This window comes from Dendropsophus ebraccatus, chromosome 7, assembly GCF_027789765.1.
Source record: "Dendropsophus ebraccatus isolate aDenEbr1 chromosome 7, aDenEbr1.pat, whole genome shotgun sequence".
Classification (NCBI taxonomy): domain Eukaryota; kingdom Metazoa; phylum Chordata; class Amphibia; order Anura; family Hylidae; genus Dendropsophus; species Dendropsophus ebraccatus.
Genome location: NC_091460.1, coordinates 131656386 through 131942254, shown reverse-complemented (window position 1 = coordinate 131942254; position 285869 = coordinate 131656386). Strand labels below are relative to the sequence as shown.

Here is a 285869-nt window from a genome sequence, read left to right as displayed (position 1 = left end):
ACAGCAGCTGAGAAGTATGGGAAGACTTGAGATTTCCAAATAGAAGTAAATTACACATCTATATAACTTTCTGAAACAAGTTGATCTGATAAAAAAAGATTTTCGCTGGATAATTAATTTAATAAAGGATAATATTTTAAACAAAACTCATAGTTTACACACGATACCTACTAAGATTAATAAGCCAAAAATGAAATTACAAAATATACATAAAATAGACAATGATGTATGATAAAAAAAAAAAGATAAACTAGAACTAATAATGGCGCACACAAGGAAGCCAGGTGCTACATATACATTGCAGGCACTATACAAATGCTAATGTGCAGATACTGCCATGTAATGTATACAAGAAAGTGCCTTAATGCAAAGAACTATATCACACAGGTAATGTAAACATACAAGTAAAGTGCATCAAAGGTCTTAATAATCCCAGAAACATACTGCATTACCAATAGTAGTCAGTTCCCAAAACCCAGTGGTGTGTGCCCTGACACGCATTTTGGCAAAAGCCTTTCTCGAGTGATGGCATCATAACAATAGACCCGGTTACTTATACAGCTGTACCAGTTGTATATAGTCTCCCTGTGTGCTCCCCCAGTAGTATATAGCCCCCCTGTGCGCTCCCCCAGTAGTATATAGTCCCCCTGTGCGCTCCCCCAGTAGTATATAGTCCCCCTGTGCGCTCCCCCAGTAGTATATAGTCCCCCTCTGCGCTCCCCCAGTAGTATATAGCCCCCCTCTGTGCTCCCCCAGTAGTATATAGTCCCCCTGTGCTCCCCCAGTAGTATATAGCACCCCTGCTGTGTGCTCCCCCAGTAGTATATAGCCCCCCTCTGCGCTCCCCGAGTAGTATATAGCTCCCTTCTGTGCTCCCCCAGTAGTATATAGCACCCCTGCTGTGTGCTCCCCCAGTTATATAGCCCCTCAGTGCTCCCCCTCCCATATAGCATATAACATAAACAAACACACTCACCTGGGTCCCGGCGTCTCCTCTTCTCTTCCCCTCTTGTGGCTGCACTCCAGCGGTCACAAGAAGCTGCTCTCCCCTTGTCCTGGCGTCGGTGCTCCAGTGACGTCACTTGAGCGCTGAAACCAGAGACAGGACAGAGCGGCCTCTTGTGACCAGATGGCTCCCTCTCTATCAGTGCTGCTAATGCACGGTAACGATGAGCGCTCGTTATGAGCGCTCATAGTTACTGTGCAGAGGGGAGCAGCGCAGCTTAGTATACAGGTATACTGAGCTGCAGCAGGGGTCCGGACAGCTGGCGTCCACGGTCCGCCAGTTGAGGACCCCTGACATAGAGTCTACAAGACAATCAAAGCCCAATATGGTATAACAAAATAATGAAGATCACTGCATGTAGAATCGGCACAGGCCGTGGGGACACAATCACCCCAAACACTTCTGGGTCCAAGCGCATGTGACCAAACATGTGACAAGCACATGACACCTGCTGTTGCACTGATCCCAAATGCCTGGACAAGTAGACCCCGCGCATGCACACACATGCGAACAAAAATATAAACACAAACAATGAATGAACGACTGAATACCCAATGGATGTGGAATCTTCTCATGATGGGACCTATACATGCCTAGATGAATAAACTGCACAGAATAAAACACTGGCAATCATATAAAGTGCAATTATAAAAGTACAAACATTTTTTTTATATCTATATACACAATAATATATACATAACAATGATATATAAAAGTGCAATTGGTGCAATATATGTGCAAAGAATGCAACATTGTGAAAACAGCTGTATGTGTATATATACCGATACAAAATATAAAAAAAAAAATTATGTGATAAAGTAACATAATGCAACACTATATACCACACTTTCACCTTAATCATAATATGCATATATGAGAACGTGAAGACATAAAAAAGTGTTAGTGCATAATAGGCATTTCTCTTATTACCAATTTTAATTATTACAATTAATAGTATATACAGGACAAATAATACCATCACATTATGACCACCACCCCCACCATACAGTGACTGGAAAATACCACTTTATAATTGTTATAGTGCAGTTAGATCCAGTGACTCACAGGGGGCATCTTCCCTGTAAGAACTGGAAGTGGAATTTTTCATTAAAGTTGTTCACTTTTCTTCTTCATAAGGCAATTATGCCCAATATGTATCAATAAATAGTGGTCAGACCCCTCTGTTCCCTGACATAGTAAACAAGCCTCCTCTGTGCCAACTTATTATACAAACCCTCTCAGCATCCTCATAGTATAAGGTCCTCTTTGTGCCCCCATACAGCATAGACCCCTCTGTCCCCCCATACAGTACAGACCTCTCTGCTCCCCCATACAGTACACAGAACAAAAGGCGACAGCGCTCCATAGCGAGGATCAGAGGGATAAGGTGCAAAGGGGTTGGGGGTGCAAGGCAACCCTCACCTGGTATGGTTGTGCAAATGTGGAGGCACAAAATTCTTAAACACACGGACCGCAGCCACTCCCGATATCCAAAGGAAAGAACACAAAGAAAACACCTCCAACACCAACGGACCTGCGCCCCATGATCCGTGTAGATTGGTGTTGAAGGTGTTTTCTTTCTGTTCTTTCCCATACAGTACAGACACCTCTGTGCTCCCATACAATACAGACCCCTCTGCGCCCCCACAGTACAGACCCCTCTGCACCCCCCATACAGTACAGACCCCTCTGCACCCCCCATACAGTACAGACCCCTCTGCACCCCCCATACAGTACAGACCCCTCTGCACCCCCCATACAGTACAGACCCCTCTGCACCCCCCATACAGTACAGACCCCTCTGCACCCCCCATACAGTCAGTGGCGGTCTTTGGCACCAAGCACCCCAAGCGATCGCTTGGGGCCCCCAACATCCAGGGGGGCCCCGTTCTTGTGCTCAAGACCGCCGGACAGGGCCGCTGCCCCGCTCGCTGCTGCCATCTGAACTGTAACTATGAGCACTCGTAATGAGCGCTCATAGTTACATGCAGCAGCACTGACAGGGCGGGAGACATTGGCTCCCTTCCTGTCAGTCACTCTTGTGGCCGCAGGAAGGGTTTTCCCTGCGGTCACAAGTGGCAGCTTTGTCCCTGTGGTGCCAGCGCTCCAGTGACATCACTGGAGCATCGGTGCCAGGCAGGGGCTGGCTGGCAAATTTTAGCCTGGGGGGCAAGCACACAGCAGTGGCCCATGAGTAGCTGGTTAGCGGCCCATCCTTCAAGGACCACTACCTATTATTACCCTACCCACATCAGTGCAGGGAAGGTAGATGGCAACTCGGACCTGTAAGTCCTCCAGCAGCAATGTTCCGACAGTTCGGATAACATCTTCGGCCCTTCCAGTCATTTGTAAACAGGGAATTCCTACTGCTCTCTGTGTCCGTGACCCGGCCAGTGTCAGATAGGATCATCCCAGCCGGTACTGCAGGATAATGATTAGCGCCCCCGTGCGTGCCCGCATCAGAATTCCCCGTTACTCACAATGGAGCAAGCGACCGGAGCCGCACGCTCCATTGTATGAACTGACAAGGTTTTCTGCGGCTGCTATTCAATAAATGACATGCCAGTTTCTTGTGGCGCCGCTAGGGATCCCGGCCGAAATGTATACTATGTGTATACACTCTGGTCGGGATTCTATGCCTTCACATACAATGTGTGTGCTGTATAGATCACGGCTGTTGTTGCAATTTGCAACAACGGCCGTGATTTCTACAACACATACGTTGTGTGAACACAGCCTAAGGGTATATTCACACTGAGTAAATAAGGCAAAATTCCACAGCGGAGCTTTCCACCACAGAATCTCGCCTGTCTATTGGAGAGGGCACGCCCCTCCGCTGCAGCTGCTGCTCTCTGGTCAAAGAAGAAGCAGTGTCATACTGAGACAGGCGGTATTCCGCGGCGGAATCCCGCCTGTCTCAGTGTGACAATTCTGCCTGATTTACTCAGTGTGAACCAGGGCTGTGGAGTTGGTAAGCCCTGGTGTGAACATACCCTAAGTATATGGGTTGGCTCATCACAGAAATGGAACCGTACCATAGACTTATATTGACAAAGTGACTTCTGGCCCCTTTACACAGGGCAGTAGGTATTCCCTGGTCACAAATGACCAGAAGGGCTGGAGACGTTATCCAAACTGTTGGAACATCGCCGCTGGCAGAAGTACAGGCCCGGGGTGCCATCTACCGTCCCTGCACTGATGTGGGGAGGGTAATAATGGGTAAGGGCTGGAGTGCTCCTTTATAGGGAACCAATCAGAACAATTGTGCTGATGTGGTTTCCAGATGCACAGTATATAGATCTACTATACAGCTCCCCGAGGCTACGAGTCACTGAGTATAAAATGATGGGAAAGCTGAGCGACCACATCATGCTGAGTATAAGATGCTGGGAAAGCTGGGTGACCTCCATCATACTGAATACTATACAAGATGCTGGGAAAGCTGGGTGACCACCATTGTAATGCCTACTATACAAGATGCTAGGAAAGCTGGGTGACCACCATTATACTGACTACTATACAGGATGCTTGGAAAGCTGGGTGACCATCATACTAACTACTATACAAGATGCTGGGAAAGCTGGGTGACCCCCATTATGGTGACTACTATACAAGATGCTTGGAAAGCTGTGTGACCTCCATTATACTGACTACTATATAAGATGCTGAGAAAGCTGTGTGACCTTCATTACACTGACACACAGGATGCTGGGAAAGCTGTGTGACCTCCATTACACTGACATACAGAATGCTGGAAGACCTCCATTATACTGACATACAGGATGCCAGGAAAGCTGGGTGATCTCCATTATACTGAATACCAGATGCTGGGAACGCTGGGTGACCTGAGTTTACAGAGAGGGGACAGGGGATCCTCCTCACCCCTCCCCTGTATATATGGGCACCAGGCCCTGAACAGTACATGGGAAGGGGTACAGAATCCCTTCTCCCCTGACAGTACTGCTTACTAGGCCATGGTGCAGGGGAGAGGGGATGCTGTATAATTCATACTAAACATCCCACCCAGATACTGTTCAGGTTTAATGGATGCCGCCAGCCACGAGACTCCGCCCCCGCAATTTTGGCACCGCCCCCTTTGACCCGGGAGGGAGGAGCCTCCTCCTTTAATGAAGGAAGAGCAACAGAAGTCAGCCTCCACACCCTCTCCCGTGGCCCTGCCCCCGCAATCATGGCCCCGCCCACTCACCAGCGTTACTGACATTCAGCTGCCGCAGCCCTTGATGTACTGGAGGCACCGGCCCGGGGGGCATATGCCACCCTGCCCCTGGTGCCAGGACAAGGGGAGTGCGGCCTCTTGTGATCGCAGGGAAAACCCTTCCTGCGGCCACAAGAGTGAAGAGAAGAGGAAATGCCCGGACCCAGGTGAGTATAAATGTTTGTTTTATTGTGTTATATCCTATATGGGAGGGGGAGCACACAGGGGTCTATATAAATGGGGGAGCACACATCGGGGGTCTATATAAATGGGGGAGCACACATAGGTCTGTTTAACTGGGGGAGCACACATCGGGGGTCTATATAAATGGGGGAGCACACATAGGTCTATATACTACTTGGGGCAGCAGAATGGGGTCTATATACTACTGGTGAGGCACACAGGTGATCTATATACTAATGGGGCTGCACACAAGGGGTCTATATATATATATATATATAAAAATATATATATATATATAAAAATATATATATATATATAAAAATATATATATATATATATAAATATATATATATATAAAAATATATATATATATAAAAATATATATATAAAAATATATATATATAAAAATATATATATATAAAAATATATATATAAATATATAAATATATAAATATATATATATATATATATATATATATATATATATATATATATATATATATATATATATATATATATATATATATAAAGCTAGTGGGCACCACTAATAATCATGGAGTGCTAAACCAATGCATATAAGTAGTACATCATCCTCTCAAAAGAAAAAAAAAGCATATGCACAAAAAAAAAAAAAATGGTAGCACATCACAAAAATCTTTATTATAACACTGACATAGATACAAAATACCACATAAATATATGAATTTACAGGAGTAGTAAGATGAGGGAGACAACACCCCAAATACTGCTCTACATTAAAAACACTAAAATGTCACCATAAGTCCTGCTGGTGTTCCAGCCAGGACTAATCTACCACTCTGACTCTGGACTGTATGTACAATAACAAAAATCCAACATCTCTACCTAGACAGAGACCCAGTAAAACAAAATATAACCACAAATAATGGAGCATAGGAAAAAAAAAAGAAAGTTGGAAAAGATCACCATATACAGTCCAACAGAATGAGAGCCAGATGGGATAAGGCATCACCCCACGCGTTGCAGCTTCCTCAGGGATGTGGGCAGTAGAGTGAGGGGCATAGTATATATACCTATACAACATGTGAAAGCAATTACAGATTAGATTAAAAAAATATCATAGTCTCAATGTCATCATCATCATCATCAGAAGATGAGCCAATTTCATCCACAATCTTATACTCCCGTCCAGATGGCGAGACACACATAAGCCGCTCATCCCTTCTTGACCTCTTGGAACTCTGGAAGGATTCCTTTAATTCAGACACAGAGTCCTGGATTCCCGTCAGAGACTGCTTTACCCACACCACCTGTGGAAATAGGTATATATAAGTACCACTTATGTACTCTTAATAGAGAAAAGAATGTCAGGAAGGGGTTAACCTACCACATCATGGATGGTAGGTTCATCGCTTGAGGCTGTCATACGACACTCATGGCATTTTAAATATTCCCATCCATCAGGAAGGTCTCTTTCACAGTCGGCACATGAGAAATGCTTTCTCTTAGACAGTGTCTTTCTACCATCAGAAGCTCTCCTCTCAGAACCCTCCTTAGAAGACATCTACCATACATTAAAATGAGTAACAAGTATCTCTAGGAAAAACAATTAGCTTCTAAGAGCATACACTTACATTAGCTTGATAGAAGACTGGAAGCAACACCACTCTCTAGACACGTCCACCAGCTAGAGAGATCCAGAGAAACTGGTAATGATCTGTGGTCAGGTGGAGCTTAAAAAACGCCAAAACTGGCGCCAAAGCTACAAGCTCCGCCCCTATTACGCCTCCTTAGGGCGGAGCTGAAACCCAAGTTACCTGTCCAGAAACAGAGACCTCAGACCAGCAAAGGTATTGACCACCTTCCTGAGAAAGGCGCCGCCAGCTACAGCGCCTTTCGCGGACCTGCAGAGCCCGGGACTTAATGGGCGCATCACGCTCCGAGACCGGAGGTGCGTCATAGACACTTCCGGATCCCAGGCTCCGCCAAAATGGCGGCCTCCATTACGGAGACAATCTAATACACAGCGGCCCGGACACCACAAGATGCCAGACCGCCGAAGAAATGCCCGAAGGCAGTAGCGGAGCTACCTCCGGCCCCGGACACCCCAGGACCAAAGCTAACCACTCGCCCCTCATACCCAAAGGGACGAAAATAAAAACTGACAGGTGGAAGGTAGAGGGGCATTATATACTGGGGTGGGAGGAGCTACAAGTTTAGAATCATTAAAATTCCACTCGTCCTAGTGGCCCACAGGGGTGAGAACACCCCAGCTATTGTGAGGCCAATAGGACGACAGGGAAACATGTGTGATTACTCCAAGATGGCGCCGACTTCTCTATATATGTATAGTGACTGCCATATTCATGTCTGGTTACCTTTACCTCTAGTGACAATGTCTTCCAATGCTACTGCACATGCGTGACTACTCCAAAATGGTGCCGGCTTCTCAGTCGCTTTTATATTCATATATGCGGCTGCCATATTCTGGAAGCCCATACACTTCTGCCTCTAGTGGCAGCTTCTTGATGCTACTGCACATGTGCAGCTCTTCCAAGATGGCGCCGGACATGTTTGAGATGTTTGATTCTCCTGCACATGGTATGGTATTTTTTTCATCTAATCTGTAATTGCTTTCACATGTTGTATAGGTATATATATTATGCCCCTTACTCTACTGCCCACATCCCTGAGGAAGCCGCTAGATGGTGGAATGCGTGGGGTGATTTCTTATCCCATCTGGCTCTCATTCTGTTGGACTGCATATGGTGATCTTTTCCAACTTTTTTTTTTTTCCTATGCTCCATTATTTGTGGTTATATTTTGTTTTACTGGGTCTCTGTCTAGGTAGAGATGTTGGATTTTTGTTATTGTACATACAGTCCAGAGTCAGAGTGGTAGATTAGTCCCGGCTGGAACACCAGCAGGACTTATGGTGACATTTTAGTGTTTTTAATGTAGAGCAGTATTTGGGGTGTTGTCTCCCTCATTTTACTACTCCTGTACATTCATATATTTGTGGTATTTTGTATCTATGTCAGTGTTATAATAAAGATTTTTGTGATGTGCTACCTTTTTTTTTTTTTTTTTTTTTTTTTTGTGTGCATATGCTTTTTTTTTTTTTTTTTTTTTCTTTTGAGGGGATGTCGTCTCTAAGAGGACAACCCTGTAATAAATCACTGTGTGCAGAGGCTCCTGTGGCTGCAATCTGTGGGTGACAACCATCAGCCCTGAAGGTCCAGCAATACATCTGTCTACAGCGGCAGCTATTAGAGGATTGTACTACTTTACTACAACTCCCAGCATATCCTAAGGGGTGCAGACTGTCAGTACATGCTGGGAGTTGTAGTGCATCAGCTGTTGTAGTTGGGTCCTAGGTGCATTATACACTGGATGCTTTGTGGAATATAAGAATACGGAGATCTGTGGGGGCTCAGTGTAGGGAAGTGACCCCAGAACATCACTAATAGGGGATAGAACAAAAACATCTACCGCTATTAGTGCTGTTCTGGGGTGACTTTCCTGCACTGAGCCTCCACAGATCTATGTATTCTCATATGCCACAAAGCATCCAGTGTATAATGCACCTAGGACCCAACTACAGCAGCTGCAGGCACTACAAGTCCCAGCATGTAATAACAGTCTGCAGCCCTCAAGATATGCTGCGAGTCGTAGTGCCTGCAGCTCTTGTAGTTGGGTCCAAGTTTAAAACTTTACGCTAGTGTACTGTAGTGACCACAGGGTTGTGTCAGTACACTACCGCAAACAATACACTGACCCATTTAGACCCCAATGGTACACAGGCTCTGCACACTATAGAGTGATTACAGTGCAGTTACTAATAACTCACAGGTGACGTCTTCTCAAATTGCCGTTGCTAACATTTTTGGTTTCTTCTCCATCTGGCACAGCCATCATCAAGACTTCTCCGACCACAACTTGTCTGCAGGTGGGCAGATGGGGGCTCCACTTTTTATCTCCACTTTTTATCTCCACTTTTTATCTCCACTTTTTATCTCCACTTTTTATCTCCACTTTTTATCTCCACTTTTTATCTCCACTTTTTATCTCCACTTTTTATCTCCACTTTTTATCTCCACTTTTTATCTCCACTTTTTATCTCCACTTTTTATCTCCACTTTTTATCTCCACTTTTTATCTCCACTTTTTATCTCCACTTTTATCTCCACTTTTTATCTCCACTTTTTATCTCCACTTTTTATCTCCACTTTTTATCTCCACTTTTTATCTCCACTTTTATCTCCACTTTTTATCTCCACTTTTTATCTCCACTTTTTATCTCCACTTTTTATCTCCACTTTTTATCTCCACTTTTTATCTCCACTTTTTATCTCCACTTTTTATCTCCACTTTTTATCTCCACTTTTTATCTCCACTTTTTATCTCCACTTTTATCTCCACTTTTTATCTCCACTTTTTATCTCCACTTTTTATCTCCACTTTTTATCTCCACTTTTTATCTCCACTTTTATCTCCACTTTTTATCTCCACTTTTTATCTCCACTTTTTATCTCCACTTTTTATCTCCACTTTTTATCTCCACTTTTTATCTCCACTTTTTATCTCCACTTTTTATCTCCACTTTTTATCTCCACTTTTTATCTCCACTTTTTATCTCCACTTTTTATCTCCACTTTTTATCTCCACTTTTTATCTCCACTTTTATCTCCACTTTTTATCTCCACTTTTTATCTCCACTTTTTATCTCCACTTTTTATCTCCACTTTTTATCTCCACTTTTATCTCCACTTTTTATCTCCACTTTTTATCTCCACTTTTTATCTCCACTTTTTATCTCCACTTTTTATCTCCACTTTTTATCTCCACTTTTTATCTCCACTTTTTATCTCCACTTTTTATCTCCACTTTTTATCTCCACTTTTTATCTCCACTTTTTATCTCCACTTTTTATATCCACTTTTTATCTCCACTTTTTATCTCCACTTTTTATCTCCACTTTTATCTCCACTTTTTATCTCCACTTTTTATCTCCACTTTTTATCTCCACTTTTTATCTCCACTTTTTATCTCCACTTTTTATCTCCACTTTTTATCTCCACTTTTTATCTCCACTTTTTATCTCCACTTTTTATCTCCACTTTTTATCTCCACTTTTTATCTCCACTTTTTATCTCCACTTTTTATCTCCACTTTTTATCTCCACTTTTTATCTCCACTTTTTATCTCCACTTTTTATCTCCACTTTTTATCTCCACTTTTTATCTCCACTTTTTATCTCCACTTTTTATCTCCACTTTTTATCTCCACTTTTTATCTCCACTTTTTATCTCCACTTTTATCTCCACTTTTTATCTCCACTTTTTATCTCCACTTTTTATCTCCCCTTTTTATCTCCACTTTTTATCTCCACTTTTTATCTCCACTTTTTATCTCCACTTTTTATCTCCCCTTTTTATCTCCCCTTTTTATCTCCCCTTTTTATCTCCACTTTTTATCTCCACTTTTTATCTCCACTTTTTATCTCCACTTTTTATCTCCACTTTTTATCTCCACTTTTTATCTCCACTTTTTATCTCCACTTTTTATCTCCACTTTTTATCTCCACTTTTTATCTCCACTTTTTATCTCCACTTTTTATCTCCACTTTTTATCTCCACTTTTTATCTCCACTTTTTATCTCCACTTTTTATCTCCACTTTTTATCTCCACTTTTTATCTCCACTTTTTATCTCCACTTTTTATCTCCACTTTTTATCTCCACTTTTTATCTCCACTTTTTATCTCCACTTTTTATCTCCACTTTTTATCTCCACTTTTTATCTCCACTTTTTATCTCCACTTTTATCTCCACTTTTTATCTCCACTTTTTATCTCCACTTTTTATCTCCACTTTTTATCTCCACTTTTTATCTCCACTTTTTATCTCCACTTTTTATCTCCACTTTTTATCTCCACTTTTTATCTCCACTTTTTATCTCCACTTTTTATCTCCACTTTTTATCTCCACTTTTTATCTCCACTTTTATCTCCACTTTTTATCTCCACTTTTTATCTCCACTTTTTATCTCCACTTTTTATCTCCACTTTTTATCTCCACTTTTTATCTCCACTTTTTATCTCCACTTTTTATCTCCACTTTTTATCTCCACTTTTTATCTCCACTTTTTATCTCCACTTTTTATCTCCACTTTTTATCTCCACTTTTTATCTCCACTTTTTATCTCCACTTTTTATCTCCACTTTTTATCTCCACTTTTTATCTCCACTTTTTATCTCCACTTTTTATCTCCACTTTTATCTCCACTTTTTATCTCCACTTTTATCTCCACTTTTTATCTCCACTTTTTATCTCCACTTTTTATCTCCACTTTTTATCTCCACTTTTTATCTCCACTTTTTATCTCCACTTTTTATCTCCACTTTTTATCTCCACTTTTTATCTCCACTTTTTATCTCCACTTTTTATCTCCACTTTTTATCTCCACTTTTTATCTCCACTTTTATCTCCACTTTTTATCTCCACTTTTTATCTCCACTTTTTATCTCCACTTTTTATCTCCACTTTTTATCTCCACTTTTTATCTCCACTTTTTATCTCCACTTTTTATCTCCACTTTTTATCTCCACTTTTTATCTCCACTTTTTATCTCCACTTTTTATCTCCACTTTTTATCTCCACTTTTTATCTCCACTTTTTATCTCCACTTTTTATCTCCACTTTTTATCTCCACTTTTTATCTCCACTTTTTATCTCCACTTTTTATCTCCACTTTTTATCTCCACTTTTTATCTCCACTTTTTATCTCCACTTTTTATCTCCACTTTTTATCTCCACTTTTTATCTCCACTTTTTATCTCCACTTTTTATCTCCACTTTTTATCTCCACTTTTATCTCCACTTTTTATCTCCACTTTTTATCTCCACTTTTTATCTCCACTTTTTATCTCCACTTTTTATCTCCACTTTTTATCTCCACTTTTTATCTCCACTTTTTATCTCCACTTTTTATCTCCACTTTTTATCTCCACTTTTTATCTCCACTTTTTATCTCCACTTTTTATCTCAACTTTTTATCTCCACTTTTTATCTCCACTTTTTATCTCCACTTTTTATCTCCACTTTTTATCTCCACTTTTTATCTCCACTTTTTATCTCCACTTTTTATCTCCACTTTTTATCTCCACTTTTTATCTCCACTTTTATCTCCACTTTTTATCTCCACTTTTTATCTCCACTTTTTATCTCCACTTTTTATCTCCACTTTTATCTCCACTTTTTATCTCCACTTTTTATCTCCACTTTTTATCTCCACTTTTTATCTCCACTTTTTATCTCCACTTTTTATCTCCACTTTTTATCTCCACTTTTTATCTCCACTTTTTATCTCCACTTTTTATCTCCACTTTTATCTCCACTTTTTATCTCCACTTTTTATCTCCACTTTTTATCTCCACTTTTTATCTCCACTTTTTATCTCCACTTTTTATCTCCACTTTTTATCTCCACTTTTTATCTCCACTTTTTATCTCCACTTTTTATCTCCACTTTTTATCTCCACTTTTTATCTCCACTTTTTATCTCCACTTTTTATCTCCACTTTTTATCTCCACTTTTTATCTCCACTTTTTATCTCCACTTTTTATCTCCACTTTTTATCTCCACTTTTTATCTCCACTTTTATCTCCACTTTTTATCTCCACTTTTTATCTCCACTTTTTATCTCCACTTTTATCTCCACTTTTTATCTCCACTTTTTATCTCCACTTTTTATCTCCACTTTTTATCTCCACTTTTTATCTCCACTTTTTATCTCCACTTTTTATCTCCACTTTTTATCTCCACTTTTTATCTCCACTTTTTATCTCCACTTTTTATCTCCACTTTTTATCTCCACTTTTTATCTCCACTTTTATCTCCACTTTTTATCTCCACTTTTTATCTCCACTTTTTATCTCCACTTTTTATCTCCACTTTTTATCTCCACTTTTTATCTCCACTTTTTATCTCCACTTTTTATCTCCACTTTTTATCTCCACTTTTTATCTCCACTTTTTATCTCCACTTTTTATCTCCACTTTTTATCTCCACTTTTTATCTCCACTTTTTATCTCCACTTTTTATCTCCACTTTTTATCTCCACTTTTTATCTCCACTTTTTATCTCCACTTTTTATCTCCACTTTTTATCTCCACTTTTTATCTCCACTTTTTATCTCCACTTTTTATCTCCACTTTTTATCTCCACTTTTTATCTCCACTTTTTATCTCCACTTTTTATCTCCACTTTTTATCTCCACTTTTTATCTCCACTTTTTATCTCCACTTTTTATCTCCACTTTTTATCTCCACTTTTTATCTCCACTTTTTATCTCCACTTTTATCTCCACTTTTTATCTCCACTTTTTATCTCCACTTTTATCTCCACTTTTTATCTCCACTTTTTATCTCCACTTTTATCTCCACTTTTTATCTCCACTTTTTATCTCCACTTTTATCTCCACTTTTTATCTCCACTTTTTATCTCCACTTTTATCTCCACTTTTTATCTCCACTTTTTATCTCCACTTTTTATCTCCACTTTTATCTCCACTTTTTATCTCCACTTTTTATCTCCACTTTTTATCTCCACTTTTTATCTCCACTTTTTATCTCCACTTTTTATCTCCACTTTTTATCTCCACTTTTTATCTCCACTTTTTATCTCCACTTTTTTATCTCCACTTTTTATCTCCACTTTTTATCTCCACCTTTTTATCTCCACTTTTTATCTCCACTTTTTATCTCCACTTTTTATCTCCACTTTTTATCTCCACTTTTTATCTCCACTTTTTATCTCCACTTTTTATCTCCACTTTTTATCTCCACTTTTATCTCCACTTTTATCTCCACTTTTTATCTCCACTTTTTATCTCCACTTTTTATCTCCACTTTTTATCTCCACTTTTATCTCCACTTTTTATCTCCACTTTTATCTCCACTTTTTATCTCCACTTTTATCTCCACTTTTATCTCCACTTTTATCTCCACTTTTATCTCCACTTTTTATCTCCACTTTTTATCTCCACTTTTTATCTCCACTTTTTATCTCCACTTTTATCTCCACTTTTTATCTCCACTTTTATCTCCACTTTTTATCTCCACTTTTATCTCCACTTTTTATCTCCACTTTTTATCTCCACTTTTATCTCCACTTTTTATCTCCACTTTTATCTCCACTTTTATCTCCACTTTTATCTCCACTTTTATCTCCACTTTTATCTCCACTTTTTATCTCCACTTTTTATCTCCACTTTTTATCTCCACTTTTTATCTCCACTTTTTATCTCCACTTTTTATCTCCACTTTTATCTCCACTTTTTATCTCCACTTTTTATCTCCACTTTTATCTCCACTTTTTATCTCCACTTTTTATCTCCACTTTTTATCTCCACTTTTATCTCCACTTTTATCTCCACTTTTATCTCCACTTTTATCTCCACTTTTATCTCCACTTTTATCTCCACTTTTATCTCCACTTTTTATCTCCACTTTTTATCTCCACTTTTATCTCCACTTTTAATCTCCACTTTTTATCTCCACTTTTTATCTCCACTTTTTATCTCCACTTTTTATCTCCACTTTTATCTCCACTTTTTATCTCCACTTTTTATCTCCACTTTTTATCTCCACTTTTTATCTCCACTTTTATCTCCACTTTTTATCTCCACTTTTTATCTCCACTTTTATCTCCACTTTTTATCTCCACTTTTTATCTCCACTTTTTATCTCCACTTTTTATCTCCACTTTTATCTCCACTTTTATCTCCACTTTTATCTCCACTTTTTATCTCCACTTTTTATCTCCACTTTTTATCTCCACTTTTTATCTCCACTTTTTATCTCCACTTTATCTCCACTTTTTATCTCCACTTTTTATCTCCACTTTTTATCTCCACTTTTTATCTCCACTTTTTATCTCCACTTTTATCTCCACTTTTTATCTCCACTTTTTATCTCCACTTTTTATCTCCACTTTTATCTCCACTTTTTATCTCCACTTTTTATCTCCACTTTTATCTCCACTTTTTATCTCCACTTTTTATCTCCACTTTTTATCTCCACTTTTTATCTCCACTTTTTATCTCCACTTTTATCTCCACTTTTTATCTCCACTTTTTATCTCCACTTTTTATCTCCACTTTTATCTCCACTTTTTATCTCCACTTTTTATCTCCACTTTTTATCTCCACTTTTTATCTCCACTGTTTATCTCCACTTTTTATCTCCACTTTTTATCTCCACTTTTTATCTCCACTTTTATCTCCACTTTTTATCTCCACTTTTTATCTCCACTTTTTATCTCCACTTTTTATCTCCACTTTTATCTCCACTTTTTATCTCCACTTTTTATCTCCACTTTTTATCTCCACTTTTTATCTCCACTTTTTATCTCCACTTTTTATCTCCACTTTTTATCTCCACTTTTTATCTCCACTTTTATCTCCACTTTTTATCTCCACTTTTTATCTCCACTTTTATCTCCACTTTTTATCTCCACTTTTTATCTCCACTTTTTATCTCCACTTTTTATCTCCACTTTTTATCTCCCCTTTTTATCTCCACTTTTTATCTCCACTTTTTATCTCCACTTTTTATCTCCACTTTTTATCTCCACTTTTTATCTCCACTTTTTATCTCCACTTTTTATCTCCACTTTTTATCTCCACTTTTTATCTCCACTTTTTATCTCCACTTTTTATCTCCACTTTTTATCTCCACTTTTTATCTCCACTTTTATCTCCACTTTTATCTCCACTTTTTATCTCCACTTTTTATCTCCACTTTTATCTCCACTTTTATCTCCACTTTTATCTCCACTTTTTATCTCCACTTTTTATCTCCACTTTTTATCTCCACTTTTTATCTCCACTTTTTATCTCCACTTTTTATCTCCACTTTTTATCTCCACTTTTTATCTCCACTTTTATCTCCACTTTTTATCTCCACTTTTATCTCCACTTTTTATCTCCACTTTTTATCTCCACTTTTTATCTCCACTTTTTATCTCCACTTTTTATCTCCACTTTTTATCTCCACTTTTTATCTCCACTTTTTATCTCCACTTTTTATCTCCACTTTTTATCTCCACTTTTTATCTCCACTTTTTATCTCCACTTTTTATCTCCACTTTTTATCTCCACTTTTTATCTCCACTTTTATCTCCACTTTTTATCTCCACTTTTTATCTCCACTTTTATCTCCACTTTTATCTCCACTTTTTATCTCCACTTTTATCTCCACTTTTTATCTCCACTTTTTATCTCCACTTTTTATCTCCACTTTTTATCTCCACTTTTTATCTCCACTTTTATCTCCACTTTTTATCTCCACTTTTATCTCCACTTTTTATCTCCACTTTTATCTCCACTTTTTATCTCCACTTTTTATCTCCACTTTTTATCTCCACTTTTTATCTCCACTTTTTATCTCCACTTTTTATCTCCACTTTTTATCTCCACTTTTTATCTCCACTTTTTATCTCCACTTTTTATCTCCACTTTTTATCTCCACTTTTTATCTCCACTTTTTATCTCCACTTTTATCTCCACTTTTATCTCCACTTTTTATCTCCACTTTTTATCTCCACTTTTATCTCCACTTTTTATCTCCACTTTTTATCTCCACTTTTATCTCCACTTTTTATCTCCACTTTTATCTCCACTTTTTATCTCCACTTTTTATCTCCACTTTTTATCTCCACTTTTTATCTCCACTTTTTATCTCCACTTTTTATCTCCACTTTTATCTCCACTTTTATCTCCACTTTTTATCTCCACTTTTTATCTCCACTTTTTATCTCCACTTTTTATCTCCACTTTTTATCTCCACTTTTTATCTCCACTTTTTATCTCCACTTTTTATCTCCACTTTTTATCTCCACTTTTTATCTCCACTTTTTATCTCCACTTTTTATCTCCACTTTTTATCTCCACTTTTTATCTCCACTTTTTATCTCCACTTTTTATCTCCACTTTTTATCTCCACTTTTTATCTCCACTTTTTATCTCCACTTTTTATCTCCACTTTTTATCTCCACTTTTTATCTCCACTTTTTATCTCCACTTTTTATCTCCACTTTTTATCTCCACTTTTTATCTCCACTTTTTATCTCCACTTTTTATCTCCACTTTTTATCTCCACTTTTTATCTCCACTTTTTATCTCCACTTTTTATCTCCACTTTTTATCTCCACTTTTTATCTCCACTTTTTATCTCCACTTTTTATCTCCACTTTTATCTCCACTTTTTATCTCCACTTTTTATCTCCACTTTTTATCTCCACTTTTTATCTCCACTTTTTATCTCCACTTTTTATCTCCACTTTTTATCTCCACTTTTTATCTCCACTTTTATCTCCACTTTTATCTCCACTTTTTATCTCCACTTTTTATCTCCACTTTTTATCTCCACTTTTTATCTCCACTTTTTATCTCCACTTTTTATCTCCACTTTTTATCTCCACTTTTATCTCCACTTTTTATCTCCACTTTTTATCTCCACTTTTTATCTCCACTTTTTATCTCCACTTTTTATCTCCACTTTTTATCTCCACTTTTTATCTCCACTTTTTATCTCCACTTTTATCTCCACTTTTTATCTCCACTTTTTATCTCCACTTTTTATCTCCACTTTTTATCTCCACTTTTTATCTCCACTTTTTATCTCCACTTTTTATCTCCACTTTTTATCTCCACTTTTATCTCCACTTTTTATCTCCACTTTTTATCTCCACTTTTTATCTCCACTTTTTATCTCCACTTTTTATCTCCACTTTTTATCTCCACTTTTTATCTCCACTTTTTATCTCCACTTTTATCTCCACTTTTTATCTCCACTTTTTATCTCCACTTTTTATCTCCACTTTTTATCTCCACTTTTTATCTCCACTTTTTATCTCCACTTTTTATCTCCACTTTTTATCTCCACTTTTTATCTCCACTTTTTATCTCCACTTTTTATCTCCACTTTTATCTCCACTTTTTATCTCCACTTTTTATCTCCACTTTTTATCTCCACTTTTTATCTCCACTTTTTATCTCCACTTTTTATCTCCACTTTTTATCTCCACTTTTTATCTCCACTTTTTATCTCCACTTTTTATCTCCACTTTTATCTCCACTTTTTATCTCCACTTTTTATCTCCACTTTTTATCTCCACTTTTTATCTCCACTTTTTATCTCCACTTTTTATCTCCACTTTTTATCTCCACTTTTTATCTCCACTTTTTATCTCCACTTTTTATCTCCACTTTTTATCTCCACTTTTATCTCCACTTTTATCTCCACTTTTTATCTCCACTTTTATCTCCACTTTTTATCTCCACTTTTTATCTCCACTTTTTATCTCCACTTTTATCTCCACTTTTTATCTCCACTTTTTATCTCCACTTTTTATCTCCACTTTTTATCTCCACTTTTATCTCCACTTTTTATCTCCACTTTTTATCTCCACTTTTTATCTCCACTTTTTATCTCCACTTTTTATCTCCACTTTTTATCTCCACTTTTTATCTCCACTTTTTATCTCCACTTTTATCTCCACTTTTTATCTCCACTTTTTATCTCCACTTTTTATCTCCACTTTTATCTCCACTTTTTATCTCCACTTTTTATCTCCACTTTTTATCTCCACTTTTTATCTCCACTTTTATCTCCACTTTTTATCTCCACTTTTTATCTCCACTTTTTATCTCCACTTTTTATCTCCACTTTTTATCTCCACTTTTTATCTCCACTTTTTATCTCCACTTTTATCTCCACTTTTTATCTCCACTTTTTATCTCCACTTTTTATCTCCACTTTTTATCTCCACTTTTATCTCCACTTTTTATCTCCACTTTTATCTCCACTTTTTATCTCCACTTTTATCTCCACTTTTTATCTCCACTTTTTATCTCCACTTTTTATCTCCACTTTTTATCTCCACTTTTTATCTCCACTTTTTATCTCCACTTTTTATCTCCACTTTTTATCTCCACTTTTTATCTCCACTTTTTATCTCCACTTTTTATCTCCACTTTTTATCTCCACTTTTATCTCCACTTTTTATCTCCACTTTTTATCTCCACTTTTATCTCCACTTTTTATCTCCACTTTTTATCTCCACTTTTTATCTCCACTTTTATCTCCACTTTTTATCTCCACTTTTTATCTCCACTTTTATCTCCACTTTTTATCTCCACTTTTTATCTCCACTTTTTATCTCCACTTTTTATCTCCACTTTTTATCTCCACTTTTTATCTCCACTTTTTATCTCCACTTTTTATCTCCACTTTTTATCTCCACTTTTTATCTCCACTTTTATCTCCACTTTTTATCTCCACTTTTATCTCCACTTTTTATCTCCACTTTTTATCTCCACTTTTTATCTCCACTTTTTATCTCCACTTTTTATCTCCACTTTTTATCTCCACTTTTATCTCCACTTTTTATCTCCACTTTTTATCTCCACTTTTTATCTCCACTTTTTATCTCCACTTTTTATCTCCACTTTTTATCTCCACTTTTTATCTCCACTTTTTATCTCCACTTTTTATCTCCACTTTTATCTCCACTTTTTATCTCCACTTTTTATCTCCACTTTTTATCTCCACTTTTTATCTCCACTTTTTATCTCCACTTTTTATCTCCACTTTTTATCTCCACTTTTTATCTCCACTTTTTATCTCCACTTTTTATCTCCACTTTTTATCTCCACTTTTTATCTCCACTTTTTATCTCCACTTTTTATCTCCACTTTTTATCTCCACTTTTATCTCCACTTTTTATCTCCACTTTTTATCTCCACTTTTATCTCCACTTTTTATCTCCACTTTTTATCTCCACTTTTTATCTCCACTTTTTATCTCCACTTTTTATCTCCACTTTTTATCTCCACTTTTTATCTCCACTTTTTATCTCCACTTTTTATCTCCACTTTTTATCTCCACTTTTTATCTCCACTTTTTATCTCCACTTTTTATCTCCACTTTTTATCTCCACTTTTTATCTCCACTTTTTATCTCCACTTTTTATCTCCACTTTTTATCTCCACTTTTTATCTCCACTTTTTATCTCCACTTTTTATCTCCACTTTTATCTCCACTTTTTATCTCCACTTTTTATCTCCACTTTTTATCTCCACTTTTTATCTCCACTTTTTATCTCCACTTTTATCTCCACTTTTTATCTCCACTTTTTATCTCCACTTTTTATCTCCACTTTTTATCTCCACTTTTTATCTCCACTTTTTATCTCCACTTTTTATCTCCACTTTTTATCTCCACTTTTTATCTCCACTTTTTATCTCCACTTTTTATCTCCACTTTTATCTCCACTTTTTATCTCCACTTTTTATCTCCACTTTTTATCTCCACTTTTTATCTCCACTTTTTATCTCCACTTTTTATCTCCACTTTTTATCTCCACTTTTTATCTCCACTTTTTATCTCCACTTTTTATCTCCACTTTTTATCTCCACTTTTTATCTCCACTTTTTATCTCCACTTTTTATCTCCACTTTTTATCTCCACTTTTTATCTCCACTTTTTATCTCCACTTTTTATCTCCACTTTTTATCTCCACTTTTTATCTCCACTTTTTATCTCCACTTTTTATCTCCACTTTTTATCTCCACTTTTTATCTCCACTTTTTATCTCCACTTTTTATCTCCACTTTTTATCTCCACTTTTTATCTCCACTTTTTATCTCCACTTTTTATCTCCACTTTTTATCTCCACTTTTTATCTCCACTTTTTATCTCCACTTTTTATCTCCACTTTTATCTCCACTTTTTATCTCCACTTTTATCTCCACTTTTTATCTCCACTTTTTATCTCCACTTTTTATCTCCACTTTTTATCTCCACTTTTATCTCCACTTTTTATCTCCACTTTTTATCTCCACTTTTTATCTCCACTTTTTATCTCCACTTTTTATCTCCACTTTTTATCTCCACTTTTTATCTCCACTTTTTATCTCCACTTTTTATCTCCACTTTTTATCTCCACTTTTTATCTCCACTTTTTATCTCCACTTTTTATCTCCACTTTTTATCTCCACTTTTTATCTCCACTTTTTATCTCCACTTTTATCTCCACTTTTTATCTCCACTTTTTATCTCCACTTTTTATCTCCACTTTTTATCTCCACTTTTATCTCCACTTTTTATCTCCACTTTTTATCTCCACTTTTATCTCCACTTTTTATCTCCACTTTTTATCTCCACTTTTTATCTCCACTTTTTATCTCCACTTTTTATCTCCACTTTTTATCTCCACTTTTATCTCCACTTTTTATCTCCACTTTTTATCTCCACTTTTATCTCCACTTTTTATCTCCACTTTTTATCTCCACTTTTTATCTCCACTTTTTATCTCCACTTTTTATCTCCACTTTTTATCTCCACTTTTTATCTCCACTTTTTATCTCCACTTTTTATCTCCACTTTTTATCTCCACTTTTTATCTCCACTTTTTATCTCCACTTTTATCTCCACTTTTTATCTCCACTTTTTATCTCCACTTTTTATCTCCACTTTTTATCTCCACTTTTTATCTCCACTTTTATCTCCACTTTTTATCTCCACTTTTTATCTCCACTTTTTATCTCCACTTTTTATCTCCACTTTTTATCTCCACTTTTTATCTCCACTTTTTATCTCCACTTTTTATCTCCACTTTTTATCTCCACTTTTTATCTCCACTTTTTATCTCCACTTTTTATCTCCACTTTTTATCTCCACTTTTTATCTCCACTTTTTATCTCCACTTTTTATCTCCACTTTTTATCTCCACTTTTTATCTCCACTTTTATCTCCACTTTTTATCTCCACTTTTTATCTCCACTTTTTATCTCCACTTTTTATCTCCACTTTTTATCTCCACTTTTTATCTCCACTTTTTATCTCCACTTTTTATCTCCACTTTTTATCTCCACTTTTTATCTCCACTTTTTATCTCCACTTTTTATCTCCACTTTTTATCTCCACTTTTTATCTCCACTTTTTATCTCCACTTTTTATCTCCACTTTTTATCTCCACTTTTTATCTCCACTTTTTATCTCCACTTTTTATCTCCACTTTTTATCTCCACTTTTTATCTCCACTTTTTATCTCCACTTTTTATCTCCACTTTTTATCTCCACTTTTATCTCCACTTTTTATCTCCACTTTTATCTCCACTTTTTATCTCCACTTTTTATCTCCACTTTTTATCTCCACTTTTTATCTCCACTTTTATCTCCACTTTTTATCTCCACTTTTTATCTCCACTTTTTATCTCCACTTTTTATCTCCACTTTTTATCTCCACTTTTTATCTCCACTTTTTATCTCCACTTTTTATCTCCACTTTTTATCTCCACTTTTTATCTCCACTTTTTATCTCCACTTTTTATCTCCACTTTTTATCTCCACTTTTATCTCCACTTTTTATCTCCACTTTTATCTCCACTTTTTATCTCCACTTTTTATCTCCACTTTTTATCTCCACTTTTTATCTCCACTTTTTATCTCCACTTTTTATCTCCACTTTTTATCTCCACTTTTTATCTCCACTTTTTATCTCCACTTTTTATCTCCACTTTTTATCTCCACTTTTTATCTCCACTTTTTATCTCCACTTTTATCTCCACTTTTTATCTCCACTTTTTATCTCCACTTTTATCTCCACTTTTTATCTCCACTTTTTATCTCCACTTTTATCTCCACTTTTTATCTCCACTTTTTATCTCCACTTTTTATCTCCACTTTTTATCTCCACTTTTTATCTCCACTTTTTATCTCCACTTTTTATCTCCACTTTTATCTCCACTTTTTATCTCCACTTTTTATCTCCACTTTTATCTCCACTTTTTATCTCCACTTTTTATCTCCACTTTTATCTCCACTTTTTATCTCCACTTTTTATCTCCACTTTTTATCTCCACTTTTTATCTCCACTTTTTATCTCCACTTTTTATCTCCACTTTTATCTCCACTTTTTATCTCCACTTTTTATCTCCACTTTTTATCTCCACTTTTTATCTCCACTTTTTATCTCCACTTTTTATCTCCACTTTTATCTCCACTTTTTATCTCCACTTTTTATCTCCACTTTTTATCTCCACTTTTTATCTCCACTTTTTATCTCCACTTTTTATCTCCACTTTTATCTCCACTTTTTATCTCCACTTTTTATCTCCACTTTTTATCTCCACTTTTTATCTCCACTTTTTATCTCCACTTTTTATCTCCACTTTTTATCTCCACTTTTTATCTCCACTTTTTATCTCCACTTTTTATCTCCACTTTTTATCTCCACTTTTATCTCCACTTTTATCTCCACTTTTTATCTCCACTTTTTATCTCCACTTTTTATCTCCACTTTTATCTCCACTTTTTATCTCCACTTTTATCTCCACTTTTTATCTCCACTTTTTATCTCCACTTTTTATCTCCACTTTTTATCTCCACTTTTTATCTCCACTTTTTATCTCCACTTTTTATCTCCACTTTTTATCTCCACTTTTTATCTCCACTTTTATCTCCACTTTTTATCTCCACTTTTTATCTCCACTTTTTATCTCCACTTTTATCTCCACTTTTATCTCCACTTTTATCTCCACTTTTTATCTCCACTTTTTATCTCCACTTTTATCTCCACTTTTTATCTCCACTTTTTATCTCCACTTTTTATCTCCACTTTTTATCTCCACTTTTATCTCCACTTTTATCTCCACTTTTTATCTCCACTTTTATCTCCACTTTTTATCTCCACTTTTATCTCCACTTTTTATCTCCACTTTTATCTCCACTTTTTATCTCCACTTTTATCTCCACTTTTTATCTCCACTTTTTATCTCCACTTTTATCTCCACTTTTATCTCCACTTTTTATCTCCACTTTTATCTCCACTTTTTATCTCCACTTTTTATCTCCACTTTTATCTCCACTTTTTATCTCCACTTTTTATCTCCACTTTTTATCTCCACTTTTTATCTCCACTTTTATCTCCACTTTTTATCTCCACTTTTTATCTCCACTTTTTATCTCCACTTTTTATCTCCACTTTTTATCTCCACTTTTTATCTCCACTTTTTATCTCCACTTTTTATCTCCACTTTTTATCTCCACTTTTTATCTCCACTTTTTATCTCCACTTTTTATCTCCACTTTTTATCTCCACTTTTTATCTCCACTTTTTATCTCCACTTTTTATCTCCACTTTTTATCTCCACTTTTTATCTCCACTTTTTATCTCCACTTTTTATCTCCACTTTTTATCTCCACTTTTATCTCCACTTTTTATCTCCACTTTTTATCTCCACTTTTTATCTCCACTTTTTATCTCCACTTTTTATCTCCACTTTTTATCTCCACTTTTTATCTCCACTTTTTATCTCCACTTTTATCTCCACTTTTATCTCCACTTTTTATCTCCACTTTTTATCTCCACTTTTTATCTCCACTTTTTATCTCCACTTTTTATCTCCACTTTTTATCTCCACTTTTATCTCCACTTTTTATCTCCACTTTTTATCTCCACTTTTTATCTCCACTTTTTATCTCCACTTTTTATCTCCACTTTTTATCTCCACTTTTTATCTCCACTTTTTATCTCCACTTTTTATCTCCACTTTTTATCTCCACTTTTTATCTCCACTTTTTATCTCCACTTTTTATCTCCACTTTTTATCTCCACTTTTTATCTCCACTTTTTATCTCCACTTTTTATCTCCACTTTTTATCTCCACTTTTTATCTCCACTTTTTATCTCCACTTTTATCTCCACTTTTTATCTCCACTTTTTATCTCCACTTTTATCTCCACTTTTTATCTCCACTTTTTATCTCCACTTTTTATCTCCACTTTTTATCTCCACTTTTTATCTCCACTTTTTATCTCCACTTTTTATCTCCACTTTTTATCTCCACTTTTTATCTCCACTTTTATCTCCACTTTTTATCTCCACTTTTTATCTCCACTTTTTATCTCCACTTTTTATCTCCACTTTTTATCTCCACTTTTATCTCCACTTTTTATCTCCACTTTTTATCTCCACTTTTATCTCCACTTTTTATCTCCACTTTTATCTCCACTTTTTATCTCCACTTTTTATCTCCACTTTTTATCTCCACTTTTTATCTCCACTTTTTATCTCCACTTTTTATCTCCACTTTTTATCTCCACTTTTATCTCCACTTTTATCTCCACTTTTTATCTCCACTTTTTATCTCCACTTTTATCTCCACTTTTATCTCCACTTTTTATCTCCACTTTTTATCTCCACTTTTTATCTCCACTTTTTATCTCCACTTTTTATCTCCACTTTTTATCTCCACTTTTTATCTCCACTTTTTATCTCCACTTTTTATCTCCACTTTTTATCTCCACTTTTTATCTCCACTTTTTATCTCCACTTTTTATCTCCACTTTTTATCTCCACTTTTTATCTCCACTTTTATCTCCACTTTTTATCTCCACTTTTTATCTCCACTTTTTATCTCCACTTTTTATCTCCACTTTTTATCTCCACTTTTTATCTCCACTTTTTATCTCCACTTTTTATCTCCACTTTTTATCTCCACTTTTTATCTCCACTTTTATCTCCACTTTTTATCTCCACTTTTATCTCCACTTTTTATCTCCACTTTTTATCTCCACTTTTTATCTCCACTTTTTATCTCCACTTTTTATCTCCACTTTTTATCTCCACTTTTTATCTCCACTTTTTATCTCCACTTTTTATCTCCACTTTTATCTCCACTTTTTATCTCCACTTTTTATCTCCACTTTTTATCTCCACTTTTTATCTCCACTTTTTATCTCCACTTTTTATCTCCACTTTTTATCTCCACTTTTATCTCCACTTTTTATCTCCACTTTTTATCTCCACTTTTTATCTCCACTTTTTATCTCCACTTTTTATCTCCACTTTTATCTCCACTTTTATCTCCACTTTTTATCTCCACTTTTTATCTCCACTTTTATCTCCACTTTTTATCTCCACTTTTATCTCCACTTTTTATCTCCACTTTTTATCTCCACTTTTTATCTCCACTTTTTATCTCCACTTTTTATCTCCACTTTTTATCTCCACTTTTTATCTCCACTTTTTATCTCCACTTTTATCTCCACTTTTTATCTCCACTTTTTATCTCCACTTTTTATCTCCACTTTTATCTCCACTTTTTATCTCCACTTTTTATCTCCACTTTTTATCTCCACTTTTTATCTCCACTTTTTATCTCCACTTTTTATCTCCACTTTTTATCTCCACTTTTTATCTCCACTTTTTATCTCCACTTTTTATCTCCACTTTTTATCTCCACTTTTATCTCCACTTTTATCTCCACTTTTTATCTCCACTTTTTATCTCCACTTTTTATCTCCACTTTTTATCTCCACTTTTTATCTCCACTTTTTATCTCCACTTTTTATCTCCACTTTTTATCTCCACTTTTTATCTCCACTTTTTATCTCCACTTTTTATCTCCACTTTTTATCTCCACTTTTTATCTCCACTTTTTATCTCCACTTTTTATCTCCACTTTTATCTCCACTTTTTATCTCCACTTTTTATCTCCACTTTTTATCTCCACTTTTTATCTCCACTTTTTATCTCCACTTTTTATCTCCACTTTTTATCTCCACTTTTTATCTCCACTTTTTATCTCCACTTTTATCTCCACTTTTTATCTCCACTTTTTATCTCCACTTTTTATCTCCACTTTTATCTCCACTTTTTATCTCCACTTTTTATCTCCACTTTTTATCTCCACTTTTTATCTCCACTTTTTATCTCCACTTTTTATCTCCACTTTTTATCTCCACTTTTTATCTCCACTTTTATCTCCACTTTTTATCTCCACTTTTTATCTCCACTTTTTATCTCCACTTTTTATCTCCACTTTTTATCTCCACTTTTTATCTCCACTTTTTATCTCCACTTTTTATCTCCACTTTTTATCTCCACTTTTTATCTCCACTTTTTATCTCCACTTTTTATCTCCACTTTTATCTCCACTTTTTATCTCCACTTTTTATCTCCACTTTTTATCTCCACTTTTTATCTCCACTTTTTATCTCCACTTTTTATCTCCACTTTTTATCTCCACTTTTTATCTCCACTTTTTATCTCCACTTTTTATCTCCACTTTTTATCTCCACTTTTTATCTCCACTTTTTATCTCCACTTTTTATCTCCACTTTTTATCTCCACTTTTTATCTCCACTTTTTATCTCCACTTTTTATCTCCACTTTTTATCTCCACTTTTTATCTCCACTTTTTATCTCCACTTTTTATCTCCACTTTTTATCTCCACTTTTATCTCCACTTTTTATCTCCACTTTTTATCTCCACTTTTTATCTCCACTTTTTATCTCCACTTTTATCTCCACTTTTTATCTCCACTTTTTATCTCCACTTTTTATCTCCACTTTTTATCTCCACTTTTTATCTCCACTTTTTATCTCCACTTTTTATCTCCACTTTTTATCTCCACTTTTTATCTCCACTTTTTATCTCCACTTTTTATCTCCACTTTTTATCTCCACTTTTTATCTCCACTTTTTATCTCCACTTTTTATCTCCACTTTTTATCTCCACTTTTTATCTCCACTTTTTATCTCCACTTTTTATCTCCACTTTTTATCTCCACTTTTTATCTCCACTTTTTATCTCCACTTTTTATCTCCACTTTTTATCTCCACTTTTTATCTCCACTTTTTATCTCCACTTTTTATCTCCACTTTTTATCTCCACTTTTTATCTCCACTTTTATCTCCACTTTTTATCTCCACTTTTTATCTCCACTTTTTATCTCCACTTTTTATCTCCACTTTTTATCTCCACTTTTTATCTCCACTTTTTATCTCCACTTTTTATCTCCACTTTTTATCTCCACTTTTTATCTCCACTTTTTATCTCCACTTTTTATCTCCACTTTTATCTCCACTTTTTATCTCCACTTTTTATCTCCACTTTTTATCTCCACTTTTTATCTCCACTTTTTATCTCCACTTTTTATCTCCACTTTTTATCTCCACTTTTTATCTCCACTTTTATCTCCACTTTTTATCTCCACTTTTTATCTCCACTTTTTATCTCCACTTTTTATCTCCACTTTTTATCTCCACTTTTTATCTCCACTTTTTATCTCCACTTTTTATCTCCACTTTTTATCTCCACTTTTTATCTCCACTTTTTATCTCCACTTTTTATCTCCACTTTTTATCTCCACTTTTTATCTCCACTTTTTATCTCCACTTTTTATCTCCACTTTTTATCTCCACTTTTTATCTCCACTTTTTATCTCCACTTTTTATCTCCACTTTTTATCTCCACTTTTTATCTCCACTTTTTATCTCCACTTTTTATCTCCACTTTTATCTCCACTTTTTATCTCCACTTTTTATCTCCACTTTTTATCTCCACTTTTTATCTCCACTTTTTATCTCCACTTTTTATCTCCACTTTTTATCTCCACTTTTTATCTCCACTTTTTATCTCCACTTTTTATCTCCACTTTTTATCTCCACTTTTATCTCCACTTTTTATCTCCACTTTTTATCTCCACTTTTTATCTCCACTTTTTATCTCCACTTTTTATCTCCACTTTTTATCTCCACTTTTTATCTCCACTTTTTATCTCCACTTTTTATCTCCACTTTTTATCTCCACTTTTTATCTCCACTTTTTATCTCCACTTTTTATCTCCACTTTTTATCTCCACTTTTTATCTCCACTTTTTATCTCCACTTTTTATCTCCACTTTTTATCTCCACTTTTTATCTCCACTTTTTATCTCCACTTTTTATCTCCACTTTTTATCTCCACTTTTTATCTCCACTTTTTATCTCCACTTTTTATCTCCACTTTTTATCTCCACTTTTTATCTCCACTTTTTATCTCCACTTTTTATCTCCACTTTTTATCTCCACTTTTTATCTCCACTTTTTATCTCCACTTTTTATCTCCACTTTTTATCTCCACTTTTTATCTCCACTTTTTATCTCCACTTTTTATCTCCACTTTTTATCTCCACTTTTTATCTCCACTTTTTATCTCCACTTTTTATCTCCACTTTTTATCTCCACTTTTTATCTCCACTTTTTATCTCCACTTTTTATCTCCACTTTTTATCTCCACTTTTTATCTCCACTTTTTATCTCCACTTTTTATCTCCACTTTTTATCTCCACTTTTTATCTCCACTTTTTATCTCCACTTTTTATCTCCACTTTTTATCTCCACTTTTTATCTCCACTTTTTATCTCCACTTTTTATCTCCACTTTTTATCTCCACTTTTTATCTCCACTTTTTATCTCCACTTTTTATCTCCACTTTTTATCTCCACTTTTTATCTCCACTTTTTATCTCCACTTTTTATCTCCACTTTTTATCTCCACTTTTTATCTCCACTTTTTATCTCCACTTTTTATCTCCACTTTTTATCTCCACTTTTTATCTCCACTTTTTATCTCCACTTTTTATCTCCACTTTTTATCTCCACTTTTTATCTCCACTTTTTATCTCCACTTTTTATCTCCACTTTTTATCTCCACTTTTTATCTCCACTTTTTATCTCCACTTTTTATCTCCACTTTTTATCTCCACTTTTTATCTCCACTTTTTATCTCCACTTTTTATCTCCACTTTTTATCTCCACTTTTTATCTCCACTTTTTATCTCCACTTTTTATCTCCACTTTTTATCTCCACTTTTTATCTCCACTTTTTATCTCCACTTTTTATCTCCACTTTTTATCTCCACTTTTTATCTCCACTTTTTATCTCCACTTTTTATCTCCACTTTTTATCTCCACTTTTTATCTCCACTTTTTATCTCCACTTTTTATCTCCACTTTTTATCTCCACTTTTTATCTCCACTTTTTATCTCCACTTTTTATCTCCACTTTTTATCTCCACTTTTTATCTCCACTTTTTATCTCCACTTTTTATCTCCACTTTTTATCTCCACTTTTTATCTCCACTTTTTATCTCCACTTTTTATCTCCACTTTTTATCTCCACTTTTTATCTCCACTTTTTATCTCCACTTTTTATCTCCACTTTTTATCTCCACTTTTTATCTCCACTTTTTATCTCCACTTTTTATCTCCACTTTTTATCTCCACTTTTTATCTCCACTTTTTATCTCCACTTTTTATCTCCACTTTTTATCTCCACTTTTTATCTCCACTTTTTATCTCCACTTTTTATCTCCACTTTTTATCTCCACTTTTTATCTCCACTTTTTATCTCCACTTTTTATCTCCACTTTTTATCTCCACTTTTTATCTCCACTTTTTATCTCCACTTTTTATCTCCACTTTTTATCTCCACTTTTTATCTCCACTTTTTATCTCCACTTTTTATCTCCACTTTTTATCTCCACTTTTTATCTCCACTTTTTATCTCCACTTTTTATCTCCACTTTTTATCTCCACTTTTTATCTCCACTTTTATCTCCACTTTTTATCTCCACTTTTTATCTCCACTTTTTATCTCCACTTTTTATCTCCACTTTTTATCTCCACTTTTTATCTCCACTTTTTATCTCCACTTTTTATCTCCACTTTTTATCTCCACTTTTTATCTCCACTTTTTATCTCCACTTTTTATCTCCACTTTTTATCTCCACTTTTTATCTCCACTTTTTATCTCCACTTTTTATCTCCACTTTTTATCTCCACTTTTTATCTCCACTTTTTATCTCCACTTTTTATCTCCACTTTTTATCTCCACTTTTTATCTCCACTTTTTATCTCCACTTTTTATCTCCACTTTTTATCTCCACTTTTTATCTCCACTTTTATCTCCACTTTTTATCTCCACTTTTTATCTCCACTTTTTATCTCCACTTTTTATCTCCACTTTTTATCTCCACTTTTTATCTCCACTTTTTATCTCCACTTTTTATCTCCACTTTTTATCTCCACTTTTTATCTCCACTTTTTATCTCCACTTTTTATCTCCACTTTTTATCTCCACTTTTTATCTCCACTTTTTATCTCCACTTTTTATCTCCACTTTTTATCTCCACTTTTATCTCCACTTTTTATCTCCACTTTTTATCTCCACTTTTTATCTCCACTTTTTATCTCCACTTTTTATCTCCACTTTTTATCTCCACTTTTTATCTCCACTTTTTATCTCCACTTTTTATCTCCACTTTTTATCTCCACTTTTTATCTCCACTTTTTATCTCCACTTTTTATCTCCACTTTTTATCTCCACTTTTTATCTCCACTTTTTATCTCCACTTTTTATCTCCACTTTTTATCTCCACTTTTTATCTCCACTTTTTATCTCCACTTTTTATCTCCACTTTTTATCTCCACTTTTTATCTCCACTTTTATCTCCACTTTTTATCTCCACTTTTTATCTCCACTTTTTATCTCCACTTTTTATCTCCACTTTTTATCTCCACTTTTTATCTCCACTTTTTATCTCCACTTTTTATCTCCACTTTTTATCTCCACTTTTTATCTCCACTTTTTATCTCCACTTTTTATCTCCACTTTTTATCTCCACTTTTTATCTCCACTTTTTATCTCCACTTTTTATCTCCACTTTTTATCTCCACTTTTTATCTCCACTTTTTATCTCCACTTTTTATCTCCACTTTTATCTCCACTTTTTATCTCCACTTTTTATCTCCACTTTTTATCTCCACTTTTTATCTCCACTTTTATCTCCACTTTTTATCTCCACTTTTTATCTCCACTTTTTATCTCCACTTTTTATCTCCACTTTTTATCTCCACTTTTTATCTCCACTTTTTATCTCCACTTTTTATCTCCACTTTTTATCTCCACTTTTTATCTCCACTTTTTATCTCCACTTTTTATCTCCACTTTTTATCTCCACTTTTTATCTCCACTTTTTATCTCCACTTTTTATCTCCACTTTTTATCTCCACTTTTTATCTCCACTTTTTATCTCCACTTTTTATCTCCACTTTTTATCTCCACTTTTTATCTCCACTTTTTATCTCCACTTTTTATCTCCACTTTTTATCTCCACTTTTTATCTCCACTTTTTATCTCCACTTTTTATCTCCACTTTTTATCTCCACTTTTTATCTCCACTTTTTATCTCCACTTTTTATCTCCACTTTTTATCTCCACTTTTTATCTCCACTTTTTATCTCCACTTTTTATCTCCACTTTTTATCTCCACTTTTTATCTCCACTTTTTATCTCCACTTTTTATCTCCACTTTTTATCTCCACTTTTTATCTCCACTTTTTATCTCCACTTTTTATCTCCACTTTTTATCTCCACTTTTTATCTCCACTTTTTATCTCCACTTTTTATCTCCACTTTTTATCTCCACTTTTTATCTCCACTTTTTATCTCCACTTTTTATCTCCACTTTTTATCTCCACTTTTTATCTCCACTTTTTATCTCCACTTTTTATCTCCACTTTTTATCTCCACTTTTTATCTCCACTTTTTATCTCCACTTTTTATCTCCACTTTTTATCTCCACTTTTTATCTCCACTTTTTATCTCCACTTTTTATCTCCACTTTTTATCTCCACTTTTTATCTCCACTTTTTATCTCCACTTTTTATCTCCACTTTTTATCTCCACTTTTTATCTCCACTTTTTATCTCCACTTTTTATCTCCACTTTTTATCTCCACTTTTTATCTCCACTTTTTATCTCCACTTTTTATCTCCACTTTTTATCTCCACTTTTTATCTCCACTTTTTATCTCCACTTTTTATCTCCACTTTTTATCTCCACTTTTTATCTCCACTTTTTATCTCCACTTTTTATCTCCACTTTTTATCTCCACTTTTATCTCCACTTTTTATCTCCACTTTTTATCTCCACTTTTATCTCCACTTTTTATCTCCACTTTTTATCTCCACTTTTTATCTCCACTTTTTATCTCCACTTTTTATCTCCACTTTTTATCTCCACTTTTTATCTCCACTTTTTATCTCCACTTTTTATCTCCACTTTTTATCTCCACTTTTTATCTCCACTTTTTATCTCCACTTTTTATCTCCACTTTTTATCTCCACTTTTTATCTCCACTTTTTATCTCCACTTTTTATCTCCACTTTTTATCTCCACTTTTTATCTCCACTTTTTATCTCCACTTTTTATCTCCACTTTTTATCTCCACTTTTTATCTCCACTTTTTATCTCCACTTTTTATCTCCACTTTTTATCTCCACTTTTTATCTCCACTTTTTATCTCCACTTTTTATCTCCACTTTTTATCTCCACTTTTTATCTCCACTTTTTATCTCCACTTTTTATCTCCACTTTTTATCTCCACTTTTTATCTCCACTTTTTATCTCCACTTTTTATCTCCACTTTTTATCTCCACTTTTTATCTCCACTTTTTATCTCCACTTTTTATCTCCACTTTTTATCTCCACTTTTTATCTCCACTTTTTATCTCCACTTTTTATCTCCACTTTTTATCTCCACTTTTTATCTCCACTTTTTATCTCCACTTTTTATCTCCACTTTTTATCTCCACTTTTTATCTCCACTTTTTATCTCCACTTTTTATCTCCACTTTTTATCTCCACTTTTTATCTCCACTTTTTATCTCCACTTTTCCGGAAGCCACGTCATACACCAGAGGCTCTTCAGTGAGGAGCAGGCAGTTGGGGGTGAGAAGGCCGGTCGCAGCTATGAGTGAAAGAAAGGAATCAGAACGGACAGCAGAAAAACCCAGGGTTATCCTGGGTCAAGAAATGTCCTTTGGTCATCACTACAGATGCCAGCCCCTCAGGTTGGGGAGCCCACTTAGGTAGTTTGGATTTCCAGGGATCATGGGATAGATCCTTGAGGAAAGATCATCTAATTTTAGGGAGTTGCCAGCAATTAGGAACTCAAATATTAATGTGCTTACAGACAACTCCGCAGCGGTTGCCATAATAAACAGGCAGGGTACCACAAGAAGTAAGAGTTTATTGAATCTGTCTTATGAAATCTTTGCCTTTGCAGAACTAAATCTCCAAAGCCTCCCGGCTGTCCATCTAAAGGGATTGCAAAACATAAGGGCGGACTACTTAAGCAGATATCGATTAAAACAGGGAGAATGGAAGTTGAGCCGAGAAATCTTCCAAAAGATTGTGCGTCTGTGGGGAAGTCCGGAGGTGGATTTATTTGCAACCAGGGAGAATCGACAGATCGGTTCTACTCACTGTCCCCCATGGACAAGCCGCTGGCGGTGGACGCCCTGTCACAGACGTGGGGGTGGGATCTAGCGTATGCCTTCCCGCCAATAGCCATTCTCCCAAGGGTGTTAAGGAAAATCAGGCAGGATCAAGCGAGAGTCATTCTGATTGCCCCGTTTTGGCCTCGCAGGGCCTGGTTCTCAGCCCTCAGAGACTTATCAATTGCAGATCCGTGGGTGCTGCCAGAACTACCAGACCTACTATCTCAGGGCCCGATTCTGCAGCCACAAGCACAACATCTACACTTGACGGCTTGGCTCTTGAGAGGATGATTCTCAAGAGCAAGGGTTTATCAGATTCAGTAATTTCTACCTTGCAGCTGAGCAGAAAGCCGATTAGCTGCAAAATTTATTACAGAATCTGGAAAACTTTCTTTAATTTTGTGGGAACAAGACAGTTAGATTTTAGTAGTCCAAATATAGCAAAGATTCTTGATTTTTTAAAGAAGGGTTTGGAGAAAGGGTTAAAACCAGCAACCCTAAAGGTACAGGTGTCTGCACTAGGGGCATTGTATGCTCAACAGCTAGCCAGACATCCTTGGATTATGCGTTTCTTTAGAGCTTTAGTAAAAATATGTCCCAGGGTAGTGAATAGAACTCCTCCATGGGACCTAAATGTGGTCCTGAATGCTTTAATTAATGTAATGGAGAACAGTGATTAAGTACTTAGAAATAACAAAACAGTTTAGAAAGACAAATTCCCTGTTTATACAGTTTGCGGGTCCTAATAGAGGTGATAAGGTGTCTAGGGGGACCCTAGCTAGGTGGATTAGGCAAGCTATATGTATGTGTTACTCGTCTTCTGGTCTGTCTCCTCCTCTCTCTGTAAAGGCCCACTCTACTCGGGCAGTGGCCACCTCCTGGGCCGAAAGGGGAGACGCCTCGCTAGATCAGATCTGCAAGGCTGCAGTATGGTCGTCACCGCACACTTTTTTTCGTCACTATCGGTTAGATCTTTCTTCTGCCTCTGAGCTTGCTTTTGGGAGAAAGGTGTTACAAGCGGTGGTCCCTCTCTAATTTCCATCTCTGGTATTCTCTCTGGTTGGTGCTGTCATGTCGAGGGGGAAAACGGAAATTACTTACGGTAATGATGTTTCCCGGAGTACATGACAGCACCATGGTATAACCCACCCTTTTCTTTTCTTCTTCCGTTGGCACTAGGGTGTTCACAGGGTGTTAATGTCGGAATTGGTGATAGGTGTATGGTTATAAGAGTTGTTGTAACTAATAATTCAGGCTTTCTTTGGTCTCGGAAATTCACTGAGGAGGAAGAGGAGGGCCTGCTCTTTTATCTCTTCAGGTTCCTGTCCCTGGGGAGGCGGGGTCCCTCTCTCTGGTTGGTGCTGTCATGTACTCCGGGAAACATCATTACCGTAAGTAATTTCCTTTTCATCTCCACTTTTCATCTCCACTTTTCATCTCCACTTTTCATCTCCACTTTTCATTCAGTATGTCGTTCCCTATGTCAGATAGATGAACTAAATCTCCTCTATACAATCCCGGGATGAACCCTTCTAGCTCTACATGTCTGTAGGAGAAACCCCTTATAGAAGGCATAAACTTAGCAATAGTGTGATTGATCCTCTTTCTAATTTTATCATGTAAGGAAAGCCCTTTATCAATCCACTCTAGCCTGGGAACAATTTCAGAAAATATAATGCATGAGTCAACAAACATTTGAACAGGGCCAAATCCCGCTTGATGTCCCATAGTAATTCTATTGTCTTAATTTTACCAACATCATTTCACCCTAAATGTAATATCAAGATGTCTGGAGGGTGCAATACAGCGGCCAGCTTGCGCAAGGTACTATACAACTCCCTCCAGCACAGCCCACTGTATCCAAACCACATTACAAAGAATTTATTAATGTCTAAACCCAGGTTCTCCCCATAAGGCCGACTATGAGCTCTCTTAGCTGCCCAAGCAATATAAGAATGAAGAGCAATTAACTAATTACCAAACCTGGGCAAATATACAGTTTGAACCGATTTGAATTCCATCTACCCAATTTTTTAATCAAAGAATCATCCAAACCCAATGCAGCGGCTACAGTGGCCGCTCCGATACGGAACGAATGACTAGTCAAGCGTAAGTTGGCCAAGCCCAATCTGTTCAAAGATAGTTTTAATAATCTATTAAATTGAAACTTAGTAACAAAAGATAAATCTTAATGTAAGAATAAAACACCCTCTAATGCAGGCCTTATCCTAAGATACGATACCCTGAAAAGCATTAATTCTAACAAAAGAACCCCGTCCGTATATATCAGTCTTGGAAAATCTAATTAAAATAACTACTGCACCGTCTTTAACCTCAACATCAGAAAATAATAAACCACCAGGGCGCACTTTGCTAGGAGCAACTAGTTCACTTATTCTAAACGCTCCGAAAAAGGCCAATGCAAACACAGCTCTGAACAGCACCATCTTAAACTCGGAAAAACAGACATCCTGTAACACACTAACAATCCTAACTAATATATCCAATGTAATAGGTCTCCTCAATTCAGGACGAACAGTGCCCTTCTTATAACCCTTTTAAGACCTGTTTAACAATGAAAAATCCTGAAATCGCTTGCAGACCAGACAGCTTCAGGAAAAAGGACACTCCTGTTAATATTCTAACAATAGCAGTATGTGAGAGTTTTCTTTCTATTAACATAGTACCAAAAGCTAACGTTAACCAAACATCATGTTGTAAATAAGGCACATCAAGACTGGTACAAAAACTCTTCCACTGAAGCCAGGCTGACGAGTAGGCAGCCCATGTAGAGCCTGCCAAAGAATTCTTGATAAGGCGTGCTGTCAGTCCCACACTAGGGACCACAGATGCGTCGGACACGCCATCCCCAACCTGTCTGCTCCCGGAACCAGACGTCTGAATTCTGCAAACTGACGGTGGGAGAGAGCGTCAGCAACTGTATTATCAACGCCCCTTACATGCAAAGCTTTCAACCATATATTGAGCGACATACAATAAAGTACGATGTGTCGCAATAATTTAACTACAACATCAGATTTAGAGGATAAGCAGTTGATAGCATAAATGACGCCGTTATTATCAGAGCGAAGCAGGATCCTTTTATTTCTGAAGCTACTACCCCAAATCACTAAGAAGACTAACACTGGGAATAACTCGAGGAGAACAATATTCTTACAAAGACCAGCCTTTATCCATTTATGAGGGACCACTGTCCCTCATAAAAGACTCCATACCCATATGCCCCAGCCGCATCAGTGAACAGATTGATAGCACTAGCTTCCACAAACTCAGCTTGGAACACGGAATGACCATTAAATGTATTAACAAATTCAAGCCACATGTTCAAGTCTTCTTTAAGGGGTCTAGTTAGCGGGATATGTGCATAAGGCGATTTCATACCCTTAAGTGGCTGCGTACAGACGCTTAGAAAATATTCTCCCCATTGGGATCACTCTTACAGTAAAAGCTAACAGACCAAGCAGGGATTGTAGTTCTTTCAATGTAACCTTAGACTTACACAGACAGCGCTCTAACGCCTGTCTGAGCTTGACTAATTTGTCTGTGGGCAAACGAAACTCCATCTGTACTGTGTCCAACGTAATGCCCAAAAATTCAAGACAATTGCAAGGTAACACCGTCTTGTCCTCTGGTAAAGGAACGCCAAACTCAACTGCAATACTCCTAAAATAATTAAGCAGATCCAAACAAGCCCTACCAATTAATAAAAAGTCTTCTAAATAATGGACCACTGCTCCATCTGGCACTCCCTGCTGCACTACCCAATGCAAAAATGTAGAAAAAGTTTCAAAGTAAAAACACAATAACGTAAAGCCCATAGGCAAACATTTGTCAAAGTAATACAAATCATCAAAACAAAACCCCAATGAATTAAAGCCAACTGGGTGCACTGGTAACAGCCGAAAGGCAGATTTGATGGCACCCACTCCAAAAGTCCTCAAAGCAGACACTGCATCTTCTAAAGACGCATAACTCACTGAGGCTAGAGACTTATCAGCCTGATCATTCAGCGAATGGTGCAAAGGAAAAGATAAGTGGTAGATAAGTCTATAAGACTGCGGTTCCTTTTTGGGGACTAACCCTAAAGGGGAAATTCTAAAATTCCGAAACGGGGGTGCAGGAAACGGTCCCGCAACTCTCCCCTCTGCCACTTCCTTACTTATCTTTTCCCTTACCACTTCCACATTCAACAATACCGACTTCAAATTATTAACAACTACACAACCTGTACCTGAAAAAGGAGGGACATAAAAACCACATGTAAATCCATCAGTCAAAAGTTTAGCTTTCAGTCTGTCTGCATACAGTTCTAGGTGGGGCAGCATGCTTGCTAGCCTCACCGGCGTCAATGCTTTTTGCCAACAGCTCCTTTGTTGAGGGCAAGCCCTGCCCAGCATGTACTGTCTTTTTAAAGCACCGGGACATGGCATGCTGCCCTCCACAAAATGAGCATTCATGCTTATAGCAACAGTTTGTGTTAAACTTACAGGATCCCTCATTGTAGGCGAAACATGTTCCCTTGCGAAAAACACCCTGGCTATTCGTCACCGGTTTAAACATTGTATTGCGTTGAGGCAGCATCAGGCTAATCCATAGCCCGACGTCCTTATTTCCCCATTTCAGATTGGGGTGTACAGCCAGCTTTTGACGAAACATTTCGTCGTAATTAAACCATGACATGCCTCCAAAACTTCTATAAGCCTCCAGGATATTATCCTGGTGCTGGAATAACTGTGAACATAGTCCAGGGTGCTTTTCGCCTAAAACAGCACAATATATACTAAAAGCTTGTAACCAATTGAATATTGTACGAGATGGTTTTTTACTATCTTCACTTTTCTCATCAGATTTCTTGATAACACTATCTTTGTGCGAGGGTAACAATGTTAATAAATCTACAAATTCACCTCGCCAAATCTTTTCTTTAACAGACTGTTGTAAGTGATAATCTAGTGGTGACACTTCACATGCCAGCGCCTCTTTAACACAGACCTCACTCACACCAGCACCCTTTTCAATCACTGGTGAACTTAATGAAGCAGAGCGCTCTGGCTGAACATTTAATCTAGGCATAGACATCCCACTTCCACTCCATACAGATGCTAGGGAAGGGGCAGCAGGTAAACCTTGTGCCACAAGGGCACAAAACTGTCTCACAGAATCGTTACAGAGCAAATCAGCCACTGCACTCGTACTGAGTGTCTCACCCTCAGCCGCTGCAGCTCCTGTCTCCCGCTGATGCGATGAATCCTCCAGCCCAGCAGATGGCCTCCTGCTCCTCCGGGACTCCCGACTGCTGCCACGGCCATGTCTGGTACTGCCGGAGGGGGCCGGTGGGAGGGGAGCTCTAGAAGCTCTTTTACTGCTCCTCCTCTTTGCCGGACGCTCCTCACGGCTAACCCGGTCCTGCTGGCTGATGATAGGCTGCCGATCTCCCTCCTCCTCTTCCTCTCTGGGTGGCAGGATGCGGCAGACAATACGCCGAGACGGGCCCACCTCTTCCTCTGCCTGGCTTGCCTCATTCACTTCTTCCACAGGCGCCGGCTCCGATTCCATGAGGCAGCGTCACAGCCAGGCTTCTCCTCCCGCTTCCTCCGCTCTCTGGATCAGCTGGGACAGTAAGGCTTCCATCTCTTAATCCTCACAGAATAGGCAGGAGCACTAATACTGAGCCGTAGCCCACAGAAATGTCACTAAGAAATCCCCTCAGCAAAGAGAGCAATAAGGAACTTTGCTCTTTCTTCACAGCTCACAGGCTGACTGAATAGCAGTGAAGGGAGCTCTCCTATAAATCAGTTCTGGTTTTTCCCGCTCTAGCAGCTTGAGCCAATCATAACGCTGCTCATTTCTATTTTTAGAACTTGCAACTCCCGCTCTCCATCTCCTCCAATCAGCAAGCTGCACATCAGCTGACAGCAGAAATATCTGGAATGGTAAGACCATCTGTAAAAACAAGAAGGGGGAGAAAAAGGGGGGAGAGAGACCAACAGGAACATACCATGTGACATACATACACCTGCCTATAATAAAACGGGGGGGGGGGGGGGCGCAATTCCGTGTGTGTCCCCTTCTATTCAAAGGGGGGTCCCTTGCATATATCTCCATATATATATATGTGTGGTGATATACAGTGGCGGTTTTTGGCACCAAGCACACCAAGCTAAAGCTTGGGGCCCCCATGCCCCGCTCTTGTGCTCAAGACCGCTGGACAGGGCCGCTGCCCCGCTCGCTGCTGCCATTTGAACTGTAACTATGAGCACTCGTAATGAGCGCTCATAGCTACATGCAGCAGCACTGACAGGGCGGGAGACATTGGCTCCCTTCCTGTCAGTCACTCTTGTGGCCGCAGGAAGGGTTTTCCCTGCGGTGACAAGTGGCAGCTTTGTCCTTGTGGTGCCAGCGCTCCAGTGACATCACTGGAGCATCAGCGCCAGGACAAGGGGAGTGCGGCCTCTTGTGATCACAGGGAAAACCCTTCCTGCGGCCACAAGAGTGAAGAGAAGAGGAGATGCCCGGACCCAGGTGAGTATAAGTGTTTGTTTTATTGTGTTATATACTATATGGGAGGGGGAGCACACAGGGGTCTGTTTAACTGGGGGAGCGCACATCGGGGGTCTATATAAATGGGGGGAGCACACAGGGGGGCTATATAACAGGGGGAGCACACAGGGGGGATTTAGACTACTGGGGCTTCACAGAGGGGTCCATATACTACTGGGGGCAGCACACAGGGGGTCTATATACTACTTGGGGCAGCAGAAAGGAGTCTATATACAACTTGGAGAGCACACAGGAGGTCTATATCCAAGTGGGAGAGCACACAGGGGGGCTATATACTACTGGGGGAGCACACAGGAGTCTATATACTACTGGTGGGGCACACAGGGGGTCTATATACTACTGGGGGAACATACAGGGGGTCTATATACTACTTGTGAGGCACACAGGTGGTCTATATATAACTGGGGGAGCACACAGGGGGCTGTATACTACTGGGGCAGCACACAAGTGGTCTATATAATACTGGTGGGGCACACAGGGGGTCTATATCCAAGTGGGGGAGCACACACGAGGTCTATATCCAAGTGGGGGAGCACACAGGGGGGCTAAATACCCCTGAGGGAGCACACAGGGGGCCTATATACTAGTGGGGGAGCACACAGGGGGTATATACAACTGGGGGCAGCACACAGGGGGTCTATATACAACTGGGGCAGCACACAGGAGGTCTATATACTTCTGGGGGAGCACACGGGGGGCTTTATATAACTGGGGGAACGCACAGGGGTCTATATACTACTGGGGGAAGCAAACAAGGGGTATATACTACTGGGGGAAGGGGGGTATATACTATTGGGGGCAGCACACAAGGAGTATATATTAATGGCGGTAGCGCACAAGGGGTATATACTACTGGGGCCAACACACAGCGGTCTATTGTTTTGGAACGCGTGACGAGGGGGGGGCAGACATAACTTCGCTTGGGGCCCCAGAAATGCCAAGACCGCCCCTGCATACAGTACAGACCCCTCTGCGCCCCCATACTGTACAGACCCCTCTGCGCCCCCATACAGTACAGACCCATCTGTGCCCCTGTGGGGGCGTGGTTTGGTTATGAAGGGCAGGGACCTTATGCAGTCTGTGTCCACCCCTAACATGACTTGTATGGAAAGAACAGGGTAGTACTGGGTGTAAGTAACACTGAGGGGAATAAACAAAAACTCTAGTCTGGCGTAGAATGAGTTGGCGGCTCGTACAGCACAGTTCACACCCTCCGCAGTAGAGCCGCACTGTCTCCCCGGACACGCCCACACCTTCTCGTGCTGAATGTCACCGCCCCCGTCTCCTCATGCCCCTCCCCCTGTGTACACACGAGGGCGCTGTGAGCTGCGCATGGCAAGTCCCCCAGTGATGACGTCACGAGCAGGTAGCGGCGCTGCTGACAGCTGTTATGATGAGTGGTGCGATACCGCTGCTGTGTGACTCCTGAGCCGGACTCCTGCTGCCTGTGCTGGATGTAGTGCGGAGCTCACAGCGCTCAGCTGCTCCTCACTAGCCGGCCATGAGCCCCTGGTCCCCGCTGTGCGCGCTGCTGCTCCCGGCCCTCCTGGCTGTCAGCTGTGGGGAGCAGCAGTCCCATCGGCAGCCAGAGACCCCGGACTGGAGGATGACGCTGAAGACCATCAGGAACGGGGTCCACAAGATAGACATGTACCTGAACGCTGCGCTGGACCTGCTGGGGGGAGAGGACGGGCTGTGCCAGTATAAATGCCGCGATGGTAAGAACCGCGCTGGTGTGAATGAGGCTGTAGTCACTGACTGGGGTTACTGGGGGTCTTTTCTCTGGGAGCCTCAGGTTATAATACTGGGATATTTTACTACAGTGGAGTGTTATTGGCCGCACTGGCAGCTCATGTCATCCTTATCATACAGACCTAAAAGCCAATGTGCCATCACAGAACGGAAACTTCCTGTTACCCTGCCGCCGTGGTGACCCCGTCCGTTTATCAAAACGCTGCCTGATTTCCCCCGCTCAGCGCCGTTTTCTTCATGTTCATGGAAGACAGGCTCAGCGCCCCCTCAGCGTAACAATATCTCCACAACTCTCAGCTGTGCCCCCTCCGCTCGTCGCCCTTGCTGTGCCCCCTCCGCTCGTCGCCCTTGCTGTGCCCCCTCCGCTCGTCGCCCTTGCTGTGCCCCCTCCGCTCGTCGCCCTTGCTGTGCCCCCTCCGCTCGTCGCCCTTGCTGTGCCCCCTCCGCTCGTCGCCCTTGCTGTGCCCCCTCCGCTCGTCGCCCTTGCTGTGCCCCCTCCGCTCGTCGCCCTTGCTGTGCCCCCTCCGCTCGTCGCCCTTGCTGTGCCCCCTCCGCCCGTCGCCCTTGCTGTGCCCCCTCCGCCCATAGATGGAGGTCCAACGCCAGGCACTCCTCGCTATCAGCTGTTAGAAGGGGCTGCAGCGCTTGTATGGCCGCCACCGCATCATCGATGTTTATGATGCGTTAACTGTGCGTTAACATAGTCCTAAAGTGATTATTTTTGCACCAAAAATTATAAATATATATATTTGGGGGGCAAAACAAAATATAAATGCCTCGCACCCAAAATAGGTGCAAAACAGGAAAATGTTTCAGAAAAGTTTTGACTCTGTGCTCCTGTGTCCTGCAGCTGTACCAATGTAGCCCAGGCCTGACTGTGGTGTCTTGAAAAGTTTATGTAGAAACCAAGAAGATTGTCAGCAGAAAAAGCCCCCCTGGTCCATCTAGTCTGCCCTTTTAGTATTCCCCGTCTTATAATCTTAGGGTATGTGCACACTGAGGAAAAGGTGAGGAATTTAAAGGGGTAGTGCGGCGTTTCAAAATTATTCACTAAATAACACACATTAAAAAGTTATAAAACTTGTAATGTATGTTATGTTAGTGAATGGCCCCCTTCCCCGTGTTTTCCCCCACCCACGGAAGTGTAGTGCGCTAAACTCACCTGATCCGTGTCGACCCCCGTCCGCCATCTTGGGACAATGATGTCATCTTCGGGAGGTCGGCCGAACCGCTCCATCTGTCCCTCACGCCGGCCCCCTATGCCCCGTCATCAGCTGCTCAGCCACGATTGGCTGAGCATTACTGTACTTCCGGGTACACGTGCGGGGGAACACGGGGAAGGGGGCCATTCACTAACATAACATACATTACAAAGTTGTATAACTTCGTAATGTGTGTTATTTAGTGAATAATTTTGAAACGCCGCACTACCCCGTTAAGAGGAATCCGCTCTTATTTCAGCTTGAAATTCCTCCCGTAAAATATGGACAGAGCAATGTCCCATTGTGGTCAAAGGGATTTCCACTCTGTTGTTAATACTGCAGAATTTCAGAGCAAAGGCCCAGTTCACAATGAGCAAAACAGACAGAATTTCGAGCGTAATCCGCCTCAATTTTCCACCCATTCCCCTCAAAATTCCGCCTGAAAAATAACTGCAGATTGATTTCCTGTTGATTTCAATGGGATTTCCACTGTACTGTTCACACTGCGGAATTGTGCCGAAAATTCTGCCACGGATGCGCTTTCAATTCACATTAACATGTCAATTCTTTGGGTGGATTCTGCCAGCGGATCCCATTGAAAATCAATGGAGATTCAATTTTACACCTTGTAAATATTCAGCGCCATTTCCGCTCCATTTCTGCGTTGAATTTAAAAAGGATTTAACACTGAGCAAAACAGGCAAAATTGAGTAGGAAAGTTTACTGACTGAAATTCTGGCGTACTGATTTTGCACGTAATTCTGCAGAATTACGTGCAAAATGAGTAGGCCAGAATTTCAGTCAGTAAACTTTCCTCTTCAATTCTGCCTGTTTTGCTCAGTGTGAACTGGGCCAAAGAATTGACATGTCAATTCTTTGAGCGGGTTCTGCTAGAGGAATCCTATAGAGGTCAATGGGGGCTTAAAGTGTCACTGTCGTGAATTTTTTTTTTTTTTTTTGCAGAAATCAATAGTCCAGGCGATTTTAAGAAACTTTGTAATTGGGTTTATTATTCGAAAAATGCATTTTTATCATGAAAAAGCAGTCTGAAGCTCTCCCCCCTGTCTTCATTGTTTTCCTATGGAGAGAGCTAAAGAAAAGACCAAAACAGGACAACAAAGAGTTAATCTACAAATCCCTCACGGGATATCTCCTGTAACAGTCACCAGTGACCTGTCTGAGCTCGGATTACAGCTGTCACACAGCTCCGTGCCTGTAATCCTCTGTTATCTGCTTTCTGCTGCCGGCTAACTCCCTCCTTCCTCCTCCCCCCTCCCCTCTCCCTAGAGCAGACAGGGGACGTCTCCTGCAACAAGTCACAATTTTCAGATTTTTAAGAGTGGATGGAAAAGAGGAAGGAGGGGGGGACCTGGGAAAAGGCTTTTTACATGCAGATAATGGCAGATTTGGCTAATAAACCCAATTACAAAGTTTCTTAAAATCGCCTGGACTATTGATTTCTGCAAAAAAAAAAAAAATACGACAGTGACTCTTTAAATTCTGCTCAAATTCTTCTCCTATTCTTCTAGAGCTGAATAGGTGAGAAATTTCAAGCAGAAAACTTTCCTCTACAATTCTTCAGTGTGCACATAGCCTGAGGGATAGATATATGTATATACCAGGCAGGTTTACATTCTGTAAGGCCCCATTCACACTGAGCAAGAAGTGCGGAATTCCCTCCGTGCTCAGTGTCCTGCTTTGAATGAATGAGAGGGCGCACGCGTCTGCTGCCGCTGCTCTCCGCTCAAAGAAGTGACATGTCGAGCAGAGAGGGGAGGAAGCGGACGCGCGCGCCCTCTCATTCACTCAAAGCAGGACACTGACCACGGTGGGAATTCCGCACTTCTTGCTCAGTGTGAACGGGACCTTATTGTAGATTTATCTACCATATCTTCTGGAAGTTTGTTCCAAGCATCAACTACTCTTTCAGTAAACTAAAATTTTCATACGTTGCTTCTGAGCTTTCACCCAGTAACCTCTCACTGTGTCCTCTTGTTCTTGAGTTCAGTTTTTTTCTAAAAACACTTCCCTCCTGAACCTTATTTAGTTTGTTTATTTGTATATTTTACGGCTTATAGCAGGGGAGGGGAACCTTTGGCCCTCCAGCTGTTGCAAAACTACAATTCCCATCATGCCCGGACAGCTAAAGCGAAGCCTTGGCTGTCCAGGCATGATGGGAATTGTAGTTCTGCAACAGCTGGAGGGCCAAAGGTTCCCCATCCCTGCTATAAGCCCTTATTTTAACACTTGGAAAACCGATAGTACGTTACTATACTAACATAAGGTATGTATGCTACACATATACAGTTACTGAGAAGCATAGGCGACTACCATTCCATTGCGAAATGACACCAGCTTATCTAAGTGTATGAGCCTGTCAGCCATATATTTTCCCACACTGTGCTGTGACCCCAGGGGATCCTGCAGGATTGGGTGAGCTCATCACATTAGGGTACAGGGTGTGATGAAGCTTTACAACCTTTACCTGGGAACACAGCAGCATTTCACAACGTTGCTTTAGCATGAGCTCATAGCTTCGGAGGATGAGATCCCGTGCCTTTATTACACCATAAATGTAGCCGTGCCCCCAGGGGATTGCAGTTTATTCTTCTTGCTCTTATGACTCATAAAATCAATTGACCATTGAGATAACAGGATCTGATCAGAGTCCGTGTTTAAGGTTTCCAGTGCCGTATAGAAAATGAAAGCGGCGCGATGATTGGTTGCTATGTGCAACTCCGCATTTTGATTGCAAAAATGGGGGGGGGTCCCCCGATGTATACATCTCTCTGGTGCTAACACTATACCTCTCACATGGAGTGGTAATTGTGCAGCAACTTAATGGAGAGATTACCTCCACAGTCCTGTCCCCTGATGCAAGCCCCAGCCTGAAGTGGAGCTGCTATGATTTGGAACGTGAGGGAGACTTCCTGGGTCAGAGTACAGGGCTGTAGACCCCGCTATGCAGACCATGCCCCTCCCCCACTCGCCTCCCACCCAGTACAGGGAGCTCTTACACCAAAGCAATGCTCTTATACCAAGTAACAATTTTGAAAAACTGTGAGCTCTTCTTGCAAAACGCTCTCAATCCAGGTTACTCTTAAACCAAGGTACCACTGTACTTGTTATTGCGCCACCTGCTGTTCTTTTGATTCCAATTCAGAACGTCCACCTAATGTTTCCAGTGCTGATGGGAAGAAGCTGCCTCTAGTGTGCTGGTTCCAATTGTCTGTAGAGTATCAGGAATCTCTCCTCTTATCTCTCAAAGAATCCAGATATTATTACATGGCATTCTCTTACTGAACCTATTGTGTGGCCCTATATATATATATATAATATACACACACACACTCACTCACCGGCCACTTTATTAGGTACACCATGCTAGTAACGGGTTGGACCCCCTTTTGCCTTCAGAACTGCCTCAATTCTGTGTGGCATAGATTCAACAAGGTGCTGGAAGCTTCCTCAGAGATTTTGGTCCATAGTGACATGATGGCATCACACAGTTGCCGCAGATTTGTCGGCTGCACATCCATGATGCGAATCTCCCGTTCCACCACATCCCAAAGATGCTTTATTGGATTGAGATCTGGTGACTGTGGAGGCCATTGGAGTACAGTGACCTCATTGTCATGTTCAAGAAACCAGTCTGAGATGATTCTAACTTTATGACATGGCGCATTATCCTGCTGAAAGTCAGATGTTGGGTACATTGTAGTCATAAAGGGATGGACATGGTCAGCAACAATACTCAGGTAGGCTGTGGCGTTGCAACGATGCTCAATTGGTACCAAGGGGCCCAAAGAGTGCCAAGAAAATATTCCCCACACCATGACACCACCACCACCAGCCTGAACCGTTAATACAAGGCAGGATGGATCCATGCTTTCATGTTGTTGACGCCAAATTCTGACCCTACCATCCGAATGTCACAACAGAAATCGAGACTCATCAGACCAGGCAACGTTTTTCCAATCTTCTACTGTCCAATTTCGATGAGCTTGTGCAAATTGTAGCCTCAGTTTCCTGTTCTTAGCTGAGCGGAGTGGCACCCGGTGTGGTCTTCTGCTGCTGTAGCCCATCTGTCTCAAAGTTGGAGGTACTGTGCGTTCAGAGATGCTCTTCTGCCTACCTTGGTTGTAACGGTTGGCTATTTGAGTCACTGTTGCCTTTCTATCAGCTTGAACCAGTCTGCCCATTCTCCTCTGACCTCTGGCATCAACAAGGCATTTCCGCCCACAGAACTGCCGCTCACTGGATGTTTTTTCTTTTTCGGACCATTCTCTGTAAACCCTAGAGATGGTTGTGTGTGAAAATCCCAGTAGATCAGCAGTTTCTGAAATACTCAGACCAGCCCTTCTGGCACCAACAACCATGCCACGTTCAAAGGCCTCAAATCACCTTTCTTCCCCATACTGATGCTCGGTTTGAACTGCAGGAGATTGTCTTGACCATGTCTACATGCCTAAATGCACTGAGTTGCCGCCATGTGATTGGCTGATTAGAAATTAAGTGGTAACGTGCAGTTGGACAGGTGTACCTAATAAAGTGGCCGGTGAGTGTGTGTGTGTATGTATGTATGTGTGTATATGTGTATATATATATATATATATATATATATATGTTAGCAGTGTCCATGCAGCTCTTGCTGCATATATAGAAAATGATAATTCTATACTTTCTCCACGCTTCCTTCCACCCTCTCCCCCCATTTTCTGCAGCCGCTGCTGGCACTTCTGAGACGTCTCTGAAGTGACAAGTGCTCAGCCAATCACTGGGCAAGGCAGGACAGAGCTGAGGATAGTGATTGGCTGACCAGAGATACTTCAGAAACTTCAGTAGTGGATGAAGGGAGAAGCTGGAAGGACACCAGGGAGTGTGAAGAGGTAAGGTATAGCTTTATTTTTATTTATTTTTTTTCTTAAGTTGCATCAGCTGATTTTTAAACTTTCTGAAAGATAACCAGGCTATGATCGGATCCTAGGCTGATAGTTGTCTTTATTACACGGGGCATTATCTGCCCGAATCAGCCTGATATTCGTCCTGTTTAATAGAGTCCTTACTGAGCATGTGTGACCACCAACACTGAACACATTAGATGGACGTTTTAAGAGGGGAAACAAAAGAACACCAGGGGGCAGCATAACAAATATGTAACAGCATATTAAACATTTCTCTTAAATTTTCATAAATTTTTACTTTCCCTGCAGTGGCGTTGTAAGAAATAAGGGGGAGTAGGGACTCCGGTAACGGTTGTTCCTGCTGTGTATTTTTTTTCCAAGATGTAAAATTTTCTGTGTGAACCATCGCCCAGAACGTACGTGCTTAGCTCTCTTTAGCTTGCATCCATGTTGAAGATGTGATAGGTGGATCGGTCCTGTCATCCTTGGATGGAAGTGAGACTGAACCCACTGATCACATCTGTAGACTGTAATACTCACCGTCTGTAAATGGTCTTGATGCTTGTATCGATCGGTACATTATTACTGCTGGCAGAGCTACGCTTAGTTACGGAAGACGGTCCGGACTTGTCTACTTACATGTACATAAAGATGTTACTTAGATAATGTATCATGGTTCATCTGCAAAGCACAGATCTATTATCAGGAGGGATGAACCTTTATCAGGTCAGTGACTGCGAACCACAGAGTGCATCAGATATCTTTGTGCCAAGCAGGTTTATTGCTGGAATACCCCTTTAAATCAACTGGTGCCAGCGATCTGTGACTTTTTGCTTAAAAAAAACAAAAACCTGACATTACTTTCATGCTGTTTTGATTTTAGACACACTTATTAATGTAGAATGCCAAACAATGCGCACAGCTACTTGAATTTTCTATTAGACCCAAATGCACTGATTTTATGAGTTGTGTGTCTTTCTGTAAGTCAGTCCAACTATCTCTGCTAGACATGATGTGAGTGTATTTGATCTTGTTTTCATCCACAGGGTCCAAGCCGCTTCCCCGCTACGGATATAAACATGCACCGCCTAATGGATGTGGATCCCCTGTGTTTGGATTTCATGTAAGTACCTTAATTCGCAGTGAGACCCTCTGTGGATCCTGTACTGTGAAGGTGAATGGGTCCCATACACGCAGGGGATCCGCTACGTGTATGGGACCCGGCCCCTTCAACCCCCCGCAGCCCCGAGCATACATTACCTGCTCAGCGCCACAGCTGTGTGTGATGCTCCCGACTCCCCTCGCTGCCTGATTGGCTGATAGGGAGCGAGGGGAGCCGGGAGCGTCACACACAGCCGCAGCGCCGAGCAGGTAATGTATGCTCCGGGCTGCGGCCAGCCGGCAGCGGGGGGGATAAAGGGGCCGGGTCCCATACAAGCAGCGGATCCCCTGCATGTATGGGACCCATTCACCTTCACAGTACAGGATGCGCAGCGGATCTCACTGCGGATCCAGTACGTGTGAACGTACCCTAAAAGAATACCTGTCCTTTTACTTGAAAATGTTAAATTCTTTATTAAAAAAAAAGGCGTCCTAGGGACATCTCAAAAGTTTGTACTTCTCCCGCCTCACTCTCCTCATCATCTGCGGCGTGACCTCCAACCAAAACTTTTGATCTGTCTTAAAAGTTTTTTTTTCTGGCATTTTTACAGTACACATGTATGTTATACAGTATGTCCATATTACTGACAAAAAAGGGGCAGAATACTGATGAATAATACGCTTGTGTGAAAGCACTAAGGTCACAAATACACAGCAGTATTTTGCAACAGTATTTTTTTCAAGATTTAAAAAAAACAAAAAAACTAATTCATGCACACAGCCAAAGAATAATATTTGGGTCTTAAAGTGTAACACTCATTTTTTTTATTTTTTGCAGAATTGAAGAAACTCTGTAATAAGTTTTATTAGGCAAAAGAACACCAACCACCACCCCAACCCCGTCCCCTCCCCCCCCACAAACACACACTTCTTCTTATCTGTGCATTATCAGGCAAAGTCATCTTCATTACAGAGAAGCAAATTGAAGGCTAGTTTGCTGAGTGTATTATAACTATAACCTAGATGAGTGAGCAAAAAGAGGAGACAAGTAGCTGTACTGTTTGGAGACTGTCTGGCCACATAAAACACTGGATTCAAAGGTCAGAAAGGTCATTGCTTTTCTGAGAAGCTTGGTGAGATAAGATTGAAGGATGATATGCTTTGCAGGGCTGCCTTTTCTCCTCTCCGTGCTCACTCATGCCCCTCAGCCCCTCAGCCCCTCCTCTCTCCATAGAGCATAATGAACACAGAAAACATTCTTATCCAGAAGTGGGGGGCGGGAGGTAGGAAAACTGTTTTTTGAGTACAGAAGGAAACTCTTTGGCTTAATAAAACCTATTACAACGTTTCTTAAAATTGCTTGAACTATTCATACTTGATTGTTTTTCTACAAAGTGACATTTAAATTACAGTTACACTTTTAAGTTGAAAAAGAAACAAACTTGTTTAACATGGACATCATGTTTCTCTTCTTTCAGTTTGACGTTGGAATCCCCTCCATGACAAGGTGTTGTAACCAGCACGATCGCTGCTATGACACTTGTGGTAACATGAAGAGTGACTGTGATGAGCAGTTTCAGAGCTGCCTCTCCAAAATTTGCCGAGATGTACAGAAAACGCTTGGCATTTCCGAGAGTGTTCAAGGTGAGGCTACTTGTATAGTGAGCATTAAAGTGATTGTACCAGTCTATTCCCAAACACTGGCCCGGCATGAAGCACTGGGGGACAGGCCCCCCGGCCCTTAGTGTGGCGCGGCTCCATTAGAATCAATGGAGCCGCGTCCCAGAGGGGAGGGGGTTTTTGTCACACTGGGGGCCGGCGGGCCTGTCCCCCAGTGCTTCATGCCGAGCCAGTGTTTGGGAATAGACCAACACCTATCCATTTATGTAAAAAAAAAAATAAAGCAATGTATCTGCTGGTACATTCTTTTGAAAAAAAAAAAAATGGAGCTACAAACTAAAGCAATTTGAAACATTTAAAATCAACTGGCTTCAGAAAGTTTTTTTAACTTCTATTTAAAAATCCAGTACTTATAAGCTGCTGTATGTCCTGCAGGAAGTGGTGTATTCTCTCCAGTCTGACACAGTGCTCTCTGCTGCCACCTCTGTCCATGTCAGGAACTGTCCAGAGCAGTAGCAAATCTCTATAGAAAGCATGTCTTTAAAAAAAAAAAGCCTCTACTGCTCTGGACAGTTCCTGACATGGACAGAGGTGGCAGCAGAGAGCAAGGTGTCAGACTGGAGAGAATACACCACTTCCTCTAGGACACACAACAGCTGATAAGTACTGGAAGACTTGAGATTTGTAATATACTTTCATTTAAAAATCTCTCTAATGATGCGTTTACACAGAGAGATTTATCTGACAGATCTTTAATCTTCCGAACAAATCTTTAATCTCTCATACGACTATCTCCCGAATATTCGATCCCATTAAAGTCTATGGGAACAAGTATTCGATTATTGAAAAACATCTATTCGACCATTTGGAGGTAAAAACCGGAAGCTGGGGGATTTGAACGCTTATCGAATATTTATCGAATATTCAGCGAACTATTTGATAATATTCGATAGATCGAATACCTTACTATTCGATCGAATATCTATTCGATCGAACAGTATTCGCTCATCACTACTAATGATGAGGAGGGACAGAGATGTTGTACCAGCCTAATGCATACACAATCTAGGCCACGGCCGTTGGGCACGGGGCTGCAAGTTTAAAAGTTGTTTTTTAGGACAATAACTGCATCCCCTGCCGAAAGGACCGCAGGACAGATCTTGGATTAAAAGCGGCTATCCGAAGGTACAAGTGGTTTAGGGGGGTCAGATTGTGGGTACAGAGTTGCTTTAAAGCCAAAGCCAGGAACATCAATGAAAAAAGAGAAATTGTAAAGAGGGCACTCACAGTTAAAAATACAAAATTCTTTATTAAATCTTCATTAAAACATCCACGCCATGTGCAGCAGTGAACGGGAACGCCAGAGCCCTTGTGATCATAGATTCATTACAGCTGTTTCGCACGTGGGACCATGCTTCTACGGATGCCACAAACAATGATAGAGTAATGCCAGACCGCTGTACCTAACTGGACTACAAAGCCAGGAACAGACTATAAACAGAGATCAGGTCATAAAGGAAAGACATTTCTCTTCTTAAATCCATTCCTGACTTAGTCTGTCAGATAAGTCTGTCTGTATAAACGCACCATAAATTTCTGACACCAGTTCATTTGCCGGAGTTCCCCTTTAAAGAGTAGTAAGTACTTGGAACCAACTTCGAACAGATGTGACTGAAATCAACATTAAGGCTGGGTTTACACTCTGTTTTTCATCCGTTTTTTTTTTTCCCCATCCGTTTTTGCAAAAAAACTGATGAAAAAAAACAAATCAAAGCAAAGCAATTTGATCCTTTTTTTTTTTTTTTTTTTTAATGGAAGTCAATGGGAAAACGAATCAAAACGGATGCACACAATTACATCCATTTTTCCATCAGTTTTTTTTCCAAAACCAGATGCATTAAACATAGTGTGAACCCAGCCTAACTGAATTTAAACATACCTGGGATAAATATACTGTATCTACCCTAACATAAAAATTAGGAAAATTAATATTAGGGTGGACTAGATAGACCAGGTAGTCCTTTTCTGGTGACAGTCTTTTGTTTCTATGTATAAACTGAAAGTACAGCCAGCAGGTGGCAGCATCACCCATCAAACAAAAGCGTCTCTGCTTTGAGGCAGTTCACCCTGACCTAAAAGAGAGGCATGGAAGAGGTGATCAGTGCACAACTGCGAATCTTCTAGGCCAAAGCCAGAAGTGGATTCCATAAGAATGGCAACTATAAAGCAAGCACTTACACTTCTGATTCCTTTTGAATCCACTTAAAGAGGGAGTTCACCCCAAAAATTTTTCTTTCAAATCAACTTGTGCTCTGAGATTTGTAATTTACTTCTATTACAAAATGTCGTCTTCCAGTACTTATCAGCTGCTGAATGTCCTGCATGAAGTAATATTATTTCCAGTCTGGAGAGCAGGAGAGGTTTTCTGTTTCAATATATTTTATTGAATTTTTGTCAATAAATTTTTTTTTTTTTTTTGCAAACAAAAGTAAAGTTTGGCAAACAAAAGTATAACAAGAGTATATCGAAAGTACAACAGATAAAACAGTTTTCACAAATGGAATAAGAAATATAGCTAAGGTAAAGTTAACAATAACGTAACATGTTTAAGATAGCATGTCTATCAAAATATGCATGAGGATATAGTGAGTCTGTATGTGATATCATCGTATATGTAATTATAGCTTATTCAGAAAACAGATAAGAAAATAAACAGAAAACTAAGGTGAAAACGTGGACTAGATGTCCATAACGACCACATCTCTCTAAATTTTTTAATTTATTATTATAAATTTAATAATTTATTATTTAAAATAATATCCTGTGTGGAGGCACAATGTGCTGTATTCCTAGACCAAGCAGTACTAATTGAGGTGTGATGGGAATTGGATATTTAAAGATCTCGACAATCAAATCTGAAACCTCCGACCAATAATTCGTCACGAGAGGGCATCTCCACAGAGGTTTTCTATGGGGATTTGTTACTGCTGTGGACAGTCCCTGACATGGACAGAGGTGGCAGCAGAGAGCACTGTGTCAGACTGGAAAGAATATGCCACTTCCTGCAGGACATAAAGCAGCTGATAAGTACTGGAAGACTTTTTTAATAGAAGTAAATTACAAATCTTTGGCGCTTTGCAGCACCATTGATTTGCAAGAATTTTTGGGGGGAGGTGGGGGTGAACTTTTGTAACTGGAAACCAGCAGAATTCTTAGTAGGCCTTGACCATATTATATTCTAAGCTTTGTAGATGTCTCTGTATTCTTACCTATCTACTAATGTTCTTACTCTCTCCCCCCAGCTTGTGAATCTACAGTGGCGCTTCTATTTGACGCTGTCATACACCTGGGGTGTAAACCGTACATGGAAAGCCAAAGAGCTGCGTGCGTCTGCCCCTATGAAGAGAAAATAGACCTATGATGGAGGGTTTCCCATGTTGCACAGCTACTACAGCCGATGGTCACACTACTGAAAGACTTGACAAAGCGTTTGCAATGCTTTATGTTGTATTCACTGCCTAATGAAGGAAATGCGTCTTTTTGCATATACTCTGGATGATTAACCTCAGGATTATATGTGATTTCATTTTTACACCACTGTGCACTTTTTCTGTGTATATTGCTATGCTATATGTAATGAATTACGTAATTGTAAAACAGGGTTAACCATTTCAGGTGCATATTGTTGCACTATTGTAAATGTGCACTTTAGTATTTTAGCACGACATACATCATATGCATATTTTAGTAGTTTTTTACGCGTTGTTATAAGTCGCACGGCTTGGATCACAGGATGGAGCCAGCACGTGATCCAGGTCCATAAGATGGAGCTGTACCCAAGGGTGTCAAACTTAGACCCTCCAGCTGTTGCAAAACTACAATTCCCATCATGCCTGGGCAGCCAAAGCTTTAGCTTTGGCTGTCCAGGCATGATGGGAATTGTAGTTTTGCAACAGCTGAAGGGCTTGAGTTTGACACCTGTTTGTACCTGAAATCACACGGACAAAGCAGTCATGTGACGCTGACCTTGTTGATTTTATATTAGTTAATACCTATTTTACTATTTCTAAACAATGCAGATAGGAGCCACTATGTGGAGTTTACAGCAAATATCCAATGGAAAAAAAATATTAGCAGGTGATGCCTGATTAAACAATCAATTAATAAATAAGTGAATATTTCACAAAATAATTTTCTCAATTTTTTGTTGGATTCTTGGTCATTGGAAATTGTGGTTATCAATGCAACATATTGTATGGCACCAAAGGGAGAATAGGCTACACTGTAAGGCTATGTTAACACATGGTATATACCAAATACATTTTATATGCACCAGGAGAGCATAGGGGCTGATTGTGGTATGAAAAGAGGATCCTTTTGCCATACCCCTGGCTTGTACGCATTGGTGTATGTTATATATCTTGGCATAGAATCGGTAAGAGAGTCTCATATTTATATTACACTTTCAGCTTGTTAGGCTCTATTCACACGTCCGTAATTGCGGACAAAAAACAGGATCAATGTATGTCAATGGCATTGACATATCTATAGGTGTGTAGAGGGCTGTAATCCGTATCGTCAAAAAAAGAGGACAGGCCCTAGTGTGGAATGAAATTCTTCCACGGACATACTGATAGGACCCTATGGGATCCATATTTTTACAAATGCGATTAACAAAAAAACGGATCCACAAATAGTGACTAGATTATTGCTTTCACGACCTGGGGTCATTGATGCATCAATTCCCAGGTTGTTTTAGGACATCAGCTTATGGGATCATAATGATCCTATAAGCTATTGTCCCTATGTCTGCCCTCTCTTCTCTGTCCCCTGCCGCTGTTACAATCTTGTGACAGCGGCAGGGGAGAGAGGGGAGGGGGCAGAGCTCACGTCCCCACGCACCCAGCCTTCCCTCCCCCCGCCGGCTTCCGTAGCCAGGAAACCGAAAGCCTGAGGCTTCCGGTTTCCGTGGCTATCATAGAGGCTTTGCGATCACTTCGCAGAGCACCAATGGACAGCGGACAGAGAATTCTCCCTCTGTAGAGGGAGAATTCTCTGTCAGAAGTCCAATAGATGTTGCGGTCGTGCTGACCGCAGTATCTATAGGGTTGGGCTGGTCCCCAGCTATCACTGATAGCCGGGACCTGCCGCGGATGACATGTGCTCCTGCGCCCCCCCCCCACACACACACACTTACCCTCTTGCTGTTGATGTGTGTAATAACGCTGGCAGCGAGCGGGGAACAAGGAGCAAATGGGCACTGACCTGACAGGTCGGCACTTGCTTGCTCCAGCTGATCGCCCTGTGTAATAGGGGCTTAAAGGGGAACATCAGGTAAGGAAAACTTGTTTTCTATTAAAAGTTATTCAGATGTCTATACAATGTATTACCATATCTGTGCTGTTCTGCCACACTGGTAGCTGATTGAAATACAGGAAGTGAAGAAAAATGGCCCCTGAGCCAATTCACATTGTCTCCTGCTCTCCTACCTTAGGGGACAAAGACATTGGGGAAGATTTGTTAAACTGATGTAGAACTTGCTCAGTTGCCCCTAGCAACCAATCAAATGCCACCTTTCATTTTTTAAAGAATCTGTGATAAATGAAAGGTGGAATCTGATTGGTTGCTAGAGGCAACTGGGCCAGTTTCACTTTACACCAGATTGATAAATCTCCCCCATTGTGTGTGTTTGCTAGGCACAGGCTGATGATGCAGACAGGGGGAAGGGCGTGATGTCACAGAAGGCTTGGCTGGATCCCCCAATCCCCTGAGTGATTCACCATCTCTGAACGGCCAGAAGCAGGTGCTGCAGAGTCACAAAACTCTGCTGTGAAATTAGGGCAGTGTTCATACATGTTGGAGTTTCATTGCAGTACAGCAGTGTATTCACAAAAATGATGCAGTAACACAACTAAATGATGCTAAACGGCAGAGAGGATCAGAGCCGTCACTGCCAGTCCAATATCAGCATTACAAATAGTAACAGTGTGCTGTGTGGTGTTACAGGTAGAGAATACAGTGTGCTGTGTGGTATTACAGGGAGAGAATACAGTGTGCTGTGTGGTGTTACAGGTAGAGAATACAGCGTGCTGTGTGGTATTACAGGGAGAGAATACAGTGTGCTGTGTGGTGTTACAGGTAGAGAATACAGCGTGCTGTGTGGTGTTACAAGTAGAGAATACAGCGTGTTGTGTGGCGTTATAGGTAGAGAATACAGCGTGCTGTGTGGTGTTACAGGTAGAGAATACAGCGTGCTGTGTGGTGTTACAGGTAGAGAATACAGCGTGCTGTGTGGTGTTACAGGTAGAGAATACAGCCCTGTGTGGTGGTACAGGTAGAGAATACAGTGTGCTGTGTGGTGTTACAGGGAGAGAATACAGTGTGTTGTGTGGCGTTACAGGTAGTAACTGTGTGTTGTGTGGTGTTACAGGTAGTAACTGTGTGTTGTATGGGTGGGACCACAAAGAAATGATATAGTACTGCAAATAATTCAGTAACACAATGAAACTGCAATGTGTGAACACAGCCTAGATGTTCTGCAACAGAATTGGTGCGAGGAATAGGCAGGGTGGAGGACTCGGATAAACAGCTTAGGGAAAGCATTGCATTCTGTGCTGTGTACAACTGCTCAACCAGGAAGTAAAACCACACAATACAGAACGAAGACCCCCAAAACAAATGGATTTTTGGTAGTTTCAAAACTGGGAAAGATAGGTAAGTAATGCTTTTTGTTTCTGCAGAAGGTGTCAGATCACACATAGCATTTTAGCTTGTCATATATATGGCTGCTTAGCTGTACAAGTAAAAGCCACTGTTATGGGGCTCTGTTATAAACAGGTATGTGGCTGGCATGTGTTTGCTTGTATTCATGTACATGTATGTCTATGGACCCCCATCCTGGTAAAAGAATGACACATACAAACTACATGAGAGTTTTTTTAAACATGGTGTAAAGTGAAACTGGCGCAGTTGCCCCTAGCAACCAATCAGATTCCACCTTTCATTCCTCACAGACTCTTTGGAAAATGAAAGGAGGAATCTGATTGGTTGCTAGGGGCAACTGAGCCAGTTTCACTTTACACCATGTTTGATAAATCTTCCCCGTATACATATACATAATATATATTTATATTATAATATATATATATATATATATATATATATATATTTGCACTAAACTGTATGGTTTCTAGCATTCCAGCTAAAGCGACCAGTTATGTTATACTATTCATTTAGTGACACCATTTAATCTATTCTTCTCCTAACACATGCTAAATATATTATCCCTTAGGCTATGTTCCCACGATGTCTTTTTATGCAAAACAACGGACGTTATTTTGCCTATAAAAGACATTGTGGGAACATAGCCTTAATACACGGCGAGAGAACGTACGTGGTCAGTAGGACGTTGCTTCAGGACACACCAGTGAGTTATACTAAAGGGGAGGAAGAAGGGAGGGAGGAGGAAGAGAAAGCCAAACTGCTTGTGAGAGAGGAGGGTGGAGGCAAAGTGGCTGTGGGGTGGAGATAGCTGAAAGCTTTGAGGAAGTGAATAACAGAGGAAGCGAGCTACCTGCAGAAGTTGTTAGATATACTACTGCTCCTAGTATATACCAAATACACTGGTACTGCCTGTAAGACGTGAGGGCGGTAGCCGATCCAGCTAGACAAGATCACAAATCAGTATGTCCAGTGAATTAAAAGGTCAGTAGACTGTCAGTATATGCTATACATTGTATATCCTTCACATTCATAACTTTTATGTGAAATTTCATATATGTTGTATATTACACAGTATACTGGTAAATCCATTATCACTAATGTGACTAATATCACAAAAACTTTTCCTCCTTGCCCGTGTATGCCGGCATACTTTTTTAAAAATAAAAATTAAAGGAATCCTCGTAAATAACATAATAGATGAGTAGTAACATGCAGGAGGACGCAGGAAGTTAGGTGCTGCAGCAGTACTAATGCAGGTCTACAGAAGCTGCCACTGGCCAAAAAGATTGATGATTTGAAGCGGATATTTTTTGGACACAGTTGTAGATATATGGTAACCTGATTGATAACAACATATATTATACAATGTCTAAAACCGGCGATACACTAGTGCAGGGGTAGGGAACCTTGGTTCGCAGCTGTTGCAAAACTACAACTCCCATCAAGCCTGGACAGCCGTTGGCTGTCCAGGCATGATGGAAGTTGTAGTTTTGCAACAGCTGGAGAGCCAAGGTTCCCTACCCCTGTACACGTGACTTGTTGTAATTCTTATATTTAGGGTATGTGACATAATAAGCAACCGATCAGCATGAATATGCATGTCTCTATCATCATCGCATAATCAATATTCATTAGTTACGCCTTTGCAGGGATCTATCTCCGCTGTCATAACAACAAGCCGACAAAATTGACAACACAAGTCAGTCCAAAATCCCTAATCTACGGCTGCTAGGATACAGCTATACAGGATAACGTGACAGTAAGGGCATGCACACAAGGCAAACACTTCACCAGTGCTGCACGGTCCCATGGCCATCAATAAGAGAAACAGGTTCTGTCCTAATGCTCGCTTTAAAGGTGTTTTTTGCCTGGATTAGGAAAACATAGCTGCTTTCTTCCAAAAAGAGCGCCACACCTTTCCTCAGGTTGTGTATGGCATTACAACTCTGCTCGATTCACTACAATGGAGCTGAGCTGCAATACCTCTGGAAGAAAGCAGCTACTGTATGTTTTTCAAATCCTGGAAAACCCCTTTAAAGGGGTACTCCAGCAAAAAAAACTTTTTCTTTCAAATTAACTGGTTTTAGAAAGACACCTCTGTCCAAAGCAGGAGAGGTTTTCTATAGGGATTTGCTACTGCTCTGGACAGTTCCTGGGATGGACAGAGGTGGCAGCAGAGAGCACTGTGTCAGACTGAAAAGAAAACAACAGTTCTTGCAGGACATACAGCAGCTGATAAGTATGGGAAGACTGGAGATTTTTAAATAGAAGTAAATTACAAATCTGTATAACTTTCTGACACCAGTTGATTTGAAAACAAAAAGTTTTTCACTGGAGTACCCCTTTAACCCCTACGTCCAGGGCTGCCTCCATGTGTTTAGAGCATGGACGCGCAGCAGCCTTGCTCTTAACCGCCGCGGTCCCGGATGCCGCTCGTAGTCCGGGACCGCGGCTATTAGCGGGCACGTTCCGATCGCCGTGCCCGCTAAGAAAGTAATCGGATGCAGCTGTCAAAGTTGACAGCTGCATCCCATTACTTGATGCAGCCGTCCCTGGTGTCTAGTGGGGTAGATCGCTCCTCCGGGACAATGCGAACCACACATGTTACCCCATCCGGGGTCTGCGCCGTAATAGAGCTGCTTCCGGCTGCAGCAGCCAGAAGCAATCAATGTGCCTATCTCATCGATCTAGCATAGATCTGTATGAGAGATCAGTGCACTTATACTAGAAGTCCCCCAGGGGGAATACCCCTAACCCCAGGGGGAATACCCCTAACCCCAGGGGGAATAACCCTAACCCCAGGGCGGCTTCTAGTATAAGTGTAATAGTAAAAATAAAAGTGTTATTATTAATAAAAAGCCCCCTCCCCTAATCGCCCCCCTTTTCCCATGTTATAAATAAAAATAAATAAACATGTTTGCTATCGCCGCGTGCGTAATCGCCCGAACTATTAATTTATTACATTTCTTATCTCGCACGGTAAAAGGCGTAAGCGCCAAAAAATCCCAAAGTGCAAAATTGTGCATTTTTGGTCGCATCAAATGCAGACAAATTGTAATAAAAAGTCGCATATGCGCAATCAAGGTACAGATAGAAAGTAAACATCATGGCGCAAAAAATGACACTGCAAACACAGCCCCATAGACCAAAGGATAAAAGCGCTATAACCCTGGGAATGGAGCGATTTAAAATTTTGTTTCTTGTAAATGAGTCCTCCACATCTATGGGACAAAGTAGCTGGAGGCAGAATCTGTCAAACTGATTTTACTGTTAGTAGTTGAGAAACAGGAATGGCAAAGGTCAGTGTGCAGTGCAAGATTTTAGACTATTGTCACGTTTTGTATACTATATACTAAACATAGAATTTCAGGTTTGTCTTCATTTGTATCCTCTGGTGTAATTTTGTGCTCCAGGGCCTCCACAGACACATTTAGTAGCGCTATTGATTGCATTTATCTGGAAGAATTGTTAAAAATTCACTAAAACTAATTTACCAATGCTGCATTCACACGTCGGGTATATACAGTCCATATGCCACAAGTATGTCACAGACTAAACTCTTCACTTCTTACAGAGCTCCCAGAATTATAATTCATTTTGATGTAGTGAGCGTCAAAACAGCCAAAGCACTATGCTACTGTACTGACACAGCTGTTTCCGTTCAGTTGCATAGTGCTTTAGCTGTTTTGGAGCTCACTGTTTCGAAATCAATTATAATTATGGGAGTCCTGTAAGAAGTGAAGAGTTCAGTCTGTGATATACATCAGGCATATGGACTGTATATCACTTGCATATCAAGGATGCGTCACTGCAGCTTCAGAGTCTATTAGAAGTTAGGACTTTTTGTTGGTTTAATCTGTGCCAGAATTGTGTGATACTTAAAGGGGTTGTCCGGCGCTAAAAAATTATTCACAGAATAACACACATTACAAAGTTATACAACTTTGTAATGTATGTTATGTCTGTGAATGGCCCCCTTCTACGCGGCCACGTCATCAGCTGCTCAGCTGCGATTGGCTGAGCACAGTTATGCTCAGCCAATCGCGGGTGAGCTTCGGATGACGCTGCAGAGGGCGGCCGGCACTCGGGAAGATCCGCCGGCCGCCCGAAGAAGACGTCACTGCTGAGGATCGGAGACCGTGGTCGGCACGTGACATGTGAGTATAGCGCACCACACTTCCGGGTATACGGGTGGGGGTGGTGGGACACGGGGAAGGGGGCCATTCACAGACATAACATACATTACAAAGTTGTATAACTATGTAATGTGTGTTATTCTGTGAATAATTTTTTTGCGCCGGACAACCCCTTTAAAGCGAATCTACCATCAGTACATTCGCTTAAGGATTTTTACATGGATAGAAAGGTGGTGGTGCGGGGAAGCCTGTGCGGCGGTCCTATTTGGTTCTGTGGAAAATGGAATAGGATCCTGTCCGGGATCCCTGAATAGCGGCTGCACAAGCCTGCCAAGTCATACAATGTAAAGCGCGGCTCTGGAGACACTCTCCGTTGTGTTTAATGGTGAATAGAGATGAGCGAACCGGGTTCGGGTTCGAGTCCATCCGAACCCGAACGTTCGGTATTTAATTAGCAGGGGCTGCTGAAGTTGGATAAAGCTCTAAGGTTGTCTGGAGAACATGGATACAGCCAATGACTATATCCATGTTTTCCACATAGCCTTAGGGCTTTATCCAACTTCAGCAGCCACCGCTAATCAAATGCCGAACGTTCGGGTTCGGATGGACTCCAGCATGCTCCAGGTTCGCTCATCTCTAATGGTGAATTCAATAGAAATAAAGTTTATCCCGGACGGTACTGCAGTATTGGCCAGGATAAACTTCACTGACACCGGTTTTTCTGTGACACAGCCGACTCGCATAACGGCCGGTGTCTTACGTAGTGTGAACCCGGCCTAAGGCTGTATTCACGGCCTAATGTTCTGGGGAAATCAAGCACCAACCTGTCAGCTCAGTGTTCGCTTTGCTCCTCGTTCCTTGCTCACTGCCTGTGCTAGTACACACACAGACAGTGGGGAGAAGTGTGTGTGTGGGGGGGTCCCATTGAAAACAGTCGCGGTCTGCTGCTGCCACTCCAATTATGCGGAGCAACATACTGCAGGCCATCGCTGCACACATTGGAATCTTTCAACATGTTAAAAGACCATGATCAGTCAACATCATGCATGTCAGCTAATCGTGACTTTTCAACGTGCTATTATACTGAACTGCTATCGGCCTGAACGGTTGGTTATCGGGCATCTAAGGGGCCTATTCCACGGAGCCGTGGAATAGAGAGAACGATCAGCCGATGATCGTGTCATCAGCTGATCGTTCATTTAGGTTCAAACCTAAAATCATCGGTCGCCACCCACGCATCGCTACGTGGAATAGTGGGCGTGGCAGGCGACCGACAATTTCACAAAAATCATACATTACCTGTCCAGGCTGCAGGTCTTCTCCTTCTCCCGGTCCCGCATGGCAGCATCAGCTTCGGAGCGGCCTGTCTGAGCTGACAGAACGTTCAGCCAATCACTGGCCAGTGATTGGCTGAACGTTCTGTCAGTTCAGTCAGGCCGCTCCGAAGCTGATGCTGCCACGCGGGACCGGGAGAAGGAGAAGACCTGCAGCCTGGACAGGTAATGTATGAAACAAGGGCTGCAAGGACATCGGTAATGATGTCCCTGCAGCCCTCACTAAAGATTGTCGGGCCGTGGAATAGGCCCAGTAAACCAGCGCAGATCTAGCAGATCGCCACTCGTTTACATTGTTTATCGGGCCCTGCTCGGCCCGTGGAATAGGACCCTAAGGCCGATAATTGTTTACTGAAATAGGGCATTTACATTCTAGCTCAAAGTGGGGAATGGGCCATAATAATTATAGCTTAAGTCATGTCAGACAGTTTGTGGCATACATTATGCCAGAATTATGGAGTGTTTGCAAAAGTAAATGTACCCTATTGAGCTGTATGTAACCTTGTGAACCACAGCGGTCGCTCACTAGTTAAAATGAGTCAATATCTCTAGAGGTAGTCTGCATGCAGCCAGGCCTTATACATGTCAGGACATGCCACCTTCCCGCATGGTTGTTTACTGTAAATCTCCCTTGTTTTCCAGAGAAGTATTTTCCCACTCGGCCCGATTATTGTATGAATAAACCAGCTGTGGAGTTATAAGTATATAATCCAGCCTATATATAGTGGACCTCCATAGAGATCATGTGCTCGATCACAAAATGTAGCAGTACTTTCTGGATGTTCTGAAGTTTTGATCATATATCTTAGTAGAATCCAAACTAAAGGCCCCTATTCTGTGTGTAAAGTTTACATCAAGATGTTTTCATACCCTGTATACCAAAAATCGAAATTTTAGTGCATGCCTCAGGCTTATGCTGCGTTTACACGTAACGATTATCGTGCGAATTTGCGCGATAACGATCAAACGCAGCGAACGATCAAACGACGATCGAGAAATCGTTAATTTTGATCTTACAACATGTTCTCAAATCATCGTTGATCGTTCGCAAAAAATTCGCAGATCGTTCCGTGTAAACAATCGTTCGCCAATTTAACCAATGTGTAAGATAGGCTTAAGCGATCGTAAAACGAATTTACTGTACGATCAATCATACCATCTAAACGCTGATCGTTATGAAAAAAAAAATTGTTACTCCGACATTGTTAATCGTACGATCGAGCCAATTATCGTTTTGTGTAAACGCAGCATTAGGGCCCTATTACACAGAAAGATAATCGGCTGTATTAGGCCAATTCGGCCGATTATTGCTCTGTGTAATAGGGACAATGATTAACTGGTGATATCGATCATCGGCTGATCGTGTCTTTAGGTCCAACACCAAAATAATCGACTGCCGACCGCGCATCTCTACTAGTAATATCAACTCGCGATACATTACTTCTCCATGTTCCCGGTCTTCTCCTGCCTTCCGCTTCCACCCTGAAGCCGCAGCTGCAGCATAGAGAGGCGATCTATAACAGTTTAGGGCAAGGAAGGCTGCAGGGACATCGCTAACGATAATCGTGCTGTGTAATAGGATCAGTAAATGAGCACTGATCGAGACACTCAGTTACATAAGGCTAGGTTCACACTGCGTTTTTGCAATCCGTTTTTGCAAAAAACGGATGAAAAAAAAAAAAAAAACGGATGCATATGTGTGCATCCATTTTGATCCGTTTTTCCATTGACTTTCATTGAAAAAAAAGGATCAAAACGGATCCGTTTTTTTTAACAGACACAAAAGTAGTGTCAGCTACGTTTTTGTGTCCGTAAAAAAAAAACGGATCCGTTTTGATCTTTTTTTTTTTTACAATGAAAGTCAATGCAAAAAACAATCAAAACGGATGCACACAAATGCAACTGCTTTTTTCATCCGTTTTTTGCAAAAAACGGATTGCATAAAAAAACGCAGTGTGAACCTAGCCTTATTTATCAGGCCACCATTGGTCCATCTAATACAGGGCTGGGGAACCTTTTCCCGGCCGAGGGCCATTTTGGCATTTATAAAATCATCCAAGGGCCGTACACTATGCACCCGACGCACTTGTGACCCCCAGTATTGTGGTTATCCCCTAATGAAGCTCCTGGCAGTGCTGTTAACCCCCCAGGGATGCTACTGGTATTGCAGTTAACTCCCCAATGGCGCCCCTGGCAGTGCACTTAACCTCCTATGGTGCCCCATGTCCTGTATTTAACCCCCAATGATATCCCTGGTCCTTTAGTTACCTCCAATGATATCCCTGGTCCTGTAGTTACCTCTAGTGGTACCCTGGTCCTGTATTTAACCCCCAATGATATCCCTGGTCCTGTAGTTACCTCCAATGATATCCCTGGTCCTGTAGTTACCTCCAATGATATCCCTGGTCCTTTAGTTACCTCCAATGATATCCCTGGTCCTGTAGTTACCTCTAGTGGTACCCTGGTCCTGTATTTAACCCCCAATGATATCCCTGGTCCTGAAGTTAACTACAGGACCAGGGGTGTCTTTGGGGGTTTACTAAAGGCTAAGGGTATTGTTGGGGGTTAACTACAGGACCAGGGGGTGTGATTGGGGGTTAACCCCAACAATACCTCTGGTCCTGTAGTTAACCCCTAACAATACCCCTAGCCTTTAGTAAACCCCCAAAGACACCCCTGGTCCTGTAGTTAACCCCCAATGGTGCCTCTGATTCGTATCAAATAGAAACAAACCCATCCTACTCACCTTTCCTTCGCTGCTGCAGTGCTGCACTGGCCGGGTCCTCTTCTTTCTCTCTCCTGTAAGTCAAAGCAGCGCAGGTCGTCTTCTACAAGTGGTGCACAATGTAGTCTTTGTGCACACCCTGCAGGAGAAAGAAGACCTGCACTGCCCTAATGTATAGGAGCTGGCACGCACGGCACCCTCCTGTGTCTGGTGGCCGCCGCAGCTCAATGTTATACAATGTGTAGTGTCTGCCAGACATAGGAGGGCAATCAGCACGGACACGCTCCCGCAGGCTTCAGAGGGTCTTAAAGTGTCACTGTCGCTTCATTTTCATTGCAGAAATCAATAGTACAGGCGATTTTAAGAAACTTTGTAATTGGGTTTATTAGGCAAATATGCCATTATCTGCATTCAAAAAGACTTTCCCCAGGCCCCCCCCCCCTCCCTCCTTTCTCTCATTGACTGCTCATTCAGGAAATCTCGACTCTTTTACATCAGCCCTGTGTAATCTATGGAGAGGGGAGGGGGAGGAGGGAGAAGGGAGATTACTCGCCAGCAGAGAACAAAGGATTACACAGTGGGACCTGTGTGAAAGCTGGTATTGAGAGGTCACTGCTGACTTTAGAGGAGATAGCCCGGTGATGTAGCTGTAAATTAACTCTTTCTTGTCCGGTTTTAGTGCCTCATCTCTCTCCACCCCTCCCCTCTCCAAAGAGAACCATGAAGACAGTGGGAAGAGCTTCATGCTTTTTCATGATAAAAATGCATTCTCCGGCTAATTAACCCAATTACAAAGTTTCTTAAAACACTTTAACACTTTAAAGGAGACCTGTCACCCCCCCGTGCTGGGGTGACAGGCTTCCGACCCCCAGCTAGATCCCCTTATACCAGAGGTCTCAAACTCGGGGCCCTCCAGCTGTTGCCAAACTACAATTCCCATCATGCCTGGACAGCCAAAGCTAAAGCTTTGGCTGTCCAGGCATGATGGGAATTGTAGTTTGGCAACAGCTGGAGGGCCCCGAGTTTGAGACCCATGCCTTATACAGACCTCATCTGGCCGAGTCCCGCTCCTGGAGCCGGTCCCGCGATGGTGATATCCAGCTCAGAAGCCGGCGTGCGCGCTGTGGAGATAGGTCCGGGGTCCATAGAGAATGAATGGAGCCATGCGCGTGCTGCAGAGATGAGTCTGGCTCCATTCATTCTCTATGGACGCCGGACCTCTCCCTACAGCGCGCGTGCCAGCTTCTGACTGGGGTATCTCCGTCCCGGGCTATGATGGCTATGATGGCAAATGCTGTATAACAATATGTGGCAACCATTATAACCAACAGAGCATGATTGACGCTACTGAATGTGCACAGAACATAACATAAAACAGCATTGCACTTTGATTTTATGGTACTGTGAGCATGATAGCTGCCTGGGAATATTGAGCGGCAGGTGTATCTTCTTATTGAACAGGATTGCAAGTTCTTTAATGCTAGATGAATGAATCCCTAGACACTATTTGTTTGATCATACAGAATGTCTTTTTTTCAATCACCCAAGGAACATTATAAAAACTACGATGGCACGCTTTTGTATTTTAAAATTTTACCGAATATGTTGGTTGCGCACCAGATTGACAGGATAAATAGTCAAATGTAGACCCTACATCCATCAGGAGCGAAATAAACTGTACACAGACATGACAGTTTTAGGTTATGTTCCCACAGTGTCTTTTTCCGGTGAAATAACCGCCGTCGTTTTTACGGATGACAGATGCAAAAAAATGTAAAAAAAAATTTTAACGGCCGTTATTAAAGGGGTAGTGCGGCGCTCAGAAATTATTCACAGAATAACACACAATACAAAGTTATACAACTTTGTAATGTATGTTATGTCTGTGAATAGCCCCCTTCCCCGTGTCCCACCACCCCCACCCGTGTACCTGGAAGTGTGGTGCATTTTACATTACCTGATCCGTGTCGAGGGCCGTCTGCCCCCCTCCGCCGTGTCACAACTGTGCTCAGCCGCGATTGGCTGAGCACAGTTATGCTCAGACAATCGCGGCTGAGCATCGGATGACGCTGCAGAGGGCGGCCGGCATTCGGGACAGTTGTAGCTGTTCGCCATCCGCCTGAAGAAGACGTCACTCACTGAAGATCGGAGACGGTGTCGGCACGTGACTGGTGAGTATAGCGCACCACACTTCCGAGTACACAGGTGGGGGTGGTGGGACACTGGGAAGGGGGCCATTCACAGACATAACATACATTACAAAGTTGTATAACTTTGTAATGTGTGTTAGTCTGTGAATAATTTTTTACCGCCGCACTACCCCCTTAATAAGTCCATTGTTACCTAAAAAAGAATGCAGCAGTAGCTTTATAAAGCAGAAACATTAGTTTTTATTATGCTGTGCAATGACAGGAGAGGAGATGCAACAAGTCATCTGGGTAGGGAGCTAATCCCAGCTCTCTGCCTGTCAGTTTTCTTCCAAAAAGAGCACCACTGTGTGTGGTTTTGAAGTCCAGTTCCATTGAAATGAATGTAGCTAAACTGTAACTACTGCAGTTTTTGAGCCAGAAGTCAGAAGTGGATCCACCAGGGAGCAGGAGTCCTTCTTTAATATTTCCCATCTCTTTCCACTCTTGGGGTATGTGCACACTAAGGAACAGGTGAGGAATTGAAGAGGAAAGTTTTTTTGCTTGAAATTCCTCGCCTATTCAGCTCTGGCAGAATAGGAGCAGAATTTGAGCGGAATTCAAACAAAATTCGAGCCCCATTGACTTCCTCTGGCGGAATCCACCCAAAAAATTGACATGTCCTCGACAGCATTTCAGAAAATTCCACCATGTGCACGAATGAGCAGAAAGCCAATTAAAACCCATGGAAAGGACCAATGTTAATATTTTACAGGTGGAATTGCGAGCGGATTCCATGTGCATTTTGACGCTGAAACCGCTAGAAATTCTGCCTCTTTTCCGTAGTGTGCATGTACACTTAGGGTGCGTTCACACCTACAGGATCCGCAGCAGATTTGATGCTGTGTTCAGTTATTTAAATGAAATCTGCTGCAGAAAATCAGCTGCAGATCCTGTAGGTGTGAACGCACCATTAAAGGGAATGTGTCATCAGAAAATGACTTATTGTATAAATAATGTTTTTATGTTAAACATATTTTTTACCCCTACCTATTGAGAACACAGGAACGTTCTGCCGTGATGAACAGACGGAACAGATATAACTGACGGACGCCAGTTATTGTAAGTGTATGGGGACGTTTAGTTTTTACCCCAAAAACTGTAGTAACAGTTTTCCAAAAAAATTCAAGTTTGAAATAGTTGCATACATAACAATAGCCTAATATAAAGTTATAGTCAGATTTTCTCTCTTCAGAAGAAGAATTTAATAGTGACCTTGTTGGGTTGTTGAGGAAATGTTATATTCTCCGAGATTGTTCTACAGACCTATCAACTATCACAGGCTATGTAGAATAGGCCCGTGTCTGTAATACAAATGAACACGACCAGAATATCTTCTGTTGTAAACACATTCTATGACGGGTGTGCAAGGCAACAGCAAGGAGAATGGAATTCCTTATAGCCCTGTGTATGAGCGGAATATTTCCTCAGCCATGAGGAGAGATTCCAATAACAACTCTATATAGCAGAGAAATATCAGTTTTATAGACATCACCAATGAGTTCTTTGATGTGACCTCAGGAATTTTCGCCTAAGATAGAACTTAATCATAAAACTGTACGCCACACTAAACAAGTTAGTCACTAAAGGCCCTATTGCACAAACCGATTATCAGCTGTATTTGGCCGATAATTGTCTTGTGTAATGCTGCATTTCCACGTAACGATTATCGTGCGAATTTGCGCGATAATGAACGAATTAGAACGATAATCGTACGTGTAAACGCAGCGAACGATCAAACGACGAACGAGAAATCGTTCATTTTGATCTTACAACATGTTCTCAAATCGTCGTTCGCAAAAAAAATCGCAGATCGTTCCGTGTAAACAGTCGTTCGCCGATTTAACCAATGTGTGAGATAGGCTTAAGCGATCGCAAAACGAAATTTCCATACGATGTATCGTTCCGTCTAAACGCTGATCGTTATGAAAAAAAAACGTTACTCCGACATCGTTAATCGTATGATTGGGCCAATTATCGTTTCGTGTAAACGCAGCATAATAGGAGAGAATGATCAGCCGACATGATCGTTGCTTTCTTTGGCTTTCAACAAATTTAAAGACAAATGACTAATATAGCAGCGATATGCTGCAGTCGCTCCGCGGAATAGAATCTGCTATGGGTTGCCCGGACGATCTAGTGATCACCCCGGCAGCCCCCCCCCCCCCGGCTCTCACCCGCTCCCTGCCGATGCGTGTAATAGGGGCTTAAGGGTGCGTTTACACAGGCAGATTCATCTGCCAAATTATTGAAGCCAAAGCCAGAAACAGACTATTAATAGAGATGAGCAAACCTGCCGAGATTCGGGTTCGTATGCACCTGAAATCTCGGCGTCTGACTCCCGCTGTCTGCAGCCTCCGTGAAGAGGTATATGTATCCCAGTTTTCCAGGTGGCCCTCCGGCTGTATCCACCCTCTTCACGGAGCAGGCAGACAGCAGGAATCAGACGTCGAGAGTTCAGGTTCATACGAACCTCGGCAGGTTCACTCATCTCTAACTATTAACAGAGAACAGGTCATAAAGGAAAGACTCCTCTTTTTAAATCCAATCCTGGCTTTGGGCTCAATAATTTGTCAGATAAATCTGTCTGTGTAAACACCAGTTTCTAATAGACTCAGCTGTCACACATAGACATAATACCGTCCAATTTTTGCAGCCATATTATGTTTTCCCAAAAATTTTATGTGATAAACAATTGGCATATAAACAAGTAAATTGCATTCATATTATGGCTGCAAGTTCTGGTTTGACAGTGTGACTGATGACTTGAGCTGACAGCAGTTAGTTTGGGTCATTAGAACTGTGGTCAGACCCGACCTTGTGATCATAATACGGGTAGAAAAATGGCAAAAATGCTGCCGTAATACACCTGTTTGTTAGAACCTTAATGGAAGAAAGAAAGAAATCGTGCTCGCCACCAGGTCCAACCCGGGAGGGAGGACTCATGTCACATCAGTACGTATCCAAAGAGGGCCAAGGTAACACTGAGATCGCCCTTCAAATACTACTTGGTGTACTGATTAGCACAAAGAAAAAGTGATAAAAGCGGTGGCTTTCCTGGTGCAGTCCATCAGGACCAGAAGTCTGATGTCTGGATCACTGGGTTTCCTCAATGTTACTGGACACTGACTTCACGTTTTAGTTAACAAAGTTCTTTATTTGTATTAAGCTACACGTTTCGAGGAGGCTACCCTCCTCTTCATCAGGCAACTTGGTGTATTTGAAACTGAGTTACTAATTGAGTGATCTCAGCTGTGCGGTAATGTGACACAATGAAAGTTCTCCACTTACAGAAGAAACTTGTATTTTTTTTTCCTTTGAAGCGTTCTGCCTCTAAGCGGTCCATACCCGGCACATGTTTCAGTTGAGAAACAAGTTCTGGGATTGTGGGTATTTCTGCTTTTAGCAAGGCCCGAGCAAAAGTCTTTTGGCAGCTAGAAGAACCAGATGGATGAGGGATGGAATAGTTTTTACCGACAGTGCCTGTTGTTTCAATCTTAGAGTGAGTGACCAGTGCCCTTGGACAGAGTCAATGACCTTCTGCCAGTAAGACTGGACCTCAGGGCATGACCAAGTGCATTGCCACAAATCTGCATTTGCCTCCAGGAACTTAGGGCAGAGTGTAATGCAATCTGGGCGTTGGGGTGTCACTGGGAGATTGAACCCATAATAAGCTTGATGGATCAGTTTAAAGGTTTCCCTCCAAGACTTATTAATCAGACAGGAACAAATCTTGGTTAGTCCCACCAGAATTTTGTCTCTTGAGTCTCGAGTTCAGCCATCTATATCATAAAAATCAAAGTCTGTCTGTCTGTCTGTCTGTCCTTCTGTCTGTCTGTCTGTCTGTCCTCTATAGACTTCCAAACGCCTGAACCGTTTGACCCCAAATTTGGCACACAGATACATTGGGTGCCCCAGAGGTTATTGCGAAGGTCCCGTCCCCGCCAGATGTACAGGAGGGGAGGGGGAGGGGCGCCCCATAGAGATGAATGGGAAAATCTCCTCACTGCAAACACAGGTGATATAATTAGCTGCAGCAGACACGGCAGTTGGAGCCTTAGCAACCAATAGGATTACTGCTTTCATTTTCACAGGGAGCAATGGTTGCTAGGGAAGCTGCCTCACAACATCCACAGTAATAACTGGTAGACCCCCTACTCCAACTATACAGTACATGTATACAGGACCCCCTACTCCATCTATACAGTACATATATACAGGACCCCCTACTCCATCTATACAGTACATGTATATACAGGACCCCCTACTCCATCTATACAGTACATGTATATACAGGACCCCCTACTCCATCTATACAGTACATGTATATACAGGACCCCCTACTCCATCTATACAGTACATGTATATACAGGACCCCCTACTCCATCCATACAGTACATGTATATACAGGACCTCCTACTCCATCCATACAGTACATGTATATACAGGACCCCCTACTCCATCTATACAGTACATGTATATACAGGACCCCCTACTCCATCTATACAGTACATGTATATACAGGACCTCCTACTCCATCCATACAGTACATGTATATACAGGACCCCCTACTCCATCTATACAGTACATGTATATACAGGACCCCCTACTCCATCTATACAGTACATGTATATACAGGACCCCCCTACTCCATCTATACAGTACATGTATATACAGGACCCCCTACTCCATCTATACAGTACATGTATATACAGGACCCCCTACTCCATCTATACAGTACATGTATATACAGGGCACAACAGGTATAGCAAACTGTGACTGGGTAACACTGCTACACCAGACCTGACCAATACCGCCATACTGTGCTGGATAACACTGTCATACCAGACCTGACCAATACCGCCATACTGTGACTGGATAACACCTCCATACCAGACCTGACCAATACCGCCATACTGTGACTGGGTAACACCTCCATACCAGACCTGACCAATACCGCCATACTGTGACTGGATAACACTGTCATACCAGACCTGACCAATACCGCCATACTGTGACTGGATAACACTGTCATATAAGACCAGACCAATACCGCCATACTGTGAATGGATAACACCGCCACACCAGACCTGACCAATACCGCTATACTGTGCTGGATAACACTGTCATACCAGACCTGACCAATACCGCCATACTGTGACTGGATAACACTGCCATACCAGACCTGACCAATACCGCCATACTGTGCTGGATAACACTGTCATACCAGACCTGACCAATACCGCCATACTGTGACTGGATAACACTGCCATACCAGACCTGACCAATACCGGCAAACTGTGACTGGGTAACACCGCCACACCAGTCCTGACCAATACCACCATACTGTGACTGGATAACACCATCATATCAGACCTGACCAATACTGCCATACTGTGACTGGATAACACCACTATACCAGACCTGACCAATACCACCATACCGTGACTGGATAACACCGCCACACCAGACCTGACCAATACCGCCATACTGTGACTGGATAACACCCCCATACCAGACATGACCAATACCGACACACTGTGACGGAATAACACTGCCATACGGGTAAATACATCCCTGCAGGTATACAGGACACTACAGGTATACAGGACCCCAAAACTATACACTACAAGCGCACGGGACCTCCACAAAACTATATACTACAGGTATACAGGACCCCAAAACTATATACTACAGGTATACAGGACCTCCACCAACTATATACTTCAGGTATACAGGACCTCCACCAACTATATACTATTGGTATACAGGACCCCAAACTATACACTACAGGTATACAGGACCCCAAAACTATACACTACAGGTATACAGGAACTCCACCAACTATATACTACAGGTATATAGGACGCCAAACTATACACTACAGGTATACAGGACCTCAAAACCATACACTACAGGTATAAAGGACCTACACCAACTCTATAATACTGGTATACAGCACCTTCACCAACTCTATACTACAAGTATACAGGACCCCAAATATACTACAGGTATACAGGGACTCCACCAGCTATATACTACAGGTATATAGGACCACAAACTATACACTACAGGTATACAGGACCTCCACCAACTCTATACTATAGTTATACAGGACCCTCAAACTATTTACTACAGGTATACAGGACCCCCGAACTATATACTACAGGTATACAAGACCTCCACCAATTATACACTACAGGTATCCAGGACCCTCAAACTATAAACTACAGGTATACAAGACCTCCACCAACTATACATTACAGGTATACAGCACCAACTATATACTACAGGTATACAGGACCCCCAAACTATACAGTACAGGTATACAGGACCTTCACCAACTGTACACTGCAGGTATACAGGACCTCCCTCAACTATACACTATTGGTATACAGCCCCCCCCAACTATGCACTACAGATATGCGAGACCCCTAAAAACTATACATTGTGGGTATACAGAACCCCTCCAACTATGCACTACAGGTATACACTAATTCCACTGATTAACTCAGATGAAACAATACCTTTAGCTTGGCCTCCTGGGCACCTTAGAACAAATCTAATTAACACACTGACACTTTATACCCGGGCAGCGCCGGGTACATTTTCTAGTTTATACATAGTTCTGTCAATCTTCCAAGGCGCATACAAAAAAGCACATGTGTAATGGCATGTTAGCTATAAGTCCCTGTTTTGTTTCTATGTTTAGAGGGGACAGAGCTGGCTGCAGAGCAGCAGAGTGTGCTGGAATCACAGCGCAAAAGACCAATGCCCATGGTGCACACTTTCAGGGCGAGGCGTCCCAGGGCACCCGATACAGCACCCACAGGTATCAGTTATGAAAGGGTGCTTCCTAGACCACCAGGTGAGGTCTATAATATATTCCAATTATTGTTCATGTTATTCTTTTTCGTTATTTCGTTATTTTTTCATTAGTTGTGCACAGTAAAACCCCCTGCTTCTTTAAAGCGAATGTACCAGTAGTAGATCACTTTGTGTTTTATAATATTAATAGAGCGCCGCTGACACGGGGATGTCGTTGCCGCGGTCGTCCTTTTGAATTGATTGTAATGGAGCTGCGTCACAGAGGGGAGGGGAGATCATCACATATTATATGTGATGCATGATGCAAACACCTCTGGAATGCAACTGGAAAAGCAGGCAAGCAGTATTACACCACTATCACAGGGAGCGGTATTAGCTGCCCCCGGCAGTAATACAGCTCCCTGTAATAGTCTATATTTAATTAAAACAGCAAATTTTCGTTCTAATATTGATATTTTTCATTTACAATAGCAAAACTGAAACTAAAAAAATGCAGTTTTAATTAAGTATGCTGTAAATAAATACATATATTATATATACAGTTAATCGAGTTCACTGGCTATACAATAAATCTAATCCATTTGTCCTTTAATTGGATGGAATACAACAAAGTTTCTTTCTCTCTCTCTCTCTCTCTCTCTCTCTCTCTCTCTATATATATATATATATATATATATATGTATATATATATTAATATTATATCCTAGGGATATCTCTCTGGGTATATATATATATATATATATATATATATATATATATATATATATAATATATACCCAGAGAGATATCCCTAGGAATTATATATTGGGAAATTCCCCTGACATATACCTTAGAAAGACACTGAGATAAAGTGTAAATGAGCTCTGTTCAATCTGCATGGTACAGAAATGACCGGGTAGAGTTCCCAGCAGAGCGGAGGCCTCCTATATGGAACATGTCACATGATAAATATGCAATTCTGTGAGGACCTCTCCACTTCTTCAGGTTTATTGCATATGGGTGACGCGTCACCTGAATGACACCAAGCGGCATATAATGTGATGCAATGAAATGAGTTAAATATAGAATTAGCTGCATATATTGTTTCATACTCAATTTCAATACTATTGATCTGTACGGACGTCTGATGTTACATGTTGTACAGTGAAGTATTTATATCTGAAACATATAGTGTGAAATATATCTGACTGTGTCAAGAACCAGTGAAGTAAACAAGCTTCTATATATACTATTGACATCATGTCTGATGACGCTAGGGAAGGTGACCCGCTTGTTACTGATAGGAATTTTGTTAAAGAGACCTGATCGTGTTTACTAGGGATGAGAATTATAAAGTATATAGACATAAAATAGAATCTTAATGAGCGAGTGTCCCTGCAATATTATGGCACTGTTCCTCATGCATGGTATGTACCCTTAGGGCCCTATTCCACGGGACAATTATCGTTCGCATAATTGTTAACGATAAACGACCACTATTGCGAAAGACCTGAAATCGTTCACCCATTTACATGGAGCGATAATCGTTACTTATAATCGTTCTTGTGGTCGTCTTGTCGTCGCTATTGTGCTACTGCGAACGACTGAACGATGTCTTATTCAAGTAGAACAATTTGCGAACGATCAACAATAAAAATAGGTCCAGGTCTTTTTAAACGATCAACGATTTCTCGTTTAGTCTTTAATCGTTAACTGCTATTCAACCTAACGATAATCGTTTAGATTCAAACGACTTAAAGATAATCTGAACGATAATCGAATAGGGCCTTTAGCCTTATTCATTATTCTAATATAGTGGGTAATGTGGCAGCAGTCATATCCAGGTCGTGGCGCTTGAGGGGGCCCAAAAGCTACAGTAGGAAGGACCCAGTATTATAACTAGCACATTGTAAGTGTAAGCCTTGTTACAGCTTTTGCATTTGGACCAGGGGCTACGAGTTGGTCCTTTATTATTCAGTTCTTTGTTTCCCTTAGCATATATTCACCTTGGTTAAACTAGACATTTATAAACTACTTTGTTAAAGTTAGGAAATAGATCACATTCAGGGGCGTAGCTAAAGGCTGATGGGCCCTGGTGCAAAATGTTAGCTTGGGGCCCCCCATCTCCCCCGATCAGGCAAAGTCCTATCTAACGTTATATCCAATTACTCTAATGTGCCCCCATGTTTTAATGCCCTGTCACTGCCTCCACCTCATGTACTGCACTACTGCCCCCTATAATTAATGGACTGTACTGTGTCATTGTCTAATCATTGTATTCCAATCTTTGACTCTCCAGCTGAAAAACTACAACTCTCATCATGAACTGCCAGTTGGAAACGATGGGGGTTGTAGTGCTGCAACCTGAAGAGCCAAATGCTGCAAAACTCCCATAATAAACTGTCAGCAGGGCACGATGAAGTTTGAACTTCTGCGACCTGGAGAAGTCACCTGATATCACCTGCAGTCCTATGTAACACCACAGATAACAGTGATATCCCTCTGAGTACAGATAATGTAGTAGTCACCTGCAGTCCTATGTAACACCACAGATAACACAGTGATATCTCTGAGTACAAATAATGCAGTAGATGTCACCTGCAGTCCTATGTAACACCACAGATAACTCAGTGATATCTCTGAGTACAGATAATGTAGTAGTCACCTGCAGTCCTATGTAACACCACAGATAACACAGTGATATCTCTGAGTACAGATAATGTAGATATAGACCCCCTGTCTAGCCCCCCACATAGTATAGACCCCCTGTGTAGCCCCCCCACAGTATAAACCCCCTGTGTAGCCCCCCCACAGTATAGACCCCCTGTGTAGATCCCCCACAGTACAGACCCCCTGTGTAACCCTCTCATAGTATAGACCCCTTGTGCAGCCCCCACAGTATAGACCCCCTGTGTAGTCCCCCTCCCATAGTATACACCCCTTGTGCAGCCCCCCCTCATAGTATAGACCCCTTGTGCAGCCCCCCCCCCAGTATAGACCCCTTGTGCAGCCCCCCCCAGTATAGACCCCTTGTTCAGCCCCCCCACAGTATAGACCCCCTGTGTAGCCCCCCTCCCATAGTATAGACCCCTTGTGCAGCCCCCTCATAGTATAGACCCCTTGTGCAGCCCCCCCCCAGTATAGACCCCTTGTGCAGCCCCTCCCCAGTATAGACCCCTTGTGCAGCCCCCCCCCCCCAGTATAGACCCCTTGTGCAGCCCCCCCCCCCCTCCCAGTATAGACCCCTTGTGCAGCCCCCCCCCTCCCAGTATAGACCCCTTGTGCAGCCCCCCACATCGCAACATTTATGTAAAAAATGAAAAAAACAAAATAAACTCACCTCACCTGGATCCTTGATCTCCCTCAGGCCTGGCAGCTTCTCTTCAGTTCAGTAAGCTTCCGGGATGCCGGCCCTGGCCGGAAGCTCACTGATGCAGGACCGCGGCGCCCGGATTTCTCCTCTCTACTGCACGGCGGCTGACATGTGACGTGATGATGTCACATGTCAGCTGCCGAGGAGGAGGAGGAGAAGTCCCGGCGCCGCGGTCCTGCATCAGTGAGCTTCCGGCCAGGGCCGGCAACCCGGAAGCTCACTGAACTTAAAGAGGTCCGGCGGGTTGGGGGAGCACAGGAGGAAGTGGCAAGGGGGGCCGTGCGGGCCCCCTAGCGTAGGGGCCCGGTCGCCATGGCGACCACTGCGACCCCTATAGCTACGCCACTGATCACATTAATTATATTTGTTTTATTGGAGAATTAAAGGGGTTATCCAGCGTTAGAAAAGCATGGCCGCTTTCTTCTAGAGACAGCACCGCTCTTGTCTCCAGTTTGGGTGCAGGTTTTGTAACACAGTTCCACTGAAGTGAATAGAGCTTAAAGGGGTTATCCAGAGAAAAGAGCACTGGAGCAGTAAGAAGGCGTCCCTGAGACCTTCAACCAGCTGTCAGTCAGTGGAAGGTGTGCGGCCCTATACTGTGCTGGGGAAGACGGTGGCATCTGCCCCCCGGCCCATAGCAAGTGAATAGTGGTGTCTGAGCATGTGCACTGCATCACTCCGTCTTCTCAGGGACATAAGGCCCTCATTCTTGTCATCGCAGCGGTCAGAACCTCACCAATCAGCTACTTATTGCCTATACTGTGCATATTTAATCCGTTTAATCTTTAACCTTTTAACTAGACCTTCTCTGTAGTGTTAGTGTTTAGAGGATGGATTTCTGACATGGATTTTTCATTAAATCTGTGTGAAATAAAATAATAAATAATTAAGTTGTCCTTCTTGATGCAGAAACCCTATTAGCCAGACACAGATCGGCTACATTTAAAGGGGTTGTCCAGCAAAAATCTTTTTCTTTCAAATCAACTGGTATCAGAAAGTTATATAGATTTGTAATTTACTTCTATTAAAAAATCTCAAGTCTTCCGATACTTATCAGCTGCTGTATGTCCTGCAGGATATGTTGTTTTATTTTCAGTCTGACACAGTGCTCTCTGCTGACATCTCTGGCCGAGACAGGAACTGTCCAGAGCAGGAGAGGTTTTCTATGGGGATTCATAGAAAACCAAGGCAAAGTTCCTGTCTTAGCCAGAGATGTCAGCAGAGAGCACTGTGTAAGACTGAAAATAAAACAACACTTCCTGCAGGACATACAGCAGCTAATAAGTATGGGAAGACTTGAGATTTTTTAATATAAGTAAATTACAAATCTATATAACTTTCTGACGCCAGTTGATTTGAAAGAAAAAGTTTTTCACTGGACAACCCCTTTAATAGTCCACATCTGCAGCATGAAATGGCAAATATTTGGAACCTGGAAATTTCTACTGCTGATACCTACAAGAGATTTTGACAATGGAAAAATCTATTGTGTTAACATATTGTACCCATTATTTAGTGATATTGTTGTAATCCATTTTTGTGTAGTGCTGGTTAAAATACAGACACATGGACTGACCACAAGGCTTCTGATTTGTTTGATTGTACTGTGCCAGAGTTCATCATCGTAAGAAGAATTTTATCATGATCCCATAAATGGTGGCTCTAACAGTAGAAAGTCCGTTTTTATTGTGCAGGGAAAACATGAACTGCAATGATTCATGGTAATAAAAGTTAGATATAACGAACAACACAAGACAGAATATAATGGCTAAAATATGGATCTTATGTAACATTTCGAAGGATATACCAAGTTAGAGATGCCGATATGTTAGACGTTATGTTCATACCTTGCACTCTACTGTTTTTACTGTTGCACATAATATGGGTGTTTGCATGGGTGACGCCCTACTGCCGTACAGTTATTTAATGGAAGTTAACCCCTTAAGGAACAGGCTAAGTTTCGTGTTTGCACTTTCGTATATTCCTAGTGTATAAAGAGAAAGAGAAATCAGCAGCTTAGGGTACTGTTACACAGAGCGACTTTTAACATCCGATAAACTATCGCAAACGAGATTGTTTATCGTTAACCTGAAATCGTTCACCATATTACACAGAACGATGGTTGTTAGTTTCGATCGTTACTACAATCGTTTATTCATTCTGATCCCAGCAAAACGAAAGAACAATGTGCAATTACACTGAACAATTAGTGAACAAATGCGGAACTTGAGTGAACGATTAGCGATAATTTTAGGTTCAGATCTAAATCAAGGATCAACTACATACAAATGATTTTTCTTTGCCTGCAATTACACAGAACAATTATCGTTTAAATTTGAACGATATAACGATTTTTCACACGATAATCGTCCCGTGTAATAGGGCCCTTAGACGGTGCCCTGGGACGCTGTTCGGAGCACTGTCCTGCCCCCATAGCGCTGATCCCCGCCCATTGTAATGATTATCAAAGGAGCAGGACAGGCAGGGGTGGGCCGGATCAGTGCTATGGGGGTGGGACAGTGCTTCTAATGGTCTTACCAGGTCGAGAAGTAAAAGACTAACTGCACAGGAATGGCACAGAGAATGTTAAGAGACATACCGTCTCCTGCACAGTAGGGGGCTATCAGCAATTTAGATTCACTAATAGTTTACCTTTAAAAGGCCATTGCACTTACACTTTTTTCCTCTACAGACCCAGATGAGCCCTTAATTTTTTTTGCAACACCAATTGTACTTGGGGGGGGGGGGGCAGCGCACTGATTGGCTGAGTGGGACGTACAGACGCTGGGAGCCCCCAAAGCAAGCCAGAGCGTGGATCCGGTAATGTATGGACTGGGCTGCGGGGGGTTAATGGGGCTGCCTTTTACATACTTATATGTAATCGTATTGAAAGTGACAGTGAAGGGATCCCCGGAACTGTCAATATCACAGTATACCAGTCCCATGTTGGCTGACTGAGGTCACTGGTATTGTGCAGGCTAGTACTGTACTGGTATTTTGCAGACTTGGTCACATTTAACATCTTTTCCATAGTTTAACTTGGATTACAAGTAACTTGGTTTGAGAGTGTTTTGCAAGAAACGCTAACAATTTTAAATAATTGTAACCTGATAAACGAGTAATAACCCACTGATACCTGATCAACTCTGCCGGTGATTGGGCGCCTTCAGGCTCTCCTCTGGTGAATGTCTGTATCTCCGTTGCATCCCTCTGAATTAAAGGGGTTATCCAGTGCTACAAAAACATGGCCACTTTCTTTCAGAGACAGCACGACTCTTGTCTACAGTTCAGGTGCGGTTTGCAATTAAGCTCCATTCACTTCAATGGAACTGAGCAGCTAAACCCTGCCCAAGCTGGAGACAAGAGAAAGTGGCCATGTGGCCATTCACCGATAGCTGCTACAGGCAACCACTAGTACCAGCAGGTTTGCAGCCACCTGGGGAGATGTGGGTGGAGGGAGAGTTGACTGATTAACCCCTTCTTTACTGATACAATGTTCTTTATTGATACAGAACACTTTACCCCCCTTATTTGGGTTGTAGAACGAATCGTCTGCCTTTCAATGATTACTTATGAGAAAATTAGCTTTGATATACCAGTGGTTTGGATTACAAGCACATTTCCGGAATGAATAACACTCATAATCCAAGGTTTCACTGTATATATTATTTGAACCCACATCAGTGTGAATGTCAGAATCCAGAATCTGGTGTAGATTCTTTTGTCTTTCTATTTTTTGTTGGCCTACCATGTAATGTTTCACAGTGTTTGATTGTGGCTTCTGTTCGTAAATGGAAACCATAGAACTATACTGAAACCATTGTATAACTCAAACCATCAGTACCCAATGGACTCCACTGATTTATCGTGGCATGCAACAGAGCCTCTTATGCTAATATGAACAGGGTCAATGAAATCAGAAGCTGTAATGTCACATATGTTGGTAAAGCATACTCCATGTAAAGCTAATGTACTGAATTATGTTCAGTGCATGGACTAAGGGTGTAAAATGGGATAAAATAGAACACTAAAGAGAATCCCTGTGTCATGTAACACACTGTACCTTGAGTAATCCTTTAATGTACTTTAGTAGGCTATAGACAAACATTAGTTTGTTTAGTTCTGAGCATTAGGTACTAAGAATAGTAGCGTAGACAATGACCTGTACAATTTTTCGAGCCAAAACCAGAGGTTAGATTACACGGGCAATTCTTGCTCAGATCATTTTATACATTTTTATGTTTTTATAGCTTTATGCCAGATCAGCACTAATACTAAACTACCACAGCCTATAGGATGGATGTCTGATGGTGCTAGGTGGTGCCATAATCATTCCGTTCAAGGGCCAGAAAATGTATTTGTATAGCTCACGCAGATGTGATTAATTCTCATGTACATTTAATTTCTTAAAGAAATTAATTTTTTTGTTGTGCTTTACAGGTCAGGAAGAGATTGACAGCAGAAAAATACCAGTAAATAAAGGTAGTGCTTTTTTGTTACTCCTCTTACTTAATAATATCATCTTTGTGCATGTTTGTTTATTGCCATGAAGCCACAGTAGCCTCCTCTCACTAGCCTTAAAGCGACTCTGTACCCACAATCTGACCCCCCCAAACCACTTGTACCTTCGGATAGCTGCTTTTAATCCAAGATCTGTCCAGCAGTTCGTTCGGCAGGTGATGCAGTTATTGTCCTAAAAAAATAGTTTTAAACATGAAGCCCGTGCCAAACGGGAGTATCTGTGCCCTAACTTTGCTTAACCTTTCTGTCCCTCCTCCCCACCCTCTTCATCATTAGGAATGCTCCAGGCAGATTGTCTCCTATTCTTCACCTGTGTCAGCCCGGCACATGGGCTGGATCGTTAAGGACCTGTGCAATGTTCAGAATGGAGAAAATGTTTCAGTGGCATTCCTAATGATGAAGAGGGTGGGGAGGAGGGACGGAGGAGTGGTGCAAAGTTAGGGCACAGATACTCCCGTTTGGCACGGGCTGCAAGTTTGAAAGTATTTTTTTTAGGACAATAACTGCATCACCTGCTGAACGGACCACAGGACAGATCTTGGATTAAAAGCAGCTATCCGAAGCTGCAAGTGGTTTGGGGGGGTCAGATTGTGGGTACAGAGTCGCTTTAACCCCTTAGCGACCCATGACGTATCTGATACGTCATGGTGCCGCTCGGGGTGTTCAGAGCGGGGTCCCGCCGGGACCGCGCTCTGAACGGCGCTGATCCCGGCTGACACGTGCAGCCGGGCAGTGCCTCTGTTAGCCGGCGTGGGTCCCGTTGCCGCGCCGGCTAATTAAGCCTCTAAGTGCAGCTGTCAAACCTGACAGCTGCACTTAGAGGCTTCAGACCTCACGTCCCTGGTGTCTAGTGGGACGGATCTAGTGGGACGGATCCGTTCTTCTGCCCGTGCCGGGCCTCAGCGTCGGAATGACGCTGATCCCGGCTCGGCAATAGATTGCTATGGCCTGCAGCAGGCCATAGTAATCTATGACCGATCTAATCGATCTTTGCTGTGTATATACACAGCATTGATCTCTATGAGAGATCAGTGCTGTCTATATACAAGTCCCCCAGGGGGGCTTCTAGTTACAGTAAAAAAAAAAGTAAAAAAGAGTTTTTATTAATAAAAAATCCCCTCCCCTAATAAAAGTCCAAATCACCCCCCTTTTCCCATTTTATAAATATAAATAAATAAATAAACATATTTAGTATCGCCGCGCGCGTAATCGCCCAAACTATTAATTAATCACATTCCTGATCTCGCACGGTAAACGGCGTCAGCGCAAAAAAATTCCAAAGTGCAAAATTGCGCATTTTTGGTCGCATCAAATCCAGAAAAAATGTAATAAAAAACGATCAAAAAGTCGTATATGCGCAATCCAGGTACCGATAGAAAGAACACATCATGGCGCAAAAACTGACACCTCACACAGCCCCATAGACCAAAGGATAAAAGCGCTATAAGCCTGGGAATGGAGCGATTTTAAGGAACGTATATTTGTTAACAATGGTTTGAATTTTTTACAAGCCATCAGATACAATAAAAGTTATACATGTTATATATCATAGTAATCGTAACGACTTGAGGAACATGCATAACAAGTCAGTTTTACCATAGGACGGACGGCGTAAATGCAAAACTCCCCGAAATCAAAACAAATTCTTTTTTTTTTAAATTTGACAGCGCAAATGATTTTTTTCCGGTTTCGCAGCATATGTTATGGAAAAATAATGCCTGTCATTGCAAAGTACAATTGGTTTCGCAAAAAATAAGCGCTCATATACGTCTCTAGGTGAAAAAATGCAAGCGCTATGGACTTTTAAACTTAAAATGGAATAAGCAAAAGCGCAAAAACGAAAATAGGCTTTGACCTTAAGGGGTTAAAGGGGTACTCCGGGCTGGGGTTATTTTCAGTGTATGCCCGGGGAGGGGGGATATAGAAGCCACCGGTCACTTAGCTCCCCGGTTCCAGAACGGGGCGTCGCAATCCGCAACAAGTTATACAGAATTTTTTCCTACAAAGATATACAGTATATCAATCTGCTCAGCTCTTCCTGCTCTATAACATGATGCCCATAGCATTTATATGGTGATGGGTTTCCTTTAAGGACAGTATGCTTAAGCCCATTTTTAACCTCATTTTTATGTTTATGATGCTGTTACCTTACTTCTATCTCTATGACAATGTCCTCATCATCCAGTACAGACATGAAATTATCTTTTAATCTTTGGATGTGTAGCTCTTGTGAAAATAAAATGATAAAAGACTGCTGGTGTCAGGGCATGCTGGGAGCTTTAGTCTTCTAGCACCTGTAGAGCCACAGGTTGTAGTATAGTAGTAGCCACTAGTGTTGGGTGAGTACTGAAGTGCTCAAATGCTGGAAACGAACAACAAACCCCATTGAAATCAATGGGAGACTCAGCCATTTGACCAGGTGTCCCTGCTCAGCAGAGGGTGCCTGGTTCATCTAGTGCATTTTTCGTATTCTAATTTCACAGGCTGCCTATTATGACATTGTAGGCACCTGTAGAATACCGCCATGTATAGTTTTATTTATTAATAAATGAGAACCTTTGAAAACTTGTACTTACTTTTCCTAGATGAAGAAGCGGGCATCACAGAACCTGATGGTTGGTTTGCAATGTGAGTAATGTGACTTTTATATCATTTTATATTTTTTATTATCTGAGATTGAGGGGAAAGTGGGTTCTTTCTATATAAGCACTATCATTTTGTATAGATATTCTTTATCACTTTAAAATAACTTATGATTGATCATAGAAACATGTCAAAACTTTTTTTGTCGGGGTCTGGGTGTTAAGATCCTGACTATAGTTGAGCAAACTTCAAGCAGGCAATATTTGATTGGCGGTGGCTGCTGAAGTTAGATGCAACCCTAAGGGTACTATTACATGGGCTGATGAAGGCCCGATCTGCTAGATCGGCGCTCGTTTACTGGGCCTATTACACGGCCCGATTATCGTTTAACAAGGGCTGCAGGGACATCGTTACTGATGTCCTTGCAGCCCTTGCTAACTTTATAAATTACCTGTCCAGGCTGCAGGGCTCCTCTTGCGGTCTTCTTCTCCCTGGGTCCCGCGCGCTCCAGCTTCAGAGCGGCCTGTCGCGGGACTGCCGTGGCCTGTGATTGGCTGACAGGCCGCTCCGAAGCTGTAGCACGCGGGACCGCGGGAGAAGACCGCAAGAGGAGCCCTGCAGCCTGGCCCGACAATTATAGGTTCAGTAAGTCCGCAGTAAGTCCAGTAAGACCATTGGGAGAAATGCCCCGTCCCCACACCGACAATCCAGCCCTCTCCATTGATTATTAATAGAAAGGGGCAAGCTGGTGGTGCTATAGGGGTAGTCAGTGCTCCTATCTGCCCCAGTGCTCCCATCGGTCTTACCGAATCATGGAGCAAATGACTGACTGCACCAGAGCGGCGCTGACGATGAAAGTAAGACATACCTTCATCCTCTGTGTCTCCGGCACAAAAGGGAAATATCAGCAGGTTAGATTTGTCTAACCTGCGGATAGTTTCCCTTTAAAGTCAACTGGCGTTAAGCAAATTGCATAATTTCCCCTCTTCAGCTGCTTTTGGCTTCTCAACCACCTCCAGCGGCTGTAAACAGACTGGAGGGGGCTGGGAAGAAAAGATTGAGATAGGAATAGCCCTTTAATCGGAAACTGACTGCTTAGTACGTAACTGTAAACTGGCAGCATGCATATATGCATATCTGTGCTGCCATTTTCCAGTTAACCTACTAAGCAGTCATCCTGTAGGTACCTTTTGATCCGATGTGATCCTATGTCTTTGGGCTGGCAGTGTCACAGAATGATTGACAGCCGTATTGTATTTGGCTGTGCTGGATTTAAATGGGAGACAGCTGTCAATCATTCTTGGAGGAGGCTAGGGTGGCCTGAAGACAGAGTGGTGGATGGAGAACGGGGCAGGTGCAGACCGTTTCACAAACCCGCCTCTGTGACACTGTCAGTCCAAAGAAGCAGGATCAAGAGGGAAACCGAAGGTACCTATGCAACGGGAAACTGGCAGCACAGATATATGCATATCCAAGCTGTCAGTTTCCCTTTAAGTATAAATATAGAAAACAACATATCTTTGCTCCATGCATGTGTATGCTGGATCTAAACATCTACGATGCCCTGATGTATGCGCCTGATGGACATTTCCCAATGGCCAGACAGATGGACACGGCATTTACATGGTCTGAAAAATGGCCATTTTTGTATCTTAAAAACAGCATGTGCATATAACCTAGCCCTAGAGAAATAGGCAGAGAAATAGGCAGTATCTAATAAAATGGATATGTGCTTTATCACAGTAGAGTATGACTGTCTTATAAGAGCCCATGTGCAATATAACCAAACTATTCTGTTGTATTGTGGTTATATTTGAAGGTCTCAAGCCCTGGACCCTGCTGCAGCATATAAGATGAACCACACAAGACGAGGCCTGGCTCTAATCTTTAACCATGACTGGTTTTATTGGCAGTTAACACTGCCAGAAAGAAGAGGCACTAATACTGACAGAGATAATCTTCAGAGAAGGTATATAACTGAGTGCTCACACATTCTACAAGTAGTATGTAGAGATGAGCGAACCTGGAGCATGCTGGAGTCCATCCGAACCCGAACTTTCGGCATTTGATTAGCGGTGGCTGATGAAGTTGGATAAAGCCCTAAGGCTATGTGGAAAACATGGATATAGTCATTGGCTGTATCCATGTTTTCCAGACAACCGTAGAGCTTTATCCAAGTTCAGCAGCCCCAGCTAATCAAATGCCGATCGTTCGGGTTCGGATGGACTCGAACCCGAACCCAGTTCGCTCATCTCTAGTAGTATGACATTAATATAACTGGTTCATACATCATCAGCTCTGGCTAATAAAGGATCTTGTGTGTGTGGTGATGTCCCACTGGGAGGCGCAACCGGTCACTTCTGAGATGAAGTGTGACTCGACTACAGTAGTGGTTGGTTAGGGTATAGCTCAGCCAGGTGTTATGCTGTTGTGACGCCAGTGCCGGTTGGGCACACAGGTATGGTGGCACACCTGCTTTTAGTTTAGTGAGGCTGGCTATACCCTTTCCCCTGTGGTCAGTAACCTGCCGAGCTATTTGGGGTTCCCTTGGGTGCCTATCACAGTGGTCCAGAGTGGAATCGTGACCCACCCGGACTATTGGTACCGCCACCCACTGAAAGGGGAGATGACCCAAAGAGTCCCACTACAGTAAATAAACTCTTCTTTACTGCAGGAATACTTGATACAGTGATACACAATAGGCTTTTGGCTTTATAAGATACGTTGGACTTTAGTAACCAGATCTGTGCTGAGAGCTTGAAAAAGAGTACACCCGTGCTGACTGAGTTGCGTGCTGAGAGGTAGAAGAAGTTCAGAGAAGTAGAAAGGAGCATGTCGAGAGAGTCCTAACCCAAAGTAGTACTGTGCTCTGCCGGAAATTGAGAAATAAAAGAGATAAAATACTTTAAAGTAGAAAGAAAACTTGTGCCCGTGTTTTGACTCCTTTGGTCTTTGCACCAACTATTGCCAACCAGTGTCGGGCGACCCGTCCTAGAGGGTGACACAAGCCCCAGACCTTGTTACCTGGGATGAGCAGAGTGGCCAAGGTTTCTTGGTGACACCCATGCAAAGTTGCTAGAATACTACATACTCAATAAACATCAGTCCCTATTTCTTCAGGATACTGTCCTGCACTTTTAGAATGGTTCTCGGCGTGGGCTGGTATGATGCCTGACTGTACTCAGTCCTCAGAGTGCTCTTGCTTTCCATGTGCGTCTGTTCACCATCACGCCTCAGACTACACTGGACACTGACTAGTTGTGTGTCCTCTAACAGGGGACCCGGCATAAGCCAGGGCCCAGCTTGACCGCTGTAGGGAATGTTCTGGCTTGCGTCCTTCTTCTACAGAATCCACACTAAGACTCCCAAAGGTGTGGCTACACTTCCTCTCCCCATGTGACAACTTCCTACAGCATATGTAACATGTGCTGTGAGTGGGTGAGAAGAGAGTGCAAGGAAAAGAGAAGGATAGATATAGGTAGAAAAGAGAAAGAGCTCTCATTGGTGCACAGATCACAGACACAATAACCCTTTAACTGCTACAGCTGTGCAATACTTAGGCATACAGTACATATACTAGCTACATCTAGTGGTAAAACTTAAGTAATCCTTGTATTGCGCTTTTGCGAGGGGTGTAAAGACTAGGAACACCCATGGTGGGACACCACATGTGCATTTTGGGGATTAAAGAGGTATTCCGGGAAAAATTAACTTTTACCCTATCCAAAGGCCTCTTCTATTTTTCTTTTCATTACAACCAAACTAAATTGTGATTGAAATTATTTACTTTAATGTGCATATACTGAGATTGTAAGATGCTAAGATTTACATGGGCACTCTTATTGCAAATGTCATGTCATGTCAAAAGACAGAGGCTTCGGTAACTTTCGGCACCTCCGTCATTCTCCCGAAGCTCTCCTGGCAGCTGAGCGTCTCCGAGCTTGTCCGATGAGATGCTTAGCTGCTCGGGAGAGCTTCAGGGATCTCCGGCACAGGCAGTGTACATTACACTGCCTGCACCAGGAACAGGACAGAAGAAGCGCAGCGCTGTAACGTGTCACAGGTGAGTTAATTGTTTGTTTGTTTTTTATAGTGGTCGCCCCAAACAGTGTGGATGCATCCATTTTTGAGCCCCCGAGCCCTCCCCCCCACACACATAGGCCGCCCATACCCGACGTATAAGACGACCCCCGACTTCTAAGAAGATTTTTAAGGGTTAAAATGTTGTCTTATGATTATTAGAGGCTTCGAAGCCTCGCACTCTTAGGGCATCACAGGCTGTTATCCTCCTAATGTCTTGTTTGACCTTTATTGCCTTTTTCCACACTATTGACCTTCAATTTGTACTGTTTTACTTTGCCTGTGTGGTTCTGATAGAACCCCTGTTAGATGCACCTATAGCTTTGTTATTGTGTGATCTTATTCAGGGATTAGCCTCCCTGTTTTCCTTGTTTCTGTATTTTCTCTGAAAACATAATAAACACAGATTTACGCAAAAAAAAAGGCATCTTATACTGTATGCCAGAAAATACAGTAAGTGATACATCATTCTGTTCAGCTTCTCTGTCACTAGTTTATGCTACCCTGAGATAGGGCGGCAGAAACCTACTGACAGAGTCCCTTTAATTGTTTCCAAATAACATACATCCTGTTTACTCCTCTTCAGGTTAACAGACCTTGGGTTTGAAGTGAAATGCTATAACAACCTAAAAGCTGTGGAAATTCTTGACAAGGTCCATGAAGGTAAATAGCGTTTATGTTTTACATTTTTTTTTCAAATTTAAAATTCTAATTTTTTTCTATTTTAAGTTAAAGAAATGCTCAAATGTAAAATATTTCTTTTCTTACTCCTGGAGGCAGAAACCTAGTGTCCCATAGGTGTTTCATGTTCTTACTTAGGCACCATTTACATGCTCCGCGAATCAAAGAAGCTACAGACCGTGAAGCAGCGGTCTCGAATCAGGAACTTTGGGCATCATGTATCACAGCCACTCAGCTCTGTCAATACAGTAGAGGGAAGATTTGAAAAGGTTCGAAGTTCCCGGCATCATAATGAGACATGATGCCGGGAGTTCCTGGGCCCCTTTTTTGCAGTCCGCAGCTTCCGTGATTCATGAAGCGTGTGAATGCGACCTTATACAAAAATACAAACCTTGTTGCAGCACGTGAGAAAATGCATTGTCCATGAGGTCCCTCGGTCACGTGACCGCAGTATCTAAAGGCTCTCCTGATTTTCACCATTTGAACTGATCATTGATCATCAGATTATTGGATATGGAAGCTTTTATATAGCTCCTCATAGGGCATTAGGGACAAGATTATAGGTGGTACTAGGTAATTCTGTTGCTTGCTGGTCCAACCCGTGTGGTTATTGTGCATAGGTTACGTAACTGCAACCAGACCAATATTTCGGTGATGGTGTAAAAGGTAAATAGAGATGTTCTTGATGGTATAAAAAATATGGAAAGTTTAACTTTTTGATTCTTTTTGTCTTTTTGGTTCAATTCTGTTGGTCTCTAACTATGACTTTGCTTCATATGACCTTCCCAGCTGCCACAAGTGATCACAATGATGCTGACTGCTTCCTCTGTGTGTTTCTGAGCCATGGAGAAGATAATCATGTTTTTGCTTACGATGCAAAAATTGAAATTCAAAGACTGACCTATTTATTCAAAGGAGACAACTGCCAGAGTTTAGTGGGAAAACCCAAGATTTTCATAATCCAGGTAAACATTGAATGGGGATTGTGTGTCAATTTTTCTCAGTGATTTATACAGACTCCTAAGAAGTTTCTTCTACAATTGCAGTGTGACTACAAATCCCAGCTGGCCTCTTTACCTTTTCCTATTTCCCTCTGTGCAGCTTCCCTCTCCCAGTAAAATGTCAACATGTACTCATGAAATATTCTCTTCCTGTGTCAGAGGATGGCATGGGAGACGAGAACTCCCAGAAAAAGTGATATGTGACTCATACACTTCTGCAGGGGAAAGTAAAACGAATGTACCAGCAGATACATTGCTTTAAGGTTTTTACATTAAAGGAGAAGTCCAGCAAAATTTTTTATTAAAGTATTCTATTGTCCCCCAAAAGTTATACAAATCACAAATATACACTTATCACGGAAAATGCACATAAAGTGCTTATTTCCCTGTACTTACTACTGCATCAAGGCTTCACTTCCTGGATAACATGGTGACGTCACTTCCTGGATAACATGGGGATGTCACTTCCTGGATAACATGGTGATGTCACTTCCTGGATAACATAGTGATGTCACGACCCGACTTCTAGAGCTGTGTGGGCTGTGGCTGCTGGAGAGGATGATGGCAGGGGGATGCTCAGTGTCCCTCCAGTGCCCTGTGTCCCTCAGTGCCCCCCTGCCATCATCCTCTCCAGCAGCCACAGCCTGCACAGCTCTGGGAGTCGGGTCGTGACATCACCATGTTATCCAGGAAGTGAAGCCTTGATGCAGTAGTAAGTGCAGGGAAAAAAGCTCTTTATAAGCATTTCCTGTAATAAGTGTATATTGGTAATTTGTATAACATTACAATACTTAAATAAAAATTTTCGCTGGACTTCTCCCTTAATAGACTGGCACTGGCTTGGGGATGTCGGTGGGGCAGTCTTTTTTGGGTTTTTTTGAACCGTGGCCCAGTTCCTGCGCATGGCGCTGATCTGTTCCTGGTCACTGGCCCAAAGCACTGGAGATGGGCCCGCTCCCAGTATGATAAAACCCCTTCCCTCTGTTACAATGGAACCATGCCACAGAGGGGAGGGCAGAAGGTCACACTGGGGGCGAATGGGCCCGCCTCCAGTGCTATAGGGCCCTATTCCACAGTAACGATAATCGGCCCACTTGGCCCCATTCGGTTGATTATCGTTCGGTGAAATAGAGAGAACGATCAGCTGATGATCGTGTCATCGGCTGATCGTTCATTTAGGGCCAGACCTAAAATCATCGTTCCCCCACTGTGCATCGCTACGGTTGAATAGCGGTGCGCGGCAGGCGACCGACGATTTGACAGCAGCAGCAGCATACATTACCTGTCCAGTCTTCTTTGCGCTGTCTTCATCCCAGGGTCCCGCGCTCTCTATCTTCTGAATGGCCGGTCAGCTGACGGAGCGCTCAGCCAATCACAGGCCGCTGACCGGCCATTCAGAAGATAGAGAGTGCAGGACCCGGGGATGAAGACAACGGGGAGAAGCCTGCACAGGTAATGTATCACTGCTGCTGCAAGGGCTGCAAGGACATCGGTAACGATGGGCCGTGGAATAGGCCCAGTAAACGAGCGCCGATCTAGCAGATCGCCGCTCATTTACATCGTTGATCGGGCCGTGGAATAGGACCCATAGGCTAAGCCGGTGCCCAGGAATACACCAGCGGCATGCGTGGGAATGAGTCTGAGTCAGGCTGCGGTGCCCTCCTACTCCGATGTTCAAGCAGCCTAGATCCTGCGTGGACAGACATAACCCAAGCGGTGAACGCTTCAACTCTCCAGAGCCTCGTCATCACACGTGTCGCCACCATCTTGCCTACAAATGGCACTGGATGGTGTATGACTGCTGCTTCCCACTGACCCCTAAGTCAACTGTTTTACTGATAGCTGCTCCAGGCAACCACTACTAGTACCAGCATGTTTGCAGCCACATGAGTAGTTGTGTGTGTGGGGAGAGTTAACTAAATAACCCCTTCTTTACCAATAGGGTTCTTTATTGATACAGAACACCCTATCTACCATTTATTAGAATATGCCATAAATTTCTGACTACAATAAGGGACTGTAATGGGGCTGGAAAGACCCCCATCTTTGGACTGACAATCTCTCCAATGGTTGAAGCCCTACAGATTGCAATGTTATTGTCTATCCTTCTCATATTAACTGATGGGAATGCACTTTAAAATATATTGTGGATGGTAATAATCTGAAAAATATTCTATTCTTGACTTATTACCACATGTACTATATAATTTGCAGAAAATATACTGGTCAAGTCACTTCATGAGTTGTTTTATTCTTCAGGCCTGCCGGGGTGCTCAGCATGATGTACCAGTCATTCCTACAGACTGTGTAGACAGCAGGGAGGAGGTTTCCGATGTAAACACTACTGAAGTAGATGCCGCTTCTGTGTATACGCTGCCTGCCGGGGCTGACTTCATTATGTGCTATTCTGTTGCAGAAGGTTGTAATATTTGCATTGTAAATCCACCTACATGTCTCACAACCTATCAAGAATTTGGGGTTGCCTAACTTTTTATTGCCTAATGTTTTAACCTCCCTCAGATAAAACTTTTTACAGACTTTTGATTTCTACAACCAAAGGAACATGTATTAAAAATTCTGAAAATCTCAGATAGGAGGGGTAACAAGCCCGGTCTGGAAGTGGCTCCACCTCTAGTGCAGCTGTTCTTTATCATAGTGCTAATGTGCTGAAAAATGTATTAACAGGCTGATTAACCAACAATTAGCCCATGTAATGCTACGTTTACATGGAGCGATAATTCGCCCAATTGATCGTTTAACGATTTTGAAGCAACTATTTGGTTTTTATAACGATCAGCGTTTAGACAAATAAACTGTTTTGTTAGAAAATTTGTTAGAAGAATCGTTGTTGCGATCGTTTTTCAGATCGCTTAAGCCCATCTCAAACACAGGGTGAATCTTTGAAAGACTGTTTACACGAAGCGATCTGCAAATTTTTAGTGAACGACCAACTACGATTTGAGATCATGTTGAAAGATCACAATGAATGATTTTCCACTCATCGCTTGATCGTTCGCTGTGTTTATATAAGCCGATTATCGCTCAAATGCAATCGTTATTGCGAAAATTCTAACGATAATCATTCCGTGTAAACGCAAGTAAACACTTGTTCGTTGGCTGATTGAATCTTTTGTGCAACAATCTAAACATTGTCTCCCTGTCTAAACAGGATATGTGCATGCAATAACAATGAGCTTATGGGCCACACAAACAATCTATCAATTGTTCATGTGGCCCGATGGCACGATTGATTGAGTCTTGTAAAGGCTCTGCAAACTACCACTGAGTTTGCTGATCGGCACTTGTTTGCTGCTGTAAGTTTGGGCCAAGTAAAAGGGCCGTTAGTTTCCATTGGTGTCCTGTTGACTTTTCCTTCTTTCATGGACTTTCAGTAGTCAATCGATTTTGCTCTTCTTGTAGAGAAGACTGAATGGGTTTGTCTGGCCAGGCCCCTTTTTTGGCAATGCCCAGGGAGGGGGTGGATGAAAAATATTACATCCACCTGGCTGCGTTACGTCACAGTCCTGCTCAGTAGAGCGAACTTCATGCATGCCATGAGAACCAGAGTGTGCGGCATTTTATTAGCGGTGTCTGCTGAAGTTGGGTGCAGCTCTAGGGAGTCCGGGAAAACATGACCTATAGCTGTATTCATGTTTTCTAGGACTCCCTAGAGCTGCATCCAACTTCAGCAAGAACTACTAATCAAGTGCTCAAAGTTCACTCCTGCTCAGCCATTCAGTGGCTGTAACGGTGTCCAGCCTCTGCCACTGACTGGCTGAGCGGCCCTTCCATGTCTCAGAGCCCCAGGAGCGTCTGGAGACCGGAGCAGCACAATGCGGGTGGCAATGCTAGAGCTAGAGAGGTAAGGGGATGTAATTGTTTTCAAACCCACCCCCCACCCCGGGCATTGCCAAAAAGGGGTGCCAGCCGGACAACCCATAGAAGGCTGTAATTACTGCCAAAGGTGCTTCAGTTAAAGAGTCACTGTCAGGTTTTGTTGTTTTTTTTTGCAGAAATCAATAGTACAGGTGATTTTAGGAAACTTTGTAATTGGGTTTATTAGGAAAATTTGCCATTATCTGCATTCAAAAAGACTTTTCCCAGGTCCCCCCCCCCTCTCTTCTCTCTCTCATTCACTGCTTATTATCAGGAAATTTCAACTGGTTTACATCAGTCGTGCCTTGTTTGTTCTATGGAGAGGGGAGGGGGAGGAAGGAGATTAGTCACCAGCAGAGAGCAGAGAACAAAGGATTACACAGTGGGAGCTGTGTGAAAGCTGGTATTCAGAGGTTAGAGAGGTCAGTGCTGACCTCAGAGGAGATAGCCCGGTGATGTAGCTGTAAATTAACTCTTTGTTGTCCTGTTTTGGTGCCTCATCTCCCTCCATAGAAAACCATGAAGACGGGAGAGAGCTTCAAACTGCTTTTTCATAATAAAAATGCATTTTTCGGCTAATAAACCCATAATAATAACAAAGTTTCTTAAAAACGTCTGTACTATTGATTTCTGCAAAGAAAAAATTTAAATGACAGTGACACTTTAAGTACTGTATGAAGGGTCTGAACACTCATGTCATTGCAAAGTCTTAGTTTTTCCTTCTCAATAAATTAGCTAAGATTTCTAAAATTCTGTTTTCTTTTTGTTTTTATGGGCTCCGGTGCTGAGAGTTGACCGCAGCATCTATAGGGCTTCTGAGAGAGAATTCTTCCTCTACAGAGGGAGAATTCTCTGTCCGCTGTCCATCGGGGCTCTGCGAAGTGATCGCAGAGCCCCGATGGTAGCTATGGAAACTGGAAGCCTCAGGCTTCCGGTTTCCTGGCTATGGAGGCCAGCGGGAGGAGGAAACACTGGGCGAGGGGCGTGCGCCTGTGAGATCTGCCCCCTCTCCTCTCTCCCCTGCTGCTGTCACATGATTGTAACAGCGGTGACAGAGGAGAGGGGGCAGAAATAGGGACATCAGCTTATGGGATCATTATGATCCCATAAGCTGATGTCCTAAAACGACCTGGGCATTGATGCATCAATGACCCATGGTCGTGAAAGGGTTAAAACACTTTTTTGCACATTTTCTCATTTTTCTTTATTAATGATTTTTGCCTCTGCTTCTTTTATCTTTACAGGGTACTATTCTCATAGGGAAACTATAAACGGGTCCTGGTATATCCAGGATCTGTGTGAGGCACTTAAGAAGTATGGAAAAGAGCTGGAATTTACTGAACTGCTGACGCTGGTGAACAGGAAAGTGTCTCTGCGCTCAGTGGAAAACTGTCTCGATCGGGAAGCAATCGGGAAAAAACAAGTCCCCTGCTTTGCGTCCATGCTAACCAAGAAGCTTTACCTAAGACCAAAGTAAAACTGATGGAACTCCCTTGTTTTCTCCAGACAAGTACAATTCGGGCCTACATTGATGCATTTCAGTTTGAGACCAGAACACATTTCACTTAGGAGGTTTCTATGTTTACCAGCTGTGCTGCAGTCCATTTTATTGAAGCCTATAGATAAGGGATTTTCTTATACAAATTCTCAGGTAATGGTTGGGTACTTTTGGGAAGTAGATTTAGGCTCTGGGAGTATTTTTATAGAGTGTAATTCTTAATAAAACTCAAGTGGTACACCATTTTTTTTTACTGAGTTACTACTGTTATTCTTCACTACTGTAAATGAATCTTTATATAGTTCTGTCATGTGGCTGTATAGCAATAAACATAATTTCTTACAATTCATGTCTGCATACATATCTTTATGAGGGTAGTTGTGGTAATCATTAATTGTACTATGGTGCATTTGTTAACATACTGTAAATAATAATCTAAGCCTATACAGTGCTCCCTCAACATACAATGGCCTTAGGTTACAATATTTTCAACATACAATGGTCCTTTCTAGACCATTGTAAGTTGAGACTAGACTCAATATACAATGCTACACTCAGTGAAGACCTGCAGTACATGTGAATAACTAGGTGATCGACCAATAAAAGTGGCAATTTTACTGGTAAACCGCCAGTATTGGTGTAATGCAGGCTGTCTAATATTGCCTCTACAGTACAATGTGATACTACATGTCCTGTACTGCTGTGTGTGTCTAGTATCTCCTCTCTACAGTACAGTGTGATACTACATGTCCTGTACTGCTGTGTGTCTAGTATCTCCTCTCTACAGTATAGTGTGATACTACACGTCCTGCACTGCTGTTTGTGTCTAGTATCTCCTCTCTACAGTACAGTGTGATACTACATGTCCTGTATTGCTCTGCGTCTAGTATCTCCTCTCTACAGTACAGTGTGATACTAATGTCCTGTACTGCTCTGCTCTGTGTCTAGTATATCCTCTCTACAGTACAGTGTGATACTACATGTCCTGTACTGCTGTGTGTATCTAGTATCTCCTCTCTACAGTACAGTGTGATACTAATGTCCTGTACTGCTCTGCTCTGTGTCTAGTATATCCTCTCTACAGTACAGTGTGATACTACATGTCCTGTACTGCTGTGTGTATCTAGTATCTCCTCTCTACAGTACAGTGTGATACTAATGTCCTGTACTGCTCTGCTCTGTGTCTAGTATATCCTCTCTACAGTACAGTGTGATACTGCATGTCCTGTACTGCTGTGTGTGTGTGTGTGTGTGTGTGTGTGTAGTATATCCTCTCTACAGTACAGTGTGATACTGCATGTCCTGTACTGCTGTGTGTGTCTAGTATCTCCTCTCTACAGTATAGTGTGATACTACATGTCCTGTACTGCTGTGTCTAGTATCTCCTCTCTACAGTACAGTGTGATACTAATGTCCTGTACTGCTCTGTGTTTAGTATCTCCTCTCTACAGTACAGTGTGATACTATGTCCTGTACTGCTGTGTGTGTGTGTGTGTGTGTGTGTGTGTGTGTGTGTAGTATCTGCTCTCTACAGTATAGTGTGATACTACATGCCCTGTACTGCTGTGTGTCTAGTATCTCCTCTCTACAGTACAGTGTGATACTGCATGTCCTGTACTGCTCTGTGTCTAGTATCTCCTCTCTATAGTACAGTGTGATACTACATGTCCTGTACTGCTGTGTGTGTCTAGTATCTCCTCTCTACAGTATAGTGTGATACTAAATGTCCTGTACTGCTGTGTGTCTAGTATCTCCTTTCTACAGTACAGTGTGATACTACATGTCCTGTACTGCTGTGTGTGTCTAGTATCTCCTCTCTACAGTACAGTGTGATACTAATGCCCTGTACTGCTGTGTGTGTGTCTAGTATCTCCTTTCTACAGTACAGTGTGATACACAGCTGTACAGGACATGTAGTATCACACTATACTGTGGAGAGGAGATACTAGACACACACAGCAGTACAGGACATGTAGTATCACACTATACTGTAGAGAGGAGATACTACACACACACACACACACACACACACACAGCAGTACAGGACATGTAGTGTGTGTGTGTGTGTGTAGTATCTCCTCTCTACAGTATAGTGTGATACTACATGTCCTGTACTGCTGTGTGTGTCTAGTATCTCCTCTCCACAGTATAGTGTGATACTACATGTCCTGTACTGCTGTGTGTGTCTAGTATTTCTCTACAGTCAGTATCAGACTGGGGTACCTTGGGCCCACCAGGCAATTTAATTCTAGGGGCCCACCTTACATATACCAGATCTAACCTACACTAAATCTTTCACTTTACTATAGTAACTTTGCACAGCGCTGTGTATGTGACCGGCAATGCTAGCTCACTGCTATCAACTGGTCAGTCACTCTATGCAAACAGTACTTCCTTAACAGATGCCAGCTTCCTGCAGCTCTTCCAGTTGCAACGTTGTGTACTCAGCTGATCAATCACCCGCTCAGCTAATCAGTGACTGGGACGGAACACCGCTGTAGTCACTGACTGGCTGAGCAGGCAATCCATCAGCCGCTCCGTGACATTGCAGCTGGAGGAGCCAGGGCTGAGATGTACACGAACCCAGGCGAACATTACTTCTGTCAGCTGTGAGAGAGACCCGAGAGCAGCGCTAGGGGGCAGGGGGACTGGTAAGTATACTTTCTTTATTATCTTCACGCACCTCCCTGTCATTTGTTAGTTTCACAAAACTTCTCCTTTAGGTAATCTGTCAGCTATAATTCATGTTCCAAATTGCTGACACTGTTAGGTGAAAAAGACAAGTGGTACCTTAAATATATGTCTGTGCTTCCATAGCAAATAAAATGCTATTATTCTCCTTTACAAAGAGTCAAAGAGGCTCCTCCATGCTTAATTAACACTTGGAAGCTGAGAACCGGGCAGGTTTAGGTATGGGAGGGGGAGTTACAGATAAGTCAATGTAACATGTACATACATATAAATATGCACACTATATACACACGATATACACCGATATAAAGAAATTCACATTACCTAAATGCATAAATAGTACACACATGCATGATGTGTGGTGTACTCTTTACAGGCTAAGGGCCAGTTCACACTGAGTTAACAAGGCTCCGCCGCGGAATCCCGCCGCGCTCAGTGTGCTGCTTTGAGTGAATGAGAGGGCGCGCGCTAGTCCACTTTCTCTCCTCTCCGCTCAAAGAACTAACATGCTAGATCTTTGAGCGGAGAGCAGCGGCAGCGGACAAGTGCGCGCCCTCTCATTCACTCAAAGCAGCACACTGAGCGCGGCCTGAATTACGCCGTGTTTACTCAGTCTGAACTGGCCCTAAGGCTGGGTTCACACTGATGAATTCTCAAGGAATTGTAGAGGAAAGTTTTTCTGCTTGAAATTCCTCGCCTATTCAGCTCTTGCAGAATAGGAGCAGAGTAGGAGTTGAATTTGAGCAGAATTCAAGCAGAATTTGAGTAGAACGCAAGTGAAATTCAAGCAGAATTTAAGCCCCCATTGACTTCTATAGGATTCCTCTAGCAGAATCCGCCCAAAGAATTGACATGTCAAATGGTGCGTTTACACAGGCAGATTTATCTGACAGATTTTTGAAGCCAAAGCCAGGAACAGACCATAAACAGGGAACGGGTCATAAAGGAAAATCTAAGATTTCTGCTCTTTTCAACTCCATCCCTGACTTTCAGCTTCCAAAATCTGTCAGATAAATCTGCCTGTGTAAATGCACCAAAAGACATGTCAATTCTTTGGCCCCGTTCAGCCACCGAATCCTGCCATGCTCAGTGTCCTGCTTTGAGTGATTGAGAGGGCGTGCGCACGTGCGCTGCCGCCGCTCTCCGCTCGAGGGATTGACAAGTTATCTCTTCGAGAGGACAGCGGCGGCAGCTGAGGAGTGCGTGCTCTCTCATTCACTCAAAGCAGGACACTGAGCATGGAGGGGTTCCGCGGCAGAGAGCTCCGCCGCGGAATTCCGCCATTCTTGCTCAGTGTGAACGGGGCCTTTGGGCAGAAAGCTGATCAGCGGCAGAAAATTCTGCTCAGAAATTCTGTAGTGTAAACAACAGCAGGAATCCCATAGAACACAATGGAGCGGGAGTAATTTCAAGCTGAAATAAGAGCGGATTCCTCTTCAATTCCTCACCTGACACAGTGCTCTCTGCTGCCACCTCTGTCCATGTCAGGAACTGTCCAGAGCAGGAGCAAATTCCCATAGAAAACCTTTCATGCGGGGGCGTGGTCTGGCTGCCTAGCAGGGTGGATGTGAGTTCCTGAGGCTCTGTGATCAGCACCTAATATCAGCAACTAAAACCCAGCAAAACCGGACATTCTCAGCACCATCCGACACCGGAACCTCTCCCAGACATGTACAGCAGGAGAAAAAGATCCTCCAAGTCCACAAACCCTGCTAAATTCCACTTTAAAAGAGGGATGGATCCCAGCAAAGATGGAGCTGAGGGAGAAAGTAGTGCCGGCGTGCTGCACTCTCAGCCTGCTCTACAATCGTCTCCCTCTCTACAGAACTCTATTAACATCAGACGTTCTTCATCAGTTCCAGATCTCACCAAGTCATCACCAAAGTCAGAAGAAGGTGTCGGTAGGTCTCGGTCCTCGTCTCCAGTAAGTGTAGATGGCGCACTACTTAACAGCTGTGATGCAGCACACAGCAGCTTATGCAACACAGTGTCACCAGTATCTAGCCCTGCAAAACAGAGGCAGAGACTGTCCCCAGAATATATAACTGAGCAAAATGAGGGGTCTGAACAAACCTTGGTGGCTCATACCAAGGATGCTTTAGACAGCCTACCAATACATGAGGGAAATCCTTCTATGGGTGATATGAAAGATCTATTGAAAGCACTGCACAAGTCTTTTCAGCAAGACATTGCAACCCTCTATGTGCCACTAAAAGCGACAGTAGATGATCTGGGAGGCAGAGTAAACCATATAGAATCCAAGATGGAGGAGCTTGCCAGCTCCCATAATACGGTTATTGATTCACATGATCAGTTGGAAGAGCAAGTTGTGTTCCTTAAAGCAAAAATCGCAGATCTCGAAGATCGCAGTCGCAGGAACAACGTAAAACTACGTGGTATCCCTGAAACAATACATCCTAAGGACATCCCGCAATATGTCAGAGACATTCTGAAAGTAGTCCTGCCCAGCTGTCCTTCCATAGAGCTGGAAGTGGATAGAGCACACAGGGTGCCACGACCACCACACCTGGATGCCACGATTCCCAGAGATGTGTTAGCTAAAATACACTTCTTTCAAACAAAAGAAAAATTAATGGAATATACCCGGAAAAATAATGGACTGCCTGCCCCATACCATAACGTCACAGTTTATGCGGACCTCTCCGCAGCTACTTTGCAAGCCAGACGTGCACTGGGTTCTATCACTACCACGCTGCGCCACAACAAAATACTATATCGCTGGGGGTTCCCGACAAAGCTACTCATTTCATATAACAACAAAATTCATGTTGCTAAAACTGCTGAAGAAGGAAAACAGCTACTGAACACCTGGCAAATCGATATTGTACAACCGAGATCTCCAAACGCTTCACGCTCAAGGCTGCAGAAGGAATGGACTTCCACTAATTAATTAATGCCGGTTCACAAATTAACAGGTGCTGACGGACCCTGCGCTTACTGCCTCCAATGTTAGGCTTCAGGTTGGACGTTGTTTCATTTCCCCAACCTCTTGGGACTAACAAAAATATGTTGGTCACTTTTGTACTCTGTGTACTCAAGTTATCCTTTGTAAATAGTTTTGTACGTTTACCATCTCACTTAACCTACAGTTTTTTTTTCCTGACAGGGGGGCTGATGCTTAGTATCAATAGCTTTCTTGGCATGTGCTCTCTGGCTGGGAGGCACTATATGCCCTACCTAATATTCATTCTATGCAACAATTCTATGCATATAATTTGGTTTTTACATGGTACTTAAAATTGCAAGCTTAAATGTTAACGGTTTAAATAGCCCACAAAAAAGAGCTCAAGTATGGAGAGAAACAAAAATAACAAAATGTGATGTCATATGTCTCCAAGAGACACATATATTGGAAAATGATGCATTTAGACTCCAAAACCGCAACTTTCCCAATATCTTTCATGCCCACTTCTCCACAAAAACCAGAGGAGTGGCGATAGCTTTTAAAAACTCAGTCGCATTTAACCTCATTTCACATATTGCAGACCCCAAAGGTAGATATGTGATTGTGAGATGTCTAATCAATTCTATAGAATATACTATTGCATCATTATACGCCCCAAACTCCCAACAACTATCATTTATTAAGAAAACAATTAAGCTTGTAAAGAAAAATTGTGGAGGTCATTTAATTATTTGTGGTGATTTTAATATCACATCGGACCCAAAAGTTGATTTATCTAACCCTCCCAGACTCTCTACAAAACCCCTTTCTGAACTGCTTAGGAGCGAGGACCTATATGACATTTGGCGTTTGCATCATGCCTCTGAAAAGGATTATACCTTTCACTCACATACGCACAATACATATTCTAGAATAGATATGTTTCTATTAACTCTTAATTCTTTACCTTTAGCGGATAAATCTACAATAGAAAATATCACGTGGTCTGATCACGCCACTATTACTTTAACACTGAGTGAAAGGTATAATCTTGCTCCCACCTATTTATGGCGCTGTAACGCCTCACTAATGAACCACCCTCATTACGGTCCCTTAATACTAAAAGACCTAACTGAATTTTTTGAAATAAATACACCATCGGTCACTAATCCGACCCTACTTTGGAACGCCCACAAGGCGTATATAAGAGGCACATTTGTAAAATTTGGGGCAATTCTGAAAAAACAAAAAGATCAAAAAATGTCAGACCTTTTAGCTAAAATCAGGATAGCTGACTCCAACAACAAATCCACCCCCTCCCCGGAACTAGCTGATAAACTTAGGAAATTAAGATTAGAGCTGAGAAGCATCCTCCTTGAATCATATGAACGCAACCTGAAGCGTACAAAAGCTCGTTACTATTCACAAAACAATAAGGCAGGGAAGCTTCTAGCAGCACGCATTAAGGCCAGGCACACTAGGGCAAAAATTCCCTTTCTATTTCACCCATCCTCAGGAGCCAAACTTATCTCCCCTAAAGATGTTGCAGATGGGTTCAGGGAATACTATGCCAAATTATACAACCTAGCAGAATCTGAAAATCACCCTCTTGTAACAGAGGAAACTATTAACGATTACTTGAGTCGCCTCCAGCTCCCTAGCCTAACCCCTAGCCAATTAGATTTATTAAATAAAGATATCTCTATAGAAGAATTAAATAAAATTATCCATGATTTACCTTTAGATAAGGCTCCGGGCCCGGACGGCTTTATCAACAGATATTATAAACAATTTTCACATATATTGCTCCCATATTTAAAAAATATGTGTCAGCAATCCTTAGACACAGGGACTCTCCCAAAAGAAAACCTCCAGGCTTTGATCATTACTTTGCCCAAGCCGGGAAAAACTCCTGACTGCCCCAAAAATTTCCGCCCTATTTCGTTGTTGAACGTGGATACAAAAATTTATGCACGACTATTAGCCTTACGTTTAGCAGACATTTTACCACTTTTGGTATCCACAGACCAAGCTGGGTTTGTTTCTGGCCGACAAACCTTTCATAATACCAGACGCATACTAAACATCTTACATCGGGTTGAATCGGGAGGTGTCCCGGCTTTGATGTTGGCTCTAGATGCCGAGAAGGCATTCGACCGCCTTCGGTGGTCGTTTGCCTTCTCGGTATTACATCATCTGGGATTTGGGGGCCCTATTCTGTCGGCTATAAAAGCCCTTTACTCCAATCCTACAGCTAAGGTATTCTCTAATGGCACCTTATCCGAAGAAATATCCATTACAAATGGAACGAGGCAGGGCTGCCCCCTTTCCCCCCTCATTTTTGTTATAGCCATGGAGCCTCTAGCCCAAGCCATTCGCCTCAGTCCTGACATTAAGGGAATACAATTAGGTGACAGTTCACATACTATTACATTATACGCAGATGACGTTATCCTCTCTCTCACCAACCCCATTGCCTCTCTCCCTGCAGTTATGCGCCTCATTGGAGAATACGGCTCAGTCTCATATTATCACCTAAATTCATCAAAAACTCAAGCTATGCCCCTGAACTTACCCCAAGATGTTACAAATCACCTTCAGACTTCATACTCCTTTGATTGGACTCAAAAAGGCCTATCCTACCTTGGAGTCATTATCCCCCCTTCTTTCAAATCGATTTATGAGCTTAATTTCACTCCCTTCCTAAAAGATATAAACAAAGAGATTAGTGCCCTAACAAAAAATGAATTGTCCTGGATGGGGAGAGTGGCCTTTTTTAAAATGTTTATTTTACCAAAATTTTTATTTTTATTCCGCTCCCTCCCAATCGCCATACCCAAAACCTTTCTTACAAAAGCACAGAAACTCGTAACCAATCTTATATGGGAAGGGAAAAGGCCACGTATCGCAGCTCACATATTATTTAAACATAGATCAGTAGGGGGATTGGGAGTCCCAAACATCAGGGGTTACTACATGGCAACAATTTTATCGCAACTTAAACACTGGTGGAAAAATAGAAGCGAAATGCCTTGGGAACAGGCTGAAGAAGCATCAATATCACCACTTAAACTACAGCATCTGTTGTTGACACCTTTTTGGAAAAGCCCTAAACCAGCCTGCTCTAATCCCCTAGTTAATACATCTTTACTTATATGGAAAAACTATCACAAACAAACAGGGGTTAAATCCTTATTACCCAAAAGTTTTATTCCCCTGTCCTTCCTAGCTGTACAATTACCTAAGTTAGACATTTCACTATGGATAGACAGAGGTATAACCAAAGTATCCCAATTGTACAAAGATAATATTATACGCTCATTTATAGATTTACAAAGAGAGTTTTCCTTGCCTTCTTTAGACTTCCATAAATTCCTTCAAATAAGGCATCTTCTACAAGGCCATAAATTCCTACATACTTTTATAGATAAGTCTATTTTCCAATACTTTATGACAAATCAAAAGGGGTTAAGGCCTCTATACGACAGTTTTTGTGCATATTCCTTATTTAACAAAAACTACTTACAAAAAGCCTGGGAATCTGATTTGGGGATGACCTTTTCTGATACCTCTTGGAAAAAGGCATTTAGTTTGATACATCGTACTTTTCATTGCATATCTCATGTTGAGGCAGCTTTGAAAACATCTCTACGATGGTATTATACTCCTGAACGCATTGCAAAAATTTTTCCCGGTTCATCTGACCTTTGTTGGAGAGGCTGTGGAAGCAAGGGTTCTATATTCCATATTCTTTGGGCCTGCCCATTGATACAACCATACTGGTCTCAGCTCAAAAGTCTAATTATGAGTGTAATTCCATGTTCGTTTACATGGACCCCTCAATTAGTATTATTATTCCTAGGTTTGGAAAATATTTCAGCTATTCATAGACCCCTACTGTGCCAACTTCTTATTATAGGAAAATTGGCCCTTACAAAATACTGGAAATCTGCTACAATCCCCAATCTAGCAGAAGTAATAAACATGATTAATATAACGTTCACTTATGAGGACATAATAATGAAAGGTCAATTTATGCATAAAAAATGTGAAAACAAATGGCGCCCTTGGGTCACTTCTCCCTACTTTCATGTATAACTTCAATTCAGGAGAAATAAACCTCTCCTCTCTACTCCCAATATATCATTGTTAATTGTGACTTGCAACACCATTATGTCAGATAAACCGTTGACATCACTTGCGTGACTAACACCTTTCCACAGTCTATGTACCCATGATAACTACGTAAGAGCTAACCCCTCTAATAACTGACCCATGAACAATGAAGATGGTTCTGTTTTAGTTTATATTAATGTTCCTGTTTATTCCTCTTTCACCATGGTCCTAGTTAACCGGACTTTTATGTTACTATATCTCACATGTAACCATAAGCTTTATTGTATCCTACTATGCCGCGCTTTGTACAAATACATGTTTTATTGGGCATTTGTTAAAATACTTTTGAAAAATTTTCAATAAAAAGATTGAACAGAAAACCTTTCATGCTCTGGACAGTTCCTGACATGGACAGAGGTGGCAGCAGAGATCACTGTGTCAGACTGGACAGAATGCACCACTTTTTGCAGGACATACAACAGCTCATAAGTACTTAAAGACTGGAGATTTTTAAATAGAAGTGAAATACAAATCTTTATAACTTTCCGACACTTCCTACTTTTTGGTGTGTTTTTTTTTTTTTTTCTGCAATTTTCTCCTTTTAGTTTAAAATACTATGAGCGTTTTATCCTGATTTTTTTTTTTTCAGTACAAGTCAAGTCATTCTCTATCGCATGATTACAGGTTTTCGGTTGAAGAACTTGAGGAAAAAAAATACTAATTTCCATATAGACATGATAATATTCCCCCCTATAGAAGACTGGGCAAAACACCAAACACATAGCAGCTAACATCTGGTCGCAGCATTTTTGACCCCCCAAAAAACATATAGTATATGAGAACATACCTATCTCCTAAAGTTATTCACAGGATAAGGGCTAACAAGACCTATACAGAATTAATGGAGCACTGTTTCCACTGTTTATTTTAGGGGGACATGTTCCCCACATTCTCGTGACCGCTGGGACCCCTACCAATCAGCTTACTATCTGTGGACATGGGGGGAGGGCAGCTACCTAGGCCACACCTGGATGTATGTGTGTGGGGGAACAATAGTTGGCCTTGCCCTTGATGCTGCCCACACACAAGAGCCACTGGGTTGTATATATATGATGTATATTTATGGTGGTGTCCATGTTGCTATGATATGCCACCTTTTGACAAACCTTGCTGATTTAGATATAAACCTTGCGATGCATGTTTTTTTCTTCAATATCTGAGTGTACACACATACATGCAGGAGTTCCAATGTCCACTGCTTCATCCTACTAGCGCTCATTGTGCAGGTGACAGATCTGTGTAGCAGCAGGGCTGTATTAACAGCTGCTGCTGCCCTAGGTACTTAACCTGAAGCCGCCCCATCTTCATGCACCTATTGGCGATACCAGACCTGACCAATACCACCATACCCCCACCCCCCTGGAAAAGACACCAGATTTACTGGCAAGTCTGAACGGGAGGAGGGAAACTAAAAAAATAAAAACAAGAAAATTAGTTTTTTCTGTCCTCCTCATCCCTGGTGCTGCCCCCCTGCAAGGTGCTGCCTTAGGCACCGGACCACGGGTGCCTAGTGGTAAATACGGCCCTGTGTAGCAGGCAGATGTCCAGCTTTATGACTCTGCAATATGTGACGGATCCCCAACTCCCCAGCATAATAAGTTAAACCAAAGAACGCAAAATAAAGACACAACACATTGTAATCAGGTCAAAGGGTCCCAATTTTATTTAAAATTAAATGACACTGAAAATAGCAGACCCCCCGACTCACGAAGAGTCACCCTGCAGCACTCAGGTGAGGAAAAAAACCCCTGTGGGGGAAACCTCGAAGGAGCCATGGCTGCAAAGTTTCCCCTCCTCTGGGCTTAGAGGGTAATACCATACTGTAAATATAATAACCTGCATCTGAGAGAGATCGAGCTGCGATATCTGTCACGTTATTGATGGCTGTCTTCTCCTTCACAGATCCAGGTCCACGTCTCAAGAAGGTGGAGACTCGATGAAGGGGTAGTCTAAAGCAGACCACCCCTTTCCCCTGCTAGAACCTCCGAATTAAATCAAGGGTAGGGGGCAGTAAAGTATACAAGCTCGAGGTCCTTTAGGGCATCCAAGATGTCACTGATCAGGACGCGGTGCATTGCTTTAACCCCTTAACGACATCGGGCGTACCCATACGCCCCCGTTGCCTGGGCTTTAACGCAAACGGGCGTATGGGTACGCCCGATGTTTCCCCGATCGCTGCGTGTTCACACACAGCGGTCGGGGAAGATGGCCTGCTATAAATCATAGCAGGCCATCTTAGCTTCACGGCACGGGGGGTGGTTAACACCCCCCGTGCTTACGATCGCCGCTATAGGCTGATCAATTCAGATCAGCCAATAGCGGCGATCGGAACCTTTCCGGGTCATCGGTGACCCGATGACCCGGAAAAAAATGGCGGTCGGTGCTGTCCGAGGACGGCACCGACCGCCATTACTGTAAAAAGTAATGGTGGTCACCGTGCCACCGGCCCGATCGCCGTGAACGGCCGGCCAGCCGTTCACGGCGATCGGGCCGGTGGCACGGCGATCAGAGTCCCACAATATAGTAAATACCTGCCCTGGACCCCTCAGCTAGGTAGCCGAGGGGTCTAGAGCAGGTATTTGTACATTACTCACCTGTCCCGGGCTCCTGATCGGCGTCTTCCGGGTTCGCGGCATCCTCGTCTTCGTTCGGGTCTTCGGCTTCCTCCGTGACGTCACGTTCGGCTTCTCTCGCCTATTTTCGGCTCCAGCGTCGGCTCTTTCCGTATTTTGCGCTCTACTGCCCTCTAGCGGCTGATATGTGTAATACACTTATCAGCAGCTACAGGGATGTTCAGAATGTAGAAAAAGTTTTGTTTTTTTTTTTCAATTTTTTTTTTTTATATTTTCGGCACCCTATCGCCGCTGAGTGTTGATCAGCATCGCACGAAAGTGCGCTGCTAATCAGCAACTCCTCCTTTTTGGCGTAGGGTGTTTTTTTTCTATATTCTACTGCCACAGTCTGCTAATAAGTGCCGCACATAAGTGCGGCATTTATCAGCAACTCTTTTGTTGGCGTAGGTTTTTTTTTTTATACTTACTGTAAAAAAACACGTAAAAAACACTACATTACACCACACTACATTGAATAAAGTTTGACACTACACCACTATATACCCCATATACTAATCCCCGTATAAAGATGACCCCCAGGGTGTTTTCGGCGTCAGAGGGATACGTTATTATTACCTCCGACACCGAAACAGCCAGTGAGGATGAATGGGGGGGATCCTTCTTTCCTCCATTCATCCTCATCATCCTGTGACGTGTCTGGGGGGTAGCGTAGCGTACGCTGCCCCCCAGACACGTCTTTTCCGCCAGTACCGTCCCAATAAGAGATTACGGTATGGTGTGAAATTCTACACACTCTGTGAGCGTACCTCTGGGTACTCTTACAGATTTTCTGGTACGTGCACACTGCGGAATGGCGAAGGATAACCCTTTGTGCATTCCGCAGCTGGCACCCACCGGCGGACTGATGCGGGCGCATGTCTCTACCCGTGTCATAGACTCCATTCTATGCACGGGCGGAATCCGTCGTCCATCCAAAGAATGAACACGTTGGACGGAGAGCGGAATCCGCCCGTGCATAGAATGGAGTCTATGACACGTGTGGAGACGGCGGCCTGCATCACTCCGCCGGTGGGTGCCAACTGCGGAATGCACGAAGGGTTATCTGTCGCGATTCCGCAGTGTGCACGTACCCTTAGAGTGTATGTAGGAAGGGACACCCGAATCCAGCCCCCAGATGCCCCCTCCCCCCCCATCCTCGGAGTTAGTGGGAAGATCGTCCGGGAACTGATCTTCCCACTGCTGGATAAAGGTCACCACCACCTGTACGGGGATAACTTTTATACCAGCACCCCCTCCTCTGGTCACTCGCTGCCCTGTAGCTTGCGGCATGATCCGAAAATATCAGAAGCAGTAATAGAGCCCTAATATTTAGCAGCCATGGAGCGGACCCAGCGCTTCTGGATATGAAGGACCCCGTATCGCACCAGGGCAACATTTTCCAGGTGACGTCCCCCACACTGGAGAAAGGGAGACCCCAGAAGAAGTGCAGAGTGTGGTGTAACAGGGGGATCAGGAAGGACACCATTTTCCCGTGTGACACCTGTCCTGATCGCCCCGGCCTCTGCATACTGGATCGCTTCAAGGCGCACCACACGTCACTGGGGTTCTACATTATCTAAATTCTGTCCCTTATTCCTATTTCAGGGGTCACGTTGATCCGGGGATTATTCTGATCGCCATTATGGAGTCAGGAAGGAATTTTTCCCCTGTGATGAGGCTACTGTCGTCTGCCTTACGAGGGTTTTTTTTTTGCCTTCCTCTGGATCAACACAGGTTGAATTTGATGGACACCTGTCATTTCCAACCTTATAAACTAATAATTGGCCTAATACCCCCAAATAAATTAGAATTGTCCCTTTTCTCCAGCTAAGTAGGTATGGCCGCCATTCCCATTAGAGGATGCCATGATGCAATTACAAAGCCTCTGTGCGGCCAGGACAGTAGAAACCCCCCACAAGTGACCCCATTCTGGAAACTACACCCCATAAGGAATCTAAGAAGGGGGGCAGCGGGGATATGGCCCCCTGGTGACGGCCACATTTGGGACGTGAAAATGAAAAAAAATTGTATTTTTTATTTTCTCGGCACATGTTCTACGTAAGTGCCCGTCACCAGTGGGGTCCATATGCTCACTGCACCCCTTGTTAGATTCCTTATGGGGTGTAGTTTCCAGAATGGGGTCACTTGTCGGGGGTTTCTACTGTCCTGGCAGCACAGGAGCTTTGTAATTGCGACATGGCCTCCATCCTCCATTCCAGCCTCTAAATGGCGCTCTGTCCCTTTGGTGACTTGCCCTGTGCCCATATGGCAAATTATGCCCACATGTGGGGTATTTTCGTACTCAGGGGACACTACCCTACACGTTTTGTGTTCATTTTCTTTTTTAACCCCTTGTGGAAATGGAAAAAAATCAAGGCTAGACCAACATTTAGTGTAATTTTTGTAAATTTTTTACTCTAAATTATTAATCTTGTCATGTTTTTTCATTTTCACAAGGGGTTAAAAGATAAAAAAAAACATTTAATGTGTAGAGCAATTTCCCCTGAGTATGGAAATACCCCACATGTGGACATAAAGCGCCATGCGGGTGCAGGATAAGCCTCCGAAGGGAAGAAGCGCCATTTGGTTTTTGAAGGCTGGATTTGGATGGAATGGATTTCGAGGGGCCATGTTGCATTCAAAAGGCCCCTGTGTTGCCAAGACAGTTGAAACCCCCCACAAGTGACCCCATTATGGAAACTGCACCCCTCAAGGAATGTAACAAGGGGTGTAGTGAGCATATGGACCCCACTGGTGACGGACACAAATGTGGAACAATGTGGCGTGAAAATGAAATATTACATTTTTTACACTATAATGTTGGTTTAGCCTTGAATTTATCATTTTCACAAGGGGTTAAAAGAGAAAAAAACACACAATATGTGTAGAGCAATTTCCCCCGAGTCCGTAAATACCCCACATGTGGACATAAAGCCCCATGTGGGCGCAGGGCAAGCCTCCAAAGGGAAGGAGCGCCATTTGGATTTTGGAGGTTGGATTTGGCTAGAATGGATGATGAACGCCATGTCGCATTTACAGAGCCCTCGTGCTGCCAAAACACTGGAAACCCCCCACAAGTGACCCCATTCTGGAAACTGCACCCCTCAGGGAATCTAACAAGGGGTGCAGTGAGGATATGGACCCCTTGATGACGGGCACATTTGTGCCATGAAAGTGAAAAAATGAAATTTTTCCCTTTCACGTCACATTGTTCCACATTTGTGCCCGTCACCAGTGGGGTCCATATGCTCACTGCACCCCTTGTTAGATTCCTTGAGGGGTGTAGTTTCCAGAATGGAATCACTTGTGGGGGGTTTCCAGTGTCTTGGCAGCACGAGGGCTCTGTAAATGCGACATGGCGCTTGAAATCCTTTTCAGTGAAATTCAGCTTCCAAAAGCCAATTGGCGCTCCTTCCCTTTGGAGGCTCGTCCTGCGCCCCCTTGGCACTTTATCGCCACATGTGGGGTATTTCTGTACTCGGGAGAAACTGCGCTACACATTTTTTGTCTTTTTTTGCCTCTTATCCCTTTAAGAAAATGAAAAATTGAAGGCTAGAACAACGTTTTAGTGTAAAAAATAAATTTTTCTTTTTTCACGCCATATTGTTGGGAAAATCTGTGAAGCACCTGTGGGGTCCAGATGCTCACCGCACCCCTTGTTACATTCCTTGAGGGATGTAGTTTCCAGAATGGGGTCACTTGTGGGGGGTTTCCAGTATTTTGGCACCCCAGAGCCTCTGCCAACCTGAAGTGGTACAGTCAAAAATGACCAAATATAACGGAGGCGTTGAAATTCACTAGGCGCTCCCTTATATCTGAGGCTTGTGGTTGCGTCAAATAGCACAATAGGGCCACATATGGGGTATTTCTATAAACTGCAGAAACGGAGCAATAATTATTGGGGTGCATTTCTCTGGTAATAGGTTTATAATTATGAAAAATATTGGATTACAATAAAATCTCTGCACAGAAAATTAAAATTTTCAAATTCCTTACACACTTAGCTTTTATTTCTGTGACTCCCCTAAAGGGTTAAAACACTTTCTGGATGTGCTTTTGCAGAGTTTGGGGGGTGCAGTTTCTGAAATGGGGTGCTTTGTGGGGCTTTCTAACATACAGGCCCCTCAAATACACTTTAAACCTGAACAGGTCCCTAAAAATATCTGATTTTGAAATTTTACTGAAAATTTGGAAATTTGCTGCTAATGTTTTAAGCTTCCTATCGTCTAAAAAAAATGAAAGATAGTTTAATAAATGCCGCCAACATAAAGTAGACATGTTGCTAATGCTATTTAATATATAATTTATGTGGTATAACCACTTTCTGTATACGCAAAAAAGTTTCAAAGTTGGAAAAATGCAGTTTTTCACATTTTTTCACATTATTTGGGTTTTTTTCATAAAGATTTGTTATGAGTATCGACTCCATTTTACTAGAAATGTAAAGTACAATATGTCACGAGAAAACAATCTCAGAATCAGCCGGATAGGTAAAAGCATCCCGAAGTTATTAATGAATAAAGTGACACTGGTCATATTCATAAAATTTGTCTCTGTCATTAAGGCCATTTCAGGCTCTGTCCTTAAAGGGAACCATTCACCCCGTGGCCCCCGTTAGAAACAGACATACAGTGACATAAAGGTCAATATACTTACCACATCGCTCCCGGTCCCATCCCGGATCTCGTTGTTGACACGGAGAAATCGCCGATTCTTCTTCTCGCGCCCATTATGGTAATGAGCGCCGCCGGCCCGAAGTCCAGCCTTCTCCCCGCCTCCGACACTTGATTGACGCCGGGTCTTCTTCCTCCTCGTCTTCTTTCTTCTCGCCGGATCCCGCGCAGGCGCCGTGACGGTCGTTTTCGGCGCATGCGCAGTTCACAATTGAAGCCGCTCTGCAGCTCCACTGTTTACTGCGCGTGCGCCGATTGGCTCGAACACGCATCCTGTTTACCGCGCAGGCGCAGAAGAGGTGACGAGACCATCGCAGCGGCGCCTGCGCGGGAATTCGGCAGAAGACTGAAGACTGAAGACGTCAATCAAGTTCCAGGAGGCGTGGATGGGCGGCGACGAGAAGAGGACCTCATGAATAAGTTGGACTCGTCCGTCGTTTCCTATGGACGTTGGACTCATCTCAGCTCATTACCATAATGGGCGGGAGAAGAAGAATCAGCGATTTCTCCGTGTCAACAACGAGATCCGGGACGGGACCGGGAGCGATATGGTAAGTATATTGACCTTTATGTCACTGTATGTCTGTTTCTAATGGGGGCCACGGGGTGAATGGTTCCCTTTAAGGGGTTAAGGAACCTTCATTATGACATAAGCGCTTGTCATCACAGTGCATGGTTGCCATGGTTACTGCAGGTAAACAGATCTGAAGCATTAACCCATTAATGACTGGCAATGCGCTTTACTGCAGAGGTCACTAAACACATTGGTCACCAAGCAAACAGCTTATGGTTAGTCCACACTAAGAAAACTAAATAATACGTTTGATGTGGCCGATAGCAACCATTCACAGCTCAGCTTTCATTTATCAAACTACTCTGGTAAAATAAAAACTGAACTGTGATTGGTTGCCATGTGCAACTTAGACAGTCTGACTTTCCCATAGCAACCAATCACAGCTCAGCTTTATTTTTATAAGAGCTTGTTGAGATATGAAAGGTGAGCTGTGATTGGTTGCTATGGGCAAATCAGACCATGTTTTGTCTGTGGCAATATGATAAAGCTGCTCCATTGCTGTAAAACTTATCATGATGATGATGATGATGACTGAAAACACATGACATCAAGCTCCCCCATAATGCTTTGCAATCAGCCCTTCCCCCATACCTCCCAACTTTTTGGAGGGACACTTGTGGTTCACAGACATTTCTATACACTACAATTCCCAGCATTTCAGGTCACTCAGTTTAGAATCCACTGGAATACGGGTATATATTTGTTAACATGGAGACAACTGACAATCTGATGTAACTGTATGGGGAAAGGGCGGCCAAAGAGTATTATACATAAAGCTGCTGAAATGAATAGAGAAGGAGGGGATCGCTGCCTGGAAATCCCCCAGAGTAAAGAAAGTATGGGGGGCAGGTAACACTACATTTCCCAGGCTGTCATAGGAAATCAGTGATCACCCGATTAGTTGATCACTGGTGAAACTGAATTAACTGCACAAAAGGGGTTGTCAAGTTGTTTAAAGTAAAATAGTCCACAGTATTAAAGGGGTACTCCAGCTAAAAAGCTTATTTCAAATCAGCTGGGTACAGAAATATGTAATTTACTTCTATTAAAAAAACACCAGTCTTTCAGTACTTATCAGCTGCTGTATGTCCTGCAGGAAGTGGTGTATTCTTTCCAGTCTGACTTAGTGATCTCTGCTGCCACCTCTGTCCATGTCAGGAACTGTCCAGAGCAAGTTCTTGACATGGAAAAAGGTGGCGATAGAGAACACTGTGCTAGACTGGAAAGAATAGACCACTTCCTGCTGGACATACAGCAGCTGATAAGTACTGGAAGGCTTGATGTTTTTTTTTTTTGCTGGAGTACCCATTTAAACCTTAAAGGAGTTCTCTAGAAATTAAAGAAAATGTAAAGAACAGCAAAGGTTATAATATATATATCACTTCTCAACTATTACACACCAAAATATGTGCTTAAAATTATATGTGATGTCTACAATACACGCCACAGTTCACACTATATTTTTTATAAACATTATATAAGGAAGCTGAAATGTCACATATTCCAAACATATTGCTGAGAAGTTGGGTTGAGCGACTCCCCATGGCTACATGATTAGACTTGCCAGCTTTCGGCTTGGTTCACACTGTGCGTTTATGATGTGATCTGGTTGGTGAACTCCCAAGTATCTCGAGAAGTTCACCAATCCAAATGCATGTTAAGCCTGACATTGCAAAGTACAATTAGTGGCACAAAAATTAAAGGCTCATGTGGGTCTCTAGGTGAAAAAATGCAAACGCTATGGCCTTTTAAACACGAGGCGGAAAAAACAAAAGCGCAAAAAAAAAAATTAGTCCGGTCCTGAAGGGGTTAAAGCTAGCGCTGGGGAAAAGTAAAGGTGTGGCACTAAGCAGCCAATAACATTACCTCAGTTTTCCTTCCTAAAAATAAAAAATGAGAGCTGGAACCTCATTGGTTAGTAAAGAGAACCCCCTACCTTGCACTAGGTTTTATAGGTCTCGTTCAATCTATCCCTGAGCTCCGTTTTGGTACATAGCACATTACTAAGGGGAAGAAAAAAAAACATTAAAGGAGAAGTCCTGCGAAAATTTTTATTGAAGTATTGTATTGCCCCCCAAAAGTCATACAAATTACCAATATACACTTATTACGGGAAATGCTTATAAAGTGCTTTTTTACCAGCACTTACTACTGCATCAAGTCTTCACTTCCTGGATAACATGGTGATGTCACTTCCTGGATAACATGGTGATGTCACTTCCTGGATAACATGGTGATGTCACTTCCTGGATAACATGGTGATGTCACTTCCTGGATAACATAGTAATGTCACTTCCTGGATAACATGGTGATGTCACGACCCGACTCCCAGAGCTGTGCGGGCTGTGGCTGCTGGAGAGGATAATGGCAGAGGGACACTGAGGGACACAGGGCACTGGAGGGACACTGAGCATCCCTCTGCCATCATCCTCTCCAGCAGCCACAGCCCGCACAGCTCTGGGAGTCGGGTCGTGACATCACCATGTTATCCAGGAAGTGACATCCTCATGTTATCCAGGAAGTGACATCACCATGTTGTCAAGGAAGTGACATCACCATGTTGTCCAGGAAGTGACATCCCCATGTTATCCAGGAAGTGACATCTCCATGTTATCCAGGAAGTGACATCACCATGTTATCCAGGAAGTGACATCCCCATGTTATCCAGGAAGTGAAGCCTTGATGCAGTAGTAAGTGCAGGGAAAAAGGCACTTTATAAGCATTTCCCATAATAAGTGTATATTGGAGATTTGTATAACTTTTGGGGGGCAATAAAATACTTTAATAAAAATTTTCGCCGGACTTCTCCTTTAAGAGGAATGAAGCAAACAGCTATAATCCCTGGGAAAGATGACACATTTACCTATGTACTAGCCCTTGGGTGGCCTTTTGAAGGAAAATGTAGAATTGCCTGCCAGTCTCCAGGACATATACTATATTAACAAGCTATTCTGTGTGCGGTAAATGTTGGTAATATGGGGCTGACAATGTAAATACACTGCACATTGTTGTCTCCTCTCCATCTGTGCCCTATACTACAGAACGTGCTCCCTTATTACGTTATTTACGGTAACCCCACGCTGCTGTCAGTCTCCGGCAGCCGCCATGTTGTTGTAGACCGTGGTTTAGGCTAGAAACTTCAGCAATATAACTCCCCCTCGCTGATAGGAGGAAGGGTGTGTCACGTGACGAAACACGCGGGCGCCCCCTGGCTGCCGGCGGGGATGAGGCGGGTACACCGGGGCTGGGTGTGCGCGCGCCTTCCGCGTCCCCGGAGCTGCCGTGTGCGCGCCCGGCTCAGTATGCCATGGGGATCTGCTGGACGCGGTGCTGGAGTCTCTTCAGGAGGGAGAATAATCGCATCCAGAGATCGGGAGGAGGGTGAGCGGCGGGATGGGCAGACGGGCAGCGGGCAGCGGGCAGCGGGCGGGTGGGAAGGGAAGCTGAGTTCCGTGAATGGCATTGCAATGGTTAAGCCCGGCTGCGGCTTCCCGGTGTCGCAGCTCTTACGCTCCGGTCGTCTGGCAGCGGCTTCTATAACTCCTTTGTTCTGGGCCGGACTAAAGGGGAACTCTCCGGCATGACCCGCCATACACCGCAGTGCTGACGGGACGGGGAGGTGAGACCATGCTGAGTCCTGGGCACACGTCACGTGATGTGTCATTAGGTTTAAACATCTTACCACCCTGGGCGGGGCTTAGAGGTCACGTGACTGGCTAGTGCACCTGTAGCTAAGGGGGAGGAGCCTGACCATTGTTACCTGGATGTGTGATATGTGTGTCAGGGGTGAGGGCAGTGTACCCTGGGGCATGAATACACTATACATACCAGGGCAGTGTACCCTGGGGCATGAATACACTATACATACCAGGGCAGTGTACCCTGGGGCATGAATACACTATACATACCAGGGCAGTGTACCCCGGGGCATGAATACACTATACATACCAGAGCAGTGTAACCCGGGGCATGAATACGCTATACATACCAGGGCAGTGTACCCCGGGGCATGAATACGCTATACATACCAGGGCAGTGTACCCCGGGGCATGAATACATTATACATATCAGGGCAGTGTACCCTGGGGCATGAATACGCTATACATACCAGGGCAGTGTACCCCGGGGCATGAATACGCTATACATACCAGGGCTGTGTAACCCGGGGCATGAATACACTATACATACCAGGGCAGTGTACTCCGGGGCATGAATACACTATACATACCAGGGCAGTGTACCCCGGGGCATGAATACACTATACATACCAGGGCAGTGTAACCCGGGGCATGAATACGCTATACATACCAGGGCAGTGTACCCCGGGGCATGAATACGCTATACATACCAGGGCAGTGTACCCCGGGGCATGAATACGCTATACATACCAGGGCAGTGTACCCCGGGGCATGAATACGCTATACATACCAGGGCTGTGTACCCCGGGGCATGAATACACTATACATACCAGGGCAGTGTACCCCGGGGCATGAATACACTATACATACCAGGGCAGTGTACCCCGGGGCATGAATACGCTATACATACCAGGGCAGTGTAACCCGGGGCATGAATACGCTATACATATCAGGGCAGTGTACCCCGGGGCATGAATACGCTATACATACCAGGGCAGTGTACCCCGGGGCATGAATACGCTATACATACCAGGGCAGTGTACCCCGGGGCATGAATACGCTATACATACCAGGGCAGTGTACCCCGGGGCATGGATACGCTATACATACCAGGGCAGTGTACCCCGGGGCATGGATACGCTATACATACCAGGGCAGTGTACCCCGGGGCATGGATACGCTATACATACCAGGGCAGTGTACCCCGGGGCATGAATACATTATACATACCAGGGCTGTGTACCCCGGGGCATGAATACGCTATACATACCAGAGCAGTGTACCCCGGGGCATGAATACGCTATACATACCAGGGCAGTGTACTCCGGGGCATGAATACGCTATACATACCAGGGCAGTGTACCCCGGGGCATGAATACGCTATACATACCAGGGCAGTGTACCCCGGGGCATGAATACGCTATACATACCAGGGCTGTGTACTCCGGGGCATGAATACGCTATACATACCAGGGCAGTGTACCCCGGGGCATGAATACGCTATACATACCAGGGCTGTGTGGGACGCCATCTTACCCTTTCACTTCTATGGTCAAGTACTGTGGGCTTGACCCAAGTTTACCTCACGTGTCACCTTCACTTTACCTGTGCGGAGGCGCCTGACGTAGTCATGTGACACATAGTACAGTACAGTCTTAGGTGGCGGGTGAATAGGCGTACAGTCATGTAGATGATGGTAATATTTTATTTATTTCAGTATATTATCCGCTGCTTAGAACTCAATGGCCGACGCATTTCTACCATTGGACGTTCTTATTCATAGCCTCTAGGAGTTTTAGCCTCTAGGTGGAATCATTACAATGAGGAATCGCTGTAATCGGGTACTTCCCTTCTCCTATACCTACAGTCGGCAGCTTTTACCTTCTCGCATACATATTCTCATCAGATTGCGGAGGACATGTAAGTTAGAGGATTCATAGGTTCTCCGGCAAATAGTCTTTTTCTTTCAAATCATTTGGTTTCAGAAAGTTATACAGATTTGTAATTTACTTCTATTTAAAAATCTCAAGTCTTCCCATACTTATCAGCTGCTGTATGTCCTGCAAGAAGTGGTATTTTCTTTCAAGTCTGACCCAGTGCTCTCTGCTGCCACCTCTGTCCACGTCAGGAACTGTCCAGAGCAGCAGCAAATACCCATAGAAAATTACAAATCTATACAACTTTTTGAAAAGAGTTGAGTTTAAAGAAAAAGATTTTCGCCAGAGTACTCCTTTAAAGGGAACCTGTCACAGAGACGATGCTATCTAATCTATAGACCTCATGTCGGTTTGGTGTGCAGGTATGGCACGGTTTGGTGTACAGGTATGGCACGGTTTGGGGTGTATACACGGGTCCTGTGTCTGCCGTGGATCTGCTCTACAGGGCTTCTCTACCAAAATGAATGTATTTAGAGGGGAACGATCAGCAGGTTAGATGAATCTAACCTGCTGATATGTTCCCATGCACAGGAGACGCCGAGGAAGGTATGTCTCTTACCTTCATCCTCGGCACCATTCATCACTGTGTGGCTCCTAACGCCCCCCTCCTCCCCAGTGCTCCAAACAGTTTTACTAGACGCGACTAAATGCATCGGAACGGCGTCGAGGAGGAAGGTAAGAGACGTACAGTCCTTCTCGACGTCCCCGGTGCTATAGGGACATATCTGCAGGTTAGATCCCTCTAACCTGCTAAAAGTTCCCCTTTAGGGTAGCTTCACATGTACCAGATCTGCAGCGGATCCTGTAGTGTAAAGCTGAATGGGTCCCATACACACAGCGGATCTGCTGTGTGTATGGGACCCGGCCCCTTTAACCCCACCACCTCCAGCCCCGAGCATGCATTGCCTGCTCTGCGCCGCGGCTGTGAATGACGCTCCCCATCAGGCAGCAAGTGGCCGGGTCCCATACATGCAGCAGATCCGCTGTGTGTATGGGACCCATTCAGCTTCACACTACAGGATCCGCAGCGGATCTGGTACGTGTGAAGCTACCCTTAAAATCAGTTGCACATCTGCACGTGTGAATCTCTCCTAAGGGCCATATTTGATGGACCCCAGCAGTACAGTAAATGAGCACAGATCTTAGTGATTGCCACTTGTTTCCAGAGTCTTCATTAGGCTCGATAAGTTTTTGCAGCCCTTTAGGCCTCATTCACACGTCTGTCTGGCTGTCCATAGCCGCGGCCCCATAGCTATGAGCCGCATTACGGATGCTATTCATTAGGGAATAGGGATCCGTGATGCAGTTGCGGTTCGTAATAGGACCTCTCCTAGAAATTCTCCTAGGCTGAACCACAAGTGTCCCTCTTTGGCCATCCAAAAAGTTGGGAGGTAAGCCAAAGCTTTAGCTGTCCAGTCATGGTGGCAATTGTAGTTCTGAAACAGCTGGAGAGCCTGAGTTTGACGCGTCTGATATAAACGAAGCAAAATGCTTAGTTTGATCTGCGTTCCGCTCATCAAGCCGCCGGCCTTTCAGCGCTGTTCCGCTCACCACTGCTCAACGGGTACCGGGGAAAAGCTGGATACAATCCTGGGAAAGTGGGAGAAGTTTCCCAGGATTGGATCCAGCTCTTCCCGGCATCCTGGGTGGAGCGGCTCTGACAGCATGGCGGCTTGATGAGCGGAGCGCTGATCAAACAAAGCGATTGACTCATCTCTAATTACAGTCTATGACTCGTATTCTCTGTGAGGTGAAGTCTGGAGCCTGAACACTTTTATCCCTGAAGTAGATGGAAACTCCTTTTCCTATATCTGAACAGAAGCCAAGGACTCTTACGGGAACAATGTGGTCAGAGGAGCATTGATCTTACTATTGTATCACTGGATTGTTTTCTTTTATATAACATCAGTAAGTTTTTCCCATCCCAGCAATGTTTTCTTCTATTATTTAGAGGGTGTCTATAGGGTCAGGCCGAGCTCTAACTCCGTCCATCAGGTGATGGTTCTCTCCATTATATTCGGGACATTGGGGCCTCTGTACTGGATTTTCTAACAATCCAAGTTTCTGCGGACGGTTGTTTGTCTGAATTTTTATTGTTTTTTCCTTCTTCATCTCAATAATGGAGACGTCTCACAGTATGGGAGTCCGTCTCATCGAGTCACTAATGGTCTTTGGTTCTCACAGGGGACGTCCTTATTCCACAGCTCAGCACATCTTAAAGGACATCTAATAGCTTTCTAGAAGAATCCTGCCAATAAAGTGGAAACTAAGCAGCCCTTCTATTGAATGGTGTTAGTACATTGGTCATTTCCCATAGTCCCTCTGGCGGTAGGCCTGGTCTCAGGAGCCAACAAGGGCACTGCTAGGATCTAACTTTTTGGGTTGTTTTTGAAGCCAAAGCCAGGAACAGACTATAAACAGGGAACAAGTGATAAAGGAAAGACTGAGATTTCTCCTCTTTTCACATCCATTCCAGGCTTTGGTCTCAAAAATCTGTCAGATAATCTGTGTGTAATAGGGTCCTAAAGGGGTAGTTTAGCAAAAAAAAAAATCTTTCCAATCAACTGATGCCAGAAAGTGCCAGAGATTTGTAATTTACTTTTGTTAAAAAATCTCAACTCTTCCAGTACTTATCAGCTGCTGTACGTCCTATAGGAAGTGGTGTATTCTTTCCAGTCTGGAGAGGTGGAGAGGTTTTTTGGTGATTTGCTGCTGCTCTGGACAGTTCCTGACATGGACAGAGGTGGCAGCACAGAGCACTGTCAGGGCCCTTGTACACTAAGGGCCCTATTCCACCGGACGATTATCATTCAGATTATCGTTAAATCGTTCGAATCTAAACGATGATCGTTCGTTTGAAATGCAGTTAACGATCAACGACCGAACGAGAAATCGTTGATCACTTTATAAGACCTGGACCTATTTTTATCGTTGCTCGTTTGCAAAACGTTCACAAAACGTTCGCATAGAATAAGACATCGTTCGGTCGTTCCCAATAGATACGAACAAAATAGCGAAAAAAAAACGATCGCAATTACGATCATAAGTAACGATTATCGCTCCATGGAAATCAGTGAACGTTTTCAGGTCTTTCGCAATAGCGGTCGTTTGAGATCGTTAACGATTATGCAAACGATAATCGTCTGGTGGAATAGGGCCCTAAGGAAATCAGGTGGATAGGGTTCCACGGATTCCGTCTTTTGCACCATGAGTTTGTAGGCACAGCCGCACAGTGTATATCAGTGTGGTCTCTAGGCACAGCCGCACAGTGTATGTCAGTATGGTCTGTAGGCACAGCCGCACAGTGTATGTCAGTATGGTCTGTAGGCACAGCCGCACAGTGTATGTCAGTATAGTCTATAGGCAGAGCCGCACAGTGTATATCAGTATGGTCACAGTATACGTCAGTATGGTCTCTAGGCACAGCCGCACAGTGTATGTCAGTATGGTCTGTAGGCACAGCCGCACAGTGTATGTCAGTATGGCCTGTAGGTACAGCCGCACAGTGTATGTCAGTATGGTCTGTAGGTACAGCCGCACAGTGTATGTCAGTATGGTCTGTAGGCACAGCCGCACAGTGTATGTCAGTATGGTCTGTAGGCACAGCCGCACAGTGTATGTCAGTATGGTCTGTAGGCACAGCCGCACAGTGTATGTCAGTATAGTCTATAGGCAGAGCCGCACAGTGTATGTCAGTATGGTCACAGTATACGTCAGTATGGTCTGTAGGCAGAGCCGCACAGTGTATGTCAGTATGGTCTCTAGGCACAGCCGCACAGTGTATGTCAGTATGGTCACAGTGTATGTCAGTATGGTCTGTAGGCACAGCCGCACAGTGTATGTCAGTATGGTCTGTAGGCAGAGCCGCACAGTGTATGTCAGTATGGTCTATGGGCACAGCTGCACAGTGTATGTCAGTATGGTCACAGTGTATGTCAGTATGGTCTGTAGGCACAGCCGCACAGTGTATGTCAGTATGGTCTGTAGGCAGAGCCGCACAGTGTATGTCAGTATGGTCTATGGGCACAGCCGCACAGTGTATGTCAGTATGGTCTGTAGGCAGAGCCGCACAGTGTATGTCAGTATGGTCTGTAGGCAGAGCCTCACAGTATACGTCAGTATGGTCTGTAGGCAGAGCCGCACAGTGTATGTCAGTATGGCCTGTAGGCAGAGCCGCACAGTGTATGTCAGTATGGTCTATGGGCACAGCCGCACATTGTACGCTAGTCTTTACTAAGCTGGGGACATGTGCATGAGCGGTTAGCGTGCAGCCTAAAAATCATAAAATATTCATGTGATGACTTTATTAATTGATGTGCTTCCTTTTCCACATTCTGTAGCCCTGTGATGGTTAATTCATTCATGTTGGTTTACTGCTCGTAACCGAAGAGAACATTTATTGAAGGCTATGCTTGTGTTATGTGCGTTATATATATATATATATATATATATATATTATACATTAGGTGGGAAAGGCAGCGGTAACATGAATGTGATCCTCACCTGCTTTACATTACATAGGGGATCTGGGGACCGCCGTGTGGCGTCTTCTCTGTCCTATCCATGTACCTTATCCTTATTAATGACGACTTGGAAATGTCATAGATGAGCAGTTCTCGTTCATTAGTTTTACATGCAGACCTTGAATCGGCCTTCTCTGCTGGCTGTATAAATATCATTTATTAATATTGGTGTTCCTGCACTACATGGCTCCCCCGTTCCCAGGAGTCTCCCAGCTCTCAGCTCCCATGTTTTATTGCTGCAGTTGGGTCTTTAGCTCACATGAGCTTTTCTTCAGAGCTTTTCATAGACCCTCACAGCCATGCTTAACTTAGTGCTGGTGATGCTGAACTCATCAGTCTACAGTGGTACCTTGGTTTAAGAGTAACTTGGTTTAAGAGCGTCTTGGGTTGAGAGCTCACAGTTTTTCAAAATTGTGACTTGGTTTAAGAGCATTGCTTTGGTTTAAGAGCTCCCTGTACTGGATGGGAGGGGGAGTGGAGGAGGGGCATGGTCTGCATAGCGAGGTCTACAGCACTCTACTCTGACCCAGGAAGTCTCCCTTGCCTTCCAAATCATAGCAGATCCACTTCAGGCTGGGGCTTGCATCAGGGGACAGGACTGTGGAGGTAATCTCTGCATAGCTGAAACCCCTCGCTCCTGCTCATTCCTTCATGCTCCCTGCAGTCTCTGTCAGTCCTTGTGTTTCCCATCCTCTCCATTACTGTACAGTAGTTTATGATATCACATATTCTGCTGTTTCTGAATGTTTGTTTCATCTGTTTTACATGTTATTCAGAATAATAAATCATTATTTTTGGGGTGTGGAACCAATTGTCTGCATTTCTATGATTTCTTATGGGAAAATTTGCTTTGGTTCAAGAGTGGATTTGGATTACAAGCACGAACCGAACGAATTAGGCTCGTAATCCAAGGCACCACTGTATTTCTTTTTTTTTCAGACTTCCTTTCATTTAACCTGATGATAAGTCCCTTTAAGGGTGCATTCACACATAAAGCAAAGCAAATCTGCAGCATCAAATCATCTGCAGATCCTGTACGTGTGAACGCACCCTTAGGTGAATTTGACTTATGAATATGGGTAAATATATTATATTTATTTCTATGGAGTTTATGTGAATGCGTACACCACAGGTGCCTGTTTGTGAGCAGAGAGGAGCAGTCATCGGCATAATTGGTATTTTATTGGGATTTGGAGCGGACACTATTGACACAGGGCTGCTGCCTGTCTGAAGGGGGGAGGGTCCAGCATCAGAATGCCTACAAATCAGAACAGTTGCTATGTCAGAAGTGAATGTACCACTAGTACAATGCTTAGTATTTTTCTTTTACATGAACAGACCAGTGCAGGGATGCCGATGCCGCAGTCCTCTTTTTTTTTTTTTTTTTTTTGTGAACTGCTGCCCAGTTCCCACACACATCGCCGGTCTATTCCCGAGCACCGACACAGCATAAAACACTGGGGACAGGCCCACCGGCCCCCAGTGTGACGATCCCCCCCTTACCTCTGTGACGCATACGCAGCTCTATTAGAATCAGTAAAGGGTCACACCAGGGTCCTGCGGTCCTGCCCCCAGTGCTTCATGCAGGGCCAGTACCCAGGAATAGATAGGCGACACACTTAAAAAAAAAAAGGACCGTGGCTCTGGCATCCCTGCATCAGTCTGTTCATGTAAAAACCACAAATCAATGTAACTAGTGGTAAATTTGCTTTAAAGCATTACTGCCATGTGTATTAAAGGAGTTATCCGGAGAGCGTGTTGTGGTAGCGTTCAATAGCTGCACAAGCAACATCGCTGTGACAGGGGCAGCTATCGGACATTATGTGCAGACGTGGTTTCAGCTGTACACAATGCCTGCAACCTCCGAAGTTATCATCCGAGGTGGCGACAGGGAGGAAGTGCTCTGCCGGAGAGCTTTTTCTTCTTTCCGGTGCACAGAGATTCAGGACTGAGATCCAATGCGATCTTAAAGGGGAACTAACGGCAGATTAGAACACTCTTACCTGCTGTTACGTTCCCAATGGGCAAGAGACGCTGCTGAAGAAGGTAGTTTTCTTACTGGAGCCCCCCCAGTACGGCCCTGTTTTGGCCCACCCGCCCTCCCTGTCTATAATAAATGTCTCTCTTTCTATGTATACTATCTATTCACAATGTTTGTTTTTCCCCTGCAGATCCAAATATTTTAGGACATCCACTAGAGGAGAGCACTATACTATTGAGGTAAGTAGGTTCCGTTCTGTACCACAAGGATGTACAAAGAGATTATTCAGCACAGCCGTGTAGATCGTGACGTTTCTGATTGACCTCTGCTCTGTCGCTATGGACCATATATGCTTCAGCCCTGTAACACAACCCAAAGTGATCACTTCTTCTGTGTGTCACACAAGATCCTGAGTGATTCTGCTAGACACCAACCGGTTTATAACATTGAAACAGATTACACATCGAGAAATCCTGCCAGATTAACTGAGGACTCATTCACACGATCCATTGTGCAATCAGAGCCGCGATGACTGAAGAAGGATCGTGGCATGGATCCCCCATAGTGCAGTCCTCTGCTGCCCGGCAGCAGAGATATCAGGAGCGCAGAAGACAACAATTCACCAACCCCCCCCCCCCCCCCCATGCCAGTCGGCTCACATGTTCACCGGCATGGAGGGGAGTAGGTGAGTAGTCGTCTTCTGCGCTCCTGTCATCTCTGGCGCGGGGGGGGGGGGGATTCCGTGAAAGGCTGCATTCACTTGAATGGTTCCTAAAATCCTCTGTGGTCACGGAGACAATTTTATGGGACGTGTGAATGCAGCCTAAGAGTCGCACGTCTCTTGGTGGGCACAGAAATGTACACCTCTTGAGCAGATGTACATTTCTGCCAGGCATAAACCAAGCGTGGGAGAAGGCTATGCCTCCTCCCTGCCTTGACTGCCCCCCCCCCCCTGCTTATCAGGTGATCGGCGGGATACAACAGGCGTACGCCAGGGAGAAGGGGCGAAATGTTGCAGCCTTCAGAAATCTCCCCTGTAGACTTCTGATGTATACAGGAAGGTAAGAAACATACATTGTGTCTCTTGTGCAGTAGGGGGACTATCGGCAGGTTAGATCCTTCAAACCTGAGTCCTGATAACTCCCCTTTAAAAGACGTGTTACACAGGCTGACTGACCGAATTAAGTAAATGCCGAAATCCGAGATTGGCGCTTATTTACTGTGCCTTCACAAGACACAATATTTCTCCTATATACAGACTGAAGGGACGATGGCTGCATTGTTCATGCGGCCCATTCAGTGCACAGTTGTCGGCTGCACATAACCCATTTGATGTACCGTAGCCAGTATACCAGTCTGCTTGTTCATCGGCCGATCGCCGGTCCTTTTCCATGGAGCAGTTGTCTGCAGTGAACGTTCTTGGGAATGCTCATTTGCCCAATGATCTGCCCATGTAAAAGGGCCCTTCATGTCATTATACCTTCTCAATTTCAACATTTTGTTTTTTCTTCTAACAGTTTGAAAACCTTGTAGAAAGTGATGAGGTGAGTAGGTTTCCTTATTTATCTGCTTGGTGTTAGCTGGAACAAGACGCCATTTGATAAACGGGGCAGTCATTGTGGGAAATGGGACATCGTAAAGTGACCTACTTACACATCTCAGGATAGGAGTAGACAGAACAGTATGTTATCATACACACTAGGGAATCAGGATTCGCCTTCCTTTAACAATAGTATTTCATCTCTTTGTCTCAATTTGCTTACAGAGGCCCCTATACCTAATGTCTTACATTATGGATGTTAGCCTCTCAGTTTCTTCACCTCCATATGACTGTACAGGGGAATAATGCCTTCATGATACTAATTTTTTTTGTATGTCGTCTTGCCTATGGCGTTTTTAACAGCATTTAGTGATCTACTTTACTGTAAGCCTCATGGACATAGACACAATGACCTTGTTTTTTAAAAAGGGCACTTGCCCTCTTACCTATGCAATGCTTCGTTTGCAGGGAGGAGGTGCTGTCGGCATGAGCTATTGTCTTTGCTGTCTCTTGGTGTTACTTTTTATTAAAATAGTAAAAAACATATTTATTAAAAACTTCATTTAAACTGTCATTTTCCGATGACACATTTCCTTTCCGTTAAGGTGACACATTGTACATTTTATCTCTCCATCTATGCTTACAGAACATAGAAAAATAGTTTTATTCTCCTGTCTAAAGTGTCCAAGAGGCTTTCCTAAGCCCCTGAAGTGCTGCAGGCTGGTATGCCTCCTCACTCCCCCTCCCATCCCTGCTGATTGTTAATAAACTGAAAATGTATGGAGTATGATATTTTAGATATTAAAAGACATTCTGAATTAAAGTGTCACTGTTTTTTTTTTGTTTTTTTTTTTTTGCAGAAATCAATAGTCCAGGCGATTTTTAAGAAACTTTAATTGGGTTCATTAGGCAAATATGCCATTATCTGCATTCAAAAAGCCTTTCCCCAGGTCCCTCCTCTCCTCTTCTCTCTCATTCACTGCTTATCAGGAAATCATGTCTCGTTGCATCAGTCGGGCCCTGTCTGTTCTATGGAGAGGGGAGGGGGGAAGGAGGGAGATTAGTCACCAGCAGAGAGCAGACAACAAAGGATTACACAGTGGGAGCTGTGTGAAAGGCGGTATTCAGAGGTCAAAGGTCAGTGCTGACTTCAGAGGAGATAGCCCGGTGATGTAGCTGTAAATTAAATCTTTGTTGTCCTGTTTTGGTGCCTCATCTCCCTCAACCCCTCCCCTCTCCATAGCGAACAATAAAGACAGGGGGGAGAGCTTCAAACTGCTTTTTCATGATAAAAATGCATTTTTCGGCTAATAAACCCAATTACAAAGTTTCTTAAAATCGCCTGTACTATTGATTTCTGCTAAAAAAAATTTAAATGACAGTGACACTTTAAGATTTGCCGCCAGTCTCTTTCTTACTTGAGGACAAATGCAGAATGTGATTGTTTATAAGCAGCAGAATAGGAGCAGAAGGTTCTGCTAAAGCCCAGCATCTGGCTGTAAAGTGAGTTGCTTTTCATATGCTTCTCTTCTGTAATTTGTTTCCAGATACGGGAAGAGGGTCAGTGCTGGGGTTGGTTCATGTATCACGGCATAGTTGTTTTACACAGGAACATTGTTGTATTACTGCACTTTGTAGTAATGAATTGTTTTTTTTTTGTCAGGGGGAAAGCCCAGGAAGCAGCCAAAGGTAAAGCTGGTTTCTCTTTATAGTAAACCTCCACTTTAGAACAGCTTTATTCTAGACCAGGGACCGGACCCCTTTTTCTATTGTAGCCACACTAGCCAGACCGTGTAATAACTGGGTCTTATTACTAGAGAACCATGACTGCGGAATAAAGACACAACAGCGCTCCATAGTGTAGATAGCCTAGAAGAAGTAGAAACACCGTGGTGTGTGGGAGATCCTTACCTTACACTGTTGTGCAACAGGAGCTACAACGGGGATGGGGAACCTTCGGCCCTCCAGCTATTGCAAAACTACAATTCCCATCATGCCTGGACAGCCAAAGCTTTAGCTTTGGCTGTCCAAGCATGATGGGAATTGTAGTTTTGCAATAGCTCGAGGGTGGAAGGTTCCTCATCCCCGAGCTACAACATTCTGCAGCATGTGAACAGTGATTAAAGGGGTACTCTGAGGACTTCACATTGCTTTAATAAAGTTATATTACTTTGTAGTGCTATATATTACTTTGTAATAAAATTTTAATAAAATAAATATATAGTTTTTTTTGTAGTTTTTTTTAGCTACCATTCAACTTTTGTTGAGTGTCAGCAGTAAGGGAAGACACAGGCTGTGTCTGGAACTGCAGGGCTGTCTAAGCCCAGTACATGGACGGAGGCTATTGAGGCCACTGCAGTACCCAGTAGCCAAGATGCAGATGTGAACATAGTCTTAGCTTCACACGTGACGTATCCGCTGCGGATTTCTCGCTGTGGATACTTGCCCATTCACTTCAATGGGCCGACATAATCGCAGCGCGATTGTCATCCTGCTGCGAGTATGTTAAACACAGCACCATTAATCCTCACGGCCCGGGAACATACTGTACCGGGTCCCCGCCCCGGCTCGCCTCAAAGGCTCATGGCGGTCAGCCAATCAGTGTGCTGCCCCGATGCAGTGTACTGATTGGCTAACGTCCGGGAGACACCGGGAGCCCCGAATGCGAGCTGGAGCAGGGACCCGGTACAGTATGTGCGCCCTGCGGATACGTTACATGTGAAGGTACCCTTAGAAAAATGACATAGTCCCAGCACCTAGAAGTCCTCATTCTGACACTTTGTAGGAACAGTTCATGTAGCGCATTGACTTCATGCACACATCCCTTCTGCCCTTGACCTCTTTAGTTTTTTTTTTTTTGTACATGTCATTAGGTCTGAAAAACCTAGGAATGCTGTATATTACACATCAGCCATGGTCACATACAAGATACAGGGAATCTGAAGGACGGACAGATGGGAGGGCTTTTTAGCTTTTCACTGGACTTTAAAGTGTAACTATCATTTGTAAAAAATTCTGACATGTCATAGCAACATGTCAGACGTGCGCATCGGTGGGGGTCCGGGTGCTGAGACCCCCGACGATTGCTAGAATGAAGGGGCATAAGCAGTGGCGGATTAAATATACCCTGGGCCCCGGGCTGTCCACCCAACCTAACTCCCCCCCCAGCCCCCCGTCAATCCGCCCACATTATAATCCACTACTGCCCCCGCCAATGCTGTCCCCAATAAACACTGCCTGCCTCCCCTCCCTGCTGGCCCCAATAAACATAATGTTTGGTCCCTTGCTGCACAGAGGATGTCAGGAGAGGAGGGTGCTAATCCTATAGGGGAGGTCACAGCAGCACAGAGGATGTGATGAGAGGAGGGTGTTTATCTTATAGGAGAGGTCACAGCGTCCCAGCAGCACAGAGGATGTCAGGAGAGGAGGGGGCTGATCTTATAGGGGAGGTCACAGCAGCACAGAGGATGTCAGGAGAGGAGGGTGCTAATCCTATAGGAAAGGGTCCCCCTCTTCCCCCCTTATAGATGGTCCCCCTCTTCCCCCCTTTATATATGGTCCCCCTCCCTTATAGATGGTCCCCCTCGTCCCCCCCTTATAGCTAGTCACCCTCCCCCCCTTATAGCTAGTCACCCTCCCCCCCCTTATAGGTGGTCCCCCCTCCCCCCCCCTTATAGATGGTCCCCCCTCTCCCCACCCCTTATAATGGTCCCCCTTTCCCCCCCTTATAGCTGGTCCCCCTTACCCCCCCTTATAGCTGGTCCCCCTTTCCCCCTTATAGCTGGTCCCCCTTTCCCCCTTATAGCTGGTCCCCCTTTCCCCCTTATAGCTGGTCCCCCTTTCCCCCTTATAGCTGGTCCCCCTTTCCCCCTTATAGCTGGTCCCCCTTTCCCCCTTATAGCTGGTCCCCCTTTCCCCCTTATAGCTGGTCCCCCTTTCCCCCCTTATAGCTGGTCCCCCTTTCCCCCCTTATGGCTTCCCCCCCCCCTTATAGCTGGTCCTCCTCCCCCCCCCCTTATAGCTGGTCCTCCTTTCCCCCCCTTATAGCTGGTCCTCCTTTCCCCCCCTTATAGCTGGTCCTCCTTTCCCCCCCTTATAGCTGGTCCCCCCCCCCTTATAGCTGGTCCCCCTTTCCCCCCTTATGGCTTCCCCCCCCCCCCCCCCCTTATAGCTGGTCCTCCTTCCCCCCCCCCCCCCTTATAGCTTGTCCCCCTTTCCCCCCCCCCCCTTATAGCTGGTCCTCCTTCCCCCCCCCCCCCCTTATAGCTGGTCCCTCCCCCCCCCCCCCCAGCAGATAACACAAAACCCCCCCAAAAAACAACACAACTCACCTGCCGTCCGTTCCCCCGTCGAGCCTCTCTCCTGCAGCCTCCGGCTGATGTGCGGCTGACGGGGGTGTCCCGTCCTATCCCCGCAGCGGGCGCATCAGAGAACTCTCTGAGCTCTCTGATGCGCGCGCTGCCGGGGATAGGACGGGACACCCCCGGCAGCCGCGCATCAGCCGGGGGACAGTACAGTGGCGGATTATAATGTGGGTGGCGCGGCGTGGGCCCCCCCGGAGCCCCGGGCCCCGGGCGGCCGCCCAAACCGCTCCCACATTATAATCCGCCACTGGGCAGAAGTGCTCAGCAGCGCTCGTTTGCCCCTTCATCTTTGCTATAACTGCAGTCTACTGAATTATAATGGAGGAACTTCTGGCAAGAAGTTCCATAGGCTTCCATTATAATTCTAAAGACTGCTCGTAGAGTCCACTATAATTATATTAACATATTACTACTCCTGCAGTTACAGTGCAGCAAGCCGTACGTCCACTTTGCCCCTTGAAGTCAGTGGGAAACAACAGTGTCTCAAAACAACAGTACTGTAATGTATAGTATACTGACATCAGACATGTGGTCACCACAGTACAGATTACAGCAGGAAGACGTCTTATGAGCTCTGCAAGTGATCTGATAAACCACTGTGATCTATAAGAATGGAGCTATAGGTGTTAGTGTCACTGTCGTTTACATTTTTTTTTTTGCAGAAATCAATAGTACAGGCAATTTTAAGAAACCTTGTAATTGTGTTTATTAGCCGAAAAATGCATTTTTATCAGAAAAAAAGGAGTTGGAAGTTCTCGCCCCTGTCTTCATGGCTCTCTCATGGAGAGGGGAGGGGTGGAGGGAGATGAGACACCGAAACAGGACAACAAAGTGTAAATTTACAGCTACATCAGTGGGTTATCTCCTCTGAAGTCAGCACTGACCTCTCTGACCTCTGAATACTGGCTTTCACACAGGTCCCGCTGTGTAATCCTTTGTTCTCTGCTCTCTGCTGGCAACTAATCTCCCTCCTCCCCTCTCCATAGGTTACACAGGGCCTGACTGATGTAAAAGAGTCGAGATTTCCTGATAATGAGCAGTAAATGAGAGAGAGGAGGGGGGGGGGACCTGGGAAAAGTCTTTTTGAATGCAGATAATGGCATATTTGCCTAATAAACCCAATAACAAAGTTTCTTAATCAATGGATCAAAATTTAGTAAAATAAACTAAAAAAAATGTAGTGTGAACCCAGCCTGAGCGACTGGATGGAAAAACCTTAAGATACTATTTGTTCTTTCTTAACAGACCCTTAAGTGAGGAAGAAATATGTGACCTAAAGGAAAGACACTACAACTCCATTACTGAGCGACAGAAAGCAGAGGATGTCAAGATACAAGACGAGGTAATGGACATGGTCAGAATGTATGCCGAAACGCGGTGGGTGCAGTCATGGCTTTGTATTTTCAAGGACTACACTTGCGTCACAGGTATCTGGGGAAGAGTCGCCTTCTCTGGCTGTCACCCCGCTGTAACCACTCTAGAATACTCCTTTATAATCTAATTTCTACATGGATTTCCTTGTAGTTTTAAACCCTCTTGAGTGTCAATTGTGGGGAAGATTTCTGCAAACTGTCCCGGGGTACGGTCACATAGGGCAGATGCACAGAAGATTTACTGCAGTGTTTCACACTAAAAGTCTGCAGCAAAATCACAACAGTGCATCAAATAGTTGGAAAATCGCCATTGTATCTGCCCTATGTGAACATAACCTAAATGAGAAACAATACAGAAGGAAAGATGGCCAGTCATTGATTTTTATTTGTTTAGTTTTTTTATTGGACCGTTTCATGAATCTCCCCTGATGATAGAATACAGTTGATTCTATAGACACAGCGCCATCTAGAGGGCATTAGATAATATAAGTTCTGAAAAGAAGTTGGGTCAATGTGGACTATATTTAGTCAAATAGAAGATAGTGGAGGTCTTTAAATATACATATTACTTACCTTATTTATTTATTTTTTTTAAATTAATAGAGTGAAAGAATTTTATAGCTTCCGGCAATGTTCACACAATGTACAGCCGTTGAATTAAAACAACAGCCGTTCTTTTCATACTGCAGTGATATGCATAAAAGTCAAGGCAACAATGGACGTTGTTTTCACCCATTGTATTGAATAACTGCCGTTGTTTTGAGTGCCAAACAACGCCCGTTGTTCAATGCATTGCGTGAAAACAACGTCTGTTGTGGCACTAACTTCAATGCATATCATTGCAGTATGAAAAGAATGGCCGTTGTTTTAATGGAAAACCACGCCTGTCCTTTTAATAAATTGCACATTGTGTGTACAGAGCCTCAAACTGGTTATCCTAATTTATCTATCCTATTTTGTATGATATATTATAGGGCAGGGGTAGGGAACCTTGGAGCTCCAGCTGTTGCAAAACTACAACTCCCATCATGCCTGGACAGCCAAAGCTTTAGCTACAATACTCTTTCAACCCCCCCCCCCCCCCCCCCCCCCCCCCCCCCCCCCCACACACACACACACACACACACACACACACACACACACATATTTTCTATGTTTAAACATTATACATATGGCCATTAGGTGTCTCCCTCCCTGTCAAACTCCGGCCCATGCTCCCCCTTCATACGAATATTTGGTCCTTTCTCTGTTCAAGAAAAAAGAGACCAAACACAGAAAGTTCCAGTCCATCGCACACTCACAGACACGGCTTGGTATTGTATTCACAAAGACAAGATTTGTGATAAGCACTCAGATGTCTCCCGGCTGTATTGCCTTCACATAGATCATGTATGAGATGCCCCTGGCCTCCAGGGGTAATAGCGATAAGGAAGACAGAAGAGATTCTCTCCAACTCTAGGAATATCCAATGCTTTATTCAAATTTCTGTACAACAGAGATGCATTTCACACCCAAATGGGTCCTTAATCATGGTTTCTTTCCAGAAATGCGTCCACTTTACAGTCCATGTGATTTGCGCAATATGGCAACAGTAGCATCTAGTCCGGCATCCTGTAGCGGCATATAGAAGTGACAACATATGACAATAACAACAACGTTATATGGCTGTATTCACACGCTGTAAAATACGGCCGTAATTTTGAAGTTAAAGCGTAACTGTCATATTTTTTCTCATTGCAGAAATCAGTAGTATAGGCGATTTTAAGAAACTCTGTAATAGGTTTTATCAGCCAAAAAAGCCTCCTTCTGTACTTAAGAAGCAATCTCCCAGCCTCCCCCCCTGACTTCTTATCTGTGCATTATCAGGCAAACACGTCTTCATTACAGAGAAGCCAGTGAAGACGGGCTCTGCTCTCTCCATTCTATCCTTATGGAGGGGGGAGGGGCTGAGGGAGATGAGGGAGCAGGAAGAGGTGACATGAAGGTCAGCTGTTTGTAGACTCTCTGGGCACCTAAACCGCTGGATTCTGGGGTCAGAAAGGTCAGTGCTTATCTATGAACTTACTGAGAGAAGATTGCAGGGTGTTGTGCTTTGCAAGACTGCTCCGTGCTCAGTCACTCCTAACAGCCCCTCCCCTCTCCATAGCCACATAATGGAGACAGAAATCCTGCAGCTTCTGAAGTGAGGGGGGAGGCTGGGAGATTGCTTTTTTAGTCCATAAGGAAACTCTTTTGGTTTATAAAACCTATTACAAAGTTTCTTAAAATCGCTTGAACTGTTGATTTTTGATGTTTAAAAAAAAAAAAAAAAAGACCCTGAAATGACAGTTACGCTTTAAAATTCGGCAGTATTTTCAATAGAATTATGTGCTCCATTTAAGTCAATGGAAAATTGAACGGCAGTGCACACACTGTATAGATTAATGGCTGTACTGTAAGTAATGAACATGCTCATTATTTACAATCTGCTTCTTCTTTTTTTTTTATCTATCTGTTCACACATTGTTTTATTTTCGCTCACATTTTGCTATTATTTTACCGTGTGTGAACTTATACTTATGATGATGCTGGATTTTAACTTTGTTGGGTCAGGATCCAATGTTAATAAAAGGTGGAGCTCCACAGAGGTTCTTTCTGCTTGATATTGATGCATGTCTTATTGGATGTAGGTATACTCCTTTCCTCTTTTTGTTTGCATGTCTTTATTTTCAGCTTGGTTCTGTTTCCATAGACAGGGCAGCTAGACAGGTTCTGATTTTGTTAACCCTTATTATTTTGTTCATATGCAGTTAGCCTTACAGGAGGAGAAGTTAAGACTAGAAGAAGAGGCTATATATGCTGCACGGCGTGAAGCTGCCAGGGCAGCCAAGCAGAAAAAGATTTTGGAGGTGAGGGGATGGGAACCCCAATTACAGCTAATGTTATCGCTACCGCTGAATATTTGATTGATTTTGTTGAGCAGCTTGTGCGACACAATGGCAGAACTGGAACAGATTAGTTACCTCCAATATTGGGAAGTGCACACAGTAACATTCTCAGCCTTGTCCGAATCCACCTTTAGGGTAAATTCACATGGGCGTATCCGCCGGGAGTCTCACGCATTAATAAGAATAATACGTGTATTGCAGATTTGCTGTGGGTTTCTTGCGTGAGACTCCCGGCGGATCCGCCCGTGTGAATTTACCCTTAAACGCAGCTTCATATTTAATCACTACTCTGCGGTTCACAGCTGATAAGCTGTGGTCTGATGTGAGGAGGAGAGTCGCAACATAGAGAAAGAGCAAAAGCTTGTTCAAAAACACCATGGAGCGGATTTATGAAGACTGGTGTTTCATAGAGCATCGACCGGCCTGAAGTCTATGCTCTCTGACCTTTATATATTTAAGGGGTATTCCTAGAAAAATTAACTTGTCCCCTATCCAGAAGATAGGGAACAAGTAAGAGATTGCATACGTCCGACTTCTGTACCCTCTGCTAGTTTCCGTATCGGCCTGAGGCTTCTGTATTATAAATATAGACACAGGTATGGCACGTGACCCGTGGTTCTATTCATTCCTGTGGAGGTGCTGGAGAGCACCAAGTGCTGTATTCGTCTGGCTTTTTCCAGTGGCTCTATTCATTTGTATGAAGGTGTCGGAGAAAGTCGAGTAAGCTCCCTTCTGGTGTACTTGGTTCTTTTCGGCACCTCCAAAGGAATGAATAGAGCCGTAACGCTATTCATAACACAAGCTGGGGACCTATACAGAGATCGCCAGGGGGGATCCTGTGGATAGGGGACAAGTTAATTTTTCTTGGAATACCCCTTTAATAACCCGCTGTATTTTTCCCGGAAATATTTTGGCAAGTCTCCGATTTGTGCAGTGACACTTTGGACCACATTTTTGGATTTGGTGGTGCTAATCTGTGTCCTCCATTTTCAATGGGCAGTCACGAACTATACACTTGGAATAAGTAACATATTTTTTTTTTTTTAAGTGGGTGTAAATAAAAATGTGCTGCAATCCATAGTGTGAACTGTGCTGTTTATTCACACACAAAACAATGGGAGCCCATTCCACATGTTTTTCTGCATGTGAGCATAGCCCAAGGGTTTAGACCAAACCCCACCCAGTAAACCCTGTCCACTATTTAAACTTTTGGCAAGCACAGTACATAAAGAGAACACTTTGTACAATTTGGCTCATGCAGTAATGTGTGACACTTGCTGATGTATTTATACATTCAGTCTGATACTAGGGGACCTGATAGATCTATACAGACGATGAGCGCCCAGCGGTGATATAATGACTTTTGGCTGACTCCAGTGCTGACTTATTAGCCAAATGTCAAGGTAACCATTTAACTCCGCAGATACCCTTACAGGATGGAGGCCAGAGGTTTGTCCACATTAGTGAGACATTTGGTGTATGTTATATGATGGTGGCGGTTTTAGCATCTCATAAAATAAATTGGCTGTTATAAGAGAGCTTAGAAACCAATAATCAGTGTATTATAAAACATTAGGCAGAACCTGGTTTACATTATTATGAGCAGATTGCCGTCACAGCATTTGTTACAGTATAATTTTCTCTTTTTAGCAACACCGGTTGCAGTGGATAAGGCAGAAAGCGCAAGCTGCTAAAAATGGTGAAAGGTAATTTTATACAGTCTGTTTTGCTGTGAATCTGTAGCCTGTTCACAGTACCTACAGTATCGGAGTCTTGCACCTTGTATCAGTTGTTTCACAGTGGTCACCAGATCCATCCTGTAGGGGCTTGCCCTGCAGTCCCTGGTTTCTCTTTTTACCTCTCTCTTTTTTTTTTTTAATTCAGATTTTATTAAAATTCTTACATTTTAAGGTGCCTTCACACACTCCAGATCCACAGTGGATTTCGCGCTGTGGATCCACAGCTAAATTCGCTGCGGATCCAGTGTCAGTGCATCCCTATGAGAATCTATATACTCCTAGTGGTATTGACATCCCGCTTTGTGTATGTAAGTTAACCCCCCGGCGGTGGGAGCATACATCACCTCCTCCCCACTCCGCTTGCTTCGAGGGTTCCCGGCATCTGCTCATCCCGCGCAGCCAATCAGTGCGCTGCCCCGCCGCAGCCACTGATTGGCTGGGCGGGATGTCCTGCCGAGAACCCGCGAAGCAAGCCGGAGCGGGGAAGAGGTGATGTGTGCTCCAGCCGTCGGGGGGGTTAATTTACATACACGCAGCAGGATGTCAGTACCTCTAGGAGTATGTATTCTCATAGGGATGCACTGACACTGGATCCGCTGCGGATTTTGCTGTGAATCTGCAGCGTGAAATCCGCTGCGGATCCGGTGTGTGTGAAGACATCCAGACGGAATAAAAATATTCAAGCAGGCAGGGAGGACCATAATAACCATGCCTCCGTAGCACCGTCTCACCACTTGGGGACCCCTGCCGGGCTCAGTTTTTTTTTTCCCCAGTGACGACTTGGCTCAGATGACGGATTGCCTGCTCAGCCAATCAGTGACTGGGGCCGAATGTTGCTCCAGTCACTGGTAGGTTGAGCGTGCAATCCATCAGCGCGGGCCAGCATTTTCCCACAAGTCATGATGACATTCGAACTTCGATCAATTCCAACGGGGGTCCTGGAGTCTGTGACACAGCACTTAGGGGAACAGATTGCTGAACTCAGGGAGACCAGCCAAATGACAACACTCCACTGCTTTGAGCGCTTTCACTAGCAGCCGGCAGTCTTTGTCGTTTGGCTGGTCTCCCTGAGTTCAGCAATCTGTTTCTCTTATGGCTCTACTAGGCATTGCTCCCACCTAGCCAGAATCCTGCTCCACACTGTTGAGGGGCAACACCCCGAAACAGCTGTATGTGGATGGATACCTAGCCTTGGTTTATCCCTTGTCATTACATTGACTTATAGGGCCACTTAATATGGTGGTTTTGGTGGTTTCCTAACAGGAGCTGCCCCTTGGCTGGGTCCTTCCCGGAGGGATATCTGGCTAGTCTTGTGTTTTGAGACTCTTCAATGAGGCTCCACGGGATCTTCTTTTGCATATTCACAGCACTTAGGGGGCACAGGGAAAGGTGATTAGTGCGTATTATGCTCACCCTTGCCTGCTTGAAAATTCTTATTTTCTCCGGGCTTCTCCTTTAAAAGATGAATACAGCTACAATGTGGGGAAATTTGAAAAACACGACATGTGCAACTCAAATAGAATGGTAGCCAGTACTTTATTCACTCTAACAACATTTACTGCAATAAAGACTTATACTCATCAGTTTTCACGTAATGAACCAGGTAGAACCAGTAGAACCAGGTGCGAAAAAAGTGGTCATAGAGAAGGTCCGGGGAGAGGGATTTGACTAGTACTAGCTTTACGGAACTCTTCAACATAGGCCCTGCCTGAACCCAGTGGCGGCAGGGTAGCTTCAAATGCAGTCACCCTTTATTATAGTGAGCAATATATACAGAAACTGGGGAGCTCACTTGGCTGCTTCCTCATCTATATACAATAACTTGTTTCCTACCTCCTTTCTAGAGACTGGGATCATGGGATACTGAATGAAATGTCTGGCCCTCAAATGGCGTCTAGTGTTGCCCATAAGTTTCCAATAATGATATATGTTGCCTATTAGTTCTGGTTTATAGAACATAGAAATCCTTCTTAGTGCTTGCACACAATTATAACAAGGTTTTATTGATGTAACGCTTGTTTCAGTGAATGCCTTCATATACTGATACCTGTACTCTCATTTTATCAGCTCAGTAGCAGAAGATTTTGAATCCTATTTACGCAATGTGAAATCCCAGTATGAAATGGTCAGGAGTAGCAGTAAGTACTACTTATTATTATTATTATTATTATTATTATTATTATTATTTATTTTTTAATACCAGACATAGCAAAGGTGAATCTGTCATCTGAATGTGAATGCACTAAAAACTGCTCATAACTATCCATAGGACCTGTTGCTAGCCCAAGACCAAACACTGTAAAATGTAATGTAATTCTATAGCACTGGGTCACGCTCTGCCTACGGGTGCTATGGAGATGTAGCAGGAGGCTCTTTCTCTTGGTGCATAGGTATGAGTAGCCAAGAGCATGGCCAATGGCAGTTCCATACAGTATTTACACCTCCGAAAAGTGAAGAGGTTTTTTTATCTATTCAGATGAATAGGACAGTCATTAAAATTTTGTCAACAAATATGACAAGTGTGAATGTACCCTAATACAGGTTGTAACTTAGCATTCTTTTAGATGAGCTGATGGCGGCCCGATCAATAATGTAAATGAGTGCCGATCTGGTAGATCAGTGCTTGTTTACTGACCCTATTACACGGCTCAGTGATCGTTTAGCAAAGGCTGCACAGACATCGTTAGCAATGTCCATGCAGCCCTTGCCCTAAACTGTTAAACATTACCTCTCTTACCTCTCCACACTTCCGGTCTTCTCCTGCCCTCTCCTTTCACTCTCGGTGCTGTGGCTGCAGCTTCTTAGTGGACGCTTTGACAGGCCGCTCAGCCAATCACCGACTGGGACCGCTGTGGCAAGTGATTGGCTGATCGGCCTGTCAGCTTAGACAGGCCGCTCTGAAGCTGCAGCCGTGGAGACGGGAGTGAAAGCAGAAGGCAAGAGAAGAACAGGAGCGTGGAGAAGTAATGTATGCCAGTTTATTCCATTGTTAGCCGTTGTCCACACATCGCTATCGCATGTAGTGATGCATGGTCTGTGGCTGATTATTTTAGGTCCGGACCTAAAGACATGATCAGCCAGTGATCATTGTCTCTATTACATAATCGGTTGAGTCGGACTGATTCAGCCGATTATCGCTCCGTATAATAGGGCCCTTAGATTCTTGGCTACAGAAAGTGTGAAATGGTTCAAAGAGTGTTGAGCGTTTTCCACATTCTTGGCGTTTGCAGCAGTCTTGTAATAAGTGTAATGTGGATATCATCCATCAAATAGATAAACAAGAGAAAAGAGACACATAGGGGGAGATTTATCAAACATGGTGTAAAGTGAAACTGGCTCAGTTGCCCCTAGCAACCAATCAGATTCCACCTTTCATTCCTCACAGACAGAAAGGTGGAATCTGATTGGTTGCTAGGGGCAACTGAGCCAGTCTCACTTTACACCATGTTTGATAAATCTCCCCCAATGTGTTTACCCAGTTAGATAAAAAAAAAAAATCAGACTACAATACTTTATTGAAACATAAAGACACCTAACCTAACACACATAAAAGAATTTAAAAACCTGATAAACAGGTACACAAAAATTTAACCAGAAAACACAAAAACAGTATAGAGTATACAAAGACAGCCACTAAAATATACAATACCTGCCCAAAGAAAAATCTTCAACTACCTAATCCTACAGTAAAGTACTGTAATAGACATAATGCAATGCCACCATTAAGTACAAATAATATTAATGGAGTAAAAAAAAAAACACACCTATGAAAGACACACATATCCAGTGAAAATACCATAGCAAAAAGTGCAGATCACTTAGGTTGATTTATTGATGTTGATCTGAGCAGGATTGGTTGACGTAATCCCAACCGCGCGCCTCCCCCCCCTTTCTTTTTTTATGTGAATGTCATCCATGATATCAAGAAAACAAACCTTGGCAAATAGTAAAACATTATATATCAGTGTACAACATGTCAATGTGTATTCTGTTAGTAGGCCTATTTACACATTGTTTCTATCAAATAGGGTTATCATCAGACGCAAACCTTTTAACTCCTAACACTGAGAGCAGCTGTGATCTTACAACCAGGACAAAGTCTACAAGCGGGAATGATGACAACACATCCCTTGACCTTGAGTGGGAGGATGAAGAAGGTAATGGTCCCACAACCAAGGAGCGACTAGATAATCTGGTTTTATCAAACATTCTGTTTCTGCATGGTCAGTTTTATACAATTATATAAGAGATCCCTCCCAGTCCCCCACAATCTCTGTTGTTTTCTGGAGGTTGTAGACCTTGTTTGCAGTAAGTGGGTTATAAACCTAGCTCGTTCCTTTTCTGCACTGATCTCTCCCACATGTGCCTTGGTCATCTTTGCCCTGTCCACATGAGATATTACAGCATTTGAATGCCTTAAGGGGACATGCCATTGTGAGAAGAGAGCAGTTACAGTAACATAGTTAATAAGGTTAAAAAAAGACAAGAATTTATCAAGTTCAACCTACGGAAACCATACTGTGTTGATCCAGAGGAAGGCAACTCCCCCATCCCCATGAGGCAGATGCCAGTTGCCCCTTCACAGTAATAAAAACAGTGACTCCAAAATGGCAATCAGAATAATCCCTGGATCAATATTTTTTAAGAAGAGCATCCAGGTCTCCCTTGTCAAGGTTACAGGCCCAGGAGTAAAAAGATCACTAGAAAGATCCCTGTAATTTCCATTCTTATATTTGTACATTGTGATCAGATCCCCCCTAAGTCTTGTTACTGTAACCCATCCATTACTTTAAAGGGGTTATCCAGCGTGGGGGCACTTTTTGGGGGGGACCGGGGAGGAGGCGGCTGAAATAAAAGTGAAGGAAGGAGGCGGGATCCGTTTGAAGTCCGCTCAGATCCCGCCTCCTTTACTGAGTGGCTGAGCGGCCCTGAGACGTAGCGTCTCGGGTGGCGTCAGACACCAGGAAGCGGCCGAGGACCGGAGCGCCGCGATGAGTGACCTGCCGCTGGAACCGGGAATGTGAGTGGACGTCTTTTATTTCAGCCACCTCCTCCCCCCCCCCCCCAAAAAAAAAGTGCTCCCACGCTGGATAACCCCTTTAATGACCTTTGTTGCCCTCCTCTGTACCCGCTCCAGTTCAGCTTTGCCCTTATATACCGGTGCCCAAAACTGTACACAGTATTCCATATGTGGTCTGACCAGTGATTTATAAAGAGGCAAAACTACGTTCTCATCTTTAGCATCTATGCTTTCTTTGATGCATTCTATGATTTTATTAGCCTTGGCAGCTGCTGCCTGGCACTGATCACTAAAGTTAAGTTTACTGCCCACCAATACCCCCAGGCCCTTTTCGGAAGCAGTTTTGCCCAGTGTTTTATTATTTAGCACATAATTGTACTCATTATTCATAACTTTACATTTATCTACATTAAACTTCATTTGCCATTTGTCCGCCCAAGCCTCCAGCTTCTCCAAATCCCTCTGTAATATGATATTATCCTCCTCTGTAGTGATTACCCAGTTTAGTACCATGTGGAAATATGGAGATTCCACTCTGTAGCCCCTCTACAAGGTCACTAATAAACATATTAATTTTCTAAACGATTACCTTATTTTAACCATTCCATTACCTAGGAATAAACCGCTTGGTTCCAATGAGAGAGCGCTCAAAAACAGAAGAGGACATCCTTCGAGCAGCTTTAAAATCCAGCGGCAAGAAACCCGGAAGCCACACCGCCTCTGCCTCCGACGACTCCAACGGGCTGGAGTGGGAGAACGATTTTGTCAGCGCGGAGATGGATGATAACGGTAACTCTGAATACGCAGGGTTTGTGAACCCAGTGACTGAACCTTCTGCCGGGCAGGAGGACAGATAGGAAAGACCAAGGAATGTGATTACCACGTAAAGAAAGCTTTCACTCATTCCTCATGGGTTTCATAGAATGTACAGAGTTTTTGAGAGCTTTTTTTATTCTACAAAGTGCAATTTTCCTTTGTTTCTCTTCTGCAGCAACGTCCTAATGATCGACATTAGGAGGGTAAGTAGTCAGGCTGCTTCACACTGGTCAGAGCTCACTGATAACTGATATGCACTATTTAAGAACTTGATACTTCAGCAGTCGTTTTGCACTTTGTCTCCTAGAGCCATTGAATTCCCGGATTCCAGATTGTCTCTTCTTTCCTGTTGGTTTTGTTGGCGGCACTGTATAACTGTAAATGTGATTGCTTATGTGATAAAGTGGAGCTGAGCAAAAGCTGTATAATCGCAAGTGACTGGATCCTCATGAGTTACGACGGCTCACCTTACCTCTCGTACATTCCCTATACGACACTTTAAAGTGTCACTGTCGTTTACATTTTTTGCAGATATCAATAGTACAGGCGATTTTAAGAAACTTTGTAATTGGGTTTATTAGCCGGAAAATGCATTTTTATCATGAAAAAGCAGTTTGAAGCTCTCCCCCCTGTCTTCATGGTTCTCTATGAAGAGGGGAGGGGTGGAGGGAGATGAGGAACCAAAACAGGACAACAAAGAGTTAATTTACAGCCACATCACCGCCGCTATCTCCTCTGAAGTCAGCATTGACCTCTGAATACCGGCTTTCACACAGTTACCGCTGTGTAATCTTTGTTCTCTGCTGCCGACTAATCTCCCTCCTCCCCCTCCCCTCTCCATAGGTTACACAGGGTCTGACTGATGTAAAAGAGTCAGAATTTCCTGATACTGAGCAGTGAATGAGAGAGGAGGGGGGGGGACCTGGGGAAAGTAATTTTGAATGCAGATACTGGCATATTTGCCTGATAAACCCAATTACAAAGTTTCTTAAAATCGTTTGGACTATTGATATCTGCAAAAAAAAATATATGAAAGGACAGGGACACTTTAAGACTTATTAGTGATGTCAGTATGAAATCCTGTTCAGTTACAGGTGAGCACATCCGCCACTACTTGGCTCTAGCGGGGCACTTTATACTGCATGGTGTGTTCTTACAACAGATACCCTTGTAAATCGTTTATGTCACATCAATAGAACTACAAAGACGATGGCTTACTCCAGCTATTGGGACACCTAATATCCTATATCACATAGTAAGAGATGAATGTTCTACATAGACTTTTTTAAAAATGGAAGCCTGTTGCAAGCCGGCCTGGAATTAAGACCTTATTCTGCATAACCTTACAAAATACATAATTCCTTTAAAGGGGTTGTTCACCACAAAAGTTTTTCTTTCAGATCAACTGGTCGCAGAAAGCGAAAGAGATTTGTAATTTATTTCTATTTAAAAAATCTCAAATCTTTAAAGTGACACTGTCACCCCCTTTGTGCATTCTGACATCACTACACAGGTGTAAAGGGTAAATTTTGCGTTTTTCATACCTTATTTCAGATCATACGTCATGGTGTTTGTTCAAGCAAAAAGTGTCCTTTTATCAACTGTAGATTGTATTAAGTGGGTGTGGCACCGTTGGTCCCGCCCCCTTGACGCCCATTGTGGCCGACGTAAAGGGGGTGGAGTCTAGACCTTTCGGCCAATCTGTTCCAATGACCGATGAGGGGGCGTGGCCAACTGTGGCGTTGTGGGCGGGGCTAAGTGGCGCTAATGCTGCGAGGCCCGCCCACTTAACACAATCTGCAGTTGATAAAAAAAATGACTTTTTACTTGAACAAGCACCATGACGTATGATATAAAATAAGGTATGAAAACCGCTAAATTTACCCTTTACACCTGTGTAGAGATGTCAGAATGCACAAAGGAGGTGACAGTGTCACTTTAAGTACTTATCAGCTGCTGTATGTCCTGCAGGAAGTCGTGTATTCTTTCCAGTCTGACACAGTGCTCTCTGCTGCCACCTCTGTCCATGTCAGAAACTGTCCAGAGCACTAGCTAATCCCCATAGAAAACCTATCCTTCTCTCCACACTGGGACAAATACCACATCCTGCAGGACATAAAGTAGCTGATAAGTACTGGAAGACTTTAGATTTTTTTAATAGAAGTGAATTACAGATCTGTCACTAGTTTATTTAAAAGAAAAAAAAAGGTGACCAATTCCTTTAATTTATCCATTGATTTACTTACATGGCCATTATAAATTTTGAGATGTAGATATTTCATGCTTAAATAAAAAGTCCTCGTCATTACTAAAGAACTGTCAAAATACAATTGTCATATTATGTTACCAACATTCCTAATCCATAATATTCTTCATGACCTGAAGCAATGGATCACAAGAGTTTGATAATCCGGAAAGTCTCATAATCCAGTATTAGTTTCCTGGAGCAGAATTAGGTTTTGTTCACACGTACAAGGTGGTTTCTGCTCATAACTGAGGCTACAATACGGTGCCATGTCCAATTGTGCTACATATACAAACAGCGCCCCCTTGCCTTATAATGGGTCCATCACCGTCTGCATTGCGTTCATCGTAAGACTATAATGGAAACCCAAACAGCAGTGTGAACAGAGCCTCAGCCTTCAAGCTATGGTTTTAAAAAGGGCAAAAAAGAAAGAAAAACTGGAACATGTAATCAATTTAGATTTTTTTTTTTAATTATTCAATAGCAAAGGAGAAATAGAATCCAGAATTTACTTGAATGGCTGAGATTCCTTATAAAAAGTCAAGTGTAGAGATGAGCGAACCTCGAGCAGTATTAGCGGTGGCTGCTGAACTTGGATAAAGCCCTAAGACTATGTGGAAATCATGGATATAGTCATTGGCTGTATCCATGTTTTCCAGACAACCTTAGGGCTTTATCCAAGTTCAGCAGCCCCAGCTAATCAAATACCGAACGTTCAGGTTCAGATCGACTCGAACCCGAACCCAGTTCGCTCATCTCTAGTCAAGTGTCTTATTGAGAAGCTTGTATATTTTGCTGTAATTGAGGAGGAAACGTTGGGTCGCTTTAAATGTGTTCACTACAAGTTCCTGCGGCTTTTTGCCGCATCCTAATGAATAAATGCACAGACGTTTGTAATATCCTGTAGGCATGCAGATGAATAAATCTTTTTTTTTATCAGTTTTATGTGTTTTTCTGTCTTTTCCCACACACTTCTCATATCGCACGTAAGGTGGATCTCATAACGAATCTGGATGATTTTTCCAACACAGTCTTTAGGGGAGACTTATCAAACATGGTGTAAAGTGAGACTGGCTCAGTTGCCCCTAGCAACCAATCAGATTCCACCTCTCATTCCTCACAGACTCTTTGGAAAATGAAAGGTGGAATCTGATTCCTGGGGGGGAGGGGGTTCCGTGTTTACATTATGCTCTTTATGGTAAAACTGGTATTTTTTCTTTATTCTATAGGTCAGTCTGAACACAGCGATATGCGTGTTTACTAGGTTTTCTAACGTTTTACTATTTTTATTAGCAGTAAATATTATTATTTGTAAATAGGTATATTTAAAATGGCCCTATTGTGACTCCTATAGCGCTTTTATTTTTCACCTACAGGATCATATGGGTTGTCATTTTTTGCGCCATGATCTCTAGTTTTCATTAGTAACTAGAGATGAGCGAACCTGGAGCATGCTCGAGTCGATCCGAACCCGAACTTTCGGCATTTGATTAGCGGTGGCTGCTGAAGTTGGATAAAGCCCTAAGGCTTTGTGGAAATCATGGATATAGTCATTGGCTGTATCCATGTTTTCCAGACAACCTTAGAGCTTTATCCAAGTTCAGCAGCCCCAGCTAATCAAATGCCGAACGATCGGGTTCGGATCGACTCGAACACGGTTCACTCATCTCTATTAGTAACATATTTTTTTCTAGATCAGACGTATTGATTGCTTTTTATTTTTTCTTATACATAAAATGTCATTTTAAAAAAGCAATCCCTGCATTTTTTTTTTTTACCGCTTTTTGTTCATGCCGTTCACCGCGCGGGAATAGTATTGTTTTATTTTAAAAGATCAGACTATTATGCAAGCTACCGTATATTATATGTTAATTAACTTTATTGTTTTTATGTGTTTTATGTATAAAATGGGAAGGAGGGGTGAGTTTCACTTTTTTGGGGGAAGGGGCTTTGGGACATTTTTTTTAAAAACTTTTTTTATTTTTTATTTTTACTTTTTAAGTCCCCTTAGGGGACTTCTACATTAATACATTAGATTGAACACACTGATCACTGCTATGAGCCTGGGACCCCGGCAGGACGTACATTTACGCCCTTCTGCATTAAGACAAAGGCAGCAAGGCGTAAATGTACGCCCATGGTCGTTAAGGGGTACTCCAGCAAAAATCTTTTTCTTTCAAATGAACTGATTTCAGAAAGTTATACAGATTTGTAATTTACTTCTACTTAAAAATCTCTTCCAAGTCTTCCAGTAATTATCAGCTGCTGTATGTGCTGCAGGAGATGTTGTTTTCATCTCAGTCTGACACAGTGCTCTCTGCTGCCACCTCTGTCCCAAACAGGAACTGTCCAGAGCAGCAGCAAATCCCCATAGAAAACCTCTCCTGCTCTGGACAGTTCCTGACATGGACAGAGGTGGCAGCAGAGAGCGCTGTGTCAGACTAGAAAGAAAACACCACTTCCTGCAGGACATACAGCAGCTGATAAGATTTGAGATTTTTAACCCCTTAAGGTCAAAGCCAATTTTCGTTTTTGCGCTTTTGCTTTTTCCATTTTATGTTTAACCCCTTAACGACATCGGGCGTAAATTTACGCCCTGATGCCGGTAAGGGAGTTCAGAGCGGCGGCCCCGCTCTGAACCGCGCCGGTGCCGCGTGTAGCCCGGGACCGTAGGTATTAGCGGGCACGGTCCGATCGCCGTGCCCGCTAATACAGTAATCAGATGCAGCTGTCAAACATGACAGCTGCATCCGATTACCGGACGTCATCCGTCATCCCTGGTGTCTAGTGGGGAGATCGCTCCTCCGGGATGTTATCCCGGAGGAGCGATCTCCGTAAATGAAGCCGGCCGGGGACCGCTCCAAGATGGCGCCGTCCCCGGCTCGGCACTCATTTACTTCCGGCTGCAGCAGCCGGAAGTAAACGAGTGCCTATCTCATGGATCTCTGCAGCATATCTATGCTGCAGAGATCTCAATGAGAGATCAAAGCACTTATACTAGAAGTCCCCCAGGGGGGAATCACCCTAACCCCAGGGGGGCTTCTAGTATAAGTGTAAAGGTTAAAAAAAAAGTGTTGTTAATAGTAAAAAGCCTCCTCCCCTAATAAAAGTCTGAATCACCCCCCTTTTTCCATGTTATAAATAAAAGTAAATAAATAAATAAACATGTTTGCTATCGCCGCGTGCGTAATCGCCCGAACTATTAATTAATCACATTCCTGATCTCGCACGGTAAATGGCGTCAGCGCAAAAAAATCCCAAAGTGCAAAATTGCGCATTTTTGGTCGCATCAAATCCAGAAAAATTGTAATAAAAAGCGATCAAAAAGTCGTATATGCGCAATCAAGGTACCGATAGAAAGAACACATCATGGCGCAAAAAATGACACCTGACACAGCCCCATAGACCAAAGGATAAAAACGCTATAAGCCTGGGAATGGAGCGGTTTTAAGTGTCGTATATTTGTTGACAATGGTTTAAATTTTTTACAGGCCATCAGATACAATATAAGTTATACATGTTACATATCGTTTTAATCGTAACGACTTGAGGAACATATATAACAAGTCAGTTTTACCCCAGGGCGAATGGCGTAAAAACACATTTCCCCCAAATAAACAAAATGCGTTTTTTTTTTTTCAATTTCACCACACTTTGAATTTTTTCTGGTTTCGCAGTGTACTTTATGCAAAAATTCAGCCTGTAATTGCAAAGTACAATTAGTGACGCAAAAAATAAGGGCTCATGTGGGTCTCTAGGTGGAAAAATGCAACTGCTATGGCCTTTTATGCACAAGGAGGAAAAACGGAAAACGCAAAAATCGAAATTTGCTCTGTCCTTAAAGGGTTAAAAGTCCATAGCGCTTGCATTTTGTCACCTAGAGACTTATGAGCCCTTATTTTTTGCGAAACCAATTGTACTTTGCAATGACAGGCAATATTTTTCCATAAAATATGCTGCAAAACCGGAAAAAAATCATTTGCGCTGTCAAATTAAAAATAAAAACAAATTTGTTTTGATTTCGGGGAGTTTTGCATTTACTCTGTTCACCCTATGGTAAAACTGACTTGTTATGCAGGTTCCTCAAGTGGTTACGATAACAACGATATATAACATGTATAACTTTTATATTATCTGATGGCTTTTAAAAAATTCAAACCATTGTTAACAAATATATGTTCCTTAAAATCGCTCTCTTCCCAGGCTTATAGCTCTTTTATCCTTTGCTCTATGGGACTGTGTCAGGTCTCATTTTTTGCGCCATGATGCGTTCTTTCTATTGGTACCTTGATTGCGCAAATATGACTTTTTGATCGCTTTTTATTACATTTTTTCTGGATTTGATGCGACCAAAAATGCGCAATTTTGCACTTTGGAATTTTTTTGCGCTGACGATGTTTACCGTGCGAGACCAGGAATGTGATTAATAGTTCGGGCGATTACGTGCGTGGCGATACCAAATATATTTATTTATTTATAAAATGGGAAAAGGGGGGTGATTTGGACTTTTATTAGGGGAGGGGATTTTTTATTAATAAAAACACATTTTTACTTTTTTTTTTTACATGGACTAGAAGCCCCCCTGGGGGACTTGTATATAGACAGCACTGATCTCTCATAGAGATCAATGCTGTGTATATACACAGCAAAGATCATTGTAATCGGTGATAGATTGCTATGGCCTGCTGCAGGCCATAGCAATCTATTGCCGAGCCGGGATCCGCGTCATCCCGCCGCTGAGGCCCGGCACGGGCAGAATGTGAGATCCATCCCACTAGACACCAGGGACGTGCAGTACAAAGCACTTCAATGCAGCTGTCAGGTTTGACAGCTGCATTGAAGTGCTTAATTAGCCGGCGCGGCAACGGGATTCGCGCCGGCTAATAGAGGCACTGCCCAGGTACGTCATGGGACGCTAAGGGGTTAAAAAGGAGTAAACTACTATCTATATAACTTTCTGAAATCAGTTAATTTAAAAGAAAAAGATTTTTGCCGGAGTACCCCTTTAATCCATAGTCCATTCCTCTCCTTACACAAACACATTAAATCTATGTTTTGATTTTATAGGAGTTACAGAAGGAGCAAACGGTAACATTGGTGATTGTTGGTCAGTCAGGGGCACTGGGTTGTAGGTTGTATACAGCACAGTTTTTGGGGATGCTGACAGCTGCCTCAGGATAAAGGAGTAGTTCACTACAAGAAATTTGTAGTTTACTTCTATTTAAAAAATCTCAAGTCTCCCAGTACTTATCATCTGCTGTATGTCCTGCAGGAAGTGGTATTCTTTCCAGTCTGGAGAGCAGGAGAGGTTTTCTATGGGGATTTGCTGCTCTGGACAGTTCCTGACCTGGACAGAGGTGGCAGCAGAGAGCACTGTGTCAGACTAGAGAGAATACACCACTTCATACATACAGCAGCTGGTAAATACTGGAAGACTCAAGATTTTTTTAATAGAAGTAAATTACAAATATCTGGCACTTCTGACACCTGTTGATTTGAAAGTTTTTAGTTTTTTTTTATGATGATTAACAACCCCGTTAAGGCTACATGGCAACTTCTACAGGGTTGTGCAGCTATTGTGAGTAAATACCAAGTGTTATGGATATCAACCCCCAAGGGGTTATCCAGCGCTACAAAAACATGGCCACTTTTCCCCCCTCTCGTCTCCAGATTGGGTGGTATTTCAAACTCAGTTCCATTAAAGTAAATGGAGCTTAATTGCAAACCACACCTGAACTGGAGACAAGAGAGGGGGAAAAGTGGCCATGTTTTTGTAGTGCCGGATAACCCCTTTAAAAGAAGCCATCACTTGTCAGTCCTACATCTTTGGGTGATTTCACACTACGAAATCTGTGCGGATAAGTTCCGTCGGTGCGCATCTCCGCCCGTGGCATAGAGACCATATAATGCACAGGCTGATTACGCCGTCCGCTGAAAGAACTGACATGTCTGTTCTTTTGGCGGAGGCGGAATCGGCCTGCCCATAGAATGATGTCTATGGCACGGGCGGATATGCGTGCCGCCATGAGCGGGTAAGAGCGTTGTGATCCGTTGAAACTTATCCGCGCAGATTCCATAGTGTGAACCCACCCTATCTGTGGAATTGGGGATGTGTGGCTGACAACGGATCAAAAGCCTGCATGCATGATCCAGTTTGTGCGATCCTGCTCATGTGATTGTTGAGGCTTTTCATAGGCTCTGTAACCACACGCTGATCTAGGTTGAGCATAACCCAAATTGTGGCCAAAGTCACCATGAAGCCTTAGTCTTAAATTACATTATCAGGCTATGTTCACACAATGTATTTTTTTATGCCAAGAAAGACTGTTGCATTGAAATTAACTGAAACAACGGCCGTTGTTTTTTTATTTTCAAATGATTTTTTATTTTCCACAATATACATTGTTAAATACGGCCAAGAAAATTGACCTGTCAGTTGTTTCCACACAGGGGCTGGAAAAACCTGACCGTTCACTCAGTGTGTGTCTGTCTTACGGCCATAGTGTGAATGAATGTTTCATTCTCAGTCTCACCCTTGCGGCGGCTGAATTGGAACGATTTTAAAATAAAACTGCACTGTTTGACACTGCAAGCAATGGCCACGTCAAACAGACTGCTTTTCCATAATGTGAATATAGCCTTAAAGACATACCTAAAGGGGGGTTTACAACGGTTTGTACAGTAATGATTATTATGTCTACCAACTTTTATTTATTGTCTCATTTAGTTTAATTCCAAGAACGGCATCCCTCTTTGTTCCAATAGCCTTTTAACATAATGAGGTATGGAACATGAAGAAAAAGACAGAATTCCTTCAGCTCTCTTAAAATTCATATATTTTTATGGTTGCAAATCTTAAAATTAACTGACGCATTTCGAACCTGCCTGGTTCTTATTCATGGTATCTGGGTCTAGTTAGTTCCATGAATAAGAACCAGGCAGGTTCGAAACACGTCGGTTGGTTTCAAGATTTGCAACAATAAAAATGTGAGTTTTAAGAGAGCTAAAGGAATTCGCTCTTTTTCCTCCGTTTGAATACCGCGGAATCCAGGGGCTTTGCCTTCGTGCTTAAAATAGCTATGACTGTACAACAATGACTTTTAGGCTGGGAGCTTACCATATATGTGCGCTTATGGAACATGAAGGCTGGCTGATTTAAAGGGGTAGTCCACTTTATCTGCAACATGTTCTGGTAAAATCAGTAAAATATTTTAATAAAATATTTACAGAATAACAGAAAAAAAAAAGACATGCTTATATTAACACACACACTGTATAAAAGCAATTCATAATTATTCTATCTATAAATGGAAAAGGAGTCAGACTAGTATAATAATAAACTGCAATGAGACAACTCCTTCAAGGATCAGTGGGCAAGATTTTCATCTAGCAAAGGGGTCAAATCTGAAAGAGAATAGTAGTAATTGAATACTTTATGATTCCTATCGCTTAGTATGGGAATCAGATGTATGAATTACATAAAAGTGACTAGACGTGATTTTTTTTGTGTGTGTGTGTGTGCTACATTTTAGACTATACTGGAGTAATATTAGCCATATAAATATTCCTTTACTTCCACTAAATTGCATCCTAGAATTTGTGGATGAGCTTCAGTGTTATCAAATGTCCATTTTGTTTTTACTTTTCTATAAGTAACAAAATTGCAGAAATTTTTTTGACAGGTTAAAAGTTTTCATCAATAGCGTTCTGGGTGCTGGGACACCTACCAATAGTTATAATAGCCTCTCCGTTCCAGGTGCTGGATCCAGTCCTGGGAAACTAGGAGAGGTTTCCCAGAACTGGATCCAGCTTTTCCAGGCACCCAGGAAAGAGCGGCACTGAGATAAAAGGCAGCAGACTGTAGATTGCAGAGTTTGTTTCTTAGATACAACTGGAGAAGTTATAGGGGCGGCAGAGATAGCAAACTGGACCTAAAATGTCAGTGTTCTGCCCACCCACATATACACAGGAGTGTAAGAAAAGGGTGCAGCAATATCCTCTAACTACACAATATAATTATGTGATGTAGTCATCTAAATATCCAGGGTATCATCCTTAGGGCCCAGTTACATGGAGCAATAACTGTGACTGTGTAAAGATAAAGTTTATACTTGCCTATTCTCCCCTGGTGTCTTGCAGCCTTCTGCTCTCCATGGCGGATCCATCTCTGCAATGACAGAGCGCTCAGCCAATCACTTGCTGTAGGGCTGTCCTGTCTCGGTCAGTGATTGGCTGAGAAGCCTGTAACTAAAGAGACTGGGGCCGGGAGCATCAGTGGTGAGCAGGGAACAGGGGCAGAAGGCTGCAGGACACCAGGGGAAAATAGGTAAGTATGAACTTTATTATATAAATATATATATATATATATACACACAAAGCACTTTTGCTGGACAATTATCGAGCAGTGTGTAGGCTCCATAAGCAAGCACACCTCTAGTAGATATTGGGCTGTCTAATAATGGCCCCAAGTTCCATAGCATATAAGGTCCTTGGTAGTATGGCTTTTACCCTCAGGCGTCCACAAGACCACACTACTACATCAGTACTCTGCATATATAAATATTTGTATACACTGATCAGTCTTTTCATACGTCGTTTTCATCAACTTCCACCGGGGGAGGTGTCGGCGGCAGAGATAACGGCTGATGATGATTGGACTGATATAAGGGACCATTTTCAGGAATGGCCACCATCACCGGATCGGATATTTCCTGTACTACAGGAAAACGCGACACTTCACAGTAGATTGCAAATTTGTCCTCCGACTCCCCGGCTTCATTCTCCAACAACATCTGAAATTCCCCAAAACGAATCATGCACTTGGACGGAAGGTCAACCTTATTGAGGTAGGTCAGTTCCAAGCCATCGACGTACAGTTTCGTCTTCTTGCTGAGGTTTTTTATCTCGAAGCCCATGGCGGTACTGTTCATCTGCTTGAAGAACTGCAAAGCGAACTGCATCCGGGAGACTTTGTTATGGAGCAATTTGAACGTACAGCAAGTAACGTCCCGCCCAAACATCACCACGTCCTCCGCTCGGATCTCTTGCCTTTTGCACAACTCGAGGGCACTAAAGATTCTGGGGTCCTGCTGCTGAGGGTGGTACATCTTCATGTGCAAACAGGTGAGTGTCTGTTCTGTGTCCACATCGGCGGAGGCCATGCCTACAGAGAAATCCATAATCGTGTCATTCACATTTATCACTGGCGATTACACAGTTTTATGAAGTGGAATATTTACCTCTATGATAAGAGTACAAAGGTTCAGAGATATTAACCTGATAAAATGTCAGTCCTAAGTAAGTAGTACAATTTTTTTTTTTTTTTTTTTTTTAAAGTCAGATAATGGAAAAAAAAAAAATTCTGTAACCTGCATAAGTTTCTTTCAAACAGATGCCATAACTGTGTCAACCTATCAAATAGACAAACAGGGTAGATAAATAATGACTCTCTAGTTCAAACAGTGTAAACTTTGTCTAGACAGTTAAGGATTCCGACAGATTTCGGCTGCATTCACACCTGCATAAATTTTGCAGACCTATGAGGGGTGAATGCCTGTCATGGATTGTTTCCAGAGAGTAGAAAGAATGGACAGGTGGAATTTCAAGCATTTCAAGAATTTCCGCCACTTTTGCTCAGTGTGACTAGGCCCTAAAATAGGGAGGGATTAATGTTTTCATTAAAGGGGGTTATATAGTTTTTTTTTTGTTTTTTTAAGGGGTTGTCCAGTCAAGGGGTTGTTTTTTATTATATGTTTTGAAGAGGTTGTCCAGTCAAGAACATTTTTTGTGCCATGCCCAGGGAGGGTCTGTGTGAAAAAAAATAACATAAGTCACTTCCCTGGCTCCCATTAGTATTCCTCTGCTCTGGTCCAAGCGGTGCTGACATTTACCGATTCTGGGACTAGGCATCCTGTCTAATGCCCCTATTCCACAAGTCGTTTGGAGGAGCAAAACGAGCGCTATTAGCGCTCGTTTGCTCCTCGTTCCCCGCTCGCTGCCGCCGCTATTCAACGCAGCTGCAGCGAGCGGGTGAGTGCGGGGGGGCTGCCTGGGAGATCGCTGATCGTCCGGGCAGCCCATAGGATATAGCAGCGTCTGCTGCCGATGCTCCTATTCCACGGAGCGATGGCAGAAGATCGCTGCTATATCAGTCGCTTGTTTTTCAACATGTTGAAAAACAAGCGACTGCAACGATCAGCCGACATGAACAATGTCGGCTGATCGTTGCACTCTATTCCACGGGACGAATATCGTTCGTAGCGGCCGATATCGGCCGAATACGAACGATATTGCTCCTTTAAATGACCCGTGGAATAGGGGCTTTAGGGTCCTATTACACTGAGCAATTTTTTAACGACTAACGATAAACGCAAACGAGATTGTTTATTGTTAACCTGACATCGTTCCCCATATTACACAGAACGATAATCGTTATTGCGATCGTTACAATGATCAGTTATCCCTTCTGATCCCAGAAAAACAATGAACAATGTGCTATTACACTGACATTAGTGAAAAAACGCGGAACTGGAGCGAACAAAAGTGGAATTACAGCGAACGGTTAACGATAATTTTAGGTTCAGATCTAAATAAACGATCAACGACATACGAACGATTTTTCGATCGTTGCCTGCAATTACACAGAACGATTATAGTTTAAACTCAAACGATTTAACGGTTTTTCGCACGATAATCGTCCCGTGTAATAGGGCCCTTACCCTCTATGAAGCAAGCCCAACACAGATATATATGGACTGAAAATGGTTTCTCTAGGACAATATGTATTAATGATTCCCCTTCGTTAAGTGATGGGGGGAGGGTGTGGTGCCTTAGCACCCAGACCCACCCCCCACTGTTCAATATTTTTTACATATCACTAGGACATTCAGATTTTTTTTTTTTTTTTTTTTTACTCCAGGTACCCTTTAAAGGGGTACTCTGGCAAGAATCTATTTCTTTTAAATAGAAACTGGTTTCAGAAAGTTATTTAAATTTTAAATTTACTTATATTTAAAAATCCTAAGTCTTCCAATATTTATCAGCTGCTGTATGTCCTGCAGGAAATTGTGTTTTCTTTCCAGTCTGACACAGTGCTCTCTGCTGCCACCTCTGTCCATGTCAGGAACTGTCCAGAGCTGGAGAGGTTTTCTATGGGAATTTGCTCCTGCTCTGGACAGTTCCTGACATGGACAGAGGTGGCAGCAGAGAGCACTGTGTCAGACTGGAAAGAAAACACCACTTCCTGCAGGGCATACAGCAGTTGATAAGATCTGAGATTTTTAAAAAGGAGTAAACTACTATCTATATAACTTTCTGAAATCAGTTAATTTAAAAGAACTGGAACTGGAAGACTAGAGATTTTTAAATGGAAGTAAATTACAATTCTATATAACTTTCTGAAAACAGTTCATTTGAAAGAAAATTATTTTCGCAGGAGTACCCCTTTAAAAGGTCTACAGACTTCTGGTTATCGCTGTCACCATCTATATTTCAGCAGTTAATGCTGCAGATAAGGCAACTTTTACAACTATGTTTTGAAGGAGAAGCAAACATGGCATCTTCACATAGGAGGTAACTCTCCCATTAAACTTTATGACTAGATTATCCTCAGTTAGGGCCCTATTCCACTGGACGATTATCGTTCGCATAATCGTTAACCATTAACGATCTTAAACGACCGCTATTGCGAAAGACCTGAAAACGTTCACTCATTACCATGGAACGATAATCGTTACTTATGATCGTAATTGCGATTGTTTTTTTCTTCGCTATTGCGTTCGTATCTATTGCGAACGACCGAATGATGTCTTAGGGTGGTATTACACGGAACGATCATTCGAAAAATCGTTAAATCGTTCGGATTTGAACGATAATCATTTCGTGTAATAGCAGGCAACGATTAAACGACCAACAAGAAATCGTTGATCGTTTAATAGGATCCGGACCTATTTTTATAGTTTGATCGTTCGCTCATCGTTCGCATATCGTTTGGTGGAATAAGAATTCACAGCTGAAACGTACGCAATAGCGACGACTAAACGACCGCAAGAACGATCATAAATAACGATCATCGTTTCGTGTACTTGGGCGAACGATTTCTGGTCGTTTGCTTTAGCGGTCGTTTAAGATCGTTTATCGTTAGTCGTCGGAAAATTGCTTGGTGTAATAGTACCCTAATTCAATGCGAACGTTTTGCGAACGTGCAATGATAAAAATAGGTCCAGGTCTTAGGGCCCTATTCCACCCGACGATTAATCGTTCAGATTATCGTTAAATCGTTCGAATCTAAACGATAATCGTTCGGTTGAAATGCAGTTAACGATTAACGACCGAACGAGAAATCGTTGATCGCTTTATAAGACCTGGACCTATTTTTTATTGTTGCTCGTTCGCAAAACGTTCGCATTGATTAAGACATCGTTTGGTCGTTCGCAATAGATACGAACGCAATAGCGAATAAATAGCGAAGAAAAACGATCGCAATTACGATCATAAGTAACGATTATCGTTCCATGGAAATGAGTGAACGTTTTCAGGTCTTTCGCAATAGCGGTCGCTTGAGATCGTTAACTATTATGCGAACGATAATCGTCCGGTGGAATAGGGCCCTTATAAAGCGATCAACGATTTCTCGTTCGGTCGTTAATCGTTAACTGCATTTTTACCAAACGATTATCGTTTAGATTCGAACAATTTAACGATAATCTGAACGATAATCGTCCGGTGGAATAGGGCCCATAGTCATTAGTCAGTCTGTAAACTTGCAGAGACTTTACAGGAATTGAGAGCAGTGCTGGCAGCTGTTGGGTGGGGGGATGGGATGGTGACCCCCCCCCCCTTTAGAGAGCTGCTTGGAAATTCCCAAACATGATGCAACCAGGGTGGAATATCTGTTCAGCAAAAAGTAAAAGCAAAACTACCTCATCCCTGACCTGAAGATGTTTTAAAGGTCTGAACACATTTGGGCTGTAATATGATATGCCGGCCCTTGCAATGGTTTTTATAGGTCTATTTAAAAAAAAAAAAAAAAAAAAAAATTTCTTGATGTGCAGTCATATTGTCTGTTATTAAAAATTTTAATAAAGTTCTAAAAAAAAAAAGTTACTCTTCCGAATACCCCCTTTAAGTTTAAGTACAATTTAGTTGTAGATATGAGAAGGACATGATGTAAGGGGGGGGGGTCAAAGTTGTGGCCCTTCAGCTGTTGCAAAACTACAATTCCCATCATGCCTGGACAGCCAAAGCTAAAGCTTTGGCTGTCCAGGCATGATGGGAATTGTAGTTTTGCAACAGCTGGAGGCCCATGAGTTGACACATGATGTATGAGATGGTAGAGAGGCAGTGACTGGTGTTATGTAGCGGTGCAGCTGTGATGTCACAAGACGGGGTATATAGCTGAGTGTCCTCAGCATAGAGATGGTACTGAAAGGGGTTATCCAGCGAAAATCTTTTTCTTTCATATCAACTGATATCATAATGTTATACAGATTTGTAATTCACTTCTATTAAAAAAATCTCTTGTCTTCCCATACTTATTAGCTGCTGTATGTCCTGCAGGAAGTGTTGTTTTATTTTCAGTCTGACACAGTGCTCTCTGCTGACATCTTCCTGTCTCGGCCAGAGATGTCAGCAGAGAGCACTGTGTCATACTGAAAATAAAACAACACTTCCTGCAGGACATACAGCAGCTGATAAGTGTGGGAAGACGAGATTTTTTTTTTTTTTAATAGAAGTAAATTAAAAATCCATAAAACTTTCCGACACCTGTTGAAAGAAAAAGATTTTTGTTGGACAACCCCTTGAAAGCTGCTGATCGTTTGTCCAATAGAGGACGTGTAATGTGAGAAAGAGGGGGCTCAGGACTTATCCCAGAAAAACCCTTTTTTTGGCACAGACTAGTACGGTTTTGTGCTACCCAAAATCACAGAATAGGTCTCTGTTGACACAAATATAAGACACAATTCTGAGAACATTACTTTTGTCACTAGATACACAAAAAGCTTCACATCCTGATATATATATATAATCTTGATTTTGCGGGAACAGATAACATGGCCGGTCCTGCTCTCAGCTGAGATGAATCTACACAACGCTCTGTGAGCATAGTACAACCATAAACCTAATCAAGCTACCTTTGGTCTCCCAGTTTACATATAGAATTAGGCCAGGTTCACACAAGGTATGACAGTGGCCGTTCTGTGACACGGCCATGTCAAAGAGCTGCCGCTGTCAGTGAAGTTCACGCCGGCAGGATTCCAAATCACCATAGCAGACAACGTAAAGTGCGACCAGAGCTGCATTTTACATTGTCTGCCCTGTCAGTTTTATGCGGCTGCTATTCAATGAATAGCGGCCGCACAAAACTGATATGTTAGATTTCTATGCGGCCACATGGAATCCCAGCTGGAGTGTATATAGAGTGTATACACTCTGGCCGGGATTCCATAGGACACAATGTTATTTTAAATTTTAATAAATAGCGTCCGGTGTTGCAACGGACGATATTTATTGAAAATTTATGCAGCCTTAACCTATATAAGCAAGTAGGCAAAAATTCCCTCCTGGGCATTACCTGGCAGCGTATAAATGTCAGTAGGCGCTGTGCGATGTTATAAAAAGGGTTCTCCAGCATTACAGCAAACATAGCTGCTTTCTTGCAGAAACAGCGCCACCCTTGTCCTCAGTATGCATATGGTATTACTACTTTACACCATTCGCTTCAGTCGCAAAGACGACCACACACAAACTAAAGACAAAAGAGGCGCTGTTTCTGGAAGAAAGCGACCATGTTTTCTAATTCTGCATCACCCTCTCAGCACCCATTGACATGTATAGGATGCCAGGGGGTTATAAAGAAAATATCTATACATGAAAACCCCCCCATCTCCAAAGACCACCCCACCCCCACAGAAGACACTGTCCCCTGGTCTCCTCACACAGGGGTCACTATACCTGCCCAGTATTCTCTATAATGATATTCCTGTAGAACAAGGGGGAGGGAACCGTGGCTCTCCAGCTGTTGCAGAACTACAACTCCCATCATGCTAAAGCTTTGGCTGTCCAGGCATGATGGGAGTTGTAGTTTTGCAGCAGCTGGAGAGCCAAGGTTCCCTACTCCTTCTGTAGGACATCTAACCTTATTCAGAGGACAGCCAAAGTGATGTGTGTGCAGCAGGAGCCGCTCCCCGCAGTGCAGACCTGGCAGGTACCGCAGCAGTAGTAGTACTCACCTGTCCTATGTCCCGTGCGCACTGTACACACACAGCGTCCTTATCTATCAACAGCCGATAGAAGCCTCGCGCCGCTGTTTGTTATGTCGCTCCCGGGCCCCGCCCACCTCCGGTCACCGCCTCTCTGCTGGGCTGTACAGGACGGCTGTGCCGGGACCGGGAAGTAAGGACCGGGTGCAGTTATCACAAGCTGCCGGCTAATAGTACGTACCCTGCGCTTCTCTGACCCCTGACCTCTGACCTACTGTCTATCCTGGTCACACGTCCACGTCAGCCGCTCCGTCCCACCATTATCCCTCTCACTATACACGGGACTCTCTGATCCTTCCTGTTATGGAGTCAGGAATTCCCCTCAGTGCGGGTGACGTCACATACCCCCCCTTCCCAACTGTAATGGTACTGTCCCTGATAGTAGTAGTAGTGCCCCTCACTGACTGTAATAATACTGTGCCTGATAGTAGTAGTAGTGCCCCCCACTGACTGTAATAATACTGTGCCTGATAGTAGTAGTAGTGCCCCCCACTGACTGTAATAATACTGTGCCTGATAGTAGTAGTAGTAGTGCCCCTCACTGACTGTAATAGTACTGTGCCTGATAGTAGTAGTAGTGCCCCCCACTGACTGTAATAATACTGTGCCTGATAGTAGTAGTAGTGCCCCCCACTGACTGTAATAGTACTGTGCCTGATAGTAGTAGTAGTGCCCCCCACTGACTGTAATAATACTGTGCCTGATAGTAGTAGTAGTGCCCCCCACTGACTGTAATAATACTGTGCCTGATAGTAGTAGTAGTGCCCCCCACTGACTGTAATAGTACTGTGCCTGATAGTAGTAGTAGTGCCCCTCACTTACTGCAATAATACTGTGCCTGATAGTAGTAGTAGTAGTGCCCCTCACTGACTGTAATAATACTGTGCCTGATAGTAGTAGTAGTAGTGCCCCTCACTGACTGTAATAGTACTGTGCCTGATAGTAGTAGTAGTGCCCCCCACTGACTGTAATAGTACTGTGCCTGATAGTAGTAGTAGTGTCCCTCACTGACTGTAATAGTACTGTGCCTGATAGTAGTAGTAGTGCCCCCCCCCTACTGTAATAGTACTGTGCCTGATAGTAGTAGTAGTGCCCCCCTGCTGTAATAGTACTGTGCCTGATAGTAGTAGTAGTGCCCCTCACTGACTGTAATAGTACTGTGCCTGATAGTAGTAGTAGTAGTGCCCCCCCTACTGTAATAGTACTGTGCCTGATAGTAGTAGTAGTGCCCCTCACTGACTGTAATAGTACTGTGCCTGATAGTAGTAGTAGTAGTGCCCCTCACTGACTGCAATAATACTGTGCCTGATAGTAGTAGTAGTGCCCCCCCTACTGTAATAGTACTGTCCCTGATAGTAGTAGTAGTGCCCCCCCCCTACTGTAATAGTACTGTGCCTGATAGTAGTAGTAGTGCCCCCTACTGTAATAGTACTGTGCCTGATAGTAGTAGTAGTAGTGCCCCTCACTGACTGTAATAGTACTGTCCCTGATAGTAGTAGTAGTGCCCCCCACTGACTGTAATAGTACTGTGCCTGATAGTAGTAGTAGTAGTGCCCCTCACTGACTGTAATAGTACTGTGCCTGATAGTAGTAGTAGTGCCCCTCACTTACTGCAATAATACTGTGCCTCATAGTAGTAGTAGTGCCCCTCACTGACTGTAATAGTACTGTGCCTGATAGTAGTAGTAGTAGTGCCCCTCACTGACTGTAATAGTACTGTGCCTGATAGTAGTAGTGCCCCTCACTGACTGTAATAGTACTGTGCCTGATAGTAGTAGTGCCCCTCACTGACTGTAATAGTACTGTGCCTGATAGTAGTAGTAGTGCCCCTCACTGACTGCAATAATACTATGCCTGATAGTAGTAGTAGTAGTAGTAGTAGTGCCCCTCACTGACTGTAATAATACTGTGCCTTATAGTAGTAGTAGTGTCCCTTACTGACTGTAATAATACTGTGCCTGATAGTAGTAGTAGTGCCCCCTACTGTAATAGTACTGTCCCTGATAGTAGTAGTAGTGCCCCCCTACTGTAATAGTACTGTCCCTGATAGTAGTAGTAGTGCCCCTCACTGACTGTAATAATACTGTGCCTGATAGTAGTAGTACCCCTCACTGACTGTAATAGTACTGTGCCTGATAGTAGTAGTAGTACCCCCCCTACTGTAATAGTACTGTGCCTGATAGTAGTTGTAGTGCCCCTCACTGACTGTAATAGTATTGTGCCTGATAGTAGTAGTAGTGCCCCCCACTGACTGTAATAGTACTGTCCCTGATAGTAGTAGTAGTGCCCCCCCTACTGTAATAGTACTGTGCCTGATAGTAGTAGTAGTGCCCCTCACTGACTGTAATAGTACTGTGCCTGATAGTAGTAGTAGTGCCCCTCACTGACTGTAATAGTACTGTGCCTGATAGTAGTAGTAGTGCCCCTCACTGACTGCAATAATACTGTGCCTGATAGTAGTAGTAGTAGTAGTGCCCCTCACTGACTGTAATAGTACTGTCCCTGATAGTAGTAGTAGTGCCCCCTACTGTAATAGTACTGTCCCTGATAGTAGTAGTAGTAGTGCCCCTCACTGACTGTAATAATACTGTGCCTGATAGTAGTAGTAGTGCCCCTCACTGACTGTAATAGTACTGTGCCTGATAGTAGTAGTAGTGCCCCCCCTACTGTAATAGTACTGTGCCTGATAGTAGTTGTAGTGCCCCTCACTGACTGTAATAGTACTGTGCCTGATAGTAGTAGTAGTGCCCCCCACTGACTGTAATAGTACTGTCCCTGATAGTAGTAGTAGTGTCCCCCCTACTGTAATAGTACTGTCCCTGATAGTAGTAGTAGTGCCCCCCCTACTGTAATAGTACTGTCCCTGATAGTAGTAGTAGTGCCCCCCCCTACTGTAATAGTACTGTGCCTGATAGTAGTAGTAGTGCCCCTCACTGACTGCAATAATACTGTGCCTGATAGTAGTAGTAGTAGTGCCCCTCACTGACTGTAATAATACTGTGCCTTATAGTAGTAGTAGTAGTGTCCCTTACTGACTGTAATAATACTGTGCCTGATAGTAGTAGTAGTGCCCCTAATACTGTGCCTGATAGTAGTAGTAGTGCCCCTACTGTAATAGTACTGTGCCTGATAGTAGTAGTAGTGCCCCTAATACTGTGCCTGATAGTAGTAGTAGTGCCCCTACTGTAATAGTACTGTGCCTGATAGTAGTAGTAGTGCCCCTCACTGACTACTAATATAGCCCCGTTCCCACTGAGCAAAGGTAGCGGACAATTCCGTCGCGGAATGCCGTTAGCATTCATGTTCATTCATGTTCATTCTTCAGCGCATACAGAGCAGGAGCGCGCGCCTCCCATAGACTCCCATTATGAGCGGGAGGCTAACGGCATTCCGCGGCGGACAATTCCGTTGCGGAATTCCACTACCTTTGCTCAGTGGGAACGGGGAGGAGGGTCCCTGGTGATAATAATAATAATAATAGTAGTAGTATTTTTTATGGCTGAAAATTACCTATGTCTATTGATATTACTAGCTTTATTTTTTCTACTTTCTGATTATTGATTGTATTACAATTATAATAAGTGATATATATATATATATATATTGTGATTGCTTTGGTTATTATTTCTACGTGAGAATAGTATAATTATTCCTTCCGCATTATTATTATTTTTATTATTATTATTTCTTTTTTTATATATGATTATTGCTTTTTACTTATACAACAGAGGTAATCCCTGACACACTCATCGGGACATCCTGTGATTCCCAGCCTCTGGGATGACCGGCTCCTGATTATTTTGGAACAATAGTGGCTGTCGAGAGCTGCGATGGGCCGGGGGTACTTTAGGTTTTGTGCGCGTATCACATCTATTTTGTGTGCTTCCCCGTCTCTCTGAATTGTAATGGGAACAGAAGGTTTTTAAAGTGACGCCACATGATTCCTAACATGGAAATGGGCCTGGTGTTACACATTAAATACCCTGCTGTATTTTTCCCGTGTGAACATACCCTTAGGGTCTATTCACATGTCAGTATATTTTCTGCTCTCCAAATGAGTCCGCTATTTTTTATTAGCAAAACGCAAATTCCCATCTGTATTGAGTTTTGTGGTTAATAATAATATAGTCACTATTTGCGGATCTGTATTTTTGAGGATTGCATCCACAAAAACACAAATCCCATAGAGTACGGATTACAGCCCTGTACACACCTACAGATATGTGACTGAGGCATTGAAATACATTGATCCTATTCTCTGTCCACAATTGCGGACAGAATTGCGGACGTGTGAATAGAGTCTTAGGGTCCTATTGCACGAGACGATTATCGTGCGAATAATTGTTATATCGTTCGAATTTAAGCGATAATTGAAAATATCGGTCGTATGTCGTTGATTTAGATCTGAACCTAAAATCATCGTTAATTGTTCGCTGTAATTCCACATTCGTTTGCTTAAGTTCCGCATTTTCTCACTAATCGTTCAGTGTAATAGCACATTGTTCATTGTTTTTCTGGGATCAGAAGGAATAAACGATCATAGTAACGATCATAATAACGATCCTAATAACAATTGTTTCTAACGACCATCGTTCTGTGTAATACAGTGAACGATTTCAGGTTAACGATAAACAATCTGGATCGTTTATCGTTAGTCGTTTATCGTTAAAAATCGCTCCGTGTAATAGGACCCTTAGGCAACAACTAAACCAGGGGTGTAACTAGGAATCACTGGGCCCTATAGAAAAACCTTTAATTTTGCCCCCCCCCCCCAAAAAAAAACAAAACACACACCTGGAATATCTGGTCATCTGAAGTGACCCTAATCCACATACATAAGACATTTTGTGTGGTAGTTACGCCCCTGAACTGAACAGTTAGTTGTGGAAGTGTTGGAAGTAGAAAAAAATTAATGATCAAGAGTGAGGAAAATAAATGGATTTCATATTCCAAAACGCCTAACATTTTTCTGTGCTTTTTTTTTTTACGGGATAAATTTTGGTTTTTATTGTCCCTGTTTTAGGGTAGATTTATCAAACATGGTGTAAAGTGAGACTGGCTCAGTTGCCCCTAGCAACCAATCAGATTCCACCTTTCATTTTCCAAAGAGTCTGTGAGGAATGAAAGGTGGAATCTGATTGGTTGCTAGGGGCGACTGAGCCAGTTTCACTTTACACCATGTTTGATAAATCTACCCTAAAGGGACTGACTGGCGGGAAACATCTTCGATAATCCTAAAGTGTGAGGGGTGGCCGGTTGCTACTGGCTCCTACGCGCTGATGCTCACAGGAAGGTGTGATCACCGAAGAAGTTTCCTGCCAGCCGTGACTACCTAGCAGGCCAAGGACCCACCCCCACCCCCGATGTCTTTATGTGACACCCCCTTTAAGGAATATGTTTGCCATGGCACTAGAAGGTTTACTTGCATTGTTTGTGTTACTGTAATACGATATGATGAATGTTGTTATAGAGAATATTGTGACATGAATACCTTCCAGGAAGATACCTTACAGTAAGCGGCCTGCGTAGTGAGTCACCCGCAGTTATGAGGCAACAACTAGTGTCTAGTGCCCAAGGCAAAGAAACCGGAGTTGTTGTTTAGCTTTAAACCATCTGAGTAATACATCATGCAATCGCCGCTCAGTGTAAACAGTTTCAGTAGGAATATCTAAGGATCAGTACACAGTTGGTGCCTTGGATTACGAGCATAATCCGTTCCGGGACGGCGCTTGTAATCCAAATCCACTCTTATACCAAAGCAAATTTTCCCATAAGAAATAACTGAAATGCAGACAATTGGTTCCACACCCCAAATATAATGATTTATTATTCTGAATAACATGTAAAACAGATGAAACAAACATTGAGAAACAGCAGAATATGTGATATTATAAGTTACTGTACAGTAATGGAGAGGATGGGAAACACAAGGGAGGACAGAGACTGCAGGGAGCATGAAGGAATGAGCAGGGCAGATGTGGGCACATACATGCAGCGCTCTCTGTGCAGGGAGAGAAGGGTTACAGCTATGGAGAGATTACCTCCACAGTCCTGTCCCCTGATGTAAGCCCCAGCCTGAAGTGACACTGCTCCCTGCAGTCTCTGCGAACGCAAGCACAGCCCGGCTGGTAGGTGCAGGAGAAGGTCACTCACCCAGTCCAGTGCGCCTGTGCCGTAAATGAAGGGGACGCACGCGCATGACGCTCTGGGTGATGTGAACGCTGACGTCCCTGCACAGGCTGGGAGGGCCAAAAAGACGGAGGCCGCTGCAGCAGAGCGGCCTGAACAGATGACATGGCAAAGGGGGCGGAGTCAATGGCACTGGAGTGGGCGGAGCGATGTGGCGATTCGGGGACTAGCCCCGCCCTGGTGGCGCAATAACAAGGTGATAAAAGTTCATTTTTTTCTTGAACAAGAAACTTGAATATTTGTCTGAAATAAGCTATTAGTAAATGAAATCTTATAAATGAGGAAAAAATGAAAACTGTAAGTGAACTTTAAGTGAATCTGCTATTTCATAGGTGAGTCAGAGTACAGCGCTGAAGACCCCGCTATGCAGACCATGCCCCTCCCCCACTCCCCCTTCCACCCTGTACAGAGAGCCAGTAGCGAAATTTGGTGGGGGGCAAGGGGGGCGGTTGCCCCCGGGCCCACTCAGACAGGGGCCCACTGAGGTCTTAGACAGTTAATGCTGTCTGCAAAAGCTATTGCTTTTGCAGACAGCATTAACACGTCAGTAGTGGCCGGAACTGTATGCGCTCGCACTCCTAATGAACGCATACAGTTCCGACTGGGCCAGGATGTGATTGACACAGCATCAGGAGCCATTGGCTCCTGGCTGTGTCAATCATTCTTGTGGCCGGAGGCAGCGTTATGCCTCCAGCCACAAGAGGCTGCGCTCCGCATCCGCACACGCCCCCCGAACCGCCGAGCCCACCCCCTCCTTTATGCCTCTCTTGCGACCGCAAGCACGGTCTTGCTTGCGGCCGCAAGAGGCAATCTTGCCCCTGTCTGATGCGTCGCTCCCTGGGGGATTCCCAGGGAGCGCACGTATCAGGAACCTTAGTGCGCGTCGCTGGGACTTCCTGTACCGGAAGTCCCGGCCTGGGCGCACACTCAGCTTCCGGATGTGTGCGCTGCCCGGGAATCCCCCAGGGAGGGACGCATCAGCTGGGGGCAGAAGAGAGGACAGCAGCGACGGGGGAGCGCTTGTTAGGTGAGTTGTGTGTTTGTTTTTTTTAATCTGCTGTGCAGGGGGCAAACTATAAGGGGGGATACAGGGGGGGAGCCATCTACAAGGGGGGAATACAGGGGAGGGAAGCCATCTATAAGGGGGGATACAGGGGGGGAGCCATCTATAAGGGAGGGATACAGGGGAGGGAAGCCATCTATAAGGGGGGATACAGGGGGGGAGCCATCTATAAGGGAGGGATACAGGGGAGGGGAGCCATCTATAAGGGGGGATACAGGGGGGGAGCCATCTATAAGGGAGGGATACAGGGGAGGGGAGCCATCTATAAGGGGGGGGATACAGGGGAGGAGCCATCTATAAGGGGGGGGATACAGGGGGGGAGCCATCTATAAGGGGGAATACAGGGGAGGGAAGCCATCTATAAGGGGGGAATACAGGGGAGGGAAGCCATCTATAAGGGGGGGATACAGGGGGGGGGGAGCCATCTATAAGGGGGGAATACAGGAGGAGCCATCTATAAGGGGGGAATACAGGAGGAGCCATCTATAAGGGGGGATACAGGGGAGGGAAGCCATCTATAAGGGGGGATACAGGGGAGGGGAGCCATCTATAAGGGGGAATACAGGGGAGGGAAGCCATCTATAAGGGAGGGATACAGGGGAGGGGAGCCATCTATAAGGGGGGGGATACAGGGGGGGGGAGCCATCTATAAGGGGGGAATATAGGAGGAGCCATCTATAAGGGGGGAATACAGGAGGAGCCATCTATAAGGGGGGGATACAGGGGAGGGGAGCCATCTATAAGGGGGGGGGATACAGGGGTAGCCATCTATAAGGGGGTAATACAGGGGGGGCATCTATAAGGGGGCAATACAGGGGGGAGCCATCTATAAGAGTCAGCCTACCCACTAAACAAGGGTGTAAAGGGGCCAATACAGATGTGCAGTGTGTAGAGAGATGAGGATGGTGCCAGAGTGTGGAGCCTAATATGTCTGTCTGGCAGATTCTGTGGATTCGTGGCTCGGAGAAGTTCTCATAACGGCCCAGGGCAGATGGAGAAGAAGATGAAAAGGGAAGAACTCTGATCAGAGAAGACGTCACCTGTGAGTCACTAAATATATCTGCACTGTAATGTATATGGTGTATAGAACCTGTGTTGAGCTGGGGCTACTGCTAAATGACTTGAAGAGGTGATATTGCTCTGTGTACAGTGGATTATTCAGTTGCAGCAGTGGTGTTAGTCAGTATGTGCTGGTATTAGTCGGTATGTGCTGGTATTAGTCGGTATGTGCTGGTATTAGTCGGTATGTGCTGGTATTAGTCGGTATGTGCTGGTATTAGTCGGTATGTGCTGGTATTAGTCGGTATGTGCTGGTATTAGTCAGTAAGTAGTGGTGTTATTTGTTACTTGTAATCTGGTACTGTGTTTTATTGGATTTAGTATAGAGGATTTAGTCAGTAACAATATGGTGGTGATGGTAGTGGTTGTGGCGATATTTCCCCCTTGTATACTGGTATTATTGGTAATACCATATATATATACCAGTAGCATGCACTTGGTCGAGGAAGGGGGGCTCCAGGTTGACAGTCTGCAGCCCTCAGGGTATGCTGGGAGTTGTAGTACAGTAGTACAATCCTCCGATACCTGCCGCTGTAGACAGATGTATTGCTGGAACTTCAGGGCTGATGGTTGTCACCCACAGGTTGCAGCCACCAGGAGAATCAAACTGAGGACAAGAGTGGTGCTGTCTGTGGAAGAAGGCAGCTATATTTTTCTAATCTTAAGCCCTTTTACTTTTTTTGTGGTTCTATATTCCAGATGTAGAAGCCTCTTACACGGCTCTGTATCCTTATTCACTATAAGAAATGTAGAAGAATATTCCCTTTATTATTCAAAAAAATCCTTGTCACCTGCTGGGGTTCCCTATGGGTAACGTTGGTTGGGGGCCCACTCAGCCTCACTCGCCCCCCCTAGGCTGAACCCCTAGCTACGCCCCTGAAGAGAGCTCTTAAAGGGGTACTCTGGGCTGGGGGCTATTTTGTCTATGGCCGGGGAGGAGGTGACTGGCCGAGTGGCAGTAGCGAAATTTGGTGGGGGGCAAGGGGGGCGGTCGCCCCCGGGCCCACTCAGACAGGGGCCCACTGAGGTCTTAGACAGTTAATGCTGTCTGCAAAAGCTATTGCTTTTGCAGACAGCATTAACACGTCAGTAGTGGCCGGAACTGTATGCGCTCGCACTCCTAATGAGCGCATACAGTTCCGACTGGGCCAGGATGTGATTGACACAGCATCAGGAGCCATTGGCTCCTGGCTGTGTCAATCATTCTTGTGGCCGGAGGCAGCGTTATGCCTCCAGCCACAAGAGGCTGCACTCCGCATCCGCACACGCCCCCCGAACCGCCGAGCCCACCCCCTCCTTTATGCCTCTCTTGCGACCGCAAGCACGGTCTTGCTTGCGGCCGCAAGAGGCAATCTTGCCCCTGTCTGATGCGTCGCTCCCTGGGGGATTCCCAGGGAGCGCACGTATCAGGAACCTTAGTGCGCGTCGCTGGGACTTCCTGTACCGGAAGTCCCGGCCTGGGCGCACACTCAGCTTCCGGATGTGTGCGCTGCCCGGGAATCCCCCAGGGAGGGACGCATCAGCTGGGGGCAGAAGAGAGGACAGCAGCGACGGGGGAGCGCTTGTTAGGTGAGTTGTGTGTTTGTTTTTTTTAATCTGCTATGCAGGGGGCAAACTATAAGGGGGGATACAGGGGGGGAGCCATCTACAAGGGGGGAATACAGGGGAGGGAAGCCATCTATAAGGGGGGATACAGGGGGGGAGCCATCTATAAGGGAGGGATACAGGGGAGGGGAGCCATCTATAAGGGGGGATACAGGGGGGGAGCCATCTATAAGGGGGGGGGATACAGGGGGGGAGCCATCTATAAGGGGGAATACAGGGGAGGGAAGCCATCTATAAGGGGGGAATACAGGGGAGGGAAGCCATCTATAAGGGGGGATACAGGGGGGGGGGGAGCCATCTATAAGGGGGGAATACAGGAGGAGCCATCTATAAGGGGGGAATACAGGAGGAGCCATCTATAAGGGGGGATACAGGGGAGGGAAGCCATCTATAAGGGGGGGATACAGGGGAGGGGAGCCATCTATAAGGGGGGGGGGGATATAGGGGTAGCCATCTATAAGGGGGTAATACAGGGGGGGGCATCTATAAGGGGGCAATACAGGGGGGAGCCATCTATAAGAGTCAGCCTACCCACTAAACAAGGGTGTAAAGGGGCCAATACATATGTGCAGTGTGTAGAGAGATGAGGATGGTGCCAGAGTGTGGAGCCTAATATGTCTGTCTGGCAGATTCTGTGGATTTGTGGCTCGGAGAAGTTCTCATAACGGCCCAGGGCAGATGGAGAAGAAGATGAAAAGGGAAGAACTCTGATCAGAGAAGACGTCACCTGTGAGTCACTAAATATATCTGCACTGTAATGTATATGGTGTGTAGAGCCTGTGTAGAGCTGGGGCTACTGCTAAATGACTTGAAGAGGTGATATTGCTCTGTGTACAGTGGATTATTCAGTTGCAGCAGTGGTGTTAGTCAGTATGTGCTGGTATTAGTCGGTATGTGGTGGTATTAGTCGGTATGTGCTGGTATTAGTCGGTATGTGCTGGTATTAGTCGGTATGTGCTGGTATTAGTCGGTATGTGCTGGTATTAGTCGGTATGTGCTGGTATTAGTCGGTATGTGCTGGTATTAGTCAGTAAGTAGTGGTGTTATTTGTTACTTGTAATCTGGTACTGTGTTTTATTGGATTTAGTATAGAGGATTTAGTCAGTAACAATATGGTGGTGATGGTAGTGGTTGTGGCGATATTTCCCCCTTGTATACTGGTATTATTGGTAATACCATATATATATACCAGTAGCATGCACTTGGTCGAGGAAGGGGGGCTCCAGGTTGACAGTCTGCAGCCCTCAGGGTATGCTGGGAGTTGTAGTACAGTAGTACAATCCTCCGATACCTGCCGCTGTAGACAGATGTATTGCTGGAACTTCAGGGCTGATGGTTGTCACCCACAGGTTGCAGCAGGGCCGGACTGGGACTGAAAAGCAGCCCTGGCAAACACACCCCACCAGCCCACATACAAGTCTCCCTGCACCCATTGCGCCAACTGTGCCACGCAGAAAAAAATTCAGATATGATCAGATACCAGGTGTAAGCAAGTGCTGAAAAGTATTATCACCCTGCAGACTATATAAGAGTATACAGCTGTGATCAGACACGAAATACTGAACAATTATAGATTATCTGTTTGCTCTCCTGTCATCTGTCACATGATTCATACTAATAAAGTTAAAAGTATTCGGCCCTGTAAACTATTCTTTAGGAAAAGCAGAGCCCCAGGAGAGCTTCATCTTATGGCCATGTTCACACAATGTATGTTTAGCATAAATCACAGCCGTGATTTATGCAAAAACATACGTTATATTGGAAATAATGGAATGCCGGCCAGAGCGTATACACACATTGAATAGCGGCCACACAGACACAATGGAGCGTGCGGCTCTGGCTGCACGCTCCATTGTGTGCAGCAGTGAATTGAGATTCGGGCGCACACGGGTGCTCTGCATCTGAATTCACCAGAAATGAAGATCATCAGTAACACCTGCTGTTCTGTGACCCGCCCAGGTCACAGAATGGCCGGTGTTATACCATGTGTGAACATGGCCTAAAGTTACATTACTGAAATAATTCAGGGGCATCTTTCCTCCCTACCTTTGTATTGTGCAGTTCCCCTGTTATTCTTCCTGGAAATGGTTCCCCTGGTCCTTAATACACTGACCCATCCAATCATCACTGACAGTATCAGACTGTGGGGACACATCTTATTAAGCAGAGGATTTCAGTCAGGCCTGGGATACACATACCTCCCAACTTTTGCAAAGAGCAAAGAGGGACATGTGCGCCGCGGTCCCCATAGCCACGCCCCCATAGCGACCCTCCATAGCCACGCCCCCATAGCGACCCTCCATAGCCACCCCCCCATAGCAACCCTCCATAGCCACTCCCCCACAGTCACCACATGCTGCTGACTGAATAGTGCCCTATATAGTGTCCAATCCCCCACATAGTGCCCCACATAGTGTCCAATCCCCCACATAGGGCCCCACATAGAATCCAATCCCCCACATAGTGCCCCACATAGTATCCAATGCCCCCATATAGTGCCCCACATAGTAGCCAATGCCCCCATATAGTGCCCCACATAGTATCCAATGCCCCCATATAGTGCCCCACATAGTAGCCAATGCCCCCATATAGAGCCCCACATAGTAGCCTATGCCGCCATATAGTGCCCCACATAGTAGCCAATGCCCCCATATAGTGCCCCACATAGTAGCCAATCCCCATATAGTACCCCACATAGTAGCCAATCCCCCCATATAGTGCCCACATAGTAGCCAATCCCCACATAGTGCCCCACATAGTAGCCAATCCCCACATAGTAGCCAATCCCCCATATAGTGCCCCACATAGTAGCCAATGCCCCCATATAGTGCCCCACATAGTAGCCAATCCCCCATATATGCCCACATAGTAGCCAATCCCCCCATATAGTGCCCCACATAGTAGCCAATCCCCATATAGTGCCCCACATAGTAGCCAATCCCCATATAGTGCCCCACATAGTAGCCAATCCCTCCATATAGTGCCCCACATAGTAGCCAATCCCCCATAGAGTGCCCCACATAGTAGCCAAACCCCCATAGAGTGCCCACATAGTAGCCAATGAACCCAAATATGCCCCACATAGTAGCCAATCCCCCATATATGCCCCACATAGTAGCCAATCCCCCATATATGCCCCATATAGTGCCCCACATAGTATCCAATCCCCCATATATGCCCCACATAGTATCCAATCCCCCATATATGCCCCACATAGTATCCAATCCCCCATATATGCCCCACATAGTATCCAATCCCCCATATATGCCCCACATAGTATCCAATCCCCCATATATGCCCCACATAGTGGCCAATCCCCCATATATGCCCCATAGTAGCCAATCCCCCATATAGTGCCCCACATAGTAGCCAATGCCCCCATATATGCCCCACATAGTAGCCAATAACCCATATAGTGCCCCACATATTATCCAATCCCCCCATATAGTAGCCAATGCCCCCATATAGCGCCCCACAGAGTAGCCAATACCCCCCATTAGTGTGGCCCCAGCGGAAAAAACAAAAAAACAGTAACTCACCTGTCCTCCGGTCCCAGCAGCTCCTCTCCCGGCAGAGCGCGCACTCCCGTCATCCTCTGGGGCGGGCAGCGGGGTATACAGACACTGACTGTACCGGAAGTGACCTGCAGCCTCTATATGAATTACTTCCGGCACAGTCAGTGTCTGTATACCCCGCTGCCCGCCCCGGAGGATGACGGGAGTGCGCGCTGTGCCGGGAGAGGAGCTGCTGGGACCGGCGGACAGGTGAGTTACTGCTTTATTGTTTTTTTCGCTGGGGCCACATATATTGCGGGACACGGGGGGCCGTTCCGGGACCGCGGGACAGCACCCCGAAAACGGGACTGTCCCGCGAAATCCGGGACGGTTGGGAGGTATGGATACATAGAGTGTTATAGAATGTTATATTCCTGTGTCACTCTCCATGTAGACCCGGCCTGAGAGAACAACACCAAGCTCTAATGTAGGACTCTCCAGAATTGTTATCTCATGGGCAGAACAGATATTCCCTATAACAGAGGTCAGGAGAGCGGATAGTGACGGCCGGGGACTCACAGGTGATGTCTTCTCTGATCCGAGTCACTCTCCTATCCCAGATCACTAAGGAATGACCCCAGACCCCTACAAAATTAATACTCATGAAAATTCAGACCCCCGTGTTAACATCCCCCAAACACAATAACTACTCAGCTTAACACCTCTAAACCCTATTCTTTATAGTGCACCAACTCCCTACCTGAGGATGTCATGCACTATAAAGGATGGGGGGGAGCAAATAACACCGCCATACCATGACCACATATTACCACCACCTAATGACTAACACCATCATACTGTATACAGTACACTGTATGCAGACCATGTATACCTCCATACAGTCAGCATATTACAGCACAGTTACAGTACATATATGCAGACCATGTATACCTCCATACAGTCAGCATATTACAGCACAGTTACAGTACACTATATGCAGACCATGTATACCTCCATACAGTCAGCATATTACAGCACAGTTACAGTACATATATGCAGACCATGTATACCTCCATACAGTCAGCATATTACAGCACAGTTACAGTACATATATGCAGACCATGTATACCTCCATACAGTCAGCATATTACAGCACAGTTACAGTACACTATATGCAGACCATGTATACCTCCATACAGTCAGCATATTACAGCACAGTTACAGTACACTATATGCAGACCATGTATACCTCCATACAGTCAGCATATTACGGCACAGTTACAGTACACTATATGCAGACCATGTATACCTCCATACAGTCAGCATATTACGGCACAGTTACAGTACACTCAGTGACTCACATGTGAAGTCTTCTCTGATTGGCGTCTTCCTCTTTGGTTGTTTTCCCCACTTGGCCCCGGCTGTCATGATGACGTCTTCTGGTCACCACTCATCTCCACCGGATCTGTCAGACACACATCTTAGGCTCTGTTCATAACACCACCTGCCCACCTCTATACAAGCTGCCCATCCATAGTGCCCCCTTCTGTTGCCCGTGCAGTATTAAATCAACCTTAATTCCAGAGCGCTACTATAATAGTGTCCCAAATAGTATATCCCCCAATAGTGCCCCCTATAGTAGGTTATCCCTCCCATATACTAGTTAAAGCCCCTTACCGCCTCTTCCCAGCGTCGCTCCACTGATGCTTGTACATCACATTGCTAATGTTAGGGGTCCTGTGGCCGTTCCTAGGCCCCCACTGCACCATTTGCCCCTGCATGTTGCCTCCTACACTCATGCGCACTTAAGACTAATTTACAGATTTTTTAGGATTAAAGTTAAAAAAAACTTTGTGATTTACAAGCACCGGAGGAGGGACGCTGGGAAGAGGAGGTAAGGGGCTACCAGGAGCCATCAGCAGCTTCAATTAAAGCAGTTTTCCTTTAATTCCAACTGGGCCTCTTATAATATTTCCATTATACAGGATGCCCAGAAAGCTGAGTGACCCCATTATACAGGATGCCAGGAAAGCTGAGTGACCCCCATTATACAGGATACCAGGGAAGCTGAGTGACCCCATTATACAGGATGCCCAGAAATCTGAGTGACCCCCATTATACAGGATACCAGGGAAGCTGAGTGACCCCATTATACAGGATGCCAGGAAAGCTGAGTGACCCCATTGTACAGGATGCCAGGGAAGCTGAGTGACCCCATTTTACAGGATGCTGAGAAAGCTAAGTGACCCCATTGTACAGGATGCCCGGAAAGCTGTGTGACCCCATTATACAGGATGCCCGGAAAGCTGAGTGACCCCATTATACAGGATGCCCGGAAAGCTGTGTGACCCCATTATACAGGATGCCAGGAAAGCTGAGTGATCCCATTATACAGGATGCCAGGAAAGCTGAGTGACCCCATTGTACAGGATGCCAGGGAGGATGAGTGACCCTATTATACAGGATGCCAGGGAAGCTGAGTGACCCCATTTTACAGGATGCTGAGAAAGCTAAGTGACCCCATTGTACAGGATACCAGGGAGGCTGGTGACCCCATTATACAGGATGCCCGGAAAGCTGAGTGACCCCATTGTACAAGATGCCAGGGAAGCTGGGTGACCCCATTATACAGGATGCCAGGAAAGCTGAGTGACCCCCATTATACAGGATGCCAGGAAAGCTGAGTGACCCCATTATACAGGATGCTAGGGAAGCTGAGTGACCCCATTATACAGGATGCCAGGAAAGCTGAGTGACCCCATTCTACAGGATGCCAGGGAAGCTGGTGACCCCATTATACAGGATGCTGAGAAAGCTGAGTGACCCCATTGTACAGGATGCCAGGGAAGCTGGGTGACCCCATTATACAGAATGCCAGGGAGGATGAGTGACCCTATTATACAGGATGCTGAGAAAGCTGAGTGACCCCATTATACAGGATGCCAGGGAGGCTGACTGACCCCATTATACAGGATGCCAGGGAAGCTGAGCGACCCCATTATACAGGATGCAGGGAAGCTGAGTGACCCCCATTATACATGATCCTAGGAAAGCTGTGTGACCCCATTATACATGATCCTAGGAAAGCTGTGTGACCCCACTATACATGATCCTAGGAAAGCTGTGTGACCCCATCATACAGGATGCTGGGAAGCTGGTGACCCCATTATACTTACCATCGTTCCAGTTGTCCATGGCTTCTCTCTTCTCCTCTGGCCCTGTGTTAGCCCCGCGGTGGGCGCCGGGGGCGGGGCTTACCGCGAAGGGGGCGGGGCTTACCCGGGACTATTGACAACTATGGAGAGGGGACATGGCTCCCAGGCTGTGGCTCTCCTCCGGCTGAAGGACGCGCCCGTGCATGACGTCACTGGCCTGTGCCAGGAGCTACTTTTCTCTCAGCACAGCTCCCAGGGGGCCCTGTGTGTATTCCCAGAGCGAGGCTGGAGACAGCACCACACCGAGGCCCAGCAGACAGCGCCACCCACTGGACAGTGAGCTTCTCCTCCTCCTGCATTAGCACAGTGTGCAATAAGTGTGTGACAGTTTAGTGTCCGGCAACGTCCTGAAGCAGCTTATTAAGCAGCAGCACTGCCACGCTGGTAATAGTGCCAAATTACATTTTCAGCCCGGCGGCCCACAGACTGACAATCAGGGCAGCCCAGCGGGCATTTGCCAGATCTGCCAGATTGTCAGTCTGGGCCTGGGTTGCAGCCACCGGGAGAATCAAACTGAGGACAAGAGTGGTGCTGTCTGTGGAAGAAGGCAGCTATATTTTTCTAATGTTAAGCCCTTTTACTTTTTTTGTGGTTCTATATTCCAGATGTAGAAGCCTCTTACACGGCTCTGTATCCTTATTCACTATAAGAAATGTAGAAGAATATTCCCTTTATTATTCAAAAAAATCCTTGTCACCTGCTGGGGTTCCCTATGGGTAACGTTGGTTGGGGGCCCACTCAGCCTCACTCGCCCCCCCTAGGCTGAACCCCTAGCTACGCCCCTGCCGAGTGGACTTGAAATGTCACGTCTCAAGCCTGCGTCAGAGATAAGGAAGAGGCTGGGCAGCGCAGACCGGGAGCGGCGCGATCCATAGACATAGACAAAAAAGTCATAATTTTGAAAAACTGTGAGCTCTTCTTGCAAAACGCTCTCAATCCAAGTTACCCTCTAAGGGTACAAACCCACTGGGCGGATCCACAGCGAGTGTCTCGCTGCGAATTTGCAGCGAGACTCGCTGCGGATCCCTGCCGTGTTTACTCAATGGCAGACAAACTCGCAGAATGTACATCCCGCTGCTAGTTTGTCAGCAGCCCGTCCCGTTAACCCCCCGCCGGCTGGAGCCCGCTCCAGCTTGCTGGTCCCCGCTCCAGCTTGCTTAGGGGCTCCCGGTGTCTTCATGTCTCGCTCAGCCAATCAGTGCGCTGTGGCGGGGCAGCGCACTGATTGGCTGAGCGGGACCTGCCAGGAACCCCCGAATGTTCTCTTTGCAAATTCGAAGTGAGATGCTCGCTGCAGATCCGCCCAAGTGTGTTTGTACCCTTAAACCAAGTTACCACTGTATACTAGAGATGGGCGAACCGGGTTCGGGTTCGAGTCCATCCGAACCCGAACGTTCAGTATTTGATTAGCGGCGGCTGCTGAACTTGGATAAAGCTCTAAGATTGTCTGGAAAACATGGATACAGCCAATGACTATATCCATGATTTCCACATAGCCTTAGGGCTTTATCCAACTTCAGCAGCCACCGCTAATCAAAGGCCGAAAGTTCGGGTTCGGATGGACTCCAGCATGCTCCAGGTTCGCTGATCTCTAAACATGGAACGTGTGAATGCGGCCTATCACATTTGACGTACATGTGCACGTCTATGACTACACAATAGTCTAAAACTATACATAAACACACTAGAGAAAAGAAGACCGGAAATTCCAGTATGAAGCAATCCCATGTCTTCTGCTCTTCTTTCACTTCCACAAAAGTTAAAACTCTATCTGTTGCAATATGTAGTAACTCTTTGCTGTGTCTATGAGAGGTTAGTACAATGCTGTTATTGTAAGAAAATACATAATGTGCCATACTGCGCAAAAGGAAAAATAACACCTATCCCCAAAAATAACAAGCTTGTGTTATGTTACAGGGCAGTATGAATACCGCAATACCAAATATGTTTTAGGACCTTTGTATATTAAAAACATGTTGTATGGGGAAAAAAATCATTTTTGAGTTTACATATTTTAAAGGGGTTATCCATAGCCAGCCAAAATCTTCTTTTTTTTTCTTTTTTTAATCATCTGGTTTCACAAAGTTATATAGATTTGTTATTTACTTCTATTTAAAAATCTCAAGTCTTCCAGCTGCTGTATGTCCCGCAATAAATGGTGTTTCCAGTCTGACACAGTGCTCTCGGCTGCCACCTCTGTCCATATCAGGAACTGTCCAGAGCAGAAGCAAATCCCCATAAAAAACCTCTCCTGCTCTGGACAGTTCCTGTCTCAGACAGAGGTGGCAGCAGAGAGCAACGTGTCAGACTGAAAAGAATACACCACTTCCTGCAGGACGTACAGCAGCTGATAAGTACTGGAAGACTGGAGATTTTTAAATAGAAGTAAATTACAAATCTATCTAACTTTCTGAAACTAGATTATTTGAATGAAAAAGATTTTTGCTGGATAATCCCTTTAAAAGCCATCATTCTCTTGTTTTTTTTTAGTATGTTATTGTCTGTATTGACCTCTAATGCCTTTTTCTATTTGGAGTTCACTGACCTATTGAGGATACTGACCCTTGATCAGTTTCTGTCATGTACGGAAGTCATAAGCTTCTTCTAGGCGAGAAGTGATATAGCAGAAGATAACCCCTTTTAGTTTCCTCATCTTCCCTGGATTCTTCTCTACTGTTGTTTTGCAGATCTATTACAGCCTACCTATAACAGTCTGTAGTAGGAGTCCTAACATGGCAGACAAGTGGCTTCAGGCAGACAGTGGCTGCATCTGAGTGTTTTGCAGCCTGCACCACACTGACATGATGTGGGCTCAGCTCCTTAGTCTGTTCTATAATTTCCCACCCAACATAGAACCTTATAGCATCGGAAAAATTGCAAAGGAGTGCCAGAGATTTGCAATTTTCTTCTATAAAAAAAAAAACTCAAGTCTTCCAGTACTTATCAGCTGCTGTATGTCCTGCAGGAAGTGGTATATTCTTTCCAGTCTGGAGAGCAGGAGAGGTTTTCTATGGGCATTTGCTACTGCTCTAGACAGTTCCTGTTCCTGTTCTGAGCTGCTGCTTTCTGCTGAAGATACAAAAAAATGTGTGATAGCTTTTCTCTCTGTTTCCCCCCTCCCTTTTTAGATGGCTGATGTAAACAAGTCCCTGGCAGGCTTTATCTGCAACTTTGTAGCTTCTTTGTAATACTGGGAGGGTTAATCTGAAGTCAAGTTGCTGATGAACTCACTGTGATTAATCCTCCCAGCTACAAAGTTGCAGATAGGGACTTGTTTACATCAGTCGTCTCAGAAGGGACATGGAGAGAAAAGCTCACACACAGTTTTTGGTGTCTTCAGTAGAAAGCAGCAGCTTAGAACTGGGGGAAGGAGACTGAATAGATAATAACAAGTATGGAAGGAATTGTTAGTCTTACCATGGGCATCAACATATCAAAATTATGTTTGAGCGGAATACCCCCTTAATAAATACGTTGTCTACGTTGTAACCTGTAGAAACCAACAGAAGGCTCAGAAACCAATTATCCTAAAGTTAGTAGAAACTAGAACCCAAAAGTCTTTGCTTATTTTGACAATGGGAGTACAGTTGTTAAAAAACCTGAAAAGTAAGACCACATGCAGACATCTGTATCTGTTTTTACAGTCAGAAATACTGTTTATTAAGAGGCTTAAAGGGGAACTATCAGTAGGTTAGATGAATCTAACCTGCTGATAGCCCCCTATTGCACAGGAGACGCCAAGGAGGAAGGTAGGTCTCTTATCTTCCCCCTCAACGCCGTATCGGTGCAGTTAGTAGTTCGCTCCACGTTCTGGTAAGACCGTTGCAATACTTGGACATCCGTTAGGAGCACTTCCCCCCCCCCCCTCTGGCCTGCTCCATTGATTATAATTAGAAAGGGGTGTGCTGGCCAGGGGTGGATTAGCCCTTGGGGGGCGGGCCGTGCTCCTAACGGGAGTGATTGACAGGGGGAGCCACATTTAACTGTATGCGCTAGATTGGGAGCGCATATAGATAAAGGGTCAGATGCAGCCCCCAGGCTAGCAGCACATCCTGAATTCCAGCCAGTGGGGTTCTATGCATACTCACACACTCTGCATAGGGGGAAAGCAATCACCTCATGGTACAGTAAGTACTCCATTGCTAAATCCAGTGGATTGGAGAGTAGGGGGATTTTAAAGATCTGCACTTTTCACTATGTTTTGAACTGTCTTCTGGTTTTGCCCCAAAATATTGATCAATACTACCCAGCCTTATAATGTCTATACATGATGGTAGTATTCAGTAGGCTTTTACTTTCTTAATTTTACTTTCTTCTTTGGCACAAAAACGGGAAGTTTGTAAGATTTCACAAGTTTTTCTAAACAAAACCACAGTGTCTAAAATACTTTAATGACTCTGCATTTTGTTAATTTACAGAAGAACTGAAGAGATCACCAACCACTTTGCTAATGGTTTTTCATTGGTTTACTGCAGACATAAACATATATGCCATAATAATAATAATAATAATAGTAATATATTTATTAATAATATATAATTATTATTATTATTATTATTATTATTTTACACCATTTCTTGCTTTGTAAGCACTTTAAATAAATAAATTTAAAAAAAAACTGAGTTTTCATATAGAAAACTAAAGATGAAAAAATTGCAGTATGTCCACTAGGTGGCGATATTGCATTAGGTTTTGAGTTTAGCAGCATAGCAATAAGCACCTTTTCTTTGAAATATTTACCAATTTTTAAGATCAGTTACTTATATATAAAAATAGTTCAAAGAATTTTAGGGTTATATTTTTTAACAATTTATTTTATAGCCAAGATGTAGGTAGTTACATTTTGTAGATGTTGATAGAAGCTGGAGTCCTTTCTGCTTACCTATATGTATATTATAACATATAATCCAAATAAAATTCCCCCAGGACCCTACTCTGTATCACTAGCACTTTTCAGCAGTGTAGCAGCTCTTGCTCAGAGTAGGACTTAGATAGCCCTGCAGTTCTGGACATGAACACTGGTGGCAGCAGTGAGAGGCCGTGTTACCTCTTACTGCTGCCAGACAACAGAAGTAATATATAAAGAAATAAGAAGAAGGTATAAAATAAAACAAAGTTTAAATTTATTTTAATGAAAATTTATTACAAAGTAATATAATTTTATTAAAGTACAAGCGATTTTAAGAAACTCTGTAATAGGTTTTATTAGGCAAAAAGCCTCTTTCTGTACTCCCCCCCCCCCCCCCCCTCACTTGTTATCTGTCCATTATCGGGGAAAGTCGCCTTCATTACAGAGAAGCAAAGTGAAGACGGGTACTACTGAGTTCATTATATCCTATGGAGGTTTGGAGGGGGGGGGGGGATCTGGGGGAAGAGGAGACAAACAGCCGTGCACTTTGGAGATTGTCTGGCCACATAAAACGCTGGATTCACTGGTTAGAAAGCTGAAAGTTGATCTGGGAGCTTAGTGAGAGAAGATTGCAGGATGTTGTTTTGTACAGTGCTGCTTTTCTCCTCTCCGTGCTTACTCACCCCCTCGACCCCTCCCCTCTTCATACAGCAGAATGGTCACAGAAATCCTGCTTCTTCTGAAGGGGGGGGGGGGGTAAGAAAACAGCTTTTTGAGTACAGAAGGAAACTCTTTTGCTTAATAAAACCTATTACAGAGTTTCTTAAAATCGCTTGTGATACTTATTGATTTTTGCAAAGTGACCTTTAAATGACTGTTACACTTTAAGCTATATTGTACACATTTCTGCTGTGATTTTAGTCTGAACCTTCTGATTTTGGTAGGACCAGACCACTATATAAATACAGGGATGGGCAACTTTCAGCAAAACTACAATTCCTATCATGTCTGGACAACCAGAGCCAGACATGATGGGAGTTGTAGTTCTGCAACATCTGCAGACTTGCTGACTCTACCTCAATAGCAATGTAAGTTTTCCCTGTGTGATATAATAAGGTAAAAGCATTTCCTTATGTACTAGTATAATAATAATAATATTTATTTGTATAGCGCCAACAGATTCCGCAGCGCTTAGTATGAGGCGTTTCTCTCCAGTGTCCTGTGTTTTCCTAGCAGCTACCAAACAAAGGGATGGGGGCAATGCCCTGAGCCATAGAGGATTCCCCCTGTCTGAATTCAAGAAGCGTGGGTTCTCATTATTTCCCCAAATTTTTTGGCATGAGTTTAGGTCAGTCAGCTTTAGCGCTGTCTGTGTTTGTATACTATCCTTCACACGGGCCTGTCAATAAAGCCTCAGAGGCTGCCATACATATTCATGGAGCTCTTCTAGGCTCTATTAACATTGACAAAGACCTAGCTGTTTCAGGCCTCCATCTGACCGCTATTCAATGTGTATGACCAGATTAGTGCACACAGCTAGATTATTTCTTAAGTCGTCGGGACTCTCTTTCCTCACAATCCGGCCCAATTGTCATCGGTGACAAGTCCGTCATTAGCTGATGAGACATTAGCAGATAAAGATAATTTCCCTATCCTCATTTTTAGGTGAGAACAGGCGGCGGACGGAGAGGAAGTGCTTTAGCAGTTTGTGGCATAAGGGGGGTTTTGTCACTTCAAAGCCATCTTTGATCTATAAGATATCGCTGTACTAAATGCACTAATGTCACTCGGCCTTCTTCTTCAGGGAAGGCCGTAATTTATTGCCCGCCAGTATGTTTTTTGCCTTTAAAATTGGAAACAACAGCCCTGTATTCATTGTGAGTGCATGGAAAAAACAACAGGTGCTGGGTCTGCGGTATTACATGAATACCCCGACTTTGACGTACAGCTGAAGCAATGCCAAAATGATTGGCAGGCGTCACTAATGAGAAGCATGTCATATTAAGGAAATAAAGTGGCCATTGTCTTCAACAATACAAAGCGTATATAACGGGGGAGAGCTCACACTCCGGCTTTGGTAGTTGGAACAGGACAGGATTCGCCTGTGATTAGAGGTCACCGAGCCGTCCCTCTGCTGGCTTTATTGGCGGTGGGGGATCAGATTGCTATGTGCTATGAACAGGCCTGAGAAGCAGAGAGGGATTATGTTGTCATACGCCATAACATGACATGGACAGTAATTGCGGTTGTAATGGAGGATTTCCGCAAGGACATGAAATATAGCTATCGTACTTATAGAAAGGTATTGGGTGAGGGAATGCCTAGGGTGGAAGCAGGGGACTGGTTGCGGTCGTGGTCATAGGCAGGGATTTTTAGATATGATGAATTAAAGGGGTTGTCCAGCGAAAATCTTTTTTTATTAAATCAACTGGTGTCAGAAAGTTATATAGATTTGTAATTTACTTCTATTAAAAAATCTCAAGTCTTTCCATACTGATCAGCTACTGTATGTCCTGCAGCAAATGTTTTATTTTCAGTCTGACACACTGCTCTCTGGCCGAGACAGGAACTGTCCAGAGCAGGAGAGGATTTCTATGGGGATTTATAGAAAACCGAGACAGAGTTCCTGTCTCGGCCAGAGATGTCAGCAGAGAGCAGTGTGTCAGACTGAAAATAAAACAACACTTCCTGCATGACATACAGCAGCTGATAAGTATGGAAAGACTTGTTTTTTTTTTAATAGAAGTAAATTACAAATCTATATAACTTTCTGACACCAGTTGATTTGAAAGAAAAAGATTTTTGCTGGACAACCCCTTTAATGAAGACATTACATAGTTTAAAAAGCAAGTATTTACATAATGTCAGATATTTAGGGGCAAGCGAGAGACAACTCGCCTGCTCCTCTTTCCCTGCTCGCTGGCGGTGCATGTAATAGTGAGCGGGGGGGTCCACTGGGAGCTGCGGGAGGGGCTGCTCGGACGACCAAGGTGGCCCATAGGAGAGCGTCGGTCTGTTGAAAGGCAAGGATCAACTGACATCGTGCATGTCAGCTGATTGGTTCCTTTTAACTACCTACTACACCAAGCGATTATTGGCTGTAACGGCCGATAATTGGCCAAATATAGCTGATAATCACTTGGTGTAATAGGAGATTTAAGGGTAAGAACACATAAGCTGTTGGTCGCATGTGGCTGGAATATTGCATGAGTTTGGCTGCATATTTGTATGCTGAGTGGCTACTGCATTCTGGGCTGCATGCAGCCAACAGCACAACAGCTAACAGCTCATGCATTCTTACCTTAAGGGTGCGTTCACACCTACCGCATCCGCAGCTTATTTTTCCGCGGAAATCCGCAGGTCTGGTGGTGCAGATTTCAACCTGCGAGAAATCCGCGTATGTGTGCGTTTTGCGGTTTTTCTGCAGCAAGTTTATCGCAACTGAAATGTCCGTTTAGAATGAGAGACATTTTAACTGACATTTCAGTTGCGATAAACTTGATGCAGAAAAACCGCAAAACGCACACATACGCGGATTTCTCGCAGGTTGAAATCTGCACCACCAGACCTGCGGATTTCCGCGGAAAAATAAGCTGCGGATGCGGTAGGTCTGAACGCACCCTAAAGGGGTTATCCAGCGCTACAAAAACATGGCCACTTTTCCCCCTCTCTTGTCTCCAGTTCAGGTGTGATTTGCAATTAAGCTCCATTTACTTCAATGGAACTGAGTTTGAAACCCCACCCAATTTGGAGACAAGAGAGGGGGAAAAGTGGGCATGACCCCTTTAATCAATTTTTAAATTACAGGAAGAGCTTAACTGACTTTACACTGCGTTTCTGCAATACGTTTTTTGCAAAAAAAGGATGCCTTTGTGTGCATCCGTTTTGATCCGTTTGTGCATTGACTTCCATTTAAAAAAAAAAAAAAAAACGGATCAAAACAGATCCGTTTTTTTTTTTACGGACACACGTTTTTGTGTCCGTCAAAAAATATAGGTAGATAGATAGGAGATAGATAGATAGATAGGAGATAGATAGATAGATTAGATAGATAGGAGATGGATAGATAGATAGATAGATAGATAGATAGATAATAGATAGATAGATAGGAGATAGATAGATAGATAGATAGATAGATAGATAGATAGATAGATAGGAGATAGATAGGAGATGGATAGATAGATAGGAGATAGATTGATAGATAGATGTGTCACTTTCACCTGTGTAGGGAATTAACATACAGCTGACACATTTCTTCGTGTGGGAAAAAATGTGTAGTGAACAGCCACGAGCTGCTACATAGGGAACAACGCCAATACAAGACACACAAAGCTATTACCAATGTAAATAAGAGTGTGAATAAAAAATTTTTTATTTTTTTTTTAAATTGTAATTTTTATTAAGTAGTTTTCCATTATAGTAACAGAGAACAAATGGACAACACAATACAAATCAAAACAGAAACAACAATGCAGTTTCCTCAACAATACAGAAACAGCAAGAGGAACTTAGCAGGAAAGGATATAAAAGGAAGAGCATATGGAAGGTGTTCAGTGCAGGAAGACAGTATATCGTGAACAGTTTCACAGGTTAGAACACAGCCATCAGTATGAGGAAATCAGTAGCAAACCAAAATGAAGTTCAACAGTTTATGCTATAACCTTCAGTCTAAGGTAACACTAGCCACACATAACAAGGACATAGGAGTTGACACTCAGGGAAGGAGGGGAAACGGGGAGGGAAGGGGGGGGTGAGAGTAGATAAGCCGCATGTAGGTGAGACTGTCGGGTCGACATTCAACATGAGTAACCAGATCTCAAGCAATAGGCGTCCCATGGCGACCACACCGAATCGAACATGGGGAGCGTATTATTCAGGGACGCTGTTAGATGTTCCAGAGACCTTATCTCCTTCACCCTGGAAACAAGCTCAAGGGTTGAAGGTGGCGTAGTTTTTTTCCAGTTTCGGGCGATCAGGGTCTTAGCAGCAGTCAAGACCTGAAGTGCCAGCTTAGTGTGCTTTTTCCCTAAAGTCTTAGGAGTGAGGTTGAGCAAATAAGCCATAGGGTCTAACGGAATCTGGACACCCAGGAGATCGGTAAGCAGAGTGTGGACGGTCGACCAGTATCCACAGATGCCTGTACAGGACCAGAAAATGTGAAAGAGAGAGCCAATGGCACTCTGACATCTCCAGCAGAGTGGTGAGATCGACCCATTGAGCCTGTTTAGTAATTCAGGGGTGTGGTACCAGTGCATTAGTAGCTTATAGTGTACCTCCTTATAGGTGGTGCATATCGAGGACTTGGCTGCTCTACTCCAGATAATTTCCCATAACTCAGGGGAAATGGACTTAGATAACGTCCTTTCCCACGTATCCATATATTTATGCCTGACCGCCTCCTCCCTGCCTTCAGTACCTAGAATTTTGTAAATATCAGAGATCAGGCCCTTTGTAGAGGTGCCTGCCCTGCATAGTTGCTCAAAGGCCGTAGGTTTAGAGACTGTGGTGGTTCCCATGGCGGACGTCATAAAATGCTGTAAACAAGTGTGCGTGAAGAGCTCAGTCCTAGGAAGGTGAGATCTATCTGAGAGTCTAGGAAAGGGGAGTAAAGTGCGCGTCAAGGGGTCCACCACATCTGCAAACTGAAACAATCCCTTGTCTCCCCATGTTCGAACTACATGGGAGTCTAGGCTGGCAGTGAACAATGGGGTCAGGAGAAAGGAGGTCAATGGGGAATTCTTAGAATATAACTTAAATTTGTCTGCGCAGGAAGACCAGATCTGTTTTGTAAATAGGATCGGCCCTAACAGGGGACCTGTCGGCCAAGCCGGAGGGGAAGAACTCCACAAGTAAGAATTAGGGTGGAAGGGAGCTAGCCAGAGTTTTTCAATCTGGGTCCATTTTTTATAGGGGTGGTGCGTCGCCCAACAAGGGATATGACGGAGATGAGCTGCCCAATAGTAATGCAGTAGATTTGGTGTCGCCATACCACCCCGAGACCTTCCGCTCATCATCACCGATTTGGGGATCCTGTGCCTCTTACCCCCCCATATGAATCGGAATATAGCAGTTTGAATAGACTTAATTTCTTTCACGGGGACCCTCACAGGGAGTGTCTCAAAATAATACAGGATTTTTGGCAAGATGGTCATTTTGACCGAGGCGATGCGGCCCAAAAGGGAAATATAATGCGATTCCCACCTGGATAGCAGCGCCCTGATTTCCCGAAATAGAGGGACAAAGTTGGCAGTATATAGCGATGGGTATGTGGGTGTGAGGCGGATCCCCAAATATTTGATATGGTCTGTGGTCCACTTATAATTGAAAGTAGTCTTGAGGTGGGCTTTGAACTGGTCGGGAATGTTTAAGGCCATTGCTTCAGTTTTTGTGGCATTAACCTTATACCCCGATAATTCCCCAAAAGTAGTCAGGAGACTTTGCAGGTTTGGCAGGGAAGTAAGGGCCTCCGACAGGGTGAGGAGGACATCGTCCGCAAAGAGCATGACTTTGAACTCTCGACCCCGGATGTTTACCCCCCTAATGTCCGGATTCAACCTAATGGCCGCCGCCAGGGGTTCAATGCACATGACAAAAAGCAGGGGAGACAGCGGACAGCCCTGGCGGGTGCCATTATGCAAGGCAAAGCGCTCCGATAACTGGTGAGGCAGTTTTATAGCCGCAGTGGGATTGGAATAAAGACTCCCAATCGCTGTCAAAAAAGGCCCCGATACCCCATAAGTCCTCAATGTTTCGAATAGAAAAGGCCAACCCAGGCGGTCGAAAGCCTTTTCAGCATCCAGACTAAGTAAGAGAGCCTGGTCAGATTGTTTATTCACTGCGTCTATAATATCTATAGCCCTTCTAGTGTTGTCACCGCCCTGCCGCCCCAGAACAAAGCCAACCTGATCCTTAATAAAAAAATTTTAATCTATTTTCTATTTCTTTTTATATTCGTATGGTATATTATATCAACCATATATCCAGCTGTGCTTTCAGAATATAGAAAAATGATTTTATTCTATAGTACAAAGAGTCAAATAAGCTTTCCCAAGCCCCTGAAGTGTAAAGTGCAGCAAGCTAACACCTCCTGAGCCCCATCTGACCCTGCTTGGGGCTCAGCTTTCAGGTGTCAAGCCGGGAGGGGGGAGAGAGGAGACATTCCAGCATTGCATTCTATACTATAGAATAAAAGCATTTCTCTACATCCTGGAAGCACAGCTCGGTATATGAGAGGTACCATGTGTGTCCTGGACATAACAGCATCTAACAGTGTCAGCAGTTTGAAACGTGAATTACAGATGACAGATTCCCTTTAAATAATCTGTAGTGTGAATTCTAAAAAAAAAAAATTCATTAAATCTGCACAGTTTGGTTTGGATTTCCTGCTGCAGATATTGGTGCACTAATGGTGCAGAGTTTCTGCTGCGAAATATCCACAGCATTTCCATCCCATGGGAAAGTACACGTAATAATATTAGTAGTTCCTAGTACATCACTATCTATAATTCTTGTGGAACAATAAAACTCCCATGATTTCAAAATTACACCAAAATTTGGTTTTAATAAATCTCCCAAATACTCAAAATCTCTCCTAGGGTACGTTCACACTTACCGGATCCGTAGCTGATTTTCTGCTGCGGATCCGTAGCAGATCCGCTGCAGATTTCATTTATATAACTGAACACAGCATCAAATCTGCTGCAGATCTGCTGCGGATCCTGTAGGTGTGAACGCACCCTTAAAAACATATACACAACAGACAAAAACCACATGGAGGGGCACCAAACAGTTTATGTACTGCACTGCATATAATATACAGGGGGTCATATAATTGATACGAAATTCATTACACATAACCCAGTTGTCAGTCATAGGCTATGTTCACACTAAGTAAAAAAAAAAGAAAAAAAAAAAGAAAGGATAAAGGCATTCACTTTTAAAAAAATAAATAAAAAAAATCTGTTATTGCATCACTTTAATCAACTTCAGTGAATTGCATTGAAGTCTATGGAATGACGGACATCATTTGCTCACAGTATATTAGATAACGGATGTTTTTTGAGGCAGACCTCAAATAATGTCCATGACAATTATTATCGGACGTCTTTTGCAAGCAGCGGATGGTAATTTGTAGTTGTTCACTCACAGGTTTTCTTTTTTAACCATCCTTACTATTAAATTCAGTGGACTTTTCAATTAAAGGCAAAACCAAAGGCCAATCAGTTCACCTGACCTAGAATAATGTACCAACAGCCGTCTCTGCGCTGACGGGTGGGTGAACTGCGATTATTTTGGACTCAAAATATTGGACGTCATTTAAAAACATAGCCATGAAGTGCAAGTGCATGAGTGCAAAGCCAGGTACCACCCATTCATATAAAAACAAATAGTTGGAATCAAATTTCCACATAGAAATATTATATATATATATATATATATATATATATATATATATATATATATATATATATATAAAATTATATAAATGTATACAATACAAAAGTAGCTGGACAGTATGTGTAATAGGGTTATGAAGGAGGAGATTTATCAAACATGGTGTAGAGTGAAACTGGTTCAGTTGCCCCTAGCAACCAATCAGATTCCACCTTTCATTTTCCAAAGAGTCTGTGAGGAATGAAAGGTGGAATCTGATTGGTTGCTAGGGGCAACTGAGCCAGTTTCACTTTACACCATGTTTGATAAATCTCCCCATAACCCATTACATATATGAATATATATCACTAGCGTACACCACTTTTTTCTTTATATATACTGACAAATATTAAAGATGTTCCATACCAGTATAGGTATTATGTGTGTTATGAATATACCCTGCTTACACCTAGTGAGATCTCCATTAGGCAAGCCGCTAACACACTCCCATCTCCAACTCCCACCTCTACTATGTCCCAAAATTATATATATATATCCTGAGGATTAAATCCTGACATTTATTATTATTATTATTATTATTATTATTATTATTATTATATAATTCAACAGACAATGAATTATTATTAGAAGTTTGAATAAGTCCTGTGTTCCTAGGACAGGCTGTGAGGGGATGTCTCATAAACCCCTGCCCCGATGACCCACACCTCTCAGTAAAAACAACAAACCTGTGGCTGCCGTACAGCAGGTGCCAAAATCTACACCAACTCTGGTGCTGATGTACATTTTTGCCATGATTTACGCCTAGTAAAAGTATTACAGATGTATTTGCAACTTTTTATGCCAAGTGGCACCATTCCTTACTTGATAAATTTCCTCCCTCCACCGATGTCATCTTCTTCACAAGTACCACTGATGGGCTGTATTGACAGGAAATGCTGTCCTGTCTATGCTAAGCGGCCATTTCCTGTCAGAATATGGATCAGATCAGTGGAAGTTGTGGGAAAGACAACAGCAGCGGGCGGCCTAGAAGGAGGCATTTGCAGTGGAGGGGACAGGTGGGTATACAGCACTGCTATGCCCCCCGCAGCCCAGGCAGCATCAGAGATTTGTAGTTTACACCGGACAACCCCTTTAAGTTACAGTATGTAATCCTTTTTCACTCAATACTAAATAATTTCTGTGTGCCATCTAAGAGTTAGGTGCACCATTTAGCTGAACCAGTTCCTATATTTTTGCAGATTTTTATTCTGCGAAAGAAAACATTTTCTCCACTCACTGTAAGGTCCTCTTTAAGGTTCTGTAGTAATGTCCGTATGCACAACGGCCGTTCTCTCCCCATGAGGGCTTCCATTTTGGATATCCAGCTCTTTTCCTATGTCAGTCCAGAGTCACTGTAAGATTTGCAATGTTTCCATTGTCCATTAGAGAGGCCATTGTGTTTCCACAGGAATCCCTCTGGTACTGGGCATAAAGGGTCGTCCTCATGAATGTTCATAGAAGTCATTGAAGAAATGTGAAATTTCCCAAGCAGATGTCTTGCAGCGGCAGCATCCTGACTCCCTCCATTACATAGTATACTTATCCTTTCCTTTTCAGTCGGTGAATTGTGATTTCAGGATGAAATTATCCAAATTTTTCAAGAAGACGAGTTGCAGATAGAGAGTAGTATCCTCCTTTCCTTGTCTTCACCTACCTTTATAGTTGTGGTAACTGTAGGAAGGCTCAAATCTGGGTGACCCCATAGAGTCTATTGTACTGTATGGGAGAATCTAAGCTTCCAGGTGTGATCGCAGTCTATCCTGGTAAGAATACAAATATGTTATAATCATTTACTATGTAATAGCTCTATATGCCCCATCCCACCCTCCTATCTCCCTATAAGTCAAGATTGGGCAAAGGCGGCCCTTCAGCTATTGCAGAACTACAATTCCCATCATGCCATGTCTTTAACTGTCCAGGCATGATGGGAATTGTAGTTCTGCAACATTTGGAGGGCGGCAGTTGCCCAGGGATGCTATAAGTAATAAGACGTATTATACTCACCGCTTTATATTCTGTATTAAACTTTTGCCAGTGTGAATCAGAGGAGGACGGTCCTCCATTTTGTAAATGATTTGGGGTCCTTCCTATTAAAGAACCCAATGGCTCAGCCGCTCAGGACACTTTTTGGTATTTTTTTACCCACAGATTAGTAGATAAGTTTTCCTCTGTTATTAGATGAGGAGAACAATATGTAGAGGTCATTGACTTCAGCTGTTATTGGATTTCCTGTACATGATGGCGATGTAAGTAGATAAATTATTGATAATATCTGTAGTCTGATGGGGATCTCGTCCAGATTGGTCTCAGAATATCCCCTGCAATTCGATGATCCTTCGAACTCTTTTTTGTACTTCAGCATCATTCACCTCATATTTAGGGAGCTTGCGTCTCTCTCTGTAGTCACGGATCAGACGTGTAAGCTTCACCTCAACATAATCCTGACCAATAGAGGTCACAGTATTAGAAATGACTCTGATGAGCCAGTGCATTATCACAGCCAGATAAGTCAGAGAAATTGTCCAACTAACCAACCAACTCAATGACCAAAAAGTCACTGAGAACACTGGGCCAGAGACAGCAACAAGTAGCCATTCCGCTATGACATCACAGTACTTGGGATGACCGTAACCGCGGCAACATAAAATGACATCACAGTACTGGCTATGATGATAACCGTGCATGAAATCCACAATAAGTAAATAGAAAATTACAATGTATTCTCACAAAACACTGCAAACTGGGCAAATAAGAAAGGAATAAAAATATATAGAGAAAGGGGAAGAGATTTTTTAATAAAAATTGACAACTATTAAAGATGCAACCAAACAAATATACACATTATGGCGGAGATTTATCAAACATGGTGTAAAGTGAAACTGGCTCAGTTGCCCCTAGCAACCAATCAGATTCCACCATTCATTTTCCAAAGAGTCTGTGAGGAATGAATGGTGGAATCTGATTGGTTGCTAGGGGCAACTGAGCCAGTTTCACTTTACACCATGTTTAATAAATTTTCCCCTATGTGTGTTATGCATATATTTTGCTTACACCAAGTGAGATCCAAGAGGCACCATTACTTACTTGATCAATTTCCTCTCTTTCTGTCTTAAAGACATATAATGAAAATAATGAATAATTAAAGGGGATCTATCAGCAGGTTAGACAAATCTAACCTGCTGATATGTCCCTATTGTGCAGGCGATGCCGAGGAGGAAGGTATGTCTCTCATATTTACCTTGAGCACCATTCGAGTGCAGTTAGTTGTTAGTGCAGTGCAGTTAGTCGCCCATGGTCCGGTAAGACTCTTAGGAGCCCTGCCCCATCCTTATATCGACGACTCGGCCCGCCCTATTGATTATCATTGGAAAGGGACAGGCCGGCCTGGAGATCGATGCTATGGGGGCTGCTCGGATATTATTAAAACTAAACACAAAAGGGGTCGTACCCGTGTAATGAATTAAGACACAGACAACTTATAACCTTTAGTGGATGTGGTCGGCCACAGCTTTATTAAACTCTTATTCTGTAAAACCGATTAGGTACTGTCACCCAGGGTCGTGCCTGCCTTCAGGAAAACCGGCAGGCACTGCCACCATCTCCACTTTAAACGAATCACCGCCTGCTGTGACTTTAAAAGTAGTATTACATCCGAACAAAACATAAAACATTGTATATCAACGTAGGACCCTAGCCTGCACTCAAGGCTATTCTCCATGCAACTTAATAGGGAGGGAGGGACAATCTCAAACTGCTGGATGGCAAAGAGGGCGAGCTTGCCCCTTCGCCAGCTTATCAAGCTTTCCAGCTCCATCCAGCACCACCCCCTAGCAACCATACCAAACGTCCCCTAACTACTTCTCCACCAATAACATGTGCTGCCTATCATACACAGCATGTCCCCTTATTGCCATTAATCCCTTAGGCTGCCAAAACCACCCCAACAGTCCAGGACACCATCCCTTATACAGGTTGATGTCTTCCAGACTGCTCGGATATTATTAAAACTAAACACAAAAGGGGTCATACTCTCGTAATAAATTAAGACACAGACAACTTATAACCTTTAGTGGACGGGGTCGGCCACAGCTTTATTAAACTCTTCTGTAAAACCGATTAGGTACTGTCACCCGGGGTTGTGCCTGCCAACAGGAAAACCGACAGGCACTGCCACCATCTCCACTTTAAACGAATCACTGCCACTGAGGGGCTCGGCTAAACCTAGGCCGAGCTCCGCCCCCCCAGGATATATAGGGCCTGTTCCACCCCATCTTAAAGACCAGACAAGAAAATGTCCAACCCGATCTCGTTAAGGTGAACCCCGTCAGAGATCATCAACCTGTGATTGTCCCCTTTAAGCTGTGTGTGTCCTACAACCACTCCCCCTTTAGATCGCACATACCTAGCTATGCACGCATTAACTGTCCTGCGAGCCCGTTCAACTGCTGCAGCATCTCTTGCGCCCTGCCACTTAACCCGAGACACTATCTCCGACCAGACGATTACTATCTTGTTGAAAAACTGAGGCAACCTCTCCAAATCAGATCGAATGACAAATAATAACTCATTCAGACGAAGAAAACATAAGTCGTTCCCCCCGACATGTATGACCAAAACCAAGGGGGAAGTGACCGTGCAACTGATCTCAATGGTTTGGGGCAGGAGCTCCGACCATCGCAATCCTTTAATGCCCTTCCAATGGACCTCCAAATCCCGGAAACCCAGCGACCGGCAATCTGGACGACGCATCACCCTTTGCGCAGCCCAAAAAACATAAGAATGGCCGAAAAACCACACCACCGGGCGCCTGGGACCTGAAAGAAAAGCATGTTAGAAGAGCAGCTCAGGTCTGACATACGAAGCGTAACATGCAGATTTCCACCGCCCTATCTTTTTTACCTGATCCTCGGATAACCCAGCCCTGGCTGCCTCCGTGGCGGCCCCAATTTGAAATGAATGGGTACCAAACTCAGAGGATGGGGCGCCAACCGCCTCCAAGGAAGTTTTCGTCATTGCCTGAAATTGAAACTTAGATAAAGGCAAACCATCCGAGTGCACTATAAATTGGGTGCCACATGGACATGAAGCCAAATACCTAGTCACAATATCAACCGGGCAAGCAGGGCCCAGGACCGGGGATATCCATGATCCCAGGCTCAAAAGATCAGTTTTTGAACGCTGAAACCTAATACGCAGAACCCCGTTAGCAACTATAACATCACTAGCAGCAAGACCCCCGGACGTCGCCCAGACGGATGGACGAGCTCCCCAACCCTCAGGGCCCCATAAAAAGCAAGCGCCAATGCAGCTCAAAATAAGAGGGCCTCGAACTCGCTGTTACACACTACACTTAACTGATTCAAAATCTGTACCAGCAGGGCATAAGATATTGGCCTACGACTATCCTTATGAACCTGCCCCCTTTTCCACCCCTTAAGGGCCTGGCGGATCGCGAAATTATTACCAATATCGGCCCAACACCGCAACTTAAAATGGAAGCTAACTCCAGCTATCCTCATCTGCGCCACCACTCCGGATAAGCCTTTATCTCGAAGAGATCGGATTCACTATGAACGACATCCCGCACTCCAACGCACTTCAACCACTCAGCCCACGCCTTACCATATGCTGACCAGGTTGTTTGCAACACCGAGGATTGCACTAACGGGAGCAATCGCATCACCATATCCCATAGTTGCTGCGGGCAACTCAAGCCTTGTGGCGCTGCTTCCGGGAGAAGTCTGCGAAAAAACCTGCCAATTGAAATGCGACAATGCATCAGCAATGACATTCAAATTACCTGGAACATGTTGGGCCCTGAAAGCAATATTATGTTCTAAACATCTAAGGACTAAATGACGCAACAGGGACAAAACAGTGAGGGAGGCAGAAGTCAACTTATTGATACAAAAGACTACACTAAGGTTGTCCGTCCAAAAACACACACGTCTGTTGGCTAACACAGGGCCCCACAACTCAACAACGACTATGGGGAAGAGCTCAAGCAATGTAAGATTACGGCAATAACTGAGATCCTGCCAGTCTCGGGGCCATGCTTCTGCACACCACTCCTTCCCCAAAATGGCACCGAAACAGGAACCGGCTGCATCTGTAAATAGCTCCAACTCAGAACTCATCAGCTCACGCAATGGTCAGAAAGTGCGACCATTATATGAGGCCAGGAATTCTTTCCATACCAGCAAATCAGCCCTTAGTGCAGCCGTAAGCCTTATGTAATGACTGGGAAGCCAAACACCGCAGGTAGAAAGTGATAAACGCCTGCAGAACACTCTGCCCATTGGCATAATCCTGCAGGCAAATAACAGTAAACCTAGGAGGGACTGCATCTGCTGCAACGTAACCTTACGTACGGATACAAAACCATTGATCAAGGAAACCGATCGCTCCAGCTTGTTTTGAAGCAGCCGAAAAACCATTTCAACGGCATCCAGATCGATACCGTGAAAAGACAGTGAAGTGACTGGACCTTCGGTTTTGTCCTCTGCCACCGGGACAACAAACTTTTGCATGAAAAAAACGAAAAGTATTTAATAAAAATTGGCAACAACCAGAATCTGCTGTGGCAACAAACTAAAAATCATCCAAATAATGGATGATCACATTACACCCCGTTTCATAACGTACCACCCACTCGAGAAAAGAACTGAACATCTCAAAGTAGTGACACGAAATGGAACAACCCGTAAGGAGACAAATGTCATAGTAATACAAACCATTCATTTGAAAATCCAGCAGATGGTAACAGTCAGGGTGAACCCAGAGAAGGCGAAAAGCCGACTGAATATCGGATTTCGCAGGGAGGGCACCACTGCCAGCCTCCACCAATAGGCGAACGGCACTGTCAAAGGACACATATAAACCGCAGCATCCTCCTTGGGAATGCCATCGTTAACCGAACTACCTTTTGGATGGGAAAGTTTGAACTGAACTTGCCCTTTTCCTTTTGGGTACAACACCTAGGGGTGATACTCTTAATTGGGAAAGGGAGGGGAAACAAAGGGGCCTTCATCTCTACCCAACAAGACCTCCTGACTAACCTTGTCATTGAGGACCTCCGGTAAATCACGGGCAGATTTCAGATTATCAGCCCAGGCAGGGAGGAAGAAAAATAAAATGGAATAAAAAAGTGAAACCATCCAATAATTAACGGGCAGAATCCATATTGGGATAACTATCTAGCCATGGGCGCATCGCGCCCACGTTCCCCGGTGTCTTTCTTATCAGTACTCGCTGGGGTTTTGGCAGATAACCTGGCTCGCTGACATCTGACCGCCAAGTGCTGGCCCCCAGAGGTGGAGCATTCATGGCGAAATTTACAAAGCCCGTAGAACTTGCAATGGCCTTCGTTGTAAAGCCAGCAGGTTCCCGGCCGTCGCACGGCCACTGCCCCCGGGACTGTGGTAGCTGAGGCAGTGGCCGCCGAGGGAAAGGGGTTATTCTTTTGTGCCATCATAAGGCGCAGCCAAACATCAGTCGCCTTCACTCCCCAGTTGATGTCTGGCTGCAAAGCGAGGCGACGGCGGAACTCTCCATCGTACTGCCACCAAGCACTACCCCCGTGGGACTTAAAGGCACTATATATGGAATCCATATAAGCAAAGAGCTCCGAGCAACGTTTAGGGTGTTTCTGTTCCATCACACAGCCCAAAACTGCGAAGGCTTGGAGCCAATTGTTTATCGTCTTAGCAACCTTTGGTCTTTTATCATATCGCTCAGTCAAAATCATTCTTTCCTTATCTACAGTATGCTGATCAATAGTGATCAAAGACCAAATGTCTACATATTGGTTGTCCCAAATCTTGGATTTAGTATCCTCATTCAAATGAGTACCAAGCGGGCTAATCCCGCAGAAAAAGGCATCCTTGTGAACAATCGCCTTAGAGGGAGGTTGCTTACTAACATTACCTGGGGACTCTGCACTGCTCGGGTCAATTTTACTAAGTATAGCTTTCAGTGTAGGGACGATGTCCCCCATCCCCCCACCCCTTGTCCGTGCATAGTCAAACTCACCACTGATGACGGCCGCCAATGGACCGGGTATTTCTTGAGGCACGGACATCACACTGGGCGAAAGCACATGCACTCTCCTGCTTCCAGCGTCCCAAAACCACGGATGGCCGAATAGCAGGGAGAGCAGGCGGTGAAACGCCCCACTCTGAGCCCAGGACCGAGAGGGGAGCTGCACTACACAGTACTGCAATAGCCAAACACAGAAAGGAAAGGGGTGAACACCAACTACCACACTGACATCTTACCACTCTCTAGCACAGACAGCCCGACGTACGTTTCGCTCACTTCATCAATTAATCATTAATAATCATTAATATTTGAATTGCAAACGTATTATTTTGTGGCATACTTTTTTTTTTGTTTCAGCATCAGAGATAAGTAGTTTACAGCGGACAACCCCTTTAAGTTATGTAATCCTTCTTCAGGCAATACTAAAACATTGCAGTGTACCATCTAAGAGTTAGGTGCACCATTTAGCTGAACCGAGAAATGCAGATTTTTATTGTGGGAAAGAAAACATTTTATCCAGTCCCTGTCAGCTCCTCTTTAAGGTTCTGTAGTAATGACCATATACATAACAGCCGTTCTCTCCCCATGAGGGCTTCCATGTTGGATATCCAGCTCTTTTCCTATGTAAGTCCAGAGTTACTGTAAGATTTGCAACGTTTCCATTGTCCATTAGAGAAGCCAATGTGTTTCCACAGGAATCCCTCTGGTACTGTGCATAAAGGGTCGTCCTCATCAATGTTCATAGAAGTTATTGAAGAAATGTGAAATTCCATCAGTAAATGTCTTGCAGCGGCAGCATCCGGACTCCCTCCATTACATAGTATAGATATCCTTTCCTTTTCAGTCGGTGAATTGCAATTTGCAATGCAATTGCAATGAAATTATCCAAAGTTTTGAAGAAGACGAGTTGCAGATAGAGAGTAGTATCCTCCTTTACTTGTCTTCTTATACTTTTATAGTTGCAGTAACTGTAGGGAGGCTCAAATCTGGGTGACCCCATAGAGTCCATTGTACTGTATGGGAGAATCTAAGTGATTCGCAGTCTATCCTGGTAAGAATACAAATATGTTATAATCACTTACTATAAATCAGAGATGGGCAACGGCGGCCCTCCAGCTGTTGCAGAACTACAATTCCCATCATGCCTGAAAAGCCAAAGCTTTAACTGTCTATAACTGTCCAGACATGATGGGACTTGTGGTTCTGCAGCAGCTGGAGGACCGCAGTTACTCAGGGAGGGTATAAGTAATAAGACGTATTATACTCACCGCTTTATATTCTGTATTAAACTTTTGCTAGTGTGAATCAGAAGAGGACGGTCCTCCATTTTGTCAATGATTTGGGGTCTCTTCTTTTAAAGAACCCAATGGCTCAGCCGCTCAGGCCACTTTTTTGGTACTTTTTTTTTTTTACCCACAGATTAGTAGAAAAGTTTTCCTCTGTGGTTAGATGAGGAGAACAATATGTAGAGGTCATTGAATTCAGCTGTTATTGGATTTCCTGTACATGATGGCGATGTAAGTAAATTATTGATAATATCTGTAGTCTGATGGGGATCTTGTCCAGATTGGTCTCAGAATATCCCCTGCAATTCGATGATCCTTCGAACTCTTTTTTTGTACTTCAGCATCATTCACCTCATATTTCGGGAGCTTGCGTCTCTCTCTGTAGTCACGGATCAGACGTGTAAGCTTCCCCTCAACATAATCCTGACCAATAGAGGTCACAGTATTAGAAATGACTCTGATGAGCCAGAGCATTATCACAGCCAGATAGGTCAGAGAAATTGTCCAACTAACCAACCAACTCAATGACCAAAAAGTCACTGAGAACACTGGGCCAGAGACAGCGACAAGTAACCATTCCGCTATGACATCACAGTACTTGGGATGACCGTAACCGCAGCAACATAATATGACATCACAGTACTGGCTATGATCATAATCAGAGCAGCATAATACTGGTGATTTATGCCAAATGGCTATTCAATAAATTAAAGGGAAACCCCACTCACATGTGAATTGGCTATCATATGATGCTTGTTCTCTAAGTATACATTGGGAAGACTTTATTCACTCTGTACTAAGGAACGTGTAAGCCATAGTGTAGTTCTCTTCCTATAACACCATATAACACCAGTGCTGAAGAGTTTGAAAGCTTTTAGTGTTAGAAGCATGTGATGTAAGTAATATAATAATAATTACAGGATAAATACGTGTGTGTGTGTGTGTATGTATGTATATATATATATATATATATATATATATATATATTTTTTTTTTTTTTTTTTTTTTTTTTTTTTTTAATATATATATATAAATATATACCACCATGCATTTCTCCTATTGTTTGATATATTTTTTTATTGGGCAATTCTTGCCAGAGATATCCCTAAACATCAAACAATAGGAGAAATGCATGGTGGTACAACAGGAACACTTAGAGTTATAATATGGTGGGGATAAGCAAGACATGGCTGGATGATAGCTATGACTGTTTGGTTTGCCCATGTGTAAAATCCTGCCTTAAATACGTTGTCTGGGCAAAATCAACTTTACCCCTATCCAGTATAGTGAAAAATTAAGAGATCACAGGGGGTCCGACCTCCTTACTACCTGACGATCTCCATATCCGGTCCTGGCTTTTCCACTATGAATAGAGTAACTGGTACAGCATGTGCCCCGTGGCTCTGTTCATTCCTATGGAGTTGCCGGAGAGAGATGAGTACATCGCTCTTTCAGCTTAATCGGCTCTTTGCAGCGGCTCCGTAGGAATGAATAGAGATGCTGGTCACATGCCGCACCCGCTACTCATTCCTTCATTATTATCATTCATAACAGAGAAGCCATGTCCCATTATGGAGATCATTGGGGGTTCGGAGGTCGGATGGCTGGCGATAAACTCCTGTGGATAAACGAAAAGTTGATTTTGCCCGGACAACCTCTTTAAGCCTATTCTGCCTGAGGGTACATGTGAGAAAAATGTGGATTCCCATTGGGTGGACATAAGGGGATGGAGAAAGAATAATAGAATACATGTCATTACAGTAAGGACTGATTGTTGTGCTGTGATTGGCTAGAGATGTAAGGGAGAAAGCCCGGTGTGTGTACTACTGACAAACAGCTTAGCTCTGGGTCCTGCTCCCTGAATTTGAGAGAATGAGAAATAGGTGTGCACCATGGAGGAGAATCTCAGGGGCCCAATAACAGTAGTGAGAACACATATGGTGTATTCACACGGAACCATTATCGTTCGAATTTTCGCAATAATGATTGCATTTGAGCGATAATCGGCTCGTGTAAACACAGCGAATGATCAAGCGACAAGCGAGAAATCGTTCATTGTGATCTTTCAGCATGTTTTCAAATCGTCGCTGGTCGTTCGCTAAAAATTTGCAGATCGTTTCGTATAAAGAGACTTTCAAAGATTCACCCTATGTGTGAGATGGGCTTAAAGCGACTCTGTACCCACAATCTGACCCCCCCCTTCCCCAAACCACTTGTACCTTCGGATAGCTGCTTTTAATCCAAGATCTCTCCTGAGGTCCGTTCGGCAGGTGATGCAGTTATTGTCCTAAAAAACAACTTTTAAACTTGAAGCCCTGTGCCAAACGGGAGTATCTGTGCCCTAACTTTGCACCACCCCTCCGTCCCTCCTCCCCACCCTCTTCATCATTAGGAATGCTCCAGGCAGATTGCCTCTTATTCCCCACCTGTGGCAGCCCGGCACATGGGCTGGATCGTTAAGGACCTGTGCAATGTTCAGACAGGAGAAAATGTTTCAGTGGCATTCCTAATTATGAAGAGGGTGGGGAGGAGGGGCGGAGGGGTGGTGCAAAGTTAGGGCACAGATACGCCCGTAGGGTACGGGGCTTCAAGTTTAGGACAATAACTGGATTTCCTGCCAAACGGACCCCAGGACAGATCTTGGATTAAAAGCAGCTATCTGAAGGTACAAGTGGTTTGGGGGAGTCAGATTGTGGGTGCAGAGTCGCTTTAAGCGATCTTAAAAACGATTGCAATAACGATTTTTCTAACGGTTTATTCGTCTAAACGATGATCGTTATAAAAACCGAATCGTTGCTTCAAAATCGTTAAACGATCGATTGGGCAAATTATCGGTCCGTGTAAACGCAGCTTAAGATCCCCTTGTAACCACAGTGAAGGGTTAATGTAACAAAATAAGATTTAAACCCTCTGAGACGACAGGTCTGTTTTATTAACTTTTGGGTGAGATGAATACATTATGTATTATGTACACTTTGGCGGAGGGTATTTTTGATTCCTTGCAATAGGCAAAATTACTTTCCTAAATTGTATGTATAAGCTTTGTCTTTCTTCCTCCTTTTTCCCCATTAAGTCAATGGGGTTGAATACAAGTATCATTTTAATGCAAATGTCCTCGGTTAATGAATTGCTACTTTAGAGTGATTTTTTTTTTTTTTAAGCTCGGCTTGCACATTCTTTATATAGTCCTAAAGTCAGTAAACCTAAAAATAATGATATTAACCAAACCCACCAATGTGCCATTATCATTCTAACAAGTTCTCAGCTTAGGGTTACCGGCAGCAGAGTTGCTAAATACAAGCATTTCTTACGCTGGTTGGCCGGCTGTTCAGGAGTCGCCTGCTTATTCTTTAGCTTTTTAATTGGCTGGGACCACCAGAATTCAGAGGACACAGATGTCACCGATAGTGTGCCTAGGGAACACATTCATGCCCATCTGTTGCCGTCTAGAGAACTGTTCATATATCCACAAGGCCTCCATTTAATTCTTGTCAGAAAGTAATGTAAATCCAGTTTACCCTCAGAAGTCACTGCAGAGATTTATGCCAATGCGCCCCCCTGCAATTTGCACACACTGTAGCTGTATAGGAAGAAAGGGCAGTCCTTTTCATGTCTGTGCATATTAACAAGAGAAGCCTGCCTTAAGAGGGCTGTTTTTGATTGAATGCTCTCATTATTTTAATGCAGCCTGTGCCACTCTTTTCCGTGAAAAGAAAACTAGATCGTAAAACAAAATATGGGGGCAGGGACAGGAAAAATTGTATAACACAATGCTGTGGCCAAACAGGCTTTTAATTGCCCCAGTTATAGGATCGCTAGAGGAATACGAGGATGTCGTACTCGCCTCATGCGGTACTGAAATTACACATAGTGACAGTTGCTTTAGACTTCCTAAACATGGCGTGTTACATATGTTGCCGCATTGTTCTACAGCTTGTTCAAAGATAATATATCCAAGCTCAGTATTGGACGGGAGTTCTTTGGGTCTAAAGATCTTCGGGCGGGTCACAGAACGGCCTGTCTCTGAAAAGATCATCATTTCAGAGATCGCCCTTTCTGTGACCCGACCGGTCTCTTACAGCATCTGCACATGGCCATAAGCTGTATTTTACGTTTAAAATAAGTCTAAACATGTATTCTCAGACATTTGTTTTATATTTAAGGTTTTTTAGCTCTATTTTTAGACTTTATAACAGAGTTTTGGTTCCTGTTGGGTATTTTTAAACTGTTGCAAAACCTGTCCAAAAGTGACCAAAAATAAATTAAAAGGGCCCACCACTTATTATAATTAATATTATTATTGTTGATGTTTGACATGCCTGTATGTAATACTTGTAGTACTTACTTGTGTTTTTAAATAGCTACAATAAATAGCACTTGTGGTGATGTTTTTTAGATTGTCACTGCTGCTATAATGTCCTCATTATAGTCCTCATTCATGTTGCACTAATTTGCACTGACGCAAACAATACATAGCCATACATAATGTTTGGAGGTTTTAGCCAATTCTGTTTTATCACTACCAAGGATACCCTACATAATGCCCAAATAATACAGCCACATCATTACTACTAACGACCATATAGACCATAAAAGAGATTACAGTACAGTTACATCCAGTGATTTACAGGGAGTGTCTTCTCTAATTGGAGTTGTTCATTTTCCCTTTTATTTTTCCATCTGGCCCGGATGATTTCTTCCAGGCACAACTGCTCTCTGCAGAAGCTGCCAAGCCAATAGGGTCCCCATGTAATTCATACTAGTCAGCTGAACCTACTGCTGGCCGCAGGTTTGGCTGTCAGCATAAAGTGTATAAGGGCCTGCCAATGATGTTGGTGGAGATAGGGGTTGGGCATGATGGATTTTCACTGCCTGACCCCTTCATTCTTGGAGAAATAAGCCAGCACTAAAGAAGTCTGGCAGTGGCTTGCCCCTTCCCATAGGGAACGTTCATGTATATGAGGAGGATGGGAGAAAAGGTTATTGAAGGCATATAGGTTTTACATTCTTCCAGATACTGCTCCATTGGTGCCCCATTAGATAGGTTAATTCAGTAGATAGACAGGGACACCCAGTAGGTAATTTCCCCCATTAGTCAGATCCCCCATATGTAGTATCCCAATTTGCCAGGACCCCCTCATATTTATTTCCCCACATTAGCCAGGACCCTTCATAGGTAATTTCCTCCATTTACCAGCTCCACACTGTTGGTAGTATCCACAATAGCTAGGTTCCCTCTTCTGTAGGTAATAGCCCCAGTAGGCAAGTCCCCCCTCCTCTTGGTAGTATCCTCATTAGCCAGTCTCCTCCTGTATGTATTAACCCCATTAACCAGACCTCCCATTTAGGTATTATCCCCAACAGCCATGTTCTCCCTCCTGTATTTAGTATTCCAGTGACAAGGTTTCAGCTCATCTAGGTAATTTCTCTAGTAGGTTTCTCCTTCTCTAGAATCCCCAGTAGCCAGGTCCTCATATACAGTACTTTTCCCAGTTGTCAGGTCTGCCGCCATACTCACCTAACCTGGCTCCGGTGTCTTCTCTTCCTTCTATACATTACCTGCTCGGCGCCGCGGCTGTGTGTGAGGCTCCCAGCTCCAGTTGCTCCCCATGAGCCAATCAGTGCATAGCAGCACTGATTGGCTGATGGGGACCGACAGGAGCCACAGTCGCAGCGCCGAGCAGGTAATGTATGCTCCGGGGGGGGGGGGGGGCGGCGGGCGGCCGGGGGTTAAATGGGCTGGGTCACATGCCTGCAGTGGAATAAAAAATTGCAGTGTGAAATCCGCTGCGGATCTGGTACGTGTGAAGCTACCCTAAGCCTGTTTTGAAGCCTCTAACATTCTAGATGCTTATAGCCACCACTAGGGGGAGCTTAGGAGTGAACTGCATACCATTTATACATTATTCCATTAATAAAACAGTATACAATAAGCTCCTATGCTATTACTAGTGATGTATGTATACAGAGTTTTATTATTTAACTATTGGCTTCTCTGGGATTTGGAGTTCTCTGTTATTGCACAAATAATTAGCATAGACAGTAAAACCAAAGTTTTAATAATAGATAGGAGATAGAAAGGAGATGGATAGATAGATAGATAGATTCATATACAACATAAATATATTATTAATTTTAATTTCAATTATTGATTGGATATTTTATTTTTTTATGATACAGGTTTAGAGAATAAGAACTAAATAAGTCCTCCCCCCCAAGTATAAACAGAGTTCAGCATTTAAACACCTACTATTTATATGTTATTTTTCTGTCACTTTATATACATAGATATATCAACTAAACCATTTAACTCCGACACATGTTGACCGAAGCATTCATCTGCATAGTCCTCTATATTGTGCACATGGTGTCAGGGCAGGTGCTGGTAAAGTAACAGGCTGGAGTTCTTTATCAACAAGTTGCTTTCTAGTCCGCCGTGTCATCAGAAGCGCCTAATGAAATAGTGTCAGGCCTTCTATAGAAGACAAGATTTCTGTATCTCTTTCTTTCCCCTATCTAAGCTATGCGTTCCTTCCCCCCATGTGTGTCGGGCACCCTGCCGTAATTTCACACACTTCTCCAATAAAGTGCTCACATGCTGTCCTGTGTTTTCATGTACTCTCCCCCCCCCCCATTATCGCTCCGCAGCTTGAATCTTTCTTATAATTGATGATGCTTTAGTTAATCATCTCTTTTCCCCTTTTGTTCGGCAGGTACCTCAACCTTGAAAGATCCTTTTTATTCGAGATATGTGTCTTCTCTTAGGTCATTGATCATAGAGCACCCAGGGACACTCAATTCACAGTCAAGTGGGAAACGGTCATCATGAATAATCAGGAGGTTGTGGCTGTGCTACAGGAGTGCAAGCAAATGCTCCGAGATCTTGCTTCGGAGGTGTCAGAGCCGTCTGAGGAGGAAAAGAATGACTACCAGCAGTGCGAAGGTGAGGACCTTATGTGACAGCACAGGACTGCCAGCAGGTTCCTCTCCGCCTCTGTACCACACGTACCCGCTCCTGCTCTATTTTTCTTCTTTTGGCAGGCGAGGCCGGCTAGGCTGTTGGGTTTGTGAGGCATGAATGGGATCTGGACCAAAGGCGGAGAAGGAAGCTTATTTTGTTAGAGTGAATTGCTGTCACTTCTAATTTCAGGCTCCACTTAACCCAGGCGGAGCCACATTTATTTGTGGAAACAGAACAATGAGCAAAAGTTTGATGGCAGGTGACATACTTATTTTTTTTTTTTGAATATTAGAAAATGATGGAGGACAAGCCATTGCCGCAGTGTGCCACCAATGTATTCCCATTGAATGGTCGCAAATTGGAATTTAATGACTTAATTTGCTAATTAGTTTTGCATGATTTATTCCAAAGAGAAGCGATGAAAACATTTTTTTTTTCAATTCCAAGGATTAAACAAACCAGCAATACTTAGAAAATTGGTCTTAATGATATTTGTGACAGCTTTTGCCCTGTTGTACGTTTCCCCGGTTAATGATGGCTTTGAATTAGCGTAACTGAAATCTTTATTGAATTCGAGATCGGCGCATTAATGGGGGTTGATTTGGTGGAAACTCGTAGCCTAAAAGTCAAAGTAAACGCTGCTGGGATGAATTCATTCACAGGTCGTACTGCATTGATTAACATGGTAAAGTGTTTGTATAAAAAAAAAAAAAAAAAGGAATAATATCCTAATTAATGAGACAAGGATGTAGCAAATTATTATTTTTTATGTTTTTTTTTGTGTAAAAAAAGTTTCGAGCAGAATAGACACTAGTTGATGGCATTTACCATAAACAATCAAAAAAGTAATGGGAATGTTTTAAAAAAAAGTTTATGTAACCACACTATTCCTCCTTTTAAATCTTGCTTTGTTGGTAAATCACATCAACAATTCAGACTCATATCTGTAGGCGCTTACATTGACTTTCACAACAATAAGCAAAATTGAGGAGAGGGATGCCATGTTACCACTGGAGTGGTGGATCTGCTGTACCACCGCTAGCGATGGCGTATTACGCACCAGGGAGCGGAGTCTAAACGTCCCCCGGTGGGATGGACTTGCTGTGTCAAGTGACCCCCAGGTTGCTACCCCTGGCTTGGCTTGTTGCTAGCGGCAGGGGCGAGGTGCAGGCAGGATTGCAGCAGGACTCAAGGGTGGAACAAGGATAGCAGTCATGGGCTGGAACCACTGCAGACACAGGGCAAGAACCACAGAGACCAGCTGGGACCACACGCAATGGGGAAGCATGCAGAGGCTCCAAAAGAGGGGTCAGGGAGGTGCACAGATTTTTAGGGGGTGCAACATCCAATTAGGGATGTACTGTCCCTCTAAATCACAGTGAGCTGGCACAAAATAAATATAAAATTAAAATATAATAATGATAGAAATCATTATTACAATGTTATATTTTAATTTTATTTTTAAAAAATTTATATAAAAACAAGGAATCTTCTAGAGAACCTACCATTATTCTTTATATAATTCTTTATATAATATTCGGCTGGTCCTATCGAAGTCCAGTTTATATTATTTTATTGATCCGCATATCTTAAATTTACACTTTTTATTAATCTACCTATAAAATCTAGTTCGTATAGCAAGCATTGAGATTCTATTTGCGTGTTCTAAACCAGGTTAAAAAACATAATGGTGTAACGTGAAACATGGTGTAAAGTGAAACTGGCTCAGTTGCCCCTAGCAACCAATCAGATTCCACCTTTCATTTTCCAAAGAGTCTGTGAGGAATGAAAGGCGGAATCTGATTGGTTGCTAGGGGCGACTGAGCCAGTTTCACTTTACAACATGTTTGATAAATCTCCCCCCATATATTCATAACTACCTGTGACCAGATCTTAGTTCTCTATTGACTTCTATTGGGAAACTTTTCCTTGCTGATTGATTGTGATTGAGTATGCTGTATATTTGAATTAGGCCTGTGTGTATTACTTACTATATAGGATGGGCTGCTCATTCAGCTTCTTTTCCGTACATGTGGATCCAAAATGACTGTTGATTCTAAAGTCATCTAACCAACATCTTGTTTCCGATAGTACAGTATTATCTGATGAAGATATATCAAGTCCCTGGAGCCAGAACAGGTTACATCCAGACACATTAAGTTGTATCCCCATAATCACTACATTAGCACACAATACATTTACTACCCAGCACATGAGGTGGAATACTTGAGAAAGAGAGAAGTGATCAGAGCAAAGAAAGAATTAAGAATTCTTCATGAAGATGTAGCCTCGGGGTAGCTAGTGGGAACGCAGCACATTTACACAATAATTAGTATATTGGTTAGATAGTAGATTGCATAGATCATTTCAATCACACAGATTCGAGAAATAAAAAAAAAATACATGAACACGATACATGAAGTTTTAGTTTACAATTTAGAAATCTGTAAGATTCAGATTTGCGATCCATTCATTTTAATGAGTGGGTATGGCTGGGGGGTTTTATTAGATAGTATTGCACTTAATAAATTGTCTGCATGTCCTGCATCACAGCATGCACCGGATGACACATCCATTGCCAGAAATTGTTTATATATGAATCATCCAAACTGCTTACTGTGGCATATTCATCTTCTGACACTTGTCGACAAGTATTGCCAGGGTTGTTTCATCTGGACATAATGTATATATTTAAAGGGCATCAGTCAGCACCACGGCCCTACCTGAGTCAGTATCTGCCAACAGAGGACTCATCTGTACTCAGATATAGTTACAGCTAGCCTGTGTAGGAGCTGTGGTCTAGTGGTAAGTAGAGATGATCAAACAGGGCCAAGGTTTAGGTTCCTACGAACCCGAACGATCGGCATTTGACTCCTGCTGCCTTCCCGTTCCGTGGGGAAGGTGGAGACAGCCCGAATAACCGCCTGGAAAACAGGGATACAGCCTATTACCTAGTACGAACCTGAACCTTGGCCCTGTTCGATCATCTCTAGTGGTAAGTCACCTGTCTAGAGACCAGCAACGGTTTGTTTTCTTTGGTTCAAATCCCCTGATGGAAATGAAATATAGTAATTTATTTTTCTTTTTGTCATTATTGTATCATGTTTTAGGCTGGGTTCACACTATGTATATTTGAGGCTGTATTTGTGAGGCTGTATAGCAACCAAAACCAGGAGTGGATTGAAAACACAGAAAGGCTATGTTCACATAATGTTGTAATTGAGTGGATGGCCGTCATTTAATGGCAAATTTTTGCTGTTATTTTAAAACAACGGCTGTTATATTGAAATAATGGCAGTTATTTACCGTTATATGGCGGCCATCCACTCAATTTCAACATTGTGTGAACAGAGCCTTTCTGTGTTTTCAATCCACTCCTGGTTTTGGTTGCTATGAGGACCTGACTTGAGGACCAAATACTGCCTGAAGTATACAGTGTGTGAACCCAGCCTAAAAGCGCAAAGAATTCCCAATCAGGTCCAAATCAGTTTTAATACAATGATGGGAAAAGTAAAAAAATAAATCACTATATTTTGTTTCCATCAAGGAAATCAAACCAAAGAAAACAAACTGGTGCTGGTCTCCAGACAGGCGATTTACCCCTAGACCACAGCTCCTACACAGGCTAGAGGTTTCAACTATATCTGATTACAGATCAGTCCTCTGTTGGCAGACACTGATAGCAACAAGTATAATAACACATACTTGTTGCAGGAGCTTCACTGAAATCCCACAACAAAACATAGTACAATCTTAGTGAGTGGGGTTTTAACAAAATCCTACTATACCATGTTGTGTTGACACATGATGGCTGAGGCTTTAGTATAAGAGTATCAGGGAAGATGTGTGTACTTCTTAGGGGATGTGTCTAATCACTGAGGAGAAAGGAGGGGGGTCCGACCACTGGAACCCCCTGCAATCTTGTGAAGGTCTTCCTGTGTCTCATCTCAGAATGGAGCAACACATTGTCTTTTCTCCATAGAATTTGATTGTCTGATCACTGAGGGTCCCAGTGGTCAGGACCCCTTTAATCAGACACTTATTGGGGAGATTCATCAAACATGGTGTAAAGTGACACTGTCTCAGTTGCCCCTAGCAACCAATCAGATTCCACCTTTCATTCCTCACAGACTCTTTGGAAATTGAAAGGTGGAATCTGATTGGTTGCTAGGGGCAACTGAGACAGTGTCACTTTACACCATGTTTGATAAACCCCCCTCATTGTGTGTACTGTGGATAGAGGATAAAGATTATAAATTGTAATAACCCTGTAATCTACATGATTTGCTCTATGTACACTTAGGGTAGAATGGATTCATGCTATGTTAGCAATGTCTGTTTGACATATACATTGGCGGAACGACTCAACTTATATGTCTATGATATTCCTGTGACAGATACCATATACTGTAGGGACCCATGTTAAAAAAAAAAACACATTTACTGCATGGTATACTAGAATTCAGCTGGAATGGCATAACAGAACGTGTTTTTTATTTGACAATCCCTGACATACATGTACAAAATAAAGGCCAAAATCTCTGAATAGGGCTCTGTGGATCTATTTCATGCATGCATTAAAGGAGAAGTTTGGCCACTTTTAAAATCTGGCAGCTGGTGGGGCAGGGGGGAATTTGATAACCAGTAGGAAGTTGCCTCTCTCCGTGCCCAGCAGGACTGGCCTCGTGAACCCTGCAGGGCATCTGGATCTCATGTCCATCAGCTGGGTGCTGCACATGTCATGATTCGCCTGATGGACTGGCTGTCAGCCAATCAGTGACTGGGTTGGGACACTGCTCCAGTCACTGATTGGCTGAGCGGCCAGTCCATCAGCTGCAACAGGCATTTTCCCTCGAGTCATCATCATGCGTCGGGGTCCCGAGGCTGTTCTCACCGCTCACCACGGGCACAGGGAGGGGTAAGTTCTTACTGGTTATCAAATTCCCCCCCCCCCCCCCCCCTGCCAGTTGCCGGATTTTAAAAATGGTGAACTTCTCCTTTAAGACCTGTCCGGCATATGTGTTAAAGGGGTTATCCAGTGCTACAAAAACATGGCCACTTTCTTTCAGAGACAACATGACTCTTGTCTCCAGTTCAGGTGCGGTTTGCAATTAGGCTCAATTCACTTCAATGGAACTGAGCAGCAAAACCCCGCCCAAGCTGGAGACAAGAGCGGGGATGTCTCTGGAAGAAAGTGGCCATGTTTTTGTAGTGCTGGATAACCCTTTTAAACAGAGTCTATAGGACACTGCTTTATTGCAGCGCGAACTCACACTTACTTGTAAATTGACCTGCTGACATCCCATCTTAAAAAACATATTATCAGTAGAGATGAGCGAACCTGGAGCATGCTCGAGTTGATCCGAACCCGAACTTTCGGCATTTGATTAGCGGTGGCTGCTGAACTTGGATAAAGCCCTATGTGGAAATCATGGATGTATCCATGTTTTCCAAACAACCTTAGAGCTTTATCCAAGTTCAGCAGCCCCCGCTAATCAAATACCGAACGTTCGGGTTCGGATCGACTCGAACCCAAACCCGGCTTGCTCATCTCTAATTATCAGGTAAATAAGCTATCACAAAGCAGTAAAAAATACCCCACTCTGATTAATAGTTTTATATTAAAGCGGACAACACTGTGTGTGTGTATATATATATATATATATATATATATATATATATATATATATATATTTATTTATTTATGTCTAATTAATTAGTTTTAGAAATATATATATATATATATATATATATGTATTTTTTTTTTATCATTATTATTATTATTATTAGTCGTTACAGTATGACCATCATCACCATTAACAGTAGTAGTAGTGTCACGGATTCCTTAATTATAATTGTTTTCAGATACAGGAATTTATTGCCGTGTACAATCATGTTCTATTTGAATATTATGACGTACAACACATTTTCAGACTGGAACAGTTAAAGCGATGCATGATTCGGGATGAATGAATGACTCGGAATATTCCGCTTCAGGGGACTGATGGAAAGCAGTTGAGTTGATGCTCATCTTCCACGAGCAGGTGTCCTGCCATAGCTGCCCTAACGTCTAGATAACGGACTCGTGAAGACACTTGCATCATTGGTTTTAGTGCCAAGTCACAAACTGAAGGGCTTTTGTTTTAGACTGTATCACCAACCCTTTTTATCTACTATGGCATTTTTTTTTTTCCTTTCAACATAATGAATGTAGGTTTTATATTGTAGCGTACATATCCAACCGTGCTTTTTATATCACATATTGTGGTATTATTAACATCAACCATATAATTCACTTTACTGCCCTAAATATTCGGTTGATAAAAAAACAACATAAAATAATATACACAGAGTAAAAAATAAAAAAGGACATCAAGACATTATAAATCGTACAGTTATCTGTCACACTATATAAAATCTAAATTATACATAAATTAGGCGCCTTAAAGGGATCTATTAATGCTCACAATAAGTAAAACAAACTTTACTATCTTTGGACGTGTTCCAAAACAGTGACAGGCTATGCACACCAATGTACTGTGCTTCACGAAAGAGACAATTTCCCTCAAGGCATGATTGTTACGTGTTATAATTAATTCATGTCCAGAGCTTACTAAGCTAACATTGCTTGTCATCTAATGTAATGTCTTTACATTTATCTATATATAAAAAATTAATACATACAGTATACACACATATAGACATATGTGTACACACGTATAGACAGTATAGACACACACATATAGATATGTATAAGCCCCACAACCTATCTTCACAGCTATTCACAAAGAATGTGCACTTAAAGGGGTACTCTGGTGGAAATCTTTTTCTTTCAAATTAACTGGCTTCAGAAAGTTATATAGATTTGTAATTTTTGCTTCTATTTTAAAAATCTCAGTACTTATCAGCTGCTGTATGTCCTGCAGGAAGTGGTGTATTCTTTCCAATCTGACACAGTGCTCTCTGCTATCACCCCTGTCCAAGACAGGAACTGTCCAGAGCAGAAGAGGTTTTCTATGGGGATTTGCTACTGCTCTTGGACAGAGGTGTCAGACTGGAAAGAATACACCACTTCCTGCAGGGCAAACAGCAGCTGATAAGTACTGGAAGACTGGAGATTTTTAAATAGAAGTAAAATACAAATCTATTTAACTTTTTGAAACCAGTTGATATGAAAAAAAAAAAAAAAAAAAAAAAGATTTTCGTCTGAGAACCCCTTTAATCCCATCCCACCTTATCCTCAGCCTTATCCCAATCCTAACCTATTTCTTCAACCTACTGAAGTTTCTTCAAACTAATGGAGTATTCCATCTTCTTAAACATGCAACCATCACACCAGTGACATATTAGTGGTTCAGGCAAAGCACATATGAGGCCTGACCGCAATGATGGTGCATTGTAGTAGTTGGTCTGCAGGTTGTATGAGTAAAGTGCAGTTACATCCAGTGATTCACCACATGCAACAATGAGTGATCTGTTAGGTGGTCTATTGTGTATTTGCAGTGCTTCTGCTTCCTGTACTTCCGGTTCTTCAGAAGCCATCCCTTGACTTGTCTTTGTCCAGCTATTATCTCACTTCGGCCCATTTTGCCTCAGAACTCCTCCTATATCTCGTCTGACTTTTACACCAGCTCTGAACTGGCTTTTCCCCCCACTGATCTTTTGACTTTGTGCTCCTTCTTCTTGAGCTGTGTTCTGTCAACCATTCCCTCCTGTTACAAACCCTTTCTCTTTTCTTGGCATGTCAGACTCGGCCCTCTTTTGTATTTTTTTCACACCTTACCAGAACATTTATAGAGACGTGTATTATGTGACTTAGGTGCCATTTTGTGGTGTAAAGGGGCCTGCTATGCATACAGTTTTGCGATTATTTCATTAGCCTTGGGCCCCTTTGCACCACTTGCGGCGGCGGGTGGGGCGTAACGGGGGGGCTACGGCCGTATCCAGAGAAGATGTGGTTTCTGTGTGCACTGCATTTGACATTTTTCCAGTTGAAAAGTGTCAGAGATTTGTAATTTACTTCTATTAAAAAATCTCCATTCTTCCATTTCTTATCAGCTGCTGTATGTCCTGCAGGAAGTGGTGTATTCTTGCCAGCCTGGAAAGCAGCAGAAGTTTTCTAGGGGGGATTTGCTGCTGCTCTGGACAATTCATGACCGGGACAGAGTTGGCAGCAGAGAGCACTGTGTCAGACAGGAGAGAAAACGCCACTTCCTGCAGCACATACAGCAGCAGATAAATACTTGAAGACATTTTTTAACAGAAGTAAATTACAAATCTCTGGCACGTTCTGGCACCAGTTGATATGAAAGAAATCCCTCCAGCCTAGATTTTACCCCTCTGCTTACTAGTATTCCAGTATTTGTATCAGCTGTCTCCGCAATCTGTAGCGCTCACTATGGGGAAAACTGAATGTATCATCTTTCACTCATCTCCCTCAGCCTTCCGCTCCCGAATTATGAATTCCGGCAAATGGATGGCTAGCTTACTATATTTCAGTTGCTGTGCACTGTTATACTACTATACAATGGTACCTTGGTTTAAGAGTAACTTGGATTGAGAGCGTTTTGGTTTAAGAGCTCACAGTTTTTCAAAATTGTAACTTGGTTTAAGACCATTGCTTTGGTGTAAGAGCTCCCTGTACTGGGTGGGAGGCGAGTGGGGGAGGGGCATGGTCTGCATAGCGGGGTCTACAGCTCTGTACTCTGACTCAGGAAGTCTCCATCACCTTCCAAATCATAGCAGATCCACTTCAGGCTGGGGCTTGCATCAGGGGACAGGACTGTGGAGGTAATCTCTTCATAGCTGTAACCCCTCTCTCCCTGCACAGAGAGCGCTGCATGTATGTGCCCACATATGTCCTGCTCATTCCTTCCTGCTCCCTACAGTCTCTGTCAGCCCTTGTGTTTCCCATCCTCTCCATTCCTGTTATAATGTGCCTGCACTCACACTCCGCTATACAGACTGCTGCTAAAATGTGTCCCAGTGAAGACACAGCAGACCGGCAAAATTAACATGCATACAATGGTGAATCTGGGCTAGATCATGCGGTAAGATACGGGGTGCTCTTCCATGGAAATGCAATAAGAGCAATCATAGCATATCATAAAGAAAAGAATGGTGGAGGCACTCTCCGTGTAAAAATCTTCTTTATTCGAAATCTTCGTTAAAAGCCATACAGAGAGTGTAGCAGTCAGGCGGGGACGCCGCTCAGCAACTGATTGTGTGACAGCTGTTTCCCACGCGCATGCGTGATTCTTCAGACACCTGAAGAATCACGCATGCGCGTGGGAAACAGCTGTCACACAATCAGTTGCTGAGCGGTGTCCCCGCCTGACTGCTACACTGTCTGTATGGCTTTTAACGAAGATTTCTAATAAAGAACATTTTTACACGGTGAGTGCCTCCACCATTCTTTTCTTTATGATATGCTGCTAAAATGTGCCTGCACTTACACTCAGGTATACACCCTGCTGCTATAATGTGCCTGCACTTACACTCAGCCACTCACACTGCTGAACAGAAAAAGTTTCTGTCACTGTCCTCCTGCACAGCTCTGTGATTCTCACTTCCTGATTGGTCCATGCCGAACACCCCCCCTCCTCCCCATTGCTGTCATGTGACCACACAGACCTCTGACAGCAGCCCTGCTTCTCTATTCTAGCTTGTTGTACTACACTACTGCATTATGGGGATCTGCAGTTCCATCCTGTATCTACAAACTGCTGCTGTTATTTCATTCTTATGCACTTACACTTATACATTATACACCACATACTGCTTGGCTATACTGTATAGTAACTTATAATATAACATATCCAGCTTTCTTAATGTTTGTTTTACAGGTTATTCAGAATAATAAATCATTATTTTTGGGTTGTGGAACCAATCGTCTGCATTTCAATGATTCCTTATGGGAAAATTTGCTTTGGTTAAAGAGTGGATTTGGATTACAAGCACGGTCCCGGCACGAATTATGCTCGTAATCCAAGGCACCACTGTATTACTATACTATATTACTATATTAATTCAGCTTTATGGCATCTGTATTGGAAATATTCAACAAGCAGCTGTGGGGGAGAAGAAGATGAGAAGTGTCTACTTGTACTCCAAGCATAATGGACGTTTGTGTATGTCTTTTATTCTCTCGGCCTAGCCATGCAGAGACAGCAGAGTCCATAGGATGAGTTTCCTCTCATGTCTCTGTTTATCTTTCCAGACCTCAGGCCGGACAGTCATCCCTCTTTGCCGCAGGCATTTTCACTCGAATTCTTGTGCTCTTTAGGAGGCATATCTGTCATCCTTCTTGTATCAGCGCCCAGTTTGGGTGGTCTGTCTGTCTGTCTGTCAGCCTATGGTTATTCCTCTGAATCGGTGCAGGTCATCACCGCTATAAATTTTCAAAGAGAATCACCATTATATGACTTTTAGAGATGGGAAAAAAACACGTTGTAACTTTTGAAGATGTCTTGCTTTATTGTAAAGGAAAATCCACAAAGCATAAAAGGCATACGTAAAAGGCATACGCCGCTTTATGGTTGTGGTCTTGTTCATAACTTGTTAGTATAACTACTTTCTAGTTTTAGTAAACTTTAATATTACACCATATGAAGCCACTTTTACATGTGGACATTTTGGTTGTTTTTTTTTCTTCTTTGTATTAGTATTTGTAATGGTGCGTTTACACAGAAAGATTATCAGACAGATTATCTGCCAAAGATTTGAAGCCAAAGCCAGGAGTGGATTTGAAAAGAGGAGAAATCTCAGGCTTTCCTTTATCACCTGATCTCTGTTTATAGTCTGTTCCTGGTTTTGGCTTCAAATCTTTGGCAGATAATCTGTCAGATAATCTTTCTGTGTAAACGCACCATAAGGAATGCGACTTATAGGTGTCCATTTTGTTTTCTTTTTATTTTATCTTAAAAGACGTTTGTTTTTGTCGCGATTCAAATAACTTCAATGTAATGCACTAAGGTCAGGAGAATGACGGACGTCCAATGCACACAGGGAGATTTATCAAACATGGTGTAAAGTGAAACTGGCTCAGTTGCCCCTAGCAACCAATCAGATTCCACCTTTCATTTTCCAAAGAGTCTGTGAGGAATGAAAGGTGGAATCTGATTGGTTGCTAGGGGCAAATGAGCCAGTTTCACTTTACACCATGTTTGATAAATCTCCCCCACAGTGTATAAAATGATGGATGTTGCCTGCGCGGATTTTAAAGACCGTGTCAATTATTTTCGCAAGTCTTTTGCAAAAAATGGACGTTATTTGTTAGTTATTCACACACAGTTTTTCTTTTTTCACCGTCCTTTCACCGTTTTTACTATAAAATTCAATGGATTTTTCAATTAAAGACACATCCAAAGGCCAATCAGTCCACCTGAGCTAGACTCTGGTACCAACAGCCATCATTGTACTGACGGGCGGCCAAACAGCGAAATAAGGAACGTTATTTTTTTCTTTTCAAAAACGTAGAGGAAAAAACATTGGGGGAGATTTATCAAACATGGTGTAAAGTGAAACTGGCTCAGTTGCCCCTAGCAACCAATCAGATTCCACCTTTCATTTTCCAAAGAGTCTGTGAGGAATGAAAGGTGGAATCTGATTGGTTGCTAGGGGCAACTGAGCCAGTTTCACTTTACACCATGTTTGATAAATCTCCCCCATTGTGTAAACATAGCCATGGGCTATGTTCACATGTTTTTTCAGCTCCGTTTAAAATGACATCTGTCATTTTAAGTCTAAAATAACGGACGTCGTTTAGCTGTCTGGTCTTACGTGCAATGACGGCTGTTGGTACATTATTCTAGGTCAGGTGGACTGATTGGCCTTTGGATGCGGCTTAATTGGTAAGTCCATTGAATTTAATAGTAAAAATGGAGAAGGAACAGTGACAAAAGAACAACTAATAAAAAAACGTCCGCTGTTTGCAAAAGACGTCCAAAAATAATTGTCAAGATCATTATTTTGCCAGTTGCGGTGATAACGTATGTTAATCAATACATTGTGTGCATCGGAAATCCGTCTTCCCATTGACTTCAAATAGAAAGAATCGTCCGCCTTTTCTCTTTTTTTGAAGTTGTGTGAACATAGCCATAGAGAGATGAAGTAAAATGGAAAAATTTGTTCTTCATTCATGTTTTAACTAACCAATACTGATACAAAATACTGATACATGAAAGCGGCCTATAAGGATATCCAATATATCATTGATATTGATATATCATTAAGGGGGTTTACAACTTAGGCTAGGTTCACTCACTGCGTTTTTTGTAGTCCGTTTTAAAAAAAACAAAAAAACAACTGATGTATTTGTGTGCATCTGTTTTGATCCGACTTCCATCATAAAAAAGCAGATCAAACCGCATCCGTTTTTTGAGCGTACACAAAAACTTGCTTGAACCCAGCCTTAAAGGAGAAGACCGGGGTCGGCCTTTTTTTTAATATAGATTTGTACTTTGTAATACTATTGAAAAATCTGTCGTCTTCCAGTACTTATCAGCTGCTGTATGTCCTGCAGGAAGTGGTGTATTCTTTCCAGTCTGACACAGAGCTCTCTGCTGCCAACTCTGTCTGAGACAGGAACTGTCCAGAGCAGGAGAGGTTTTCTATGGGGATTTGCTGCTGATCTGGACAGTTCCTGACATGGACAAAGGTGGCAGCAGAGAGCACTGTGTCAGACTGGAAAGGATACACCACTTCCTGCAGGACATAGAGCAGCTGATAAGTCCTGGAAGACTTGAGATTTTTAAATAGAAGTAAGATACAAATCTATATAAATTTCTGATACCGTTGATTTGAAGAAAAAAAAAAAAAGATTTTTGCTGGAGTACCCCTTAAATCAATGTCAGTGCAAATTTGTTTATATGGAACCTATTAAGATAAACAAATGGATTGAGCTGACTCTACCTAAATGCTTCATCATTTTAGTGTGCGCCACACCTTCTCCATTATGGTACATTTATCCTAATAAAACTTGTTGGAGACTAATTGACCATTATCATATTGTGAATGACTTTATGGCTCTTCTATGGCCACTTTAGTGTATAATTAACCATGAAAAATAAAAGGTTCTAGTCATGAGCCGCTTTCCTTTAACCTTATGTTACCAGCTGTGCATATTATCCAACACTGCCTAGTCTGTATTATGTGCTGGGGTGTATAATTTTTTGGCTTCTCTATGCATAGGTACTGTAGCTTACATTTACTTCTGGTATTAACCATCATTCTGCTGTCATATGATTGCAAAATATGGATAGAGCCATAGCCATAGGCTGCAACCAATTCCAGAAGTACTGAGCGGATCTGTCAAATTTTTCAGGTTCGATAACATTTTCTGGATCTGAACGTTCGGCACTTGATTCCCCACAGCTGCAGAGCTGCCAGGAAAACATGGATACAGCCTATGGCCTATGGCTGTATCCATGTTTTCCAGGACTCCCTTGAGTGGCATCCAACTTCTGCAGCAACCGGTAACTAAACGCTGAAGTTTCGGGTTCAGTGTTTAGGCACCCTTACTCGGCCATGAATAAAGGGTGCTCAAACGCACTCGAAATGCAAAAGCCATTTATCTGTGGACGCTGTCACTGTGTGCGCACATTGATGGCTTCAGCTAATAAACTGAATTCACTTTGCTTTATCACATCACTGGACTTAAGTTGTTTTGCCAAGTGTCTACATCGGTTGGAGTGGGAGCCCGTGTGAGTAAAGAAGCAGGATCGGTAAGCTGGACATTCATCTTTAAAGTAGGGACATTTTACATCTTAAGATTGGGTCCAAAATGCTATGCCAAAATAAACTTAAAGGGAATCTGTCACTAGGTTTATGCTGCCCCAAATGAGGGCAGCATACACTAGTTATATAAATACTGAACAGATCGGTGTATTACTTACATCATTTTTATCAACCATTCTCCTAATATGCAGGAGAATAGGATTCTTGCCACACCTCTCCCCCCGCCCTCCAGCTGCTGATTGACAGTTGACTGTGAATAGATAACCGCCAATCAGCAGCTGGCGGGCGGAGTTTTCTGCTTCTCATGAATATCCAGGACTACTTGGCTCATGCACATAACGGAGAGGACTACTTATCGTCCATGTAATTCAGGAGAATATTTCTGATTTAGCTGCACAGAACAATGTAAGTGATACATCATTTTGTTCTGCTTCTCTGTCACTACCTTATGCTACCCTTATATAGGACACACCGTGAGAGTACTACACAGACTGCTCTAGAAACATAGAAGATTGTCGTCAGAAGAAGACCACTGGGTCCATCTAGTCGGGGTCCAATCTGTTCTAGAACTTCGAGAACGATAATGTTTTTGCAGGAGGACTTGTTCTTATTCCTACTGATTTAGGAATCACTGTTTCTGGGGAGGGTACGAGCTTGTCTCCACTCACTGACAGCTATTTCAATGTTTTACTTCCCATTAAAAACCTATTTAATGGCCGGTTGCTTCCGCTTACCTTGAGGGCAGAAGTGAATAGACCTCAAGTTGACAGACATTTTCTTATTATAAGTGTTGTGGTAGAAGGCAGCAATGTGTAGCCGGTGCTCAAAGGTGTATGGGAAAGTGAGGTGTTCTTCTAGGAGGTGCATACCACAACATAACAGATGAGTCTTGTCATTATGGAACGGAGATATCCTTACATGCACTTTGACCTTTTGCAGATTCTCTCCCACACGATCTGAGGACCCTTATCCAGGAGGCAAAGGAAATGAAGTGGCCATTTGTGCCAGAGAGGTGGCAATACAAACAGGCTGTGGGCCCAGAAGACAAAACAAACCTACAAGACCTTATCAACCCGAGACTGCATGATTTACTGGTATGACATAACCGGCCTATATCAATTACTGAATCTGACAACCCTGGGTAAGATGTATTTGCATCAACACTTTGTCGGGGCAAAAATATACTCAGGCTGGTTCTATCTGCTTAGTCATTTGCCTTTGGTATAGAAGAATTTCTACCACTGAAGTACGGAACTGGCCAAATGGCATAAAATTTATCTAAATAGCGCATGTGGCATAATACATTGCGGTAATAGATCTGTCACATTCTGGACTTATGCTAAGTTTACACGAGCCGATTATTGGCCCGATCGTACGATTAACGATTTCGAAGTAACGATTTTTTTTTATAACGATCAGCGTTTAGATGGAACGATATATCGTACGGAAAATTCGTTTTCCGATCGCTTAAGCCTATCTCACACATAGGTAAAATCAGTGAACGACTGTTTACACGGAACGATCGGCGTATTTTTTGCGAACGACGATTTAAGAACATGTTAAAAGATCAAAATGAACGATTTATCGATCGTTAGCCGCGTTTACACGTACGATTATCGTTCGAATTCGATCGTTATCGCGAAAATTCGCCCGATAATCGTTCCGTGTAAACGTAGCATTAGGGTCCATTTACACAGAAAGATTATCTGACAGATTATCTGCCAAAGATTTAAATCCAAAGCCAGGAACAGACTATAAACAGAGATCAGGTCATAGAGAAAAGACTGAGATTTCTCCTCTTTTCAAATCCATTCCTGGCTTTGGCTTCAAATCTTTGGCAGATAATCTGTCAGATAATCTTTCTGTGTAAATGGACCCTTACACCGAGCAATTATCGGGCGAATCAGCCCGATTTAGCCGATTATCGCTCCGTGTAATAGAGACAACGATCAGCCGATGAAACGATCATTGGCTGATCGTTTCTTTAGGCCCAGACCTAAAATTGGCGGCCTTATGTAACAGCGATGCGTGGCCGGTGGCTGATGATTGAACAAAACATTACCTGTCCATGTTCCCAGTGTTCTCCTGCGATCTGCATGCGTCATGGCAGCTTCAATTGACCTGTCTGAGCTGACAGGCCACTCAGCTAGTCGCTGGCCATGGTGGTCCCAGCCAGTATTTGGCTAAGCGGCCTTTCAGTTTAGGCAGGCTGCATGGAGAAGAACGGAAGCGTGGTAATGTTTTAACTGTTAGAGCAAGGGCTGCACGGACATCGCTTATGATGTCCATGCAGCCCTTGCTTAAGGATTATCGGGCCGTGTAATAGGCTCAGTAAACAGTAGGCTGGTCTACAATATTGATCGGGCCGTTATCGGCCTGTGTACTAGGACCCTTAGAATATCTATTCAGGGAGACTGAACTGTTATCTATTTCAGTATAACAGGAACTGTGTAATCATCATGGGTAACTGTGTTGGGAATGCCCTGTGATGAACTATTGTGAAACAGTCTATGCAGTTTTATCATACAGGAGGTTCTAGTATCTTAGATGGTGACCCCACTGAGACCACAGAAGCACATGTAAGGTCTAGGGGGTCACCATGACATCACATGACTTGAACTCGTACGCTGATCTAATTTTCCCTGCCAGATTTACTAGGAGATACACGCCTGTTAGTGAATCCGGTGGGATCTGCACCTGTCGCGGGGCTTACACAGATATCTACACCTACTCCAGGTGTAGGTGTCCTACAGCAGGTGTAGATTTCTGCCATGGTTTATGCCATGAAAAACCATAATAAATTAGGCACATGTGGAGACCACGTTTCCTCCCCACCTTGCCGTGCCCTACGCCTGGCATATACCATGGAGAAGACACCTTTCCTGTGGCATGCGCCAGGGGCGGACATTGATAAATGCGCCCCTGCTCTGATTATTGGGCAGTATGGCCTTGTTGTGTCGGTAACCTGACTACTTGGAGAAGAGGATGCAGAGCCTTTTATAAGAATTGGAAAAATTAGGCCCTTCTGCTAGTAGTAGCGGAATGAGGGGTCATAATTCTGGTCACTGAGGAATAAGGGGGCTCTTTTGTTAATTTGGGGCAAAGCGCTTTTTGTGCTGTCTACCACTAGAGATGAGCAAATTACTCATCTAAACAAAGCAAAGCGATTAGTTTGTTCAGCACTCCACTCATCAATCCACCAGCCTGTCAGCGCTGCTCTGCTCCCTGCCGCTCCTCCCAGGATGCCAGGAAAAGCTGGATCCAACCCTGAGAAACTTCTTCCAGTTTCCCAGGATTTGATCCAGCTTTTCCCCAGCACCCGGGATTGTGCGGCAGGGAGTAGAGCAGCGCTGAAAGGCCGGTGGCTTCGATTCGTTTAGATGAGCGATTCGCTCATCTCTATCTACCACTATGGGGATGTTATCTGGAAGTCATGTGTTGCTCATTTATTCCTAAAAATTCAAGTTTATGTTTAATTATGGTTTAGGGTGGGTTCACACTTTGGGGGACATTTATTAAGGAGTCTAATGTGTGCAACTATTCTAATGGGGATTGGTGTGTATTATGTTCCTATATCTTGTCACTGTTTCATTTAAATGTACCACTGCCATAGTGAATGTATCTTAAGTAAAAAGTCGCAAAAGTTGCACAAATAAATTCACCTGGTACTTATCAGACGTAGGCCTGCACCTGTTTCTGCGACTTTTTAAAAAGTCGCAAATGATAAATTGGGCGCTAATCCCGGATTATGCAAACTTTTGGGTGAATACTCAACACAGGCAGATTAAAGAAAAGTCGCATCTAAAAAAATATTCGCCTGTCAAATACTGGTTCATAAATAGAACTTAGACCAAAAATGGGTGAAAAATCAAATTATTCACCTAAAAATAGGCGCAAAACCCTTGATAAATTTCCCCCTACGTTTTTTCTTCCATTTTTTTTAATCCAATTTACCAAAAAATTTGGAAAAAAAACGGATGCATTTGCAATTGACTTCCATTATAAAAAAAAACTGATCAAAAAGACTCAGTTTTTTTTTTTAATGTACGCAAAAATGTGGTCAACCAAATTTTTTGTTTCTGTTAAAAACTGATGCGTTTTGACCCGTTTTTTTTATAATGGAAGTCAATGGGAAAATGGATCAAAACAGATGCACACACACGCATTGTTTTTTTTTCTTTCCCGTCTTACTTTAATGTTCAGTATTTAAGAATAAGAGTCATGGTAAAAACGCTCAGTACCGGGAGACTTCTCCTCTAAAAGAAACCTGGTCCTAGTCTTACAGCTTACGTGTAATACTTATCAGAACATCATATTAAGATATTCAATGCATCTTATTCACTAAAGCCCTTGAGAAAGCAACGTGGGGCATCTTTTCTCTAGTATCTGGTCCTAAGCTGTAAGCCAGTGTCGGCCGAGCACAATGCGCTCACTTTTATCCTTTGTGTATGTGTGCGCACGGCGTGCATTAAGAAGGAAGCCAGCCCCTTACATTTGGCTGATTATGTTGCAACATTAGACTAATTCTGTATTGTCATTTTATTTCGGCTTTTTTTTGTGACCTTAGACAGAAATTTATGGCTGACTTTGACCTTTTCCGTGACCCCTGCAAAGCTTCTTAAACTTAAAAGAGTACAGTCCTGATTCTCTGCGAATAAGCACCTGCAGGAAGCGCCCCGAGAAACCTGGATAGATGAGAGATTAATGTGGCTAGAATAGCAGAGCAGTGTTTTCCGCATTATGCCCTCTCCACAGGTAGACGGGCCTCTTCTGAGATGATACCAATTATTTATTGCCGAAACATCTGTTGATAACTGCAGCTGCCCCTGTTAAACAAAGCACATCACAGGGTCAGAGACTAGAAGGACCTGAAATCCTCGCCTCACGCTAGTTTAGGACTATTCACCAGCCCCTCCGCCTGTGTTCTGCGCCCTTCCCCCTCGGACACAAGACCATGGGAAGGGTAAACGTTCCATACATTGTCAACAAGGCGCTGCCTTCTACTTCTCATACACTTTGAAGTATCATTTCATCTTTTGAAGCAATTTATAGCTCACAGTTAATAAAGCATAAAAGGGGCAAAAAAAAAGAAAAGAAAAAAAAGAGGACAAACAGCTTCACTGCCATTCATTACACTAGGGAAATGGTTCAACTTTGACCCACAAATAATCAAGTGTCAGTTTTGAGTGTATTCTATTATTCTTATATACATATCTGTATAATAAATCTATATATACTTGGACAGCATGTGCATGCGGTATATAAAAAACATGCTGAAAGTGTCAATGGAATCATATACTTTCCCTTTACAGCATTTGTTATGTTATTGTATCCGCACTATTCTCTATATATTTCCATTATGGCATTGTTTATTCACATGTTTAAGGGTAACTCCGACGGAAAAAAAAATTATTTTAAATCAACGGGTGTCAGAAAGTGCCAATAATTTGTAATTGATTTCTATAAAAAAATGTCAAGTCTTCCAGTACTTATCAGCAGCTGTATGTATGTACTACATATCTATGTCTATATCTATGACATACAGCAGCTGATAAGTACTAAAAGATTTGAAATACAAATCTATATAACTTTCTGACACCAGTTGATTTGAAAGAAGAAAAAAAAATAAGGAAGCAACTTGTACAGTTACAATAGGGGAGATTTATCAAACATGGTGTAAAGTGAGACTGGCTCAGTTGCCCCTAGCAACCAATCAGATTCCAGCTTTCATTTTCCAAAGAGTCTGTGAGGAATGAAAGGTGGAATCTGATTGGTTGCTAGGGGCAACTGAGCCAGTTTCACTTTACACCATCTTTGATAACTCTCCCTCATAGTTTAATAATGTGATATTGAATTAGCCATTCGCGGAGAAGATGTGTCTCGGTAGCTTAGCCGAAGCAAAATAATTCTTAGCTATTTTCCATTTATGGCTATGCCCACACAACGTACTATTTTTGAAAACAACGGCCATTCTTTTCATACTGCAATGATATGCATTGAAGTCACGGCTGTTGTTTTTACACAATGTATTGAACAACGGCCGTTGTTTTTAATGCCAAACAAATGAGAGTTGTTGCTTTCATTTCAATGCATTTCATCGCAGTATGAATAGAACGGCTTTTGTTTTAATGGAAACAACGGCCGTCCTTTTCATATATAGTACGTTGTGTTAACATAGCTGGTTCTGAGCTGTTCACCATATTTATGGATACATGCATGGCAATTAGCTTCTGAAGAGGTTATCAAAGATTAGAAATACATAGTTACCTTCCTCTAAAATGGGGATGAAGAACCCTCGGCCGTCCAGCTGTTGCAAAACTACAATTCCCCTCATGCCTGGACAGCCGAAGGCTGTCCAGGCATGATGGGAGTTGTAGTTTTGCATCAGCTGGAGGGCCGAAGGTTCCTCATCCCTGCTCTAAAAACAGCACTACTCCTGTCATCAGGTTTTGTTTGGTCTTAACTTAAGGTCCTAGTCCACAAAGTGATTTTTTGATGATTAACGATAAACGATCTCAAACGACTGCTATGGTGAGTTACCTGAAATCGTTCACCTAATTACACGCAACAATGATCGTTACTTATGATCGTTCTTGCGGTCATCCTGTCGTCGCTACTGCGAACGACCGAACGTCTTATTACACCGAACGATCAATGATAAAAATAGGTCCAAATTCTACCAATTGCCCAACAATGTCACGTTGGTTGTTTAACCCTTTAAGGACAGAGCAAATTTCGATTTTCGCGTTTTCGGTTTTTCCTCCTTGTGCATAAAAGGCCATAGAACTTGCATTTTTCCACCTAGAGACCCACATGAGCCCTTATTTTTTGCGTCACTAATTGTACTTTGCAATGACAGGCTGAATTTTTGCATAAAGTACACTGCGAAACCAGAAAAAAAATCAAAGTGTGGTGAAATTGAAAAAAAACCCGCATTTTGTTTATTTGGGGGAAATGTGTTTTTACGCCATTCGCCCTGGGGTAAAACTGACTTGTTATATATGTTCCTCAAGTCGTTACGATTAAAACGATATGTAACATGTATAACTTATATTGTATCGGATGGCCTGTAAAAAATTTAAACCATTGTCAACAAATATACGTCACTTAAAATCGCTCCATTCCCATGCTTATAGCACTTTTATCCTTTGGTCTATGGGACTGTGTCAGGTGTCATTTTTTGCGCCATGATGAGTTCTTTCTATCGGTACCTTGATTGCGCATATACGACTTTTTGATCGCTTTTTATTACAATTTTTCTGGATTTGATGCGACCAAAAATGCGCAATTTTGCACTTTGGGATTTTTTTGCGCTGACGCCATTTACCGTGCGAGATCAGGAATGTGATTAATTAATAGTTCGGGCGATTACGCACACGGCGATAGCAAACATGTTTATTTATTTATTTATTTATTTATTTACTTTTATTTATAACCTGGGAAAAGGGGGGTGATTCAGACTTTTATTAGGGGAGGGGGCTTTTTACTAATAATGACATTTTTTTTTAAACTTTTACACTTATACTAGAAGCCCCCTGGGGTTAGGGTTATTCCCCCTGGGGGACTTCTAGTATAAGTGATCTGATCTCTCATAGAGATCTCTGCAGCATAGATATGCTGCAGAGATCCATGAGATAGGCACTCGTTTACTTCCGGCTGCTGCAGCCGGAAGTAAACGAGTGCCGAGCCGGGGACGGCGCCATCTTGGAGCGGTCCCCGGCCGGCTTCATTTACGGAGATCGCTCCTCCGGGATAACATCCCGGAGGAGCGATCTCCCCACTAGACACCAGGGATGACGCTGCGTCCGGTAATCGGATGCAGCTGTCATGTTTGACAGCTGCATCCGATTACTGTATTAGCGGGCACGGCGATCGGACCGTGCCTGCTAATACCTACGGTCCCGGGCTACACGCGGCACCCGGGACCGGCGCGGTTCAGAGCGGGGCCGCCGCGCGGCCCCGCTCTGAACTCCCTTACCGGCATCAGGGCGTAAATTTACGCCCGATGTCGTTAAGGGGTTAATCGTCTGTTATTAGGGTGCGTTTACACAGAAAGATTTATCTGACAGATTTTGGAAGCCAAAGCCAGGAATGGATTTGAAAAGAGGATGGATCCCAGTCTTTCCTTTATGACCTGTTCCCTGTTTATAGTCTGCTCCTGGCTTTGGCTTCAAAGATCTGTCAGATAAATCTGTCTGTGTAAACACACCATTAAATAAAATGATTATCGTTGAACTTCGAATGATCTAATGATTTTTCGAACGATAGAGCCCTTAGCTTTATACACTTCAATAGAGATGAACTGCAATACTGCACACAAACTAAGAACAAGAATGGCGCTCTTTCTGTAAGAAAAAAGCAGAAAAGCAACACAAAAAATAAAAATTCTTTCTAAATCAGCAAAACGGCAGTTACTATAGCTTTAGCGCCCTATGGCTATGTTCACACAACGTCAAAAATATTGAAAAGGTGGCCGATTTTCATATTTAAAATAATGTCCGTTTTTATCAATGCATTGAAGTCAATGGGAAAACGAACGTCCAATGCACACAGTGTATTGAATAAAGGACGTTTTTGCCGCGGACGTCATAATAATGAACATGATCATTACTTTCGGACGTCTTTTGCAAACAGTGGACGTTTTTTATTAGTTGTTCACACACAGTTTTCCTTTTGTCACCGTTCTTTCTTCGTTTTTACTGTTAAATTTGATGGACTTTTCAATTAAGCCGCATCCAAAGTCCAATTAGTAACCAAACTAGAATAATGTACTAACACCAGTCATTGCACTACGGGGAGGCCAGGCTGCTAAATAACGTCCGTTATTTTAGCCTCAAAATAACGGACGTTGTTTTAAATGGAGTTGAGAAAATGCTGTGTGAACATAGCCTATTAAAGCTGTGTAATCAGACAACAAACAGCCCCTAAGTAATGGGTGAACTGTTTCATTGGATAGTAATAAACCGGTTAAATGTATCTGAAAAATACTATTTATGGTTGTGCGGACCCCCACTGTTCACCTATTGATGACCGATCCTAAGGACCGAGCAGCAATGAAAAATCCCAATAAACTCCTTTTAGTTATCTTCTGCCATGTGATACTATTACATTGGGGGCTAGCCATGAGCTTGGACCCCCACTGATTCCCAGAATGAAGGGGTCACACAACTCTGTTTTGTCTACAAACCCTTTTGACACTGGTCGGAGCGTTCTGTTGCTCTCGATGTCCTGGCTTTGGCTTCAGTCATCTGTGGCGGAGATACTACCAAGCACCAATGCTTTGTCCCTTCCAACCAGTCAATGACGTCCTTTTGCCGTCCCCTGTTGAAAAATGACCAATGTAATCTGATTGGCACCTATGGGGAAATGTATCTGAGCTGTTGAATTAGAGAGGATTGTCACGATTAAAGATGCATATGAGCGGGTGTTAAATATGTATGAAGGTTACCAGGCTGGAGTTTACATAGAGACACTTAATGTGCAGATTTCATGCAGAAACTAGTAAGGCTCGTTTCACACTACGTTTTTTTCATCCGTTTAAAGAAAAAAAAAAAAAAAAAACGGGTGTGTGTATGGGGGGGGGGATCAGAAGACATCGGTTCTTTTAACATACACAAAAATGTGGTCGACCATATTTTTTGAAAAGAAAACGGTGGTGTTTTGATAAAAGTTTTTGTGTAGTCTTAAAAAAATGGATGTGTTTTGATTTTTTTTTTATGATGGAAGTCAATCTACTCTAAAAAAAAAATAAAAATAAAATATCCTTATATTAATTATGGAAGTTTTTGTGTACTCTAAAAAAACATGTGTTTTGATCCTTTTTTTCTATGATGGAAGTTTTTGTGTACTCTAAAAAAAAAAACAGATGTGTTTTGATCCTTTTTTAATTATTGAAGTCAATGTTTTATATATATAAAAAAAAAAACAGCTGTGTTTTGATCCTGTTTTTTTATGATGTAAGTCAATATACTCTAAAAACGGATGTTTTTTGATTTTTTTTTTACAATGGAAGTCAATGTACTCTAAAAAAACAAAACAGATGTATTTTGAACCTTTTTTATGATGGAAGTTTTTGTGTACACTACAAATGGATGTGTTTCGATCCCTTTTTTCTATGATGGACGTGTTTTTATTCTTTTTTTTATTATAGATGTCAATGTACTCTAAAAAAAAAAAAAAAGGACGTGTTTTGATCCTGTTTTTTTTATGATGGAAGTCAATATACTCTAAAAACGGATGTTTTTTTATCTTTTTTTTTTTTACAATAGAAGTCAAAGTAAAAAAAAAACAGATGTGTTTTGAACCTTTTTTATGATGGAAGTTTTTGTGTACACTAAAAATGGATGCGTCTTGATCTTTTTTTGATGATGGAAGTCCATGTAAACAGATTTTTTATCCTTTTTTTTTTTACGATGGAAGTCAATGTACTCGAAAATTATCCTTTTTTTGTAAAAACAGATGAGAAAATGTAGAGTGAACCCAGCCTAACATTATCTGAACAATATATCGGGATCCTAAAGCACTTTGACTGTAGAAAATATTTTGGTAAATAATTTTAAAAAAAAACCTTGTATAATCTGGTTTATAATAGATTCTGTATTGCTCACTGATATTTACCTATCTTTTTTAATTTAGATGATTTACTTTATAAAAAAAAATGTGATCAGCAGTTTAGTATAATGTTTTAATGTTTTTTAATGTTTTTAATAAAAACAGGGGACACCTTCTATAATAATGTAGACATCCCTCCTTTGTGGCCCATTGTGGTCTTAACTCTGCCAGGAACATTGTTAGTGGAGATGTTTGCCCTTGTTATCACCAGCTGGTAACTCCCCCTGTGAAATCAGAAACTTTTTCCCCCATTTGTGTTATGTCAACGGAAAATGTAGAGCAGAAAGGCACAATAGAGCGATCAGCTCCGTCCGGACACTGGTGATATAATTGAGTTTGATCACGTGCGTAGATCTGGGACAGGGTGAAATGGGATTTGGCTCCACTCAGGATTGTTCGCCTTCAATTCACAGTGTTAGAAAGCGGCACATGCTGAAACATTAGGCTCTGAGCGGCATAAATCTAAAGATCTTTTTTTTTTCTTTTTTTTTTGTCTTTCTTTACAATATATTCAATATATATATATATATATATATATATATATATATATATATATATATATCAGAGAAAGAAACAGCTTTAATTTAATTGACAATAGAATATAATTTAATTTAATTTAATTGACAATAAAATATATTTATTGTGCATGATATTTCAATAGCTTTCCCTGGAAAAAAAAAAAAAAGATGGCAAAACTGAATTGTATTATAAAAAAAATTGTGAGCAATAAATAATTGTGTAATAAAATGCATTCTCTTTATAATAAATATATATATATATAAATATATATATATATATATATATATATATATATATGTGTGTTTAAAGATCACTTCTTATAAAAAAATGACCCTTGTTGGATATGTTTTTATATAACTGAAAGGCTAACAGAATGGCTTTCATCTGTACTTTGTCTCTTCAAGTGCACTTTCATTATTATTCCAGATGGTGGCAGCACTGAACCCAGTTTTGTGAACTGATTGGCATATGTAACTTGTTTTTTGATTAAATCTATGTAATGATACATATGTTGGGGAAAAATTACACAAAGTTGGACTAATTTTTTTTTCAGACTAAGACATTTGGACTATATAGCTAGAGATATAACCAGCAGGAAGAGAGAGATTGTGATCCTGCTGTATAGCGCTCTAGTGACATCACATCTGGAATACTGTGTCCAGTTCTGGAGACCTCACCTACAAAAAGATATTGATAAAAAAGAACGGGTCCAAAGATGGCTGCAAAAATGGTGGAGGGTGTCAGGTGTAAAACCAGGAAAGACTAAGTAATCATGCATTTAAACAGAGAGATTTTTGAAGCCAAAGCCAGGAATGGATTTTTAGAAAAGAAGACATCTCAGTTTTTCCTTTATGACCTGTTCTCTGTTTATAGTCTGTTCCTGGCTTTCGCTTCAAAAAGCTGTCAGATAAATCTCTCTGTCTAAACACAGGATTTGAGTCTGTATAGTCTAAAAAGAAGGAAAAGGGGGACATGATGGAGACCTTTAAAGGGAAAATCTTTTTCTTTCAAATCAGCTGGTTTATGTAAGTTATAAAGATTTGTAATTTACTTCTATTTAAAAATCTCCAGTCGTCTAGTACTTATAAGCTGCTGTATGTCCTACAGGAAATGGTGTTTTCTTTCCAGTCTGGCATAGTGCTCTCTGCTGCCACCTCTGTCTGAGACAGGAACTGTCCAGAGCAGCAGCAAATCCTGAAAATTGAGTTTAATTGCCTCCAGCCATGACTGGTTATACAGCGACAGAGAGTGGTTATAGTCACGCTCACCCACCCTCTTCTGCCAGTCAGCCTGACAGCCAAAGTATAGGGCTTCTGCCTGCACTCTAGCTGTTTCTTCCTCTGCCTACTCCGTTGGATAAAAAGTGTTTTTCCTGGATTTCAAGATACCAAGAAAGAAACAGCTTATATGATAGGGGAGCTGGTTAGGGCCTCTATGTAGGACAGCAACAAGTTATCTATATAGATCCCTGCTTACTGTCTTGCCCCCAGGGGAATAAGTGGCATTGCTGCAATGCTGTGAATCCCCACCAAACCCCTTACTTGCTGGAGTGGGTGCACTAAACTGCTGAGGCGCCTCGGGGCATCAGCACTCAATATGCCTAGGGCAGCAAAGACTCCAAATACAGACCTGCCTAGCATTGTGTATACTTAAAGGGGTTTGCTAAGTTATTTTTGCCCTCTAACCACAGTAGCGTCCAGCCTCTGGGCCCCCTGGGGATCTCTAGAGCCCGGACTCCTTTGATTTGAATAGACCTGGGGGTCATCGTGTGACCCGCTGCTCCTTGATTCTCTATGGAGCCACCGGAGATATCAGAGTGCTGTACTGTACGAGCCATCCACCCACCGATCAGTAAGGCTGGGTTCACACTATGTTTTAGGGCTCGTTCCCACTGAGCAAAAGCAGCTGAATTTCTGCGCTGAATCAGCGCTGAAATTTCAGCCGTTAAAATAGGTGCAGAGCTAATTTCCATTGTGTTGAATGGAAATTCTGCTCTGCAGTTCACACGGTGGAATTTCCGCACTGAACTAATCCGCTTTCCGCCAGAAGAATGAACATGTTCATTCTTCCGCTAGCGGAAGCCTATACAAATCAATGGGGCTCTGATTTTCTGTTTCAGCGCGGATTCAGCGCGGATTCAGCGCGGAATACAAGCGTAATACAAGCGGAAATTACTCGCTGAGGGTATGTGCACACGGTGCAATTCTCGCGGAATTCTGCCCGAATTCCGCCATAAAAAGCGGGCGGAATCCGCGTGGAATTCCGCCCGTGTAAATGCAACATTGCCCTTTCCATAGAGAACAATGGGATTTCCGACTGCCCGTGCACACAGAGTAAATTTCCATCCGGAATTCCGCGCGGATTCCGCGCAGAATCCGCATTCCGCCCAAAGAATGTACATGTCAATTCTTTGGGCGGATTCCGCTAGAGGAATCCTATAGAAGTCAATGGGGTTTTAATTCCGCTGGTAATTCCGCTTGCATTCCGCTTGATTTCCGCGCGGATTCCGCTCAAATTCCGCTCAAATTCCGCTCAAATTCCGCTCGAATTCCGCCAGAGCAGAATAGGCGAGGAATTTCAAGCAGAAATCTTTCAGCTACAATTCCTCGAGAATTGCTCCGTGTGCAAGGGCCCTGAATCAGCGCGGAAATGGGGAAAAGGGGGGGGAGGAGGATTCTAGTATATGTTCTGGTATAGTCTAGTTTACTCGCCAAATACTCGCTGAATTTCAGCGCTGAATGCATGCGGATTCAGCGCGGATTCCTCGAGTATTCCGCGCTGAATTTGTCAAGAGCTGATTACGAGCTGAACACTTTCCTAGCAGAATACGCAGGGATTCTGCTTACATTCTGCTTTATTCTGCTCGGAATTCAGCGTCAGTTGATTTCAGGCGGAAATATTTCCTTTCGTAATCCGCTCCTTTTGCTCTGTGTGAACGTAGCCTTACATCCGTTTTTTTATTTCATAAAACATATGCGTTAAACGGACTGCAAAAATGAATTGTGAAAACAGCCTAAGTGATAAGCTATCCTGTGGATATCTTGTCAGTCTGTTTTGCCTGGAAAACGATTTTAAAGGGGAATTATCAGCAGGTTAGACAAATTTAACCTACATGTATGGGAGAGATTTATCAAGAGTCAGGGAGGAGGTGGCTTAATATAACAACATGCACCTGACACGTTGCGATCCGGTTCCCCGCTCAGACCAGGAACCAGAGTGGAGATCACCAGACCCCTGTGCAGTAGTTGGGGAGGTAACTGCAGGTTGTTATGTTTAGCCACCTCCTCCCTGACTCTTTTGAAAAAAAAAATTGTCAGACACCAGAGTTCTCCTTTAAATACATTTTATGATACTCAATGCCTTTGTGAAGTTGGAGTGGTAGGCTGTGTTATGTAATGGTAATGTAAGCTTGGAAGGGCATGACAGCGGCAGTCAGCTGTTCTTTTCATTGTGTCTTTTCATTGATCAACAAATGATGCACATTCTCAGGATCCTGTTGTGAGGCTTCCGAGCTTCCATCCTAGAGGCTATTGTTCTGCTTTGTAAAATGCTTCAGATTCCTTTAAGTATTCAACAGGAATACTGTTGTATGACCTGTGACAGTTTAGACATATAGGCGGAGATTTATCAAGCATGGTGTAAAGTGAAACTGACTCAGTTGCCCCTAGCAACCAATCAGATTCCACCTTTCATTCCTCACAGACTCTTTGGAAAATGAAAGGTGGAATCTGATTGGTTGCTAGGGGCAACTGAGCCAGTTTCACTTTACACCATGTTTGATGAATCTCCCCCATAGATTGCATGAAGACTCTACACTGTATTTGCTGTACCCAGTGCTCATCACAAGTGGTACTGAACTATATTAAAGGGGTACTTCACTTAAGAAAGATTTAACCCTGTTCAATTCCCACCTATAATCTAAGCTTGTTTGAATTGGGCCATTTGTCTGCAGCACATCCTGACTCACACCCTGAAGCTGCAGAAAATCCTCACTTGCTGGTCCACTCTGTCTCCACTGTTCTGTCCTCCCCTCCCTTCTGAGACAGAGGTCACATCTTTGTCTCTTCTGTTGTCAGGCAAGTTGTAACACCTCATCTGTAACCCCGTCCACCACTGACATCACAGCAGTGAGCACCTGGCCAAGGGTGAGGACATCACAGAACAGTGACAGCCTCCAGAGCAATATAGGAGAAAAGAGACACAATTGTTTATTCTCTCTCTCTCTTTTTATTAAAAGATGAGGCAGTTAATTGGCAGTGGCCTCTTAGCTGCAGTGTATGCTGGGAAAGGTAGTTTGCGCCATCTTGGATATTGACTGGCTACTAACTTGTAACTCAGGAACAGCGGCAGCTAGAAAGATGGGAGACGGCTTAAAATACACAGGGGGACTTGGTAAGACCAGCTAGTTTGGGAGCATCTAATTTTTTAGCTCTTGGGTGGAATACCCCTTTAGGGTGCCTTCACACCTACCGGATTCACAGCGGATCTCACTTCTGCAGATTCGAAGTGAGAACCGCTGCGGATCCGGTATCAATTCACCCCTATGATAGCACATATTCGCAGCGGGATTGACATCCCGTTGTGAATATGTGCTTTAACTCCCTGGTGCCCACAGCCCAGCCGTCGCATCCCCCATCCCCGGCGGCGGCACATCCCCCACCCATCCCGGCCACATCCCCTGATCAGCCCATCTCCGGCCCGCCGCCGAGAGCATACATTACCTGCTCGGCGCGGCTGCAGTGAGGCTCCCGGCTCAGGTCCCACTCAGCTGATCTGAGCGGGACCTGAGCCGGCAGCCTCACTGCAGCCGCGCCGCCGAGCAGGTACTGTATGCTCTCGGTGGCAGGATGCGGGCTGGGGGTGGGCTGATGGGGGGATGTGGCTGGGATGGGGGGGATGCACCGGGGATGCGACAGCGGGGCTGCTGGCACCAGGGAGTTAAAGCACATATTCACAGCAGGATGTCAATCCCGCTGCGAATATGTGCTATCATAGGGGTGAATTGATACCGGATCCGCAGTGGTTCTCGCTTCGAATCTGCAGAAGTGAGATCCGCTGTGCATCCGGTAGGTGTGAAGGCACCCTTAAATAAATTGGCTCTGGACTTCCAAACCCTATCACTGTATCTCTACTCAATCCACCCTAGAGATGGCAACAGTTGGGCCAATCTGTGGGGGACCATATGCTTCAAGGTTTACTGCCCGGGTATTGTGCCACAGCCACACCTCCTACATCCTGCTCCAATAAAAGCTCACATAGGTGCATCTACACGCATAGGTGTTTGTGCAAAACAGTTAGAAAACTATAACATGTTCTTTATGTTAATTTAGCATCTTTGGATTCTAGATAAACTTTCAGGTAAATATTTTACTGAAACTAAATAGAATTTAGAGGCACTTTTTATATTGTACGGTATTACATAAATTATGAGGCAGCATACATGGCCAACCAGGAAGACGTCCTCCCAAGCACAGATTTATATTAACCTTCTATGGACCAGCTGTGGTTCTGTCTTAGTTATTACCATCAGGTACATCGCTTTAAAGGGGTTATCCAGCGCTACACAAAAATGGCCACTTTCTTCCAAAGACAGCCCCTCTCTTGTCTCCAGTTTGGGTGGGGGTATGTAACTCATTTCCATTGAAGTGAATGAAGCTTAAAGGGGTTATCCAGCGCTACAAAAACTTGGCCACTTTCCCCCTCTCTTGTCTCCAGATTGGGTGGGGTTTTGAAACTCAGTTCCATTGAAGTAAATGGAGCTTAATTGCAAACCACACTTGAACTGGAGACAACAGGTGGGGGAAAAGTGGCCATGTTTTTGTAGCGCTGGATAACCCCTTTAATTGCAAACCACACCTGAACTGGAGACAAGAGTCATGCTGTCTCTGTCAGAATGTGGCCATGTTTTTGTAGCGCTGGATAACCCCTTTAAGTTTTTTTATATAAATAGATCGTCATCGGAGTGGGAATGCCAGTGCTTCAGGCACCAGTCTATTCAAATAAAAAGCTTAAAGCGATGTACCTGATGGTTCAGCCGCCTTAAATGGGAGCTGAGCTCTAGTTATATGGTGCCATCTCTACCCAGTGAACATGACCAATTGCATCTGGCCCTGTTCATTGTGTGGTGCAGGCACCAAACAGTTGATCGTAGGGGGTTCCGGGTGTGAGTATACTGTCCACAGGATAGGTCATCATGTGTCCTCCCCCCCAAAAAAAAAATAAAAAATCCTTTAATAGGTGCTGTAACAATACTGTCACCACAAGCACATATTATATGTTTTCAAGTGTTTATCATTAATTTTACTTTTATATATATTTATTTATATTGTCATTTTATGTTTGTATAGGATTCTGTATAGGATTGTATAGGATTATTGCATTGTAATTGCTAGTATGTGTAAAATGCACAGGCACCAGTGACTGCATATATAACATACATCCATAACAGTTGCTTATACAAGACAGTGCTAGGGGCCTTGTTAAATTATATTTATAAATAGAGATGAACACAATTCGAGCAGTCTGATCATTCAGCATTTGAATACTGGTGGCTGAAGAAGTTGGATGCAGGAGTCCAGGAAAACATGTATAAGGCTGTATACATATTTTCCTGCACTTCCTATGGCCATGTTCATACAGCGTACGTTTTGTATAAATCACAGCCGTCATTGCAATTTGCACAAAACACACTTTCTATTGTAATGAATGGAATCCTGGCTGGAGAGTATACATACAGTATAGTATAAGCTCTGGCCGGGATTTCATCCGTCCGCAAGAAAAACTTACAGGTCAGTTTTCTGAGGCTGCTATTTATTGAATAGCAGCTGCAGAGAACCTGGCAGTTCACACAATAGAAGGTGCGGCTCCGGCCACACGCTCCATTGTGTGCAGCGGTGAATTCAGAAAAAATTAAGATCATCTGGCCAGTACTTCAGTATCGGCTGGGATGATCTTCAGTAAGGACCCTATTCCCCCGGACGATTATCGTTAAGATTATCGTTAAATCGTTAGAATCTAAACGATAATCGTTCGGTTCAAATGCAGTTAACGATTAACGACCGAACGAGAAATCGTTGATCGCTTTATAAGACCTGGACCTATTTTTATCGTTGCTCGTTCGCAAAACGTTCACAAATCGTTCGCATTGAATAAGACATCGTTCGGTCATTCGCAGTAGATACGAACGCAATAGCGAAGAAATAGCGAAGAAAAAACAGTCGCAAATACGATAATAAGTAACAATTATCGTTCCATGGAAATGAGTGAACGTTTTCAGGTCTTTCGCAATAGCGGTCGTTTGAGACCGTTAACGATTATGCGAACAATAATCTTCCGGTGGAGTAGGGCCCTAACACTGGCGTTCTGTGATCTGGCTGGGTCACAGAATGGCTGCTATTATACTAAATGTGAACATGGCCTAAGGGTGCATCTAACTTTTTCAGCCACCAGTATTCAAATACAGTCATCCCTCAACTTACAATGGCTTCAGGATACAATATTTTCAACATACAATGTTCTTTTCTGGACCATCGTAACTTGAGACCAGACTCAACATACAATGCTACAGACAGTCCAGATCTGTGGCACATAAGAATAACTAGTTGATCAATCAATGAAACTGACCATTTTGCTGGTAAATCCCCAATATTAGTGAAATGCATGCACTGGTTGGCTGTCTAGTAGTGATTCTCTGAGTATTGTGTGATACTACATGTCCTGTGATGCTCTTTACCTGGGCCAGTTTTCCATAGAGTTTTGGTCTCAACATACAATATTTTCAACATACAATGGTCGTCCTGAAACCAATTAATATCATATGTTGAGGGACTGTTCTGAATGATTGGACTCCAGCATGCCCAGATGATCTAATAATGGAGAAAGATCAGTGTGGGAAAATATCGGTGTGTGGAGAAACGATATGGCCAGTACACTGATGCTATGGAAAAGTCAGCAATGTATCTAAATAGGACTTCATTAGAAAAACGAATTTACCCATTTAATTCTACCACTGAGAACAATTGTCCTTTCAAAATTCAAAATTTAGGAAATAGTATGGATGGCAATTACTAAAGTGGATTACAAGGTATTTTGGTATGGGAAGAAAAAAAACAGAATTTAATCCATGACCACACCCCGACCATACCACCCGCTAATCCCTCTTATCTCACAAGATTAACAGATGACAGAAGTTTTCTTTGATATGTTTAATTTCTTTTTTTCAAGAGCTTTTTATTGTAGCTAGAGATGAGCGAACCTGGAGCATGCTGGAGTCGATCCGAACCCGAACTTTCGGCGGTGGCTGCTGAAGTTGGATAAAGCCCTAAGGCTATGTGGAAATCATGGATATAGTCATTGGCTGTATCCATGTTTTCCAGACAACCTTAGAGCTTTATCCAAGTTCAGCAGCCCCCGCTAATCAAATGCCGAACGCTCGGGTTCGGATGGACTCGAACCCGAACCCGGTTCGCTCATCTCTAATTGTAGATATTTTCAATTTGGTTTTACTGAAGTTAAGAAAAAGGTTGTGTATGTAAAAATACTCAACGTTTACCTAAGGCCCTATTACACAAATCGATTATTGGCCGTATTTGGCCGATTTTCAGCCATTATGGACGATAATTGCTTTGTGTAATAAATGACATGCATAATGTCGGCTGATCGTTGTCTTTTTACATATTTCAACCAAGTAACAATCTTCTGGCTGTTACTCTGTGTAATAGGAACGGTGGCAGCAGACCGTCGCTATCTCCTATGGGCTTCCCGGATTATCTAAAGATCACCTGGGCAGCCTCCCCCCCACAAACCCTATGTAATTTTTTTTAACTTTTTAATGTCAATGGAATAGTCTACACAGTCTAAAGAGGTACTCTTTATTTTAAAATCAACTGGTGTGAGAAAGTTATACAAATTTGTAAATTACTTCTATAAAAAAAAAAATCTCCAGTCTTCCAGTACTTATCAGCAGCTGTTTGTCCTGCAGGAAGTGATGTATTCTTTCCAGTCTGACACAGTGCTCTCTGCTGCCACCTCTGTCCATGTCAGGAACTGTCCAGAGCAGTAGCAAATCCCCATAGAAAACCTTTACTGCCCTGGACAGTTCCTGACATGGACAGAGGTGGCAGCAGAGAGCACTGTGTCAGACTGGAAAGAATACACTTACAGCAGCTGATAAGTATTGGAAGCATTGAGATTATTTAAAGGGGTAGTGCGGCACAAAAAAATTATTCACAGAATAACACACATTACAAAGTTATACAACTTTGTAATGTATGTTATGTCTGTGAATAATTTTTTATTCACAGAGGTGTGGTGCATTATACATTACCTCATCCGTGTCTAGGGCCGTCCACCATTTTGTGCCAAACGTCATCTTCGGACAGACGGCCGAATCGCTGCCGCCTGTCCCCCCTCCGCCGCGTCACAACTGTGCTCAGCCACGATTGGCTGAGCACAGTTATGCTCAGCCAATCGCGGCTGAGCGGCTGATGACGCTGCAGAGGGCGGCCGGCTGAAGAAGACGTCACTGAATGAAGATCGGAGACGGGTGTCGGCACGTGACAGGTGAGTATAGCGCACCACACTTCCGAGTACACGGGTGGGGGTGGTGGGACACGGGGAAGGGGGCCATTCACTAACATAACATACATTACAAAGTTGTATAACTTTGTAATGTGTGTTATTCTGTGAATAATTCTTTACCGCCGCACTACCCCTTTAATAGAAGTAATTCACAAATTTGTATAACTTTCTGACACCAGTTGATCTGAATTTTATTTTTTACCGTAGTACCCCTTTAATGAACTACCACTTTCACTGGACCCCATTAATGCATGATTAGACAACAGATAGGATCTTATAAATACAAATAAAAAATTTTTTAATAAAAATATTTTATATTTATATATATATATATATATATATATATATGTGTGTGTGGTGTGTGTATTGAGGTATTGTGGCTTTGTGTGCGAGTAATATATTGGTGGATGAGACATGAGCCATATAAGTAAGCCATGTGGTTGCAGGTGGGGAGCAGCCTACCCCCGACATGGCTCTTTGTCCCCTCCTATCTCATTTGTTTAATGCTAAACTATGTAAATGTAAAACTGCTATTGTTGCCATTCCTTCACTGGTCCTTGTAATTTGCTTTGGGAAGTGACGGAGTTCAGCTCACTCTCATGATCTCTGAAGGACTACATTGATCTGGTAGAACTAAGAAAACATTGTTGCTGTAAATGTGGCAGCTTCACCCAAACACAAGATGTAAAGAGCAGAGAGGGCAGGACGCCCAAGCAAAAGACATGAAAACACATACAGGCTCCCCATTCTGTGCACAGGGCCCGCCATCTTCAGCTCTTCTATAGACGGCATCATTACTGCGGCATACGTGTCCAATAGAGTGAGGCAGATAATGCTGCAATAAATCCTCTAGCACCTGGCACAGAATCCTAAACATGGGCCCTCTGTGCTGCCGTCTCTATGGAATCCTGACTTTTCCCAACATGTTTAAGTCTACACTTCCCATACTTCAGCCGCTGTATGTCCTGCAGGAAGTGGTGTTTTCTTTACAGTCTGACACAGTGCTCTGTGCTGCCTCCTCTGTCCAAGACAGGAACTGTCCAGAGCAGGAGAGGTTTTCTATGGAGAGTTGTTTTTGCTCTGTACAGTTCCTGTCATGCAGACAGAGGTGGCAACAGAGAGCACTGTGTCAGATTGGAAAGAATACCTCACTTCCTGCAGGACATACAGCAGCTGATAAGTATGGGAAGAATTTATGTGTGTACACTAATACACAATGTTTAACTGGCCTGTCTGTATTGATCTCGCCTTTGTTTTATCTGTATACTTGTGCATCTTAAGCTGCATTCACATGTTCCGTGAAGTTGTCTGTGATCACAAATCTGTGATCATGGACAATTTTATAGCCCATTGCTTTCTATTGGGCTATTCACACGTTCTGTTTTTCTTTTTCATGGATCCGCAATCCGTTCCATGAAAAAATAGGACATGTCTTAATTTGGAAGAGATCACGGCACAGATCCCCCCATAGAAGTCTATAAGATCTGACATTGGCGCAGTCCGTGAAAAACACGGATGGGATGTAATCAGTGTAATTTAAAATGCTTTAAACAGATCCTTGAAAAGCATGCACATGGATGCAATCACAGATGGTTTTTCACAGATCACGAAGGTAGATCGTGGACTTCATCCACGGACCTTGAAAATCACTGACTGTGTGAATGCAGCCTTAGGGTACTATTACACAGAACAATAATCGGCCCTATCTGTCCGATTATCGTTCTGTGTAATAAACACAACGATCAGCCGATGACAATGATCATCAGCTGATCGTTGATATAGGTTTGGACTTATCATTGTCGGCCACTGACTGTGCACCGCTACGTGTAATAGCGGTGCACAGCTGATGATTTGCAAAGTGCATACATTACCTATCCATGGTCCAGGGCTCCTCTTTCTCTGTGCTTCTCCCCGGGTCCTGCCCGCTCCAGCTTCAGAACGACCTGTCTTAGCTGACAGGCCGCTCAGCCAATCACTGGCCGGGACCGCTGCGACCAGTGATTGGCTGAGCGGCCTGTCAGCTAAAACAGGCTGCTATGAAGCTGCAGCGCGCGGGACCGGGGAGAAGCAGACCGCAAGAGGAGCCCTGGACCATGGATAGGTAATCTATGCAGTTTAAGCAAGGGCTGCAAGGGCATCGGTAACGATGTCCATGCAGCCCTTATTAAACGATTATCAGGCCGTGGAATAGGCCCAGTAAACGAGCGCCAATCTAGCAGATCAGAACTCGTTTACAGTTACTCGTTTTATCTGGCCATGTAATAGTACCCTAAGTCTTCCCTGATTTCCTGACGTGATGTAACATATTAGCCAGTGTAGTCACAGATTTGGCTTTCTCGGCACGGTCATTTTCCAAAAAAAGATTGCTGAGCTAAGTCTAACGGCAGGAAGAACTGGCGGACATTGTCCCCGTGACAGTCATCGTCCCGTCCTCAAACCATTCCCATCCCAGCAGTTTGGAGATGACACCATAGGTTGTAAGGCGCGATGCAGCTGCAGCCTGCCGCCTCTTCAGAATGAGATGCTTCCTTTAGACTCTCTACAATGCTATTCAAGTGCTTATTTTCCCCCTGAAGAAACACAAACAGATGCAAACTTCTGTAAACACTTTAGGAATGAATTCAGTGAGTTTGGCCTCTCAGCGGCATTCAATGGGTGACAGAAAAATGTCTAATTAGTGCAAGTGGAAATAATAGGGCCACTTGGATTCCATCCATCCTCCTCTAAGTCTGCCTTTCCGAGCAACTCAAAACCCTTTTGTTTGGTGGGTCACTCTCTTTCAGGCTTTTGTGTTCTAATCTACGAAGAGGAGAAGCAAAGGAAAAATAGATTAGGTGGCAGTCTGCATTTAAGTATACCCTATGCTATATGTTATCAAAGGTGTAATGTGCAAGTGCTGCTTACAGGTGCCTGGAAACATTCCTCAATTGTGTTTAACAACAGGTATTCTGGAGGTGCCAGGTGGAAGTGTCTTTATTGTCCTGACATTATAGTATGCTGCTTGCCTTCCAGATATCTCTTGCAGTAGGATATGGAGCTTTCCAACCTACTTAATTGGTCCTTTGAAATATGAGACAAATGTTGTAGAAATTCAGTAAAGGTAAAAAACAAAACAAAAAAAAAATAGGGCAATTAAATACATTATTAATATTACTATTATTTATATTATATTATTATTATTTTATTATTGTTGTTATTATTATATATATATATATATATATATATATATTTTTTTTTTTTTATTTTTTTTTTAAGTAGTAGTAGTAGTAGTAGTAGTAGTAGTAGTTAAAAAAGCATATGTATTATTAGTTCTTCAAGTCTTTCCGGAGAAATCTTAGGCTTAAAGAGGTACTCCGGGCTGGGGTCATTTTCTGTATATGGCCGGGGAGGGGGTGGATATAGAAGCCGCCAGTCACTTACTTCCCCGGTTCCAACACCAGGTCCCGGATCGCACCGCCCCGTTCTCCCATCCGGCTGCCGCTTCCTGGTCTGAGCTGCGGCTTGAGACGTGACGTTTCAAGGCAGCTCAGCCACTTAGCGGCCGAGGTGGGACTCCGCTATGACCATTGAATGGCTGGAAGCGGCAGCCAGACGGGAGAACGGGGTGGCGCGATCCAGGACCCAGCGTTGGAACCGGGGAGGTAAGTGACTGGCGGCTTCTATATCCACCACTCCCCGGCCATACACAGAAAATAACCTCAGCCCAGAGTACCCCTTTAAATAATCATAGTCAATTTTGCACAACTTCTATTTATTTGACATTTGTAACATTTACCAAAAAAAACTTACCTTACCCCTAGAGAAACAGCTCCACTAGGAGTCTTACTTCTCAACAGATTTCTGCCCATTGCTTATTAGATGATTGTTATGAGAATTCTGTCTCCAGTAACAGCCTGGACAGGATAAAACACAGGAAATGAGGGTGGGGCTTAACTACTGATATATGCAGGAGAGGGGAACAGTGAGTTCAGCACTTTGTTTAAAGGGGTAGTTCAACAAAAGAATAAAAAATTCTTTTCACATCAACTGGTGCCAGAAAGTGCCAGAGATTTGTAATTTACTTCTATTAAAAAAATCTCAAGTCTTCCGGTACTTATTAGCTGCTGTATGTCCTGCAGGAAGTGGTGTATCCTTTCCAGTCTTGGGAGCAGGGATTTGCTACTGCTCTGGACAGTTCTTGACATGGACAGAGGTGGCAGCAGAGAGCACTCTGACTTTAAAGAGCACATCACTTCCTGCAGGACATACAGCAGCCGATAAGTACTTGAAGACTTGAGATTTTTTAATAGAAGTAAATTACAAATCTCTGGCACTTTCCAACAGTTGATTTGAAAGAACTTTTTTTGGGTGAACAATCCCTTTAACCTCTTTCTTGTTGTTGAGCTGCTGCTGTTTCTTTCCTGTCTGCTCACATGGTACCTCCAAAAGTCGGTGCATCCGTATCCTCTATTAGGTTCATTTACCAAGAAAAAAACAGTAATGCTACAAATATAAAGAATTAACACCTGTTATTTTTTTATTTTGCTATTGACTACAAAGTCATGAATGGATTTTAAAGTAGAAGAAACCTCCGTCTTTCCTTTATACATGTTCTCCATTTATTTGTTCCTGGCTTTGTATTCTGTAATTGCAATTACATCCTGAATGTGTGAACACCTCCTCATGATGACAGTAATGATGTACAGATACATTATTTATCAGGTGATTCTGTATAATACATTGTGTGTGTAGTTTTATGTTCTTTTTTTTATAGTATCACAAAGTATACACAAGCTCACAGAAATAGTATAGAATATATATAATATATATAGTGTAAAATATTTGCTAAATAATATTATTGTTCTGGGGATTATAATAAAATCTTGTAGTAATGTGTAACATAATCTGGAAATATTTTCTTTCCATTTTGTCTACATTGAGAAATTTGTATCTATATGCCCTCATTTTACATCCTCTTATTCTTTTTTGCAAACTAGGAAGAAATACCATCTTTTTTATCATTGTGCCAGCAATATAATAACACATTTACACATAGTATAAGATGCGTATATAAACTTTTGATTTGTCTTGAGCCGATCACACAGGTACAAGGCTTGCAACAAGACAAAAAAACATGTAAAGGGGTTGTCAGGTCGTCTGCCTTTTTTAATATACTGCTCTATATAAAAACAATAAACATGTTTGACGAGATTTATCAAATATGGTGTAAAGTGAAATTGGCTCAGTTGCCCCTAGCAACCAATCAGATTCCACCTTTCATTTTCCAAAGAGTTTGTGAGGAATGAAAGGTGGAATCTGATTGGTTGTTAGGGGCAACTGAGCCAGTTTCACTTTACACCATGTTTGATAAATCTCCCCCATTATCCTTCGTTGGTGTCCTCCTCTGGTTTCACCAGTGTCCTCCACTGACTGTATAGCCTCCACTCCCGAGACAAACTTGTGTCGGGAGTGACAGTCACTAGCCGCAAGTCTATCCCGTCTCAGTCAGTGATTGGCTGAGCAGGTTGTCCCTCTCAAGACAAGTTTGTCTCGGTATTGGAGGCTTGGCAATCAGCAGGGGACACCAGCAACACCGGAGAAGGACACTGAGGGAGCACGGACAGGTAAGTATAACATGTTTATTGTTTTATATGGATGGGCAGCAGTATATTAAAAAAAGTCTTACCGCTGAAGAACCCCTTTAATGCTAAAACTAAATAATAGAGATTAGTGCAACTTGCGCATCCTCAAGTCCGACCTTTCGGCATTTGATTACTGGTGGCTGACAAAGTTGGATAAATTCCTAAGGCGGCCTGGTAGCCATGGATACAGCATAGGCCACAGGCTGACATGGTACAGTATAGGCCACAGGCTGTATTCATATTTTCCAGGACTGCATCCAACTTCTTCAGCCACTGGTAATAAAATGCCTTATGATTGGACTCGAGCATGCTCCAGTTGCACTCATCTCTACTAAATAGGCATATCTATAAGTGAAGTTTTATGGAGGTTTTGGTGAAGTTTTATGGACTTTTTAATGATGGGCATGGTTATTTATAACAGTGATAATAATATTGCCATTTCTTCTGTTTATAGGTATTTCTGAAGGCCTGCATCCTGGTCCATGACAGTCGTACAGCAGCTGCCATTGTATTTTTGATTGATCGATTTCTATACTGGGCAGATGCATCCACGAGACTGTTGTCTGTTGCCAAAGTTTTGCATAAAATTTGGCCTTCCATCCCAATAGCTCCGCAGGTGGTTATTCGGCAAGCTCGTATCTCCGTAAATTCAGGTGACGTATCTCTCAGTTGATCTTTCTCTGTTTTCTCAGCTTAGTCCCAATTAGGAGCTACTTGACTTTCAAGAGGACACTCTGCGCCATTATAGGGATGACATTCTTCTGAACCCAGTGGCATCTTTTGAAACCTAGAGACGGCCTCCCCTTTACTCCAACAAAGAAACCAGGATAAAGGGTTTGGGAGGCAAAAGAGGTAGAGGGATTTGTGAAAGGGCGTGGAAAATACTAATTGGGGCTTTTGTCCCTTAACAAATATTCCCTGCTGGTTTCAAACAGGGGTATCCGAACTGCCTTACTTCAGATCAAGAGCCCCTTTAAGACAAAACACAATCTAGGAGCATGTTCCTGTATTCTGTTCAGTGGGACCACTTGACTAAACAAACAATGCAGTTAACAAATAACAGGTTCCTTCATATGCAGCAGGTACCTGTCAGCCAAAAGTTAACATGTGCAATGTATACTTAAGTTCACCTTACGTTTCATATGTGGCAGCTGACGGCTGTGTTGTACAGCTGACATCTATCTGCAGTGGCCAGGGTCGGAGAAATCTCATATTCCAGCCATTTAGCCCCTCAGATGCTGCGGTCAGTAGCAACCACATGGTCGCTCAGATGCCGTGGTGGCCCCCATCTGCCCTATATAACAATGTTGTTGGGGGCTGTCATTGCAGACTGGGACAGAGTGAAATACAGTACTAGTAACAGTACAATACAGAGAGTTAATATATTTTTATTTTAAATAGTTTTTATATATATGAATATATAATTTAATATATAAAAATATTTTTTGTATAAAACAAAATCATGTGGAATTCTAAACTTTGAATGAAATGAAATAAAAAAATGAACATATAACATTGGCCTGACTGGTTATGTCCAGACTAATAATATGTCACAGCATTTATGCTGAGCAGGGAATGCAATAAAATATTGAATGCCAGAATTACTGTGTTTTGATCATTTTGTTGTAACAAACAGTATAGTTTTTGTACAACCAGAGTTGTAGTGATCTAAAGAATATGGTTTATATGTAATTTTTACTGCACAATAAAGGCCATAAAAATTAAAGGAGAAGTCCGGGGATCTTGAAAATTCGACAGCCGGGGGGGAATTTGATCAGGAGTAGAAACTTACCTCTTCCTATGTCTGTGGTGATTGGCGGGACTGGCCTTGGGACCTCCGCTGGGCTTCGGGATCTCCGGAGATGATACGTCACGACTCGGCTGATGGGTTGGCCGCTCAGCCAGTCAGTGACTAGGGTGGGACACTGCTCCAGTCACTAATTGGCTGAGCAGCCAGTCCTTTAGCCGGGACAGGCCTTTTCTCCTGAGGTCATGACGTCATCACAACTTGGGGAAAAATTACTTCCGGTGGGTTCCGAGGCTGGTCCCACCACGGGCATAGGGAGAGGTAAGTGCCTACTCCTGATCAAATTCCCCCTGCCAGCTGCCTGATTTTCAACATCTCTGGACTTATCTTTTAAAAAATAAGAAATTTATACAATATTAAAAAAATAGTCCAGTGAAGATTCAACGTTTGGTATGACATGATGTTCAGAGTGTATTGCAGTGTGCACATCCACTAAAATGGACACATACTCAGTCACTACCCCACAGCCCGGGTCTTTGCATTGCGATAACCCTCGTATCATATTATTGAGTTCATTAGTTAGATTTATGCTTTTTTGTGCAATTTGAAAATTCCCCTCCCTAGTGAAAAAAAAAGCTGAATATATTGGAAAATAAGTTTATTTAGTTTGTTGTAACATGGTTATTGGGGTTAAAAAGTTTTGTTTTTTTTAACAGGAAAACTTTTGAAAGCTGAATATATATTAAGCAGTTTGATAAGCAACAATGGAGCAACAGGTAAGTAGATCACAACAGTAACAACAGAGTCCACTGATGTCATTCAAATAAGCAAATCGTGAATCTATGGATATTCAAAGGTTTCTCAAAAAGCTCTCCTTGCTGTTTTGAGCCTTCATAGGTTACATGCATCTTCTTGACATTATCATGTTCTTGGACAGTACAGTATAGTAATAGTCCGGGGTTAAATGCTTTTAAGTGGTTATCTGGCTAGGGAAAACTATATATAGATTGTTTCAGGTATATTGTAAACAATGAAGAAGCAATGTTTACCTCTTCATGCTCCTCCTATGGCGTCTGAGGGTCCAAGCTGAATACTCCCGCCCCCACTTCTAGGATGGACTCATCTCCACGGTGAGACAGCCTGCTCAGCCAATCAGAGGCCATGGTGCTGTCCTGTTTCAGTCAGTGATTGGCTGGACTGGCTGTCACTGCCGAGACGAGTCTCGCAAGTGGAGGCGAGGACCCGAATACGCAGTAGGAGTGCAGAGAGGTAAGCATAACTTATTTATGGGATGTGCAGCCGCCCCTTTCTCTTCATGTCGTATTGTATAACTTATTTATTGTTTTCCATACACCTGCAGCAATCTATATATCATTCTCCCTAGCTGGATAACCCTTTTAAATTATCCTCTGAGCCATAGTGGAATGTATTCATGATAAGTCAGGCTGTTCTGTTGTAATACATAAATTGGTACTGTAGAAGTTATTCACAAACTCCAAACCAAAGTAAAAAAGAAAATTAAAGGGGTTATCCAGCGTTACAAAAACATGGCCAATTTTGCACCGCTCTTGTCTCCAGATTGGGTGGGGTTTGAAACTCAGTTCCATTGAAGTTAATGGAACTTAGTTGCAACCCACCCCTGACCTGGAGACAAGAGTGGTGCAAAAGTGGCCATGTTTTTGTAGCGCTGGATAACCCCTTTAATATTTCAGTCGTGGTATAATGAATGCACAGATATGTTTATTTACTCTTGATCTTGCTCTTTATGGATGACACTACGATGCTTTAAAATGTACTGTATAACTGTTATAGCAGTTTTGTTAATGTACAGTATTCTCATACTTGGCTTTTAATGTTATCTTCAATAAACAGGCACTTGGAATTATTCTGAAGAGAGCGATAGACTTCTGGTTCAGTCTGTTTGCATACAGATACGAGGACAAATCTTGCAGAAATTAGGTGAAGAATTTTTAATATCATTAAATCATGTTACAGATTGAGGTAAAAGAAATATTGAGTAACAGCATGTACTTAAAGGAGAAGTCCTGCGGGGGAGAGGGTTAAAAATACCTTTGCATCTGGGGTTGGGGGAACATAATAAAGAAGGTATAGTTCCCTGTTCTGATGCCCACGCAGCGACGTGCCCCGCTCCTGGACCCGACAGTCTGCAGATCTCCCCTGCAGCTATGTCACAACCCGATTGACAGATGCCCCGTTAGGCCAGTCAGTGACTGGGGCAGGACACAAATAGCACTGCAAAGTTAGATCTATTGAGGGCCACTTAATAAATATGCCGAAACAAATGGCAGGGGGGATTTACTTAGTCCAGCTTCTGATGTGCCAGTCTTAGTAAATCCAACCTTAGGGCCCGAATCGGATCGATTCAGCCGATTATCGCTCCATGTAATAGAGACAATGATCAGCCGAGGAAACAATCATTGACTGATCGTTTCTTTAGGTCCAGACCTAAAATCATCGGCCGCTAACCGCCCATCGCTACATGTAATAGTAATGCGCAGCTGACAGCTGACAATTGAACAGTTAATACACTACCTGTCCATGTTACCAGTCCTCTCCTGCACTCTGCATGCGTCATGGCCAGTGATTGGCTGAGCGGTCTGTCAGCTCAGACAGGGAAGCAAGCACCTGTTTGTATATTAGAAATTGTTAGAAAACAATTGAGACTGGAGCATGCTTGAGTCTGTCTGATCAATCGGCATTTGAATATCGGTGGCTGAAGAAGTCGGATTTAGCCGGAGTCCTTTGGCCTATGGCTGTACCCATGTTTTCCCAGACTCCCTAGGGCTGCATCTAGCTTCTTCGGCCACTGATATTTAAATGCTGAACAATCGGACTCAAGCATACTCGAATTGCACTCATCTCTAATTTTGTAGCCTTGGGTTTCCTGATAACAGTGGTGTTTTTATTTGACTTTTTCCAGAAATATAGGTTTTATTTGGCTGCAAATATGCACCTTTTCACCAGTAGTCAAGTGTGCCGTAACTTTTTTACAGAAGGGCGTGTGAATCTTAGTTTCAGGAGCAGGTAAATTTGAGACTCGGCGATGTAAATCTCATGAGAGTCACATCTTCCTGAGCCTGAGATTCACATCCCCTTCAGATATTTCTAATGTTCTGATATAGGTAAGGGCCCTATTACACCAAACAATTATCGTCCAGATTCGACTGATAATCGTTTAGTGTAATTGGTCATCTTAAAAGGCAACGATCAGTCGACATGCACAATGTCGGCTGATTGTTGTCGTAATATATGTTTTAAAAAAACGATAACAGTAGCGACAGTCTGCTGGCTGTCACTCTGTGTAATAGGAATGGCGCTCTCTTTTATGGGCCACTCTAAAGATCATCACGCACTGTGCTGAAAAAATTCAGAACCGGACTGGAGAATCTGTGGTCGCTGCATACTGGGGGGGGGGGGGGTTAAAAAACGTCCTCATCCCTGCCCTATGCAGCGACCATATGAAAGGCTAAGCAGGTGTCCGGAGTATGGAGAAAAGATACGGTAGAGTGAGGCTGTGCCCACAAAAACACTTGTCTGGCCTATTCTTTTACCTACCGGTATTACTGTACCTCCTTCTCAGATCTTGCTGCTGTTTGATGTTTTTAAATTTTTTTTATTTGGTCTGCAATGGAAGAGGGGTAGTCTTATATGACGAGTATATCCCAAACTCTATATTTTAACTAGAAAAGTTAGGAGTTGTCTTATATGCCGGAAAATACAGCACATAATATTGTACTATATTAGTCTAATTAATCATTGACCTCTGTGGATTGCAGGCATGTGGTACGAAGCCGCTGAACTGATCTGGACCTCTATTGTTGGCTTTTCTGAACTCCCCATACCTGACAAAAAGGTAGCTCTTACTGCTTGAGTAGTTTTATGCAGGTTAGCGGTGCTGCCATTGACGCTCCTGCAGACAGTCGGCTCACACTTGCTTTCATGCTCCAACATCAGACAGGTGGGAGTAGCTCGGTGTGTTCTCTCCACCTCTGTAATCCTTCACTATTTATAAGGGCTAAAGTGATAGCTTTCCAGCCAGACACAAAAGCAAATAATTTAATGACAGAGCGCTCTCAGGTGCAATCATACGGCTCTGTGCTCTCTCTGATAATGAGATGCAAGGAGGAAGTTTTAGCTTGCTGAGTAATCTGGGCCACTAATTACTGTTTTAAGTAATTGATCAATTATTATAGTCTGAAAGAGAGGAGCTAGAAGGGAAGGCGCAAGGAAAGTCTAATCCTTAACTCCTTTGCAGCGACAGTAGAAAACCCATCCCTTGCTCTAAGCTATCTAAAGAGCAGAAATAATGTCATCAGTCACCACTCATTTTATACAAGATAAACATTACTTATATGATTTTTTGCCTTAGCAGTCATTGGTAAACATATATATATATATATATATATATATATATATATATATATATGTATGGTATAACTTGGATTGAGAGCGTTTTGCAAGAAGCGCTCACAGTTTTTCAAAAATGTGACTTGGTTTATAAGCATTGGTTTGGTTTAAGAGCTCCCTGTACTGGGTGGGAGGGGGAGTGGGGGAAGGGCATGGCCTGCATAGCGGGGTCTACAGCTCTGTACTCTAACCCAGGAAGTCTCCTTCACCTTCCAAATCATAGCAGATCCACTTCAGGCTGGGGCTTACATCAGGGGACAGGACTGTGGAGGTAATCTCTTCATAGCTGTAACCCCTCTCTCCATGGACAGAGAGTGCTGCTATACTGTTGCCACATCTGCCCTTCTCATTCCTTCCTGCTCCCTGCAGTCTCTGTCTGCCCTTGTATTTCCCATCCTCTCCATTCCTGCTTTAATGTGCCTGCACTTACACTCAGCTATTCACACTGCTGCTAAAATGTGTCCACACTCACACTCATCTATACACACTACTGCTATAATGTGCCTGTACTTACACTCAGCTATACACACTGCCACTATAATGTACCTGCACTTACACTCAGCCATTCCCACTGCTGTATAGAGAAGTTTCTATCACTGTCCTCCTGCACAGCTCTGTTATTCTCACTTCCCAGTCCATGCTGAACACAGCCCTTCCCCATTGCTGTCCTGTGACCACACAGACCTCTGACAGCAGCCGTGCTTCTCTACTCTAGCCTGTTGTACTACACTACTGCATTATGGGGATCTGCAGTTCCATCCTGTATCTACAACCTGCTGCAGTGTTATCAGGTTTATGCCCTTACTATACATTATACTCCACATGCTGATTGCTATACTGTACAGTAACTTATAATATGACATATCCAGCTTTCTAAATGTTTGTTTCATTTGTTTTACATGTTATTCAGAATACAAAAAAAATCATTATTTTGGGGGTGTGGAACCAATTGTCTGCATTTCAGTGATTTCTTATGGGAAAAGTTGGTTTGGTTTAAGAGTGGACTTGGATTACAAACGCGGCCCCGGAACGAATTATGCTCATAATCCAAGGCACCGCTAAAAAAAAAATAATAATAATAATAATAAAAAAAATAAAATAAAAAATAAATATATTATTTTTTTAACAAGCCTTTATTGGTATGTTTTATTTTAAGGGAATTGCAACATCTCTTGGTGTTTTGGCTGACATCTTTATATCTATGAGCGAGGAAGACTATCAGAGGTTCAAAAACAGCACCCATGTGGGACTGGTAAATGTTACATTACATCTGCCCTTTTCTTCTGTCTATATTTTAAAGGGGTACTCCGGCGAAAATCTTTTTCTTTTAAATCAACTGGTTTCAGAAAGGTATAGATATTTGTAATTTACTTCTGTTTGAAAATCTCAAGTCTTCCAATACTTATCTGTATGTCCTGCAGGAAGTGGTGTTTTGTTTTCAGTCTGACACAGTGCTCTCTGCTGCCACCTCTGTTGATGTCAGGAACTGTCCAGAGCAGGAGAGATGTTCAATGGGCATTTGCTACTCCTCTGGACAGTTCCTGTCACGGCCAAGGTGGCAGCAGAGAGCACTGTGTCAGACTGAAAAGAAAATACACACTAGCACAAAGGGCCATTAGCCCAAAGGGCCCCGGATCACCCTGAAAAGACTGAAAAGAAAACACCACTTCCTGCAGAAAGTGATATGGTAAGGCTTGATCAAAATTATAGATCAGGCAGAAACTGTATATTTACATGTCAATAGATTATTCGTCATGCATACAAGTAATGTTTCAACTGCTTACTCATTCATGTAGTGTGAGGCTGAGCAGATCTAATGGAACATGTATGTTTTCATTGACAGACTCTACTTGAAGAGTATGAACACAGATTACTGTCTGCAGCAGAGGCATGTAAACTGGCTGCGACCTTCAGTCTATATACACCACTCTTTGTCCTAACCAATCTGGTAACTGATTTATTGTCTGTACCTTAAATAACAATTTTTTCTGTTTAATATATTTAAAGGGGAATCTGTCACTAGGTGTATGCCGCCTTAAATGAGGGCAGAATAAACTAATTATATAAATGATGAACAGATCACTATATTACTTACATCATTCTGTTCAGCGGTTCTCCTAATATGCAGGAGAATAGGATTCTTGCCACACCCCTACCCCCGCCCTCCAGCTGCTGATTGACAGTTGACTGCCTATACACAGCATAGATAGATAACTGCCGATCAGCAGCTGGTGGGCGGAGTTTTCTGCTTCTCATGAATATCCAGGACTACTGGGCTCATGCACATAATGCAGAGGACTACTTATTGTCCATGTTATTCAGGGGGATATCTCCGAATAAGCTGCACAGAACAAAGTGATACATCATTCTGTGCAGCTTCTCTGTCACTAGTTTATGCTACCCTTAGATAGGACAGCATAAACCTACTGACAGTCTCTTTAAAAACAAAAGCTTCCACTTCATATAACTACTGGAATTACACAGGTATCAGTGCTTTTTGATTCCACACCCCACCTATGGCTGTATCCATGTTTTTCAGGCAGTCCTCAGGCTGCATCCACCTTCTCCAGGCTGCAGAATGCCGATCGTTTGTGTTCACACTAATCTGAACTTACGGACAGAGTTAACCATTTAGACGTCGAAATCTAAGAGAATAATGAAATTTTAGCAAATAACTAATTTGGTAAATAATTCAATGAATTCAAAGGGTACCTGTCACAATGCTTCTATCCCCAAACCTGCAAAAAGAGACAGTATACAATACAAACATAACACAGTATACAATCCCCAGACTCCAACCTGTAAATACCCTACAACTCCCAGTAATTTGGAAAAGTAAAGTTCTATGTTAACTACAATAGACATCCATATTTTGGTCCGTATTTTGCAAATACACACTGTTGAAATTGAGTGGATGGCCGTCATTTAATGGCAAATAATTGTGTGTGTGAACTGAGCCTAATAATGCACAGATAATAATAGTATATATCCACATTAATAAAAGTATATTACTATCGTATGTTCTGGGATAAGTGAACTAAGAGTGATGAGCAATACATATATATATATATATATATATATATATATATATATAAAATTAACCTGCATTCAATCCATCTGTATAAGGCTACATTCACACATCAGTATTTTATCAAGGATTAAAATCTGGATCCTCAATTTTTCATCCGCAATCTGCAAAAAATCATCCTTTTTGCATGGGTATTGTGTTCAGTATTTTTATTTGTTTTTTGCGGATCCGCAATAAAAAGGTGTAGTGAAGAAAAAAAGAGGGGATGGCAAAAATGATGTCATTAGCTGTCCTAACTCCCCCCAAAAAAGTCACATAGTCATCTGGGGAAATTTGTATAGTGACTTCTATCAGGCAGGATATTTCTGGCAGGAGTTTGGTGATGTCATAAAAAAAAGATCTGTGATACTGATGGTTTTGCAGATTGAAATGCACTCTCCGCAAATTTTGCATTCTCCATAGGCTTCTATGGGGGGGGGGGCGTTCCATAATCACGGACGGTATTAGAACATGTCCTATTTTTTTTTCCATCACAGATTGCGGATCCGTAACTTTACTGGATGTATAAATAGTGGATAAAAAATACTGACGTGTGAATGTAGCCTAAGGCTGGGTTCACAAGACGTTTTTTCAGTCTGTTTTTACAAAAAAAACGGATGGAAAAATGGATCAAATTGTGTGAAATCCATTTTGATCCATTTTTCCATTGACTTCCATTCTATAAAAAATGGTTCAAAATGGATGCGTTTTTTTTAACATTTATTTTGATCCTTTTTTATTATGGAAGTCAGTGAAAAAACTGGTCAAAGTGAATTGCACATCATTGCATCCATTTTTGCATCGTTTTTTCTCAAAAATAGATGGAAAAAAAAAGCGAACTGGAAAAATGTAGTGTGGCCCTAGCCTTATACTTATTTTGTAACAGAATTGCAGGAGGTTGGCATCCACATGCAAAGAAAAGTGTCTGAAAATACACAACTACACTTCTACCGACTACCCATAACCCACATGGCCAAGCTGGTATTATCAGCAATGCATTTGCTTTTAGGGTATGGGCACACTAAGAAATTCTCACGGTTAACTTGACATAGATTCCGAGGCTCGTTCCCGCACGTTTCTGCTTCACTCTCCCCTTGTCCCATCGACTCCATTCTATGGTCCGGCAGATTTCGCTGTCTGCTCAAAGAATGGACACGTTGATCCTTTGGGCGCACGGCAGAATCTGCCTGACCATAGAATGGGGTCTATAGAACAGGCGGAGAGTGAAGCGGGAGCGCACAGGGACGAGCGGCGTAATCTGCAGCAAGTTATCTGCATGTGAGAATTACTTAGTGTGCACAAACCCTTATTGTTTCTTACACATCCGAATTTATTGAACATAATGACTGTCAATAAAAGATCCAACAAGGTTTTTTAATCACATATAACATTCATGCACTTTTTTTTTTTTTTTTTTTTACTAATGAACACTTTTTAATAATTATGTATTGTCATTTTCTATATTTCCCAGAACATTCGAGGTGCATGTTTATTATCTTACAGCTTGTCAAAAAAGTGTCCGGTTCAGAAGAAGTCTTCTTATCTCTCCGAAGCTAAGGAAGCATTTCATATTGGTCTCCTCACCAAGAAGAGAGGAGACCGTGTGATCAGTAAGCAGGAGCTCCACAGCTTTGTCAAGGCAGCCTTTTGTCTTGTAAATGTGCACAAGTGGCTTAACGGCAAAGAATCAATAAATGAAGATGTAAATCAACTGTGCGGAGAAGCCATGGAGAAACTTGCAAAATATAACATGTTACCGGATAAAAGGGATAAAGAAAACTTAAGCATTGATATAATGTCTCTTGTAAGCTCTATTAAAGAACAGTTAAATGTACAACCGTTCCAGTACTCTGAGGACAATTGTTATGTCCCCGACAGCTACAAGGACTGTGTGAAAAAAAATCTTTTTACCAAAAAAGTCAGCTTTGCAAAGTTGTTGGAGACGTATTCTCATCACCACAATTCGGTGTGCGAAGTGTTCGACACTACATGCAAGCAGCTTGCGACTACTGACGGATTAGGATCTGGTGCTTGTATCACCGCCTTGAAGACCATCGATACTGAGAGCACAATAGACAAGACATCTATCCACATGGAGGAAAGAAGTGATGAATCGGATGAGAAATCGCCTCGGAGAGGAAAACTGGTACGGTCCGATGCAATAAGTCAATCTGGGAGCCGCAGAAGTAGACTGAGTAGGTCTTTCAATAGCAGTCATAGCTCAAGTTTATCAAATTCCTCTTTTAGTTGGGAAAACATCCCTGAGCAAAAAGAAGAAGAGGAAGAGGGTAGTAATGCAGAGAAAACGAGCGGCACTCGCCCTTCGGATAACCTTGACAAAGACATTGAAGGAAATTTTAAGGGTCTCTCGGTTCAAGAAAGCAAGACGTTTGACGAACAGTCTAACTCTTCCTCGTATGAGCTACCAGATGAATTATTTTTTAAAGATTCTAAAGTTTCAGGCCCCAGAACTGGGAAAAGTGCCCAATCTTTTTCAAAAGAAACTGCAAAGAACAAAAATTCTGTGGCTGGTGTATCGTATGATGCCGAAACCGCTCAGTCTTCAGATGATGAGAGTTACGAGTTTGTCAACTATTCTCCTGAAACATCATCTGTACCTGAAGTTAAGTCATACAATGTAGCAGGAAAACCTTCTGTTTCTCAGGGTAATATAGCTGACTTACCTACCGAAACAGTGGATACTGCTGATGATATGTGCATTGGGATCAGTACAAGTCCACCCATTGGTAATACTGGGCAAACAGTAATGCATGGAATTGACTTCCAAGCCGAAAAAGTAGATACTACAGGTAATGGACTTCCCGGCAATGCTAAGGATAACGTAATATCTACAAATCCATCAAGTGTTCATAGAGGACATACACTATTTCAGGGAATTGACGTAAAAGCTGAAACAGAAGATGGGACCGATAATGGCTTCACTCAAGTGGATAAGAATAATATGATACATCCAGATCCATCGAGGTGTCAGGCAGAAGAAGCAGCCATTCATGAACTCAAAACAGAGGATAGTACAGATAGAATGCATAGCAACCAACAAGACAATGGTCATATTCCACATGGACAAACATTTTCTCCTAGCGCTCAGGATGAAACTGAAACAAGTGATACGAATGACATACGTGATGAGATATCTAAGAACACACCAAATTCTCTAGTACGGGAAGGCAGCTCTTTAGAACCAAGGTTGTTTCATGGAATTGACACAGAAGCAGAAACAAAAGATACCGAAGATGGTGCACTCATTGAGATGAAAACGACTGCACCGGTCCCTTCGGGTCTTTCTACATCTGTGATGAGCCGTTACGCCTCTGACTCTAGTTCGGAAGACAAGTTTCTTGGCACAGAGGACAAGCTAGAACTGCAATTCCTTAATCGACAATGTTCTGAGGAATCTTCCACTGGAAGCCCCTCTTTACCTCACCAGGACAATAGATTAGGATCGTCTTCTTCAGGAAATCACAAAGCACAGTTATTAAACTGTATTGATCCATGTGAGAGCACAGAAGATGGGGACGATGAGTCAAATGTTGGTTTGAGCAGCAGCCATGGATCCAGTTCTTGGAGCAAAATAAGTCAGTTTTCTGGATCTTTTTCTGGATCAAATTCTTTTCTTAGTTCAAGTACAAGTTCCTTTGTTATGCTACCAGGACTAACTGCTGAGCAGATACAACAAGCCCGGTCTCTAGACAATACCGATTATGAAGATCTTCTTTCTGGAGTAAGTCATGATCGGCTGCTGGAAAGGCTAAAACATACCGGCTTATTTAGCTTCAGGCATTCCCAAAAGACACATAGTAAGTATGAAGTTGTGGGAATAAATGTATTTGCTTTTTGTATACTATTCCTTCCAGTTCTGTCAGTTAGATATTATGAGTATTCAGTCCAGTTAGATATTATAATAAAAATGCAATCAAAATATTTGTGTGCTTACCAAGCTTTACACGTAACACTGAGTAGTACTGGAGATACAACTATATCATATGCAACTCAGAGTATCACTGCGGCATACCATCTAAGGCTATGTTCACACAATGTATGTTTTGTGGAAATTTATAGAAAACGTAAGTTGTACGCTCTAGCCGGGATTCCATCCGGCCACACAAAAAACTGACATATCCGTTTTCTGCGGCCGCTATTCATTGAATAGCGGCCGCAGAAAACATGTCAGTTCACATAATGGAGCCGTGAATTGGGAAGCGGGCGCACACTGATGCGCCCGCATCCGAATTCAACAGAAATGAAGATCATCCAGCCAGTACTGCAGTACCGGCCGGGATCATCTTCAGTAACGCCGGCCGTTCTGTGTCCCGGCCTGGCTCACAGAACGGCCGATGTTAAAAGTAGTGTGAACCCAGCCTAAAACTTAATATTATTTTTTGGGTATACATTAAAACACAATAGCGAGTCGGAAAATTTAGGAAGGGTGTGTTGTCAAATGTTTGCATGCAACACTGCCCGAGGCAGGTACACATCCATCACAACATGACAAGAAGACTTTACAAAAAGTCCCGACGCATTTCCGCCACTATGTGGGTTCATCAGGAGACAAAAAGGCTTGGGTGGCTCAGTGGTCCTTAGTGGGTCACAACAGTCAAATAAGGCAACAATATATTCTGGGCCAGCTATTACATATTACATGTAGGTACAAAACAGCTCAGGTAATGGCATTTTAGACCAAACACTAAAAATAAATGCTAAACTGGTTGCCCAGTCTTAAAAGGGCCAGTCACACAATGCCGTATCCTAACAGAAATGAGATGGCAAGCATGAGATGAGACATGATACAGTACAGTATAGTTAATCTTTATTATACATCTTAATATGGAAGACTACCTGCATTATGGGATTCAAATATCATTCCACAGAGTAGCCCATTTATTTGAGCAGTCAACTGTATCTTTTCTAAGAGAGTCTCCGATGCCATGATGGGCGCCATCACATTGTATGTGTATTAATGTCTATTTCATGTTGTGGGAACTCTCTATTACTTTGGTCCTAAAGATAACAAAAATATCTTTTAGAAGATGTTTTTTTCTGTCTGTTTTTATAAATGAGACACTGTGCATCTTATTATGGATGGATGCCTTTGCACATATGTATTTTTTTTTTTAGTAATTGACATGACTATACACACACTTGGTTACCAGTATACCTTATTTTGTAGAGATATAGGCAAGCAAAGCTGGGTGGACATTTGGCATACTCTGCTCCTTTAGGTGTGGTAGGTTTTGTGGCTGTTGCATTCTTTTTACTATATGGGTATGTGCACATTTCAGAATTTGGGCGGAAATTCTACATGGCGGCCTCCGCTTAAAGTTCCGTCTGTCCCATAGCCTCAATGATATTCTAAAGCTCAATCCGCCATCTAGCCAAAACATGTCAAATCTTTGGGTGGACGGCGAATTGAGCTTCAGAATATCATTGAGGCTATGGGACAGGCGAAACTTCAAGCGGAGGCCGTCGTGTAGAATTTCCGCCCAAATTCTGTAGTGTGCACGTGGCCTAAACTGAATTCAGTGTAACAATGTTATTGTCATTCACAACCCTCTCTATATTATATGCAGATGCCTTGCTTCTCAAGTTTTCAAAACAATCTGAACTTTGGACAGCGCAGGAAACAGTTGTACATGTTGGGGATGTTGTGGGAGTTAAAAAGAAAGGCCGACACAGAACAGCCTTCTGGGTTCATTTTCTACACCAGGATGAGACTCTGGGAAGGTAAGTTACAGACCTCGCCTGGTACATAGGTTGACATAGCTAGACTATCCTTCACGTAGTAGTGATCCAGGTAATTTTGTAAATTTTTCCCAGCATTTTTATTGCATATATCATCACCTAGTCAAAAGCGGGAAGCATGGACAGGTAAGTATAACTTTATTATTTTCTACAAATGCAGCAGGGGCTACATGGACATCACTAACAATGTCTGTGTAGCTCTTGCTGCATGATCATCGAGCTATGTAATAGGCTTTGTAAGCGAGTGCCAAACTAGCAGATCAACACTCGCTTACACTATGCATCCAGCCATGTAATACGGCCCTAAAAGAAGTAGTCTCCTGTGCAACAGTACTACTTAAGTAATTCTATGGAGAGAAAAAAAGACATGGCCGCACATCCATAAACTTATGACTGAGCATCTGCTTCTCAGCACTATATACTACTAACATCAGGAGTTAGTTACATTTTGATCAAAGTGCGTAAGCCCACATACCGGTTCAAGGTTCTTGATTCGTGTGGGTCCCTAACCTAAAAATGGCACAGCCAGGGGGGCTATGTCTAGCAGAGTTGGGGCTGCTGGACGACTAGGTTGTTCCTCCCCCTGGCACCGTTGTTGTTACAGTGGTGGTCACCGCGTTGGGTTGCGCCATATTTTTTAGTTAGGGACCCACACGAATCAGGAACCTTGAAGCGGTGTGTGGGCTTATGCACATTGATCAAAATGTAACTAACTCCTGATGTTAGTAGTATATAGTGCTTAGAAGCAAAAGGATCAGTGATAAGTATATGGATGTGCTACCATGTCTGTTTTTTTCCCCAGAGTATCAATACTATTTAAGTGACTTCATTGAATAGTCACTAAAGAAAAACTTTTTCAGCTTGAAGTGCACTGGTTTTAAAGTGATGGGGAAGTAAAAGTTATATCTTTACGCCATTCTAGCTTGCATTGCTAACTTCCTTACCTGGGAGTCTACCCAGTCTTCCTCATGGATTTTAGTCATTACCCTCCAGTCACAGGATTATTGTATGCTGATGAGCAGTCCTTCCTTTCTGTTATTTTGCTAATATGTTACTGTCATTTGCAGTAACTTTTGCACCAGGTCTCACTTCTGAGACCCGCTGCTATCCCGAGATACAGATGTCCCTGCCACCCGGTGAGTGGAATGCACTGGTCCTTGGCTGTATCTTGGGAATGCAGCATATCTGAGTGAGACCCAGTGTGATCAGTAATTTTTGGACATATCATAAGTTATTGCAAATTACATTAATGCTTTGACCCAGACCAGAAAGTTAGTTTGCTACCTTTGTTGGCACCTGCCCTAGGCACCAAGTAGCTGGGCACCTGCCGTGAGAGCCCATATCTTAGCCTTACCTCTGGTTATTGCGGCTGTAAATTACATCTAATAATAAAGTCCATCTAATAATCAGTGCACTTCTGCTTATACCGAGATACTACACTAATGGTGAGGTGGCTTTGTCTGATTTGTCTTTGTTCTTTTTCTAGATACATTGGAAAAGCATACCAAAAACACAAGGAGCTGTTGTACCATTTCTGTGATGTGGAGCGTCAGATGACCGCTCAGCACTATGTCACAGAATTCAACAAAAGATTGTATGCATTAAACATTCCCACACAGATATTTTATGTTCCATCTGCTGTTCTTTTGGTAAGACTGGTTATAGTAAGCCACTCTTGTAACATGTAGTCACACCATCATTAAAAAGGACATATAGTGATATTATTCTTTATGGCACAAAATGTCAAGGATTTTGCAATATCTAGAGAAAATCCTGGCACTCACCAATAATTTTTTTTTTCATTTATTTGATCTGATGCATCCATAGTTACAATGAGTGGGCGTTTAAGTCAGGCATGGCCTTCATCAGGTTAGGTATGTAGCCGAAATGCGAACTGATTGTAACTATTGATGCATCTGCACTGCATAAATGAAAGAAAACTATCGGTGAGTGCCGAGATTTTCTCTACATATTGCTGGTTTCCCCACCACAAGCACCACTGACCCACAAAGTGCCGTCCTTTTACTAAGGATTTTGCAATGGCTTTATTCCAGCCATATAGAAAAAATGTGTTCCCCTGTCAAAAGATAAATAACTGGATGAAAAGAGATGAATTCAAAAATATTGACTTTATTTAGAACCAACAGTAAAAGTAGTTTTAAAAAAAATTGCTGTGTGAACATAGCCTAGTGATGTGCTGTATTGAAGTCTATGGGGAATTGGCCACCAGGGCACACACAGAGGAAAAACTTCCATTTGGCTTGGTTCATGCTGCGTTTTTTCATCTGTTTTATGCAAAAAAAAAAAAAAAGAGATGAAAAAGCGGGTGCATTTGTGTTCATCCATTTTGATCCATTTTTCATTGACTTACATTATTAAAAAAAAAATCAAAAGCGGATCAAAACGCATCCCTTTTTTTAGCCTACACAAAAACGTGGTCGACCACATTTTTGTGTACGCTCAAAAAAACTAATGCGTTTTCATCTGTTTTATCCTTTTTTTTTTTTTTTAAAAGTCAATGGAAAACTGATCAAAAGGGATGAACATAAATGCATAGGTGTTTTTCATCCTTTTTTGCATAAAACGAATTAAAAAAAAAAAACAAGTTGCAAAAACGCAGTGGAAACCCAGCCTAATTGAGTAGGGGCGAAAAAATAATAAACCTGCACATTATTTATCATCTGTTATAAATTACAGTCATTTTTTACAGTTATATAATGTGGCAAAAAAACTGTGTTTGAACAAAGCTTTAAAAATGATTGTGTCCACTTCACTGTTTCAGATCATGGAAGGCAGAAGTATAAAGGAATGTGTGAGCGTGGAGCCTTACATACTTGGAGAATTTGTAAAGCTTACTAATAACGCTAAAATAGTCAAAACTGAGTTTGAAGCTACAAAGTACGGTTTGGCCTTTGGACATTTTGCTTTTGAATATTTTTCTGATATTGTGGTGGATTTACAAGGTAAGATGTGTTTTTTTTTGGCATGACCCATAGCATGAGGAAATATAGTATTTATAAATATTTAAGGGGGGAAACTGGGCCAGATAGCTTATTAACATACATTACAAAGTTATATACCGTAACTTTGTAATGTGTGTTAATTAAGCAGAAAAAGCAAAACGCCGGAGTTCCCCTTTAAGGTGGACAACCTCTTTAAAGTGACACTGTCACCCCCTATTTGCATTTTAACTGCTCTCCACAGGTGTAAAGGGTAAACAGTACAGCTTTCATTACTTATTTTATATTATACCTCATGGTGCTTGTTCTGGTAAAAAGTCTTTTTTCTCACCTGTGGATTGGTATATGTGGGTGGGGCCTCGCTCCTTTTGTGCCACATCGCTCCGCCCCTAGCATCACTTAGCCACGCCCATCTGTGACATCATCGTCACATAGGCCCCGCCCCCTAGGCAGCCATTGGAAGCCCCACCCCCCTAGATTGTCCCACACCAATGTCTGCTGAGGGACGGGGCCTATGCGGCGATGATGTCACAGATGGGGGCGGGGCTAAGTGGCGCTAGGGGCGGAGTGATGTGGCACAAGGGCAGCGAGGCCCCACCCACATATACCAATCCACAGGTGATAAAAACGACTTTTTACCAGAACAAGCACCATGAGGTATAATATAAAATAAGTAATGAAAGCTGTAACATTTACCCTTTACACCTGTGGAGAGCAGTCAAAATGCAAAAAGGGGGTGATAGTGTCACTTTAAGTAACGGTATAATACCTTTGCCGTCACGATACAAAAGAAAGCATGCCCACCATCTTCCATAGCTTCACCATCCAGTTTTGATGCAATTCGGCAATGTGCTCTAAGTGGGATTGGACTAGAAAGGGTTAGCCTCTGATCCCCATGTTCATCAGTGTGCTTGGGGCTATTTCTCCAATTGCCCTTCCTTCCTGGGCCCCATTTGGTAGTTACTAAACACAGCATACCAAGAACACCCCACAAGACCTACTGTTTTTGGGATGCCAGTTGATTAACCATTATAATGTGGCCTTTGCCATAGTCACTTAGATCCTTATGTACTCTCAGTTTTTCCTGCTTCCAAAACTGACGGTTGCTGCCTAACATAGTCCACTGCATGACAGGTGCAATTATGGTGAAATACTCCATGCTAAGCTGGGTTCACACTACGTTTTTGCAATCCAATTTTTTTATCCATTTTTGCAACAACAACAACAACAAAAAAAACAACGGAATGACAAACAGAAAACAATGACTTCCATCATAAAAAAACATTAAAAAAAGGATCAAAACACATCAGTTTTTTTAACGTACACAAAAATAACATCCAGCCTCTTTTTGTGTAAAAAAAAAATCTGTATTTCCATCCGTTTTCCATCCATTTTTTGCAAAATCTGATGAAAAAAACGGATTGGATCAGTTTATAGTTTATTAGTGTGTATATATGTGTGTGTGTGTGTGTGTGTGTGTGTGTTTTTAGCAAAATAGTGTATTACAGCTTATCTGTCTATAGTATATTCTTTATGTGTCACAATCGTTTCTTTTAACAGGATGGGTGACTGGAAGTGAGAAAGGTGAAGCAATCATTTACCTGACCGACCCACAGATCCATTCAACTAAGAATACACCGGGAGCCTCACACATCAATTTTGGACAGTATGGGATATACATGTTCTTCACTTCTCAGCATAAGGAATGCAATGACATTTGTAAAAAACTTGATTTAAAAAGACCTACTGACAAAATGTTATCAGAATTTTAAAAAATTGGGAAAAAAGGTAATTAAAGCGACTCTGTACCCACAATCTGCCCCCCCCCCCCCCCCCAAACTGCTTGTACCTTCAGATAGCTGCTTTTAATCCAAGATCTGTCCTGGGGTCCATTCGGCAGGTTATTGTCCTAAAAAACAAACTTTTAAACTTGCAGCCCTGTGTCAAATTAGCGTGGCCTAGAGTATTTATGCCATAACCTTGCAGAGCCCCTCCGTCCCCCCTCCCCACCCTCTTTACCATTAGGAATGCTCTGGGCAGAATTTCTTCTATTCCTCACTTGTATTAACACTGCTTAGGTGCCTTAACAATGCAGCCCATGTGCCGTGCTCACACAGGTGATGAATAGTAGAAAACCTGCCTGGAGCATTCCTAATGATGAAGAGGGCAGGGATGAGGGATGGAGAGGCGGTGCAAGCCTAATGCACAGACACTCTAGGCCAAGCCAATTTGACACAGGGCTGCAAGTTTAAAAGTTTTTTTTAGGACAATAACTGCATTCTAATGGAGTCGCAACACAAAGGGGAGAGGGTTTAGTCACACTGGGGGCCGGCAGACCTGCCCCTAGTTCTCTGGGGTAGGACAGTGTTTGGGAAAAGGACGACATTGAGCAAGTCAAAAATGCACGATTCTTCTGTAATGAAGTATCAAAGTGTTGTTTGTGTCGCAGTCTAGCACTCCTCACCACTCCTTCCTCCTCCCTCTTCTTCATGAATAATCAATGCTGCCCCGCCTCCTGCTGGGCTCAGCTGTCAGCCAGTGTCTCTGATTGCAGATCAGTCCACTAAAAGAAACACTCAAATATAGTTGAATCTCTAAATATGTTGGAGCTGTGGTTTAGGGGTAACTCACCTGTCTAGAGACTTGCCAGTAGTTCATCCTTTGGTTCAAATCCCCTGATGGAAATGAAATATAGGTCTTTATTTTTTTATTTTTTTTTTGTTCTCATTATTGTATCATTTTTAGGCTATGTTCACACTACATATATGTCCGGCCGCATATTTTCACGGCCGGACATATACATGTTAAACTCCGGCCGGGAATTTACGCAAGTTGCGGCCGGCTACGTACGGACCGCGAACTTAAGCCCGTAGTCTACTTACGCTTACCGAGCGCCCTACGTAGCGATCTGACAGCGGTCTTTTACTTGGAAATTTTCGCCTAGCCCCGGACACTCCATAGAACCTTTTGGATCGGCACAAAAAGCTTGCAAAATAAAGAAATCACTACTATGTACGGGACCGCATGTTACGCTACGGACGTAAGTTACGGCATTTTCGTCCTCAAACAATGGTCTGGTTCATTTTTTACGGCGCCGCGTACGATCCGGGCGTAAGTTTGTACGTAGTCTGAACTGTGCAGCCGTACATCATATACTTTCCATTGTACGTAAACTATGTAAGTCTCCGGCCGCTTATTCACGGAACGCGCTACGTCCGGAGACTTATGTAGTGTGAACATAGCCTTAAAGGACAACTCCGGCGAAAAATTTTTTTGGCTTATTTAACACACATTACAAAGTTATATAACTTTGTAATGTGGTTAAATACCCGGTCTGGCCCCCTTCCCCCACTTTCCGACCCTCGACCCCCACCCCGGAAGTTAAAGAATGTATACATTACCTATTACGGTCGTCACGGTCCTCTTCTCTGGTGTCTGGTGACGTCAGAGCTGGGGGGCGGTCCGGGTCTTCTTCCTCTTCGGCGTCTTCATTGAGAGTGAATGGGAGAGAAAAGGCTGCTGGTGCACATGCGCACCAGCAGCCTTTTCATTGGCTGGAGCGCATCACATGGCTTCCAGCTTGCTCAGCCCTGATTGGCTGAGCTTGCTGGAAGCCATGTGATGCGCTCCAGCCAATGAAAAGGCTGCCGTTGCGCAAGCGCACCGGCAGCCTTTTCTCTCTCATGGACCTGGAAGCAAGAGACATCGCTGGACGGCGGACGCAGGTGGAGGTGAGGCGGACGGCGGGCGAATGGAGTGGCGATCGTCACCGGAGGGATGGTGAGTATGGTGTCTGTGTGTGTCTGTGTTTGGTTTTTTTGGGGGGGGTCCCGCCGGAGTTGTCCTTTAAGGATATTTTTGCTCAGTATTTTGGTCAGTATTTTGCAAACAAAACCAGGTATGAAAACACAAAGGCTATGTTCACACACTGTTAAAATTGAGTGGATGGCCATCATTTAATGTCAAACAGGGGCCATTATTTCAAAGCAACGACCATTGTTTTAAAATAACTGCAATTATCTGCCAATTTAAATGTCTTCCATTCACTAAATTTCAACAGGGAGTTACCCCTACACCACAGCTCCAACACAGATGGAGTCAGAGATTCAACTATATCTGAGTGTTTCTTTCAGACATACCCTGCCTACAGAGGACTGATCTGCAATCAGACACACTGACTGACAGCTGAGCGAGCAGGAGTTCTGGCAGTATTGATTATTAATGAAGAGGAGTAAGGAGGAAAGAGTGGTAAGGTGAACCGGAGTGTGGCACAAACAACACTTTGACACTTCATTACAGTAGGAGATGAGATGTGCATAATCCACTACACAGACAAATTACCAAAAGGTACCATGCTTAGTAGGGGACTGCCAGCTACAGCACACTGTCAGCACCTCAGGTAGGGCCCGGGAGCTGACAAATTCCCTTTACAGATTGTCTCGTCTAAGTTTGCTCTTAGACAGTTTTAGTAAATGCAGGTCATTGACTTTTTTTATACTAAACTATCAAGGGAGCCAGTAATGTTAACCACAACTGTATACAGTATGTCATTGTTTAAGAATCATAATAAAGTATATTGTGGAAGGCATGCATTTGAAAATCAATGCTGCCATAGTGTGTTTTTATTTATTTTTATGACAGTCATAGTAACTAATATATTATATTTGTTATATGGGTTGCTACATTTATTGGGAAAAATAGGGATACTTATGTATGTATGGTATGTATTGATTCGTGACTTTAAATAAAAATGCATATTTTCTTTACTTGTGGTTTTTATGCTTTGAAACCAATGTGGCAGGATTATAAAAACTATCCAGAACTGACTAAAGCTGAACTGGGGTGACAAAGACAGTTTTCCTATTACACGGTTTAATAAATGATCAACTTATTAATTTTTTTGTCTCATTAGGAGAAAACAGGAGGTGTAGCCATATTGGTTGTAATAGCAATGTTGGCACAGAGAGTAAGCGTCCTATTCCACGGGCCGAGGAGGGCCCGATCAACGATGTAAACGAGCGGCGATCTGCTGGATTCCACGGCCCGATGATCGTTGAGCGAGGGCTGCAGGGACATCATTACCGATGTCCTTGCAGCATAATACATTACCTGTCCAGGCTTCTTCTCCGCGCTGTCTTCATCCCCAGGTCCCACGCGCTCTATCTTCAGAATGGCCGGTCAGCTGACAGGCCACACTCAGCCAATCACAGGCGGTCCCAGCTTGTGATTGCCTGAGCGCTCCGTCAGCGGACCGGCCATTCTAAAGATAGAGCACGCGGGACCCGGGGATGAAGACAGCATGGAGAAGAAGCCTGGACAGGTAATGTATGCTGCTGCTGCTTGTCACATTGTCGGTCGCCCGCCGCGCACCGCTATTCAACCGTAGCAATGCGCGGTGGGGGAACGATGATTTTAGGTCTGGCCCTAAATGAACGATCAGCCAATAACACGATCATCGGCTGATCATTCGCTCTATTTCACCGAACAATAATCGGCCGAATCGGGCCAAATGGGGCCTATCCGGCCGATTATCGTTACTGTGGAATAGGGCCCTAAGATATCTGACTAATTTATCTAAAAGATTTTTGAAGCTAAAACCAGGAACAGACTATAAACAGACAACAGGTCATAAAGGAAAGACTGAGATTGCTCCTCTTTTTAAATCCATTCCTGGCTTTGGCTTAAAAAAAATCTGTCAGATAAATTGGTCAGAAATCTGCTGGTGTAATAGGGCCCTAAGGGTCCTTTCAGATGTGTCAATCTTCGGTCTTCTGTGGCCACAAAAGAGCGCCTTTCATTTGCTCTGTCTCCACACGGCACAACTGATCGAGTGGCCGGGCCACACGAACAATCCCTCTATCTTTAGTGTGGAAATTTAAATTCATCGCTATCAGCCACACATATTAACTAATGCCACAAAAAAACAAACAAAAAAAACAGGCCATCACACAGCTACGTTGAGGGAATAGGTATGTATGTGCTGTTGACTATGCAACCAGCTGTTGTAAATGGATTGAGATACTGCCACTGGTTCCTGTTCAAGTTCAAACAAACTCTAATACTGGTACTCAATGGGGGACATTTGCTATTGAGTCTAATACATGCAATTTTTCTACAATTTCTACTGTTCTACTATTGATTGTTTTTTTCTACTAATTTACCAAACTTTTCATAAATTTGTAAATAGAATATTCCCTGAGTATTCACAAAATATTCGCAAAAAGTTGCACAAACAAAATACACCTGCTACTGACCAGACCTAGGCATTCACCAATATGTTTTATTAAATTTAATTGCAAATACAGAGGGGGAGATTTATCAGGGCTGGCGTACCCGTATGCTGGTCTTGAAGGGAAGCAATTGGCACGAATGTGCTGATATGGTTCCCTGCAGCACAGTGTAGAGCTACTGTGCAGCTCACGGAGCATACTAGCAGCAGCAGCTTTATCCCCGAACTGCGTGCTGACAGGCAGAGAGCAGTGACTAGTCCCCGCCCAGGTGACTAGTTGCCGCACCTCTCCCGGCCTAGCATGACGTAATAAATAATACTTCTTTTTCTGCTTACTATAGCTACTTCTGCAGATGCTGCCAGTATGCTCCGCGAGCTGCACAGTAGCTCTATACTGTGCTGCAGGGAACCATATTAGCACAATCGTGCCGATTGGTTCCCTAAATAAAGCCCCGCCCTCATGCAGTCTGCCGGATTTACTAAGAAAGAGGCACGCGCATAAATTTCGTCAGTACTTGCATCTGTCGCACAGTAGCTTCTTTAGATGTTACATACCATGTATTACCCCAAATAGTAAAATCTGATTTATCTTTTTTTAAGCTCTTTACAAATCTTTATTGCACAAGCTGCAGTCCTATTGTACAGTTATATTTTCATGATATATATATATATATATATATATATATATATATATATACAGTGTGTGTATATATATATATATATACATACATACATATCTTTATCGTCTGGGGTAAAGAAGCAACAATAGCAGTGGAAGAAAAGAACAAATTGTAAATGCAAATTTGTAAAACAAGTGAGAATGTCATCTTATACCAGCGCAGAATAAGAAGTCAATGCCTCGGGGTTCCCAAGCTTCCTGGGGCACACTAGACACAGCCAAAGGCTTTGCCTGAAGGTATCACTTTGGCTTCTGCTGAGTCTCTGATGTCTCTGTAGCTGGTGGATTTACCTTCCATAGCTCAGGTGACTGATGTGCGAAATCTCCAAAGACAATCGAGAGTAGATCCGCAAGTGCACCACGTGAAGGCCATCAGATCATTCGTGTACGCTGTTGTCTTGTTTCTATGTGAGCACAACCTGCAAGAATGGGAACAATTTTGATGTTTAATAAATTAGCGTAAATATCAATGTGTGTTGTATAACTTTACTGTCATATTCACATTTAGGCTATGTTCATACATGTATCTGGTTGGAAAGAAACTACATTAGGTATAAAACTTAACTTTAATAAGATATATATATATATATATATATATATATATATATATATATAGTGGCCCAAAAATAGGTGGACAGCATGTGTAATAGGGTTATGAAGGGAAGATTTATCAAACATGGTGTAAAGTGAAACTGGCTCAGTTGCCCCTAGCAACCAATCAGATTCCACCTTTCATTCCTCACAGACTCTTTGGAAAATGAAAGGTGGAATCTGATTGGTTGCTAGGGGCAACTGAGCCAGTTTCACTGTACACCATGTTTGATAAATCTCTCCCTTCATAACTCTATTACACATACTGTCCAGCTACTTTTGGACCTATTTTTGTGTATGTCTGTCTGTCTATCTATCGATCTATCTATCTATCTATCTATCTATCTATCTATCTATCTATCTATCTATCTATCTCCTATCTATCTATCTATCTATCTATCTCCTATCTATTATCTATCTATCTATCTATCTATCTATCTATCTATCTATCATCTATCTATATACACACACACACACAGTATATAAAATTTTGTTTTGCGTTGGAGATGGGAGTGTGGGCTGGTCGCCCACCATATACACATGTGTGCTTTCCTAAGGGAGATCTCACTAGGTGTAAGCAGGGTATATGCATAACACACATAATACCTATACTTGTATGGAACATCTTTAATATTTGTCACTTTATATAAAGAAAACTCTTCCCCCCATAAATGTATTTGTTTATTTGCCAAGTTTGCAGAGTTTGTGAGAATGCATTGTGGTTTTCTATTCACTTATTTTGGATGTAATGCACGATTACGGTCATAGCCAATACTGTGATGTCATATTATGTTGCCGCGGTTACGGTCATCCCAAGTACTGTGATGTCATAGCGGAATGGTTTCTTGTCGCTGTCTCTGGCCCAGTGTTCTCAGTGACTTTTTGGTCATTGAGTTGGTTGGTTAGTTGGCAATTTCTCTGACCTATCTGGCTGTGATAATGCACTGGCTCATCAGAGTCATTTCTAATACTGTGACCTCTATTGGTCAGGATTATGTTGAGGTGAAGATTACACGTCTGATCCGTGACTACAGAGAGAGACGCAAGCTCCCTAAATATGAGGTGAATGATGCTGAAGTACAAAAAAGAGTTTGAAGGATCATCGAATTGCAGGGGATATTCTGAGACCAATCTGGACGAGATCCCCATCAGACTACAGATATTATCAATAATTTATCTACTTACATTGCCATCATGTACAGGAAATCCAATAACAGCTGAAGTCAATGACCTCTACATATTGTTCTCCTCATCTAACCACAGATGAAAACTTATCTACTAATCTGTGGGTAAAAAAAAAGGACCAAAAAGTGGCCTGAGCGGCTGAGCCATTGGGTTCTTTAATAGGAGAGACCCAAATCATTTACAAAATGGAGGACCGTCCTCTTCTGATTAACACTGGCAAAAGTCTAATACAGAATATAAAGCGGTGAGTATAATACGTCTTATTACTTATAGCCTCCCTGGGCAACTGCCGCCCTCCAGCTGCTGCAGAACTACAATTCCCATCATGTCTGGACAGTTATAGACAGTTAAAGCTTTGGCTGTTCAGGCATGATGGGAATTGTAGTTCTGCAACAGCTGGATGGCCGTCGTTGCCCATCCCTGACTTATAGGGAGGTTGGAGGGTGGGATGGGGCATATAGAGCTATTACATAGTAAATTATTATAACATATTTGTATTCTTATAAGGATAGACTGTGATCCCACATTGAAGCTTAGATTCTCCCATACAGTACAATGGACTGCCTGCAACTCGTCTTCTTGAAAACTTTGGATAATTTCAGCCTGAAATCGCAATTCACTGATTGAACAGGAAAGGATATCTATACTATGTAATGGAGGGAGTCAGGATGCTGCTGCTGCAAGTCATTCTATGACTTCTATGAACATTGATGAGGACGACCCTTTCTGCCCAGTACCAGAGGGATTCCTGTGGAAACACAATGGCCTCTCTAATGGACAATGGAAACATTGGAAATCTTACAGTAATTCTGGACTTACATAGGAAAAGAGCTGGATATCCAACATGGAAGCCCTCATGGGGAGAGAACGGCCGTTGTGCATACGGACATTACTACAGAACCTTAAAGAGGAGCCGACAGTGACTGGATAAAATGTTTTCTTTCCCACAGTAAAAATCTGCAAAAATCAAGGAACTGGTTCAGCTAAATGGTGCGCTGAACTCTTAGATGGTACACTGCAATGTTTTAGTATTGCCTAAAGAAGGATTACATAACTTAAAGGGGTTGTACGCTGTAAACTACTAATTTCTGATGCTGCCTCGGCTGCGGGGGACATAGCAGTGCTGTATACCCACCTGTCCCACCCCAAATGCCACTTCGCAGGCTGCCCGCTGCTGTCATCCTCTTTACAACTTCCACTGACAGGATATGGTTGCTTGGCCTAGACAGCACAGCATTTCCTGTCAGTACAGCCCATCAGTGGAAGCTGTGAAGAAGTTGACACTAGCGGAGGGCGGTGGACAGTGGGTGGCCTGAAACCAGCATATGCAAAGGAGTGGGACAGGTAAGTATATAGCACTGCTATGTCCCCACAGCTCTGGCAGCATCAGAGATTAGTAGTTTAGGCTGGACAACCTTCTCCAGTGTTGCAAAGTGTTAAATAAGGAATGGGATACTATAGCGGTTACACAGGGGCAGATTTATTAAACTTGCACTGGTAGCTTTCACCCCGGAGGAGGTGCAGATTCCTACCTTCTCTGTGGTGCACACTAGCCATAACCCACATTTGATTTGCAAGGTGGGAAGGAAGTATGACCTCCTCCAGTGCTTAATTTATAAGGTTTTCCAGATGTAAATTATGCAAAAATCTACAAAGTCTACAAAAGCCCCGCCATATACCTAAACAGAACTTTACTACCAGTTTACTAGGGTATTGCCATAGTCAGAATAAATTGTGTAACAATTTGAGAGCTACTTTTTCTCCTCTCACCTTTTGTAATAGTGACAAATATTAAGCTAAAACGTACAACATACATATTACTGAAAAAGAAAAAGAACAATTTCTACTGATCAGGTCTAAACAAATTTCTAAAAACAAACAAACACCTGTGGGATAAATTGGTCACTACATCCACGCTCAACCAATCAGTGGCCACTGCGGTGTCCCGCCTCTGTCAGTGATTGGCTGAGCAATTCTTTTTACTGACACCAACAATAGGAACTGTTGCACAGTTAGACTGGGTTCTGCTTCACATGTTGGTATATGTGAGTATAGCTTTTTTTTCTTTCTTTTTTTTTGACACCAGCTAAGAAGAAATATTAATAGTACCTGGATCACCCCCCTTAATTTAATAGCATTGGGGCACACAGCAGACCTGTACAGTGATGCATGGTGCCTGTACATTTCCCTAAGACAGAGCTATACAGAATACCTATGTAAACACAAAATCTCAAGTAGCACACCTGGAACATTACAGAAATTCAGTGGTGTGCGGGATGTTAAGGTAATAGAAATGAGGAGTAATCTACAAAGTGCATAGGAACGGTGCCAAGGATAAAGGTAAGATACCTACCTTCCTCCTCGGCGTCTCCTGCACAATAGGGACATATCAGCAGGTTAGACTTCCTGTACTCTGACAAAGGAAGTCTCCCTCACCTTCCTAATCATAGCAGCTCCACACACTGCTGCTATAATGTGCCTGCACTCACACTCAGCTATACACACTGCTGCTATAATGTGCCTGCACTCACACTCAGCTATACACACTGCTGCTATAATGTGCCTGCACTTACATTCAGCTACACACACTGCTGCTATAATGTGCCTGCATTTACACTCAGCTACACACACTGGTGCTATAATGTGCCTGCACTCACACTCAGCTATACACACTGCTGCTATAATGTGCCTGCACTCACACTCAGCTATACACACTGCTGCTGTAATGTGCCTGCACTTACACTCAGCTATACACACTGCTGCTATAATGTGCCTGCACTTACACTCAGCTATACACACTGCTGCTATAATGAGCCTGCACTCACACTCAGCTATACACACTGCTGCTATAATGTGCCTGCACTTACACTCAGCCATTCACTGTTGTACAGAAAAGTTTCTCTCACTGTCCTCCTGCACAGCTCTGTGATTCTCACTTCCTCATTGGTCCATGCTGAACACACACCCCTTCCCCATTGCTGTCATGTGACCACACAGACCTCTGACAGCAGCCCTGCTTCTCTATTGTAGCCTGTTGTACTACGCTACTGCATTATGGGGATCTGCAGTTTGTTTCATTTTTTTTTACCTGTTATTCAGAAAAAAGATCATTTGGAGTGTGGAACCAATTGTCGGCATTTCAATTATTTCTTATGGGATAATTTGCTTTGGTTTAAGAGTGATTTGGATTTAAAGCACAGTGCTGGAACAAATTATGCTTGTAATCCAAGGCACCACTATATATGTATGTATATATATATATATATATATATATATATATACACACACACACACACACACACTGCATTGTGTGCACAAACCACTGAGTTGTGCATAGACCAGAAGATTAGATGGCAGAACTACAGATTCAGCAAGAGTATTGTCCAAAATACTAGGGATAGGGTCACTAATATTTTCATGCCATGACATAAAATACCCTATTTGAATGTGAATATGAATCATGTGACTGTGAGTTATAGCAATATGGTGGGAGGTATGTCATAAATCGACTTGGTATCACATGCTAATTTGATTGCCTGTCCCTAAACCTAATGAAGGGGTCACAGACAAGTCATATACATAACACAGCATGGGGCTTTCCATTTACAGCTCATCTAATGCCAAATAAAAACCCTTATTGAGCCACTTCTAGATTGTCCTATACATCGACCCTGTGGTTTTATGGCTTAAAAGATAACATTGCCATTATAACAAGTCAGAAGCTTAGAGTACATGGTATTCTGCATGAATTATAGAGTGTGACATACATTTAAAGGGCGTATATTGTTATATAGGTTAATTCACTTAATGGATTGTCTTGAGTTAAGATATGTGGGGCGGTCCAAACAGATAATTGATTATTTTGAAGGAAAACCTTTTATATTGTTCAATGAAAAGACCCATATATCAGTGGAATTTTAGTTTTTTCTATTCTTTCATGTACTGTGTATTTTATATTGAATCTGCCTTAGTATACTATTTATTGGAGCTGAAACAATAAAACTTTTACTTATATAAGGCTGGGTTCACACTACGTTTTTGCAATTAGTTTTTTTTTGAAAAAACGGATGCATTTGTGTGCATCCGTTTTGATCCGTTTTTCCATTGACTTTCATTATACAAAACGGATCAAAACGCATCTGTTTTTTTTAACGTACACAAAAAACGTACTTGACCTTATTTTTGTGTACGTTAAAAAAAGACCGGATGCGTTTTGATCCTTTTTTTTTTATGATGGAAGTCAAATAGCATCAAAATGGATGCACACAAATGCATCCGTTTTTTTCATCCATTTTTTGCAAAAAAACAGCCTTAGGGTGCGTTCACACCTACAGGATCTGCAGCTGATTTTCTGCAGCAGATTTCAGTTAAATAACTGAACACAGCATCAAATCTGATGCTGTGTTCAGTTATTTAACTGAAATCTGCTGCAGAAAATCAGCTGCAGATCCTGTAGGTGTGAACGCACCATTAATGTTTTTTTAAGGGACAGGAAAATGAGCAGTAGATTAGTTCCATTGTATTCCATTTTATTGTATTTTTACAGTCGTATCAGCAATGAATCCTCTATTATTAGAGATGAGCAAATACGTAAGTTTTCAAGGACTGGGTCCAGCTTTTCCAAGCACCCGTGGAGGAGCGGCAGCCGTCTGATGAGCAGATTGCAGAGACAACAAAGCGCTTTGCTTCCTTATTACTGTAAATTTGCTCATCTCTATTTATTATTTTAATCTATCACTAGCAGTTTAGTAAATTGAGAGAAATATACAGAGTATAGAAGGTATAGAACCAATCTTTGTATTACCTACTTCAGACACCTAGAAATATGTGTTTCCTCAATATGATGTGACTTTGCTTTCCATTAGCTGTACCCTAATATTTTTGTGACTATAGCTGATAGAGCATGGCATTAATGATGTCAATGAGGGGCGGGGCCAACGGTGATGCTGTGGGCGGGCCTAAGTGGCGCTATTGCCATTAAGCTCCGCCCACTTAACACAATCTGCAGCTGATAAAAGATCACTTTTTACTTGAACAAGAACCATGACGTATGATGTAAAATAAGGTATGAAAACGGCTAAATTTACCTTTTAAACCTGTGTAGAGATGTCAGAATGCAAAAAGGGGGCAACAGTGTCACTTTAAGTGTCAAACGCTGCAGGGAGTTGTAAGAAAATCAATAGAGAGTAATCACTATTAAACTTAGCCATCATGAGTTAATTTAAAGGGGTTGTAAAGGGAAAATTCATACTTAGCCTGCGGGGGCCATGTCAGTAATGTATACTTACCTGTCCCATTCCCCTACCGCTGCTGGTTCTGCGGCGGCCTGCTGTCAGCGTTTTCAAAACATCCGATGATGTTCCGCTTCCACCGGAACTGGAGTCTATGCCTTCCGGCTATTTCCTATGGGTACGGGATGTCATCGGAGGTTATAAAAACGCTGACAACAGCGGAAAGCGTGCTGCCTAGGATCCGGCAGCGGTAGGGGGAGTGGACAGGTAAGTATAAATTACTGATGTCCCCACACAGCCTCTGAATTATGGCAAGGTATGAATATTTCCTGGACAACCCCTTTAAATTAACTCATAATAGCTAAGTGTAATAGTGATTACACTTTTTAGATTTTTTCCATCTCCCTGCAGACTATTGCACCTGTGCTTGTGTAAGAGCCAGCAGGTTGACAGAATCGGAAAGTTGAATTTTTTTTTACACTGATATATCCAGAGCACAGTCAAAGGAGAAAGGAGAAGACATAGCGTGAATGTTAATTAGATTTGCAGGGTTTGAGTGTGCGGCAGGTAAGAAGTGGAAGTTAGCGGTGAAAGAAGGAGGACGACTAGAATTAGAGACAGAGCGAAGAGATATCCCCTGCAGCTAATGGCAGGAGAATAAAAGGACCGGGAAATCAAATGACACATTCTCCCATAAACTCTAGATGTCAGTAAGTCCCCTTTGGGGTAATTTGCAGTGAAAATACTATGGATGAGTTCTATGAAATTTTAATTAAGGTCAAGAGCACACCAGGTAAGCCAGAGCCAGCATTTATAGTAAGGATTAAATGTAAACTGCATGGTCCCCCTAGACTAAGTCATCATGTTAATAGGGGGTGATTTGTAAACAGAATCCTCTTCCTCCCCCTCTGTCATCATCACCCCTCCCTGTGGCCTCAGCTTCCCTACTCAATGGCACAGATGCTGCTTCTTAGCAGACTGGGACCAAGCCACCATTAACAGCAAATCCGGTGATAGAAATTAATGAAGGGGTCTGCTAATAAAAGGCCGCTCTAGACTTCTATGCTAGTTTGCTCCGAGCAGTAATTAATTTTTAAACTCACAAAGGTAAATAAGCCAAAGGCACCGGGCCATCCCTTCGCCTTTGTCGTATGACGGAGAAAGAATAAGCGAGTGATTGCTGCTGAGAGCCTAGAACTGATTAGGTGATTGCTGGTAAATGTGTGATGTCTATATACACTCCATTTCTGAAATGCACACGTCATGCCTTAGAGCAGCGAACAATCATTGTATAATGGAAGTGGTTAAGAAAGAGAACATTTAACTCAAGTATAGCTGCCGCATGAATAAAGAGGTTGTCCAACCCAATAAAATAATTGACAAACAAATGATAGTTGTGAATCTTGGTTCAGTTTACTAGGCTCCATCAATAACACAGTGCCTCGGTACAGCTGGCTGGACAGCGACCTGCCAAGCACCGGGTTATCATCAGGGCAGGAGATGGGAAAGGTCAGTATTATTCCTTTTGTTTTTAGCACCTGTTAAAAATCTTAATTCAAAGGAGAAGCCCGGAAATTTTTTTTTATTAAAGTATTGCATTGCCCCCAAAAAGTTATACAAACACCCAATATACACTTATAACGGGAAATGCCACTTCCTGGATAACATAGTGATGTCACTTCCTGGATAACATGGTGATGTCACTTCCTGGATAATATGGTGATGTCACGCCCCGACTCCCAGAGCTGTGCGGGTTGTGGCTGCTGGAGAGGATGATGGCAGAGGGATACTCAGTGTCCCTCCAGTGCCCTGTGTCCCTTAGTGTCCCCCTGCCATCATCCTCTCCAGCAGCCACAGCCCGCACAGCTCTGGGATTTGGGTCGTGACATCACCATGTTATCCAGGAAGTGACATCACCATGTTATCCAGGAAGTGACATCACCATTTTATCCAGGAAGTGACATAACCATGTTATCCAGGACGTGACATCACCATTTTATCCAGGACGTGACATCACCATTTTATCCAGGAAGTGAAGCTTTGATGCAGTAGTAAGTGCAAGGAAAAAAGCCCTTCATATACATTTTCCGTAATAAGTTTATATTGGTGATTTGTATAACTTTTGGGGGGCAATACAATACTTTAATTTAAAATTTTCTACGGATTTCTTTAATACTTAAAAAAAAATTAAATTTGAATTATTTTAAAATGCTCCTGTGTCAAGGTATTGCTGTGCAAAAGAGTCTGGGGAGCCTCAATTAAGAGTCTCAGAACACGGGACTAGCCAGATATCCCTCCAGGGAAGGACCTAGCAAAGAGATGGCTCCTGTAAGGAGACCACCAAAACCACCATATTAAGTAACCCTTTTCCAACTCAATTACAGGTATCCATCCACAGATAGCTGTTTTGGGGTGTTGAGTAGGATTGAGTAGGATGCTAGGTGGGAGCGATGCCTAGGAGCCATCCCTTGACTAGGTCCTTTTCTGGATTGATATCTGGCTAGTCCCATGGTTTGAGATTAATAATTGAGGCTCTTTAGACTCTTTTGCATATTTATGTTTCCCAGGGGGCAATGCACCTAGGTTTTAACTTTGTTAAGCACCTTTACTAGCAGCCGACATTGTCTTCTTAACTTGTCTTCCTGGGGTCAGTGATTGTTTTCCCTTGGTGGTCTACATTGCTACCACCTAGCTAGAATCCTACTCCACACCGATGAGGGACAACACCCTGAAACAACTGTCTGTGGATGGATGCCTGGCTTAAAGAGAACCAATCACCTAAAATTAACTGTCCCTATAATAAAAGTTTCTCTCTCCCTAAGTCTATTCCTGAAGATACAGACTGCATTTACAGTCTGTATCTTATACTGTACCCAATCCTGTATAGTAGTAAAAGTATTGCTGGGCGCCGCCATCTTGATGACGTCACTTGCGTTCCAGCGGTGCGTTCCAGCAGTGGAACGCAACTGACGTCATGAAGATGGCGGTGCCCGGGAATACTGCACCGCTATACAGGATTAGGTAAAGTATAAGATACAGACTGCAAAGGCAGTCTGTATCTCCATAAGGTCTACTTATAAAGATACAGACTGCCTGTGCAGTCTGTATCTTATACTTTACCTACTCCTATGTAGCGGTGCAGTAATGCCGGGCGCCATCTTGATGACGTCATTTGCGTTCCAGCGGTGCGTTCCAGTCATCAAGATGGCGCCCGGCTTACTACACTGCTACATAGGATTAGGTAAAGTATAAGATACAGACTGCATTTGCAGTCTGTATCTTCATGAGAAAACTAATAGGTTTAATTAGGACAGATATACACAGCGATCTCGCGCTGTATAGCGCGAGATCGCTGTGTATTTACAGAGCGGCGGGCAAAGGCTCATGGGAGCTCTTCCTGCCGCTCTGCATGCCGGGAGCTTCCTGTCACGCGCCGGCTCTTTTGAAAAGAGCCGGCGCGTGACAGTGAAGAGAGACATGAATAAATTAAAAACGCGGACAGAAAATTCCTTAATTCTATTTACAAATATTAATAAAAAAGTAATTTAAATAGAATTAAGGAATAAAAAAAAAAAAAAAATCTTCCGTGATTGGTTCTCTTTAAGTATTTTCCTTGTCATGTCCTTAGACTTGTAATTGAGTTGGATATTGACTGAAAGGGCCACTCAATATGATACTTTTGGTGGTCTCCTTACGGGAGCCACCCTTTTACCTGGTCCTTCCCTGGAGGGATATCTGGCTAGTCCCGTGTTTTGAGTCTCCAAATTGAGGCTCTGCGGACTCTTTTACATATTAAAGTTTCCCAGGGGGCATTGCACCTTGGTTGTCAATGTTGCAAAGTACTGCGGCAGCCATTTCAATCAGATGATTGGCCGGGGGTGGCAGGTATTGGACCCCCTGTTGATCTATAATTGATGGCCTATCATTAGGATAAATATCTAAAGCCTGGATAGCCTCTTAAGTCACAGCCATATGCATAAATTATAGTGGATGGAATAGGGGATGTTGTGCCAATATAACACTGGGTTCACATCATGTTCAGGATATAAATCCGAATTATATGTAAGGTTACTTTAATGGATATAATATAGTCTGCTAGTGATTTTGTTGGACGTTAAGATGTGGTCTCCTATAATTGCGTCTCACGTGGCCTGCCGTTCTATCCCTTAAAGGGGTTATCCACGTAAGAGCGAAAAAATTACAGGTAAATGCTGCCTTACTCACCAAGTCCCCCTGAGTATTGTGAGCCGTCTCCTGTTTTTCTAGGTGCTGCCACTCCTAAGTTTTTCTAAAAGTCGATCTATATCTAAGATAGGAAACTACTTTTCCCATCATGCTTTTTCCTGATTGGTCCATTTGCGTACTCGTCCCCTTAGCTTTCTTTCCTGCCCACTGCTGTCATTACTATTGCAAAGTAAACACAGGACAGTTTTTTTCACTTATTTTGCGTAAAAAAATTGTGCCACAAAATTGTCCCATGTAATACCACCCTTAGGCTATGTTCACACTGCGTATGAATCCGTCCGTAGATCGTACGCCGCCGTGCATGTGCGGCTGAAACTACGGGCGTGGGAAAAATAGACATGCAGCCGGATGCGTACGAACCGCGAACATACGCCCGTAGTACAGTTATGCTTCCCTAGCTTGTTTCAAAGAGATCTGAGGCAGGTCCTTTTGGATCGAAAAATCAAGTTCAATTTGGCTGAAATAAGTACTTTGTACGGGACCGCATGGAAATCCACGGCCGTGAGTTTCAACATTTCCGTCCTCAAACAATGGTCTTGTTCATTTTTCACGTCGCCGTATACGATCCGGCCGTAAGCTCATATGTAGTGTGCATTGTGCGGGCGTATATTGTATACTTTCAAGCGATCGCATCAACCTCAAAACTACGTGCGTATATTCGCGGTTCGCACTACGGACGGATTCATACGCAGTGTGAACATAGCCTTATGGTGCGTTTACACAGAGACATTTATCTGACAGATATTGGAAGCCAAGGCCAGGAATAGATGTGAGAAGAGGAGAAATCTCAGCCTTTCCTTTATGACCTGTTACCTGTTTATAGTTTGTTCCTGGCTTTGGCTTTCAAAATCTGTCACATAAATCTCTTTGTGTAAACACACCATAAATCTATGTAAGCAGCACAGGTGCATGGAGATGATGCAGATAATGCACGTTTTATCAAACATGGTGTAAAGTAGAATTGGCTCAGTTTCCCCTAGCAACCAATCAGATTCCACTTTTCATTGCTCGCAGATTCTTTGAAAAATGAAAGGTGGAATCTGATTGGCAACTAAGACAACTCTATTTCATACCAGTTTGATAATTCCCCCCCCCCCCAATGTCTCCTGGGAGTCAGATTAACAAGTCAATAGACAGTTAACCCCTCCCCCACAGAGGAGATCACATCTCCTGTGACTGCCAAGGGAGGGGGAATGAGGGAGTTGAGTGTGGTCAGAGTGGACCCCGAGTAGAGGATTTTAC

At 42.6% G+C, this 285869-nt stretch overlaps 5 protein-coding genes and 1 long non-coding RNA gene across 9 annotated transcripts; 4 read left to right on the top strand and 2 right to left on the bottom strand.

Moving 5' to 3' along the window:
• The first annotated feature begins 42475 nt into the window (after positions 1-42475).
• On the top strand, positions 42476-55917 carry PLA2G12A (phospholipase A2 group XIIA). Its single transcript, XM_069978506.1, has 4 exons — positions 42476-42865; positions 50052-50128; positions 51585-51750; positions 55029-55917. Exons 1-4 carry the CDS (start codon positions 42649-42651, stop codon positions 55145-55147), a joined length of 579 nt encoding a protein of 192 aa, XP_069834607.1. The 5' UTR covers positions 42476-42648; the 3' UTR covers positions 55148-55917.
• Positions 55918-59260: 3343 nt separating this feature from the next.
• Positions 59261-97595, top strand: CASP6 (caspase 6). Its single transcript, XM_069978505.1, has 8 exons — positions 59261-59430; positions 83451-83492; positions 86117-86159; positions 87934-88083; positions 90781-90857; positions 91665-91840; positions 94136-94295; positions 96997-97595. Exons 1-8 carry the CDS (start codon positions 59412-59414, stop codon positions 97227-97229), a joined length of 900 nt encoding a protein of 299 aa, XP_069834606.1. The 5' UTR covers positions 59261-59411; the 3' UTR covers positions 97230-97595.
• Positions 97596-118097: 20502 nt separating this feature from the next.
• On the top strand, positions 118098-146256 carry AP1AR (adaptor related protein complex 1 associated regulatory protein). The gene is made up of 10 exons (XM_069978503.1): positions 118098-118262; positions 127151-127199; positions 128478-128504; positions 130164-130189; positions 134110-134206; positions 137027-137125; positions 138815-138870; positions 140971-141041; positions 142932-143060; positions 144539-146256. Exons 1-10 carry the CDS (start codon positions 118189-118191, stop codon positions 144778-144780), a joined length of 870 nt encoding a protein of 289 aa, XP_069834604.1. The 5' UTR covers positions 118098-118188; the 3' UTR covers positions 144781-146256.
• An 8239-nt stretch (positions 146257-154495) lies between these two features.
• On the bottom strand, positions 154496-162525 carry TIFA (TRAF interacting protein with forkhead associated domain). 2 transcript variants are annotated; one of them, XM_069978501.1, is made up of 2 exons: positions 162215-162525; positions 154496-156147 (listed from the first exon to the last, which is right to left on the bottom strand). In XM_069978501.1, the coding sequence occupies exon 2, from the start codon at positions 156143-156145 to the stop codon at positions 155570-155572; it is 576 nt and encodes a 191-aa protein (XP_069834602.1). In that variant the 5' UTR covers positions 156146-156147; positions 162215-162525; the 3' UTR covers positions 154496-155569. The 2 variants fall into 2 exon arrangements, with proteins under 2 accessions (XP_069834602.1, XP_069834603.1); XM_069978502.1 differs by lacking the exon at positions 162215-162525 and adding an exon at positions 162121-162208.
• Positions 162281-268296, top strand: ALPK1 (alpha kinase 1). Of its 3 annotated transcripts, none has more exons than XM_069978499.1 (14): positions 162281-162417; positions 208243-208420; positions 223115-223269; positions 248960-249158; positions 250969-251028; positions 252125-252211; positions 254050-254126; positions 255837-255932; positions 256524-256628; positions 259219-261565; positions 263336-263489; positions 264994-265156; positions 266290-266470; positions 268028-268296. In XM_069978499.1, the coding sequence occupies exons 2-14, from the start codon at positions 208303-208305 to the stop codon at positions 268237-268239; spliced, it is 3954 nt and encodes a 1317-aa protein (XP_069834600.1). In that variant the 5' UTR covers positions 162281-162417; positions 208243-208302; the 3' UTR covers positions 268240-268296. The 3 variants fall into 3 exon arrangements, with proteins under 3 accessions (XP_069834600.1, XP_069834599.1, XP_069834601.1); XM_069978498.1 differs by having other exon boundaries at positions 208191-208420; XM_069978500.1 differs by lacking the exons at positions 162281-162417; positions 223115-223269 and having other exon boundaries at positions 208299-208420.
• LOC138797819 (uncharacterized) lies at positions 245588-246773 on the bottom strand. Its single transcript, XR_011363999.1, has 3 exons — positions 246674-246773; positions 245789-245944; positions 245588-245683 (listed from the first exon to the last, which is right to left on the bottom strand). It is a non-coding gene; the product is annotated as an uncharacterized lncRNA (long non-coding RNA).
• Positions 268297-285869: the final 17573 nt, after the last annotated feature.

Bases quoted from the DNA above. Each gene is read 5' to 3' on its own strand.
- PLA2G12A (XM_069978506.1), top strand. From the start codon at position 42,649: ATGAGCCCCTGGTCCCCGCTGTGCGCGCTGCTGCTCCCGGCCCTCCTG. The intron at 42,866-50,051 runs GTAAGAACCGCG...TTTCATCCACAG, and splicing joins CCAGTATAAATGCCGCGATG to GGTCCAAGCCGCTTCCCCGC. The intron at 50,129-51,584 runs GTAAGTACCTTA...CTCTTCTTTCAG, and splicing joins CCCCTGTGTTTGGATTTCAT to TTTGACGTTGGAATCCCCTC.
- ALPK1 (XM_069978499.1), top strand. From the start codon at position 208,303: ATGAATAATCAGGAGGTTGTGGCTGTGCTACAGGAGTGCAAGCAAATG. The intron at 223,270-248,959 runs GTATGACATAAC...TTCTGTTTATAG, and splicing joins CGAGACTGCATGATTTACTG to GTATTTCTGAAGGCCTGCAT. The intron at 254,127-255,836 runs GTAGCTCTTACT...TTTTATTTTAAG, and splicing joins TCCCCATACCTGACAAAAAG to GGAATTGCAACATCTCTTGG.
- TIFA (XM_069978501.1), bottom strand. From the start codon at position 156,145: ATGGCCTCCGCCGATGTGGACACAGAACAGACACTCACCTGTTTGCAC.
- AP1AR (XM_069978503.1), top strand. From the start codon at position 118,189: ATGGGGATCTGCTGGACGCGGTGCTGGAGTCTCTTCAGGAGGGAGAAT. The intron at 127,200-128,477 runs GTAAGTAGGTTC...TTCTTCTAACAG, and splicing joins GAGAGCACTATACTATTGAG to TTTGAAAACCTTGTAGAAAG. The intron at 137,126-138,814 runs GTGAGGGGATGG...TTCTCTTTTTAG, and splicing joins AGCAGAAAAAGATTTTGGAG to CAACACCGGTTGCAGTGGAT.
- CASP6 (XM_069978505.1), top strand. The intron at 86,160-87,933 runs GTGAGTAATGTG...TTATATTTGAAG, and splicing joins CCTGATGGTTGGTTTGCAAT to GTCTCAAGCCCTGGACCCTG. The intron at 90,858-91,664 runs GTAAATAGCGTT...TGACCTTCCCAG, and splicing joins TCTTGACAAGGTCCATGAAG to CTGCCACAAGTGATCACAAT.